Source organism: Cyclopterus lumpus, chromosome 6, assembly GCF_009769545.1.
Source record: "Cyclopterus lumpus isolate fCycLum1 chromosome 6, fCycLum1.pri, whole genome shotgun sequence".
Classification (NCBI taxonomy): Eukaryota; Metazoa; Chordata; class Actinopteri; order Perciformes; family Cyclopteridae; genus Cyclopterus; species Cyclopterus lumpus.
Genome location: NC_046971.1, coordinates 7,212,795 through 7,499,182, shown reverse-complemented (window position 1 = coordinate 7,499,182; position 286,388 = coordinate 7,212,795). Strand labels below are relative to the sequence as shown.

At 43.0% G+C, this 286,388-nt stretch overlaps 8 protein-coding genes and 6 non-coding genes across 19 annotated transcripts; 9 read left to right on the top strand and 5 right to left on the bottom strand.

Annotated features, from left to right (window-relative positions):
* Nucleotides 1-7,832: 7,832 nt before the first annotated feature.
* dbx2 (developing brain homeobox 2) lies at nt 7,833-11,523 on the top strand. Its single transcript, XM_034536129.1, has 4 exons — nt 7,833-8,109; nt 9,070-9,153; nt 11,038-11,222; nt 11,332-11,523. The coding sequence occupies exons 1-4, from the start codon at nt 7,833-7,835 to the stop codon at nt 11,521-11,523; spliced, it is 738 nt and encodes a 245-aa protein (XP_034392020.1).
* Nucleotides 11,524-14,694: 3,171 nt separating this feature from the next.
* On the bottom strand, nt 14,695-15,939 carry szl (sizzled). The gene is made up of 4 exons (XM_034535750.1): nt 15,659-15,939; nt 15,348-15,514; nt 15,127-15,219; nt 14,695-15,005 (listed from the first exon to the last, which is right to left on the bottom strand). Exons 1-4 carry the CDS (start codon nt 15,937-15,939, stop codon nt 14,695-14,697), a joined length of 852 nt encoding a protein of 283 aa, XP_034391641.1.
* A 3,284-nt stretch (nt 15,940-19,223) lies between these two features.
* mov10l1 (Mov10 like RISC complex RNA helicase 1) lies at nt 19,224-29,184 on the bottom strand. The gene is made up of 27 exons (XM_034534555.1): nt 29,079-29,184; nt 28,765-28,952; nt 28,448-28,607; nt 28,110-28,222; nt 27,693-27,880; nt 27,424-27,564; nt 27,021-27,143; nt 26,826-26,894; nt 26,412-26,615; nt 26,147-26,261; nt 25,609-25,786; nt 25,362-25,432; nt 25,157-25,248; nt 25,017-25,072; nt 24,311-24,405; nt 24,164-24,224; nt 23,888-24,069; nt 23,506-23,652; nt 23,109-23,230; nt 22,912-23,011; nt 22,576-22,722; nt 22,146-22,319; nt 21,850-21,999; nt 21,546-21,653; nt 19,898-20,038; nt 19,709-19,800; nt 19,224-19,332 (listed from the first exon to the last, which is right to left on the bottom strand). The coding sequence occupies exons 1-27, from the start codon at nt 29,182-29,184 to the stop codon at nt 19,305-19,307; spliced, it is 3,351 nt and encodes a 1,116-aa protein (XP_034390446.1). The 3' UTR covers nt 19,224-19,304.
* A 6,135-nt stretch (nt 29,185-35,319) lies between these two features.
* Nucleotides 35,320-51,541, top strand: nuak1b (NUAK family, SNF1-like kinase, 1b). 2 transcript variants are annotated; one of them, XM_034535176.1, is made up of 7 exons: nt 35,320-36,647; nt 41,693-41,813; nt 45,515-45,666; nt 46,837-46,902; nt 47,019-47,138; nt 48,751-48,883; nt 49,478-51,541. In XM_034535176.1, the coding sequence occupies exons 1-7, from the start codon at nt 36,348-36,350 to the stop codon at nt 50,572-50,574; spliced, it is 1,989 nt and encodes a 662-aa protein (XP_034391067.1). In that variant the 5' UTR covers nt 35,320-36,347; the 3' UTR covers nt 50,575-51,541. The 2 variants fall into 2 exon arrangements, with proteins under 2 accessions (XP_034391067.1, XP_034391068.1); XM_034535177.1 differs by lacking the exon at nt 35,320-36,647 and adding an exon at nt 37,335-37,463 and having other exon boundaries at nt 49,478-51,540.
* Nucleotides 51,542-104,382: 52,841 nt separating this feature from the next.
* On the bottom strand, nt 104,383-112,870 carry LOC117732721 (overexpressed in colon carcinoma 1 protein homolog). Its single transcript, XM_034535840.1, has 6 exons — nt 112,828-112,870; nt 107,706-107,727; nt 106,452-106,487; nt 105,935-106,008; nt 104,582-104,614; nt 104,383-104,458 (listed from the first exon to the last, which is right to left on the bottom strand). The coding sequence occupies exons 1-5, from the start codon at nt 112,868-112,870 to the stop codon at nt 104,610-104,612; spliced, it is 180 nt and encodes a 59-aa protein (XP_034391731.1). The 3' UTR covers nt 104,383-104,458; nt 104,582-104,609.
* Nucleotides 112,871-117,221: 4,351 nt separating this feature from the next.
* appl2 (adaptor protein, phosphotyrosine interaction, PH domain and leucine zipper containing 2) lies at nt 117,222-131,990 on the top strand. 2 transcript variants are annotated; one of them, XM_034535377.1, is made up of 21 exons: nt 117,222-117,348; nt 119,090-119,188; nt 120,012-120,071; nt 120,901-120,972; nt 121,746-121,833; nt 123,152-123,193; nt 123,281-123,339; nt 123,890-124,036; nt 124,508-124,590; nt 124,828-124,980; nt 126,380-126,568; nt 126,683-126,725; nt 126,970-127,026; nt 128,139-128,233; nt 129,129-129,284; nt 129,448-129,500; nt 129,762-129,936; nt 130,478-130,514; nt 130,629-130,784; nt 131,159-131,206; nt 131,853-131,990. In XM_034535377.1, exons 1-21 carry the CDS (start codon nt 117,292-117,294, stop codon nt 131,979-131,981), a joined length of 1,998 nt encoding a protein of 665 aa, XP_034391268.1. In that variant the 5' UTR covers nt 117,222-117,291; the 3' UTR covers nt 131,982-131,990. The 2 variants fall into 2 exon arrangements, with proteins under 2 accessions (XP_034391268.1, XP_034391269.1); XM_034535378.1 differs by lacking the exon at nt 120,901-120,972 and having other exon boundaries at nt 117,225-117,348.
* A 2,169-nt stretch (nt 131,991-134,159) lies between these two features.
* Nucleotides 134,160-157,097, bottom strand: tubgcp6 (tubulin, gamma complex associated protein 6). 2 transcript variants are annotated; one of them, XM_034535046.1, is made up of 26 exons: nt 156,793-157,097; nt 155,732-156,533; nt 155,449-155,612; nt 155,011-155,224; nt 153,127-153,285; nt 152,706-152,827; nt 152,486-152,549; nt 152,289-152,398; nt 152,037-152,128; nt 150,303-150,442; nt 148,131-148,280; nt 147,335-147,416; nt 146,747-146,835; nt 145,940-146,055; nt 145,049-145,187; nt 144,848-144,946; nt 142,923-144,747; nt 142,203-142,364; nt 140,399-140,543; nt 139,453-139,594; nt 137,731-137,925; nt 136,961-137,093; nt 136,159-136,372; nt 135,303-135,496; nt 134,611-134,713; nt 134,160-134,248 (listed from the first exon to the last, which is right to left on the bottom strand). In XM_034535046.1, exons 2-25 carry the CDS (start codon nt 156,509-156,511, stop codon nt 134,622-134,624), a joined length of 5,622 nt encoding a protein of 1,873 aa, XP_034390937.1. In that variant the 5' UTR covers nt 156,512-156,533; nt 156,793-157,097; the 3' UTR covers nt 134,160-134,248; nt 134,611-134,621. The 2 variants fall into 2 exon arrangements, with proteins under 2 accessions (XP_034390937.1, XP_034390936.1); XM_034535045.1 differs by having other exon boundaries at nt 134,160-134,713.
* A 5,950-nt stretch (nt 157,098-163,047) lies between these two features.
* plxnb2b (plexin b2b) lies at nt 163,048-269,920 on the bottom strand. Of its 3 annotated transcripts, none has more exons than XM_034535592.1 (37): nt 269,382-269,920; nt 246,724-246,910; nt 197,968-199,097; nt 197,275-197,463; nt 197,037-197,162; nt 195,956-196,056; nt 194,691-194,817; nt 194,079-194,238; nt 192,806-192,917; nt 192,116-192,227; nt 191,672-191,773; nt 190,535-190,630; nt 189,951-190,038; nt 189,429-189,613; nt 188,353-188,501; nt 186,481-186,592; nt 185,585-185,721; nt 184,945-185,127; nt 183,431-183,524; nt 180,904-181,101; nt 178,952-179,131; nt 177,944-178,080; nt 176,866-176,966; nt 176,319-176,548; nt 175,613-175,794; nt 173,699-173,765; nt 173,254-173,400; nt 170,908-171,064; nt 169,845-169,945; nt 168,380-168,464; nt 167,822-167,973; nt 167,467-167,627; nt 165,406-165,553; nt 165,116-165,180; nt 164,700-164,775; nt 163,712-163,786; nt 163,048-163,159 (listed from the first exon to the last, which is right to left on the bottom strand). In XM_034535592.1, exons 3-37 carry the CDS (start codon nt 199,093-199,095, stop codon nt 163,055-163,057), a joined length of 5,568 nt encoding a protein of 1,855 aa, XP_034391483.1. In that variant the 5' UTR covers nt 199,096-199,097; nt 246,724-246,910; nt 269,382-269,920; the 3' UTR covers nt 163,048-163,054. The 3 variants fall into 3 exon arrangements, with proteins under 3 accessions (XP_034391483.1, XP_034391484.1, XP_034391485.1); XM_034535593.1 differs by lacking the exon at nt 269,382-269,920 and adding an exon at nt 267,737-267,819; XM_034535594.1 differs by lacking the exon at nt 246,724-246,910.
* A 7,918-nt stretch (nt 269,921-277,838) lies between these two features.
* On the top strand, nt 277,839-277,979 carry LOC117732908. The gene has a single exon (XR_004609644.1). It is a non-coding gene; the product is annotated as a U4 spliceosomal RNA (small nuclear RNA).
* A 510-nt stretch (nt 277,980-278,489) lies between these two features.
* LOC117732931 lies at nt 278,490-278,630 on the top strand. The gene has a single exon (XR_004609665.1). It is a non-coding gene; the product is annotated as a U4 spliceosomal RNA (small nuclear RNA).
* An 893-nt stretch (nt 278,631-279,523) lies between these two features.
* On the top strand, nt 279,524-279,664 carry LOC117732920. Its single transcript, XR_004609654.1, has one exon. It is a non-coding gene; the product is annotated as a U4 spliceosomal RNA (small nuclear RNA).
* A 490-nt stretch (nt 279,665-280,154) lies between these two features.
* LOC117732940 lies at nt 280,155-280,295 on the top strand. Its single transcript, XR_004609674.1, has one exon. It is a non-coding gene; the product is annotated as a U4 spliceosomal RNA (small nuclear RNA).
* Nucleotides 280,296-280,773: 478 nt separating this feature from the next.
* LOC117732939 lies at nt 280,774-280,914 on the top strand. The gene has a single exon (XR_004609673.1). It is a non-coding gene; the product is annotated as a U4 spliceosomal RNA (small nuclear RNA).
* Nucleotides 280,915-281,285: 371 nt separating this feature from the next.
* Nucleotides 281,286-281,426, top strand: LOC117732909. Its single transcript, XR_004609645.1, has one exon. It is a non-coding gene; the product is annotated as a U4 spliceosomal RNA (small nuclear RNA).
* The last annotated feature ends 4,962 nt before the right edge of the window (nt 281,427-286,388 follow it).

The window sequence follows — 286,388 nt, the reverse complement described above, 5'->3', positions numbered from 1 at the left end:
ACATACTTTTAGATTAGATTAGATTTAAAGCAACTTTGTTTAAAGTATGAAATATGTCTCTATAACATAATATTCCTGACAATATGTCAAGTTAAATATGGGGGATACAACGTTCAGACTTATTATAGACAAGGCATACTGTGATGTCACAGCAGGAAATCTGCAGATGTAATAATTAACACAACGACTGTGGTTGTATTGCATGCATGGAGGTTTACCAGTGTCAAAGCCTGCTGGCTCATTGGCTTGGCTAACCTAAATGGAAGGAAGCTGCCATTAATAATAGGCTGTTAGTTACACATGTGCTTGACATGCTATGACAATTCAAAACAGCTGCCTTAAAAAAAAGATGTATTAAAGTATAACTCCCAGAAACTGTCTTGTTAGCACTGTGTAGTTTGTGCAGGTTTGATTGACAGTGACGTCGCCATGAGAACTTGAGCAAACACGCCAGCAACTGTCATCTGATCCTGATTTTAAATCTTGTAAAAACACAAATAAATCTTACATGTGAAATAACCAAAATTGTTTGGCAGAAAGATTCTGCATTTATTTAATGAGCCCATTACTTGCTTTTAAAAGAATACCTTTTAAAATAGTCTAGCAGATAAATCCAGCCTTTAACACACATTTGCATCCTTTGTTCCCTGGAGGTCCTGTTCTCGAGTTCAAACCTAGTCTACCACACCAACTAGTTGTTACATCAAGATGAGTTGTTACCAAATAGTTACACCCTGTAACGGCCATGTTACAGAAAAGGCTAAAAGGGAATACTGATTATGGTCCATATATGATTAGACACTGACTGTTTAATGGTGATGAAAATCAGGAGGATTTGAAATTCCATTTTTCTTTTTATGACCCAATATTGCTAAATGTTAGAATGTTATGGTCAATGGTGTCAAATGCAACTAAGGTCTAACAAGACAAGAAGATAGATAGATAGATAGATAGATAGATAGATAGGTAGATAGATAGATAGATAGATAGATAGATAGATAGATAGATAGATAGATAGATAGATAGATAGATAGATAGATAGATAGATAGATAGATAGATAGATAGATAGATACTTTATTCATCCCCAGGGGGGAATTTGTGAAACAGAGACAAGTCCTATATCTGATGCAATTAGAAGGTCATTAGTAATTTTCACCAGTGCTGTCTCTGTGCGGTGGCGTTTCTAGGAGTTATGAGAACATCAATAACCACTCTCAAGTCTGTGAGCTGATCATGGAGCCAGAGCCAGGAGGCTATTAGCTTAGCTAATCATGGAGAGAAAGCAGTGGGAAACAGCTAACATGGCTCTCTCACGAAGAGACTTTAAAAATAAAGATTACTTAATGCTTGACATGTATTTAAAACAGAAATGTAGTAATAATGTTAAACTAGAATTAATTGACCAAATAACATCAGTATGTTAGTGTAAAGGATATTTCCTTCTAACTTTGAAGTATCTTACTAGTTCTAAAGTTCTAAAAAAAAAAAACCTTCATATTTATATTTACGTGCCTTTTTTTTGCCCATTATATGATTTAGCCCAAGAAAACAAGCAGGCCAACCTACGCACATTGACGATAAGTGCTCAAGTGCCTCCTCAAGGTTCTCAACATAATGACGGCCGAGCTGGAGGCTTGCAGCTAACGGTGCTAATGGTGCTAACAGTGCAAACAGTGCAAACAGTGCAAACTGTGGTTTTCCTGAGACAATCAAGGGCCATCAGCTGTTATCGCCGCATGAGCGCAGTGCAGAACGGCATCCGTGAGCGAGCCAGTGGAGCACACTGGCGTGCACAAACATGCACATAAAGGCATGTGTGACCGGCCGGCCCGGCTACTTGAACAAAGCCCAGAGAAGCTTACATTACAACACATACAGAGGGAGAGCGACTTCATTCTCTGCTCGGGTAGACATTAAATTATTAATATCAGGTAAACACGGTCAGCTCTGTCAATTGAAATCAAAAGGCTCTCAGTCTTTGATCTTGCACCTTTAATATTTTGAATATGGTATAGATGCATATCTTGGTTTTGTTGTTGATTTACAATGGGAAACAAGGTCAGTACTGGAGTCAGCAGGAAGAGCGTCGGGGCCTGTGATGAATACTTGAAATGATGTTTATGCCTGAGTCTGACCTTGGTTTTTCAACATTTTCAATGATTTAATGGTGCTCAATCTTATTTTATGCTCCAGGAGTACACACTTTAAGGAGGCCCATGACAGTAATGCTATCCAGAATTGAGGCTTTTTGGAGGTGCATAAATAGACTGCAAAGCGGGCTAATGAAGGGGACGTGGGATGGGAGTCATGTCTTGTAAAGCAGAAATGTGAGACGCATTGTACAGTCGTCAGGAACTGACCAACAAGATCTTTAATTGGGATAGAGCACACAGTTATCCTTGGTCAAATGAGGTTGCTGCAATATTCAATTGTTCCGATTTATGCCTCATACACAAGTGGGATTTTCAGTGTAAAGAAATAAAATATAAGCATTTACAATTATTTTTTTATTTTTCTTTCACTCGTACTCCAAGTGCACTAATAAAGAGGATATAAAATGGACCGGAAGTGCTGGATTTCATGAATGGTTGTTCCAGTTTCACTCATTTACTTAGATACTTTCGTATCTGTGCTCATACACACAGGTTGATTGAGAGAATACCAACTGTCTCAAAGAATTAGGTGTACCAATTAGCCATGTATGCTGAAACTGTCCTACGCTCAGAGTTATGACCTCCTGTAAGCATGCTGTTTCGTTCTTTCATTTAGTTAAGTTTGGCTTTTTGGCAGGTGGTGGTGAATATGTGTGCGTGGCTATCTGTGTGACTCAGCCTTGTTAATGTCGTTTCATAGAGCTCAGATGCATTGCGCTTGGAATTTTTCTTAATGAGTTTTTCATCTTCTTCATCCATGGAACCAATTGCGAAACACAACCATTTATCAGCAGCCATGCCATGCCAGTGATGTTGTTGCTTTTTTTTTTTTTTTTTAAAGAGGAAGATAAACAGTTGCATTTCCCTTGAATGCTAATCCATTTCCTGCCAGATGGATATGGATATCATGTTCAGAGGCGATCCCAAGTTCACAACAAACCCCAGCCAATCCCTGGATTGCTGGGAAAGTGTTCAGTTGGCTGTGCTGGTCTGTTGAATCGGAGGCCAGCAGATACGATTATACGGACAGCTCTATCTCCTGTGTGGTGCTAAACTCCATCCCAAGGACTCCAGATTAACACCAACTCATTTGTCATATCAATCCTCCCTTCCCCTTGAATCCAATTTTCACTAATGCCAATAACATGTTTGGTTTCAATTATGATTCATGTAAAACTGATGTGCTTTGACAAATAGCCCCTTGCCTGTGTCACTCACACAGCTGGTTCAGAGGTCCACGGTGTGCAGCTAATGGGTAGCTGTTGTCAATGAAACAAAGGCATGGCACTGGCACTGCAGTGGCACAGAGTGTCACATCTGCTGCACCAGAGGGCCCCCAATCCTCTGTTCATTATTAATAATACTAGATCCCTTCTGGGTACCGACACAGGAAATGCAATTACTTTCTAATGCCCACAAGTTGTCATTTCCTAAAGTGCCATCAGGAAAATAAGCATCATTAAAGCATGGGGCCAGCCAAGAATGAAAAGTAATAAACTTACACAATACGAACACACACCTACTTTCCTGCTATGCGCACACACACACACACGCACACACACAGACACACACACACACACACATTGAATCTCTCAGGTCAAGGTCAGCGGAAAGTCCTTATTTTAAAAGATCCAGATGGGTGATGCATTATCTCTCAGAGGCTTATTCGCTGTGGCCATGGAAGCACCATATAGACACTAATGCCATGGACCAAATAGAATTGCTTGCAGTAGCTGTGCCAGGATTGAAATGATCTGCAGAAAAACTGTCCCTATATTGTTCCTGCAGGGCACTCCCAGGATACATTTGTTGCATAATTGACCTTGCCTGTGTTTCAAAATCAGACAATTAAAAATCATATTAAAAGCTGTACGCTCTAATGATTCATTATCATCTGTCTGCTCAATAATGTGTTCAGTATTCATTCTCACCATTTGGATGAATCTAGAAAGAAAACAAGTGTAATACCCAAAAAAGAAAACAAATGGTAAACAATAAAACTACAAAAAGAATATATATAAAAACAAGTGTGTCCAAAATAAAACAACATATAGTATCAAAAAAAAAGATCACCTGGAACATTATAAAACGAAATTGCATTAATGTCACTGACAAACCAACGCTTTTCCTTCTCTCGGTGCCATCTTGTGTGCATGGTGGTGAATTGCAGAGACAACATTAGAGCGCAGCAATACTGAGGTACAACAGATAGTGTCGCCCTTGGACCGTGCCGGGGCTAAATACTTGATGACCTCAGATATGGGCCACACAAAGTAACTGCAGGAACAAGGTAGAGAGTGAATATTAAAATAAATAGACTATGTACTGCAGGGCCTCCCTCAAAGGTTAAACTATGTTTGTGTCAAAAGGGGTTTATCTTTAGCCTGATGTAATGTCATCAAGCCTGGAATACATGAATACCATAATAGATGTATGCCAATGCAGGGAAAAGGGTGACAACTTGATTCACTTAATATTGCAACATTAGGTCTGTATGTCTTGATAATGAAGTAATTTCATTGTAAAAAAATATAATTTTTTTTCTTTCAATTTAAAGAATTACACTGTTTGAAGTTTTCCATCTATTTTCTTTTAGTCAATGAGCGTTTTTCCTAACAAGTAAATGACTTAACACGCTCCAGAGGCCATATGCGGATGCATATTTTAGTTTTTCTCAACTTTTAGCCCCCCCCCCCACACCCCACCCCTCCCCATGTGAGTGAGTGGGAAGGCTTTTGCATTGTTTTGCCAAAGCTCCATTTTCTCCACACACGAAAAGACCAAGCAGGCATATTAACATGTATCCACTTTGGGTCGAGTCATGGAAAAAGGCTCCCCCTTTTTCTGAATGAGACAAACACCAGATTAGCAAGGACAGAGCGAAAAAGATGTTTATTAAATCTTACCGGCTTAATATGGACTCTTAATCGAAGCATGGCTATACGTATGTTGATCTTTTATAGAGTGCCCACGCAGTGCCGTTGCTCAACACAGCCACTCCCATTCCTCCTGGATCCTATTGTGAATGTGTGCAGTGAGCTGGCTCATTGGGCCCTCATGGTGAATGGCCAGCAGCCATTCACTCGGCATACAGAAGCTCATTAGAACTCTATAGACGCACAATTGTGAGGCTCACATTAGAAACTTCCTCCTCTGAGGCACAGACACCGCACACAAAGTGCCAGTTTGCTGCTAAGCTAAGCGCATTGTCTTCCTGATTCATAGAGCTTGGCCCTCTATTCACGATATTAAGTTCGAGTGGTGGAATATCAATTGCGTGTGCAATGGGCCGGTATCTTTTTAAGAGCTTTAGTGGGGTTAAAAAAGAGAGAAAAGGGATCTCAGCCGGTCTGCAGAGTGCTAGCTTTCAACAGGGCTATTGTGAGGATTCTGAATGAAGGGACCCCTGTTTTTTTCCCTCCATTTCTAAAAAGAGATGGACATCAAATAAATTCACATGAACTTGCTTTAGGGTGTTTCCAAGAACCTACTGTTTAAGAATAGCCTAATTATACCTCCCTCTCCCCGGAGAGCTCTATTGGAATCTGGCTAATTACGAAGTGGTGAATCTTAATGATGATACGCTCTTAGCGATGCCTTTTAAAATGTGCACACAAGTCGTGTGAGATTGGTTCTACCTAAAAAAAAAAATGTCCGTGATCACAGAGGAATACATGATTCAAAAGTGAATAAATCATGCTTTCTGGAGCGCTGTTAGTTTTGAGGCGCTCAGAGCAACTTTCAGAATTCTTGCCGAACGGCTAATTAAAGTGGAAAAAGAAAGCGAGGCCCCGTAAGAATAAACGAAACAAATATATTTGCAACGTTATCACATAAAACATACGTTGACCCCAATCGGGGTCCTTTTTCAAAGTGTAAACAAATACAGTTAATAAAAGCACAGCGAGCTGCCAGAGGAGTTCCCTACTGTTTTCTCTCTGTCATATAAACAAATGACCCTCCGCCACACAAAAAGCCGTGGGGGACTATCACAGCCACTGGTGCATGTCAACACACACACACACACACACACGCTACACAAAAGTAGATAGCGCACAGACTTGCTAACACTCATCATGTGACAGAGCGCTATGCTTTCTCCACCAGTCTGAGGAATAAAACCTCAAATTTGATTACAAGCAACCTTTGGCTCCCTGGCCATCACACAATAGGCCGAGCTGTCTGGGCCAATTTCCATGCTCAGCATGAGGCATCTACACGCGCAGACTGGAGCTCCCTGCCACCCACCCCCCACCCCCCACACACACACACACACACACACACATCTCTTCCGACCAGTGTGGATATGCCTGTTTACTGTGCCTAAACTCCGGGTCTGTCGCCCCTCTTGTTGGACTTCCTATTCTAATGCGGAGGATCATTAGTTGCAGTGTGAAAGGTTACACAAGCCTCTCATTGGACGTGTTTGTACCAAAACAGCACTACATGCATGTTTGTCCATTTGTGTGACCATCTTTTCTTTTTTCTTTTCTTTTTACAGTTGCAACCGTCAAATGTGCAGCATATGCCCCCCACACTACTGACAACTGGTACTGAATATATATTTAGGTGACTGAGTCTGAAGCCTGTGGAGCTACATGGATCTCTCGATGCTGACCTAGACAGAATCCCGCCAGCGATCTAAAGCCCTCTGTAAATGTAAAATAAACGTTTTGGCTGACTAGCAAGTATAAACTTGTCTAAAAGTTCCCAAAGTGGAACACGTAACTGTTTGGAAGGATTGTCTTTCATCCTTAAACAGATGAGGTCAGTGACATGGTGTTTTGATTGTATGATGCAATATTAAAATAACACCGTCATGTTAGAGAAACATCGCTCTTTCCGACAAAATGTCAAAATGTACACTTGTTTTATTGTTGTTGAAAATATTCAATTTTTTATAACTTTCTTTTTAAAGATTTTAGAATAACAGTAAAAGCGGAATTTTATTGGAACTATTGATACAATTCCTATTATAGCATACCATTTTTTTTTTTAAAAGCCCACCAAACTGATAATTAAATTCAAATTGAATGAACAAAGATAATTCTGTTACGACAATGTAAGGTAACATTCCTGTGTTTTCCTTTCATTAGCTTCTTGCACTTTTGCTCATCTTTGAGATGAAAATGACTACTTTGTCAACCTATATTTATTCCCAGTAAAGTGGTCTGTTTTGGGATCGTTTCGCAATCAAGAAAACCCTCACTGAGCAATGGTTCTGAAATGAAATGAAATGAAAAAAAAGCACATGGCAAATGAACTGCTCAGGGGTTTGAATGAGGCACAATGGGAGGCAGGAGAAAAGAGAAAACTATTTACTACTGGAGAAGACTGTTTGGTGCATGTTAAACTTTGGCCAGCAGTTCATTGTCTCTGGTGTCTATCATTTAATAGGCTAGTTGACATAATGAATGAGCCAGACCCACCTTCTGCCACTCCAGAAAGGCCCCAGCCTTATCTGAATTGAGAAGCACATTAGAGCCTCTCGGCCAATCACGACACAGCCCTGCAGCAAAGTGCAGGCCCGAAAGAGGAAGAGCAGAGAACTTTTGTTTTCCTCAGAGTTTAATGAAGTTGGCCTGGTCACTCAAGAAGGGATTAAAGGAGAATTTAGTGTCACTGAGCTGTGACTGCTGAAGAGGGAACTCAAGTTTCCGGGTCACTGTGTGAACAGGATGGTCTCAGTTCAGAGCTGCACCAGGAGGAATATGGCTGGCTCTCCTCCTGCTTTACCCGGCTTCGGGAACTCTGGAAAGAGTTTTCTTATTGACAATCTGCTGCAGTCACAGACACCTTCCGTCCGTCCGGAATGGCCGGCAGGTGGACACCTGAGACGGGCGGCGTGTGAACGTCCGAGGAGAACCTGGGGCTGTGAGCATGGAGCCTATCAAAGCCAGGCCCACAGTCCCCAACAGGGGAAAGATTTAGTAGGACCGCTTCTGCCACACTCAGGTAAACTGATTTTGTACGAACGCAGAATAATACAAAAAAAATCTAAGATTACATTTGGATTATGTCATGGAATTTAAATGTTTGAAGCTACCGAAGTTACACTGTGACAAAGGGCCAGCAATTTTTATTTGTTTTCTTACAGAAGTATTTTATTTCTTCTTCACCCGTTATAGTCATGTAAAGAATAAATATTGTTACATTGTATTTATGTTTCAATGAATTCTTCCTTTTTAGCCTTGAAATGATTCATCGGCTTAGATTATATTTTACTTTGTAAGAGATGTCACTGACACTGACATTTTCTTTAACTTTAATAAAATAATTTAATCAAGGAGAAATATTTCCCTGCTTTGATTTTGCAAACGTTCCCAGCACATGTTGCTGTGTACTATATAAAGGACTGTTTTATTACTGAAATTATGAACTATATTTTCAGATGTTAATTCAGGTCTGTTATGAGTCATTTAAGTCTCACTCAGGAATTAAATTAAACTTTTGGGTACTCATTGGGCACTTCTAAATTCAACAATTGATGACATTAAATACAAAACGAAATACAAAACATGAGTGAAAACTAACATTTATTAAGTCATATTAATAATAATAAAATTATAATGACTGCAAAGATTAGATAAATTAAATTACTATAAACCTTTGCAAACTTTACAATTATATGACATTTATAATGATGGCGTGTTCATTAATAGAGCACAATTATGTTTTAAGCAAACTATTTCCTTTGGCTTTCAAATAAAATAGATATGTTAAAGCATCATAAATACGTAAAGAAAACCGAAAGTTTAGCACTGCTGTAAAAATATAGATTTAAAAAAAGAAATTGACAAAGTAGGGCTCCAAATGCCTTCAGAAGACGATCCAAGTATAGTCCCTTGTTTATTGTACCTGTCTCACCTGTTTAAGCACATGCCCATATCTGACTGTTCCTGTCTCTCTTTGCAGGTGTACTGAGCAGTGTTTTCCTGCGGAGCCCACAGTATCTGCTGGCATGCTGCGGTGGGTCCAGCCCCCCCCCTGTCTTCTCCAGTGAGTGTTTTATGCCTCATCAGCAATGCCTCATCTACTCTCAAAGCATTAGCAGCAGGGTCTCCCATGCTTTCCACAGCTAATTACTGATGCAATGCCAAAGAGCTAATTCTCCGTTCAACTCTGCACGGCTCTATTCATAAACATTCACGGCAGTTTAGGATGGGGAAGAGGGGTGGGTCGCGAGGCTTTTCAGAGTCCCCGGGGCCCCCTATTTTGTACTTGCAAAAACACACTTTTACTCTTGCAAATATGCAGAACAAATACATATCTTGTCTTCTGTCATATTAGGATTATAATTGCCAGGTGTGAATTCCTACTGCTGAATAAGGCAGATTGTTTCAAAGCTCACCCCTCAGCATTAATAAGTTTGGTTGTGAATATCGATATCTTCAAGTTACATTTTCAAGCCGCAAGAAAAACATCCAGAAACCCTTCAATGGCACATTGAAAAAAAAAAAGTCCTCCGAACTGTGTTTGAAATGTTTCAGTTCATGGAACTTAACTAGAGTGCTATTGCTGTATCACACTCAAATTAATTAAGACACACAGCTGTCTTTTTTTGGTACTATCCAACAGCAATTGGAAGTTATTAGTTTCTGAAATCTATGATGCTCGTCAAATGTTGTGGAAAAATTAGAAAACATATCATCCCCTCGTCCCACAGGTCCCTGGAGTCCTCTTAGTAGGTTGACACTTTCCCACAGTGCCCAGCAACGCAACAATGCCAAGTCTGGCCGTGACCAATTGGCACTTTCACTCCACCATCCACACGCGACCTCACTGCAATTTTTCACTGCAGCAATGAACTCCGCTAAGCACAAAAAACTCGCCCATTTCTCTACAGAAGAGGGCTGGTCCAGGAACATCCCCCGGCCATTGTGTGGCTAAAGAGCTTGGTCCTCAAACCCCCCTCCTTTCTCCTGTCCTTCAACTCTCATTCCTACCCATTGGAGACCCCTTGACTAGGACATAAAGCATTCAATGAAAGTGACTTTTATAGACTTTTTCGAGCTCATCTTCTCATACAAACTGGCTTCATACCTGCAAGTGAAAAGATTTAGTGTTGGGCCACTGAGCCATCGAGTAATGGCATTTCCATTGAACGGCTCTATTGTTGGTGTCCCGCAGGGCTCTATGGTTGGCCCACTAGGGTAGACACACACGATGCCCAGGAATGACCTGGTAATCAGCTATTTAAGTGAAAGCCATTGAGTCCCAATAGAGAAGTGAGAAGCATGTCCAAACCTGTTATGTGCTCCCTAGAGGTGGTCTATGTGCAGATTTGTCGTACAGATTAAAAAGGCAACATTGAATAGATCGGATCAATTGTTCCACTTGACTTTTGTTGTGCCTGCACCTGTGAGTGAAGTAGCGTGGGATTGCTCCTCACAGTTCACTAAATCCCCTTTTTCTCAGTTGAAGTGGCTTTCTATTCTCTTTCGTCACCCCCAGTTTGTTAAATTGGACAAATAGAAAAAGAGAAATCAAAAGTGAGTGATAAAGCAAGTGTGACGAAAAGAGGCATGATCCAGGGTTGAAAAGGTAGGAAATGCTGGATGTTTGGTAAAGTGTGCATATTGATTGTGGACAAAATTGGATTTTGTGCCATTTAAATCAAGATTGTCTCCATCTTGAAACATTTGGGGAAATGATGCACAGCGGGTTGAGCCAATAATGGTCTGTTTCATCTCAAATTCAGGTCACACAACCTCTGTATTCCACTGGCCACTGCTTGTACCCTCAATTTCAATGAAGTTACACTTTATTATCCCCAGTCCACCAATGATAGTTACTCATTAATGACCCATATTTCACTGATGTTGATATATAGCAGCTGGGGGTTAACACACTGACATTAATATATGTTTTTTTATGTTTCAGAGGGAGCAAATATTCGAATGTGGTCTGCTGATATAAGTCCTAAGTCACGCAGAGGGATCCTTAGGAGGGCTGTGTTCTCTGAGGAACAACGGAAAGAGCTGGAGAGAACTTTTCGGAGACAGAAATACATCAGCAAGACAGACCGGAACAAGCTGGCAGCTGATCTCAACCTTAAGGAGTCTCAGGTAATTACCTCATTTCTGCTTGATTAATCTCTAACCCTAAAAGAACGTAAGCAGGTAAAAACATCTTTAGCCATATTGATAACCATTTACCATCCTCCCGATGCCTTAGGTAAAGATCTGGTTCCAGAACCGCCGAATGAAGTGGAGGAACTGTAAGGAAAAGGAAGTTCATAACACTCGCTCCCCGATGGATGAGCTCATGGCCCAAGGTCTCGCTCAAGAGGAGGAAGAACCATCGCAGAAACACTCTGACTCAAATAATGAGAGATCACCACCACAGAAGAGCTCCTGGGACACATGAGAGATAGTTATGAGTGGAAATTAAACCAATGACTCAAATCCACAAAAAAACTGTAAAAGGCTACTGGGAGGGCGTTAGAATTCCGTGGATGGAAAACACGGTCCGTGAAGACTAACACTGATAATATTAACTTTTTAATTAATGTAATTGTCTTGTCCCATCATAATTATTATATGGTTCAACTGGTGTGTCAATCATCTTATTCCGTTTCACTGGCTTCAGGAAGCAATTTATTGGTTATTACACCGAAAAGTCTTTCCAGGAAAAATGTCCACTGTAATTGTAATCAGTTAAATGCACATGAGTCACTTCATTTAATGCATTTACATACCAGACTTCTTCTTCTTTTTTTTTGGTCAGCTTTATAGTAATGCTTTGCTCTTCTTAATCCAAAAGTGAAGTCAAATCATTTGGTATATTTTGTAAATATGTTTTTTGTTTTTTTTCATGATCATGAACACATAGATCAACTGTAAATAAAGTGTTTCAGTGAATCCTGATTCCCACTTTGATTATTCCTACTGTGTTGGACTCTCGGGAACTAAACCATGTTCATGTTATTAAACACACTACAATACACCATCTACCATTTCTATAAATATGTGTATATATATATATATATATATATATATATATATATATATATATATATATTTATAGAAATGTTTTTTACAAAACAAAAACAAACGAAAAGATTACCAGCAAGTAAGGTTTACTTAATGTTTGTATTTACATTTAATACATTAATATTTAATGCTATAATAATAATACTGCAAGAGGCGCGCACAATCCTCGACAGTAAAAGCACACATTACATCGAAGTAACAATATGTGTAGTTAAAAGCAAACAATAAACAGACATTTCTATTTCAGACCTATGTAACGATACTACACTAGACCGCTTCAATATCACTATTATTAGTCCAGATAATCTTTTACTTTGTTGGAGAGGTCATGATGGTCCATTGAGTTGAGTCGAAGAAAGGGACCAGACTCCCAGGAGAGATATAACCCACAGTGTTACCAACCGCTTCATCTGGAGTAGACGGAGGCAACATTGATTACAAAATTAATTATTTCAGTATGTGACAGATAGAATCAGAGAGTTAACTTACAATCAATACAAGCACTGTTAGATATCACCACACAACACAAAAGTAAGTGCATTGTGACCTTTTCAGGCATTATTGCCCCCCCCCCCCCCCCCCTCCCCTCCCCTCCCCGTCCCTCCCTCAGATCATGCACCATGTCACTGATCTCCAGTGCCTTGTTGGAGCTGAAGTGGTTGAAGTCTTTATTCGGATCCTGAGAGATGCTCCGGTGGAGTTGAGACAATTCAACAATTGGGATCAATTGAGACAATTCAACAATCGGGATCAACCCTGTCAATTGTTCTCTCTGAACATGAAAGAGCTGCTTCGATAACGAGGTGGTAAAGTACAACTTTATATTATCTCTGACAAGACGCAGCGACATCGCTAATATTAGTAACATGAATGCTCAACCCTAGCCGTTGTGCATCCTCCTAGTATGCCATATGTGTGGCACCTTCGTTTTCCTATGAGGTTCTTCATGGGTAAGAAAAAATTGCTCCTGCAATACGGACACACACACACACATATCACGCGTAGTGATATCAGGGCTTTGAAAAAATAGCCGACACAAACCCCGGTGATTGATGGTGGAGGAATGGCGGTCCAAAGGTTGATGGATGGTGATGGATGATCGATGTCAGAGTTGAAATAAAAGAATTCACAAACTCAGAGTGCAGATCACTGGAGATGCCATGCATTCTTGCAGACTGTTGTATGGCCCTGTTGAAGAGCATGGCATCCAGTCTGCCCATAGGCACAGATCGGGGCAGCGAAAACCCAGGTGGAGAGCTCCAGGTACCCAGGCAGAAAAAGGACTACAAACTATAAATTGGCTTAATTCATTCATTTAATTTGATTGACATTTGTGAATGCAGGAGATAAAAACGTGTATTTCTTTGCGCTCAGGTCTTTGTCCAAATGTGTTTCTCTTAAATGCAATAAGAAAAAAAAATAGGAATTTAAAAAAAAACTACAAAAACAGATGCAGGATCCCCCAGGCTGCCCACACTCAACTTAAGGTTGATGCAACTGATCCATACAAAATGTCTTGCTTTAGCAGTACATACAAAAGTATGATAAATAAAATCAATACAAGCCTAATTGGGGCATCTAACAATATTAAAATCTTTAAAAGCATTCAGCCCTTTCACATGTATTATAAACTACAAGACATCATGTGTCAGGAGCACTACATACAGATGAATGGTATCATAAAAGTATAGAATTAGCCCACTGTTCAACGACCCCGAGCTAGAACGGTTCAGCCCGGTGGTGAAAACACGACTATTGTGATGTAAAGTGAGTGATTTGTCTTCTCATTAGCGCTACATAGTGGGCCAGAGACCACAGGTCATCTACAGAGAATTAATCATTCTACAGTTGTCTTCTACAGAGCCACTTTCCATATCATGCAAGGACCAATATATAAATGCAATGCACAATATCATAAAGTTACGTTTTCGAGCAAAACAAAAAGGGATAAAATTCACAATCAAACGAATGCGTGCATGTATTATTTTTGTATTATTGTGTTACACATCATCTCTGAGCCCTTTTTAATACTTGCAAAGAAAAGGGGGGGGGGGCATGGAGTGCTCTGCTTCTCCATTAGTGTGCCACCTTGTGGAGGAATGAGTGATCAGGCAAGAGGGCCACAGATTTAGAGGACCCTCTCATGACTCGTTCCCTTTGCGGTATAAAGAAACCCCATCGTTGCTAAGCAGCACGGTCAACACAAGTGTTACTGTTAAAACATTACACATACAATAGTATAGTTTTGTAACCTTTTATTGTCATCTTTTACCACATACACATACAAAGGATGTCATAAATAAACCAATATCCTTAAAGAAAATAGAATCTACAATCGATTTACATTAATTAATACTATGTACAGGTTTGAGTGCGTTCTATTACTGTGTGCTGTCAGAGCAGGGATGCGATAGGAGAGGGAGGCAAAGGGTGTTTTAAATCATACGTGTTTTAGGTGTGGAATCATAAAACAAAGTGTGTTGTTGTGCGAGTCCACCCTTAAAACGCAGATTCAGAGCTCCAGTGTTTACATGCGAGCATCCATTCAACATCTGTGGTGCTTCCACTTGCGAGTGGCCACCGTAATGTTTGCGTCCTTTTTTTGCCACGTGAAGAGAAAGGTGAGAGCGAGGGTACCGTCGGGCTGCACAGAGCCGGTCAGCACGTAGAGCTGAGACCGACCGGGGCGCACGAGGACATTGGCACAGCGGAGGTTGATGAGCAGCCACTGCTGGAGGAGGTGTCGCGTGTCGTAAGGCAGGAGAGGCCCCTGGCGGATGAACTCAACTCGGCCCTCGATGTCGTACTCTGGCTCACCCATTGGTTGTCGACGGCGATGAAACTTGGCAGTAACAGCTGAGGAGAAGAAGAATTAATCCTCTGGTTTGGAAACATACACACTATTATAATAAACAAAAAAAAGCATGCCCATACGCGTCAACAAACCGCAGCGTATTAAAAGAATTCAGAAACTTACCAAAGTCATGCTGGCAAAAACTATCCAGGACTCTTTTCGTTGCAGGAGCCTCTTCCACAGATGGGCAGTTTTGGCAAGCAGGTTTGGGTAAGTCTGCGATAACAAGATGAAACATAATTCAACAAAACTGCAGGGCGTACAGTAATTAAAGGAGATCTAAAAGAGCGAGCACTTGGAAGGTCAGTCTGCAGTTCTATAACAAGTCTGTGGGCCATGCATACCTTTGGTAAAGTGGTTGAACTTTGTGTGGTGAGAAAGGCAGATGTCTTGCTCAGCAGGAAAGCGGTCGCAATCAAGTGCCTCGGGCCACGAGTGACCCTGGCAGGCGAGCACCGGGGCACAGCTATCCCTCACTGCCACACACAGACTACGGCATGGTTGAATAAATCTGGAGAGAATTAAAAAAAAAAAAATTAAAAAAAATTAACAAAATGTTATACAGCGAATGCAAAAATACTGCAATAACGATCAAAATAGAGTATTTCACAGAAAATAAACAAAGTTCACGGCAAAAAGAACACAATCTGCTTACGTGTCGAGACAGACGGGGGCTATGATGGAGCAGAGGAAGGCCTGGGCTTGAGGGTGGCAGCCGGTCTGCAGCAGAGGCCTCCAGTCCTCTGAACGTGGCACCACCTCACCTTCCAGGTTGCTGTGACCCAAGAAGTTCGGCAGCCGCATTTCAGAGTATCCGACATCCTTGCAGACTTTCATCTGGTTGGGGATGGCGACGCAGCGAGTGGACTGGCTCATGTCGAACGCCATTGAGGGACACGCCATGGTCAGGAGAGCCGCGGTGAGGAACACAGCCATGTCGAAAAGGGGTTTCCGCGAAAAAAAACAGAGAGTCCACGAGGTAGATGGATGAGCTTGAGGTTGCTGGTTGTCAGAGAAGTCTCTTCTGTCCTTGAATGGCTTTGGAGCTGCTGCTGCTTCCTTTATATACAGCAAGGTCAGCCAGCCCCATCAGCCTGCAAGTCTCTTATCAACTACCTATCAAAGACGCAGAGACGATGTGTTTGGAGACAACGGCTTGTTTTGTGATGACTGCAGACGGGAGGGTGGGGTAATAAGCAGTTGGAGGGTGTGTGTGTGTATGTGTGTGTGTGTGTGTGAGAGGGAGTATGGAGGGGGCACAATGGGCAATCAGGGCCCGGCTTTCACTGACTGAAGCCCAGTCGCAGCATCTGCTTCATTTGCTTTTATAGGTCCAGGAGGGAGAAAACTAGTGTGAACACCTCATGGAAAAGTAGTTTAACAAGGCTAAGCGTTTAAATTCCAATATGCTGCTACATATGCATAGTGTTACATACATGTGCTGCAGTGTTTGCACAAGCGAATGCTATTTTTACCACTCCCAATAATATATTTGCTTTTATATTTCTTTTTGTTGTTGTTGCTTGCATTGGCTGATATATAAAAAAACACCAAATCCCATAAAGAGACATTTGCAAAAATCCCTCTCTGAAAGTTGCTTTAGAAATAAATGTGAGGTTTCTGGAGACAGACGGGCAGTCTCCTTCATATTGCCCGGGCTCTTTCATGTGTCCCCGCTTTCTAATTGGAGGGTTTCATCGGCAGAGCCTCCAGTTCTCATTAGCAAAAGCACAGCCGTCTTTTGGCTCACCTGGCTTTGATCTCCCAATAACACAAACTCACAGCCACATGCAAAATACTATTCGCCTCCCTCTTTGGCTTATCGCTTTCATGCAATTATCAACAAAAACAAATCCCGGCATCTTCAGCCGCTGTCCACTCTCCACACGCAGATCTGCGTTACACGCGAAGAACAAGTTCATGCAATGAAGACATAAACATAAATGTTTCTTCCGCCCGTATATCAGTATGTTTAATTTGCATGGTGCTCATTAGCATAACCAACCAGAGCAACATCTGCTGCGAGGCATACACGTAGACACCCTCGGTCATAACGTGCGAACATCCCATTCAAGACCCCAGAGATCTCGTCCTGAGATGCAGACCAGGGGCACAGACATGCGTGCTAATGTGTCCCGTTCCCTCCGTCTCGTGTACTTAAGCCTCTTAAATTTAACAATAGGACGACGTTACAGCAGCAACGGATTTGTTTGGATGTCGTCTGTCTCCAGATTTAGATGTATATCTGGAGCTGATGCCTCTGGGCCATTTTTTTTTTTTTTTTTCCCAAGGACTTTCCCCTCATGAATCAGAGGTCTCTATCCCGCCCAGCCTGCCATGCTCATTGTAGAGCGAGACATGCCAAAATAAACCCAATTCTAGTTGGCCCTGTTCTCATTTCTGGGGCCTGTGTGCCAGCCCTGTCAACAGCAGAGATTGCACTCTTGCAGCCAGCCAGAGCCCTCCATCGGCCCCAGCTGAGCCAACTTTTATGGCCCGATCTGATGAGTGGAGGCTGGTTCCAGTCCGGGTAGACGAGTACAGCCCGTGAGAGGGGACTAACTGGGCAATTAGAGTCACAGACCAATTTAGGAGAACAATAGATCCACACATTTAACAAGCTCCCCCTTGCCAGGAGCCCAGCAGGGGTCTGTTGTTGGGCCTAATGGCGGCACTGTAGACACAGTGTCTGTCTTGGTAATGCTTTGCCTGCCCCTGCCTTAGTTAATGAGAAGGTGATACGCGTATGAGATAAAAGGGCCGGGCACCTGTCTGTCAAACGCGCGTCACCTTGAAGAGACAGCAGAAGTGCTGCATCTCGCCGTCCACTGAAACTAAAGATTCTTCTTCTTTTTACAGGTTTGTTATGTTCACTGGGTTCTTTCACATGTTTGGCTAGATATGAGGCCAAATCTAAATTAAGTAAAAGTAAAATCACAACATCTTGTAGCATTCAAACCAGACAGTAACCTTATCAGTTTTGGTACTTAGCAATTCTACTTCTGATTCAGAACCAGAATCTTTTCTTTTAGCAGAAATCCAGAGAAATGTAAAAGGTCTCATGCTAAGATTAAGTATGAACTTTCAGAAACACTAGTCGACATTTCCCTTTACAACATTACTATCTCGCTATACTGCGGACCAAAACATGACTCGTCTAGACTTCTCTCTCCACGTCGACAGTCAATAATATATTCACTGGCTTTAGGACAATTCTCTGCTAGTGCACGTCAGGCTGCTCATATTCATTTATCTCGAGTGAAACAGCAGGCGGAATGAGTCTTATTTACAAAGAAGACACGGTCGGTCGGTTTTTACACCAAGTAAACAAGGCATTATCATTTTTTCCGTCACGACTCAGTTTTGAGAAATATTTTCCTCTTAAGCTGAAAGTAGAGATGCCAGACTGTATAGAGAAGGTCCATGGAGAAGTATGTGGCTAGTGGGGCCCAACTGCAAACGTGTCACCTCAAGTCTTCCTGCTTCAATATCCAGCAAAGAAAGAGGTCCAAAATCATTTGAGTAGCATAGTCTTCTGTTTGGGGTATTTTTCCTTCATAAGTACAGTTTCTCTCAGAGTGAACGCCTGAGACACATCAAAGACAGAGGTGCAAAGCAGAGAGGGGGGGGGGGGGGGGGGGGGGGGGGGCCGGCCTTCCTTACAACACAGTGAACTCAGATGAAAGCTGTCTCCTCCTAGAACATAAGAGACTCATTAACTTAAGAGATTGATCCCCCCCACCCCCACCCCACTGGGCTCCAGCAGGACTGACAGTCCCGTGCAGACCGTCAGTAGCACTCAATTGTCACATCCAGTCTCCGGGCCTTGTGGGCAGACGCTGCCACGCCGAGACGAGCAGACAACCTGCCCCCGGAAACTACAGACGGCTGGAGACCAACTCTACGCTGACCCTGGGTGATGAAAGTTAAAAAAAACGTCAACTTCTGTTTAATTTCACATTCAACAAAGATTTGATACTAAAAGCACTGGCAATTTGCTGCAGTTGCTATTAAAAAAACACTTTCAAAATAATTTCTGTTGCATAATTGCACAGCCTGGGCAGAGGAACAATGCTAATACTAATACTATGACCCAATTCTCAACAATAAGCATAATATGAGGTAGTGCAATTTTAAAAATCTTACGCACAGTCAACTTAATAATCACAGGACACAAATAATTGTGCAGTGTACACGAGCATTATCTTTATTTCTACACCCCCGCATGGAACTGCATTCACAGACAGATTTTCTTTTCAAACAAATTCAGTTAACACCGATGCCATGATTATGTCGTCCTCTTATGCAGTCTGTTGCAGTTCTGCAACACTGTGAAAAAAAAGAAAAAAGAGGTGATTAAAACAGGACTGTCAATGTTCTTCTTGGTCTTTTTTAGCTCCTTGCATGTACTTGTCACACAAAAAAGTATGCTAAATAAATTAGAAGCTGCTTTTACTTTCCATAAAAATCAAACCAACCTAAAAACCAGCAGAGTAAATATTACTATTACAAGAATATTACAGTTTACAGTTGGTATACGTGGTATTACCTGTCTAATTCATCGAGTCATGACGTTGTCATTGTATTGAGTGTCAAAGAACAGTTTTATTGGATTACAGTCGACCGTACAGGTGTACTAATAAAGCAGCCAGTGAGTGTAAATATCCTTTATGCATGAGGACTATATGATGACCAGTCTACTTACATCTCAGATTCTCTTAGGAAGGGAGGGGGGTCACAGCCCAGATAGGCCCCGTTGATGAAACAGTACTGCAGTAGAGCCCTGAAGCAAAGATCCTGGAGAGGAATCAAGGCATTTAAAGTATTTAAAAGCTCATAATTAACAAAAATACATGTTTAATAAAACCGAGGATCAAAGGGTTTCGTCACTCACCCTGATGAGAATGTGGGGGTTTCCAACAACCAAGAGCAGGGCTTTGGGACGAGTGATGGCCACGTTGAAGCGTTTGGGGTTGGCCAGAAAGCCGAGCGCAGCCTGCAAATCATCACTCTGTACCGATTCATTAGAGCGCACCTATATTATAAAGAGAATTAAATGAACTGAGTAATTGCCAAAATATGGAATAAACTATGGGAACGTTAGGATTGGGTCCAAATTCTATTTCTAACTCTATCGGACTTCATCCATCCATCCATCCATTTTCAATACCGCTTATCCTCATTAGGGTCGCGGGGGACTTCATCCAAATGATTATTATTAATAATTCACAGAAATATTGTGCGCAATAGTGCACCTTCTTAGTCACTCTCTCTTAATCCAATTATTTTTGCTTCAAGCCATCTTTGTTGGCATTTAGCCTTCTAAAAGCAGTCGATGATGTCGTTTTCCGCTCGCCGCACACAAAGGGGGAGGCACGATAAATTACAGCACCATGAATTACATTTATATAACCACAAATACAAAATCCTATTTTGGGGTGATGACATCATACAGACATTTGACGCTGCACTCAAAAACCTCAATCCCAAGCTTCAAATATAAAGAAATGACATTTTAATACAGCCCTACCCATAACATTTACTACTCTTATGGCACACAATGTTTAATGAGCAGGCATATGGAGAACAAGATGCTGTTTGTACTTCAGGATAGAATATTCCCTCCTCCTGACCAATGGGGCTCAGCAGGGAGACATGCCATTCAACCAGAAACATCTCTACAATAGGGTGCAGATTCTAGAGATTAGTTTAGAACATCTTAGTTCTGACAGTAAAGTAGTTGAAATGGCCTTAATATTAGGCGTGGACCAAATATTCGACCACTCCTTCAATTGTCGAAATATGATCCACCAGCACAAGCCAAACAGTATTGCAAGTTTACCATCAGTATACCTCATATAGTGCATTGCCCATTCTTATTGATTTAAACACATCCTACACTCACAGAAAGTGACTGGTGAGGTTTAGGCACATAAGTTCTTTGTGGTCTCATCATGTCAAAGTGGTACATTGGAAGCTCTAAATGCGTCTTTTTTTTTTTTAGTTAGGCAAAGTCAAAATTGATTTCTCATGAATAAATCATTTAGACCTGATCTATAACATTTGAATGTAGTAGATCTTGCTCACAAGGTCAAGGAACAGAAATGATTGCTGCCTTGTTCGTCTTTACCTCCAGTCACCAGAGCCCAGCCCTTAACATCTTTAAGATGAATAAAAAAAGGAATTCTGAGAAGTACATATTCTTAACCTCAAGATAGTTTGCAAAGTTTGATTAAGGCAAATGATGGATAACGATTAGTTATTTTGTTCAGCCTGCAACAAAGAATGTACTTTAAAAAATACTTACTTACAAGGATCTCAGAAACTACAACACTTACATTGGCTAAACATTGGTTCAACATCTCACCCACAGAAAACTACACTGACTGATCACATGGTGGTGCTAACAACAACAACAACAACTTGGGTCTGTAACAGCCGAGCTGAACCATCTGGATGTCCCACCACTCAAATGTGTCCGAAACAAATAGTTTTAACAGGATTCAGGATTCCTCCATTACCCACATTCTGTTTGTGCCTACCGTAGACATGATGATGACCAGGAACTCTTGTCCTTGGAACTCCTCCACGGAGCCCACTTTGATGTCAGACAGGCCTACCTTACCCAGCAGCACTCGAATCTTCTCACACTGGAGAAGAAAACAAGGACACTGCTAGTTACAACATGCAGTCACTTAAAAAAAACATTTAAGCTACCTTGGAATTAAATGCGTTACACAGAAATAGCTTTATCCCCACTGTACTGACATGGAAAAAGAGGGCATCTCACTTTTGTAACTAATGTGTAATAAACACACATTTTGCAAATTAACCATGAAGTCTTACTTGTTTCTTGTAGGGGGCAATGATGCCGATGTCAGAAGCGTCCACGGGGTTGTAGAGCTTCTTTGCCAGCTGGCAGCAGTAGATCATGACCTGTACAGCCTCCACTGGGTTGAACCATGATGGGTTGTTACCTTCCCTCATTTCTGTGCCCTAGGGCAGAAGAAAATCCAGAGAATAAAAGCAGAATTTTCCAGTATCTTGAATAAGCCCAGCATGGTATACATTTTTCAGACATAACTGGTAATCTTTGTAGATGCATGCTCTTAAAGTTCCTCATATGAATAAAGGCCACTCACCCTAATGCCATGGAAGAGGAGTGGGAAGCCTTTTTTGGGCAAGGTTTTCCACTTGCAGAGAGTCTCCACTATGGCCCGTGGTGCTTTAAAACACAGTTCGTTCTTGTAGAAGAGCTTGGAGGGCAGCGTGAGCAAGGCCTCGTGAGAACGGTAATTGTAGATCAGCTTTGTTACCTGTAGTAGTAAAAGAAAAAACAGCTTTAGAACTATTCTCTGCAGCATTCTTCTAAAAGGAGTTAATGGTATCAACAATGGTACTCATGTACATATACACAGACACAATATATGTCATCAGGTGCTATGTAGCAACGCAGCTGTGCAGCACATGAACACTTTCTATTATCGGCATTAATGTAAATGTCATACTTGCTATCAAAGAACACCCTCAAATTTGCTTTAAAAAATAAATGAAAAATTGCAGTTCACCAACCAGCTTAGGGTTGTATCCCCAGTCATGTCTGGAGTACAGCGAGTTCGCCATCAACCTTTCCAACATAGACACCCCCAGGCCGAAGGCAGAGGCCAGCTTGGACTTCACTATTGGACCCAACTGACAGGGGTCACCAGCCAACACTATCTAAGCGCGTGAGGGAGGAAAAGTCGTTATCAAATCAAAAAAAGCTGTTTTTTTTGGATCCACACTAGAAACATAGCTGGTGAAAATGACATCCGATAGCCAGTTATGACACGCCTGCACACAAAACAGAAGCACTGGACAGGGCCTTTAAGATGTACATGTAGTCAGTGCCTGTGCGTTTGTGCTGACCTGTCCATCTCTCTCAGACATAAAACTCATCGGGATAAGGGACTCGGGCTCTGTGGCCTGACCGGCTTCATCCAGAAACACGTGGGTAAAATGTCCCACTCTGTGGAAAAACAAATCCACAGGTAATGAACTGAGATAGGACAAAAGCTGCTCAATTAAACTGTGTACAACTATCCCCACTACAGCCCAGGTCTTACTGTAGTCCTATATTATGGAACATGCCAGCGCTGGAGCAGGTGCTGACCACAATCCTGTGAAAAGAGGCATGACGGATGTCCTCTCCTGCCTTTGAATAAAGTCTCAGCACTTCTGGGATGGACTAAGAAAGAAGAAAAAAAACAAACACAGAAACATCAACATGGCACAGACATTTTAGGCGATAAAGCAATGTACTAAAAAGGCAGATGCAGACGGAGCTTGTTATCACAACCTCATCAATTATTCAAAGAGTTTTCTGACAATTGTACCGCCCAACCCGGTGGCAAATGGCGACGCATCTGTACAGATCTTACTGCACATTTTCCTTTTGATCACACACACTTGAAAATGATGCGTCTCCACAGGGAATGTCTTTTTCCTGATGCTGTCAAGTACCTCTTCCTGCCTAGAGGATGCGTTGACACGGGCCAAACTGGCAGCATGCAGGAAGCCACTGTCATGTAGGCGGATGCAGACGAGGTCAGCAGCACTGTTGGAGGGAGTACATACGAGTACCCGACTACTGGGCAGAAAGTGGTAAACCTGGAGGTGGAAAGAAGTGTATCAAACTAAGTAATTTGTTACTTGTATTTGTCTGATAAATACATTGTATTATTGGTCTAATTCCTGAGGCCAGAAATACAACAATTTTAAAGTTATGAACTCATATATCTGTACATAAACAATTAAGGGTTTCTTCAAAATTGGCTTCCTGGGAGATGCACTTTTAATGAATACAACCCCCGATTAAAAGGAGATAGTTTTTGCAGCTCTGTACCTGTAGTATGGCCTCTATGAGGGTGATGGTCTTTCCAGTGCCCGGAGGTCCAAACAGCACATAAGGAAGAGGCCGACACTCGCCTGCCAGGATGCTCTTCACTGCCTCTCTCTGAGGGGGGTTCAGGTCCGCGTTAAAGAAGTGCCCTATGCTGGGGATGGGTTTAGATGGCGGACTACCATCTAGAGGAGAGTACACATGTGTCATTGATGTTCTCAATGTAATCGGCTATGAACAGGTAAAGTTTGTACCAAATCAAAAACTAAAATTGTGTACCTTTAGTCTGTGTGGCCTTTGACGTCACACTCGAAACATTTCCATGTGCCATGTCTGGAACCTGTTTTTCAAATACAATTACACTTAATCAAAACTAAAATGAAGGACATTGTTAATGGCATGTATTTTAATTGTTACATCTTTCACCTCAATGTTCTCCATTGTTTGGTTCTGGTCTGGCTCCTCTATCCACTTTCCTGTCCATTGAGGGGTCTTAAGAGCCAATCTAGAGGGGAAGAGAACTGCACAACAATGTAAAGATGACAGCAATTTAAATCTCTTGGACTACTTTTAAGATCAACCATCATGTAAGCTTATGTGAAATAAACCAGATGTGTAAATCAAAGCGTATTACCCTTGTAAATAAACTCTGCAGCTATCAAGAAATATTAATGTCAGCAATCAAATGCTGCTGGAGACATAAAATGTGATATTGAATACATCACGGGAGCAATTGCATTTTCTCTTTCTCTCATAATGGCAAACAAAAAGGATGAGGTGAGGTACAAATGTCATTGTGCGATCTCCAACCAAAGGATGGTTTTGTAATATAGTGCATTGCTTTGCTGCTGAAATAAATACGATCGATTAAGAATTTAAGTTATTGAATTGACTGTTTTATGCAACATCCTTCTGTAGTATAACTTTAACTGTTTTTTAAATGATACGGCGGCTTGGGAATCGCTTAACGTCAATGTTACCCTTGCTTCCAAAAGCAGACTGTGCCTTCCAAAGAGCACTGCATAGTGCATGTGACTGTATGTACAGTTGAGTTAAATCTGTCCTCTTTATCGTGTCTAAACTGCCAAGAGCCAAACAGACTTAAAGCAATTTAAATAAAACCATGACTTACCCTCCCCGAACTGTTTTGTCTGTTCAAGTGCGTTGTGACACCGTCTCATGGTAATTCTGGTGATGCAAACAGTCAAAATACTGGTTTTAAAACTACGAAGCATCGCATTTATGAAATCCAAAACAATCTTTTTCTCTCACCTGTTATAAGAGAACTCAACATCAAGTGGCTCTCCGAGGTAGCTGCGTTGAAACTCAGAGTTCACTCTCAAACTCACATTTTCATCATTGATCTGAGTCAAAAAAAGAGCATTAGATTACATTTTATGCATGCATTTCTATTTGATAATGCAGAACATAAAAAAAATATTGTATCATGATGATGAGTATCATGATATCTCCGTACCTCTGCGACATAACTAACGTACTCCACTACCACACCGTCCCTCTGTGGTTTCTTCAAAACTATTCTGTCACCTGCAGAGCAAACTTGTCAAAACCCTTCTTGTGTTGCGCTAATATATATATATATATATATATATATATATATATATATATATATATATATATATATATATATATATATATATATATATATATATGCATATGCAATAATTACAAAAGATGAAGAAAAACAATCGAGGCCTCCTCACCTATACTGAGACTCGGTCTGCCTTCGGCCAACCCAAGGACCTCTAGGTGTAGGTAGGCTGCTCCTTTCCTGAGAAGGGCCCCGATGATGGTGAATTCTCTGATTTCCTTCTCGGCATGCAGCTCTTCCAGCCAGAGAAGGACCGAGAAACGCAAACGCATGTTGGATGGTGATAGCGCCTGAGCAAACGGGCACAGCAGAAGGGAAATGTGATAGTTCAGCGGATTCCTGAATTCACTGAGAAGAAGACAGAGCAGTAGAGAGCCACTGGAGCCAAATGTGTTGCATCCTCTAAATAAAGGATGGTCCTTTAATATCATACACTGTGCTAGTGAGTCCCAGAGGCTCACTCTTTTGTTAGGAAGCCGATTTAGTAATCGTATATTCATAAAGTAAATAAATATTAGGAGATTCCCTTATCCAAAGTGCTTGAACGCACCAATAATCAACATATGTACTGGGCAGGTAGCCCTAATCTGACTCTTCATCTGCAAATTGGACCTTATTCTACACTATCGTCACTTCATGAGTAAGCTCACCTCTCCGAGGCAGGGCTGAACTACCAGCACGTCGTGTTGTGCCTCCACACAGTCTCTGAGAGCCTGGGGCAATGGATAGTTAGATATGAAGTTCGGCAGCCGCCGCTTGAAAGACCTACGGGGGGGAAAGTCAATATTAAACATAACTAATTAAGTTTTGTAAATATTTGTAAACTCCCTGCCTGCATAGATTACACATTTTCAATCAAATCTACCCATTGTTGATGTAATGTAACAAGTCAGCTGGAGTCAGCTGTGCGGATACCTTGGGATGGCTTTTGGAACAGAGACGGTGATCACGTTAGTATTAGTGGGCATTGTTGAGACCAGACGTACATCTCTGGTACTGTAGGGTACCGAGGGCTGCAGCAGGTTCTCCTCTTTACTGGCTACTGTGACCTCAAGGCGCCGCCCGATGGTGAAAGAGGAGAAGTGCAGCAACAGCAGCTCAGCACAGCTTCCCAGGTTCCTGAGCAATTTCCATGGAATTTATTTGTACAGAGAGACCACAAATACATTTGAATACAGAGCTTTTTCATTTTATACATTTGAAGACAGCATGCCTGTCCATTCTACATTTATCTTTCTTTTTGATCCATTACTCCAACTGCTTCTGCTATTTATACGAATGTCACTACAAGAGTCTATATAAGAGCAAAACAGTTAATTAATAACTTACTTTGCTTGGCAGGCTACTACAATAGACAACCTCTCTCCTGGTGGAATATCCACAGCTCTCTCCTGTCTCCTTACACCAGAGAACTGGATAGTCTTCTTCAGCGCCTCACCATTTTCTTTGTGTACCTCTTTTGCATCAACAACTTGGTTTTCTGAAGATTCAGAGCAGTTTTCAGATTCTGAGGAGTTATTTTGCAAAGGCTGTTGTTTCTGTCCCAGTGGTGTAGAGTCTTTGACAGTAACCAAAGTGAACTGTTCTTCTGAGTCCCAGCCAGCAAAGTCACAGCACTTCAGCCTGTGGATCTCTGAACCTTTATTTCTGTTTTGAGAAAAAGATCAAGATTATAAGACAATGTATTGTGCTACTGGTGGAAATAATCACTTTTTCTGGAACAGTTATTCCAAAGTTGTCTTATTTTCTCTCAAATGTGAGATATTTGTAACGAAAGCAATCATTTTAATAATGGTTGCAAAGATTAAAAACAATAACCAATGACAATAATAAGAATCATACTTCTATTTTACAGAGGTTTGCAACTAGTTCTTAAATTTAGTTGTACTCTGAATATGAATATTTTCTTTCTTCTTTGGTCACTCACTGTATCCAGAGCACCAGCTCTTGTTTTTCCCCCATTATCAGATCCACAAACTGGCCATAGTCTGTTACATCCAACCCCCCTTTGTTTTCCAAAATACTCTCGAGTTCAGCCTCTGGGAGATGTGTAGCAGGAACATTCCCACTGAAACAGAAATTTAAAAAGAATAGAAAAATACATTGAAATACTAATTGGCATTTCCACACTACTTTTTAACATTTAAAAACTAATCCTTATTTGCATCCCTATTAAAATAGCAGAAAGTCCAATACCTCTGAAGGCATGGGGCCATGCACAGGGCCCTCCAACAGTACAAGGACTGACTGCTCTCCACCATCACAAGGTTGACCAGGTGCCCTGGCAAAGGCTGGTAGTGGGCAGGCAGCAGCAGAGAGTCCAGGCTGAAGAACACACTGTCCCCCACTACTCCTTTTTTACCATACAGACTGGTCACATGCACCTGGAGACAGTGGATCATTCAGAGCAGGGGAGGGGAATGAAAGAAGTCATTAGACTTATTTATAACCAAATAAGGTATTAATATAACTCAATCGTATTAGAAAGACATGAATAGACTTTTAAGCATTAACACTATCCAAATTAAGTGCAACGCCTTTTACAAATGGCACTCAAAAAGTACTACGTTGTAATGAGTGGGTGAAGTCCAAGTAATTAAATGATGCAAATACCTGGTCTAGGCGACGGTACCGTAAAGGGACGACAGAACGTGCCTGGGTGGTCCACTTGGTAGGATTGATACAGTATTTTGCTTGGACCCAGTCTCCTTTCATTGGCTCGTATCCTGACAATAATGTAGGAAATTTAACATCAGCCTTCCGCCAAGTGCTACTACATCAGTTTGAGAGCTAACCAAACGTCAACTGTAAAAAAAAACAATACAAATAAATAGATGTAAATAAGTGAAAAATGCTGGACAGTTCTGGGACTGAAAGACAACAGATTAAGTTGCATCATGGGGCCAAGAGGCTCACAATTTGAGTGTGTTAAGTACAGTGAGAATCGGTACCTTCCCATAGACTGCAGCGAGGGAAGTATGTGGTCTGGTTTATGTAGCCGCCATCTCCATCAAAAGCTGTGACTGTGCCAATGAGAGGACGCAGCTGCATACTGTCATCTTCGAGGGAGGGTCTTCCACCATCCTCCCAAGCATCGGCACTCTTCTCCACCTAAATGACAGGATTAAATGGTGCATGTCTGACAATATCCGTCACGATGTGCATATTTTCCTGACTGATTCACTGTAGGTAGAGGGAACAAAAATACTTAACGGACTACAAGACAAGGACCATATATGCATGCATGAGCAAAGCACGGGTTCGTCACCCTTAAAGCCTTCCATCCCCCTTGGGCACCATCTTGTACTGCTATGCAGTTCACCAAGTCCCCCTCTTTCAGCGGCATCCCGCCCAACACCTCTCCGCTGGTGAAGTAGACCGCGCCGTCTATCATGCCATAGTCGAGGCACATCTGTGTTACCACGCTGCCCCGCAGGTGGCGGATCTCCTTCATGCCTTGACCAGCGAAACAAATGTGGAGCAAAACAAAAAAAAATGACATGGCATGCAATCTGTTGTTGGGTTTTTGAGACGCCTAGTGACACGGAAAGATGAAGCTAACTGGGTGAACGTTGCACTTACCTGGTGTCCCGGAGAAGGGGCCTTCTTCTTCTTCTTCGTCCACCTCCACAGTCCTCCACAATGGCGAGACTAGCTTAGACAGCATGCACCGCACGGCAGTAAGCATGTCTGCGGAGTGGAAAGCCAAGGTAGCTTTAGCTTCAGCTCTAATAAACAAAAAAAACACGGTAGAGCAGTTGTTTTTTTTATATCGCAAAAATGTGCCACCTGGCGTTATTCAACGTTAGTTGCAATATGTAAGATGCGTAAGTACGCTGGTAACGTCATGGCAGGAAATAGCTGTTTCCAAATAAGCTAGGTTAGCAGAGTTCGTCAAATAGCCTGAAAATAATAATAATAAAATCTATTTTTACATATTTAAGTCTAATGTCAGTTAGTTGGAAGTTACCTTAGCTATTGTGCAAAAGTGCGACGTGAAGAAGAAATTATTGGGAACATTATTTAACGAACAAAAGAAACGCGAGGTGATTTTGTTTCTTTCTTCTTCTTTTAATTACCGTTCTGTTCTCAATGCAAATATCCGCAACACTATGTCAGCGTGACAGTTCACGTGTCGGGGTAGAGACGTGTCCGCCTCGCACTTCACGGGCACGCGTACGTACCGTGGTTCAAGACCGTCGCAAACGCTTTTCTTTTACGTTACACCTCTGACGCTAACGGAGTGGCGGCGCTATGAGAAATGAACCTGACCCAACCTATCACACATATATACTGTGCATCCCACAATGCACCGCAAACACATCCTTGTTCAGGAAAATGTTCATTTAAATTACTAAAAAACCCAAAAATGTTTTATGCATTTTCTGCTTTTGTTAACTTTTCTGACATTAAATCCTAAAAGCAGTATTTAAAGATATTTTTTCTATTTTTTTAATTTTTTATCCTACCTCAAAAAAAGTTATTTGTGGTGGCAAAAGCAGTTTGGGCATTTTTATTCAGTGAGATGACATGATGCAAGTCGTTAAAAGATGTCTATCTCCGCTGGGTGAAATATCCACATTTGATATGCAGAGAACCTGGGAACCCTTTTGCTTTTCCAAAATTAAGGAATGCAATGCAGTATGAAATTAATTGCAAGCTCCAGCTGTCCGTCTTGCATTTTGGATCAATGTGAACGTTAAGGCGCCATCTGGTTACTCACTAACTATTTCATTCACACCCCTGCTCGTGCAAATGGACTGTTTTTTGGCATCTCGTGGAACACTTTTTCTTTGGAGGAGATTTTACATCTGGAAGGAAATCACCGACTGTACTTTTTTTCCAGCAACACGCCGCTGCACATTCTCACAGTGCCATCACAATCACGCCTGCTTATCTGCCAGTTTATCCTCTGGGGCTTTTTTTCTCCACTGTATTGATGAGTCATCGGTCTGCTGATCTGATGACATATTGTGTAATGTCCCCCCTGTCGTTATCCTCCTCTCCTTTTTACACACACATGCGGTTAAAGTGAACGATGCACAACTCTGAAAGGCACTCAGTGTTATTTCGGTGTATTCTTGGCCAGAAATACCTTTTTAGTATGACAGTGTTGCTGCCAAGGTTGATCCCTACTGCCGTCCCCCTCTTACATCATAGAATTAGAACCATATTTCACTTTAGATTCTCACTGGGTCGTCAAATGTATGGGTGTTTTATTCTTCTTGAGTGATGCCAATGGCCCGAGGGATTCTGACTATCCGTGGATAAATCATTTCAGTGTCTTAACTTAAGACTTCAGAGATTTATGTCAGGCAGCACTGCCAATGTGTAACATACAATATATCACAGACTATACACGTTGAATATGTTTTTTTTATTCTGGCAGCTTCTCTGTAGTTTTGAGAGCTGTCTTGCATTATGTATTCTGAAACCTATTTTGATACGTAATAGGGATGTTGGCATTCAATTTGAAAGTGCCTCTATATTTAGTTTCATATTTTTACATGACTGAAGGCAGGGAACATGCAAAGACTGTCACTCTCCTTGTGAATCTCATCCTCTGTGATATCTGTTAGTCAGTTAAGACATATTGTATAAAGACCCCACGGGTTTACAAATCACAAACTTTATATTACTCACAGCCTTCTTTCAAATTGTAGCACGTAGTTTTAAGATGTTTTTATTAACTTTTACTGCCTACCAGGGAAGTAGCCAGGATTTACAAAGTACTGAGGTGTGAGTCCAAATTGGCTCAACAGAGCTCAGAAATGAATAACAACCAACAATAAAGAGGCTTTTATTCCTCAGAGTTAAAAGAAAGACAGAAAACTCTACATTCTGTTATTTAATTAATTTAACATCTCAGATATATCTTCTGTAGATTGTGTATCTCCACACACTATTGATAACATACATAAATAATAAGAATAATTGAATCTGGTACCGCCTTGCATAAATTTTTTTTCAACAACACGCATTTCTAAAATATTTGAACTTCCCACCAGCACCGCTGTTATGACTGGATATTAGTCTGAGTACAGTATATTCAACATAATAACACAATACACAACGATACCAAGTTGTGCCTATTTAAAAAGCTTTCTGAAAATCAATACCCACCAATTTGTCCTTTGGAATGTTTCAACAGAGCTCTAATGGATGAATATATATATATAAATATATGTATGAACTGCAAATTTACATTAGGCTTGATAGATCAATATTTTAAAATGGCATTCAATAGTAAATAATTAATAAAACATAAGAAATCTTTTTCTTTTTATTTGAACAATGATCTTAATAATATAAGAGACAAGATGTCTGATGGTCTTCATGGTAATGGGGTACTTCTAGTAATGTACATAATACAGTAGACCTCACTTGCATAGTCATCCGCATAACATATTTATCTCAACTTTGGAGGCGGTTCTGGAGCTTTTGATTGAATCTCACGGTCTTCCTCACTGGTTGGAGTTTGCTCAGTTGTCACAGAATCCCAGTGTTCAGTTTTTCTGAGCACATATTGACTTAGAAATGTATATTTAAGGTTTCTTGTTGACCCTTGAAATAGCAGTTGATGAAGCAGTCAAGGTCCATAGCTGTTCTGGAGCTTTTGATCAAAACTGGGCGTGATCACTGGGATTCTGGGATCTGTCCCATGCAAATGTCTGCAAGCATGCTTTCATCCTGCCATATACAATTGGTAAAAAAAAAAGAAGAAAAATAAATCTCTCTTAAAAGTTGTATAAAAATAAAATAAAAGGTATACTTGGGAAAATGCTCAGCTGTCAAGTGTGTATGCGTGTAGTTAATGGACTTGCAAAAAAAGTAGTAAAACATGCACACAAAAAATTATACATCTGTATGGGAGAGCAGTTATGTTGATTTACAGCTGTTCCCAAAAAGCATTTTTTTATGTCAGTGCTTTAAAATAGCGTCCCTTCAGGAGGCTGTGGCAAGTGATAGCCCATTAACATCGCATGCCTATACATGAACCGGTTCAACCTTTTCCACGGTGGCTGCCTAGAATCATATACACGAGTTTCACGAGCACAATTTGAGTTCCTCCTCCTCTTCTTCATTCCTCACATTGCTGTGACCCCGCATTCGCCACCAGAGGGCGGTGGCGGCCCTCTTTGTTCGTTCCTCGCTGCAAGAGTGCAAACGAGGCCAAGAAAGGAATCAGATCACACACTAATCTTAGAGTCTGTGTTGCTATAGATGGACACCCTACTTACCCTGTTTAATGACAACAAACGGCACGAATGCTCAGAAATGATGCCAGCTGTTCTCAGAACCACAGATTCCCTCCTTAATGTTAATCAGAAAGTGATAGACGTGAGCCCAGACCTCCCCCTCTGTAATTAGTAGCTGGAATACACGAGCGGATAAACAAGTAGCAATACAGTCAACACAATCTGATTGTTTGAACACAGCACGTTATCTTCTTAGGGCGCCTGTAAATGATATAGAGAAGAGTCGGCGTATTGCCAATTAACAATAAGCGTGTAAACATAAAATGTTTCACAGTCATTTGAAATGATACAAAATGAGACAATAAACTAATAAACTAAATATGTTCACATGATGACATCTGAAATGTGTTTTTTCATAGTTGCCAAAACATGTCGTTAGAGAAGCATCTCTCCAAACTTTATTTAGTATATAAATATATATAATATATATTTCATATATAAATACTTTATTCAACCAATATTCTTGTTTCCCCCACAACAAATTGTATTAGTCCTACTATATATTACAGAAAATGTCCATCTCGCCACTACTCATCAGAATATTATATAAAAATATGAAATGCCTATGAGGGCTATAAGACATTTTCCTCTGGTTAACGATCCATCAAACACATTGTTTTTTTTTTAGGTAACGAACACATTGTGTGCGGTCTGGGGTGTATATTGCAGCCCACATAAAACAATGGGATTAATTATAATCCCTTCTGAGGTCCGTCTCCATTCTCTCTCAGTATGGAAACCAGATGACTGTGTATAAAACACAGGGGAAGTGTAGGAACATTGCAATGGCACACACAGCCATTATATGATGGTCTGTTATTCATTATATTGGAAAGAACAGTCCAGTATAACGTTACCTAAAGCGTATATATTTCATATCTTTTATAATTTTGTTTCACAGTGCTTTGAGTATTCCTCCGTTAGAGTTGACACAACTGCAGGCACACTTTCTTTGAACTGTACAGCAGCTGGTGTTTGGGACTAGAAGCAGATTCATTTGTTTTCTCTTCTGAAGATCAGTAATTGCCAAATCCTTTCTTATCAACTAGAGCTCACACCTTCACATCTCTCAATGTTAAGATATCCTTAATAAAAAAAAGAAGAAGGACATTTTAAATCTTGATCTACATCTGAATCGGCACCAAAAATAAACAATGTGTTGCATTTCGTGTTCTGCACACAATTTGGTCAATGTGTGTGTAACATTGAAGAGGACACAAATAGTGTAAATCGCAGGTAAATGTGTTCACTCTGGTATTATGTAAAAGGCTTGTATGTTTGATACTCGTTAGTGTCCCCACTATTGATTTGTCATTACAGTTTTCTGTCATGACATTCATCAAGTTACTGCCTGAATGCCTTGAAATCCAGTCCTGAAACTCCGAGCCTTCTTGTGGCCATTATCTGAGCCTTTTTCCATTTCATCAAAAAATGGTGTGCTCCCCCACTCACCTTGACCAGTCGTTTCTATGGCAACCCTCGACTCGCGTAACTGTCGCGAGAAGGTCGAGGTTGACCTTGCGTGAAGTAGAAAAGGTCGACAGTCAGCAAGTCTCGCAAAAGAGTGAATATTGATCTTTCATTTCAGCCATAGACTGTATATCAGAAGACATCACCCATTGGTTTTCGGACTGTCGCTTTGAAGCCTAAACTGGACATTTAGTTTTTTGCAACCATGAGGTCAGTACAACAGAACGCTTAATAAGACATTTAAGATGACCAAACCGGTTATGATTGACCTTCATCAGCACACTGTGAACGGGTTAAAAACACAGACGACACTCAGACTGGACAGAGCCCAGATCGTGACCTGTCAATCACAAAGTAGCCACGACCTAAAGCACACCTGCATACCCTGCTCCATCATCTCTTTCACCTTAAATTGGACCATAATATACTAAATGAACATCGTGCTTGCGACTGAGACCATAAACTACAATATTTACAATGTTTAATGAGGTAACAAACAAGGGTAGAAGTAGGGTCATTTTCTCATAGACTTCTATACAATTGGACTTATATTTGTGTCGTCCGCTGGCCATTAGAAATAATGCAAGTTCAAGACGCTTCCACAGTGGCATAACAGAAGCATACAAGCATAACAGAGTCAAACTATTCCTTTGAGAATGGGGATGTGTCTCTTGCAGGTTAGTTGTATAAAAAAAAAAATTAAATCATTGGATGTGAAGAGGAGGAGGCGGTGCAATTTTGATCAATGGATCTATATTGATCGGAGGTTATTGGCAAAGACGGATGACAGTGTCTTTTTTATATTTATCCTGTTATTTGTAATTGTAATTTAAATATGTTGTACGATGAGAGCGTACGTGTAACCGGAGTGCACATACATGGCCAATAAAGCTGATTCTGATTCTGATAATACAGTGCAAGGGGGGGGGGGGGGGAGGCTACGCCCCTGAATTCAGCTGGAAGACAGTCACATCAGAGATGTGAGAGGGGAAGAGAGCACAAAGAGGAAAGGCAAGAGAAAAGGCAGGGAAGGAGGAGGAGGAGGAGGAGGAGGAGGAGGAGGAGGAGGGCTGCGTAAACCCCGCCTCCGATCTCGGATCCTCTCGCAAGTCTTATTCACAGCCTCTCACGTTGAGGATAGAGAGAGAGAGAGAGAGAGAAAGGGGAGAAACAAGAAGAAAGACGCACGAAGTAGTCGAAGAAGAAGAAGAAGACGAAGACGAAGAAGAAGAAGAAGCAGGGGATCAGCGAAACGACCATGGCGATCTCCGAAACGTCTCAGCTTGAGATAGTGTCCGATCCCAGCGCACCTCTACCGCCGTCGACCACTGCACGGAGCATGCAGTCGCACAATAGACAGAGCCCAGATGAATGAGGAGCCGTACCTGGGCCGTGGGCAACATGAGGGTCATCTTCATCCAAAACGCCGGTTTGGTCGCAGCGTTCTCGCCTTTCAGATGTGAGTCGGTGGTGTCGGCGGTGCTTAGGACGACAGAGGAGTTATTACACACAGCTAGATCACGACAGTCGACCGAGGAGTGAGATCAGACCCCAGTGATTTAGTCGATTTAAAAAAAAAAAGAAAAAAGATATTATTATTTCTATTGGGATAGAGCTTGCACATACATTATAGCCAATATATCATCATTTGAAATCCAACGCGTGTTCAGCTTCCGGCATGCTGCCTGCTGTCGAAATCTGAGAACATATTTTTTATTTTTTATTATTACATCTTGGCACTATAATTATTTTTTTATCCTGTAATACGGGACTATGTATCAGGTAATTATGTACCGATAATGTCCTTTATAGACGTGTGTGATTAATTCATTAGTAGACTGATTAGGATAAGGAGATAATAACATGAATAGGTAGGAGGAGGAGGAACAAAACAATCTGTGTTCACTTTGATCAAAGCCAATTGATCAACCAAGACAATCTGGAAATGTCAGTTTCCACATGTAATAATAGGCTATGACTAGTAGGCTACGCGTTATTCCTTGTAATTTATTTATTTATTATTACTATTATTAGACCTTTAAGTATTATATTATCAATTTACTAGGTAGGTAGTTTGAAATATTTAACAGTGGGAAGGTTGTTTAAACACTTCCCTAGTGAGATGGAAACCGCTTATTTATCGCCCCACCGGGGGGCAACCCTCCCCCAGGCCCCGAGGGGCCAGACCTCAGCGGGCAAACCGGCGGGAGGTGACCTCTCCCCTCCACCTCCAGCTCCATCCCTGCCTGCCGGCAGCTCGGCCGAAGAGACCCCGGCAGGCAGTGATGGACGGAGAAACTCTGGCGTGAAGAAACACCACCACAAGCACAATTTGAAACACCGCTACGAGCTGCTGGAGACGCTGGGAAGAGGCACCTACGGCAAAGTCAAGAAGGCCATCGAGCGACGCTCCGGCAGAGAGGTGAGTCACTTGAGAGATGCTTGGAGCTGCTGTGAACATCTGTCATGATGCTTTTTTTTTTTTGTTTGTTGTTGATTTGCCCAGGGCCTTGTTTGACATGCTGTAGCCGCGACAGAAACAAAACACTGCTCCTAAATTAAGTGCTTTGTTGGCGTGTGCATGTCCTGCCCACTGGGAATCCCCCCCTCCCCACCACCACCACCACCCCTATGCTCAAAAGGGCCCATGGGCCCGGGGAGTTGTGGCTGCACACGCCATGTCCTATGCGGGGCCTCACGACCGGATGCTTTAGTGCAAATCCGGCTACTGACTGACTGATGTGACTCCAGGGGTCCCAGTAAACATCATGGAAAACCGCTAACGGTCCCCGAGAGATACTACGGGGCTCACTCTGTTTTGTTTAATGTTTCAGAAACATCCTTTTGGTTTTGTTTTGAGTTTCTTTGCATGAGTCAGCCCAACACTTTCTGTTTCTTTACATACAAGCACTATATATATATATATATATATATATATATATATATATATATATATATATATATACACACATATATAGATGTGTGTCTGTCTGTGCCCACCATCTGCTGTTTCACAATTTTATTTTATTTCCCCCTGTGGCAAAATTTGACCCCTGTGCTCGATCTGGCCGGACGTGAGGTGCTTTCCATGAGATGAAAATGCCACGGGGAAACTCATAGGTCAACAATGTCCCCCAATGGTTTCATAGCTCCTGCATGCTTGATAGGGGAGCCGTAAACCCTTCGCTGGGGCTACTCTCAGTTGGCCTGTCCCACTTGGCTCCTTGTCCTTTCCCCGGTATGTTTTCCCATTTATTATCGCCATGGCAGCAGCTCTAATGGGAAGTATTTCACTTTCACTTGCACTGTAAAATTGCTCATTGCATATATTGACTGTTTGACTGGAAGGGTCAACGTAGATTATTTTGACATTCTGAGCTTGAGTTATTGTTTCCCCCGAGGGAAGTCAAATTGGCTTCTGTAATGGATTGTTTGAACGTTTAACAGCATTTGACAGCCACTCACACTAGGTTGTTCAGAAACACCTGTCAGTATACAAATAACTCCTCGTAGGTCCAAACTCATTCGCCCAATGCCTTTCCGTTCTCCTGTAATCTGCTGCAATTTCCCGTGCATAGCATTTAGACTTTAAATAGCATCTCAGTAAAGTGTAGGACTTCCTTGCACCGCCGCGTTTCACGTGGGAGTTTGTGTATCTGAGGGAAGTCCTTTTGAGAATCGACGCCTCTGCACATGGAGTACCAGGAGAAAACAGACACGGCCCCGACTGCCGGGACACCTCACGGGCCACGTGTGACTGGCGCTGCGTTGCTAGAGTTTACTTGACCTCTGACTCAAGGTTAGTCCCTTGTGTCCGTATGGCAGATACAGCCGTGTGGTGAGACTGTTATGCAATCATCTCGACTGGTCCCCCCCCCTCCCCCCCACACCCCCACCCCCGTACTCCTTTCCTGGTTCGTTCCTCAAAACCAAATGAGACGGGCAGAGAGAACGAGACACACTGAGAACGTTCTTGTGTGCTACTGGCTGTTTGTATCCACATGTGTGGAATGAGCTGAAGGCACTTAGGGAAGATTGATTGGATGTGGGCACATTCAGTGTGTCAGCGAAAGTGGAACTGAGTGACTGTCTGCTTTAATCTGCAAAGCCATATGTCGGAGTGCTCGGCAGCTCAGTGGAAACCCGACATTATATGGAGGAGTGCAACGGATCACAGAGATCATAGCGGGGGTATGTGACGTGTGCACAAGCCTCGAGAACAGCGGTTCTCAGTGTGGGGTTCGGGGGTCCCCCAGTGGTCCCTGGCACTCTGACAGTGGGTCCATGAAATGTTTTCATATTCATTCACTTAATATCTGATCCCAGCTGAGATTGGGTGAAGGCAGGGCACACCCTGGACAGGTTCGCAGGGCTGCATATATACATACACATTAGGCGTCATATTTCAACAAAGAATAATACAACATTTGAAAGTACAATACTTCCTAGATTATGTTCTAATCTAACCAATCTATAACTCAGAATCTGCAAATATGTTTAATACAGGTCTAATGTCACATAAGACACAAAAAAAATAGACTACGTCAAATAATTCCAAAGGACACACATGAAAAAAGAGAACCTCTTCTCACGAAGATGTGCGTCATGTCCGTGTACCCGTGAGAGAAAAAGACACTGTGTGCCTATCTAGGTACTATAGTAAAAAGGTTGTGGTGACAGCCGGGCTTAAAATGGGCAGTGACACATGAAAGGCCATCCACAGCAGGAAATGAGATTGAAGGGAAAGGTTAATATCCTGTATGGGGCATCCATCACAGACAGGAGGGGGTGGGCCGTTTGCACAGAGACACAGGGAAGCCCACCACCATAACAAGACGGGGACATCTTCAGATAAGGGGGTTAGAGAGTTATATTAATACAAGCTTAAAGTACCAGATTACATCATTCCCCAACAATGGATTCTCTGGAGAGGTACGCGAGATGGGGTGGGGGGGGGGGTGGGGGGGCACATTCCTTTGCTATATGTGGTGCCGTTGATGAGGTATTATGATTCCTGGCTGTGTTTGAGAATATAGTTCTCTGGAGAAGTGACGGGCCTCTTCCTCCCACTCACTCTCTCTGTCTTCCACCTAACTCTGACTCTGACTCTGACTCAGACACACACACACGCACACACACACACACACACGCACGCACACACACACACACACGCACACAAGCTCTCGCAACACAACAGACGATCGTGATCTTTAGGGAGCGCAGAGAAGGGTGAGCTTGTGATGAATACTTCATCTATTTTAATGGCCTGAGAAAGCACAGGAAGATGTCAGGCTCTGCTGAAGCGAAACATGGACTTTCACTTCAAACAGCTCTGTTGTCGACAAGGAGGAGAGGAGCGGGGAGGGGGGGCAGACGAGGCCCGGCCCCATACCTGGCAGGGGCCGGCGTGGGCAACAGCGCAGCGCCTGTTTACTGTGACTGACAGTAATAGGGATCCACTTAAGGACAAGCGTAGCTGTGTCAGCCAGCCTGGCCAGCTGGCAAGTGGCTGATCTGAAGTCCTGTTTAACGATCCACAACGGGGTCAGGGCAGGGGAACATGAGGAGATACACCAAAGATGCATGGCTTTGTCTCAAGCCCAATGTGGGAGAGCTGGCTCATTCAATGAGTTAACATGCAGTGAGGAATTAAGATCATGCCTGTTAAAGATTGATTACTACCCTTTCTTGGAGGAAAACAAAAACACTTTTGGGTTTTGGGCATGCAGTTTTACAGAGGACTTTTGGGGTTAATTTCTCAGTTGTGGCCGACATTAATGAATTCCTGAATGAATTCCGACGTTAAATCCAGGAAGGTGACTCACGTTCTGCCTCACTGTTAAACAACACCAAAGTCAAAAGTGTTACTGACGTTTTGGGAATCAGTGATAAAATGTTGATGAAGCTGATGAGGTAAAGAAAAAAACATCAGCGTTAAGACACAAACAACTTTTCTCAATTATGTACACAGCATGCAGACCCCCTTGTACCCCCATCTTGTTTATTATGGTATCATTTCTTTAAATTCTATGTAATCAAGGCATGCACTGGAAGGGAACCATTCCGGTTTGGGGTTATTTTTATTGATGTACACGGTAATTAGCTTGGCACTCGCTACTGCCTGTGGTTTCTCCTGAATGGAATAAAGCTGGGCTCTTCAGAATACCACCACCGCATCGCGAGGAGAGGACAAAAGTTTAAACTAACAGAATTCAGAGCTAACAGACTCTATAGAGGCCTGATCAAAGAAAACTCAGGACTCAATCCAGAATGTTTAGGCTACAATTATCGTGACATGTGCTAGACTGTGTACTCTCAATTGGTTTCTTTGGAAAAAGGCCCATTACCTCTCATTTAAGGAGTACCTAGGCTGGAGGTTCGAATGCATCCAGTCGCAGCCGACTGACACACCGGTGGCATTGCCATGACAGTGAACAACTTTTATTGTAGTTGTTGACTGTTGAACCTCGAGCAGCAGGCCCATTGGCAAGGCGAGTAGACTGAATCACTTCCTCAACCGCTGCCCATTCTCCCAATTCCTCCATAAAACTCCCATGCAGGCCAGCCTTTTCGGGCTATTTCAAAAGTTGTTAATCAGAGTGACTAAAAATAAAACACCGGCTCGGGATGTCGTGTCTTCTCAAGGACTTTTTGACGGGGAGGAAACCAGGCTTTGTAGGTTAAATACTGACGTCTGATGATTTATGGAGGAGCACTCTTGACCTCCTTACCTCCCGGCCTTCCTCCAGGGACCATGAACATTTTAACAACGCGCTCTCCTCTTTTTCATCACACTTCGCCGTCCTCAGCTGTTTCTCGGAGAAGATGGTTGCTGTGGAAACCCCACGTTTTCACCTCGTGAATCTGACTTCTGATCTCTCTATTTAGAGACGGGTCGGGGGTCCAGATCAGAGACCCGGCCCAGACACCGACTACTACCGAGTTAAATGTAGGCTCAGGCCCCCGGAAGAGGGCAAAGCGAGCCTCCATTATGGCATCACATGTCGGGATTGTTTTTAACCTTCATTTAGCTTCATACAGAAAAGAGGCTGCACGTAAATTACATGGTGTGTGACTAAGATGACACATCCTGCCTTGTTTGACTCATCTGGCTGTCATAACAGCGAGGCCTGGTGAGGATGTCAGAAGGGTGTATTAGGGAAAGATATGTAGCAGTACAATACATCCTGAGCTGGCTCACATGTTTTTACTGAGACAGACGTCACATGTGCACTATGTACTCTGCGAGAGCCATGAACATTTTTAAAGTGCACTGATAAGATAACGACTGTGACCAAAATGGGCTTTAGTCTTATTGTCCCGCTGCGAGTGAAAGCAGTGCAGTCGTGTAATCAGTTCAAGTGGACAGAAAGGAAAATGTGTGGCACTCTCTGTTACAGTGAAATCTAAATGTTATGTTGTGCTCCAAGTCAGCTGACCAAAGCGTCCTCTGTCCCCTGTTTCCAGGTGGCTATCAAGTCAATTCGTAAGGAGAAGATCAAGGACGAGCAGGACATGGTTCACATCCGTCGGGAGATTGAGATCATGTCATCCCTCCGCCACCCACACATCATCTCTATATATGAAGGTGAGGGTTTGCTGCATATCTGCGAAGACGCACAACAAAATCATCCACGCCCCCGTTTTGCCTTGAACGCACATAAAACAAAAAACGCGCCCCTCTCACCCCTCCCTCAACTCATTCAGCACTTGTGGCCGAGCTGCAGGATTGTCATGTTATGACATGCAGATGTCATAATAAGACCTGGACTACAGCTCTGGGATGTTATTCATCTCATCTGCTCTGTCTGGCTGCCAGGGCCAGTAAAACTCTGGATGGCTTTGCCGGTGCACGCCTGGATCTCTCTTGAGTGTGTGTGAGTGTGTGTGTGAGTGTGTATGTGTGTGTGTAAGAAGGGTGGTATTCTAAGGGATTGCCTCTCCGACATCTAAGAGTTCTCATCTCTTGTCTCCTCGGGTCTTGATCTCAGGGCCAGACATCTGCTGATACTTAGAGACAACTGCAGCTGGGAACCAGACCGTAGTGTACGTGTGTTTCCACATACGTGTGTTTGCATACGTCTTTGTATATTTGTGTGTCTGTATGAACCTGTGTGTGTGTGTGTGTGTGTCTGTGTGTGTGTGTATATCAAGGGAGAAACTGAATTGACCTGAGTCACCCAGGCATGCACCCTGTCTGACTGTGCTATGCAGAGGGAGGAAAGGCCTTAAGCCTTCCCTGGAGCAACAGCAGCATATATCTACCCCAGGAAGCAACTCTTCAAGTCGGGCTCAAACGGCTCCTTCTTTAAATATGAGCCCCTTTGAATGACCTTAACTTCACTGTAAGAAAACATAGATTGGGATTAATGGTGAGTGTAAAGGTTAAACAATTCCCATTGAATTCTTTCAACGAATTGCATGCACTTAATCATCTCTTATAATGTAGTCTGGGTCTATGCGCAGGCAAGTCACGAGGCGCTTTCAAGTGATTTGTGACTTGTGACTATTTTTATGTCAACCAGGCAACGGTTTCAATGCCCTTTTCAGGATAGCTGCCCTGGCACAATGGCAGCCGGTTGTGTGCGCCACTGCCCAAACTGGCCTACCCACTGTCCTTTGTTCGGTCCCCAGGTCGTTATCGGCTAAGTGAATATGCGACAAACATCACTGTTTGTCATGGGTACGTGCCAGCAGTCAGCTGGAGGGCCCGAGTGCAGCCAAGTTGTATGTGTTTTCTCGGAGAGTGATTAAAAGAACACCCACTTTTATAAACTCCAAGGCGGCTGTGCGGTGTTCCTCTGTGTGCTGCCTAACTTTATCAGCGGCCTACTCCGCCAGACTCGATGCTCTCGCTCTTTGGTGTTTCTCTTCAAACCCACCGTTTACTGTTGCGGCCTGGCCTCCACCCAACCTTCGCTTCGGAGATGTATAGGAGGGCCCGGCGATTTGTGTATCCGGCAACACCCTCCTCAACAGCCCCTGCTAACTGCCTTGTGTGAAGCAAAGCTGAACCAGATGTGTTTGCGAAGATGGATTTGTACCACTCCCTCACATTCTGCATCCATCAGCATGCTGCGCTGGGCATTTAAAAGCAGATTTTGCTCTTCGCTCCTCAGGCGATGTACCGAATGCTGTAAATGCACTTTAATAATTCATCAAACTAACCAAAATGTATGTAGTAACTGACAAAACTGACACATTTAAAGGAAGAGTAAAACACGTAGTATACATAAGCTACACTTATTATATCAATACCACTCTCCTGTCTGTACAGTGAATATGATGCTACAGCCAGCACGGGACTACCACATTTTTACACAATTTTGTACGGATTGACCAAACAACATAAAATGTGTTAATCAATGAGTTTTAGAGGTGGCGGTAGACAGATGGAATAGAGTCAGTTTTCTCCCCCCTGTTTCTTGTATTAAGGCTTAGTTAAACTAACCATGTAGCCGTATATATATTGTTTTATTGTATTTATTATATTGCATTCTCTAAAAGTGACATGGGCCTGGATAGTAATTTAAACTCTGAACATCTCTAGTCAAATTAGATAAGTTCAGGAAATGATAACCAATTGATTAAATAACCTGTTTAATGTTACCACCTAAATCAAGTTTCCAATGCTTGCTTATTTATTGTCTGCATCAATAGTACTCCACCACTCCTTTGTGTCACACTCTGAGCTACACCCCCTTTGCAAGCTCGCAACACCGTCTATCATCAGCGAAGGCAATCGGACAATAGGTGCTAATACGTCAGATCTGAAGGCTCGACCCGTGAACAAAGCCTGCTGAGTGACAGCAAGGCCGTCGCGGTGGCCGGCGTGCCCAACGGGCTGTAACAGACCCAAGTTATGTAAGCCAGGTAATTACTTCGCCACCAGGGGTCAAAGATAGATGCGAGTGCGAGCTGAGTAACGGCCCTCTAAGCACAACGCCACCACGGATCACCACGAAATGTCAGTCCAGGTCAGCGCTCTGTCCAGCGGGCAGCGGGCTGGCTCTGCATCCCCGTCTGTTATTCCCCCCCCCGAGGCAGCCAGACACTCACAATCAGAGAGCATTACCATCACTCAGCAACTAGTGTGTTTTTGTAGAGGATTATGTCTTTTTAAAGGGACCCTGGGATTGTGTGGAGGAAAGTAGTGTGATAAACTATGAAGGTGCTCACTCAAGGGTGCAGAAAGCAGAGCCCCTCACCCCCGGTGACCCCGCTGTGTGGGAAAATCAACGCGTACAATACGGAGCAACATGACATGACTGTGTTGTTGTCATCTCCTCAGCAATCCCTCGGCCTTTCTCTCTGTCCTTCTCTTTTTTCATTCCCTCCATGCCAAGGCGCTGGGAGAGAAGGATGCTGCCAAGTTGAAATTATACACTGGAAAGCTAAATGCTGACACAGAATGATATGTTTTGGTGACTGCAGTGGGATGGGAAGGCATTACAGTCATACAACTGTGATAACATTACTATCGCCGGTGACCAGATGTGCGACGAGTCACCCTTTTTAATTCAAGCGCTGCTCTCAGTCAACGCACAAGACATTTCAATGATGTTGTACTATGACTTTAACTAGTAGAAGATACAAGATTAGCTCCATGACTTTAGCTTGGAGTTCCTAACTCACACACAGACATACACGAGACAGTTGAATTCTCTTTAAATAAACAGGTTATGCTCCTACCCGTGTTAAGTAACGCATTCTTTTTTTTCTTACATAAGCCGTGAAAAAGGGAAAGTCGTGTAACTAAGCGCTGCGCAATAATCGATGCGACATGGTGTGTCGTGAAATGCGTTGACATGATGCGACGGTGCAGCTCGATGTGTCGAGGGCCTCGCTCGACACCGCAGCGCAATCCCTGTGTCTGCGAAGCGAACCCTTTTTCCTCTGTGACTTGGTTCCTGCGTTCTCTCTGGGGTTTTTTTTCTCTCCGGTCTCTGAGGAGTGGGCTTGATTGAGTTAACAGCCCCTCCTTGCTATGTTGTGAAGGAGCCAGACACACTAGGTGGGGTTAGGGTGATGTAACCCTGGGAGAAATGTAGAGATGTAATGTGCTCCCCCGGAATTTGTATTCCTGCTCCAAAACCAAATGTTGGTGTGGGTGCAGGGGGGGCTTTAACCGGTTTATTCTGCTTTTTACATAACAATGTCCATTTGTGTTTCTATTACGCTAGAATGCACTTGGAATGACTTTACAAGTTGTCCTCCCACCTCTCTCGCCTGTTGAAAGTAGATATTAACAGATCCCAATTGGTTTTTCTTTTTGTAATCATTTCCCAGTGTTTGAGAACAAGGACAAGATCGTGATTGTGATGGAGTATGCCAGCAAGGGCGAGCTGTACGACTACATCAGCGAGCGGCGACGCCTGAGCGAGCGGGAGACGCGACACTTCTTCAGACAGATAGTCTCCGCCGTGCACCACTGCCACAAGGTGAGAGAACCCACGCCATGCTATACACGGAGGAGAGGAAATCAACATTCTGTCTCTTGGTCACCTCCTTCGGCTCTCTCGCACACATCCAGACTTTTTTTTTTGTTTTCGAGGCCACCGCATGCTCATTGTAACATTAACCATGCAGCTCCGCAGTGTGCCTTTTATAGCCAGTTAATCTGCAGGCCCTACACAGTATGCTTTTCTTGGCGCTGGTGTTCGGGAGTCATCTGTTTCTGAGTGAAGAAGGAACACAGGCAACTTAAATTCAGGCTTACGCTCCGATTACAGTGCGCCAAACAGACCCTGCATTAATTCTGTCCTCATCTGTTGACGCACAGATGGATGTCCCGAGATACCCCCAAAGCTTTCCCCCTGAGATTTAGCTCCAGCCACACCTCACTAACTCCCATCAAAACCCCAAGGTCGACAGGGCTCGTTTGGATGGGCCTCCCATCTTTTCATCCCCTTCCCAGCTGGAGATAGGGATGATGTCATGATCCTCGGATAGGAGAGTCCTAGACACCCATGAATGATGAGTCATCGCCACCAAGCGCAGCCTACCACCGGGTGGTGTGGTGTGAGTCACTGACACAACAAGCAAACAACCGCTTCTTCCTTGTATGCACCAATCGGGAGCATGAGAACATGAGCTCCCTGCCCTGCCAGGCAATAACCAATGGGAGATGCCATGCAGAGCGCAGCCCCGTGGGGGCCGAGTGACGGGTGAAGTCACTCCTCTGCATCTGAGCTGGGTTCTTCTGTCTGTCTGCATAGCACATTACATCCAGGGTTGTTGTTGTTGTTGTTTTTAAACCCAGGTATTAACATTAACGGTATACAGTTGTTGTTTTTAATCCCTGGATGTTGTGAGAACATCATTGATACCGGGTGGTAGTTACAGGCTCATGTTTACGTGACGCATGTGAGTCGATTTTGAAAAGAAAATCGCAGCAGATGTCAGCATGAAGACCCCAGAGGGCACAAGACCAATTAAAGAGGACGAGACCAACAGACTGCCTTGATTTCCCCCGAGAGCTACGAGCTAGCTTTGTACGAGTAAATCATCTCTGAATACAATGGACTGTTTATCACTCGGATCCATCTCTAGTGAATAATGCATTATTCATTGCTGAGTTTTTTTGTATTTTTTCCCTCGTTGTCTTTCAGAATGGTGTGGTGCACAGGGATCTGAAACTGGAAAATGTGCTACTGGATGAAAACTGTAATATTAAGGTACGTTTGCCTCTCGCTCTGTGACTGAAATACCCCACCTCCAAAGGATCTTCGCGTGAGGGATTAACAATCAACACGGCTGTAGCTAAATTCACACGTGGCCCCTGTTTCCACAGATTGCTGATTTTGGGCTGTCCAACCTCTACCACAAGGACAAGCTGCTGCAAACCTTCTGCGGCAGCCCGCTCTATGCTTCACCAGAGATCGTCAATGGGAGACCTTACCGTGGCCCAGAGGTGAGGCCCAGTGAACAGCGACAATGACTAATACCGTGGCTGTTTGTGTGTGGATTTAATTTTCAGCACAGGATTTCCTTTTTATGCATCCATCATCATCATTGTCCTCCCTGGTTGTGAAATTGGGGTTTTGAACTTCCCAGATTGCTCACCTTATATAGCTTTCATAATTATTATCTCACTTGTGATTATCATCATCACATAGGCCATACACAAAGAGGTGGATGGGCTTTATTTTCTGCTTCTTTGATGAGATTACTGTTAGTCTCCAGTCAAAGGGAGGCCTCTCTTGCATCTCCGCAGTGGGTCAGCTCAGATACTGTCTGCATCCCTTCCCTGTCCTCCCCTTCCCACAATGTCTGGGTCCTTTGAAGTGAGGAACTGGAGGATGGTTTTTCCTCACTTTCTCTTCATCTTAATGGGATCGGAATGAGCTTCCACAGCCTCAAAGAGACGCACATGGTCAAAGTCGAATAGTTTTGGTGAAAGTAAGAGTGAAGTTGTCTCCGCCAAGCCACTTATCTGGCAATTCCAGGCTCATTCTGAAGGGCGTCGTCTCCAAAATTGCATTGGTTACATAAAACAAAGCAACAACACGGGGGGAAAAAAACCTGCATTTTTAGATATTCAAGGTCCAACCATTCAATTTAGCGTAATTCACTGTAATTTACTCCAGAGTGCTAAAAACTACAGCAGTCCGATTGCAATCAAAATTACAGAATCCCCGGTTGGGGTGAGGCCACAAATTACAGCAAACACAGGCAACGAAATTAGAACACAACAATAGTTTGTGCCCCGTCTCGCCCTCGGGAATGGACCAACGGCAACAGGAGGCAGAGACATTCTTGATGTGGGTCCAGATCCTTTGAGGAAGTACACTAGCTCTTTAACCAGCGCTATCTGATTTCCTCTTCCTAGACGACGTCTCACAGCTTCAGCGACCGCCATCAGACGCTCATTCCTCAGAACATCCTCCCTTAACCACAGTCAACACACACACACACGCACACACACATCACATTCCCCTCGTTGTCACACTCTCGCATACACACACTGAGACGGGTCGTCGTCTGCTGACGAATGAATGGCAGCACCGCGTCTCCGGCGAGTCATCAGGGGCCAGGATATAACAACTCTGCCATCTCTGCTGGACTCATTACCCTCTTCCACTCCCACCACTTCCCACGTGGACACACAGTCTTATGTAACCGCTTACTTAGAAAGCCACATTGCATTAGGTCGGTGGTCAGAAAAGTGCTTACTTCTGCTTGGCAGAGCAGGACAGAGAGTGAGGGGAGGGCGGGGGGGTCAGAGGAAAAAAGGATTTATCTGCGTGAAAACAAGCCATTTCCCACCAGCGTACTGGCATTTGTCATAATTTCTATGAAGGATGCGCCTGAGAAGCGTCACAAGCTCCTTCACAGAGATGTTCTTGCATGATGCTAGTGTGAAGACGTGATTGTGGAGCTCATTAATGTCAACGTGAACTCAAAAACTCATGGGTCTGCTCTGATGTCGAGCAGAGCTGAGGCATTATTCTTTATTTAATCAAAGCATGAAGACTGTGTTTAATAAACTAGTTTATGAACCATATATTTATTGTTTCCCCCAGGTGGACAGCTGGGCTCTTGGGGTGCTGCTGTATACTCTGGTCTACGGGACAATGCCATTTGATGGTGGAGACCACAAGAACCTCATTCGCCAGATTAGCAACGGCGATTACAAAGAACCCACTCAGTCCTCAGGTACTGCAGGAACCTTTGTTTGTAATCTGCACAGTCCGTTATGTATGATGTTAAGAAACTCAATAATATCCCCGAAGCTACAAACCTGTCATACTACTCGTTGAATTTTGGTTACGCATTAACGGTTACATTTTATATAAATCTGAAGTCATTTATAATTAATTTTAACAAAAAGTGTCTTTATGGCTATTATTATTGAGTTCTGAAGGACACGCAACTAAAGACACGCACATGGTTTGAATGTCATCACTGCCCCAATGCATTATTGTGGTTTACACTGAACAATGGCAAAATAACATATTTACTGACTAATACTTTTGTTAAGGATATAAAAGCACTTTAGTCATTTTTAAAAGCCTTTTAATTGAATAATTGCAACTTCTGTAAAAAAAAAAAAAAAAAAAAAAAACGTTGATAAGAACCTACATCAACGATGGCCAGTTCCATCGTCTTTGAATTTCAACACCCTCCTGTAGTACTTTCAGCATCAAACTCACTCTCCACTCGTAATGTGTAATGTGATGAAATGTAATTTTATACCACGTGTTGTGCAGACGGCTTACAGATCCTTCTTCTCCTTCTGTTTCCTTCTAGACGCCCGAGGACTGATCCGCTGGATGCTGATGGTGAACCCCGAGCGCCGGGCCACCGTGGAGGACATAGCCAACCACTGGTGGGTAAACTGGGGCTGGAAGAACAGTGTGTGCGACTGCGAGACCCAACGCGATCACGGAGGCTCGCCCATGCTGGCCCGCTTCATCGACTGGCAGAACCGCACTGAGCCACGTGGTTCTGGAGCCAAGGCTGCAGCCATGCCCCAGCTGCTGCGCCAGAGGCCCAAAAAGTCCAAGAAGGAAAACGTCGAAGCAGGACAGGCCCACTGTGGAGAAGAGGACAAGCCGGGTCTGAAGAGACCCAAAGGGATCCTGAAGACCAGGGTTACCGGGGTGCAGCAGTCTGCCAGTCTGGAAGAAGTGGAGTTGGGCCAGGCAGCGCTGCCTCAACAAGCCGAAGGTGGAGAGGAGGCCTCAAGTCCAGATCAAGAAGAGGAAGAGGAGCTGAGTCTGGGAGGAGGCTCTCCAGCAAAGATGGTGCCCTCTCTGCCCAGGAAAGGCATCTTAAAGAACAACCAACAGCGGGAATCAGGGTACTACTCCTCGCCAGAGCGCAGCGAGTCCTCCGAGCTTTTAGGAGGTGCCGGTATGTCTCTGCTGGCCACCTCCCCGCCCAGGAGAGCGATGGGGAGAAAGGGCATCTTGAAGCGAAACGGCAAGTACTCCACCTACAGCGGGCCTCCCTCAGCGGCAGCAGTGGCTGGTGTCCTTGGTGAGCCTCATCCCTCCGCTGACTCTGGTCTGTCCCGCAGTCAGAGTCGGCCCTCCAGCATAGTCGGCGAGGACAGCTCCGCCCTGTCCCTGTCGCCCAGCTCCCTCAGCGGGGCCGAGTGGCATCCCTCCACCACCCACCTCCGCCCAAACATCAGGGCCTGCGCCTCGGCTGAAAACCTGCTGCAGCTCGCCAACTTCAAGGGCTTCCAAGCCGCCCCGCCGCTCCAGGGATCAAAGTTCAACCGCGGCCCCAAAACGAAAGGCTCCCCGGGGGACAATGGCAGCTTCTCCTTGCTGGGGGACCTGGAGGACATGACTCAGGTGTACCAGCAAGCCCTGGACATCAGCAGCAACCTCCCCTAACAGATGGGTGGCAGAGAGAAAGAGAGAGAGGAAGCAGAGGGAATTGACCATGACTGTGTGTGTGTGTGTGTGTGTGTGTGTGTGTGTGTGCGTGTGTGTGTGCGCGTGTGTGTGTGTGTGCGTGTGTGTGTGTGTGTGTGTGTGTGTGCGCATGTACAGATGTTTATAGGTGACATTAAACGACCAGTGTGTTACTGGGATACACCTTTTGGGAAGTAGTGATTTTCGAAATGTGGCTGAAATTTTGATGGATTTGATATGTTTTCGTACACACACACACACACACACACACAAATTCTGTCAGGTTTAGAAAGGAGTTGGCACGAGAGAATGCCACCCAGTCTGCTTTCTTAGCCCGCCCATAGACTTTGCTGTGTTCAACATGTTTACATATTCAGCAAGAAGGCAAGTTAGAATCACAAACGCAGCAACCAGCAACTGGTTGGCTCTCCTTGTGCACGACCCATTTTGAGTTTGAGTTTACAAAAGCACCTTAAAACTCACACAGAGCACATGCTTTTGTGATCTTTACTTCCTTTGTAAAAAAAAAAAAGAAAAAAGAAACAAACCAGGGTCTTGTTCCAAAAATAACTGACATTGCTGATTATTTATTGATATTTGTGTAGCTTTTTAGTTTTTAAGTGCAAAACTGGTGGGCGCTGGCTGTTACTGGAAGAGTCCAAAGCTCCTTGTCTCTTTGTGTGGAACTGACATATATAATTATGTTACTCAGTGATGAGAAACATATATATACTCAGCATATATAACTGTGTCTGCGCTTGTAAAACACGCGGGCAAATATACCTTCATAAAAGCGTATGTCCTATATATGTGTATGATACTAGGGAATATGTAGGAAGTGCCTTTTTTGATTCATAAAAAAAAAATTAAATTATGTATGTCATTTCCTTAAAGTGGAGGGAAAAGCCAGGCCAACCTGTCACCAGTTTTTTATTTTATTTTATATATATATATATATATATATATATATATATATATATATATATATATATATATATATATTGTTTGTGAATGTGGAGAGACCCAGGGCCTTCAGCGCACAGTTGACTAGCTTTACTTGTTTTGGGGTTCAAAGGTCAATCTCAGACGGTCTCGTCTCCTTCCTCCCCGCTCCTTCCACACGTAGAATCACACACAGATATGTCGGGATCCACAGGCCGCCTCAGAGAGACCTCCTCTGTGCTCTTTGTCAGTGTTTAAGCCCACAGTTTGGTTTGTCAGCAGTCTAGGTGGTTTGTTTGAGCACCAGAGGTCTGGAGGGACTCACCTCGTGGAGCATGTAGTGCAGGGAGATGGGGCAGACACCAGCTCACAGTCCTGGAATGTGCCTGGCTCTCTTAACCTTGGACGTTTTTACATTGCAGGGGCTTACCTGATGGAACAGGCTGTTTAGTGAGAGAATTTTTTTTATTTTTTTATTTTTTCTTACCAAAGACACACAAGGTGGTTTCTATTGTCAGGCTTGTTAATATTTTACCCAAAGCTCTTTAAAACAGCGACATAAGATTGTTTGTTTAGGCTGCTGATGACTCAGCAAATTCTTCAGACAAAGGCTGGAGACGTGTTGGTGCTCGAGATCTCTATCAGCCCCGGCCCGACTCGGCACAGGTGGGATCTGCGGTGCGTGCTCAGCCCTCCAGCTGTGTATACTGGTCCATTATGTCAACGAAGCACAATTAGCCAGCTATTGTTTTCATTTGAGAGTAAGAGAGAGGCAGCGAGTCGAGATTCGTAGCTAGAGGGGGAAGGAAAGTGTGTGAGAGAGTGATGCTTGGAAAGGTGATGAGGTTAGAGAGGACTTTCCTGTAAAACACAGGAAAGGTCAAGGAGTTAGAATTGTTTGTTGAAGGAATCGCAATGTAGACTAGTGAAAGTAAAGAAAGTGAGTAGAAAGAGTAGATGGAAAGTTGTTTTTTTTATACCAAAAATGGAATGAAGGTTTGGCATGATTCAGAGGAATGGATAGTTCAGGAACTAATGGGAGTCCTCTGGATTTTTTTTTTTGACTTGGGAATCCCCATCGGTGAATGAAATCATCCCCGCATTGGCTTTACATCGCGTTTTGTTTTCATTTTTCTTTTTGAGTTTTTATTTGAGATGCTGGAGGCTGTTGATACAGCTAGTCTCGAGGGTCAGTCGGTGTGTGATTCGCGTGTCCTGCATGTCAATAGAAAGTGTGTAACACTTTTTCCACAGCAGCAGAAAGTGGGAGAACGGTGACTGACATCATCCAAAATATCAAATGATGTGGATGTAAAAACCATGCAGTAAATGACCCAGAGGGAATGGATCACAATGTTGAATGTTTGCAGTGGTCCTCTCGTGTGAAGCAAAGGTCCTGGGTGTTGATTCCAAGGAAAGACCCGTTGCGTATTATATTGCATTTTATTGCCTTTTGTATTGCATTTTATTGTCAACTGGATTTACAGTGAGAAAATTATACTATGTTAGTATTTTTGTTTCTTTATGCTTCTGTTTTTGATTTTCCAAAATATAAGAAACTTTATATTGCTTTATGTTATGGCAGAAAATACTTCCTTCCTGGAGGTATTAGAATTTCTGGACAAATCTGATCAGAAGTTGGTGTAGTCTCAGTTTCCATCTGTTTTGCTACACCTGTGGGTGAGAGAAGTTCAGTTCAGAAGTAGTTCATTAACAACCTCCAAATAGCAACAAAAAATAAATAATAAATTGATTGGCATTGGGTCAAAATGCAAGATTATGTACTAATCTATGTATCAATAGCAGGCCCTAAGAATATTGCATTTGCACCTCTACCAAAGTTGGGGAGGTCCGAAATGTGTCAGGAGTAAAAGGAAATAAAGCAATGGAAAGAATCTGATGATAAAAAATGTAACTCTGCCAAACTGGAAATACGTGGTGCATATCTGTTAGTTAGCAGTTAGTCTAATCATAGGAAAACTTGACTGGATATTGTTATGACAATAATAATAAATTAGTATTATTATGTTATTTAAGTATTATTTTTGTTAAGGCTCATTACTATTGATGGCTATTGCCACAGTTTTATTTGTTTGTCTGTTGGTGATCCTGGACTGCCAAGGTGGATTAAGTTGTGTGCCTTTGGTATCTTTCATGAACAATCTTCTTTTCTTTTTTTTTTTTTTGATAATGAAAATTATTATCAATGTGTTTTTATACTTGTATTTATTGGTGATCAAGCCATTTAATTTTTTTTGTCCAAATACTCCCCGTTCATGCTTTGGCCTGCTTTAGACTGCATGTTGTGTTCAGGTCGTACTGCACACACACACATGTAAATCCAGTGGCATCATCTCATTGTGAAAGCAGCGGTCAGGCGTGTATTTTTTAGGAGTAAGAAATGAACAGTTTCTCAAATCCTGTAAAATGTCTTAATTCATCCATCCGGGTGTATTTCTACTCAACACAATGCCTCTGTAGTACTGTATCAACTCAAATAAATGGATCTTGAAAGTTACACGTGTTTATTTTTATGCTGTGTGTTGTCATTTGAATTGAACAAAATACTCGTTAAAAGTGTATTTAGGAAATTCCCTTGGAGTGGACAAGGAAACCAAATACATATGTACAGTATAAATTCATCTCAGAGGGTATCATTGCAAAAGCCCTTCATCCAATTCACAAAATAGGCCAAGATTGCTTTCTTCCTTCCTTTAATCTATTTCTAGAGTTCAAGTCTCCTGAGTTCGAGCCTGAATTTCAAGGGCCGCTTTAAAAAGTTATTTCTGGTTTGATCCAGTGGTGGAACTGGATAAACAAAGCATTCCCAGGGGTCAGACTGGGACAGCACTACATAAACTTCATCCAACGCTCGTCTTCTTACAGTTGGCTCAAGTCATAAACAAACTATTACCGGAGACATGTCCTAATTTCTTTTCAAAGATGCGTGACCCAAAAAAACCTACATGAAGGCAGAAAATGAGGTCAGCAGAGGTGTTTCTATTTGCATCCTCGACTCTTACATAATTCGTTTAATTAATTTATGGGGTCAAAATGCCACAACTAAAAGAAAACGGGTCATTATGACACAGTTTGAAAGGATGTGTTAAAAACATTTGCCTTAAAGCTACCGACGAGAAAGTGAAATCAGCCAATGTTTCCACACAGCCTCTGCCTGAAATTAACTTGATGGATTTTAAAGTCCACCCAACATCTATTTTTAAGTATTGAAAAGTTATTCCCTGTAGGCTTGAAAGGTGGCTGTAAATCTTTTTACAGTTTTGTCCTCCTTCTCCTTGCGCAGCATTTCTGGTCCTGTCGGTTACAATAAAGTTCAATAGTTGGTTGTTTTTTTGCAGTGGAAACAAGTATCAAAACATCCACAGAAAGTTTAAACCAACTTTTTTAAACAACCTTTGCAAAATATTCCATTCTGCCTCTGTCCATTCATATGCTCATGATGCTCCAAATGTATCATACTTCTGTTGAAATGCTGGCACAACTTGTATTCAATTGCTCCACGTACAACACTGTCCAGCTTATTAGTGGGCATACACATTAATGTACACCTCCTGCTCTTCCATTGGTCAGGAGAACTGGCTGTCGGAGGTTTGTTGCTTTGTTATTGAGAAAATCATTTGAAATGCCAATATGGCATCAATGAGTGGCGCATGTGTTACAAAGTAACTAATGTACATGGGCCATGTGTAAGGACTGAGATGAAACCAGCCTTTTGTCAAAAATATAGTGATTAAAACATCCTGAGCATACACCGTGGTTTATGATGCAGGAGAGGAGACATTATTGAGGCCAGACATCCTCTTGCGTTGCCAAACGTGTGCACATTTCATGGCTCGCTCTGGCTTCAATTCATTCAGGTTCACTCTCCACATAAACATACTTCAGGGATGATTATTATTGTTTATTGTCCATCACGTTTCCCAACAAAAAGGAGTTCCTCGCTTTATCCGTAGCGTGCAAATACTTCCTCGGGTGTGTGTTTTCTTCCCTTTCCCCTCTCTGTGCCGGCTCATATTAAGATTAGACAACCAATCAATAGGACATATGAAAAACATGTGACTGTGATGCTGTTGAATTTCTTCATGCTTGTTCCGCCATGAAAACTGGTCACAATTGAAAGTGACCACTGTGCTCCATGTAGGACAAAAAAAAAAAAAAACTTATTAGAGACCACTTTTTTTACGTCTAAAGAAGATACTCATAAGAAAAGGATCTGTGTACTCAATGGGATCACCTTGAATATATGAAGACTCACATCAGGTGGTTTCTATTGCCATGTTTGTTTTCATTTTCATTTTTGAGTTGTTATTTGTTGATACAGCTTCGTTTTCAGGGTCAGTCGGTGTGTGATGTGTGTGTGTCCTGCATGGCAATATTAATACTTTTCCACAGCGACTGACATCATACAAAATATCAAATGATGAGGATGGACAACCGTGCAGTAGATGGCCCCGAGGAAATAGATCACATGTTGAATGTTTACAGTGGTCCTCTGGTGGGAAGCAAAGGTCCTGGGTATTGATTGCATTTTATTGACTTTGTATTGGGTGAAAATCCTCAGGGCATGTTGTGTGACAAAAGTGTTGATATTACATCTTTAATAAGTATAGTTTTTTTGTTGTTGTTGGGACCCAGCACACCTGCTGGTAATTACTAGACTATAACAGTCTCTGGAGAAAAGCAATTATTGTCCTTAGAATGCCGACAGAGTCAAAAAAAAAAAAACAGCAGCAGACGTCATGGAGCAGAGAACATAGTTCATGTCTGGCTACGGGAAGAAACGAGTATCTGTTTTTAGAAATCATTTGATTGTCGAGGGAGAACATTGCTGCTGCTGCTGCTGCTGCTGCTGCTGCTGGGTTAATCTGATCCACATTGTGCGAGGGGGAGTGGGTGGCTGGAAGCTCTGCAGTCTTTCAGGGCTTTGGTGCTGATGAGTAGGACAGCAACCCCAGCTCGTGCTGGCCAGACACAAGCTTCAGTCTTTGGAAGAAGACAACATCTAATACTTCTACAGTATGGTGCAGAGCAGGTTTTAGGTTTCCTCAATCACACATTGAAACATTTATCCCAAGTCTGAAATTGGCCATTGTAAGCTTGTCTGAGCTATAAAAGTATAGCCTCTAAGCCTTCTATTTATAAATCCCTCTAGAACAATATTTTCTTTTGTCACACTGACAGTGAACTACATAAAATGACATCAATCATCTACTAAAGTCATTATTTCTTTTGGGAAGTTTTCTCTAAAAGAGCAATATAATTATCTTTGGAACAAGCAGAGGTCTCTTTTTGTTTTAATGCAGATTCCAGTTGTCCAAGTCAGAGGAAAGCAAGAATCAGATGTTACACTGCAAGCAGAGGAGAATGAATAATGAGGCGATTATGCAACAATTAGGTATTTCATTCTTAGTCGTATGCAAAGTCCAACTCAGACAGTGTTTTGGAGGAAAAACAAAAAAAACATTGTTTGAGATTTCTACGGCTGCACCCCCTGACAGTGATATGATCTGAGTTTCAAAGGGATTTTCTTATGTCTCTAGAACAATTTCTGGTTCACTTTTTGACCCTTAAATAAAGTCCAGCTGCTAGACCCACTGAACTATTCCCTCCTTCACCCTCCTCCCTCCACATGGTGAAGGTGAGCCTGTTGCCCCTGGAGGTGGGGGTTTATTGGTGGAGACTGCATACCCAACTACACATTCAGAATGCCAAACAACCCCAAACCCCTCCCCACACACCCCTTCCGGTCCTTTAGTGTGACCCCGACTCTATGCCTTCCAGATATTAAGTCTGCATAATGTTGGAGGATATAAGCTCTTTTCTATACTTTTACCGTGAAGCACAGACTTGAAAAGAGGCCTCTCTCGTCGAAGACCCCTCGAACCAGCCTTAGATAAAAGCCGTCCCACGCAGAGGGATTTGGGAAATTAACATGCGTTTCAAATCACTTTACAACTCCTTTTGTCTCTACAAAAAAAAAAAAATGGCTACATAAGAGGAAAAAGGTGGGGATGTACTTTAAATTGAGCAAAAAGCTGGCACCGGATTTGGCTCGTCGGGCTGCTGTTGCAGGCAGGATGTTCCACAGTGAAGGTTTAGGGTGGCTGTTGTAAACCGAGCCGCCCGTACATTGCAGGAAAAATAAACAGAGGGCCGGGCCTGAAGAAAGTCCTGAGTACAGTGAAGCATGTGTTCCCTTGCTTAGCTGACACATTGTTTTAGAAATAACAGTCTGAGAGGCTGCTTTCCATGCGTTTTGCACATACACGCACACAAATGCATGTGCACACTCGCATGTGCACATTTTCATAACCTCTTTCATTCGTTCTTGCTCTCTCAGAAAGCACTCACACAGGTTCCCAAACTCACAACCCTGCAGGACTCCTTTTCCTCTGCGCCGCTGTGATAACATTGTGACTGGATATGGAATGGAATAAAGCACCCTCCTTTCCTGCTCAGCTTCCACTCCTCTATCATTCATCCTCCATCCAGCAGGCTCCCTCCACACAGCCAGCTCTCCATCCCTCTCCTTGTCCAGATGACTAAATTTAGCGGCAGCGCTGCTATTCTGGAATTTGTTGCTGACTGGCTGCTGCTGGGTGTCTGGGCGGCGATCTCTTCAGGAATGTCTGGCCCACTCTCAAACCACTCCAGAGTCCCAGTGCAGGGTGGACGGCTTGGGGCTCTGATTACAACTTTAAGCCCGCTGTAGCTGTAGCTGTAGCTCTCCATCCAGCAGAAACACAGAGCTGGACTGGGGGACTGGAGAGAACCTTTTCTGTTCTGTGACACTACGGTACTTTTATTTTTGTCACTGTCAATACGTGTGCATTTGTACCTGTGTTGATTACATTATGTAGTCAGGACTACTTGCTGCTCACAGGCGAAACCATTATAATGTAGGGTTAACACTTGGTTTTCGGTTAAAACTGAGAAAAGTCTTATATCGGTCAGCAGCTAGTTAGCTTAGCTTAGCATAAAGACCGGAGACAGGGGAAAACAGCTAGCCTTGTTTTGTCCCAGGCGGCAACCTTGAGGTCTGAAAAGTGAAGCCAATGCAGAAGTACCTTGAACCTTGCATTATTTCTGTTAGGCAGCAGGGGGCGACTCCTCTGGTTGCAAAAGGATGCCCAGTTGGATAGAAGTTTGTGAGAAAATGACTCTTCTTCTCACTTCTCATTCATTACAGTAAACATTGTAAACACGAGTTTATGATCTTAATCGCTAATTTCAAGTCTTCTTCAATACAGCATGATGTTCATTTAGCAAGTTATGGTCTCATTAAGAGTAAAATAGACAATAAAGTAGGGTATGCTTTAGGGCGTGGCTACCCTGTGACTGACAGCGTTGTCCGATCTGGGAGTTTTCCCGTTTTTTTTGTCTTCCAAATTTCATCCTTTTAAGTGTGTTTTCAGTTCATGAAAGTGAATTGTAATCATTTTTGGCTACTGATAAAAATCTTATTTGGTGTTGGGTTGTAACCAATGGGTCATCACGTTAACTACATCCCATTCTTATATATAGTCTATGCTCTTTCCTTAGGTAACAAAATCATTTTACCAGCACCTTTAAAAATCTTTAGTGCGATCCCAGCCAAAAAAAAGCCCACAAATGCACACAAATGCAAAATTTTAATTTCTACACTTGTAAAGATTGGACAAACAAGATACGAGTGAGCTATCCACCAGAAATCTCGTAGCCAGAAAGCCAACACGCACATGTCCTAATTTGTCGTACTATTCCTTTAAGGTAAGGGTTTGGGTTGGTGTTAGGCATGTCGTAGTTCTGGATAAAGTTTGGTTAAATCTCCAGGAAATGAATGGAAGTCCATGGTCGCATGTTTTGGTGTGTGTGTGTGTGTGTGTGTGTACTCGTGTGTGTGGTCCATGAAAAGAAAATAAGCAGCACTAATGGGAAGTTTTTCCTGTCTCGGATCCGGCTTTAGGGGTTTCAAAGCAAAATTGTTAGCAGTAGAGGGAACGCCGTCCAAGCCCACCTGTTGCTCATGATTGCAGAGATCCGCTTGAGCTAGACCTTGTCAAGAGACATACTACAGTATGCCACTCAATAACATCAATGGACCGGGCAGGCCCATTCATTCCACGAGATTACCCGAGCAGAGGCGATGCACTACAATGCAAATGCAAAGTACATATAGACATGCCTGAACTGCAAAGCAATGGGAGAGATGCAATCGTCAGTGCTGCTCAGGTTTCTTTATCTATCACCCAAACATTCAGAAATGACAGCTACTTGAGACAATACCTCTGCTTGTCTATTCAGTAAACCATGAATCTGTAGATGCTTTTCCCCAGGCCATAATGTGACTCCACAGGGTGTATTTCACATACGTCTACATCCTTTTTAATGAGATAGACCCTGCCCTTCCAAATGGCAATGAGAGTTCATCTGGTGAGGGAGTGTTTTCCCCCGGGCCAAGTGATTAGGGCATGAACAGGAGGGTGTAAAAATAACACGATGGGACACAGCCAAGTCTATTAAAACACGTATTCACGCACACTTTGCCTCTTCAGAAGCCACGGGGAGGAAATGCTTCTCTGGCACCCTTTTACTGTATTTCCTGAACTGCCGATCCTTAAGCCGCTGATAAGAATTCCAATCACAAAACATATTGTTCTTGTTAGCATTGGGATGTACACGGCCCGAGTATGAAAAGTGAACAGTCATCAGTGTGAGCATGGATGCAGCTAATTGGCCTTGGCCCTTCCCAGTAAGAGGATGTGGGTTTAGCTCCAGTATGGTGGGGCCGAGTCTAGGCCACGGAGAAGAGGGGAGACTGGGAGGAAGCCCGTCAGACGCTGTGGCCAAGCTATCCAGCTAACCGGCCAGTCAGGTAATTAAACAGCTTTCAGCACTCTGTATTAGAGTGTGAAGGGCCGAGGCCAGGGCTGGGAAGCAAAGTCGTTCTTGGCTAAAGCTCAGAGATGTGCGGCCTGGCTGCTCCAGGACCCAATCTCATCCGCAGAGTTTTAGCAATGCTGGTTTTAGCTCATCCTTCAATTTGATTTTTTTTGTTGTTTCAGAGGCTTTTTGCTTTTACCAACCCCCACCCCAATCCAATTCACCCTTAGCTTTAAGTAGAAATACAGCAGAGAGAACTGGATGGATGGATGTATCCCCCAGCTGGATAGCATTCCTCTGGTTTCCACTTGTGTCTGCTTCTCGTTTTTTTATGGGTCAGTGTTTCTGTGATTAAAGTTTCTTTTCCTTTTTCCCCCTCCCTCTGCTTTTCCACTCTCTTTCCATTCATAGCTATTTTCCTCTCTCCCCTTCTCGCCTGTCCGTTTTTTCATGCGAATTTAAATAGTCCCCAACATTTTGACCGGGGAAATTCCCATCCACTTTTATCCTACAGTCACTTCACCACCAGGGCGAAAAAAAAATAAAAAGAAGAAAAAAAAGAAACCTCATTTGTCGCATCCTTTAAATATAGTCATTTGAAAGTTCCGTCTTGCAATTATTGAACCAGCTTTATAGATGTGTTGAAACAGTAAATACTAAGTTGTCTCTGCTCAGTTTTCAGTTGTGTTGCAGCACCACTATCACACTTTCTCACGCTGCCACCCGACAGAATCTCTTCACATGGCCTTATCAACCATACCACCTGACTGGCCATCCTCAAACTGATATTGCAGTGATTGATATGAGCACGGGTGTGGACTCTATGTCTCGCTTCCTCTTCTTCCGCTGCTTTCCAGACTTGGCTGTTTTCACACGGAGGGGAGGAGGAGGGGGGAGGCTTGATGAGACTCCAGGTGTAAGATGAACGATTTGGGCATATCCGAGTACAGTATGTTCATTTTCTGCAGGCTCAATGTATGACCACAACAGCCCACAATTTCAATCTGAAATGAGGTTTCAGCTCATCATTAAAAAAGTGGTGTGTTTTCTTTTCCACATCCTGTCAATTTATCCTGATAGAGTAATCAATTTTCCCGGTCTGGTGTTTCACCAGATAGTTTGGAAAAGAACACTCTGTCCATTACGATAATCTGCTCATTACAACTATAACCACATATCACCTAGGAACCTTTTAAACAATGTTTTTATCTGACCTCTTTGCAACATTCAGAAAACTTGGTAGTAGAACCCAGGTCGACGTTAATCCCTGTCAGGGTGGTCCATCTACTGTTGTCTCTTTTTAAAAAGGGAGAGGGGGGAAAAACTTCCCAGGAGTATGTGGGGCCTGACATTCGCTATCCCATTACAGCCCACCTAAGACACAGACATGCACATAAAACAACGTGAGACACAAGGTAATGAAGTGCTAACCACTGAGGTAATCACTCTTGAAGCAGCGACCCTCTCCTGCTCCCGTCTTGTCCTTCAACCATTGGCTCTTCTTTTCTTAGTTCTGTCTTTCCCTCCCTCCCTCCTGTGCTTTTACAATAGTGTGTCACTGATGAGAGATTCCACCAGATAAATGAAAATTGTTTTTTTGTCCCAAGTATGCTTGTGGGAATGGAGACAACCATGAGGAGGTTTTGTGGTTCTTTTCGTGATGAAGGGATTGAAAGCAGCCCCAGGAAGATAAATACACGCTTCCTGGATTGATTTAAGAAAAGAGGAACATCCTAGACAGATATAAAGGGCTGTATTGCCTGCCAAGACGAGGGGGTAGGGAAGTTTTTTTGTGAATGGTTGACTTTCAAATAAAAGCAAGCGTTCTGTGACTACAGGTGAGTCCCGTTTGATGCTCACATTTGGATGGGAATGCTGTGCTTTTTTTCCCTCCCTCCCAGGAAGAGATACACATCTCCCTTTGGCAGCTGCGGTTTGCTCGGGTAGGAGGATGACTGCTGGGGTGTCTTGTCTTAACATGGTAGATATAAGCTGGTGAGTCGTTCCTGAAAGATTCCCGTCATGAGTGATGGTCATCTGGGCCATTTCTCAGTATGTGTGTGAGTATTCCCTTTTTCTTTTTTTTCTCCTCTTTTTTTCCCCCTTCTAAATAGCAGTGAAATGTTGAAGGAAAACAAATGAAAAGATAGCGCTTTGAAAATGGATCTGTCCCAGCAGCCCTCCACCACCACCTCCCTCCTCCTCCTCCTCCTACTCCTCCTCCTCAATTCTAACCCCCCCCCCCCTCCCCTCTCCCTCCACTTGTGCAGGCTTGATGAAAGAGTATACCTCTTTTCGTCGCACGCAACAGAGGGAGTGGGGGGGGGGGGACGAGAGAGGAGGAGAGAGCGACGGTTAGAAGAAGAGATCCATCAGACGAGGCACGATGATACAAAATGTAGCTGAAGAGCAGAAGACTTGAGAGAGAATAAACGGCTGATGGCAGCTGTATGGGGGAGAAAAGAGAGAGAAGAGGGTTCTTTGCTCTGGACAGCTGAAGAATAGTAGGAGGTTCAAAATGTCTCAAGAACCGTACAAGGGGCCGGAAGTGTACAGTGGTTTTTCAGAGCTTTTATGCTGACAGCAGTCGCTTGCTACTGCCGAAAAACAGGATGGATGAGAGGGGACCTTTGAGCTGCAAAACTAAACAGCACGTCAGTTTCCACTCGTTACGTGCACAGAGCCTTTTAAAAATAAACGCAAGTTAGGTTGAGGCAACATAACCTCGTAGTTAGGTTTAGGAAAAGAGCCGAGTTGATTGATTAATTTACGCCAGTTGCTCTGAGCGTCTGATAATGACGCTTGGGTTTACATTGGAGTTGGTTGAAAGTGCGGCGCGGTCGCATTCAGTCGCTAAAAGGTGCAACCAATGCGTCGGTGTCAGACCCGAGGGGCACTGGCCTTGCATCGGTATTCGATGAGTTGGGAGTGAGAACGGGTTGAACCAAAACAACAAGCTAAACAAGGCTGAACGTTGTGTAGAGCTGAGGGGGACCTGCAGAGTCAAGGTGATACTCAATACAAGCAACACAGATGTATTTAGTTCTTACATAATAAGGGAGGGTTTCATAAATAAATAAGGCTGAGAATATGAGATAAAGAAAACAATGCCATCACTTTAAAAGTATTTTTTTTCACATTTTTACCTGACACTTTATTCAGAACTCTTACCAACTCCTCCAAAAACAATTATTCAGCGAGGAGCAGGGAGCTGCTATAACTTGTCCCTCTGACCACTGAAACCTTTTACACCAAGACATTCAGTACCTGACAACATCAAAGACAGCAACTGACACACACACACACACACACACACACACACGCCTCCCACACGTCTCCTTCTCAAAACGCAAATCTTTCATACCCCAATGACACGCTATAGTGGTGAGCTATGCACTGAGCAGGGTGGGAAAAGATCAGAAAAGACAGACATTCCTCGCAGCTGATGTCAACGTATTATCGCAAAATATGCTCGATATGATATTACGAACCAAAATATGAGCCCCTTGGACAATGTGATAGCTGATATGCTTGGGACGAGGGTGGTCCCCAACTGGCTGACCTCGAGGTCAAAATCATAACTCCTGAGGTACAAATTCCTCAGGCCTGGTCCAAAGAGAACCCCAACAGAGGTGAGAGGTGGACCAGGATGCCTTTGTGGCCTGACACTGGAAGCAATGCTGGCCCGATGACTGGTTCACGAGCCCCACTGACCACAAGGGAACATTCCAGACATTCTACACTCACACTGATGTCCGGGTGAGTTTACGGAGGACAGATGTCTGCTTCACAGCTTGTGTGGCAAAAAGAGGGGGCTGTCTTTTGATATCATTGTTCTTTCCCACTTTCAGACTCGCTGTGGTTTGAACTCTGGTGAATCACTCTGTTTGAGTGCCCGTGAAGCTCATCCATCTGAAGGCCGCCAGCAGTTTATTTAGACTGATGGTGGACCAGGAAGAATCACTTTTGACCCCGCAAGGCATTGCAGCTTCAAGGTCAGGTCATCTGAACTATGTCGGAAAAAAAACAACATTCATCTGTTTTTTGTGTCCTCGACCAACCAAATGACATATTTGAGGTATAATTCTCTATATTGTTGCAGTAAAAGTGTCCAGGTTATTCTAGATAATTGACAAACATCATAGTCAACTTTATTGGACCTACACTGTTTTGAAGACATTTTTATTTACTAGAGTCGCAGGAGTTGGTTGATTAAAAAAATAGAACTGATTGAAGATTGGACTTATATATATCAGTTGGAAAAACATGACCCAGAATGCTGCCCCAAAGCGTCTATAAAAGCACATGCTTTGTAATACTTTAGCAATATAATATTCCTCCTAAAAAGAAGTTATTGTTGATTTTTTATACTAAAACCCATAAGACCATCGTTGCTCAAGTGACTCTTGCCTTGTCACGGAGGTCCCTCGAGAAGCTCTTATGTGAGCGACAGAGATGAAATTCAATTAACCTGCATTGTATTAGGATGGAGGCCGACATATTGGAGACTAATTTAAATCCTCTATAGAATGAACTAAATGTACATGCATGGCTAAATACCACAAACGCCATGGAAGAGAGAGAGAAAATGAGTTGTTTGGCTATTCAACCTTTTAATGGGGATTTTCTTTAAGTAGAAGTGGTGCACAAAAAAAATGTATTATCAGTGAAAATAGTTACAGTAATGGGTTGGGTGTAAAATCTCCGCTTTTATCTTCTCACTATAAAGCAATCAGTGTGCATCATTGCAAATCTGCTAAGTCAATTAATTACCTGCCCTTCTCTTCAATCTTGAATTTGTCCCAAAAGGTCAGCACTTGCAGAGCTTTGATCGAGTTCCACCAGGTGCACGTACAGTATTTAGACGTGGCATTTTTCCTTCATCTAATTCACATCCTGAAATGGCTGTTTTATCTGGAATTTCCTACGAATAAAGCAACTGCATAAACAGGACAAGCAATTTGTGTGCATGCGATGCTAAGTGCCAAGGCTTCCTCCGCCACATTTGGCTCTCAGCGAAATGCCAGTGACAATTTAGAGTTCCAGTCCTGATCCAGTTTCCCCTCCCGCAGAGAGAAGAGTTTCATTCTGGGGCTCGCTATAGAAAGACGATCTCACTCTCCAATTAACCTCTGCCTTCATGCGGATGGAGATAGAAGCTTTGTGCAGCACGTGTCACGAAGGGCAAGCCTCATATCTCCAGTGTAAACACGGCAATTATTGAAGAGCTTTTTTGCTCGGAGCCACAGAGACTACAAAGGTTTTGGTCTCAGTAGTTTGACTTCCTTTCCCGCACACATGATTTGTCTCTCAGTCAGGCACGACCATGGGTGGAGCCGCTACTTCCTGTGAAAAGGCCCTGAAAAAGGCCGAAGGGGGTTAAAAGGGAGCCCACTGACCCACATAAACAAGTCCTCTCATTCATGGCCTCTGTTACTCCCTCATTGCGAAAGACTGACTCACAAACGTTGAAACACCACTGGACCGCTACCCACTCCCTCCCACCTCATCACCACCGCCAAACTCTTCCTCCTTCACCCACTCCAGTCAAGCTCCCTCTTGTATCCTCCCCTGGGTTTTAAAACCCTGCATCCCCACCCTGTACATGCAGCGTATGTGATCACAGACACATACTGTGAATATACACGCCATGCATGCATGCACCCACACACTCAGGCTTTTCTTCACACACACACACACACACACACACACACACACACACACACGCATGCACACACAAACACTTGAGGGAGAGGGAGAGGGAGACGAGGTCAACATAACTCTTCTCTCAAGAATGCAGCAGAAGTTTATGTTGCCATTGGAAAGGGAGAGAGGCATCTTGTGTGAGTTCAGATGAGCAATTATCCTTTTCAGCACAAAAAAAAAAGGACCCTTTTTCTGTGAACGTGCCTCCCACCAGTATTTCTCCAAGGCGCCGCAAGAGCACGGCAATGTTTGCACTAAACGGGCAAAAAACATCAATCTGTCACTTGGTAGGAATGTGTTGTTTTTCACCGTGACTATTTTTACCTCCACTTATGGCATAGTCATAACTTTTTGTTTGCACACATAAAAGTGTAACCAAAAATGGTTCTTGAGGTATTGGTTTTCAGATGGTATTGCGTGCTCGCTTACACCGGCCTATATAGATGGTGGATATTGCATTGTGAATTATGAGCATTGGGTCTCATTTTGTTTATGGTCCCATTACTAAGATGTGGTCATGTAAGATAAAGTCATGGTGTTATAAACACGTCGTAAATTAGATGTTATAGGCCATAAAGATAGAACAAACTCAACTAATACAAGCATCTGTCCGTGTTGATTAATGAGAGAAACCTATCTCTGTTTGAAGAAGTTCACACAACTTTATGGCAGTGGGTTTTGGGCTTTGTGTAAAGCAACTTCTGCAATGTAACCAATTACTCTCATATCAGCTTTTATGACGAGTAAAAATAAACATTCAGGGCTCTAATCTTAAATAGGTCCACACCCATGTATATACAGCCATATTAATGTGCATAGTGTGTTCACGACTGCAACACACACACACACACACACACACACATACACACACACACACACACACGCACACACACAGGCAGGGTGGCTTCCAAGGCACGTTTTCTCCTCACAATGACTGTTTACATCTCCTAATCTATCTATTCTCTCTCTCTCTTTCTCCCTGTGTGTGTGTGTGTGTGTTTATCCTGTCCTCTACACAGTCTTACTGCCCTCTGCCAAAGATTAATTGAATTGTTTTCTGGCATCCCCGCTGACAATGTGAATAAACGAGAGGCATGCTAGTGTTTATAGTTAATTTCTCCAGTTGGCAACACAAACTGAAACTTTGTGTTTTGCTTCACCGCCTCAATCCATAGACAGAAATTAGCAGGAAGTCTAGAAGCTACGATTTCTCCCCGAGGGTTGAGCATGCGTGCGCTTCAGAGTGGGTTTTGTCGGGCGTTTGCATTGATCGTTGTTGTGTGAGTTGTTTATGAATGTGTCAGCACTCTCCCCTCAAGAGTAGAAGCAAATATGGGGATAAATAAGTATAGAGAATTATGATTAGTCAACAGCTTTTGTATGAGAAACAGGTTGGGAGCTGAACAGTTGCAGAAAGTGTGTTGCGTGTCGTAGCACCCTCTCTCTCACCTTTCCAGTCTGCCTCTTCTGTGTCAACTAGCCTAACAAAGATGCACAAATAAAATCTTTAGAAAGAATGCATAACCATTTTCTGTCAAACACAAGCCAGGGAGTGTTTTTGAGATATAGCCTTGTCTTTTTCAAGACTACAACCTGCCACAGCCCTTTTCTTTAAATGTTCCAAACATCTTGGAATATAGACACACTGTATATCCTAGACATCATCCCTTCAAGACAATGTTCCAAAAATCCTTGAAAATCTCATGCAACATTTTCATAAATGGAGCTTGTGATCCCACTGTTAGTTACTTTGGCTAGTGGGAGATGCATTGCCTTATTGCCTCCTTCCCTTTCTGAACCTTCCTCTCCTTCCCTCTGACCATGTTTTAAAGATGGTTGGCAGACAGAGCTCAGTGTAGTAAGAGACAAAACCCCTCCAGACAGGATGGGAGCCCTTATTTACTTTGCAGATAAGGATTGTGGGTAGTGAAGGGAGCGAGGCGTGTTGGCATGTTGGCTTGTTTTCGGGAAGCTTCTGGGATGTCTATGATAAGAACACAGTGTGTGCGTGTGTGCGTGTCTGTGTGTGTGTGTGTGTGTGTGTGTGTGTGTGTGTGTGTGTGTGTGTCTGTGTGTGTGTGTGTGAGTGAAAAAATGTTTTTATGCAATTGAACGTTTAGGTCAGATTGGTCAAGACTACGATATGCACCTACAACTGAGCTGCAGGAGGACATTTGGAGTCATTCAGTACACTTTGCCTTCTTTTCTATTTCAACCTCATTATTCATTAGCTATTTCATAAGGTATATATTTATCCACTTCTAGCTATAGTATTCAAACCATTTATATGACTATTCGCTAACTGTTTCAGACATTTGTCCATTAGGTCCAACTTTGAACTTCAATTCATTTATTCTTTACTTTAAGCTACTATTTGAACAATGTATTCTTTACTTTGAGCTAATTATAACACATTATTTCAACTAACTGTTTAGATGTATCTGCTCAGAAACATGTGGATTCATTTGTATTCAAATTTCAACGTCATTTATTTGTAACATTTTTATTGAGCTTCTGAACAATCCGGATGAGCGAGGATACACTCGTTGGGAATCACTGTTTTATAGTATCAAAACGTTGTATTTTGTAAGCCAAGTACTAGATCTCACACGCGTACGGTGCGGTGATAAAACCAGACACAGACACGTCAGCTTCAGAGTAGTGCACACATGAAACAGCTCTTTAATCTTTGCAGAGAGGAGAGCAGGAATGCATATTTATTGGTGTGGCGTGCCCATGCCAGCCGAGCAAGACCGAGCTGAAGTGTTAAGTGTGTTGAGTGAGAATTACAGCCGCGTGTGATCATTATAATTATAAAGTGCAGGGTTTTGCGCTCTATTCATCATCACGTGGAGGTATAGCGCCTATCTTTCACAGACTGACTGATTTGGAGGTTGAGTGTGTGTGTCATGGGGGGTGGGGAGTGGATACAACAAGACTCCAGCCAAAGTGTGTTTCATTTTTATAAATGATTCTGGGACTTGAATATTCCATATCACTGTTTCTATACACTTTTTTGTTGTTGTGTGCCTGTGAACTTGTGAGTTTACCCAAGAGTGTGTGCGATGCGATGGGGTGTGAGTGAATGATCAGCTCCAAATCACAGGCCTTGAACCATGTCAAAGTAACCGAGCCGTGGATCATGAGTTAACCCCCGCCTCCCCTTTGAAAAAAAATAAGAAATCTCGCTCACATGTGAGAGCTTGGACACGCTGGTGTTTCAAGGTCCTCAAATGAGCCATCTCCAAATCATATCTCCAAATCTCGAATATCTGCTCCTCACAGATCCATAACACCACTGACTTCTGTGGTGTCTTTCCAGTCGCTGACTTTGCCTCTACCCGTCATTTGCACTCATTCTCACTCTTCCCGCTTCAACTGCAGTTGGCATCGTTTTGCGGGCATGTCTATCACCAAAATGTACGAAAAGCCGAGATGCCTCAATGGAACGAGGATGAACACAAGGCTTTGAACACAAGGGATGAACACAAGGCCTTCCAGCGTTTCCAAACAACCTGCCCGAGTCCAGCGGATTCCTCCGATCTGTGATTCATCTGCGTGTTGACAGACAAGACGTGCGAGAGAGACGGAGACACCTGTGGAGGGAGGAGCTGTAGAAATTCAAGGCATGACTATCTTTACAGCGAGTTGGTTATCACAACTGAAAACGTGGTTTGTGTGTGTGTCTGTGTGTGTCTGTGTGTGTGTGTGTGTGTGTGTGTGTGTGTGTGTGGATAGATTAGATAAATGGGGAGAGAGAGTGAGACGTTGGTCTATCCTTGCGCTCACTTTCATCCTGAAAAAAAAGAGACTGTTTCCATTTTATAATAGGGGCCGCTGTACCCTTGTACAGGGTAACGAACCCAGTTGGCCAGCAGTATTTCATTAACATCAAAGAAGTGCGTCAGGTGCACTGCAGTTTCAACTTGTGTCCTACAACAAATCAGCAATTAGCTCATTCTTGTGCTTTGGCATCATCGTCATCCACTCTGGTTTAATTTAACTCACGTAAGAGGTTCCCCTCACTGCAGCATGCCGGCTTTGTTTGGATGCTTCAGCGAGCATGTGGGTGAAACTGAACTTGTGAATGAGTATCTATCCCCTGCAGTGTTTACATGTTTACGAGTGTGTGTTTACGAGATGGCGGCTGTGATCACTCACTGGATTAGAGATAGGTACAGGTTTTTAATCTTTCTATCATAAGCCTTTCCTAAAGGCAGTGATACACAGAGTGGGGAAACCTTTAATTGGCAACTATCTTAATGGAGCAATAACATTTAAAGGTAATATCTAATATCTTACTGCCTCAGTATAACTACCAATATATCAGCAGGGGTTTTGCTGATCATTACCAGTTGCTTCTTTGTTGACTCAATGGCTGCACAGATTTCCATCTTTTGAAACTGTGTATCTGATGGAGAGTTTCAACACTCCCAGGCTTCTTGGACACAACTTTGGATACTTCCTCCAAAATCGGATTAAATAGTGGAGCAAGTTTTGAACAATAAGCCGGGGCTCGGGGTCCAATAATCTTCCGTAGACCTTAGCCCAAAGCCAACATTTTGACTTGTCTTTTGCAGAAAAAAGGTAACTAATAATATTAATGATGGCTGCATTCCATGAAGCTGTGCCAGAAAGCCATGCCAGCTAGTGATAGCATGCACAGTATGAGGGCCGTGGCACTGGAATGCAATGCAGTCATAATTGTCCACTGTAGGGAAACATTTGTCAGCGTTATTCTTGTTAAACATCAGACATCATTTCAAATCACATTTATGTGGCAAATGTTGTGGTCAGCGATGTCATCAATAGAGTTGCAAAGTGGGAGGAGCGTGAGTTGCTAACGATGGGTAGGAGCTAAAGAAATGCTGTTGAGAGAACTGATATTACAACCTGCAGGATAAATCTGTTCATTTTGAATTTCTGAGGCATGTTGTCTTCACACCTGCAACAACCAGCTTTTTTTCCTTACCGTTCCGATCCACACCTCTGACCAGCTTTATCTCCAGAACAACGTCACCCAAGGCTCATACTAACTAGATCCATCCGCCATGCAAAAATGAAAAACGGAACATGATTACTAAGAAGCGAAGAAGAACCTACTAAAAACCTACAACCTACAAGATTGTCATAATATTGGTGAGAATACTGTGTTTCAGTAGCATCTGAAGCCCCCGTCCAGCTGGTAGCGATGTTCACTTTGCCCAATATGGCTGCTTGACGGAGTTATCCATGGGTGTCCTGGTGTTCTCATGTTTTCTGTGTGCTTCATGTACCTTACTCCCGTATCTGTAGTTTCTCCGCCAAAGTTGTTCTCTCAAACGGGTCTTGGAGGAGAGATTTTACCGGGTTGGGTCTTCTTGGAGGAGAAGTGCTTGCGGCAAAACGACTTTGGCCCCAAGCTGAATCTATCCTGATTGGCTAAATTGTATGTCACTCATTTATATCTTTAATCAGTAATTGTATAATTTGTATAATTTATAATTCATTTTTGTGTTGCTCAAGGTGGGGCCAGTCCCCATGGCCCTCTATTGGCCAGCCACCACTGCAGTCTGGCCTTGTTTTTTGGGAACAAATCCATCAACCTCATTAGCTAAAATCAAGCTATTGGTACAGGCAACCACCTTGTTGACGTGGTCTTGAGCAAGAGTGCACTTCTATTCTGTGACTGGTGTGATTGTTACTGCAATCTGACCCCTTTCCATATGAACAAATGTATTCAATTCAGTTTATATTGTACAGCCCAAAATCACAAATTAAAAACATTTGCCTCAGAGGGCTTTACAACACATACGACATCCTCCGTCCTTCTCCACAGATGGACAGAAGTGCAATAGATGTCATGTGTACAGAATGAACAATATGACATATGACCTCAACTGACAGAAACAACAAAATGTCAATGCTTTAAAAGAAAGTTAAAAGTTAAAAACCTACATGAAACAAGGACATCGGCCATGTGAAAAATGACGTCTCACTGTTACCTAACTGTAGCCTTTCAAGCAGTGCTGCAAGCTATAAATGTTGTCTTCCTCGCTGACAGGAAATTGGAGAAACAGCCAAAACATTATTGTTTTCTAGTGTTAAAGATGATGGATTACAGTCTATCTCAAAGGGTTTCTTTATCCTATGAAATAAGGCTTGAATATACCCTTCAATTAATTTGTTGAAAGATTAACTACCTTTCACGAGTTCATGCTGTTGAGTTTTGTCACTAGAATTACCACATGTTCAATTGAAGACAGTTTATTATTGGAGGCAGATGCTCATTTAGCTGACACTGATAATTAATGTATGTGTTTTTGTATGTGTGTCGGTGAATGGATGCTTATATGTGCATATACTCAAAATACACAGCAGGCCAGAATCCCAAAGAAAGCCAGAAGTGATCCAATCTGGCTCCAAGTCAATCTGTCTCTGCCAGAAGAAATGATAGAGGGAGCAGTGATAAATTATTTCTCTGCTTGTAATCTTCAGAGCAGCATTCCTCCCTTTCCATAAGCATATGTGACCCCGGTCTTCCTTTTTTTAACTACACTGGCTTCCTCTGGATGCACGTTTTATCTTCTTCCAAATGTACCAGCTCCTCACCCTTTTCTCTTGTGGTTGGGTCTGCGTGTTGTGTCGTGTTGCTGTCTATCAGATGTCTCCCCAAGGCCTCCACGAGCAGCAGATGGGTATTACAGGGTCCGTATGCATTTTTAAGCTACATAACCAAGATCATGTGATGATGTGACACCCAGGGGACGACAAAGAGAGAGACTGATCTCATCCCTTTTCCATATAAGTTCACCTCCCTTGTTTAGGCTGTGCAAGTCTGGAAAAAAACAAAACAGATGCTGAAGCAATTTATCGTGGAGTTTGAGAAGTATTAGGGATGGGAATTATCGGTGGTGGCTGCACCCTTGAGCCAGACCCAAACTAGTCCCATGTTGCCAGACCTGCCTCCACACTGCAGTTGAACTGTGCCAGGGGAGAGGGCTGGAAGAACCTTCTCCCAGTGATATTACAAGTGGATACAAAAAAACACAGGCTGGCAGCTGGGACGAAGGAGATTGTTTTTGGGTATGCCAAATACATTTAGAGAATTTGCAGTGTTTTTATTTAACATATATATATATATATATATATATATATATATATATATATATATATGCAGGAGACCTTTGAGTCACATGAGGGAGCCTGAATGTTCAAATAGTTCTGTTAATTCATTCAATGTCATTTAGCTGACGCTTTTATCCAAAGCAACTTACAATCATGTTACATTCATACACTGTAGACACAGCTACAGGGAACAATGCAGGGTTAAGTGTCTTGCTCGAGGACACATCAACTAGGGCGGGGATTGAACCACAAACCCCCTGATTGAAAGACGGGCATGCTAACCACTGACCACTGACCCACAGTCGCCTCACCGTACTTATCACATTGAATCCAATAGGAAAGGCTGGTGAACTCTTGAGAGGAACGCTATGCCTTAACTCTGCATATATCTGTGAATTGGGTGTGTAAATATGCCATGTAGAAGCAACAGATATGCTCTAAATTTAGAATTTAGCACCTTTAAGGAATTAATAAAGTACAAATAAAGATGGGCTCCGTCAGCATATGGTCACTCTTTCATTTTCCAACTTTAACTCCTCCAACCCCCACCCCTCTGTGACCTTGACGCCTTGGCTTCTTATCCTCTCCTCCTTGATTTGGCTACCACCCATGTGCCCACATGAGGTCATTCAATCTTTGATGTGAGTCTGTTTGGCATTGCCTCTCGTGAGTAGGAGCCATCTATACTGCCTTTGATTACAGTTTTGATGTAACTGATGGAGCAGAGTTTCTGTGGGAGCTGTCCTGCAGCCATCCTCTTCTAACTCCCTCAGCTGGTCCTCCGTTTCCCCCGCGGCTTCCTCCTTAACTCGGACACCCGTGTTAGGCGCCTCTGACAGGTACAGCACGACAACGACCTTGCATAGCTTTCACTGAACTACTCAATCTACTTTACGCCGCCTATCCCACATACCCTGGATATATGTCTTTCGCCACCAGCCTATGATGGCCCGACCCAGCGATCATGCCAGTGATGAAATGGTCCGTCCCCGCATACAAGCAGCCTGACTGGGAAAGTTAATTAAGCCAGGGTAAGATGGGGGTGCAAGAAGGGGAAGGTTAGGCGTGGGCTTTGCATGACTTTCCTCTTTACAGGGAGCCAGAAAAAGCTATGTTTACATAGCGGAAACAGAAAAAACATACATGTGCATTGACAAGTGGGACTTTCATGTGCTGTAATGCTGTGTTAATGAGGAAAAACACGCGGCTCCGTGTGTGAAAGAGCTGCATGCCACTAAGGGAGGCACCTTCAGCAGCTGTGACTTTAAACATAAATCTACACACATGCTGCACTTGTACATAAACACAGAGACACGCAAACCACATGTCAGCACAAGAAACAAGTGACAGAGTTCTATACAGTTGTGTCGGCAATTAGGTGACTCACTCACACAGCTCACGTGTCGACACATATTCTGGTTGTAGGGTCAGTGCTCAAGAGAGGCAGAAAAAGGTCACCTGCACACCTGCAGCCATTATGGCACCAGCTCTTTCCACTTAATCATCTCCAATGGTCCAACTCCTACCAATAGCATTTGACTTAATGTCCATTGAACAGAGTGCCTTTCTATGGAGACAAAAACAGTGAGGGGGAGAACTAGTGTGTGTTCTCTGCAGAAGATGGGATGTGAGACGCTCTATGCGTGCAAAGCCTACATTCATCATTGTCAGTGGCCTTGTGTTGTCTGGCACCCCCCACCCCCTAAAGCTTGGGTATGAACCATTGACTCCTGTAAAAAGGGGTTTCCACTTAGCCATGGCTCAATAAAAAGGGCCAATGCACTTAGTGTTCTGTTAATTACCCCACTTCAAGTGAAGCAAAACCCCTGTTATTTAACATAATGGACTCTGTCACCACTTGTTCTGGTTAAATGATGGGGTTGTTGTCAACGCCAGAGATGTGTAAAGATGACTTGCTCTCTATGAAAATAGTACAAGAACAAATGTTTTTGTATTATCCTCTTTCTCAACATTGACAACTATTTTACCACTGACAGTATTTTTTGATGCAGAAATGTTGAATGTTGAAATATGGATGGCACAGATTGCAGCCCATGAAGCTTTTCCTCAATTAAACTGTTGCCACCTCAAACTGCAAACAAGATCAGTCACTACTCTTTATAATATATTAATAAATCCCCCTCCAAAAACTTCCTACTATTGGGTAACTGTAAATGTGTAAAATTTCATAGCAGCAAATAGTCAGCATGTCTGTCTCGAGTCGTGGGATCACCAACTATTGGGATTCATTGTCTGGAAACATGAATGTCTCTACCGAGTTTTTGTGCCCATTAATCTAGTAAAATACATCAGACTGGGCCAAAATGTCCCTCGGGCCCAACCACTAACGTGACTGAATAAAAGAATTATCCCCGTTTGCACTTTAAAAGGAACTGATGTGGAAAGGTTCTGACTCGTCTCTGTTTTTTAGAGGTCATACAAGTACACACAAAAACGAACGGCCAGAGGACTGAACGTGTGCGTGAGGCTGAAAATATCTGGCCCAGTTCTTAATTGTCCCTCTCTAAATTGGTACACTACTCTCAAGGGCAGCTGGCCTGAATGTTTATTCATCTTTTTAGAGACAAAAGTGTTTGTGCGTGCGTGTGTGTGTGTGTGCGTGTGTTTGCATCCTTGTGGTTTTCCACATGACTTTGAAACAGATATTATTGGTATAGTGAGGAATCAAGCGGATGAAGACTTGGCTTCTCCTCGGCTTGACTGTGAAGTGAGTGATGCAGCATCTAGCGAGCAAGCACTGGAGAGAAAAAAAATGCTGGAGTCAAATTCAATTACCTTAAGTGGACCGGACTCAAAACGAGCAGGTCTGTTTCAAATTGGGCCCGTTCTCAACTCACAAAACAGCCATTTTACCTCACTAAATGTAATATGACCTCAAAGGCAGTGCCACTGAGATTAAGACCTTTGCAGACAAAACAAGCTATCAACAGTTAATGTTCATAACTCAACACAGCAGTGTCACTGTAGATGGCAAATGATCACCAACTGTCAATGCGATTTACTGGATTGTCGCTGGTGTAACGTTTCACTTTGAACTCCAGGACAATGCGCCGGTCATTGTCATGCAGTGACTGAAACTTCTGTAAATCCTCATTATTTCAGTAGCAATTACAGTAAAATATTTCCTTTTGGGGGCAAAGGAAACCCAGACGTCCACGTGTCAACCAGCCCGCTCAAAAGTAATATCCGCTCGCTGGAGGACACAAGAAACCTCTCCCACAGGCAAACATGGACTGTATTCCAGGACATTTGTCTAATCTTTCAGTGAATCACTTTTTGTCAATGAAGATCTTACCTTTACGGAGACGGAGTGCAGGAGAGAGAGCGAGAGGGGGTAAATTACATAAAGAGATCAAGGGCCAAAGTGTTTGTGTGACCCAGTTTGACAAGTAGTAAGCAGACGCGATCTGAGAACCATTATGCACTCTGACAGGTCCAAATGAATGGGCCATTTCTCTAATGTGCAACAGAGATGGGGGTGTGTGTGGGGGATATTTCAGATGTTTCAAATTCAGCAAAGCAGTGACCTCCCTCCAAAGATCTGCGAAAATAAATCCCCAGTCAGACACTCCGACCACAGGAAAAGAGTGAAAAAATGGGCCCTGTCTACACAGCCCTCTCGTTCGCTTTCTCACCAGCATGTGAGACAAAGTGGAAAAGTATGTGGTGCTCTGTTCGCATTATGCTGCATGTTTTTTAATGTGTTTCATGTCGCTTGTGTGTGCTTGTGGATGTGTATAGTGGGGGTCCCTATTTTCAATGCATACTGAATGTGAATCTTCAGCGTAATAAATTATTGGTTTTCACGTGAGCGTGTGCTAAATCATAAAGCGATGTGTTTTCTCCATTTTCTATTCCCCTCTCGCCCCTTGTTCTCTGTATTGTCTCCCACTGTCAGTCTGCCTATAGGCCAGCGTTTCTGGACATCAGCCATGAGGAGGCCACTTTCTGGCTCCAGCACTGCGTGCTGAAAAATCCCCACTTGAACTCAGCAGACACCCCAGCTTCATGAGGGCCCAGCTTCTGAATCCCAACGCTGGCCGGTAGAGGTGCAACAACGTATATTAAATCACAGAAAAGGGAGCACAATGGAGCACATATTAACTAAATGACATTTTTGTTAGCAAACATTACAAAAATAACTTTTAAATAGCATCCATTAGCAACCTTCAGAGGTCTCAACTGCTGCCGGAAAATGTTTGTGAAATAACAAGATTAAAGTCTAAGAAATATCCAAAATCTAAAATCAGTTTGTTTGAATTGGGGTTTTTGGCAAATGCAAAAACATTTAGAGAACATGAACTTGATCCCAAGTTTGGCCACTTGCTCTTTATGAGAACATTTATTTCAAAAAGCCATTTTTATTCTCCAGTTTGGCTTTTTGCAGACACATGTCAGTTTGTAACAAAGCTACCATTTGCAGTAATATTTACTATCAAATATCACAAAATGTCCACAAAAAAAACACGAAAAATCTTTACAGTTAGTTACTGTAATTTGCCCTACGGGTGTAGTGCAGACTGTATTTACAGTAATTAACGGTTTACACATTACTGCTGCTTTAGTTACCTCAATGGAGGATTTGATTTGAATGGTATATGCTGTTTATATTTTTATTCTCCAAGTTGTCATGCGTGAAAGGGAACTTAAAACAGGTTTTACACGTTACGTTGCTTCTGTAAGTGTGCACACCGACGCTTCTCCCGAACAATAAAGGTTAGAAAAGTTCACGGTACAAACTTCAAACCCATAACTCTCTTTGTCTTCCAAACTTCTGCTCCCAGGTCTTAGCCCATGTCACTCAGTCTGTGAGCGTGCCTGCATACAAGGAAACGATAAAACCGTGAAGTGCTTCTCTTCCTCCCCTCCGACACATTTCTCCTTCGGCGGTGCTTTTTTAGCACACTGAGCAGGAGGCAGCAGCAGGAGGAGGCTGATGGAAAGGGCCACCTGAACAAACCCAGTGTGGAACCAGGCAGCCAGGACAGCCAGGTCCAGCCAGATTTATGACTCTCCGCCTCTCTTTTCCCACACAGAGGCCCCTCTCTGGAGCTTCTGGATGTATTGGACCTTGTCTATTACTTTTTTGTCACTTCTGTCTAGCTCTCCTTCCTCTCCCTTTACTGTCCTACATTCCCATTTCCCATTTTTTTTTATGTCCATCTTTTTTTCAATCTTGGTATCTCTTTTTCCCTTTCTCCCACTCCTTTTCTCCCAGACATCCTGGGCAGCTGTTCATCCAGACAGGGTGTCTACAGCTGTCTGTGCGAAGCTGTTCTGCAACTCCAGTGGTAGGTTGCACAGCCTGCGGCGTGGAGCTCTTTCCCAACACCTCTGCCTCCTCTCTTTGCAGCATCCGTGACCTGAACATGACCTTGACACCACAACTACATGTTTGCAAAATAATAATACACACACACACTGCACAGAGGTATATTCTTGAAAAGGTAGCGCCGTCAAAAATGTACTGGATAAAAAACAACGCAATATTTTGTGTCACACAGAAGCACAAGATAACTAAACTATACTATCGGTAAACAAAAACTATCTTTGAGGGTGTGGCATTTGCAGTAGAGTAAACACGTGATATGAATTACGTGATTATTCTCTTCTCAACCCAGCAACAGTGAAGCCTTGGCAGAGGCTTTGCATTGCCCCGAGTGAAAATCAAACCACTGACTACAGACGTTCAGTAAATGGGTAAAACATTTCCCCAGACAAGGGTAAACTCTGTTACAACACTCCGTCAGACAAGGGGCAGTAAAACCAAATGAAGTGTGCAGCAAATTAGCCCTGCCTTGCTGCAGATATTGCAATAATTAATCCAGCCCTTGCACGCTTTTTCTGCTGCAAACTGACGGACTTGAAGAACTCTCAATTAGCTTTTTTTTCCAGAAGAGAAAAGAGTTCAAACTCTACCTTCATGCACATGGGGAACTGTGTTTCAAAGTTCTTATTTTAGAGAAAAAATGTCTCCTGAAAAGTTTACATAGCTGCATTCCTGTTATGTATTCGCGTTCCACGGTGATTATCGAGATAGGTCAAAACAACATTCCGCTCTGCTTCAACAAAGGAAGAGTTCGATTATTGGAGGCAGCAGCTTAAAACACTTACTAAACTGCGGGTGAACTCAAAACCTTTTGAGTTTCGCCGCACAGTGTTCACCAAATGTTATGAATCTTGGGAAGCATGGTTTATTACTTATCGGGGGGGGGGGGGGCTCCAGTGTTTCTTGGTTGTTACAGTAAACCCTGTTGCCATCTGCGCTGCATGGCGGAGACCTGAGACCTCGGAGATGGACGTGTTTACTCTGCAGTTAATCACCATGTCTGATGCGGCCTCTCTGGACGTGTGAGGGGGGGAAATGCCGGCTAAATGCAGTCACCACGACCTAATGAGGTGGTTAAGCTGCAGCAGCGCGCCATCAGCCGTACTCTGTAATTCAGAGGCACCGACTCAACAGTTCCACTGGCCAGCCTGCGTCACAAGTGCGTTCGTCTGGATTCGCCATGTTGCCCACAACCCCTTGAAACATGTTGAACGGCTGCTATAGGAGACCGGGGTACAACGGGCACGTCAATCAGTGTGGAGTGTGTGGTTTGAAAATGGGGAGAATGGGGAGAGAGGGAATGGTTACGGAGAAAAAGGAATTGCTGTTCGACCGAATTTCGCGGGCCGAGCGTCAAACTTCCCAAATGAATGCAAAATGAGTGTAAAATCTGTTACACACACACACACACACACACACACACACTGCATATCTCTGCCACATACAGAAGGCACGGCGAAGCGGCCTTTCTCCTCCTCTCTGTCCTCGTGGCACAGCAGTGCTGTTCTTGGCAGTTCTGGGCTGTAGCTCCGCTCTTCGCTAATGGTTAAACAGCCTGCCCATGCCATGCTCGCTAATGACAGGCTAGGGCTTATTCCTCTGAAGTGGCGCTTTTCAGAGTCAACAGTGCACAAAGAGCACATCGAGCACCTTCCAGAGCAACTGGAGGTGCCGTGAGGACACCGACTACACACACAAGAATGCACACGTATCATTAAACAGTCAAACGAAGTTGCGCAACAGAGAAAGTGTCTGCTTACACAGATTTCCGTGGTGACTGATGGATGAGGACTGAAACACACACACAAAGATCTTTGTTTGCGGGATTCATCTTCCCACAGTTCCTCCCAGATCTCTCTTTCTGATACCAATCGCGAGAGGTATTAACTTCTAGCTTTCTAACTTATCCAACAGTTGCTGTTCGCCGTGTATCATCAAGTCTTTACTTGTATGCCATTCGTCATTTTGAGAGCATTGATCTGCTTAAGTTCAAACCATTAAAAACTCCAAAAAGCTGACATCTGCATCCTGATAGTCTTGTTGTTTACGGTTAAAGTGAAGAAGTGTCCCAGAATGAACCCTCTCAAATGTTCTGTGTATCTTACAGAGAGATATGTAAACAACTTAGAAAGAACTATAAGTAACCCTCCCCCTGATTCATAAGCTATAAGTCCTGGCACTGAGTATCACACCTTCACTGAACAAGACGAGAGTGAGTGTGTGTCGTTTTAAAACAGGAGGAGGGCCAGAGCGCTTTGTTTGACTTGGCATTTGTTTAGCCATATTATTAGGACAGTAAACTTCCGAGCTGACTCGCTATGTGCACCACATGTTGGGCCTCTTCTTTTTTACGTTTCCCATGAGACAGCTAAAATGTAAGAGGACCTCCACCTATTCCCTCAAGAAGTGATGTAGGGGAGGTAAAGGTCTGCAAAGTGTAGGAGAATTTCATGCACATCATCCATCATTTCCAGCAAGCAAAGCATGAATACGTGTGCACACTGTGCACGCATTTGTGTGTGTGCGTGGACATGTATGCATCTCAAAGTATGCATTCACTCAAATTCTCTCTCTTTTGGGATATCTGACTCCCAGATCCTGACACACTTTCCCAGCGTCCACAGGCTGGATCTGTTTCTGCCCCTCGGCGGGCTCATTTCCACACTTCCTCAGCAGAAAAAGTGGGAGCGAGAAGAATGTGTCTTTTCATTAAGGCTGGCGCTGCATGAATATTTCAAACAGGCAACATAATTCCTCAGTGCCACCCGACACAAAGGAGAGTTCTCTGGTTGAACTTCGGGGTGGGGCGAGCGGATTGGAACTTGGCTTCAAGGCACCACCTGCTCGCAGTGACAGGCGGGACAGACGAAGGCCCCGGAGCTGGTGCCGCAGACGGGGTTCGGTTAAACCCTATCTGACCACGTCTGCATGTATCCGTGCCAGGTCTGCCACTGGAACTCGCTCTGCTGTGGAAAGGTACAAGCCCAGGCATGTGCTTGCATTGTTGATTGTGTGTGTGTGTGTGGATGGAGAGGATAGGTGAGCCCGTGGACATACCAGGCATTCCACGTCGGCAATAAAGCCAAATTGAAGGTGGGGGGATAAAGCCAGGGATGTTGAGTGATACCAGGGCATCTGGGACTGAGAAGGTGAGACAGAGAGGTTTAGGATGGCTTGAGAGGTGCTGACACAGCTTTGGGCGAAAAGCGGGGAAAGATTATGTAGTGGAGACTTGGCCCAATTATTTGGTTAGACCAACATGAACTAGGTTGTGCTCCAATTTTTGACTCAGAAATAGACAATTATGCCCCTCAAAAGTGCAAGATTTTATACACGTTCACAAGTTCACTCTCCCACAAGCGGCTGAATAAGACTCGAGTGGTTTCGCTCAAAGTTGCACTGAGCGTATGTGTATCAAACATTTCTGTCAAATGGCACCGATTTCTGTGCTGCATTACTGCCAACACCCTGTCATATTGTTATTGTACATGTTCATGCTGGCGACCCTGAATGTCACGTTGGTATGATATCTCCACATTTGTTTGGGTTTAGAAACCATTCCAGTGTGCTTGTTAAGGCATTGGCCAAACACAGGCCACTCTACAGATCAGAAGCAGATAGCAGATATGTGGTTAAAAAAAATAAAAAATACACATGTTTTTCAAATACAGGGAACAAAATGTTCTTTCAAATATACTGCAAAAAAGGATTAGTGCATAACTGTACAACAATTGTCTATGACAGTAGTCTGTGACCACTTCAAAAGCATTGTCTTCTTAGGACCCCTCGTCACAGGATGGATATGTTTGGTGCATTTAGGAATTATGTGCAGTTCGGACTCTCACAGATTGTTTCATTTAAATAATTGTGAAAGGCTGAACATGTCAGTATCTTGTGGTGTATGATGGAACAAGACTTTCTGACGTGATGGTGGTGCGAAAGGAAAACTGAACGAAGTTGTTATAATTCATCCAGGGTAATGTCTGTACCAAATTTCATGGCAATCCATCCAATAGTTGGTTGAGATATTTCACATTAAAAACCACAAATGTGTATCGGATGGTGGACCCAGAGAAAAGTCCGGGGATCACCGAAGTTGTTAGGATTTATCCTCTGGGAACCATAAATGTTTGTTCGACGTTTAGTGCCAATTCATCAAGGATTCGAGGATTCAAGGATCATTTCCTGTCATTATGCAACACGGAGATGCACAACAAAGTTCAGTTGCAGCCCATTTGTAACAGAACAAACCCATAACAAACAAAACAAGCAAAAACAGTAGTACATTCCTGCAGTGCATTCTTTTGAATTTGACTCATCAGCAACAAAAACAAATCGATGTTTGATGATCCTCGGATCTGATTCAAACTTCTTAACGGGTAAGCTGGTCTTTTTTCCTTCCGTAAAACCTTTCGTTGCCACGAAATCAAGGACCATGTTATTGCGATTAATTTCAAATGTTTCCCCTAGTATGTTCAATACATCTAGTACAAGACTGAAGTATTGCCAGTCGATGTTGAACATGATCTGTTGTAACAAATATTCAACACCTCGGGTGTACAAATGTCTGCACAGCTGGGGGCTCTGGTGGGTCCAGTTTTCTGGACAGCACCTTTATGTGTTTGAAACAGTTCCAGATATCTCTGTTGAGCACAGAGCTCGGCTAAAGGCACGCCCCATTAAGCCACAACACTGAAGCAATTAAAGCCAATTAAAATGCTGTTAGGAAAACCAATGGGCACCCCGCTGAGACGGGTATGTAACATGACACTGGAGACAGGATCTCCAGACCGTGGACACAATGGGGTCATCCGGGCTCACAGGGAGACCATATTACAGTGTTCAGACAGAGTTGGATTTAAAAATATTTTATATGCTCGAGTGTAACTTGGTCTACATCACCAAACGTTTTCACCTGTTGTTCACATTTTGATTTTCTTTCGTGGCCTTTGAATTTGCTCAAGCAGCCTCCATTGTTCTTTTGATGTACCATGCCGTCCCTGACTCTCACGCACACTCTGCTCTGTTGTGGCAAAGACATGGAGTTCTGCTGAAGCCCAGAATAAGCCTGCAGCTTTAATAATGGAGCAATTTCCAAAGCTGTGTAATAATAACTCAATGCCCACAGCTGATGGCGGCAGCTCCGACTTGAGTCTTCTGACATCTGGATGCTCTTCAGATAGTCTCCCTAACATGGCACGGTCAATTCAAAATGAGGCTGCCTTTCAAAAGACAACAGAAGGGGCTTTTGTCTCGAAGTTTGACAGTCTTCCAGGCAACATGTGGATGCAGGCAGCCATCTTGAGGTATGTCGTTTTTACAATTCTGGGCTCTTTTTACCCCTGGACAGACTAATGCGAGCCAGATTGTTGGTGCTTTGCGGAAAATATAGATCTCATGATTACCAACAATTGACCAATTCATTTGAGGCCTCCTTTGACATGGCGTATGCGCAGCTGCATTCAGGATTGTGGTTATTGTGTGTCTGTGTTTTTTGTGGGAGTGTATGTGTGCAAGGTTGATCACTCCCACAATAATAAATCAAAAGAGGCTGGTAGCCTTTAGATCATGTTGGGCCGCATGTTTTTGAAGAATGGATTGGCACTCAATATGAGCACTGATTGAGCCACTGAGAGGGTGTTTGGATTAGAATGAGCCTATACATTACACAGATGGGGCTCAGCCTAAGTGCTTATGTATGTGTGTGACAGCCTGCATATTCTTCTAAATGCATTTTTGGAGATACTGCACAGTGTCGTTAAACCCGGCCGAAGCAGGCATCGCGCTCGAGCAGCGGCATTAAGAGAAACAAAGGTCATGTGCTGAGCGGTTTAAAGGCTCAACTGAGATCACAAACCTTTGTAGCTGGAAGTTTTCAGCCCAGATAGCATAAGATGGGGCTGCCATAAAATCAGTTTGGAACGGCGAAAGGAAGCAATAGAGAAACTTTACTGGCTTGAGATGAAGTGCTTTTGTACAAAGAGATTCCAGAAATGCCAGGTGGAGACTGCCCACGGGCCAGGTAGCTCAAAAACATCCTCCTTCCTTATCATGAAGCCATTCACAGCTGGTATACAGACGATTCTTGGCACTGCTCTACTTAAACCACTGGCACCCATACCTACAGTATACACACGCTAATATAAAATGTATGAGTGTGGGAGCTCTCCAGACAACAGACACGGTACATCTGAAAGTTATTTTTTTCCTTTTTATCCTAAAGGCCTTTTAACAGCCCACTGCTAACAGCCAATGAGAAGCAACCACTGAGACTTTAGTAAGTTAATGGAGAAACAGTTTTCTTAACAACAAAGCCACTCCACTTTGTAAATGGATGTATGTTTAGAAATGGTCCCATAAGGGAAGAGGTTGTTATTTTAGAATCACATCAATATAAGTCTTAGGTTTTAAGAAGCTTGTAAGTGAGGATTCTTTTTAACATTTTCAGTTATGCATGTAAGCAATAATAGTCACCTAATAATAAGGCCAAACCAGCCACCGAAAGAGAGCCAACTTGGAAAATATATATGAAAATAAAATACAAAATAAATATATAAATATATATATATATATACTCAAAAGTAAATTGTGGATATGTGAATGTGTATACAAATGAATGCTGGTCAGCCTAATGTAAAGGTGGAAATCACATAGATCTGTGAGAAGCTGTTTGCTAAAAACATTTTTCAATAAGTTGTGGTTCTTTGAGTCTTAATACACATTAAAAAAGGGCCCATGTAATTGGTAAAGATACTATCTAGTCATAAGAAAACAACTGTCCATCAGCATTAGAAATGTTTCCCTCCGGTTAACTCATAAAAGATCGGAACCGAACGCCTGTTGTTCCATTGCCTGTTAGCGTGCGATTCCTTGATCCTTCTGTAACATGAAGCCTGTGTAGCGAGCCGGACCACATGGGGAGTGCAATGTTGTGAGGTGAGGTATTTTTCGACTGGGAGACGGATATGTAATGCATTCCAGACACTCGGGCCGCACACGGCTTTCTCCCTTGCTACCTATAGGCATCAATCCTCTCCCCTTTCGTTAGAACAATAAACCCACTGCCACTAAGGAAGAACTCATTTCAGACCCAGAAACACAACTACCTCTTCTGTCGCTTCCTGGAGCCTGTTGAGTGGGATCCGAACATAGTCTGCTGTCTTGGTCTCTATACACCAAACACGTTCACTGACCCATAAACATCAACCCCTTGACCCAACATTTAAGACCTTGTACCCACGTTCACACCTTCAAGACCCTGAGCATTTTGCTGTTGACCTTCATCTCCCCCACAGAGCCAACCAAGACACTAAATCTCCCACTCATCCCCCCAAAAAACAGATTCTCCAATAGATGACCTCTTGGATGATCACCTCGAATAAAGATGTTTCTGGAGATTCTCCTCCACGGAGGTCTTAGCTGGTTTAACTGAGTTGCATAACAGGGATGATACTCAGGTTTCTCTGTCCAATGAGGCCCAGATGGAAGATGATGGTGTGTTTTAAAAAACTAATCCCGACGGGACCTGCGTGCCTCAACTCTCCTCTGCTCCCTGACTTCCTCCCCTCTGCCCTCCATCCTTTCCTCATCTCCTCCTCACTGCATTAAGGAGCACCAATTAGGCTTATGCCTAAAACAACAAAAATGACCTCTGAGAAAAGCCTCTCTTTTTCACCTTGTCAACACTCGGGGTGGGATGCAAAGACATATGTGAAACACAGCGGGCTGAGATAATACTCATAATTAATGTCATGGGGCTGAAAAAGAATCAACATTGTTGGTTTTATAATCGTGTCCTTTCCTCCCACCTTTGAGTGAAATTTTCAGCGATGCTCATTTGCAAAGCAGCTTTCTCCCTGTCATTTTGTTGTTTTCTCTCCCTCTTTCTCTCTTTATGAAATAAGTTGCATTGAGTGTTATTATGTCGGGACTGACTCGCCAAACAGAGCCAGAAGCGAGTGGGAATGGCAAGTACATGTTGTCTATTCTAAACTTTAGTAAAAGCAGATCCGTCCTCTCATGCTTCTTCAAACTGCCGCCAAAGAGCAACGGATTGACAGCTCTCCCTGTGTGAGACGAACACTCCCGCTTGGTCTTCATTTAATAGGAATGCATGGGTGGAAGCATGTCTCTATGTGTGATGTCTGTGTGCCTCAGCTTCCCTTAATCGCTCCAATGTTCTTCCCTCTTTCATCCCTCCATTTTCTTGTTTTATTTCCTCACTTCTAAGGCATCTGATCCTGTAGACCTTGAGACACATGAGCGTTGATGGTGCATTCTTCACCTCCAGACTGGAGAGCTTTGAACTGAGCTGCATGAGGCCCGAGTCAGCGAGGCCAAACTGAGCTCTTTCCCCAAAGCCCACAATGGGAACCACTGCTTTCAAGCAAGTCCAAGTCAAGCCACAACTATTCATAGTCAATGTAATAAATGTTTAACATTGCCTTTGAGTCAAGTCGAGGGAGAGATATTTCAAGTATGTTAATTCTCCCATCATTCTCCAGGGTTTTTTTTTTTCTGCAAATGTGAAAAGTGTCTGGAATGCAAAAAGAAGAATGACAACTTACACATTAACTGCAACAAAGCGAGAACTTTTCTCTGCAGCTGTTATGCAGATCCACTGGGGTTTCACAGTTGATAGTATAACAAAAGGGATACTTTAACAAATGTTGGATACGAAATCCTCAAGGTGAACTTTCCTTCTTTCTTCATGCAGAGCATGGCCTAAAAACCTTCATGCCACAGTTAGGTCATGCTCAATGGCCCATAACACACTCACATCTACTAATACTCAAATGCAGTTGGTTTAGTTGCATACAATACTGCGGAGGAAGAAAGGCACAAAGATGGACCAGAGATTTCTTTTCTTCGACAGGGTCGAACTGTTGCTCAAGAGTCATGTGATAGGGGCGTGACTGCTAGGACCCAATCGAGTATCGAACGCGGGTGTCTTCCTCATCGTTTCCAAACTTCTCCGTATTCAACCGTCCACATTCGGATGTCACCCCAGAGTTTTCAAAGTATCCGTCCTTGGGAGCGTTTTCAAACTCCTCCGTTTTTCCGTGCTCTACAACTGCGGCGTAGTGTGGACGCTCGGTGTAAACGTAAAAGATATGCGTTTTAAAATGGAAATGTAGTAGTGTGGACAATGGCCTTGAGACTTTGTCCTTTCTCACTTTCTGAGAACTGCGGTCCGAACTCTCTTTTATTGACCTACTTTTGATGTGGTGCGCAGATGATATATGGAGAAGTCCTTTTTGGAGAACAGGGCTAGCCAAATTGTGGGGGCTGCAGGGGGCTGCAGCGTTGCATACCTCTGTGTATGTACAAGGAGTAGCCTTTCACCTCTCAAGCTCTGTACTGCCTTTGTCTTTGAGGGGGACATAAATCAACAGAAGTCCAGCACAGGAATAAACAGTGACCAGAAACTCTAAAAGAATACAGAAAGAGGAGGTGCAAGGTGAGTAGAGATGTAGTTTGGCATAAAGATTGTGTTCAGTTGCTTAATCGAGACATTCATTCTGAGATGTGAGAGACAATTCACAATCCCCTCTTCCACTCCCAAATGTATGTGAGTGCCGAGGCCGGATTTATGTTGACTCTACAACATGATCAACTCACAAGTCTGGCAGGCAGCTCGGAGACTGAGCGAGCACGAGACATAGATAAAGCAAGAAAGAGAGAAGGAGAAAACGATTATCAGCTCTGCAGAAGGAAAACCCAGACAGGAGTCAGCTAGGAAAAGAAACGCGTGGAAGTCCAACCTTTTAAAGAAAAGCCGACGGTATTAGCCACTGTTTTGTCACACAAAGGTCCAGTGAAAGGGTTTTCTCTTATGGTCTTGACCTATAACCTTTTTGTGTAAAAAACAAATGACAAGCAATTGTTTTAATCGTCAACAGGCAGGAGAGTGCTGCCTGTGGAGACTGCCCTATGTTAGCTGATAGTGTCTTCAGGCTATAACAGTTTTAAAAAGACTCTCTCCAACAATTTGGCAAAGGCATCGTAAAGAAATATTTGTGTTTGTCTTTTTTATCAATCAATCAATCAATCAATCAAACGTATAACACATTTAATTGAGGGCAGTGCTTCACAGTTGAGTGACAAACACATCAGGCTAATATATTCAAGCTCTGTGCTGCCTTTGTCTTTGAGGGGGACATAAATCAACAAATAGTAAAACAAAGGGAGACTGTACACCAACAAATAAATTCAAATTAATTGATATTAATTCCATCATAATACAACAGCTTGGGGCTTTGCTTTCAATTCAATCAATTAGACATCAATACTTTTTCCGATAAACCATAATCCATTGGTCTATTTGACCAATCCATCCATCAAATGGAGGCTGAGGAAAGGCTGTTTAATGCTAGAAGAATGCTGTTCTCTACTAACAGATTTTACATACATGTTAAATCTGTAGGCAACAGGACACACTTTTTTAAATAGCATTAGCTAATCACATTCAAGCAGGCTTTGGTTGCATGCAGATAAAAGAAGCAGAACGCATTGGCCAAAATGCAATCCTGTAATGCACTAGCTATATCGTCTGAAAATGATTGAGCTTTTTATTGGTTTAGAACTAACTTATAAACCGGCTACTTCTTGGTCTTACACGACTCTCAACTCCAACTACAGTCCGCATCTCAAGTTGCTAATCCGACTGTGAATGACGAGCAGCGCATGGAAAATAAACTATTGGCCTGGCTACGCACTGACTACACCAGAACCCCAGAAATGTAGCCCCTTGCCCATTAGCCCATTAGAGGATGGCAGACTGCAAATGTTCCTCCATGCAAATGATTACAGGCGGCTGGAATCAAGGAAAGATTTTTTAAACATGGGACGATGTTAAAGTGTGCTTAACAGCACCAAAAAAAGAATGGCTAAGTATTTTTCAGGTACTTAGTCATAAACCAAAGTATTTAAATGTTGACATGCTTGTAGCGTGAGAGGAAAAGTCAGGGGATCGCCAAAGTCATTAGAATTAATTCTCTAGGGACCATGATTATTTGTACAAAATGTCATGGCAATCCATTAAGTCTGGACCACAGTGGTGCCACAAACCACTAAAACCTGATGCAGTCCCTTTATAACCTCTTGGGGATGAAAAAGGCCAGGCATTTTTAAATGGTACACATAATGACTTTAAATTTAAAAAACAATTGTGGGACTTGTTTGTTTACCACTGCATTACTGGTGTATATTCAGCTTGAGATATAGGTTGATTGTATATAACGTGTCATAGAAAGGAGGTCCTGTAATGTAACACCCTGTCAACTTTGAAGCGTTTAATCGCTCATCTTCAACCACAGCTGTCACTCTCAGAGATGTGGAACATAAGTGATGATGGTTCTCAGGTATTAAACACACACACAGAAACATACAAACTGTTCCTTCCAGTAACATGTCCCGACAGGTGTAGATCCTGTACACCTGGAGGTTTTACATGCTGTCGCAGTGCCATTACATAAGAGTTTTCAGTTTTCAGATGGGGGGGGGTGGGGTGGGGCGGTGAAGCATTCTTACAAGCTGATTCACAAGTGTAAAAACATTATATAACATGGGAATAAGTAGTCTGTTGAGGACGATTCTGACAAGGGAGCAAATCAGGAGCCCTTAAATCAATTGAAGACCAGAGCAAAGCCAGGACAGGTGTGAGCGGCTTCCCAGGTGCACCTCCACAGGCCATGTAGCGCCAGTCGAGCCAGCAGTCAAGGGTGGTAATGACAGGTTGCTGTTCTCAGAGAGCTGCACACACACACACACACACGAACAGAAGCACATGCAGTTATAACTCAGAGGGACATTTGCACGCACACAGTCAGACTTTTATCACAACAGGCATTTTGCTTTCCCAACCTTCTCACACATTCACCCTCTGTGTGCCTCTCCCTCGTCGACCACTCAGACATTTTCACACCTCCGCTCGGATCTCTCACCTACTATCTCACAGGTCAACACATACGCCATAAACTCAAACAGCAGCTGTGCGGTTATATAAGCAGCTCCCAGCCTGTCTGCAGACCCGGAGACCTCCAGCCATTAGGGTCAGATCAAAGGTCAGCCAACACTTCCAATACAAAAGAAAGAATACAAATCGTATTGTTTTTGATGATGTGGGAAATTAGAACAGAAACACTAATATTGTAGTTTAGTCTTGCAGTGGTTTCTGTCACAGACTACAGGTATGTTAAGACACGCAGCCCCTGCTTTCCCTTAGTATAGGGTGCGGTAACGGTACATTGTGTCCTCAGTTCAGAAAAAAACACCCCATACTTAGCAACAGCTCCGTATACTTCTCAACTAGTGGTGCACTAACCCCCCCCCCCTCCCCCCTAAATTTCCATCATGGCGATGTCAAAAGTGCAGTGAAGCGAACAGCGAGCAGATCTGGCCTCCGGTCTCGTCACAGGATGTCATTATGAGATACCAGCGTCACCGCATGCTATTTTTACCTCTGTCCTTTCCCAACTGGACCACATAGTCACAGCAAACAAGCCAGCGTGTGTTTGTGTGCGTCGATGTGACCCTGAAGTCGAGTTGGTTGCGCATCGGGGGGGTGGGGGGGGGGGGGGGGGGGGGGGGGGGGGGGGCAGGCAAACTGTCTCGTACCTTGTCTCGGACACATCTCATGTATGTCTGCTGACTACAAGCCCCGTCAGAACTTATATTCAACAGCGCTGCATGGCAAAGCTCTCGTCCCTGAGATGCTGCGAATTCATGGCGCTCTTAATGTGGAGGTGTACGACTACAGTCGACTGTAAACACACGCCGGGCCTAATCTTCGGGGGCCTCCATAAGCTGCACAGCAAACAGGACCCCCTGACATAGGAGCTGTGTTGAGGAAAATAATGAGTTGACCATATTGGCCGTACTGAGTGTGAATTAAAATTCCACTGAGAAGTGGGCAATAAGAACACTAAATGATCACTTTACCCTATACTGTTATGGTCCTTTAAGTAGCACAGAGATGAGTGGATGGGGTAATAACACAGAAGCAAACACACAACTCACTCTGAAGGTGATGCAGGAATGTGTGCTGAACATACATCGGCCAGAGGCTGCCTTATCCCCTCCATGATGATAGGTCCTCAGCAGCCCTCAGGGCCGCAGCGAACACTCATGTCAGATTGGCATCTTTGCTCTTACATAACCTTCGGAAATTCTGCAGCCGGCGCCACGACTGCCTCAGAGCTCAGTGCAGAAAGAAAGCCTTTTGTCTCAGAACAAAGCCAAAACGCCACATCTGTATTCCGAAACACTCATTCCTTCTCATCCTTCTACATCGATACCCAGCACGACCCGGGCAGGCCTAATGATCTACTGCGCGGGGGGAAGAAAAGTCTTGGTTGCGAGGCAATTGTGTTTGTGTAGACTGCGGCTTCCGCTGAAATGAAGCTATGGGTGGCAAGAGGAGGAGGAGGAGAGAGGTGAGAGGATGTGGGGAGGACAGTGGTGGCTTGGCAGAAGTCGCTGTGGGTGAGCGTCAGGCCGCGTTGGCTGGCTGATGGAGTACATCATGCTATGTACTCCTGCATTTGAAGTTTTTTATAGAGTGAGAGTGAACGAGGAAGAGAGTGATCATTATGGCTCCTGGAATAGCATAATTAGAAAGAAAGGCCTCGCAGTCTCAGTGTCTGTGCCTCTGGGGTGTCTGTGTGTTTTTGTGTGTGAGTGTTGTTTTTTTTAAATCTTTCTCTGGGGAATAACACATTATCATCTCAGGTACATTTAGGTAACACTGGTTTACTTCTTCTCACTCTTCTTCTCTAAAGGTACGTGTACAAGACCCGCACGGCCAACACCCACCACACACGGAGTAGCATGTTCATTTGGTCAACTAATGTCAAGATTAATAAATGGTACGGTCCACTTTAGGGGTGTCAAGATTCTTGATAAAGATACTGTTATATTATATTATATACAAACTCTGTAGAGCTGAGGGGATGTCAGGTGCTTTCAGGTGTTTTCCTTCACAGGCCACAAACAACGACCTCCTGGTGGAAAGACCAGTTTTTGTTTGACTCATCCACCACCAACACTAAATCACATCACTCAGGCCTGCCCCGTGTGGGTACTTACTGGTTCATGATTACGTGGATTACATACAAATAGTTTTACGAATTACATCGCATTCAATTGTCTCAGGTGTAACTAGGAACGCGGTATGGGAACAGTAACAATGCTTTGAGCCGCACAAACTGAATTATATTAATCTTAATCCCACTCTCTTGTATTGCGGTGGGGTCAAAAATCCAAGAGAAATTAAGCCCAGCCAAACTATTGTTATTGCCATTCAATATTATTGTCTTAAACTCAAAAAGGTCGAGGCATTCTCTGGAGTTGATACCCTGTAAGTTGATATACTAATGACTAATACATAAAGATCTTTAGGTCTGTCATTTTAGTGCTTCTGACTGTAAACGCAGGAAACGACTCTCAGACAAATGAAGTAGCCTAATCATCACATCTCATCAGGAAAATGTGGCCGTGATAGCGTTTGAACGCACATCAAGGAAATAGGAAGTGAACACTTTGCGCAGCTTTGGACGGCAAATTGATTTTCCTCCTCGCAACACAAGCAAAATCCTACCGCTTCCAAAGTTAGCGCTGCACCATTTCCACCAGAGGAAATGCTCACAAGTGCACAGACACACTTTAACACACACTGTGAGCTAATTGCATGCACGCATGTGTGTGTGTTCACACTCAGAAGACACACACCGCCGTTCTCTACCGCCAGCTTGACTTGATTAGCCGCCGCGGAGTGTGAAGCCGAATCTGCTGATGAAAGACAAGGAGCTTGATCTGTCACTGCCTGCACGGGCATTACATGCACAGCAGTTTACACAACAACGGCGCACTAAAGTTGGCCTTCATTAGAGGGATTAGAGGCCTAATCTAAAACACTGTTCAAGTCCCTAAACAGCCTCTCTAGGGGGGGCGGGGGGGGGGGGGCTTCCCTCCCACACCCAACATAACATCTCAGACTTCAAACACTCCATCTGTAACCCCAACCTCTGGGAGCTATCCCCTCTCTCGTCGACCCCTATCTCAGAGCGAGGGGTTGCAGAGGGTGGTGGACCCCATGTGACAGCTGTGGAATGATTTATTGCTGGGTTAATTGTTGGGTGAATGGGAATTGTAGCCACCGGCTGCGAGCTCCAGTTTGATTACGGGTTCACTTTGATTGTAGCATACAGTTCATTAGCTAAGTCTCTGTGGAAAGGTTAGAGTCCAGGTAATAGAGGGCGTCCTGCTCTATTGCAGTAATTAAGGGTCATTCGTTTTGGACTTCCTGCTCTGACCAGCTGCATGGTGCCTGTCCACCATAAAGCTGCAAGGATCAATCGGCGTTGAACAGCCGGCTGATGACTTTGACCCTCAAACATGTCATTCTGTTTCACATGTGGTCTAAAGAATGTAACTATATTAATCCATGTTGCTGTATGGCCATGCAAATAGTTTTTTTTTTTTGTGCTTGAAGGTGCATGAGGTTTTGAGTATTTGCTGCTGCAACCCTGAAAAAATTAGGTGATTGGAATTCTGACTGTGCGGTTCAAAACTTCACTACAAGTACAGCTAAGAAACTGTATATAACAGTTTTATACAAACAATTTACATTACTTCCTACATTTAAATACATTTTAATATCTCACGCTGATGGACTTTTAATGTATTGTGCTGTTAGTGTATTTGTTGTCAGACATGTAGGGACAACAGATTAGCCAGACTAACTATGGTGGAATTACTTTTCACTACTATCCCTGCAAAAATAAACAATAGAATAAAATATATATTTATGACTATAGCCCTAACAGAGTCAATAAATCCCCAGAAAGCTGATTATAAAAAGTAGGCTTTTAAAAGTGGTTTAAAAGAAGAAAAGATAGTGCTGTGCTCAATGGGTAAATCTTGGGATGCACTAAATAAACAGACTCTAGTGGCTCTTGAAGGCAAAGTGTTGAAGCATCAAACGTGTGCAATAGAACAGACAACAAGTTCTGTGTAGTTTGGATCAAAAGCCTTTATTGGTCACATGACTTGTTTATGAAACAGCATTGATTCTTTATTAATTAATTAACAAAATAAACATTTCATTTGTGTTAAATAATGTGTTTTGCTTTGTTATTTCCTTTTTTATTGATTGTTGTTTTTTTATTTTGATTGGTCCTGTTTATCTTTTGGTTTGTGAGTTTTGGTGAAGTATACTTTCTGAATGATACTTACAATCTCCCACCTGTCCAAGTTATCCAATCAACATTTCTAAACGAAAGCATAAAAAGCACAGGCTCAGACATCGAAAGGCAAACAGAATTTACTGCAGTGATCACGCACAGCAAGCCACTCCAACGTTTGGGAGCCCAAATAGCAAAGTCAAGACCTGTGCATAAAAACCTAGAGCTTTAATAAATAACAATATAAATCCACAAACTTTCTACTGAAGAAATCACCCGTGTGAAAACAGGATGCTCTGTTTATTATCCAGTATAATAGTGACGCTGTTTACAGAGATGTTATTTTTAAATCCAAAACACTCTTAAAAAAGCGTAAATCTCAGAGACAAATATCTTAATACCTCAGCAAACTAGCCATATGGCTGTATCACCCGAGGCTCTGTATGTGACAGAATAAATGAAAGAAAGAATGTGTGTAGATCAAATTGACACAGAGGGAGAGAGAGAAGTGACAGGCTGGGATAGACTGAGCATTGTAAGAGTTGGTATAATCAAATCTGGTGACATGAAGCTAATGGACTGCAATCTTCTGTTTCCTCATATCAACTGCAATTTACAATCGGCCTGCACTGCATCATGCATGACCTTAGAACAACACATTTCTGGATAGAAACTATAATACAGTTTCTACCTTTTAGCCTTTAACTTATTTTTGAAAGTATTTAAACTAAATTGCTCAATGTTTGAACAGAGAACAAAAAAACAGATGAAGGACGTGCACTCCCTCCTGCTCATTAAAAGCCTAAAATGGACTAAAGAATAAATGTCAACTTTAATTTCTGTTTCTAACACATGAAAACCTAAAACAGACTTTGTATTGTAAGGGAGCGGGGTGGACACGGAGGTGATGGTGCACATAATGGAAAACCAGCTGCCACATTTTTAGCTAGTGCTGATTGGATCGCTTTTGGCGAGGCTCCCCTAACGCCACCCTGGAATTTATACCTTTTTTATTATTTCCCATAATGTGAGTACTGGCGGAAGCACACAGAAAAGGTATCCCTGTGAAACCATGCTATAGCTGTGAAGTAATCACCCAAATACGTCCTTGTTAGCCCCGAGTCCAGCTGACACTCGCTGGGCTTTCACCCAAGCTAAAAGTACGTCTCCTTTTCTTTCATCTCTCCTTCCTTTTATCAGCATGCGAGAGCTTTACTGGGTGCTGCTGGTCCGTGGCCGATCTGAGGCCTTAAGCCCTCTCTCCTGTAAAGAAGTGGGATGCCAAACATCCTCTGATTTACAGCTTGGAGCACACGCTATGCCTTTGCCCCTATGGGCTATAAAAGGCAAATGAGAGCGAGATGTCCAGATCCCGCTTGTTATATTAACCGACATTCTTTCCAATGGAGTAGAGTGGCTGCATGAACTCACTATAACCACATGGTGGAAAGAGGCAAAGCATCCAGGCCCCAACATAGAGCTCCCGTGACGGTTGGGATGGCGGTCTGATCAAATCAGCTGCTGACCTGCTCTTGCATGCTGCGTATATAGAGGGACATTCCTTTTCTGCTACACAACACTGGCTCCGCAGCCTTGTCTGACCTCAAATCATATTAAATATTTCCTCAGGTGTTTAAAGCAGGAACAGCTGTGGACCTGTGTGACAAGAAGTCAGAAAGAGAAGAGCCAGTGGGATCCATGTTCAGCGTCTACAGCCATGCTAGCCAACACATTCTCACCCCCGGAGGGTCAAATACTACAGCTTGGTCGACGCTCCGAAGCTTTAAATTATGACGCACTACGAAAGCCTGCGGTGTCAGTTTTACATGTGCCAGTGATGGCTTGCCAATATACACTTGTTGCATGCATTGTCTTTTCAAAATAAACTTCAGGATTTCACAGAATGTTAAGGCAAAAAAAACCACACTTTTTAGTTTAGGAAAAGAGCGTGGGGTTGACGTTAACTTGACTGACTAACGACACACGTGACTAACAACTTAGTGACAAAATGTCAACCTTCACTTTTAGTTTGGACACAACCAGCGGCCTCCTGCCTCAGTGCATCGGATGTCATCACACGGAGAACCACTGACCGAGCTGCGATAAGGGTAAAGTTAAGGGATTACCAAAGCGTTACCCTGAGGTCCCTTCAATAGTTGTTCAGAATGTTCACACCAATCCACCAATGTCAAGCTGCTTGTGACAAGCAGCTTCATCAAAGAGGATCATCAAAGTCAGTCGGATTCATGGGAATCATGAATGTCCATCCAATGGTTATTATATCAGTCTGGAACAAAGTGGGGGACTTTGGCATCCATGGAGCCACATTGCTTGCATCTAAACCAACGGGTAAATTAAGGGGGGGGGGCTGTCGAAGATGCCGCCAACTGCCTTAACCCCACCCGTTCCTCTCAGGATTAGCTTTGCTATGATTTAGCGCTGTTTCTCACTGGCCTGTGGAATGCGACGGATGACGGATCTATTTTCCTACATTGTTTCACCTGCTCTAAATGGAACCACATGCTGCACAGGACCGCCTCTCCTTAGCCTGTAATTGGAAGCATATGCACGTTGAAGCCAAGAGTAAAACGGAGCAGCCACAACTGACAGGTCCAGCCCCCTCTACCTCCACCCAACCCCCCGGTCTGGGGTGCCATTTTGGTCCGGGCCAAGTGGCGGGCCACAGTGCAGAGCCTGGAAGAATGTGTTGAACCAACTGACCTGGCAGCACGCGTCAAATTCAGTTCACTGGGACAACTGTATCGTGTGTCCTGCGAGTCTCTCAGGCCCTCGGACTCAAATTTGAGTGACAGTTAAAAGTCTGTTGAGGAAGGAGGGCTTGACATTGAGTCTGACGTGCTTTGAGAACACAAGCGGGAGTGCACCATTCATTCGCCACGGTCTGTAATGTCTTGAAGGGACAGGCGATGAATTCAGGGCCAAAGTATCACCAACTCTTACGTCACTGCAAGATTGCATAAGGGAAGAATGTATGATATTTGTTAACTTCGTCAGTCACGTTAATTTAACATGTCTGTCAGTGATGTTTGGGACCATTCAGTCATATCTAGAGGGAGATAAACTGAACGCTCCATATTCAACCAAACCTAAGGCTTGTTGGCAGAGGCTTTTAAACACTCTAAGTGTTACGGTAACTTCTGAATTGTATTTTCTACACAATTTTATTTCCCAACTTGAAGGTCTAAATGGTTTCTGCTTGACTATAAAAGTGATCCAATCAAAAACGGATCGGTTGATTTGATTATTGATACTGTCCTTGGATGTTATGAGTGATGAATGAAGATGATGCTGATGTATAGTTTGACACGAGAAGAATGATTTAACATTCATCAGCTGAAGGGGGGAAAGGTTTCTCCGTGCTCAGCTAAAATATAAAGTCAGTCTTGTGTGTTGTGGGAACTACAAACCATTAGAAATGTACTTGTCAGTGATGTAAGTAGGAATAAGTGTAATTTTAAGTATTTTTAATGAGTTAATTCAACTTTATTCATAAAACATAAAATATGAAACAACCTTTAGCATTACCCATCAATCTAGACTGTAAACTCTCTCCATGTTCCTGGGGAAATAAATGAACATGAACAAATATGATGAATTTAATCAGGAGTGTGGAGAAGAGGTTTTTATGTCCTCTTTTTCTCTGAGCCAATTTGGAACATTAAATGAGAACGTCAGGCACGCAGGTTTGAAACACAGATTATTGAAGTCAGCGGTTGGTATTCTTGTAAATATTTTTGTAAATTCACTTGGCACCAAAGTGGCCCGTTTCCCGTTCTTCTCAGTAGAAGGTTAAATGGCCAGATAAGTCATTACCGGGAATATTGGGCATGCAAAACACCCTTTTTCAGGTTTCGGCCTCATTATTGTGAAAACCATAAAGTTGTGTCCGTGATTGTGTCGTTCGTAAACTCGTCAAAATATAAACACACGTGGGCCTCTAAGTGGCCTGATTGCCATGGAAAAAAATGGCAAGGATTTTTCCACCAAAACAGTGATTAGCACCTTGTTACAGTTATTGGGCTAAATTAGTGACTCCGGCGCCAAAGATTAGTGCAAACAAGTCAATAGGAGAAGGTTGTGAGAGCTGCTGGCTGGCTTTAACCATTTTATCACTCACTTTTCATGGATAATATAGAGTGAATGTATAAATATCAACCAAACAGGGTGTTTGGTTCTGAATGTGTCTCGCTGGCTGCAAGGTTAAAGTGTGTACTGTGCTGCAGTGACATCAAGTGCTTATAGTTGGAGTTACAGCTACGCTTTTATGGAGAGAGGTTAGTTTTATGTACAAGCTGGATAGGTACAATTGTTTCTCTCCCTGAATAGAAACACAATGCACTAATTATACATGGAGATGTTGTTATTGTTTTTTTGTTGTTGTGGTTTTTCTTTATCCAGTGGTGACAGCATGGATAAAGAAGAAATGAGCGATTGAAGAAAATTAAAGATAAATGCCATTTGAAACTGGACAGTTGATCAACCTGGAAGAAGAAAAGCAGACAAATGTGAAAATAAAAGTAGATTATTAGATTTTTAAAAATCGTCCTGCTCATGTTACTATACAATCAAAGACCCTCAGTATTCTCTTTGAAGGATAGGTGTACGTTAGAAGAGTTTATCACACAGATAATAACTACAGCAAACGGGAAATTAGCCGACACAGTAAAGCCTCATATTAATTGTGAATTAACTGAATTTTGGCTGAGGTGTGGTTAGGATCGGGCAACTAAATCACTTGGTTATGTTTAGGGAAATATTGTCTTCACTTCACACATTATAACTACCTTGACCTCTAAACCTTGCTCTCTGCTCTCTGCACACAACCTCCACAAGTCCATTCTCTACAGCCCTCGGCCCCTTGGTGACTTATTAGCAACGCTCTGATTTATCTTGCTCACCATCTTATATTTTTCCATCCTTAGTGCACCTACTGCATAACAGGATGGGCTCAGACTGCTGCTGTGCAATGAGAGACAGGGGAGAGTTCACATCTCCCCAGCCCCTCCTGCTCCTCCTCTTGCCTCCTCCACACACTTCCAACTCAGTCAATTACCGAGATGGAGCTGTGATTGATCTGTTGCAGGAAGACAAAAGCCCTCGGTTCAATAATAGCAAATGTTCTCTTCAGCAATCCTCACTGGATTTTTTTGAAGCAGCCTGTCTATGAGACTCACTAAGGACTCAGGTCTCAGGCTTATTGATGACAAAAATACATTTCAACAAGGAGCCCAATCATTCACCACAGCGGTGCGCGGACAATATAAAAGACTGTATTCATTAATAATTGAACCAGATGTTCACACATGAGTTTCACACATGAAATCTCTTCATCTCAGCATCATTGAGGAATTAGGTGATATGACTGTGTTTGAAGAGTGCATTGACTCCCATGATGAGCAGGTCATTTGTGCATGAATGATGAAGTGTATGTGTGAATGAAAGACGCACAGAGCATGTGTGTGTGTGAGAGAGAGAGAAAATAGCCTTTAAAGTATGACTTTCACCAAGCAAACCCGATCTTTTCAGTCATTACCTCTCATAATCGTGACATCATACAGCCATGAAAAGCATAAAGAGACACGGGTGGGTTTGTATCGACCACTCCAGGTATTTTCGAGTGTGTGAATAGGCAAGTACATTATTAAAGCAATTCACAGCTGCTTTGACCTCAATTGGTTTCTGTATTTGTTAGCCTTAATGTGCCACGAGACCTGAAGGATCTTATATTTCTAAACATTAACTCTAGACGAAGGGATGGACAAGTGAGGAGAGTAATAAAAATGCAGTCAAACAAAAATGGGGCAAATCCACGTTTTCATGGCACGGCAAAGATATCGCGGTCTCCTGGCTTCAATACATGAACACAACACAAAAAAATAGTAGTAAAATGTTTTAACTTTTTTGATGCCGCTAGCTCCGTGCTAACATCCGCTTGTACAGCCGCTAGCAAAGCCGCTAACACATCCACTTGTAAAGTTTATTTTGTACGTTTTCGCCGAAATGCTGCAAGACTCGACTTGCAGCATTATCGCAATGTTATATATATATATATATATATATATATATATATGTATGTATATATATTAGGGCTGGGCACGTTAACGCATTATGAATGCGTTAACGCAGCAATCCATTAACACCGACAATAATTTCTATCATGCGTTAACGCATTTTTGGGGTACTTGTCATACTCCAATACACAGTGTGTGTGTATATATATATATATATATATACATGTGCCCTCGATGGACTGGCGGCCTGTCCAGGGTGTCCCCTGCCTTCGCCCTATGTCAGCTGGGATAGGCTCCAGCGCCCCCGCGACCCTAATGAGGATAAGCGGTATTGAAAATGGATGGATGGATGGATGGATATATATATATATATATGTATGTATATTATATCATCATATATTCAATTGAATTCAGTTTATTTTGTATAGCCCAATATCACAAATTACAAATTTGCCTCAGAGGGCTTTACAATCTGTACACCTACGACATCCCTGTCCCAGGACCTCACATCGAATCAGGAAAAACTCCCCTAAAATAACCTTTGATAGGGAAAAAAGGGAAGAAACCTTCAGGAGAGCAACAGAGGAGGATCCCTCTCCCCGGATGGACTGAAGCAATAGATGTCATGTGTATAGAATGAACAGCATTACAAAGTTACATAAACACATTACATGACAATGTATGAATGGAACTCCAATCCATGAAACAGAAGGAGGTAGAGAGGAGGGGGGGGGCCCATCAGCCGGGCCGAGGCAGGAGGCCGACTCACCAGGCATTAGACACCTCCAGGTCCAATGGACCCTATGAGACGTGAAGTCACAAAGACTCCGGGGAGGAAGCAGAGTTAATAAGGTGCAATGGAGAGATGTAAATTCATCCATAAGGAGAGAGAGAAGAGGAGATAGGTGCTCAGTGTATCCTAAAACATCCCCCAGCAGCCTATAAGCCTATAGCAGCATATCAAGGGGCTCGACCAGGGCAAACCTGATTAAGCCCTAACTATAAGCACTATTAAAGAGGAAAGTCTTAAGTTGCTCCCATCCTACTTTTTATGACTCTGATATGAGATATGATGGTGCATCACCAATCAAGGCTTTGTAGGTGAGGAGAAGAATTTTAAATGTGATTCTTGATTTTACAGGGAGCCAGTGCAGAGCAGCCAACACAGGAGTAATGTGATCTCTTTTATATATATATATATATATATGTATGTATATATATTAGGGATGGGCACGTTAACGCGTTATTAATGCGTTAACGCAGCAATCAATTAACGCTGACAATAATTTCTATCATGTATTAACGCATTTTTGGGGTACTTGTCATACTCCAAAACTCACTAAATGTTGCACAGGCTTGGTGAACATAGCCATCTTATATAGATGTTATATGTGTCAATGTTTCCATAGAAAAACAGTTATTTTAGTCTTTGATTTCTTGATCAGTTCATTCTGCGACAAAAAAAGAAAATGAGCTCCTCCTCCACACCTCAGAACATTTCCGTATAGCAGTTATTTGAGTCTTTGATTCCTCTCAGTGACATTACGGAGCACAGAGATATAAATAGAAGTGACTTCCACCAGGCTCGTTGGAGAGGCACCAGTCTCTGACCCCTACACCCTCTCTACTGCTTGCGATAATTGAATCGGTTAAAGGCAATGACATCCATCATGTACAGGAGGAACAACCATAAAGGGCAAAGAGGGGCTGATAAAAGAGGGAGAGACAGGTAGAACGACACACACATGTAAAAGCCAAAGACCTCTGCCTGAACTGACGCTGGGAAACTGAGGCAGCAACAGGGAGGCGATGTAGACATCAAGGAAAAGGGACACCAAAAAGTATAAAGTCTCAGACGGGGCTTCTAAATCACTCGCCGCTGTGGTGCTGTTGGCATACTGCAGCTCTTTTTATTCATATGCTGTCGACTAGCTCTTTACGGCTACAGTTTATTCTGCCTGAACAGTGTAAACGCTGCGGACTACGTGAGCGGACGAATGCCTTGCATTTAAAAGACAACTGATAACTGGCGACAGAGCTTGGCAGCTTGTGGGCGTCGTTCTGCAGAAAACAGACACAAACAGTAAGCTTGTGTTCAGGCATGGTGAAATAAGTCCCCCACGTTTATGCAACTGGTCAGTCAAGGCGACACACACATACGCAGGCGCATAAAGCGTTTTGTGTATCACGGAAAGAACATCTCTTGAATCTCAAGTGTTTAATGTTGGCCTATTTCCACCCTCCTCTGTGGCCCTTGTGAGTGGAGGATGTTGTACATTCATCAGAAGAGAAGGCCATCAGTGATTAAATAACCAGAGCCTGATATAGCTTATTCCTCTGTACCATAGCCTTCCAATGTTGTCACAATATAGCACTCGTTCATTATGATGAACATGGGCTTTGTAGATTCTTTTTTGTCCAACATGTTCTGTAAAAACTCACAAGAGCACCAAATGGCTATTAATCCGCAGCGGAAAATAGTCCCTGACAAATGCAATATTCCCTCCTCTTTCAGTAACTTTGGCTAAAAACTACAGCGTCCAGGGGTTTTGGGAAATTACTGAATCTTTCAAGTGGATTAGATTTAACATGGGAACTAAATAATCAGAATCAGAATCATTTACCATTTATTGCCAAGTATGTTGGCCATATAAGGAATTTGTCTTAGCGGGTTGTGCATAACATTAGACAATAAGACAATAAGACAAATAAACACAGTGCAAGGGCCTTGAGGCTGAACGTCAAAGACAGGGTGAAGAAGCTTTAAGGTTCATCCGTAACCTTTGAAATAGGAGTTTTATAACATATTATGTGAACACAATTTCGCACTCGACATCTCCATCAGCTACTGAAGGCCACAAGATTGGTTGGTTCCAGTCCTTGATTAGTTGACAATAAGAAAAGTACAGCAAAGCATCAGCTTTACCCTTCAAGGAATACATACAGAAGAACAACATACACAATAAAATGAGAGAGAGAGAGAGAGAGAGAGAGAGAGAGAGAGAGAGATCCTGTAAGTAGCATGAGTCATATGCGATATACTACCAGTCTGGGACACAAGTTAAGTGACGACCCCATGCAGCTGCACGCTGGTTGACGCACTCCGCACATTTGGGGACGTTGGGATATTACTGTTATAAACATTTAGACCCATCATTTAAATCAAATGTCATTTCACTCTCTTCTGCTGCAGCAGCTCTCCATCTGTTGATGTTTTGTGACGCATTATGTGCTCGCCGCTTTCCCGCAAAACTCTTGACTGTCTCCTCCACAACAATGAATCATTGATGGCCTCCGAGAGAAATAACTGAGCAGTGATTGTTATTGCAGGGGGGCCATCGGGAATGTCTGTGTCCCCCAGGCAGTAAGTTAGTGAGTTGTCTGGGTCTCCCATCCCCTCCTGAGAAAGAAAGAGAACGTTCCAGTGGAGCGACCATGAAGCCAAGATGGCTGTCACGAAGACCTCTGCTTGTGCGTCGCTGCATCATCACTGCGCCACCCATCGCTCCGGGAAGCAACATCTTCAGCTCCCCAGCCCAGACCTGTGGACACCCTGCTCACTGACGGCGGTGAGGCGACTTTATTCAGTGTGTGGTAAACGCTTCCATGCTCTCGGCCGGTAACGTGAGGGTCTCTGGGTGAATGAATATGCGGGAATCCTGTTGAGACACAGAACAGTCATTGGCTCTCGTTGTGAGTCTTCCTAGCAGCTTCACTTTCTGAGACAAAATACAGCAGAGCAGGTGATGTGAATAGTTGAAGAAGCAGACTCGTATTGTTACCTGTGTTGTGTTCACTTCAGTGTAGCTGCTAATCTGCAAGAGGGAGGTAAACAGAATCAGTGCCAGGATATTCATAGGACAATGTTTTGACAAGTTTCATGTTCTTGTTTTCTTTCTCTACGTCAAGTGTGTACTCCAAAAAAAAAAAACACCCACGCGCTCCACCAAGCATTTCAAACTGCAGAGGATAAAAACCAATCAATTCATTATCATGTTTGACCTTGATGAGCACAAACGCGGTCGGAAATCCTCAACAGCAAGAGTTTGTTTCTTAATATCGGTCACATACAAAATGTAATGTCACTTTTATATTGGTTCCATAGCTCTGTCATAAAAATACAATGGTTGTATAATATGTTGTGAAAAGCTATTTTGTTATGATGAATTACGAACATACGCATGTCCAGCAACGTGAGCGTTCAGTGTTTAGGCAACAAAATGACATGGTCAATTTGACTTTTGGTTTAAAATAGGGCGTTACATAAAGATCCAGTGTGTCGGATTTAGGGGGATCTGTTAGCAGAAATGGAATATAATATTCATAACTGTGTTTTTATTATTGTTTAATCATTTAGCTACCTATAATAAGCCCCCTCAAGTTTACATAGGGAGTGGGTCCTTGTCCCGGAGCCATGTTGCCCCTCCATGTTTCTACAGTAGCCCAGAATGAACAAAGCAAACAAAGGCTCTGGAGAGGGCTCCATAGTTCTCCTACACGCTTTGGAAGGGAGTTGTGAGGAAAAGGGTATTCAGTTTGTTGCAACCTGCAACCTCATCGCTAGATGGCACTTAATCCTACACACTGTTCCTTTTGGTACGGAAATTACATAATAAATCAATCAATGTTTGGGTTAAAATATCTGCAGAAGCGACGTCACTTAAAGACGGAAGTCCTAATTTAACGTTAACTTCTGGTTTTCACTCAGGACACAAACAGCGGCCTCCTGGGTATAAAAGTCCTCTTCACTGGATTATCACCATGGATTATATATACGAATTCATGACATGGGTTGTACTGATTATAATGCATTACAAACAGTGTATTATGACAGCCTGAAGAAAACATACAATAGGGAGATATAAAATCCTTTATTGTACTTGTACTGCTATGGTCGAAACAAATGCTGCAAATTATTCTTCACAGCTATGTACCCAAACTGTAACAGTAAAGGGCATGCTTCTTATTAAGAAAAGTAAAGGTCAGATAAAACCCCAAATGCTGTAGGCAGGCAGGCACATGGTTCCATTCGCCACTTGGGATTATTTCTCTCTTCGCCCTTAGCTGCTTCTCTACAGGATGCTCTTCAATGATCCAGAGTGTGAAATGCACAGTACAGTGTGAGAGACGTGTACCTTTACATGTGGACTGACTGGCAGCCACAGCGGTCAGGTCTGCTGGTATACCGACGTATACGCCACCATAGTTCCTGAGAGGAGAGGAACGTAGCAATCAGTGATTCTCAATTGAATACGGATACTCCTTTGAGCAATGCATTAGCTTTCTAACTATGGAAGATATCTAGTCTGTTTTGGCTTGTGTGTGATGTTGTAATGCATTGAACATGATAATTAGGTGTGCCTGACATTTGTGCATCTTTTTATCAAACGCTTTGACATTCAGCGATTTAAGTGTTAAATGGAACACAGCCATCATTTATCTTATTGTTTATACCAGTGCTTGACAAAATGTCCTCTATTAAACAGGCATATTAATATTCAGGTTCCATAATCGGTATACTGCAAAAGAAAACGTTGCAATTACACAGCACAAGTGTATTGATATGATTCGATTAAAAAATGCACCCACCAAACAAAACCACTATATTGTAATTAATGAGTGAAAAAGTTGAATGAAATAAAAAATAATTACATTCTCTTCTCATCGTCTACCAAGGGATCTTCTGTCCTGATTGAGAGAAGCACAGGTCAGGTCAGCTCTTATGGGTGCGCAGAGGACACGCAAACTCAACAGCAAACAAACATACTGAGAACTGGACAGTGGAAATGCATTTGCTCAGTCGCAGCGCATTGGAGATATGCTGCATGAGCCCTTTGGGGAGTTCTGCTCATCCCATGTGGGAGTTCTGAACAACTGATGATCAGGCTGAATTGCAATTTGTTGTTTCAGGTCTGGAACCAGGCAACTAAACAATCAGTTTTCAATGGCCTCGTTTTTATGTTGTTTTGTTGTTGTTGTTTTGGGGGGGGGGGGGGTTTCAGGGCCTGACATGAATCTACGTACCACCCACTTACTTTTTCCAAAATATTTTGGGGTGTATCATTCTCTTCATCTTGCGTTCACCTGTGTGTGTGTGTGTGTGTGTGTGTGTGTGTGTGTGTGTGTGTGTGTGTGTGTGTGTGTGTGTGTGTGTGTGTGTGTGCGTGGTGATATTTTGTTGTGTTGTTCTCAGAAGCTGTGATTAGCTTCAGTGAGTCAGTGATGTGCTACTGTCAGCTCTCATGAGTCCTATGCTGAATGTTCAGATGGTTATCAAGGAGCACACACACACACACACACACACCCTCCACAGACACACACACACACACACACACACACACACACACATACTCACTGATTCCAGGAAATGCTTTGGAAATGCTGCCCCTCCCAAAAATTGATAGATGCTAACTATTAATGGTAAACATGACAATCCACAGAATAATGTCTGAATTACATTTTCTAAATTCAAAAGAGTAATGTGGATCAATAGAAGTCGTCTTTCTGACAACATACATGAAGGAAATCTAAGAAATGTATCTAAATAACTATATCATTCAATATCACACATGAAGCTGGCAAGAAATTATATTTTCTCGCTGCGTACAACCATCAGTGTGCACTGAAATACCTTCTAAATCAGTGTTGAAAAGTGATTTTCAGAGTAATTTTGATTATATATATTTCTTTCTTTCTTCTTTCAGTTGCCCCTTTACTGTAAAATGCTTTCATATTAAAATATATATTTGCATAACATTGGTGTAATATCAGTGTGGACAGAAATACGTGAACAATGAATACAACACGGGCAGCTATATGAAGGTGTAAATTGTGATCTGAATGTCCAAAGGCCACAGATGATAAGCTTCATGAATACTTAAAAGTTAGGAAATGACTGTTACTTACACATTGGAGACATCTGCTGGCCCTGAAAACAGATTAAAAGATCAGATTTAGTTCATCTTTGTTGTCAAAAGTATTGAAGGAGCTGAGTTACCCCACTAATAAAGGCCATCATTCAACAGCCATGGGATGTTTACATTTTAATGAACGTATCTCCGGTTGCAAAATGTTCCCCGACAACACAGGGTTAATGTTTTGTCGGCACTCATGGATAAGGTCAGGGTCTTGGTTTTAATATTTAAAAAGTCAACTGTGACTTGAAGCTCCAGGCATGACTTGCTTTATATTAACATTTCAGGATGCAAACCCCGGCCTACAGTGTCAAAGTTCAGTACTTTATATCTCCCCATAATTCAACCTGACAAACTCTACACAACGTCTCTGCAGTATGATAACATAGTTCTGGAAAAGTAGTATTTTAAGTAGTATTTCAGATGGAAATATTTCAAATTTGTCCATACAACATTTCCATGGTTTCTGTGGCAATTAGTTAGTTTGCATTTCAAGATACATTAAGACTATAAAATTAAAAGCATGGCCACTTTACTTTAATCCTACCAACTGTGATCCCCACAAACGGTTATGTTTTGTCATATCTCACAGGTATATAATACTCTATTATTGCAACATTTCATGGCTTTCCTCAATCAAACTTGTTTTTTTTATTCATGCTTTTTATAGAATAGAGCTCAAATGTTTGCTATGGCTCCTAATTGAATGTATTACACACTATGGGCACTCTGTCGGCCATTTTGAAGGAGACAGACACAGACTCCCCCTTGTGCTCAGTATATTTCCCTTTTAGACAATATGTAAATCAACTGAACAGAATAAATCTGCTTTTTTAAGATTACTTTTAAATACATAACTAAGACTGTCATAAACATACATAACATGTTGCTTTCATGGTTGTTTTGTTACAGTAGTTTATTCTTAGTGCAGTAGTTCAGTCTGTGTTCCATGTTAAATATGTCGCTGGATAAGTGTTCGACTAGTCAGTTTCCTGTTTTATTTAGTTTACTTCCCTTGTGTCTTGTCTTGTTTTTCGTACTGCCTTTGGGATTGTCTGCCCTGCCCTCATGAGTTCCACCTGTTCCTTGTCCAGCCTGCTCTCACCTGTCCCTCGTTATCTCCTCCCCTTCCTTGAGTATGTAGTCTCTGTGCTCCCGTTGTCAATTGTCGGTTTGTCTTTGGACTCTCAGTGTGTCAGCCTCTTTGCTTTATTAAAGTATTTATGCCCGCCTGGTCCTTCCTCTGCTGCCTGCTCGACAAAACTGTGACAAAACGAACCGAGTCGACATCATTACGTTTCAGGAGGAACTTTATGACCTGAGACGCTGCTCTGAGGATGGCTGGCAGTGGCTGAAGGACTTACTTTTATTAATTTACTATTTAATGTTTACTTTAATAGGCATTATTAGTTCAAATAGGATACAAGGCATACAATGTAAAATGCCTTCCCAGTGACACGCATTGTGTTAATCCCAATGCCGTTTAACTATTTTATGGTCAAACAACACATCATTCTTTTGTGAACTCAGGCAGTCCATTTAACTTGATTTGAATCGAAATGAGACCACAATGCATTCAGTTGGATGAAAACCGAACATCCTGCTTGTATCACGTCATCGATTACCGCGGGGGAACAAAAGCCTCAATTCTGCCTCTCAAAATGGGTTTTAGTACCATTTACCATTGTATCAGTGTAGACATGTACCTCCTGAAAGAACACTACACAAATGAGATGTAAGAGCAGAAAACAAGAGAGTCTACGTTCCACAAAAAGACAGCAAATTTTATCCTTGTAAAATGTAGTCTGCTGATATGACACAGGGGGCCTATTCAGTAGCCTGACAAAAGCTCATTCATAGCCGAGGGTACACATCTGGGTGCATAAGACCAGGGATGAGCCGTGTAACAGAGTGCACTGAGAGCAGTAATTTGAGTTTGATTAGCTTGAAATCAGAAAATATTTTTCTATGACTTGAATATCGCATGGAAGCCAAGAACTATTTAGCATTTAGAAGAATACACATTTAATACATTGTTATTATTGCACTGTTTATGTACATTAGGACAAATGGTTTGAACGTAAAGAATTTGTCAACAATTATATTTTCTCCCACGAAGGTACATCCTACCAGTTATTAGCTGTATTATCATTAATTATCTGCACTTTTGGGTGCCCGAAAGAGGAGTTATAGTTATCGACAAATACATTGTTAAATATCTGCTAACAAATACATTATAGTGTGTTATAAGCCGTGTTAACCGTTTATATGCCGCTCATAAATGCTACTACAAATGTGTGGTGACGCAGTTAAGCAGTATACAAATATTTAATACCTGGGATACCTTATGATGCAGTTGTACATGGATATAAGGATATTTGTAAGTGTTTCACAATGTGCAGTATTTGTCAACAATTGTAATGTCTACTTCTACTCTGAATACAGACAGTATTTAATGATTCTTTTTTCTATTATGTCATGCACGGAAGTTATAGTTGTCGAAAAGTACATTAGTAGACATTTATGTCTGCTTACACCTGCTTTATAGTGTGTCATAATAGTTATTACATGTTTATGTACTTGTTATAGATGATAAGACGGTGAGGTAATTATATTACAAAATATATGTGCCACAATTATACATCCTGAGTTCAAATGATATGCAACAGGAGCAGTATGGGGTCAGATCAGTCTCAATAATTGCAAATGCACACAGAGAGACTTACAAATGCAAACACAAAGATTTACAAATGCGCACAGAACAATTTACAAATACACACAGAAGGATTTACAAATAAATTAGACTCACAAATGCACGCAGAACGACGTGTCTGTGTTTATGTATTTGTCAATCGCACTGCATTTGTTTGTGGATTATTCACATGTGTGTACAGATTTATGAGACTCCCCTGCGGTGGCTAGATCCGCAAATGGGTTTTTTCAACATAGACCTAGCTGTAGCCAATCAGATGTCGCCCTCATTTTCAACCAATCACATGAGCATCATTCGCTTTATTTGCGCCTTAGAGGGGGCGTGGCTTATCTCCGTGGCTTTACTCCGTGGAAACAGTTATAACTTCCGTCATCCACTATTTCTGCTTTATACTTGTTGTGGACATCCCATAAACGTCGGAACATCTAACGCCCTCGTGTTTGGGTTCATAACATTAATATCATATATATATATATTTATACATAACATCACAGCTCGGTGACTTTCACCGACGACGTCTGAATGACTGCGGGTGAACTTTTCGCTTCGCTCTATTCGCGTCATTCGTGCAGCGCCTAGATTTTATACAAGATTTACAAGATTAAACCGAACTTTCAATGACTTACAACAATGGGGGTTGGGGGGTACATTAATTGTGTATCCCTCTGCAAATTGTGCAACTGTAACGCTGGCAAGCCCCGTGGGGAGGGGAGGGGGAGATGCGCTCATGTGATTGGCTGAAAATGAGGGCGACATTTGATTGGCTACAGCTAGGTCTATGTTGAAAAAACTCATTTGCGGATCTAGCCACGGCAGAGGAGTCTCATAAATCCACACACACATGTGAAGAATCCACAAACAAATGCAGTGCGATTGACAAATAAATAAACACAGACACGTGCATTTGTGAGTCTAATTTATTTGTAAATCCTTCTGTGTGCATTTGTAAATCAAACATATTTGTAAATTGTTCTGTGCGCATTTGTAAATCTTTGTGTTTGCATTTGTAAGTCTCTCTGTGTGCATTTGCAATTATTGAGACTGATCTGACCCCATAGAGCAGTGGGGTTCTTCCACCGTGTATCTACTGAACATAATAGTGTGGGGAAGCTGTCCTTTGACTCCGGCCTGGTGTCACCTGGCGTGGACTCTGGCGTGGATAAGTGCAACCCTGGTTCCACGTTTGTCAAAGTGACGGGATGTCACACGTCTTTGACTTCGTGCTGAACGTTGACCTCTAAGACGGAACAGTAAAAAAAAAAAAAAAAAAACAGACCCTGCTGCGCCCAAAATGAACGCAGCTGCTGGTTTTCATAGACAAACAAGCCCCACTCACAACAAACTCGGACACCGAGATGCCGTTCACAGATAATGTGAACTCATTGTCCATCGAATTCTAAGCAAGAGAGAACACCGGGTTATGTTTTCCAGGAGCTCCCCGTGGCTCTGTTAACATGCCTGGCAAGCACTGATTAAGGTACCTGGAAGCACAAACACATTTGCTCAAGCACACACCAAACTGCTTTAATGGGCAACGGTGGGGTGAGGTAATCCTGCAGATACTTGAATCTAATCATATGCTTAATTTGATTTTGACTGTTTGACTTTGTTTAGTATAATTCAAAACGGGTATTGAATCAGGGGTAAACGGAGAGAGATGTGTGGATAGGAGGACGAGCCACAACGAAGCAGGATATCTGTTCTGCTCAAATGTGTCCTCCATGGCTTTATGAATGAAACATACCCATTGATCAAAGGTGTGTGTATGTCACAAAAAATGGCTGTTTTTACACACTAAAACATCAATTGAAACCAGCGCAGACACTCCAAGAGAAATAAAACAATTTAATAAACTGTGAACCACGAGGGACTCGCTTTTCTGTCAATGTAGACGTTAACTCTGTAATTACAATATCAGTTTCATGATTACTATCAAAGCAGTACATTCCTAGTGCTACTACTCTGGTGTCGTATACTAGAATACTGGCCATCCGTCATGATCAACTCGCCACCCTGAAGACCACTGCACGCACAACACTGTAGGGGGCCAAATTAATCATTTTTGAGGCACAAACAAACATGATGATATACGACTGTGAAGGAAATCAAGACGATGAGAGTCACATACAAGTAACACACACACACACATGTAACACACACACACACACACACACACACACATGGGCACATCACACAACATACACTAAATGCAAGACATACCCCGACATACTTCATTTACATTCAAAACACCCTCTCCCCTTGTTGCAGATGCAGGGATAAGTATCTCCCTCATAAACTCACCCATTATCACACGCACACATATAAGATGCACATAACACACACACACACATATAAGATGCACACACACACACACACGCACACATTCCTTAAAAACACTCACCGTCTCCTGAGGTGTTGGTGGCTGAGGAATTGCCACAGCCCATTTTGCATCGATGCAGCCACCGTCCAAGCAGAACGGAGACGCTTAAGGAGATGAAGGAGGAGGAAAGAAGGGAGACTCAAAACACGTTGGGAGAAGTGGGGAAAGAAATGTCTTTCACTGTAACGCGGGGATCAACAAGGCAGTGGAGAGCTGAGAGTGAAGTGAAAGCGTGGAGAGAAGGGCTTTTATACACAATGGACAAAACACACACACACACACAGACAGACACAAACACACTAGGAGAGAGCGAGAGAGCGAGATGGGAGAGAGAGAGAGAGAAAGATGCTTTGCCCTCACATGATTTGCTCTTTTCCTCCACCCTGAAATGGTTGCCCGGGAAACCGGGGGAAAGTGGGGGGAGGATGGGGCGAGAATCAACCAATAGGGAGCTTTCTTTGTTTTTTATGAAGGTGTGTGTTGGTGGGGGGGGGGGGTAAATACATTTAAGTGTCATCAACGTATATATCAGCCTGTGTGTGACATCCTGTAAAAGCCTCAAATTGTCTTTGTGCGCCTTCATTCAGGCTGCACACACGTTGGAGCTCTAGGAGAGTGAAGTTCAAACAACCCTTCAACAGACCACGAGGGTCACGCTTAGGTCAGCTAGCAGACCCAAATTATTCCCAATTATTCTTCAGTCACGCCATTGTGTGCCTAACTTGTGCAGTCATATGAGTGGAGCTAAGACGACGGGATCAATTGCTTTAGCAGCGTCTGTAAATAAGTTTCACATTCTCTCAGTGGTGTTAGCTTATGATTTAAAGATGTCTGTGTGGTTGAGAGTCGAGATTCTCCAAATTCCCTTTATGAGAACGGCTCTGATAAAGCCTCCAGACAAAACATCTGAACCTCTCCTCCACGTTTTTGCTTTTGTTTTCTTGTTTTTGTGCTAGACACCGATGAGGTAATCATGGCTTTCGCAGCAAGCTCTCACAAGACGCTGTTTACTCGTAAATTAAATCCTTTGATGGGTTGACATCAAATTTGAAAAACACATTCAAGTCCCCCCTCAGGATAAATTCCAATAACTTTGTTGATCCCTTAATGTTTCTTCTAGAGCTATCGTCAGGTCAAATCTTTCATTTGTCTTCACTTTGGTTTCTGACTAAATGCCTGAAAGACCATCACCAGCTGTACGAGCTTCCTAAACGAAGATGGTGAACATGGTCACCTGAGGAACATAAACATGATCAACATGAAGAGTACATTAGTATTGTAAAATTATAGCACACTCGCTTTGAACGTATACATTTTGACCACAAAAGAGCTTCTATTTTTCTACAAAAGGGTTATTAAGTGTACAATAATTAACTTGTAATGTCATGTACTTATATAACATACTGTCCCAGTCATAAGGAAAGGCATTTGCACTGTAACAATTCTTCTCTACTTTCTTCTCAAGGTGTGTTTCCTTGGTCAGCTGAATCACTTGCTTTGTAAAATCCAGGTTAGTTCCACTGACATTAAGCATCTCTTTTTATAGACCGGACTCAGCCGAGCCAGCAAACAAAGTCAGGACTGAATTGCCTTATCTAATTTAGAGCCACGACTTACCCAATTAAACCACACAAGTCCACTGGGGAGCAGAGAATGTGCTCCTGCTCAGGCTGCCTGATGAGCAGACACTGCTTGTCATGGCCTGCCTACATTATCAAGACACAACACAAAGCCGACATGACATGGCCCTCTCATCAAATCAAATAGACTATCATTGAGCCCTAAAATGTCGTGGATAAAGTTGAATAACGGAGACAATTTCAAATTTGGAGCCGGATTCACCCTGGACAGATCGCCATGTTTAGCATTCACGCTCACATTCACACCTACGGGCAATTTAGAGTCCAATTAACCTGAGCTGCATGTCTTTGGACTGTGGGAGGAAGACGGAGAACCCGGAGGGAAACCCACGCTGCCACGGGCAGAACATGCAACCTCCACACAGAAGGGGATTGAACCCTCGGGATCGGGGATCGAACCCAGGCCCCTCTTGCTGTGAGGCGACAGTGCCACTGCGCCAATGTATTACTGCTGTTCTCAAAATAGATCAGATCGCCTTGGAAACGGGTGAAGTTACCATAGTACAGTTCATTTTACAGCTGATTTAAGTGAATGCTTTCAAAACTCAATATTACATTAAGGATGGAGATTTTATTTTATGTTTTTGCTTACTTTTTATTCACCTCTCAGTGTCAGCAGTCTGCATACCAAAGGGATAACAATCTATGATGGATGTTACAGCAATGAGATGATGTATGAGCTTTAGAGCAGGTTTTTCCCAACAAATAGCTGAAAGCAGCATCAGTGCTGTTCTGTGGTAAAATAAATGTGTCAATCACAACTATTTTATTACTGGCTAAGAATATTGGCCAAACATAAACGTACTTCTCTTCTAATACTTGTTTGACTCCAGTTTTATGAATTTGTTATCGCTGTTCAAAGTTTTAATTCCAAATACACATATAAACTGCATTTTGTTGCTCTGTACTAGTACATGTGCAATGACAATAACATCAAATCTAATCTAATCTAATATTGACTGCATTATATTTTATATTTGGGCTATTATTACCATCCATAACACAGGTGTCAGCCCTGAACTATAAAATGTAACTATTTTTCAAGGAAAATAATGTCCAGTACTTTACAGTATGTAAACAGACTCTTTACTTATTGATATCGTTCAGATGAAGTCAAAATCATTGAGGTATAATTGCGTGCTATGACGGTCACCTAGTCCACAGATACATTACATGCTCTGTTTATGGTTAGCCAATTGAGACAAAACAAGACGAGATCTGGATGGTGATCAGGATGCAAATTGATGGTAATTGCAAATCCATTAATTTTGACGAAGATGATTCCCAGATTATTGTCTTAAAAGCTGAGGGGCCCAGAGATTTAAAGATGATTCAAATGCCTCACAATTTATTTGGTTTAAACAATGTTTTATTTATTAAACTGCGCCGGGAAAAAAAAAAAAAAGAATCAACTGTTTGTTCAGATAATCAATCATGAAAATAAAAGATTACAGCCCTAATGTTTTTGCCTAAAGGCTGCAAAATACAATATTATGATCATAATTAAATGTTAAAGTTATATTTTTTCTCTATACTATTTCATGAAGGAAAATGTGGATCAATCAAAACTTGTATTAAATGCCTCCATGGGTTCAATGCTTGAAAGACTGTATCATTATCAAATGAGGAAATGTCATTTCGGAAATATTGTAGATTTTATTTGACACATCTCACTTAATTTAACTTAATTTGAGAATCCCCAACTGATGCCACTGTATGCTTGTACTCCACATTTCAGAGGGAATAATCAGTTATATGCAACCAAGTTAGGTAATTTAATTACAAAATGAATGCAATTATTATTATTATGATCCGATGTGAGGTCCTGGGACAGGAATTCACGTATGTGTACAGATTGTAAAGACCTCTGAGGCAAATTCGTAATTTGTGATATTGGGCTATACAAAATAAACTGAATTGAATTGAGTTATCAGTTAAAGTACTGATAAAAATAAGTACTTGAATTAAATCTTGGTTTATAAAAGGGGTTTCATCCGAATATATTCATTTTGGTAAAAAGCTTACATATAATATAACATAAATGATATGTGTTGAGTCGGTCAGTGTTGAGGACTGTTATTACATTCACACAGAATGTTTAAGTTGATGATTTTAGGATTATTGCCTGATTTAAAACATTACTTAAGCAGAAGCAATCAAAAAGTAAATCACATTTATTGTGTTACATTACTTTGATGAAGTGATTAAAGTAGTTTAAATCAATTAATTAGTACAACAACTATTATTATACATAACATATTACAAAGATTTTGCCTCCAAAAAGAGTAAATTTTTTATTGCTAATATTTCTGTAAGTAACCACTGAAATAATTGTTGCTAATATTTGCTAATATGTTAGCAAAAGTATGTTAATATTTCTGTAAGTAACCACTGAAATAACTTTTTTAGTATGTTTTGACCTTGACACATAATTGTATTGTTCTGATTTGATGTTGTGCAATCAGTCAATGTTGTTTTCAAGGAACGAATATCGTTTTTTTTAATTAAACTTTGCAATTCTTCCTATGTCCACATGGGGTCACTGTTGCTACTGAAATGGTAAAAACGTGAAAACTACATCTACAATAACAGTCTACCGTCCATCGAAACTTCGAATAAAAAAAGAATAAAATGAAATATAAAACCATACAAATATCTAGTTTGGAGTTAAATTGAAGCTGTTTTTAACTAGCCACTCTGCTCTCACATGCTGTGAAATGAGATCAGACTGGGCCCGCCTCCAACTACCACGTGTTCCTCTCACCCCGCGCACAGGCCTCTGGGAAACCGAGTCCACGCTCCAAACAATTCAAGCTCCCATTCCTTCTCTTCCACCGCTAACAAGATGCCGGCCGTACATCACAAACTGCTCCTGGAGGAAGCTTTGCAGGACAGTCCTCAGGTAGGACCTGCGTGGTTGTTTTTATCACGTTAGAAGACGTAACTGTCACACAATGAGACGTTACGAGCACGGAAGTTAGCGCACGAGCCCCAAACAACATCTTGTTCCCGTTGAAGGCTGCGTCCACTGCTCGGTGACAGCCCACCCTTTGACACATTGTTTTAAGGGGCTGTAATACCGCACCAGGGATGCGCCTACTTACAGTGTCGTTTATTCTGCTAATCACCATTATTGGGCGTTCGTGTGTATTTCTCGTGTTTCGTTTACAACGCTAGCGTCACGGGGCTACTGCTGGTGCACATTTAGACTCGCATCATCGTGGAAGCTGGCGCGACCGCAGCACAACCAGAATCGATATCCTGCAATGTTTTATATTTTTCCAATGTCGTAATGAAGTTGGGGGGCTGGACCCCTGTCCTGGAGCTGAACTGGGCCCCGAGTCGCAGAATGTGGGCGGGGTTTCCATTATCGGACGCCACTAGAATTAGTCAATATAGCTTGCAACAGTGGTAAGCTGACAGTAGTGAGTACCATATGGCGTGTGTTGCTTATCGGGGGTGCAGTTAAGTTATGGAAGTTGCTCATAGAGCACGAGGCCTCGTGCCTGCTGTATCACTGAGGATGACGGGAAATGCAGGACAGTGTTTGTTATTATGCTCATCTAATGTAGGCTACATTTAGATGTAACCCTTATCTTCTGCTTTTAGTTGCGTCACTCTTTTCCCAGACAGGCCTGCCTCTTTGATAGTTCTGCTTAAGTGCAACCCCATGCTTGAGGGTTATTTCTGTCTTCTTTTATTTTTTTTAAACAAAATGCTGTTTCTCCTAACATGAAATGGGGGCTTGGATCAAACGTAAACACAGCCAAGGTGGGCAGATGATTTTGGTGTGATATGGCTCTCAAAGTCAATTTGAGTGGACTGTAAACGCACTCTGTCTGATGGGCGTGTTCCCCTCTGGTATATCTGCCCAGCCTTGCTGCACCTGTTTATGGAAAAGTAACTACACCGACAGGATTTCTTTCAGTTTGCATAACCAGCCTGCAGTAAAATCATAGTCGAGTGTTGAAGTGCCCAAACTGCACTTCAACACTCGTGGGCTTGTGGCATTGTTCCATTTCTTTTATGGATTACAGGTTCCCATCAAATTGTGTTTTTTTAACTTTGATACTGTATACGTTTGGTGTTCTTCACACTGTTGTCCATATAGCAAGCAAAATAGCAACATGTGGCACGATTACAGTATGCCAGGCTCCCTCTGAATTTCCCTGAAGTATTAAGCACAAACATTGGATGTGATTTGTAAAAAAACACAATCTTACTTGCATAATGAGCTGTTGCCCCAATACTAATACACACCTCCAGTAGGACTTACAGTTAGAAATGCAACTTAGTTATTAAATAATAATAATGCATTTTATTTATAAAGCACTTTTCATTCAAAAAGAATCTCAGAGTGCTACAGAATTTTTAAATATTTAGCTGATTATGTTCCTGATTATTCAGTTAATGGATTAATAGTTTGTTTGTTTTTCATAAAATGTCTGAATGTTGTGAAAAATACAGCTTGTAGATTTTGTTACTCAGACTGCTGAAGCCTCATATAAGCATCGCATACACTTTACAATGTATTATGAGACCCATTGATTCTGTCTGCAGCTACTTATCCTTTATAAATTAATTCATCTGTTCTCCCTGGTGTCATGTTCATCAAAAGAGAGTGTGGATGTTCTCTTCCACAGACTCGCTCCCTGCTCAGCGTGTTTGAGGAAGATTCTGGGACGCTGACGGACTACACCAACCAGCTGCTGCAATCGATGCAGCGTGTGTTTGGAGCCCAGGTACGAAACGAAACACAAACGGATACACATGTACGCATACTCTGTTCCCTTTGATGTGCGTGGCTCTGTTGAGCATTGATGACCTTTTTGGGCAGACGTGTGTGTGTGTGTGTGTGTGTTTGTGTGTAAGTAAACCGCAACACGACTGGTTGGCGGAGGCATACAGCTGCTGGCCAGCAATTCTAGTTTTACATCCGAACAAGAGTCATAACTTTATCTGCCTGGTTGAAGATGATTCGGGGGTTAAACATCTGCATTATTGAACGACATAAGAGGATGGAAGTGGTTTGCACTTAAGAGGAGATGGTCCTTTTGAATAAACAAATGCCAAACTAGGATATTGTATTATTATTTTTTTAACCTCACAAATGCAAACTGAAGAATTAATTATGCACCAACGGTTATTGAAGAAAGAGCAGAGAACCTTCAGTTTTGCAACTGAATTAAACTTACTGTTTCGGTAAGTGGTGTGAAACTCTTCTTGTGCTGTCAGGGTGCAGATAGTTTTGAATTAGCTGTTCTTGGTTCTCTGGACCAGGATGATGCCAAATTGAGCAACATTTTGCAACAACCTGTGCAATATGACTTCAGACCTTTTCTGAACAATTGATAGTTCACCGGTGGAGTTGGCATTAATATGACGCATCACTTTGTGCTTTTCAAATGAATTTCCTTTGAACCTTGATTCACCTGTTTATTTATTTTCCTTGTATGCCTTCCAGGGCTGAAGAGACAGAAAGGGAGAATTGTAGAAGCTACAGACAAATCCTGAGTAATCCTTTCTGTTCACTTTGCTTTTTGCCTTTTTATCTTCCCCCTACAGAGTGAGATGGGATTGGCCACGGAGCAGCTCTCACAGCAACTTCTGGATTATGAGAAGAAAGTAAGTGCGGGTGCCATGGTTTTGGGACACGTTCCTGCCACTTTTCTCGTGTCAGCTTGATTTTCCTACTGCAGTCTCTGGATGGCCAGCCAATGTCCCCCACATAAAAGAAGAGCGTAGTCGACAACAATAGTTGATTTGCTTGTCAGTCGCCTTCAATTATCACCAGTTTCTCAAAGCAAAGATCTGGGAAGTGTTTTTAGTTTTGTCATACTCCTAGCTGGTGCGGTTGAATTATTCAAGTAACTCTGATAATGGGCCACGACAGTTATATGAATGATTGCATTAAAAAAGAAAAAACTAAAAGAGATACATTGTTTTATTATTTTAATTTCTTTCCATGCTATGTGTGAGTTGGCATGCATCTGCTAGGCCTCGTAAATGTGCATGTGTGTCTTAATGAAATCTCTGTGCGGGAAATAACTTTCAAGTAGAAGTGTCTCTGTTGGCAATCTATTGTGGGGTTTTATTGTATACAGCCAACGAGAGCTATAAAGTAGAATAGTTGCTGAAGTCAACAGAACTGGTCTATTAAATCATGCAACAACAAAAAGATATGTTCATCAGTTGGCAGAGTGGATGTTGGGCGGGTAAAAAAATGCAGTGACCATCAATGGATGCACTTTTTAGCTCTTTTAAACAAGACTTAAAAGTCAGCATCTTAGCATGGGGTTTATTAGCATCGTTGGCCTCTTTCCACGAGCTGACTTATCAGGCTATTTGTTTTCTTTACTTTTTGGCACCTAGTAAAGACTAGACGGGTCTATGCAACAATAACCAGTTCCATCAGGGTTTAAACTGGTTCCCACTCCCTCCTTCTTCCGTCTAGAATTTTGCCCTTGGAAAAGGTGATGAAGAAGTAATCGTCACGCTGCAGAACTTTGCCAAAACTGTAGGGGAGGTGAGTTGCAGTTTTGTGTGTGTGTGTGTGTGTGTGTGTGCGCGCGTACGTACACTCGCAGCAGAAGAGGGGGATGATGAACTACTCTGGGTGGATGGATGGATGAAGGAGGGGTGTGTAGGCTCAGGTGTACAGACAAAACAGATGGGCCTCTCATCTCTTCAGACATGGGGGGTCCACAAGCCTGCCTAGTCAGCACTCGACAGCATTTAGGACACATCAATCCACACACACACGCACACACACACACACACACACATATGCTCAGAGGACACAGGGTGAATGTTGGCTTGACCTTTACCTCATGATTTACAGCAGATAACTCATTTCACAATGAGAATGATGCTTAATGCTGCACCTAATCATGTGAACCTTAGCACTTGCTCAATGGTTCAGATAAACCTGGATGTCACCTTGTTAGATTCTGGAGTTTTAGCTTTGTTGATAAGCATGAAGAATTCAAGCAGAGTTATATACATTCCAGTTCCCAATATCAAAGTGAACAAAAGGTTTTTCTTATTCTCTTCAAAATATGTACTGTTTCACAATTTGGGCTTTTTATGATGTTGCAGAGGCATTGTCTGCAGTTATGCACCAATTTCTCTCAAAATGTGACTTTCCAGCTTGCTGCAGGAACAATAACTGGCAGAACATGCCACTGTAATTATTAAAATAAATTGAAATCCCTCAAGATGTTTGGCAAAGGCACATCTTTTGTTTATTTCCTTGTGCAGTGCTTGACATTTTTGTATAATCTTTTTTTTGCCATCCAGCTGAACTCGCTCCACTCTGAGCTAGCCAACCAGATGGCTGACGGCATGGTTTTCCCTTTGATCCAGTTCAGAGAGAAAGACCTTACAGGTAGGGACACACACACACACACACACACACACACACACCCACACCCACACACACACAACTTATCGTAAAACAATTTTTTTCCAAGTATGTTAGGAGTATTGTATGCCTTTTTTGACCAAGTGACCAATAATGATGAAAGAGGGGATCACACAAACCGGGGACGTTGTGTTTTGTGATCAGTGCCCAATTGATCTAAATCCATGTCAGCGCATTAATCCTAGGCCACCAATTATAACACATTATACTATCGTGAGATTATTACAGATACAGATTTTAACGTGTTAACAGTTAGATGCAACAAGCAATGACCTACCTTCTGGTAAAAGACAATTTAGGTGCGGTTTTAGTGGTGCTGAGTAAGATAACATCAGACATACAGAGAGTCGGGATCTCTCAGTTTTCCCATTCTTCCTTCTGATGGTGTGCAACAAGCATTTTGTCTGTTTTAGGCTAACTACATTTCAGTTAAGCGAAAGCATTTTGACAGTAAATCATGCGTCAAGTGTAATTTTAGTTATCAGCTGCAACTTTGTTAAACAAATGTTGCAAAAATAATTATTTGGCATCCTGAACAAGTGCCCCAAGTGTGGGAAACGACTATACGCATTGCCCACAGCTGTTGTCGCAGCAATTCGATTGGCTATTTGTCAGGTACTGTTTGTCGTTATTTGCTCGTGGTTCGCAGAAGTCAGTATTTCTTTTGAAGAATGAACAATGTGGATTTTTGCCGACAGCAGACATTTTGAAAGCCCGCCTTTTTATAAATAAAAAAAATTAAATTAAAAAAAAAAAGTGAGGGTGAAACACACATGTTGTTATAAACCAATCCGCTGGTAATAATAATAATAATACGATTTAACAAATTGTTCGGCACATAAATAAATGTCAAACTGTGCTAGCTTGTCAGAGGGGAGTGTGTGTGTTATTCTGAGGGGATGGTGCATGGGCTGTCAGGATGTCAAGCATTTTACTCAGAGGATTACCAAACATGAAAGCAGCAGGACAATGCCCCAAATTAACAGCGCATACAAAACTGCAAATTAAACGGTGTGACAACAAGTTGAGGAGAGCCCAGTCGGATTATCACCCCCATTAAACTGTGTGAGAAATATGAAACGGTGCACAATGTCAAATTGGAAAATAATTTTTCCCCCACTTAAAATCGGCACTAAATAATAGTGTTCACTATATTGACGCAAATAGTTTTTCAAAAACAAAGCTACGTGTGACATTTATCCACAATTCCAAAATGTAAAGGATTCAGTTTAAGTTTATTTGAGATATTCTAACAAAACGTCATATACGTTGAATGTTTCAGAGATAAGCACACTGAAGGAAATATTCGGCATCGCCACTGATGGTAAGTAGAAATCCTCACCAATTTTTAGAAAAACATTATTTTGCAGTTCCCGTCTGATCCTCGTGTTCTTGCTCGACTGTCCTGCAGAGCACGAGGCAGCGATGGTCAAATACAGCCGATTGCCCAAGAAGAAGGAGAATGAGAAGGTAGAGTGAGCGCGAGCAACTTTCACTGCTTTCCTGAATTCAACCCAAAATGCTGTAAAAAGACGAAGTAATGCATTGGAATTGTGTAATTAGCATTATAAATACAAATACATGGCATTAACTACCAGGCCCCATAGTTTTATTAACACCATGCCCTATAATGGCTGCAAAGCAAAGATTCCTTTGTTGTGTGTGTGTGTGTGTGTGTGTGTGTGTGTGTGTGTGTGTGTGTGTGTGTGTGTGTGTGTGTGTGTGTGTGTGTGTGTGTGTGTGTGTGTGTGTGTGTGTGTGTGTGTGTGTGTGTGTGTGTGTGTGTGTGTGTGTGTGTGTGTGTGTGTGTGTGTGTGTGTGTGTGTGTGTGTGTGTGTGTGTGTGTGTGTGTGTGTGTGTGTGTGTGTGTGTGTGTGTGTGTGTAGGACAGTTATTTGCATAAGTGTGTGCAGAGCTTGATAGTGACTTCATGCTGGATGTGTTTATATATACTGTATTTATGTGTGTGTGTGTGTATATACTGTATAGTTGCATGATTAACCCTCTCCCGTCTGGACAGCTGAAGTCAGACTTGGTGAAGGAGGTGGCGTACACTCGGAGGAAGCAGCACCAAGGCTCTCTGCAGTATTACTGTGCCCTCAACGCCCTGCAGTATCGCAAGAGAGTCGCTATGCTCGAACCCATGCTTGGCTACACAAAGGCACAGGTACTGAGCAGCTGTTGACCTACAAAGTAGGTCAGACCACATTATCATATCAGTATTCAAAAATGAGAAGCGGTTTCCTCATTGGAAATGAATTAGTTTACAAATGGCAGTTGTTTGGGTGCAAAATGTCCATTTATCACTAACTACTGAGGAAAAAAAAACATGTTATCCTCGTAGAAAATTAATCTGCAACTATGTTCAAGTGAAAATGCCAAACACTCTGTTATCAGCTTCTCAAATGTGAGAATTTGATGCTCAATATCTTTGTGTATATCTTAATTTGTATTTAACTATTGTCTTTAATTTTACAGACGATTAGTCAAGAAAATAAACGGCACATTGATCAATCATGAAAATAATCATTAGTTGCAGGTGTACATGAGTTTAAGTGATTATCTGTTTCTAGAAATGTTAAAAGTATAACTGTAAAAATGAACAAAATACAAGCTGAATTTCCTTTTTAATTTTTAGATCAGCTTCTTCAAGAAAGGCATTGAGTTGGTGTCAAAGAAGATGGACAACTTTCTTTCCTCTGTGTCCAACATGACTCAAAAGTAAAGACCGCCTCATTACCATTCGTTTTCATGTGTGCAGCCAATATGATGAACCATAGCTTTGGTATTAACAATATAAAATATCGTAGTTTGCTTTGTATGTTATCATTTTTTTTAGCATATTTTTGGTCAGCCTTTTCAGGGAATGCAACTTGGATTTTGCATCCATATCATATCTTAATGCAATAAAAAGGTTTTAATGAATTTGTCTGCGTTTAAACTTTTTTTCCTGTCTAGTATCCAGGCCCAGCTGGACGTAGAAGCAGAGGCCATGCGTGGGTCCCAGAGGGAGTTTCTGTCTGTGGAGGACACGGTCTACATGCCAGATAAGGACACTGAGCCTGTCAATCGCACACTCATCCAGAAGGCTGGCTACCTCAACATTAGGAAGTAAGATTAATTGCACTCATTAAGACCCTATCGTAAATCGAAGGATGCTTCTTGTCCACGTAGCTTTTTTTTTTGCTAGTCTATATGTTAAGGGTTGTCTTTCGGGGAGAAGGTGCTTTTGACTCTGTCCCCATTTTACACATATGAATAAGTAATTAAGGCTGTCAATAACTCTCAATGACCAAACACAACAGAGAAAAGATTTGTGCTTCTCTTGCAAATGTTGCTCAAAATACGCATGAACACAGAAAACAATCAGTCTGACGCGGCAGACAAGGTGGGTCAGCTAACATGTTGACAGTGTGCACCGTCAGCTTGTAGCAGAGTAGATGTATGAGAAGGGAAACTTCCTTAATGGCTTCCGGTGTAGAACTGCAGCGTAGCCCGCAATGTGATTCAGTAAAATGTCAGAGCTGTCAAACTCTGTCTCTTACTCATATAAATCCAAAGTCTCTGACAAATGACTGTGAAACCAGAGAAAAGGTTTCCACAAAGTGACATTCTGTTTAATGACACACACCGCCAGCAGCCTTAAACGCTTGTCAGATGGTGGGTCCAGAGTACATTTGCCATTTCGACTGCTTTCTTAATATTAAGTGTCTCAGTCACCCATGGCAGCATGAGACATTCATTTTGATATTAATCAGAGGAAATTCATCTCATATTTTTCCAACTGAATGTACGAGCGGAAAAGGCTTTCTAGCGAACAAATTCAATGAGTCATACCTGTGTTGCTTTGTTTTGAAAGGGATTGGATTAAAGTTCAATTATATTATCTAGCTGTTTTTCAGCGTATTAACTTGTGCTCGCGAACTTCTGGAAAGTAAAGGAGCGCTCAGCCAGCATCCATGTAAAGGCCCGCTGGAGACGATATGCTAGACTTAGTCTACAGAGCACTAAAGCACAGAGCATTGGTCACTTTTAAAAGTTTGATGAAAAGATTTATAGCTGTCTCCCAAACCTTTTCTATTTATTTATCAACTACAATAGTACACTCTATCTATGCCTTTTTGTCATTGTGCTTTATCTGCAGACTAAGCGGCCATAGGCGGCCTTTTTTTAAAAATATTTAATGCATTGACATGTCTGATTAGACAGATTACGTCATTTCTTTTAAATTCTTAGGCAACATGTGCTACAAAAGCCAATGTGTGTTTGTGATCGCACATCCCTAATATCCTCACAGAACGTGCATAGGGAGAAGGACATAAAAGAGACTTCTTGCATATCTTCATTTTGAACTTCGATGTGAGAAAGGAATCTCCATCACATCCAGCCTAAAATCCTTCACATTCTTACACTACACGTAGCCCTCTTCACCAATTTAAACTTTCCATTATGCCATCATTATTATCCTGAAATATTGACCGTTTGCTCAATTGTTCTGCCCCTTCTCCAGTAAAACAGGGCTAGTGACCACAGCCTGGGACAGACTGTACTTCTTCACCCAGGGAGGGAACCTCATGTGTCAGCCGCGTGGGGCGGTGGCGGGGGGGATGGTGCTGGACCTGGACAACAGCTCTGTCATGGCCGTGGAGTGTGAAGACAGACGCTACTGTTTTCAAATAACCTCCCCCTCAGGCAAAACGTATGTACACCTTTCTACATATCCAACAGTGAGAATAAAGCGCACACACACACACAAATATGAAATATTGGATGCATTTGATTTAATTCTCTCCATTGCCATCAATGCCTCCAGGTCGATGATTCTACAAGCTGAGAGCAAAAGGGAGTATGAAGAAGTAAGTGTGAAAGAGGCTGTGTTTGATCTTCCTTATCTACATTCCAAAGGCATCTGCTGGTCCAAAGATTTCATAGAGCAATGGAGGCGCTGTCGAGACTTATTTGTGTGATTTTCATATTGGGTTTTGTTCTAGGACACATCTGACTGGCCTGTCACAGCTGGTATCGGTCAAATGATTCCAAGTGGCTCACGTCTGAGCTAGAGGAAGTCCTAATGTGGATCTCTGTTTCTTTCTTTCTCAGTGGATTTGTACTGTGAACAACATCTCCAGACAGATCTACCTGACTGACAACCCAGAGGTAACGCACACATAGTCACACACACACACACACACACACACACACTGCAAATAAAGAAAAGACCTTTAGTCTTGAGAGGTAGACTATCACCCAAGTTGTTCTAATTTGATCAGGCACTGAGACGTCTATTGTTTCACCACTTCAGATTAGATACATTTCTTTCACATGACAAAAAAACAATAATACAGAATAAAATAAAATGAAGCTAATTTAAAATAAAGTATTGTTTGAGAGGGAGTAGGCAGAAGTAAACCCTTACATAGTCATACCCCTTTCTATAACTTAAATGACTTGAATAATGAACCTATTGTTTATCACAAAAATAATCATCTTAACATAAAAAAAACATAAAACATCATTTGTTCAGGGTTTAATGAGTAACACGTAATATTGGGAACCTATTCTCAGTTAAAGAGACATAAAATGTAAAGGTGTGGTCCCAGTGCTGACACGTCTCACAGCTATTGAGCCCAGAATCTTTCATAGAGGGTTTTCTCTATGAAAATGATTATTGAAATTAGACACTTATATATTTCCCCTACATTATAATCACTTGGTAGTTTACCAAAGAGTAAGTCATTGTTAGAGATTTCAGATACTAGTCGTCGTGTGACAGGTTTATGTTGCATAACAGCAAATCATATGCTTGTCATCTCAGGATTGAGGAAATAGTTGTTTATCTGTACACACTATGGAAACTACTGTATATTTTGTGGTAACTTTTGATCGTACAAAACTCACATAAAAGTATATTAAGTATAGTGCAGCAAATAGACAATGATTTTATTTAGTTTATCTTTATTTTAGTTGTTTTGAAAGTTGGCAATTTGGAAAATGTGCCCACTTTCTCTTCTAGTGTGCAAAACTCAGTGGATTCCTACTCACTTGTAAAAAAAAAAAACTGCCATTTAAAAAGTCAAATGATAGTATGTCAGAACATAAACATTCACAGTATAGTAGTTAAGGTGTGGCTGAAATGTAGTGAAATATTAAGATTTCGTGGTGTTAAAAATATTGTATGCATATTTACTGCTCTGGTTTTATAAATGATTATCCTGCTGATACAGAGATGCAGCAATGTTTGTGTTTGTTGTTGTTGTTGTTGTTGTTAGGCTGTGGCCATCCGACTAAACCAGACCGCTATCCAGGCAGTCACCCCCATCACCAGCTTTGAGAAGAGACCAGAGGGCTCGCCCAACCCTGACAGGTCATTCATGCTGCATCCTCTTCTGAAGTTGATAATTAAATGCTTTTAGTGGCAAGTCTTATAATTTTGAAAACTGAGGACTAAGCTGCAACGTCATTTTTGATTTGTATGTTGCAAGCGTTTAGCATCGTTTTGGGCTCTTAGTAGTTATAGTTTTTCTTTGTCTGTGCTACACCGTAAACATGACACATCTATATGTATTTGTACTTGGTGTACAAAGTTTTCCCAATTTAAACTGATAGTTGGCTTCAGGACGGAGAGAGAAATATAATTGCAATCTATGATTACTGAGGATTATAATCATTGAGCTGAAAAGACATAATGTATATTGTCCACTCAATCTAACAGTTTGCAGTAAGTGGTCAGTTGACTTTTCACTAAAAGGTTTCTTTGAACAGGGCTGGTCTAAATCTGAATGACTTGGCAGATTGAAGCGCTGTGCATGTGGCTCTAATTAGAGCAATACTCTTTACATAAAGAGTTTGGATGGTGTTTTTTTTCTTTTAATCTTTCCAAAAGCACAAGAGAAAAATGTGTATGGAATAGCCTCGTTCAAACATTGTGTTTTTCCACTTCCATGTAGATTTATGTGTGATGCACACGTTAGCATGTCCGGCTAACTAGTTTATTACCTAGCATACATGGTTAATTTAACATATATTCACTCTGAAGATTGTATTACGCAATTCCTTTCCAGGAATATAGATTTTTATCCCCCATCACTTATGTTGTAGTTGTGTTGGGAAGGAAACTCAAGAAACAATTAACTTTGATGCACATGCGAGTATGTAAGTATTGTATTCTCTTAAGAGACTTTAAACCACGTGGACCTTACCTTTTTAAGTTAAGTAATGGATTTTTTGTGGTTTACTAACATTCTGTCTCACTCCTGAAGAGCGAAGCCAGGAGGAGTACATGCTGCCAGTGGTGGTTCCCAGAAGACGGGGGCTGCTCCGGAACCAGAAGACCTGATAGCCCCTGGGACCCCCATTCAGTTTGACATCATGCTGCCGGCCTCTGAGTTTCAGGACCAGAACAGGGCCGGGGGGAGGTGAGGGGATAACTGTGAGAGAGACAGGAATGACTAGTGCTTTCCTGAAAGTTGGCCTCATATTGGTTATTTTAATATTTCCAGGAAGCCGAATGCTTCTTAATGGCACAATGCAGCAGTTTAATTGTTTTTTTTGATGCCGCGTGTTTTCCCTTCCTGGCAGACGCACAAATCCGTTTGGAGAAACGGACGATGACTGTTCAACAGAAAGTGACGGTAACCATTTTCCTCCATCCCTCTAAATGCAACCCGAAGGTTCTCTCTCTCTCTCTCTCTCTCTCTCTCTCTCTCTCTGTCTCTCTCTCTGTCTCTCTCTCTGTCTCTGTCTCTCTGTGTGTGAATCACTGTTTGAGCTCTGGTTCAACTTCACTTGTTTGTGTACCAGGCGTTTACTCTCCTACCTGAGTGCTGTTGACTTAAGTGTTCATGCCGCTGACATATCCGTGTTTGTGCGTGGGCGATGTTTGTTTCCCGCAGACTCCCTCCTGCAGCAAGTATTTGCCGTGCGCTTCCAAGGCTCAATGGCGGTGCGTTGCGGCAACAATCAGGAGGTGATCTACGAGGCCATGAGGCAGGTGCTGGCTGCCCGAGCCATCCACAACATCTTCAGGACCACCGAGTCCCACCTCATGGTCACCAGCAGTAGCCTCAGGTAGAATTGATCACATATTTATGAAGGGTTGCATGAATACCATGGACAAAGACAGCTGATCGTGGACCTCAGCATATAGAAATATGAAATTGACCAGCAATATTGAAATGGCCAAACTTAGTTTCCTCACGAGATTACTGGTGTTTGGTGAATGTCAGTAAATGAACAACTTGTTATGGGATTATTGTACTTTTGATAGTAATCGACCCAAAAGTATAGAGACAAAATACTATGGTATATTCATAGTGCAGTTTGTGTTTTCTCTGCAATCTTTTGGTCCTCGTACTCTGTGGAGAAAACATTATACTGTAATGGTTTCATAATGAAGTGTTTGTCTGGATAAAATCAAACAAACACCACTTGTGTTATTGATCATAAACATGTGATGTTGACTTGTTGCATAATAACCCACGATTTGAAGTTTCACTTTTCCTAAGCATTGTTCAAGCGGCAGTCGGAGACAAACAATAAGCGGACAAATTCAAGGTCAAGGCTTTATGACTGGCGTGTTTCCAAAGTCTCTGTTATGTCTTCACAATAGGTTGATCGACCCTCAGACTCAAGTTACAAGAATAAGTGTGAGTATGACAAAAGAGAGGTTCAATATTCATCCTTTTCTCTTTTTCACAAAGAGGTATAGTCGTGTCTTCTGTTCTCTTTATTCTCCCACTTTCCCTTCTCCCGTTGCTCAGTTCCAGCTCGGAGAAGTGTGTCAGTTTGCGGCGCACCAAGAGAACGGGAGGCTGATGGGCTTCGTGGTGGAGGGCCGAGACTGGAGTGACGGAGATGAGGAGGGAGAGCCTTCGTTTAGCACCTTCGTGTTTGAGAGCAACACAGAGGGAGAAAAGGTTGCTACAGAAACATTCAAATAATTTCACACATGTTAACTGATGCACAAATATATCAGGACAAAATAATATGTTAAGTCATAAAATTCATGGTGTTAAAAATCGTCATGAATTATGTGACAGTATGTCATGCCATCAAAAAGTCATAATTTATTCCGTTGTAATTGATTCCCACCCTGTCTATTGGATTATGTTTGCATTAATACAGTTGTCCAAGGAGTTGTTAAAACTAAGACTGTTTAGTTATGCTATTTTAAAATGGTTGCATAGTAAATATAAGTTAAAGTATGTTGCGGTTGAAAAAAATATTACATTTAACTTCTGGATCCCTGAATTATACCTTGTATATTAACCTTTTGTCTTTTTGTCTTTAGATATGTTACACCATAAACTTGGCGAAGGACATTACAGAAGCCAAGAAGGTACTTCACCATGTAAACATAGTGATATGTAAACTGTTCTTGCATTTATATTCAAAACCCATGAATGTTTTTTGTATTAAGATGTTGATTTTTAAGGCAAAGACAGGAGGACGAAGTATAATACAATTAGAAAAAAATAGGTATTCTTACTGGGAAGGGATTGTTTCCCTTAGGAGAGAAATTAAATGTTCTGCTCAACATCGCTGCAATATTATTTCAATCAAACATTTGTCTTTGAACATAACGTGCCTATTTAAAGTAATAAGACTTACCTCAACTCTGTCTCCCTGGTAGATAACTTAAAAAAACAATTTCAAACTTTTTTTAATTAGTCTGTCTTTATGTATATTTTTCATCTTTTGTGATTCCTATTTTATAGCACATGTTTGTAATGTGCTTTATCAACAGTTTTATTAACTTATTTATATACTATTTGTTTAGTTCTACAACACTGAATCAGTTATTTTGAGTGGCTGAATAATAGAAAAGGAGAATCTTTAATTAAAGATAGTGATAAATAGGAAAACGACCACCAGAGCTGGTCAACATTGTACCTCCCATAGCTCTAATGATATAAAGGTAAGGTTGATTCACAACGAATGGAATTTATAACACAAATGTCAATAATGTATTTTTTTTTAACAAGGACCCAGAGGCCCTGGCCCAGCTGATGAAGAACATGCCTCTAACTAATGATGGCAAATTCCTGCTGCTGGAGCCAGAGACGGGCGACACGACTAACGGAGCAGAAGAAGACCTGGAGTCTGAAGCCTAGCCCCAGTTAGGACCCCAAAAAACCAACAACATCAAAGACCAGGGCCCCGGTCCACCTCTTGCCAAGGAGAGAAGGCTTTCTCTGGCTGAAGGGGACGTTATGACTGGCCAGCCATAACTCGGCTACTGTAACACCCATATTAGTGTAGTTCACTTCCACTTATCCTGTGTTACTAAATGTCCAGTTTTTAGCTAAAATTAAAACAGAAAAAAGCAGATTTAATGGGTGCTTCATTAGATCTGCTTTTCTGTGGTCCCGACTGTTGCATGGGTCTTTGGATTTGGAGTTGTTTGTAGCCAACTGTGGGTGCTACTAAAAGGAACACTATATATATTTATATTGGTACTGATTGGGATACATTGTCTTCTAATATCCCCGGCCGTCTAACAGAAGTTGGTGAATCCTTTGCTTAATTTTTGGGTTTACATAGTTTGGAGAGTTTATTCTTTTACTTTGTTTTACACGTTAACTTCTACGTAAGGCTCTTATGCAACTACTTTGTGGTTTATTTCTTTGTTTGTGTACAAAAAAAAGGTTATTGCAACTCCAAGTTTAATAAGAGGGCAGTAATTGAGACATTTTAAAGGATGTTAGACCACCAACACAATGAAGGACTCTAAAGGGGTTAATGTCGTGTTGCTTATTATTGTGACTCTTTGAGCATGTGTGGACGCCATCAGCATTAGACTAAAACGTCTTGGTTTATTCTCTCTTCCCACTATCAGGTTACACAGACGAGGCATCTTGAGTATTCCCACTAAACTTATTGATGTCATATTTCTTTGTTCGTCACCAATATCTGCGCTAAAAGTCAGAGATGATCTGTATGCGAGGTCCTCTTTGAGCAGCCCCCGTATTCTGGAACAGCTCTGTAAATATGAACTGTTCCGAGTGTCTGTATGATGTTTAATCAGAGTTGGTTACATAAAGAGTCAATATGTTATGCTAGGCTGATGCGGTGCATGATTAAATAATGGCCCTCTGTCCCTTTTGCAGAAGATTACATCTTCGAGACCGAGCGCGGACCTGTCAAAGTAAAACAACTTTTTACACATTAAAATATTACAGTATTGCATGTGGGCAGACACCAGTGGGGCATTATGTGCTCGTTGCACAGAAAACCTAAAAAGGGGAGGCGACTGATGCGCGAAATTTCTGCCTTTCCTCAGTCCAGTTTTATTCCTTTTGAGCTTTACCACAAATCTCATGGACAGTGGAGGCCCGTGCTGCACCGTGTGTGTAAATGTGACACGTTTCTGTACTGCGTTATACTGACGGGGTCAAAACCACTGACTTGACGTTGATCGTGAAAGTTGCATTGTGTTGACCTGCTTGCTTTTTTTAAATTATCTACATCGGAACTCTTGGTAGAATCAAACAAGGATGGATTTTAAATTGAGGACCGCCTGTTCAAATATTTAGTTTCAATTGATTATGTTGGATTGCTTGTGACTGCTCATGGTCATCAACGGTTGACAGTTATGAAATGCACTTATTTGCTTTCTGGTGTCAAGTTAGGAGGAAGATTGATTCCGTTCGACAGTCTTCTCGTCCAAACTCTCTACCTTGAAAGATTAAAAAGTGTATTTCCCTAAATGTCAAACCTTTGCTTTAAGCCATAACGGTTAACCCTTTTTCTTTCTTTTGCCTGGATGTAAATGCGCAGCGGCAGGTCTTCTGATGCTTTTAAAGAAAATGTTCCAATAACCTTGTACTGTCATTCCTTTTTAATGTTGGTTGAAACGCTTCAATTGCACCATTAATAAAACTACAGCGATGAAAACAAACAAGCTCGGTACATCAGTCAAAAGATTTCTTTGGCTCAGTTGGTGAAAAGTCTCAAACTTTACCATCCAGTCAAGAAACCAAATCCTCTGATTGTGGCCGGCTGCAGCTCATTACACTTCTGACAGCTGTGCTGCAAAGACATGATTTAGTTTATCTTTGCAAGTTAATGCACAGTCAGGAAAAATCTGGGTACTAAATGTCATTACTATAGCAAGGACTGCATTTTCTCCCTTTGTCAATTCAGCCATTTACAACATGACAGAGTCCACTACCCATAAGGCTTTACACTTAATTAATCCTGGTTTTCTATAAATGCCATCTTTAATAAATACGTTCTTTTCTTACTCACGTTAATGTCTTTTCTCTACTTTACAAAAGAAGAAACAACGCTAGAGAATAGAGCATTTATTGGTTTGGTATTTACATATAACTGCCACTTAATGTATATGTACTTAAAATCTACACGGCTGCAGGCACACCTGGGGGTGAGACAGTCGGCATTAGCATCTCAACTACAGACTTTGGCAGCATACAGTTTAGAAGCCATTCATCAAGCACACAGACAGAGTTCAAATCCTGCACATTGATTGCCTCAACATGTTTAAATGCTAAATGCATGCCTTTAAAATAAAGCACAGGTGGGTTTTAAGATATATTTTGTACACCGAAATGAGGGCCAGATGAACTGAATTCATTATATATACACACACACGTAAATATGATTATCTGTCTTATAAACACATTGGGGATTTTAAAAAAAAGAGTAGTAAACACTCATGGTGCCTTGTATCAGTAGCTAACACGTATGCCGGTATCGTGTCAAGTACCACAACATACACACCAGAACACAGCTCAGGAGTCTTTGTAGTAGTTGTTGAAGTTGATGCGAAGAAGGAAATCCTCCAGATGAGGCTGGTAGCCTCTGTTCACCAGCTTGGTCACCACTGAGAAGAAAAGAAAGATATGTCAAATTATTTGTTTTAGAAAGATCAAATTTAGATGACAGATTATGAGTGTTGAACATGTTTTAGATAACCAAGGGAGAACATTTCAAAGTTCAAACTAGACACGGTTTAATTTAATTCAAAATACTACATACAAACCAGTATTCCAAAATAAAACGATGCTTCATGCAATATTTGTTTTCAAACAAATGTCTCCATTATATCTAGCTGAGAAACGTATCTGACTTCATAAATCCTTTACATTTAGAGAACATTTGATGTGCTTTAAAAAACTAACTCAATTTGATAGAATTTGGCAACCCTTAAACTTGAAATTAGAAGGTAATCTACAATTTTAACATTTCACAGCATCATACAAATATAAGTGATGATATTGAAGAAACGGAGGGATTATCCTTCTTTTCCTCTCATTTAGTTGATATTGCTGTTTTCAATTCACTGATTCATTGGCAATACTTTATAATAAACCATGTGGCTTCATCATTGAAGAACTAAGCAACAGCTGAACCAAATTACTTGATCAAAAAATATCACGCCTAAAATATGTATATAAAGATGTTGTCCTCACCTTTGAAAAGGAAGTGAGAGTAATACTTGAAGGTGTTGTACGACTGCTGCATGGCAATGAAGCTGGGGTGCACCGCCTCCCCCTGCTGGCTGCCCCAGGGCTGTGCGATCAACTGGGCCCGAAACTTGAGGATCAGGCTGAAGATGCTGTGGATGATGTTCATGACCGGCGCCGCCTTCTCCGTCAGCAAACCCCTGGGGAGCCAAGAGGAGGGCAAAGTTTAAGAAGCAGGACGAGGAACCTTGAAAAGGACTTTTCAGACCGACACAGAAAAGTGTGATACTAACAACCTCTCGATGAGATTAAATCATTCATTGGGTTCAAGAGTTAGCCTCACATCCAGCTGGAATTTTAATTAACTCGGTACGAGGAGGTTGAATTAATTTGATATGAAATTACGTGTGCGACGAGAGATCCACTTCAACTCGCTGTGCCTGCAATCCGTTCACTCTCATACATTCTTCTGCATTTTGTCAAGTTGCAGCCTGATGCATTTTTAAACCAACTCTCTGTACTCAGGTGATGTGTTTTTGGTGCATTCAGCGTGTACCTATTGTATATAGCTTATGCATGCAATCTTGGGAGTTTACAAGGTTATCTGCGTCTGCTCTCACGTGGGCTGCAGAGGCTAAACGCTGATAACACTGAACCCTGAAAGCTGTGATCACTCACAGTGTTGAAACGTTTAAAATGCATTGCATTCAAGGGGAAACAAGGACATTCGGTCTTGTTCCAAATTGTCTTCTCCAATGCAATATGTTGAAGAAACAAAAAAAAATCATATATCACCTGCACCTACTGTGCACAGAGATTGTATTGCAATAAATACTGAAAGATAAACAGTTCCAGCCCTCACCTGAAGATGGCTCTGTTGAGGTAGTCTGCGTGCGTACGGTGGATGGCGTCCAGGTCGCTGGCGGAGGCCAGCTTGGCTGTGAACTCGCTCCAGGACACTTGCAGGATCTGGTTGGCGATGTATCCCTGCATCACCTTGACAAAATGCTGCATCTCATGTCTGTACAGCTGCAGCTGATGAAACTGCACCGAGCGACCGGCTCCTTTCACCAGCGCTGAGGGAAACATAGACGGCAACAGGGACCGGACGTTACAGACATTCACATGTGAAGAGGTGCGGCTTCTCTGCATCATATCACAGCAAAATACATAACCCTGGGCTCTTTATTCCTGCCGGTTAGATATTTGAGCTCACTTTGGGCACATGAATTCTTAATGGATTTAAGCAAGTTAGGAAACACTATAGGCAGACTTTGCAAAATGTATCATACTACAACGAACCAGTCATGTTAGTCTTGCTTGTAGTCAAAAAAATGCATTCCGAGTCCTGTTGTATTTAGTAATCATCCACATTTTCCCCTGGTGATCAGTAATAATATTTTTGTAGTCTACATCCCTCTAATACTTCCCCTTCAGCATATCCATCTAAGTCATCTGTGCACACGCTTCCACTGATCAATACTATCCAACCTACTGGAGCACAATATTTTACAATAGTCCCACTGCTATGAGATGTGCTCTATAAATAAAACAGAAAGGAATTGCAGCATTCCCCTCACTGCATATGGTACAAACAGTTGAAGCACAACAGGATCTGGGAGCAGGGCCTGAATCGACAGCTCCCACCTTCCCCACCTTCTCACCTGTTCTCTTGAGGTGGAACCAGACTTCACGCAGGCTCCACACCATGTGTTTGAGCTGGAGCAGGAACGAGAACAGACGGTTGTACTTGTTCATGCAGCTGTCCGTGATGATGATGTTCAACGGCCAGTCCACCTGGGAGATGACGCAACGGGAAACGAGACGGAGTCACCGGGGGGGGGGGGGGGGGGGGAGAGAAACCGTGTGTGAAGGTGTGAAAGTCAGTGAGTGTGAAAGAAAGAGAGAAAAAAAATAAGGAACGGGAGTTAGGAAAGAAAAAGGGAGAGTGACGAATGAGGCGAGGAGAAAGGTGTGAGAGCAAAGATGTTGATAAAGGAGGTGAGAGGATTGTGAAGGGAAGACAGAGCAGGGGAAAAATGGGGGTGGGGGGGGTGGAAGAGGAAGGGTGAAAATATATATGGGGAGAGACAGAGTGGTGCAAAAAGAAACAAGACATAAAGATACGGAAAGAGGAGGAGATTAAAACATTTAGAAGATGGGAGATTTAGCAGGACAGGGCACAGAGAACAAGAGCAAAGGACAATATGTGCAGCATTAGTCAATGTGCATGTCATTCAAAAGATTCAACTCCAATCAATCCACAAGCTTCAACCATTTAAGTGCATGATAAGCTCATTTTCCACACCCATGGGCAGTTTGTCAAAACATGACGGGTTGTCACATTCAAGCTGCCACTCACGCCGAGACAAACGCGTCCTAGCAAGCGTACACACTCCCGTTACTCAGTCCATTACAACACACGCCGGCTGACCTTGTAGCGGAGCTCCAGACAGTTGAGAGAGTCGGGGGCGTGCGGGTGGAAGGTCTCTGGGAGGAAGCGCAGGGCGAAGGTGAAGTTACCAGCTAAGGGGGTGTCCCCGTGTAAGCTGTACTGCAGGGCCTTGCTGAGGATGGAGTTCAGGACCAGGGGGGTCAGCAGCTCGCCGGGCGTCTGGCCACCGCCCAGCTGGGTGTCAAATAAATACACAAAAAAAGGTCAAACATGGATTTCCTCCCTGTACCTCTTCACCGATCTTTTTAAAATCGTGCCGCCAAAAGGCCCCTATAGTTGGCAGGTTTTTCCACCCCAAAACGAACACTGTGTGGAGCTGATTGCGATGATTAGCCCGCTTTCCGGATGAAGGTGTGCTAATCAGCGAGATCAGCTGCTGAAGTGTTTGGCTTCCTCAGGAGACAGATGTACGCGAACGTGTCTGCAGAACAGCAGCACACAGGTGTCGGCGGCGGATGTGCTTGTTACTTCACGACGGGAAGCTCTGGGCTTAGCGTAAGTCGTCGAGGAATCAAGGCAGCGACGCTTTGTGTGCTGGCAATAGGCAATGTGATGGAATTCAATTGTGAAAACAATGCGACAATGCAATGAGTACCGATGAACTCAATGAATCTGACCTCTGCCCTACTTACTCACTGTTTACACTGACACCTTTTCACTGACTACTGGCTATGTTGGCCCTCTGCACAATGCCCCTCCCACCCCCAGCCTGGACTCCTAATAATGTGTGTTTAAATTTTTTGGACAATCTTTTTTAATAGTTTAATAGTGTGTACGTGTATATTATGTTTGTGTGATGTTTGGAGCTACTTGGATCCTGAGTTTCCCTTAGGGGATCAATAAAGTACTTCTATCTATCTATCTATCTATCATCTTTACGGAGTTTCAGCTCATTGTTTAGCGGCCCACAACTTTACTATTTCGGGTCACTCTCGCCGCTCATAATGCCGTTTTCAGCTGCTATAGATGGCTAATCTGGCAACAAAGCTCTAATTACCCACAGATATTTCCCTCAGGAGCTTCTAGAATAAATAGCTGGACATGAAAACTGAAACACACAACTCTAAATTAATGATTATGTCACTCTAACTGCTGAACATAAATGTTCGCTTGTATTCAAAAAGGAGAAAGGCTGTAAACTAAATATTGACTTGTTGCCTATTGATATGCTGAACGTCTGAGCAAAACGTGCCAGTTTACACATCCAGCAGATGAGCAACATTATCATTTATTTGGAGTCGCATTTCTGCCCACCTGATGCATGCGCCTCCTCATTATCAATATAAAAATAATACATTTTTTGCATTTAGATTTCACAACTTCAACACACTCAGGATCTAGGATCCTATAGTACATTCTGCAGGAAAGTACACAAAGTAACTTCCTCTGGAGAACTGGCCTCCAACTGTGGCGTATATATTTTGAAAAAATAACAGCCAACTCTGGGTATTATTCAGCCTGGTAGTTTATGCATGCAATCATTTAGTTTACAAGGCTACCTGCCTTTGCTCTGAGGCTGAAAGCAGAGAACACTAAATGCATGCAGAGAAAATGTCTTTGTTTAAAATGTGTTGCATTCAAGAGGCGACAAGGACATGTGGCCTTGTTCCAAGTTGATCTCTCTTGTCCTTTCCGAGAGCGCAATAAATACATAAATATTTTCTGCATGGGCTGACGGCAACACTTTGAAAAGAGCTTCACCTTTTCAAAGAGCAGATCGCTGAGGGACTGGGCGAACTCGCCGTCCTCCATCAGCAGGAAGTGGCGCAGTGCCTCAAAGTGCCTCTCCACCCCCAACTCCACGAAGTAGTAGTCCACCACTGCCTTGTTCACCAAAGACACACTGAAGATGGAAGGTGGAGGAGAGCAGGACCAAGATAAGAAAAGTGCAGTTTTGACACAATAATCAGAACTGAGAATTATGCCGACTTGCATATTTGATACAGGCTGTAAGGATGATAGACATCTGCTCTGGAGAAAGCTCAGGGAATATACCGGGTTTACACTTTTTTTAGATCACTTCCTCCATCCCATTGCTTTAAGTTATTCCTAAGCAATTCACATGTGTAACAGTGGGATTTAGGGGAGACTCTTAACTGAAAAGTCAGCAGAGAAGATATAAAAATAGAGTTGAAAATCTCCGGCAAACTTCACTGTGTTGCTAAGCACGGGATAAAAATGTGTTAATAAAAGTTTAGAGCTATGAATTCCAATGCTTAACACACTGCACCCCCCTTCTGTGTGCAGAAAGGGATGAGAAAGACATTTCTTTACACACAAAAGGCTGAACTGCATAGTGTGCAAAAACATTGCATTGAAGACTGACAAGCTAGTCCGGATCTCTGATGGAATTTAAAGCAGAAAAAGGATCCTACAAAAGATGGAAAGTAATAAGAATTTAAATTATTCCTCCTGTGCAGAATGTGCACTCAACTCAAGTTTAAGTGGCCTGGAGTAGCAGAACATGTAGATCAGTTAAAGCCTCACACCTGCATTTCACTTAAACATAGTATTTCAGCTTCCAGGTAAAACAATAATGTCTTTTTCACACACGGCACCAAATGTGATGTTTTTTTTAGTCCTTTCGTAAGCACAAAAACATGCAATTTTCTTCCTGCAGCTTTCTCTCTCTCAGTCAGACACTCACTGTGTGATGAGCGGGGTGGTGACGGCCTGTTTTATCAGAACTGGCAGGGAAACCATCTCGCTGAGTTGGACAGCAGTGGGGTCCATGGCGAGTCCCCGGGGGCCCCGAGTTACCTGCTTCAGCAGCTGACACTCGGGGGACGAAGCTGCGCGAGGGGGAGATGACAGGCATGTTTGCTGAATAAATATCGGTCTCGCAACGGCAGAAAGCTGTGCCGGTTTAAAGAGTGTGAAAAAAACAAAACACAATAGCGTGTACGGGTGACAGTGGGAGTAAAAAAAAATACAAAAACGACGTCATAGTAATATTTTTTGCGGGGAAAGGATGATGCAAAAGTAAATATTTAAACATTAAAAGATCGAGTTCAGGAGGACGGAAACATGCGACTTTGGGCTTTTTAAAAAAAACTATTTTCTAAAATGTGATGAACTTAACGATTCATTGATAATGAAAGGAATCGGCAGCCCAAAAACCAAAAAGGTCTATAAATGTGTTCCTGCACCTCTCTGAGACAAAATAGAAATGTTAGAGCTGCACAATGGATAGAATGCACTGCAGGGTGAGTCCATTAAAAAGCATATATTGTAATTTGCCCAAGTTATTTTGTCCACCATCTATATAAATAGTAACACTCCTTAAATAATTAGGGCTCCTGACTTTGATCAGTAGTGTGGAAGATGTATTCGGCTGACTGATTTCATGGAGACCCTGGAAGCTGGCATGAAAAATAGCAGCGTGACACACGGCGTGAAAGAGACGAGCCAAGATGCATCTCGCCCAAACATAAACCAGTCTTAATATACCCTAATGAAATATCACTGCTTTATATACAACCTCTGTGCCTGCTGTTGGATTAAATATTAAACACCCCCTGGAAATGCATCACTACTAAACATGAAAAGGGGCTTGTTTTAATTGATGAAGGAAGCCCCACCGCTCTATGGTGCATCATTTCTCCACAGATTTCACAATATGTTTAGTTCAGAAACATCAAGGACTTTAACAGGCTGCACGTAGCGTACAAGTCACCTTTCACCATGTAGACATGCTCATATTGTTCAATGTAGGCTACTATCAGAAGATCAGAGGAGCCCCATTTCATTTCTCGACTGGATTTGTAGCATATGCTACAACCCAATCTGTTAATAAATGAATGGGTTGAGCTTTGTTTTTGTCTAATTTCAGTCCACAAGAAAAGGCAACAGTCTTCGCAGAATTATTGTCAAATAATTTATGAGCCAAATAATAACGTTGTGTTCATTTAATTCATGATTGGAATAGAGTGCCTACTTTACATCGGTTGTGCTGTGAAATTGTTTAAATAAGGATATAATTAAAGTTTAGGTCTCTGCACCCAAGAGGTTCCATATATACGGGATTCAGAGCATTAAAGAATCTGTATTCTACATTCAGAGCATCAATATTGAAGCAAAAAACGTTCCGCTTTGTATAGATATAGTTGAGTAAAGGCTACCTAAGCAGAAAATGAAGTCACTCTCACTCCTCTGTATTATAATCCGAGTGTGTCTGTGCATCGGTCCATGCTAGCCACCTGCTCAGCCTTCTCCATGTAGAGAGCTGTAGAGCAATAACTATGCTCTAAATTCCTTATATAGCACCTTTTAAGATAACCAAAACCTTTCACAAGATATGCTCTCTGGAAAAGAAACAGCTCTGGTTTGAATCAATCTTCCTTACTGCCCAAATTCCCCTTTGCGTGTACAAAAAAATGAGGATGTCGTAAACTTCACACTGTCCACAATTACTATGTGCCAAAAGAACCAGTTATATGTTATTAACTAACCCATTAGGTTGTAGCAGTCTTCGTATTGCTCCACCTCGTACTGAGCACACAGAGCCAGGAGGTATTCCTGCTCAGACTTTTCTCCAGGGGACAAACCGAAGCCTGCAGCCCAGGACCCCGTGAACTCCACCAGCTCCTCCCCAGGGCCGGCAGGCTTAGAACCTGAAGAACGGTGGAGAACAATAGAAATAGAACACAGTTTTCAGTGACCATGTTCAGGTATACATTTTTTTTTTTTTTACTTTGTGACCTTCTATGGGATTCTAACTCATATCTTTTGGGACTGCCGAAAACAGAGTGCACCTTCAATTCTTTGCATCCCACCTGACAACACATCTATTAAAACATTACGCTATCTGTTAAGCATTTTGCTTTTAGTAGCAAAGAAATCAATCAAAGCTAAAATAAAGAAATACTTTATACAATTTATGTCATGGAGAATATTACAGCAATTGAACCGCAACTAGACGTATTTATGAAGAACTTTGTGAGTAAAAGCACGTACATCTTTTTTCTCCTGTCTTCAATAAACCCTACCCATCAAGATCATCTCCTCTATGTATGCGAGTTGCACTGTGTTGTCTTGAGTTAATGCAATAAAAATAGACAATGTAATAAATAAATAGAGTGAGTTTATTGATTTGGATAACATTTGCATGAGAGATATTAAGCCCTAGATGGTTGCTGCAGAATGTGTATCACTCAAATAGTATCCATTACCTTTAACATCTTCATTGTCTTCCGTCTTCTCCTGATTTAAGATGTCTTTGTCCTTCACCACGCACCCAACTGCAAGTGAAGAATCCGATGAGTGGCCAAAAGTGCTGCCAGGCAGAGCGGCGGGTTGTGCCTCCGTCCCAAACACCACACAACCCCCGCCCAGCGTCGAATCAGAAGAGTGACCGTACACGCCGCCTGGTAGTGGTGATGGGAGCGGTTCAGTTTTGCTCACGACGCATCCCATGCCTAAATTTGAGTCTGAAGAATGACCATGGGCGCTGCCGGGTAGAGGAGACAGTTTGGGTCCATCTCCCGAAACGACACATCCAGTCGCCAACCCCGAGTCCGAGGAGTGACCATACGAGCTTCCAGGGAGAGCAGCCGAGGCGGGTTCAGCTCCAGACGTCACGCAGCCGGGCTGAAGCATGCAGTCGGAGGCATGCCCGTGTTTACTCCAACGAGGTCTCTCTTCAGGTACGTTCGACACAAACTCGCCCACTTTTATATTGGCGTCAGAGGAGTGGCCGTGGACGCTGGGAGCAGGACGTGGTGCAACGACATCCGAGATATTTTCGCCGACTTTAATGTGGGCATCTGAACTGTGACCGTGGACACTGGGGGTGGGCAGAGGGGCAACTACATCTGAAACATGCTCACCGACTTTGATGTGGGCATCTGAGGCATGACCGTGGACATTTTGAGAGGGAAGAGGAGCGACAAACTCGGCAACATTTTCCCCGACTTTAATGTGAGCGTCAGAAGAGTGGCCATGAACGCTGGCGGAAGGGAGAGGCGCACCAACTTCCGAAATATGTTCTCCAATCTTGATATGTGAATCGGATGCATGACCGTGGACGTTAGGGGAGGGGAGGGGATCGGTTACCTCTGATGCAAGCTGTCTGACATTTAAGTGAGCCTCAGAGAACTGTCCATGGATGCTGGATGAAGGCTGCTGGGCAACGGCATCTGAAGCCGGCTCTCCAGCTTTTAGGTGAGCACTGGAGACATGAATGTTTGTCAAAGAAATATTATCACCCGCTTTAACTTGAACATCCGAACTGTGGTCTTGAGTGCTTGGTTTAGTGTTTGCATCAAGTGGATCAATCCCAACACAGCAAACACCATTATCCTCGCCACTTTGTTCTGGTGTAGTGGATGGGGAATCAACCACATCATCATTTTTTGCAGCCTTAACTGATTTACCGGTGCCATCATTTCCCTCTACTGTGCGTTCTAAATTTCCCATTTCAATTACCGGTTCTATCATAGATGCAACCTCCATCTGCTTGTTTTTTGCCATTGAGCCACTCTCATCCGTTAGCTGCACTGTGGCTTGAGAGGGATGTCCATAACTGCTTGCTTTGAATGTATTCTGGGGCTCCTCTGCGGTGAATTGGCCAAGAGGAAAGCTGGATTTGGAGGCTTGGCCAAAGGGGCTGGCTTTGGGAAAACCATCCTGGAACTGAGACATGTTCTCTCCAATGGGGATGTGGGAAAAAGACGGATGGTTTCGGATCAAGTCAGGCTGAACTGCAGATCCCCGGCAAGGCCGTGGCTGGATTAAGGCTTGACCGGTGATACCCTCAAGTGGACTAAAGGGGGCACTGAAGTCATAGTCTACTAGTTGTGCTGTCGGACACACCTCAGGTAGGTCAGAGCTGATCTCCTGTAGGGCGAGGTCTACCCGCTTGATGTTGATGTCCTCAGAGATGAGGACAGGGTCAGCTGGTAGGGTGAGCAAAGATGGGTCAGGTGGTGGTGATACAGCATCACATTCTTGAGTCTCCGCTAGCCGCTGTTCAGACGGATCCTGACTGGGAGGTTCCTGTCAGAAGAAGATGCTAATGAGCACACACACTTCCAAAGAACACAATTAAGTGTAAATAAATGGGGATTACGGTTGAGAAATGAGTGTGTCGTCGTACCAGTGTTGGTTGTGGTGCAGTCTGTGGAGCTGAGGGAACAGGAGGCAACACTTCCATGGGAGGTCTCTCCTGGCCTAATGGATATTTATTTAGCATTGCCTGGAAAGAAGTCACAAGAGCTTTGCTTACTTCCCTTAAGTAATTATAATATATATATATGGTCCCGTGTGTGTGTGTTTCCAATGTTAATTCAATACAAACCTGAGTCTGCTGCGTGTCATGCATGAAGAACTGAGCCCTGGCTTCGTCGAGCCTCATTCGCTGCACCTGCCACATGGCCCGTCTCTCTCTGCGAGCCGCCTCCTCCGACAGACGGCTGTACTGAGCGATCAGCTCCTTCCTACAGTGTGGGCGCAGCAGCACACAAGTGACAGGTTAATAATCTGGTTTCATCTTGCGCAACAGTAAATGCATTTCTAGGAAAGGGTCTATGTCACAAACGGCTACAAATCATTCAGCAATCAGTATTCTTTGTACTCTGGCAAGATAAGCTTTCATGTGCATCTGCTCATGGCCGATTGATAAGCATGTTGGTCTGCAATAAGCGTGTGTGTGAATATGTGCTTTCAAGCTCTGTGTTGGCTCTGAATTTAATTCTGAGCAATTTCCTTCACCAATGGTCAGCCCCTTCAATGATCTATAATTGATTAATCAGTAAAGGTCATTCAAATATGAAATATAGGTTTTTCCTTTAATGAAAAACTGGTCATAGAATATGTTCCCGGCACATCCCAAATAATAAGGTTATTAAATCTCGAAACTTTGCAACAAATTCTACTGCAAGGCAGGAATAGTAAATGAAGCCACTGCGAATTGGTTAAAAAGAAGCAGGTAATCTCCAACTATCAACTTTTGGCCACCTTATGGAAATCCATTTGCGCCATGCTCACATTATCATATTTGCTCATGCCATTATCCCAACTGCATGGTCATTCGGCACAAGCCCCAGCTGCTGTAATATCCCACACAGGTGGAGTTGATATCCCATCAGGTTTGCACAGTCAGTTCATATATTCTCGATCAAATACATTCTGAACAGAGATTAATCAATCATCAATAAAACGTTTGCATCTCCAGCAGCGGCTGTCAGACCTGGCTCTCTCCTCCAGTTGCTGCTCCAAGGCTTGTAGTCTTTTTTCTCTATCCCTCAGCTCTCTGGCAAAGCCAAAGTCATCCTCCTCCTGCCTCTTCTTGGCGACACTGTGCCACTGCAGCCGAACACACACAAACAAACATGTATCATTGCTGTCAGTTTCTAAATACAGAATCAAAAGCAATGAGTGGATAACATTACATTTATGGCTATAATCAATATTAGTAGAACAAAAAAAACAAAAACTTTTAGCTCATTATTTAGCTGTAACTTTACTGTTTTGGTTCACTCTCTTAGCACCATATTTGACAACAGAAGGCAGCATTTTTCAACTAAAAACTCTCTCCAAAAGACAACTGTAAAACACCTGCTTAGCACCAAATGACAGACAAACAGTAACAATGAAAAACTGATGACATAATGAAGCATTTAGCAGCTAAGGAGCCAAATATTTCCCCCAGCACGTGATTTTCTGCTCACAATGTGTCTCCCCTGCTTCAAAGTGGCCCCGAAAATATGTTATTGCAGGCTGAACTTCTGATATATATATATATATATATATATATATATATATATATATATATATATATATATATATATATATATATATATATATATATATTTCCTATATATATATAGGAAATAGGAGACAAAAAGTGGTGTTGGTCACTCCTCTAACAAACGTTGTATGCTCTTACAGACACATGCTCGCCATCTTTACTTTGTCACACATTTCTCAACAAATAATTACATTCTTAAATCGGTGTTACTCATATCCACAGGCAACATATTTTAGTCACACACACCTCTTGTTCCTGCTCCAGCTGCTGTTTCAGTTCGTCAAAACGCTCTCTCTTCTTGGCCTCGTCAGCCAGACGAAGTGACACCTGGCGCCCTGCAGGAGCCGGGAGAAATAACAGTGGGCTGCTTACCCCTCCACATGGAAAAGTGCATAACATCATATCATATCACACACACACATACACACACACACACACACGCACACGCACACGCACTATCACCATCTGCCTCACACAAATATACCTATGCCAAGACATGCTCAGAGCATCAGGCCAGACTTTTCCACCACCCCTCCCAAACTTTGCCACACATATTTTGGAATTATAATGGAGTTCGCTAAACTGTGCGAGATATGATTAGATTTCACAGCCCACCGAGCTGTGAGCCATTCGAAAGCATTCCTCGTGGCCCTCGGCCCAGTGCATCCTTTCCGCTCTCCTGAGAGGAATGAGTAGCTGAAGGACACACTCGTAGTCAAAAGTGAAGAAGCAAGTGTGTGTTATACAGGAGTGTGCATATGCATTAAGCAGGATGTCAAAATGATACTCTCAGAGTGTGTGTGTGTATGAGAGAGAGAGATGTGTAACACTAACCGCGAATGCTCTCCAGGGTTTTAACCGCCGACTCTCTGACCTGATTGATCAGCTCCTGGCGTGCATCCTCCACTCGCTGGGCCTTACAATAGACAGAGAAGAAATCATCATTAACAAAGATCTATCCGGCTGCCCTGTAGCTCACCCCACCTCTGCCAGTCAGCACTGCCAGCAGCGCACACGTTATAGGTCATACACACCAGGTTGTTACACTAAATCAAGCCGCGTGCAAGCCCCAGACATCAGCTGCATCATTATAATGGCTCGCTGCAGAAACTCTTAGTACTTGAGGGGCAGTGTCAGCATCATGAATCATGTTATGTTAAAGAAAGAAGAAAAATAAAATATATATATATATATATATATATATATATATATATATATATATATATATATATATATATATATATATATACACATATACACACACACATACATATATTGTGTGACGCACACACACACACACACACACACACAGTGTATTGACTTGTCTTACTACAGGTTTGCCTTCTCACTGAAGAATTTTAGGCTTCCATTGATTTTTACATTTACTACATTTTAGTCAGCTAGCAGTGAAATAATGGAGTCTTAATTCTGGCAATACACCATGTTGACTGCCATGTCTACTTACATGGGAACACATCCTTATATTGTTCTTCAAGCTAATGTGACCAACGCTCTTGTCAGACATAACTGAGGAGAAGCGATATTAACAAAAGCTTCAAAAACATCGGAAGAAATTGGTTTAAAAAGACATCACGGGTACGATGCTACTGCGAGGGAACAATATGCGTACTTGCTCCTCCCTGCTGATGGCACTGTGCTTGGCAACCCTCTCCATGCGTCCGCGATACACCGCGCAGTCCCTCTCGATCTCCTCCACCTCCTGGAGGGAGAAGGTGACAGCAATGCGAGGCACCGGCAGCTCCGACCAACAGATGTAGTGCTGTGGACACACAGCACACAGAAAGCTTGCACCAATCAGAGGCTCGTTGTCCTAAGTGTTGTCTTCCTGAGGAGAAAACCTTTTACTGTTGATTAATTGGGCCATTATATTCTTGATTGGTCTGTTAAACCTCAGGAAGGAGTGCAAAGTGTCTTCTTCATCATGTCAGACAAAACAGCTGGACTCAGTAAATATTTGGCATTTTGGAATCAAAATTGATTAATTTGCTGTTAAACAAATTGATTCATAGACTGATGCAGATGGAGCACCTTTTGTAACAAAACATTTACAATCAGCTGTAAAAGAGATTTAGATTTTGAATAACTAACTACTGTCTACGGCTGAACCCACATAGCAAACATTGGGTGTTTCCTTCAAAACATCCACCATAACATACTTTTTTCTTAAAGGTATGTTGGGTTTAATCAAACCGACTGAGTCGCTCTTAAATAGCACATTACTAACCGTCCTTTCACTCCTGTTTTTTATCGAGATCATTTCACATGTGCCGTCCAGCAGTGTGTCCAGGAATAACGGACTAAAATTAGCACACAGAGAAACTCTGTAGTTACAGAATGCCAATTAGTCCCGAGCACGAGCCCTGCGGTTTAGGTCAGGCAGGTTAAGTCATAAAAAACAGAATGTGCTGGAGAATTAGCAGGAGAATCACAGAGAAGTGAGGAGATTAAATACAATTATATTACATAGAAACGTCAACGTCAGACTCTTTTCCATTTGTCCGGCATGCTTAGCATGCCAAGTGGAGGAGGGGGTCCATTCATGTACACGCTTAGGTTTACAGGTGCTTTGCAGAGAGCAGTGCTGGGAATCGCATGGTAACTCATAGGGATACACAGACTGTATTTAGGGCATAATATTAATGGTTTTACCATACAGACAATTCAAAGATATGCAAGATATTGAAGGAATTTCATCTAGATTTAAATAGAAAATAGATCGGCAACAATTTGATTGATGATTGCAGTACATTTTAAGCAAAAGTGTAAAAAAAGGGATTGTTCCGGCTTCTAAAATGTGATTCTGGGAAAATGTTCCACCATTTTCTGCTGTTTTATAGAACAAACAAATAATCAAGATCAGCATATTAATATATGTAATAATATTCATTTGATTATTGATAAATCTGACAATGTTCTTCTTAATTAAACAGCTATTCAATTGTCTATAATATCGGGAAGAATGGAAAAATGTTCATCATAACTTGTGTAAAGTCCAAAGTGTCATCTTGAAATGTCTTTCGAACGTCAAACACATTCGGTTTAAATTGATATAAAACAGAGGAAAGCATAAAATCCTCAAATTTTAGGAATTCGAATTAGGGAGTGGTTATCATTTCCAAAAAATTGGCAATAATCTTTCTGTAGATCGACTTTTAATTTTAAATCAACTAATCATTTCACCCCTAGATGCATTACGATAGCCCCGCTGTCACAAAAAAGGGAAATAATACATCCAAAATGCCAATATGTATATATATTTAGTTTTTTCAAAGTCTGCAGTAACAGAGCGGAACAGCTCAGGCTTCAAATGTCTGAATGATGATGAAAACATCTCAGAGTCCGAACCAACAAAACAATTCATCCCAATACTGATGTGACATGTTTTGATAACGTTTTGCCCGCGTCCCCATATGTTGTAGTATTGATTATTTGTACAATCCTCTTTGGAGAGTATGGATTTCCAGATGGGTTGAAGCATGTTGTGGCAAGTAGATAATGTTGGGGTGCATGTGGATTTTGTGGATGTAAGATGGCTCTTAACAATCCAGTACATTGACTGACTGTGAAGAGCAAGAAAAACAGACGAAATATGGTGGAGTCATCTTAAGGTTTATAATTTTAAATGACTAATGTATTCACAGCAAACCACCGCCAAAGATTCTCTTTGTACTGAATAAATTAAGACCTAATTTGATTATATGCGCTAATATCTTTATAGAACATTCAGCTGCCTAAAATCCCCCGTCTGCATATATGAATGTGTTAAATGTGCAAAGCAAACCTGCGGGCAGCAGATCTTGAGGAGGTTGATGGTCTTCCCACAGACGTACACGTCATTGCCGATGTGTCCCAGGAAGATGGGCACACAATCCTCCACATCCTTCGAGATCAGAGTGTAGCCTTGGACCCAAAAGTGTTTGTCTGCGTAGATATAAAAAGACGCCCATTACATGCTGCTCTACTATTTAGAACGAGTGGTTTTACTGCTCCATCATCACAACTGGGGAAAGAAGAAAAAAAAGAAACAGTGGTGTAGTATTTATGCAGCCTGCACTAGGCCTAAAACTTTTCCTTATTAGTATGACTTACGGGGCATGGCAAAACTCTGGTCGCTTGAATTAACACTTGGAAATTGTTAGCGCTTAGCTCAGTGATCCTAAACAAAAAGCATAAGAGAACATGAATGCACTGAGCTTCGAGAACTCTTTACAGAAAGCCCGCGGCTTGCCAAGAAAGCTTAGCTGCTGATTGCTTGCCTGGCCGACAGACTTCGAGGAGAACAATGACATTTGTGCGTCCTCCAAAACGCGGGAGCAAGAAGTGCAGAGGTTCACTGCAGAAGTTGATGAGGTGTAGCCGATGAGCAAATGAACCTCTTAGCCAGACAAAGCCGAGGTGATGGTCTGACCTTGAATGGGGTGTTGCATGACATACAATATTTGGACAGGCTATAATGATTCATATAAAGCTATATTTATGGAGTCCTGTCAAAATGAAGCAATTACGGAGTGTTCTCATTTGGGGGGGGGGGGAACAGGTTTTCATTAAGATTATAATTCGCTTACAAACAATTCCCTCAGACAGGGCTGAAACCAAACGATTTTTTGGATTATCTATTAATTTGCTGAATATTTTCTTGATTAATCGTTTGGTCTTCACATTTCTGTAAATAGTGAAAAATGACCCGAACCTTTTTTTGCCAGAGCCATATTTTCAAAAGTAATTTTGTCCTGCCTGACAGTCCAAAGATAATCAGTGTACCGTCACGTATGAGAGAGAAAAGCAACAAATCTTCTCATTTAAACAAAAAAAGTCTCCCCAAGCGGAAAGTTTTTATTTGAAAAATACTGGAAAACTTTATTTTCCGTCAATCAATACATTGTTTAAGCTCTACCATCATATGATCATATCTTGTTTTCGCATAAAAATCGATCTATTAGTAAGTCGGACTGGTCAATTAGACGACTAATCGTCCGTTTAGTTCTTTTCGTGCCGAATGACTTCTGATGATCACCTTTTACTCTTTTTATTTATATATATATATATATATATACACACACATATATACACACACACACACACACGTATCTCATTGCTACTCTTCTGCTCTCTTCAAGAACCACGTCACTAATTGGATTAAAAAAATAAGTCGGCTCGTCCAGATTTGTCAAGGGCAATTACAAAAGAAAAAAACCCCAATTTATTTCAGAAATTGTTTCAGCCAGCATGGTGTACCAACTGAAAAGAATGAGGGAACATATTTGTGTTGTTTCTGTCCCTGTGGCTTACTGAGCAGAGTTGGCTCTGGTCTCCAAAGCAGCGGTAGATGATTTTGTTTCCCACTGATTATCATCAAATAACTTCATGACATCCTTTATAGACACAAGGACAAATCTAACTAGGCAATAAAGGCAATAATGAAATCAATTTTTTTTCCTGACAGACAATCTGTCGTGCAGGCTTTTCATTTTCAGAACCTGCTGACTGAGGACAGCATGCGTTTGTGTCGTCTCACCTCTGGAGCCGAGATAGTCCTCATTGACCTGGATCATGAATTCTCCATAAACGTCCCGAAACACGCCACTATACACCCAGTCAGACACAAACCTAAGCGAAGCACAGGAGAAATAGTCACACCCAGTCCTGACAGTCCTTAGAAATATGTAAATAGAGAAAGACCTGCATAGCAATGAGGGAAAGACCCGTCCTTGGGTGATATCATTTTGCTTTGAGGACACGCGTCAGCATGAGGAGCGTCGTGACTGACCGTGTATACGGTTCACAGCTGCTCTTCAGCAGCGACAGCAGGACCGGATAGTTCTCGTTGCTGCAGTTATTCTGTGCTTCATTGTACAGGTAGGACAGCAGTTTCACACCCTGAGGAGAGCCACATGACAATGAGCTGACATCCCATCTGATAGGCTAAACACAGCCATGATGGATGACAAAAAGAAGAGAACTCACCACGGGGAAGGTAGCCTGGCCTGCACCTAAAGGCCCATCTACGCAGCACAGCTCTGACAGGTACCTTAGATTAAAAAGGAAGCCGTTTTTTTTTTTTTTTTTAAATCTGATGATATTAAAAGCAAGGTCCTCTAGGTCACGACTGTACTGTGAGGTTGAGGTTCAAAAGAGTGAAATTAATACTAGACACATGAAGGCAAAAAAGCAGGTTTGACCTCACCTTAGTTGGCGGCCCACTTTGCGGAAGAGGAAGCCAATGGTCAACAGGCTGAGGGTGGGTGGAGTGCTGAGAACACAAGCCCTGTAGTAATGCAGATACTTCCGCATACCACCTGTAAAAGCCTGAGAAAGAAACAAAATGTTAAGTATTTTATTAGATTATCTATGACGGCATTAAACCACTGAAATTGTCACGTTACATTCAGTAGAAAATAGAAAATGAATGTGCCTTTGTGATGTTGGATAGTTTTGGCTACAGATTTTCTACCGCCAATCACCTAAAACTCTTTACTTACATGATCATATTTGGGTTTTTAGGTTGTTTGTGTGTATATATTGTTTGTGTACTTGTGTTGATGACTCGCGTGTCTCAAATTGCCACAACAATGGTAACAGGGGTCAAATATGTGGTCTCAACATACCTGAAAGACGAGGCCTTTTTTGTCGGCACTCTGGAGAGAAAAGCGACTAAGCCTCAAGTAGTGGGTGCCGTGCAGGGCCAGCTCCCCCAAAAGACGACACACACTCTCTGGGGAGGCTCCTGACACGCACACACCAGGTCTGACATCAAACTGAACACTCTGCGAAAGAGATGGCAGGTTTACAGATGGCGGACAAAATGCAATGAATAACATCTCACAAACAAGCCCCATGGCAAAGACCGCCTTTGAAAAGCTTATGATATAGATTTTCTTCTTGAGATTCACCTCCATGGTGACATTTGAAGGCATGGTTTGTGGTGTTATTATATGAGATCGCAATACATAATCAAGTGTTTGTTATGTTGTCCACTCCGTGGTTGTTTTATGAGAACTGGATACAAAGGGTCCCAGACAGTACCCATTTGGGGGGACAGAAATAATAGACGATATTTGTCCAATCTAGCACAACACTACCGCAACCTCAAGGATTGCCTTTGAGTTTAATAAACACCTCTCCAACATTCTCAACCAAACTTTTTATATTATAAGCCTTGTAGAAGTTGCATGATGCAGGACTACAGTATTTGATTATATTTGATTGTACAGGTCTTCATGATGTTGTGTTACTACCTCTTCTACAATAATAATGATAATAATAATGCATTTTATTTGTAAAGCAGAATCTCGGAGTGCTAAAGAGCCAGTAGATAGTTTAAAACCAACTATAATAGAAAAGAAAATAGCTGGCAGTGATTTAACACAAAGTCAAAAACGCCTTCCTGAATAAAAAGGTTTTTAGGCCAGTCTTAAGAGTCCAGTGTCTGTGTTGCCCTCATGTGGTCAGGGAGACTGGTCCATAAGCAAAAGGCCCGGTCGCCCATGGTGCGGAGCTTGGAGTTGGGGACCCGGAGAAGCGAGCAGTTTGTGGATCTGAGGATGCGGGTTGAGGTTTGGGGAGTAATGAGTTCTTGTAGGTACGAGTGGAGAATGGGTGTTATGTGCTCATATTTCCAGACTCTCATCAGGATCCTGGCAGCGCTGTTTTGAATGTATTGGAGTTTCTGTATGTTCTTGCCAGTGATCCCAGTGAAGAGGGAATTACAGTAGTCCAGTCTAGAGGAGATAAAGGTGTCGACGAGCTTCTCGGGGCAGAGTTTGGAGATGTTTTTAAGATGATAAAAGGAAGTTTTGCACAGGTATTTTATACAGTCATTAAAGGTCAGGTGAGGGTCAAACCTAACTCCCAGATTAGTGACTGTGGAGGAGAGGGGTATGACCTGACCGTTAAAGGTGCGATGAGTTATGGAGGATGACTGAACCTGGTGTGGAGTGCCAATAAGGAGGGCTTCGGTTTTGCTACTGTTTAACTGTAGAACGTTGATGCTACAAGCCTGCATGTTAATGATAAAGTATGCTAGGAAGCAAGAACACAATGGGGCAAAAAAAACAAAAAAAAGAAGAGAAGGATTTGAATAACTCTATTCTTCTGGAGATTAGAAAAATGTAATGGGAAACAATAAAGCAACACAATAGCTCTCCTGTGGTTTTGTTTTTGGCATTAGGAATATTTTCATTTATTTCCTCGTCTTGTAATGCATCTTGTCAGGCGATTAACGGTGCTTGACACTGCCACATTATTTATTGTTGTTGTCTTGAGGTAATATGCTTTTATAAACCAATTGGGTTTGTGTTTATGTCGCACATGCACAGATTGTCCATTGATTCTGCTCTGTTTATTTTCTCTCTGTTTTTTTTTTTATAGTAATTGCTGTCACAGTGCATTTATCACCTTATACACTTGTATCCATTCAGTCTGACAGAACCACAAAAACAATGGATCAACTGCATTTTAGGAGACCGATAAATAAAGATAATGAAATGCACCTGGTTGAGAGGGAAGGTCGTGGATGCCACTCCGATCAAGACGTTGAGGAGGTCAAATACCAATTGTGCCTGAGAGTCCAGGGGCAGCGGAAGGAGAGGAGAGGGTGTAGCAGTGCTGACCACTCTCATCTCCCCCTCCCATAGACGATAAAGCTGGTCAAAGGCCTCCCTGCCTCCCTCTGTTAGATAGAGTGACTCTCTTTTCCCCGGGGGGCTGCGAAGAAATTAATTTTAAAATGAGGTGTTGTGTGATAATTCACTCCAAAACTTAAGCAAAAAAGCCAAAAATCAACTGGGTCTCAATCTTAAATATTTGTTCTTTTTAACATTTTAGATTGTTGTAAATAAAATCTCTTGGTCTGACAAAAAGAGTTGATCACCTTAGACTTATTGATTATATGATCACACTTTCAACAGCACAACTGACGCGTTACTTACCAGCCAACAGACTCCCAGCAGCGGCGTCTTCCAGGCTCAAACGTGCGGAGAGCCTCCCATATATCAACGTCTGGAATGGGGCTGGTCTCTGACTGAGAGTCTGGGGTCATGTTGGAAGCGGACTGGAAGCCCTCATCCTCAGACTGATCTAAACACGAGGGGACCTGCACAGACAACAATTAACCCTGATTATACCATTGCATAACACTGGGGTTTATTCCTTTGAACCCAAACTAAACAACATGCATGTGCTTCGATACTAGGAAAATACATAGTGTCATACCCTTATAGACAGCCCAGTTACATCAATATTACTGGGAACAGGAGGCAGGTCCAGTCTTATGTCTATGTCTGAGGTTCGAGAGTGCTGCAGTGCTCCAAACAGCGTCATCCTGGTATCCCTCTCAAATCTTTCTTCCGCTTCCAATTTAGTTCTCATAGCCAGCAGTCCTGTGCCTGGAGGGGCATCCATCAACCTCTGAGTTCCACACAAACTTTCCAAAGTTCCCCACTCCTCTCCACATACTAGACCCCATGCCCGGGCTTCTAGCCTCTGCAGCTCTTCGCTCTGGTAGCCCCAGGGTCGAGGCCTCCGCAGCACGGGCCTCTCTCGCCTCATGTAGTCCCTGCTAAAAGATGTAGGGGGTGGCGGTGCCGAACCAGCGAGATGTACCAACAGCTCAATGACTGCGTCTATCTCCTTCAGGCCAGAGGACGCTCCCTCCAGCAGCATCCCCAGCTGCTCCTCCAACTTCTCTGCTTCCTCTCGGCACCCCGCCACCCGCAAGTCAAAGCAGATCATCAGGACTTTGTTTTTGGCCGGTGTGTTAGCTGTGGCACTCGCTCCTGAGGTGGACCCTTTGGTGTCATCTTGAAATAGCTTAGACAGCAGCGAGCCGTAGGCACACTTCTTGAGAGCTCTACGGAAACCTTCTCTCGAGACTCCACCCAGGGCCCGCCGCTTCCAGGACACCCCAGACAGGCTGCAGTCGCACAGGGCACCCAGCAGCTCAGTGATGCTGCTGCTGCTGCACTTCATGTGGTTGTTGGGACTCGAGTACATGGTGGCACGGTTACCTCAGCCTCTATGAGTGGAACGAAAAGAGATTTATGTTGCACTGAATAGACAAAAAACTATAGAAAACATATTTTGATGTGTTAGGAACTAGTCATGCTTAGAGTCCAACCAAATAAACTAGTTAGCTTTAAGTTAACTACACCAGCTAACGGTAACTAGCTAGCTACGCCAACATTTAGCTAGCGTTTAATACTGTAACGTCTCATCAAACTGCATATTGAAATATCCAGCCCAGTTCTAAAACAATGCTTCTCGAAGTTATTTACCTCTCGATCGTCTGTTTTTCGTAGTCAGAGTGACAGCTTCAACATCGCATCCTCCCAGTGCATGCTAGCGTTTGTTATTAGCATGCCCCCACGGATCAACTAGCTAGCTAGCTGTCCTGCTTAGCTTGTGTGGCAAAGCATGCGAAGCCCAGTGGGCGGCTCCCTTTCACAGATCCCATGTGTCTTTATTGTTCAGTGGTTTCTTGTTCTGGTATATTCGTGCCAGTTAATATGCTGTAATGTTGTTGTTGTTGTCGCTAGCTAGACGCTTCATTCATCTTCCATCATCCACCGCGGCGCGACAAATAGAATCTGCCCCTTTGAATCTGATTGGACAATAGGATGTTCAGACTTCGGTGATTGGCTGTTGAAGAAGGCACTCTGATTGGTCAGGGGTGTTAGTCAATCAGAGGATAGGCGCTTTGCTGCATTCACGTGATACGGGAAAAACTGAACATACCAGCTTGCCAGTCATCGACACAAATATCTAAATGCGGGATTGCAACATTTGGCTCGTTTTGGAAATATAATACGAAATGACTCGCTATAGAGAGTAGGCAGAATAACTAACAACAGCCACTAACATTTACGGAACTCAGTCACTCTGTTGACATATACCACATTGTCTCTCCCATGAGCTTGAATGCAGCAGAAGAGTTTTCAAGCAATTATTGCGCGGAAACTCATCGACAGTTATGGACAAACCCGCTGCTTTCTTCTTTACGGCATGGGGTTTAAACACAGAACATGCATCACCAAACGGTGTTTTGCATGGCTCGATAGGCAAACACGCCTAATTGTAGAATATGGTCTTTCGATTTCCTTTTGATTCAATATCTGTAGTTAGTCATCATCGGGCAGGAATGACTCTTCAGCAAAGCTTTGCGTAATTACGCACTGGTCTGAATCATTGAATTAAAGGATGGGTTGAACGTTTATCACGTTTATCTTAATACGGCATGCCCATATGCAATGTCACACATTCACTGGTCGCTGTATATTGTTCCTCATGTCATACTGGACAGCAAAAAAAAGCTTGTTCCAAAATTCAGCAAAAGCCAGAATGAGACAATATTTCAAAGTAGAGTGGATTGTGTCCCTCATCTCTTACATTGGAGTTGTGGTGGATATACAACAAGCAATCATTAAGTGTACAGTACCAGAGCATGTAAATATTGTTGTAAGACAGACTTGAAAAAAATGTCCTTTTAACACATAACGATTGGAATTGTACACAACCTGCTGTTTTAGGTTATTGTTTGAAGTTAAAGGCTTTCTCAGTTTCAAATTTCAGCTTTCAAAAGTGTTTTACCTTGTCCATACTGCATCTCATCTGTGATTACTACAGGGTTATTAGTATGGGCTCATTGGAAGCATGTATGTAAATACCTATATATGAATAGTTTATCACATAACACAATTTACATTAAGACCGACTGCATGTTCAAAATTTGGTTGGAAGTAGTCCGAAATACCCCAAAAATACAGTTCCAAAAACATTTATTTAATATCTTAGATACACTCTTTTTACACTTTTTTTTTTTTATGTGGAACCAATGCATATTTTGTATTTTGTGTGTGGTAAATGTATGTGTGTCTATGCTCACTCTGTACTGTTTATTTTTTTCTTGAACAGGTCTCTTAAAAAAAAAAAAAGGGATAATATTTGTATTTTACTACAAGTTACTTTGGCTGCATATACTAGCTGTAGGCAAAGTGCACAGATATATAGTCTTCCAAAGCGTAGCAGTCACAACACACGGGCAGGATATTCTATCATTTTAATATTTTGGCTTCGAGAATTGTGGCTTGAAACTCACCTCCAAGAGAACTGTTGTTTTTTTGTTTTTTTTCTCTCTCTCTCCTCCCAGCCTATTAAACTAAGCTGTTAAGAGAGCACAGCTGATTTAACGGTCTGCAATGGCTTTGACTGCTCTGGTTTGAAAAAGTTTAAATTCAAACCACTCTCAAATAATGTAGTTCCAAATCTGTTCAAAAGGCAACCTAACCCGACAGGATATTGTATTTTGCTGGCGGATTATTGCTCAGCTTAGCGAGCTATAGAATTAGTTGTTGGATAGGTTTTAAATTATTCATCAAAACAACTGTTTAAAAATGACACCACACCATCATTGTTTTTATTTTCAAGTCCTCCTCCTCCTCCTACCCTAAGGCGAAGGAAATCAAAGCCAAATCTCATTAGATGGTTGGAAACATGTGAGTGAAACGCAGCCTGCTGGTAAACACAACCATCTCCTGCTGAAGGAGAGGTCTGGCTGTGAAGCATCCCAGGCAGGAGAAGAGAAGCCAGCAAACATGCAGATTTTAACCCAATTTCTTCACAGAAACCCTGCAGACTTAAAATCGTTATTTTCAGTGAGCGGTATCATTGATTTCTGGACATTCGAGGGGATGCTTATTTTGAAACCGTATCACAAGTGCAATGCACGCCAAATAATGTTGACTCCCAAAAAATGATGTAAACTGCGTGTCTTAATATAAATATTAACTACAGTATTGCCTATGATTTTCCAGCAGTGATAAAGGACAGTGTACAAGATGCCGTGCATGCGATAATCAAGTGTAATCACTCGTACTCTGGAAGCAGCCCTTGAAGTTGTTCTATCTGTCGCTGCATCAAGGATCTGCTTAGTGAGACGATGGTCTGCGCAGGCTTCTGGTCTGTCTTTGATATCCCCACCCCTACGTCAGGGTTTGTTAAACAGTCAAGATGAGGCAATTTTGCCTTTCATCTTTCTTTTCTCCAATTTCATTTTTGGCTGTCAGTACTTAATTAATGTTTTCGCAGCAATTTTTCAACCTTCGACGTTGATGACAGAGACGCCGCGAGGGCTATTTACATTATCAACTCGTTTCACGAAGCCAGACCTTTGCTTCCAGTCAGTGTGTGACAGGAACCAGATGTGGCATTTGGGGAAAAAGGCATCGGCCATCATAATCATAGGGTATGTCGCATATAAGCGCTGATGCCATCAAGAGAGTACTTTGAGGTCATAATCTGCACACATAGCTGAAGAAAACTGTTCGTGCACTTGGCCCTCTCTTTCGTAAAGTGATTGGTTGGTTTGAGTAAGTGATAATTTTCATCAATCCACCAATCACTCCTGCCCCAGTGTAAGCTCCTCAGTGAGGGTAATGTAATGCTACATAAATACCAAAGATTTAAAGCAATGATTCAGTTCACTCCAACAAGAAACCTGGGGCAAGTGTTACTCCATCACAAGGTGATTGTAACTCATGCAATATGCATGCGAGGCGAGTGTTCAATTGACGCAAATCAATATTCTGAAAGTGAAAGAAACACAGCAGATATGAAGGGCGTATATGTCTCTGAGTTTATTCACGGAGGAGTGTATGATGAAATCTGTGGGTAACCGCTCCGTCCACAAACAACCTTTTGTCAAATTTAAGTTCATCCGGTACAACCAGATCAGGTGCAAGATCGAGAATCTTCTGCGCTGCCTCGGATGAAAAGTTGGCTCCTGTTCATGGTCCTGCACTGAAAATGGAGTGTCCCAGTTTCTTTTTTATCATTACAGCACATTCACAAGTTTCAAAATGGTAAATAGTCTCGACAACTGCACAAACAGCTTTTTTTCCTCTTTTGTTGTTTTGTTTTTTTGTCCCAGGACTCAATGCATAGGATTATACAGTTAAGATACAGTATTTCAACATGTTTTACAAAGATTTATATGCTATAGGAAACGAGAAATAAAAATAATAACTGCACAGCAGTAAGAAAGGTCATTTGTCGAGTATAGATAGTCATTTATCGTACACACCGTGGAACAGCTTAGAAACACAGGGCAAAGAAATGAACACCGCTGGAACAATTTTGCGCTATATTCAATCTACATAAGGACACCCTTTTGATTTCGGACTAATTTAGGAATGCCAGACATTTTCAAGGGAAACCCAAATCACATTGGCCACATTGTTTTACATTTATTCATGTTGGCCTTTTGCCCTCTAGCCACCAAAGTTCTACTAAGCACACGCAACAGACACCCAAAGGAAATGCAAACATCGAAACTGCAACAATAAAAGAAATCATACTGAAATTTCTTCAGCCTATTGGCACATACATGGCTGCAGCAGGGCATCTAGCAAATTTAGACAGCACACATAATATCACAAGTCCAAATACATTGCTGTGTCTATAGCACTATCGTCATCATAATCACCTAAGTTACCAATAGAATAATTTAGAAACAATATATATGTATCATCCCACTCAATAAGGCACATTTTTGGTTAAAGAAAGGCTCTGAAAGAAGCTTCTCGCATCAACTCTGTCAGTGAGGGCGGAGTCAGCAGTAAACAACAACGGAGACGAGGATGGAGTCTGCGGTCGGTACGCAATTAAGATCGAAAGCCTCCCCTGCTGATTCCATTATACAGAGTGCCACTCTGCACTGCGCTGAGTGGGCAGTGCCAAGTGCTGTTGGTCGGGATGCCAGGGTGCCACGCTGAGACGGCAGGCAGACGGGCAGGCTCGAGGTCTGTGCAAACCTCTCTCTCTCTCTGTCTCTCGCCAAGGCAGGAATCGTTAACATTCTGGGGTCTCTGGAGCTCGTTATGCTCCGTCAACTACACACACATCCACGATCAGATACGGGGAGAACAATTAAATCATCTGTCAACGGCAAAACCCACAGTTAAGGGATGAAGCATGGTGGCGTTCAATGGCCCAAGAAATATCAAACCCTCATTCCTACCCTGTCAACACCTCGGCTCTGACACTGACATATCAACAACTCAATTACGATAACAATTATGTACATGATTGAATCTGATCTCCTGAACATCGCACAAAGGCCAGAATCACTGTTGTTTTGTTCAAAACATACCAAGTACCAATTGCATCTGTGGCAGGTAATCAGCAAAAGTCTATTTCATAGCTTTAGTGGCCCGATGCTAGATGACTATTTGGAACATTACAAGAGCAATACAAAAAAAAAAAATACAAAAAATGGCACTGAAAATCATGAACACGAGCAATAAATGAATCTATTTGGAAATTTCTCTAACATATTGCTGAATTGCTACCGGATGTGAATACACATAGTAAGCTAATGTGAGTGTCGATTGTGGCTCATGGTATTCTGACATTATTGCAGGGCTAACATTGTTCCATGGCAGAATAAAGTTGCTTCTAGCTGACACTTTGAAGAAAAAGAAAGAAAAAACACTTTTAATGCACAGAAGAAAAAAATATGACCAGAAATGTCTTATAACCCTTTTGAAATGTCCTTGTGTGCTTTAGTTGAAGTGGAATGTATCATGGCACTGTACAATAAAGGGAGACAGACTGTGCTATTATCGATTTCCACAAGCACAAATGGCAATCCAGCTTGAAGCAAATTGAGTCAAAATTATTTGACTCAAACATTGCTGAAACTACTGTTGACCTGTCAATCACAGGAGCCTGTACATTGCTCGATTAACCAGTGTCCCTGTGAGGACGCTTTGGTCTCAGTCAAACAGCTCGGTGAGAGCACAGGCTCCAGCGTGTCATTGGGTATGGGGGATTAAAATGACGGAAAGCAGGCGTCCCTTCGCCTTCACGCCTGACAGTAGGCATCCTGTGTGTGCACACACATTCACACACGTTCACACACAATTAAAATTTAGCAACGCACTCTCTTGTTCACATGTTGTACTTCACGCAGACATCTACACACACACACACAGGCTAATAAAAACACTATTCGCACCACACGGTGATCCATTTAAAAAGATAATTTGTTTTCCTTATAAAGCTTTCCGCATAAAGACTGCACAATAAAAAAAATATATAATACAATTCTTAAAACCTTTTCTAGACCGAAGGAAATTGAACATCTGATTATCGCCTGTGCCAGTGCTCCACAGAGGGGCTTAATTCTCAAAGATAGGTCTACCGCACTGCATTGTGGGAGCAATATTCAGTGAAGCATGAATGAGTGCGCAGACCTTTAAGGTTTGGCAAGTGAGCTTTAAGGCGTACCTATGACAGTGTAACACATCATTTTCTCTCCCCCTTTGCTCTCCATCTGCATTTCACTAGTCCCCGCTACTCCACAGCACAGAAAATGTGTCCCAGGGCCATGAACTAGAATATACATGACCACATGAGCCTGCTCTCAGCTTTATTTATTTCCGTGTTTTATTCTCCAAAAAAGGAAATAAGCCCCTGTAGTCACTGGCGGTATCCTACCATTCCCCTCCCCTCCCCTCCCTCCCTCCCTCCACTCGTGGGTTAGAGATCAGTCACTTTGTTTTCCAGGGCGGCCGCTATCTGCTGGAGCCGCAGGGTCAGCTGTTTACTCTGGGCAGCTGGGTCCTCCTCCAGGGATGCGATGATCTGAAAGAGGGATGGAAGGAGAGAAATAGAGGAGGACGAGGGAGAAGTCAGAAATGATAAGGGAAGAATTGGGCAGAGGAGGGCAAAAGAGGAATGTCGGAGAGGCGAGGAAACAGAGACGGGGGGGGAGAAGGATAGAGAATGAGGACAGGACAAAGAAGGAAGAAAAAGGGCGGAGAGTGGGAGGAGAGAATGGTGTTATTTGACATCAACAGTCACGTCATATAAGCTGTTATTGTTTGCAAGCAACACTTAGGGGAGACTGACAGCCCCATTTGTTTATCCAACTTGTTCATTAGGTTTTGTTTATCCCCTTTTCGTGACCTCAAGTGGCAATGCACAATGGACGCTTAAAAATCAATTCCCAGAGCAATTTTCCAATTCACATCCCACAGAAATGCTTTCAATTAAAATTTCATACAATCACTCTTCTGGCATATCAAGAGTGAAGAGAGAGGGGGAAAAAAAGGAAAAGCAATAATACGGTGGGCAGTAGTGCATTCAGTGGAAGAGTCTCCTTTGGGTGCGATAGGAAAGAGAAGGGCCTCTTACCCCATCATAGTATTTGCTGGCGTACTGGTAAAGCTGATGGAGAGCCACTTGTGTGTTCAGTTTGTCCGTGTGAGACTGGAGAAAATAAAAAGACAATTAGGGTTAAAGAGAAAATGTAACTTAATCGTGAAACTATAGAGAGTCGAATGAGCAATGTACTTTACTTGTTTCCAGGTTTCATTAAAGGCAATATACAAGAAAATGAACCAAGAGGCATTCTATTCTAAAATAATAAGAATAAAACATTCTCTCTCTTATTGATATCAGCCTCGCCTACATCTGTATCAGAACCTTATTAAAGTTATTGCTCGTACAAGTACAAGCCTTGAATTTCCAACTCCATCCAGTTCACATTCAACTGCAGTTTCCAACCAAATTAAGTGGAAATTGTAACCTAATTTGCAGAATGCAACTTAAGAACTGGTTGTCTATGGCGACATTCCTCGGCCAAATTACTGACGGACTTCTCTATTAAAAACAACATGATTTTTGCTCTTCAACTGTATTTCTGATCAAATAGCTGCTGAAGGGAATGTTCCTGTAGTGTTAAACCTCACTTACTGTTACCGCGGTAACCACGGAAGTCTTATAATTAACAAGGACTGAGAGCTTGAAGTGGTGATCCTAAAGATTTTCATTGAAATAAAAATATGTTGAGTCAATTTGAACCTATTCAATTGCCCACGGATGAAATGAACACAATGCTTATAGAATTGCGGTATTAAGAACTGGTCGTCTACGGCGACATTCGAGAAATAAAGGCTGTATTACAGGTTTTCTACATTATATTCAAGAAAAACTATGCCCACAACTCTGAAAACTTGAAGCACATGTATCAACATAAAGACTCATAAACCCTGAGCAAAATCCCATTCTTTTCACTGGGACTGAACTGGGACTGAACTCTGAAGGAGTGTCACTTTAAGGATTATAACTTTAATAGCAGAGCAATCTAAGTGGAACAGAAAATGACAGCAGTGTTTCTCACCCGTGACACCTCCGCCAGATGAGTGTTCATGTCCTGATCACTGACAGGAACCATCTGCCTGATGCCCTTGTAATAACTACACACACACACACACACACACACACACACACACACACACACACACACACACACACACACACACACACACACACACACACACACACACACACACACACACACACACACACACACACACACACACACACACACACACACACACACACACACACACACACACACACACACACACACACACACACACACACACACACACACACACACACACACACACACACACACACACAATGTTTTAATCACTACATTCTACAATTGTCATTGACAAATCTCTTAAAAGAAGCCTTTGAAACTGACATGAAAACCACAGATCGAAAGAATATTGTGCTGACAGGACTTACTCATCCACCATCTTCTTGTAAGTGGAGATCTCCTTTGCATAGAGTAGTTTGTTACTTGGAGAGTCCTAGAGAAAAAAAGTGGACGCAACAATGAAAACAACGGCACTTTAGATTGAGAGACCTTTGACATTCCCACTTCTCCCTCCGTTTTACTTCTCATGTAATCCACTTTATCGTCTTGATCTCCCCCGTCTTCCCTCTTGCCCTCTCACTTCACCCCTTCAACCCTTCACCCCTTCACCCCCCCCCCCTCCTCCTTTCTCTTCCTCCTCCTTCCCGTTTCCACTCACCCGGCTGAGTTTGTGCTCGCTCTTGGTACAGGCATCCATGAAGGTCTGGGCGATGACGGAGAGCGAGGCGTCCACCACTTCAGACACGTGGACGTCGAAGGTGAAGTGGGGGTTCTTGAGGATGTTCACCCAGAACCGCAGAGGAAGGCTGCGCGGCAGAAAAAGGAGTAACAGATCGCAGTTGTTATCATTACTATTGCTCCAGAATGTGGGGGGGGATCAAGCGCATTACATCTATGAATTAATTTGAATCAGAGAGGCGTTTCATGTGTAAGAGCACTTGCCTGAGGTGCAATTGAGTGCAGTACAAGATAATAACAGGGATGGAGGAAAATCCTTTCTCGCGGGTGTCATATTATTCAGAACAATACCCTCGATTGTCAATTTGTATTACTATTTCATGTGATACTGACCTCTCTGAGAATCATTGCCGTTGCATGATAATGAAATGAAAAGAAAAATGGAAAAAAAAGTAACCTCTGAGAAGTTCCTGATAACAAAAGGCATCTAAATTGTCAATGATGATTTTTCTGCTCGTCACGAAAAAAGTGATTAGAAATTCTGAAGCGACACCAAAACTTGGACCTTTCAAGTCGGTGCGCGTGCAGCTTCACAACTCGAAGCACCGACTTTACAGTGATGCTCGAGTATGCTCGCTAATTTCCCTTCTGAACAGGAAAACACACGCTCCATACGCTCCTTTTCAACGTCGCGCCACCTTGTGTATTCAAAAGAATGCCCAAGATACAGTAGTTACCAAAAAAAAACAAAAAAACAACTCTCCTCCCTGATCCGTGCAATTGCCCGGGCCATCTGAGACGCGAAGCGCAAACCGTGTAAAATTCATACTGGTTTGGTAATATCTCCGGGGAAAGCTGCAGTGAGAATACAATAGAAGGACAAAAATAGCAATGTTGCTATAATCACAGAATTAAATTAGCTTGGGACATAATTACCATGTTTGTTTGTTGTTGTGCCTCACACACACACATTCATATTTAATACATGGCCCTCAGTTGATTTGATAAACAGAACGGGTGGATGCAGAACGTGGTGTGGAGTCTGGTAAGTAATTAAATCGCTCATCTCCTGTCCTTGTGTGGTTGCTCTCTTGCCAGCCTTACGTCAATCACTGGCATCTAAATGCAACACGTTGACTTGTATGCTTGAGCCTCAGCCGACGTGACACTAATTTATGCACTTAAATGTCACATGGGAGCGGGGAGATTAAAACTGCAAACTAAGTGAGTGGAAATTGTGCATTCGTATTCAGCTCTTTCTTGGACAAGTATTTCTTGGAGAGTCACTATAACTCTCCAGCACTCTGGCATCGGGATACGTGGTGTTGCTCAGACTTAGACAGTGTGTGTGTGTGTGTGTTCTTGTGGAGATTTTAGTTAAGCACCGTAGAGTACAATTTTGAGGTAATTGTACAATACTTTAGTATTTCCATTTGATGCTATTTTATACTTCTACTTCACTACATTTCAAAGGGAAATATTGGACCTTGAAGTTAGGCCTACTTTTCAGCTTTTGCATTAAAACACTTTTTGATGAGCTTATAAATATGACGCTCCATCAAAGCGGTTTCCAACATTTTGGCTTGTGAACGTTCACAACAAAGTAAATGTCTATAAGTTGTTAACAGTTCTACTACTAAAGAAAGACTGTGAGGAACCTAGAACTGGCCAATGGCGCCTCTGTGTTTGATTTAAGGCAACATCAGGAGGCGAGGAGGGGGAGCTGCACGCCTGGCAGCGGCAGCTCCCCCTTTGGGCCAGGAGCAGAGCGTCGCCTCGCTGCTCCGCCGGTTCCCTCTGGGAGCCAATACCAACCCCATGCTTCCAGACCGTATTGCTGGGCCCACTGGAAGGGAGGGAGGAACGGGAGAACCAGAAACAAGACCTGAGGAGGTCACACTGTCAGACCCAGCTGCAGTAAAATTAAAGTTCCTCATCGTAGCTTTATGTTAGTGATGGGAGGACTTCCTCCACCACTACTTACCGTCCAGTACCTACAAATTAAACGGTATTTGTGTCTGCAGGCGTACAGTGCTCTTACCTATTAGTCTTCCAGATATGGATGGTCTCCTCGTCCACATTGTTGTGTTTCAGTGCCTGCTCATCCAGGAAGTCAAAGAAATATTTGATAGCCGGTGGCACCACTGTCCCAGAGCACAGCACACTGCGGAAGAAGTCATCTACAAACTGCTGTAGTGTTCCCTGAAAGAGGCCACAAATAACGTGAGACGGGGCAGAGACAGAAATATCACAGCTGTGAGACATATCCATTTGCACCTAATGTGACTGTAGATATTCAGGCTTTCTGCATTTTCTGCCAGAAGCAATTAATTTAAGTTGGAAATAGATAACTACTTAACACATGTTTGACTGAATAAATGAGCCTGTCTTTGTACCTTGACAGAAAGGAGTCGTGTTAAATAGATCTCTGTAATGGCTTTGGTCATCGACTTGTCCTTTATGCTTCCTCGTTTGGATTTGATCTCATCCAGTTCATCCGCCGGCCTCACCAAGTGAAACACCTTGTCATCTTCCAGCAGTGCATTCCCTGGAGGCGGTGAAAAAAAATAACAATAAACTTTAAAAACTTTCTTCTCGGCCCGTATTTATTCACACACACACTCTGACAGAAGACATTCAGATGATGAAGAGGGAGGGTGCTTGTCAACTGAATTTTGATGCAGAGAGAATATCCAAAAGGAAATGCTAAACAATAAACTATTCTGAAATGAACATTAAAAAGGCAGAAGATGAAAGTGCATATTATTTCAGCATAATCTCAAAAGTGCGCTATACATAAAACAACACGCATTAGCATGTTAAATGGGAGTGGGGATGCTGACATAAACCCTGGGGATAAGAAACAAAGATGAGCATTGTATCCTCAAGCTCACACCTGATCAATGCTCGTTTCAACAAGTGTGTGCTTATGTGGTATTTAGAGATATACGTACGCTCTCCATGGTTTTCCTGGTTCTGGTCATAGTTCTGCTGAATGGAGAACACTTTGGACAAGACTAATGTGGCGTTATCGCGCACCTGAAATGCACATAATAGTCTTTTGTTAGACAGAAAACAGAAAAGTCACACTATACAATACACACACCTTTAATAGGTGCTGTGACTGAGCAGTCTTTCAGTGGCACAGAACTAATTCATAATCAATGCGATTGAGTGGACAGCAACAGTGGGCCTTTATGGGGGGGTACTTACAGGCCATTTTCTTTGGCGTCAACCCATTATTGAACTCACAAATACTGTGATTAGCACTAATCTGACACAATTAATCTATGGCAGCAAGGTTGTCCTTTAAGAACAACTGCAAGACAGCAGCAAGTAGGGTGAAGAAAAAGAAGAGGAGTACCATTGAGAGAGGAGAGAATAGGGGGACACGTAGGGGATATTTGCAAGTGACCTTTTATTTCACTTGGATCAATACAGTGCCAAGAAGATTTAGTGGCCTTCTGTCGACCACGGAACGCTGACGAGAACAAACCAAGTCCAGGCCCTTTCAACTAGCTGGTGGTGATAAATAATACATTGCTGGCATGTTGCTAAACTGATGAAGGCAAACACTGAAGGAAAAAGGCTATGTGGTGTTTTCTTCAATATTTGATTAAGCGGCACACATTTATCTGCTGCTTAGCTCGCCACAAAGACTGAAAACAGGATGACAGCTAGTCTGATTCTTTCCAACAGTAACATAATATTGCCGAACCAGCAACTCTAAAGTGCATTAATTAAGAGCCAGGCTAGCTGTCCCTCCCCGCCCCCTCCTTTCCAGTCTTTGTGCTAAGCTAACTAACAGACTGTGGCGTCATATTTTTAATGGACACATTTGAAATGTAGGAATCTCCTAATCTAACTCTCTGCAAGAAGGTAAGTAGATTAATTTTCCAAAAGTTAAACGATTCCTGTAAGAGGGTTGACGTGCAATTAAAGTCCCCAGCTGGACTCAAACCAGCACAGTTAGGATCATCACTTCGAACCCCCCGCGTCAACAGGACACCCAGGGATTTCTTTTTAGCCAAAAAGCAACTGCAGAGTACACGTCCGGATTGTTTGTGAATGCTGTCATGTTTTTATCGCCATGCAAGTCAGAAAAATAACATGTTTTTACACATTTACGTTGATTAAACTAGTTGTTAATAGCATACACATGTAAATAGGGTAATTAGCTTAAAAGAGTATTAATCAAATAATCACATAGCTGTAAATGTGCAAAAGACAGATTTCACACCAACCACTGTGACTGACACAAGATGTACAGCTCAGCCTTTGAGTGAAATAGGGTGAAAATAGGCAACGCCATTCACATCCACACGCCCACTGAAAGCTATTTACTTCCCCTCTGCCTCCTCACATCCCTTCTATTTTAAACATGTTTCGTCGAGACACTAAAACGTTGTCAGTACTCACGTTGTAGTGTGCCAGGGTGTTGAAGCGTTTCCACCTGCCCTCTTTCTGGGACGTCAGGTCCAGATCTGACAAAATCTGCCCTGTCGAGCCCGGGCGCCACTCTGTGATGAAGGCAGAGAGGAAGTCAATTAATTAACTCTGCGACTGTTGTGACTGGCAACGTGTCACCATACTGCAACGTTTTTTTTTGTTCTTTATTTCATTACATTACATTACATGTCATTTAGCTGACGCTTTTATCCAAAGCGACTTACAATAAGTGCATTAAACCATGAGTCCAAATTTCAATGCGGTTTGCATTTATTTCATCATCGGTCATTGTTACCCTGAGGTTATTCACTACTAATGTGGTCTGAAATAAATCCAGCTACCCATCCTTCTCTCTCTCTCCTTTTTTTTATCTCTCTCCCCCTGAGATTTAGTGGCACAATTGAGTTAATTTTGGCTGAAGAATTGACGGATCAGTATTTTCTGAATAATTTAAATCTCATTCTAAACTTTTATTTGCACCCCAACACTTTCAATTTAGAAAAAAAAAGAATCCGCCACCACGGCAGACCTGAACTCAACAACATCTGTGACATATGATTAATTTACAAGTACCACCAAATATAAGGGGGTTATCTTTCCGATTCACCATGGAAGAAGACGGATCTCTGCTTATCTAAAATGTATAAAGGAATGAGATTTACAGCCTGCGTGGGAATAGAAATGCCTTTGATGTTGGAAAATGTCTATAGAGCATTTGCCTTTCAAGTTAGTCCCCAAGGTTCCTGACTACAGTAGTGAGCAAAAACTTTGTTTAGTTATTATATTCCACAAACAGAGACAGAAAGAGAGATCATCTTCAAACCAATCTATCAAATTAAGTTAAAATGAAATAAAGAATCAATTATCTATTTAGACAAATGCATTCTGATTGAATTAAAAAGGCATTTCAGTCAGGACTGAAATAGCTTCTCCTTTTTGATGTCCTCCTCCCTCCCTGTAAGGCTTACATTATTCATCATTGTTATACATTTATCTCTTCAGCTCATCCTCTTGTGTGCCCTCATTTACTCACCCAGTGTGACATTGTCAACCTTGGGCCGCTGGGAGTACGGCAGGTTCCTGTACACCTGCTCTATGATCTTCTCTTTCACCTGCGAGATGGTGTCACAGCTCAGCACCTTGACGGGCGTCACATCCGGACCCTCGCCCTGCACCAGCACTTGCAGGGTCTGGCAAACACACAGATACACACACACACACACACACACACACGTTAAGCTCTAATACAATAATATAGCAAGTGCATATACAGACGCAGCAAAACACACAAATAAGAAATATGCAGACATATTAAAACATGGCCAGAGCACCCAGCCACCCTCCTACACAATCACATGCAGAGTCCCCTCTGTCGGGATGTTGTCGTCATGGCAACCAGGCTTCTGTAAGCACACATGCTCTCTGTGGTGACACCTGAAAGGTCTCCTGTCACCTTGGCCAGCTAATGACGAAGGCTCAGCGGGGGCAATCTCTGACCCACCTCGCCTCCCACAATCAGAAATAACTAACTGACCACTCGACAGACTCAAAAATGAGACACCCGCCGTAGCAATCTCGTCAGCCTGTCTGCGTCTTTGAGGTGAATGAGACGAGCCATGCTGTGACTTAAAGCAAACAGGAAACAGTGTCTGCCTGTAAAATCTAGCCCATCGAGTTTTTTCCTCCTCCTGTAATTCAATCACAGAAGGCGATCCATCACGGCAGGAGACGTGTAATTCAGGCTAATTTGGTAATTGTCCTCGACAACGCCATTACCCATGGGTCTTTTTGTTTGTGCTGACTTCAACAGAAAACAGCTGTGTTCACATTAGCTTCCATTACTGAAACACGATACCGAAGCGAGACAAACACGGGCCATTTATGACTTCTGTAAACTGTCCAAATAGACAAAGAGCAGGTGCAGGTGCAGCTTGGAAGATTGAGGAGAAGTTGAGGAGGTCGCTTGTACCAACAAGTAGTACTTGTACCTCCGGCCAGGCCTTTCGCCGCTATATAGGAATGTGTTGTTTGTGTCGTTTTCGAGCAGAAAACATTGACACTGAAAATGGATGTCACACAAAAGCGGGCAGTCGCCCTGGGGGTTTTTGGTGGTTACCATGGCAACTGTACTGGGTGTGTATGTGTATGTGTATGTTCTTGTACTTCCATCCTGGTGTCACTGTGGGGACCAAAACCCCTCCCACGAGCTTCAAAACACCCCATGTAGTTTTCTAGGAGGTCCCCATGAAAGGCATTTTCAAGACCAAAAATCTGTGTGACTATGTATGAATGCGGCCCGAGTACTGTGGTCCTCACAAGGTCAGTTGTTCTGGAAGTGTGCATCGCTGTTTGTTCACTCTCTTACTTATATTGGTCAAAAGTAGTATCAAGTTTGGGAATGCATTTTAAACTTTGTATCTTTTTTGAGCATGAATAAATTGCTACATTTGTAAAAATAAATAAATACACAAATAATTAGATAGAGAATCCATACATAATGAATATTGATATTGATATAGTTGCTATTAATATTTATCTCATGATTTGCTTTAAATGTTACGCGTCAATAATACCCCGAAAATACTCAACTGAAACAGTATAGGGTAGTGGTGGTGTACTTGTATATTTACCCATAGTCTTGAAAAAAAAAACGAGGTATGATTATGCACTACGGGCTTTTTGGAAAATGCTTTCTTGAAAAATGCTGTTTTTGAAAAATGCTTTTTTGACAAATTCTTTCTTTGAAAAATGCTTTTTTTGAAAAATGCCTAAATAGAGAAAACAGATGTATACGGCAGATTAAGTGTTTTTCGAACCTGAAATATGGAACGTCTACTATTACAGAGCCGTTGTTTATTGTAATGCAGGAACATGTCATTCAGTGCAACAGTGTGGCTCTTTGATGCTCCAAAAATTAGTATGTAAATGAAAATATGAAAATAACTCTAAACCTAGATTTAAAAGAGTTTAACGACCTTTCAATGATTAATTATTAATATATTACAGTTGTAATGTTGTGTTATTGTTATGTTAATTTTCATGCTAAACATATTGAGTCTATTGTTGTGTTTTAATGCAGTGGCCACATTGTTTTTGGTAACTTTGAATTGAATTGAACTAAACTGAATTGAGAGAGAGAGATGGATCGATGAATATTCTATTTAAGAATTCTCTGATTGCAGCATTTCAGCTTTGTTATTATTAAAAGAGCCGAGATGCTCAATAGGACACAGAATATGTTGGGAGCTCAACCGGATCATATCCCCAAACTGGTAAAACATGTTGTGAAAGTCCACATGCTCACAAAAAGCTTTTAAGTAACTGCATTTTGTGTGTGAGCACATGCGTGTGTGTGTGTGAGTGAGTCCGTCCATCTCACCAGGACAGAGTACTCTACATCGTCGCCCAACAGGCCCGTGTCGTTGAGGGTGTACTTGGCTTTCTTCACTCTGGCGTCCACGGGCCCTTTCTCAATCTGGTGCTTGATGGCTCGGAACAGTTTGTACAAGGGCTCTCCTGCAGAGTCCTAATATACACACACAGACACACAGACACACAGACACACAGACACACACACACACAGACACACAGACACACACACAGCGCTTTAGACTTCCAGATGTTGTTAAGGAGCTAATTGTTGTCATTAGCAGTTTAGAAGACAGATACATGCACATTATCAATACAGAGCACTAATGAAAGCAATGGAGAAATCCATGCACTTAGCCCACAGTTTAATGCTGGAGGATATCATTATACACATTTTCTGTATAAGATAACAGATTGCATACAATACATTTTTAGTGACCTCAAACTCTTGTTACCTTTAAAAACTGGTAAAGGCAGATCGACATCCAGTTACATAGCATCCTTTCCACCACTGTCTCTGACCTGGTAAAACAGAGAGACAGGAGATTTTAATATCATTGTCCAAATACAACTCAGAAACCTCTTATAAATAGTCATTACTCGTCCATACTGGATGTTATGCTGTCAATGATTAATTTGAGCTTGTTAGCATTTGTCTTTACATATTTGTAACATGTTGTATGCGTTTATTGTGTTTTATGTTCTAGTATGTTTACTGTGTTTTACCTGGAAAAAGTTGAACAACTTCTTTTATGTTCACTGTACTCTCTTGAAAGTGTGGAAATACTATGTGCATCTCCCAAAAGGGAAATGCCTGCACAGCATGTCAGTATCAGTATATTTTAATTTGAAAATCATGTCAGTGGTCACTTGACAGATCGTCAATGCTAATGTCACATACCCACTGGTGGCGCCCATCGTTAGCTGCTAGCATGCCTAATTAGATGTCTTGTATATAAGGGGGCTTGTGTTGGCACAATGGTCTAATCAGCATAATGAGCCTCTCCATTGGGGGATAATTAAGATTGTGTACTTGCACAACATCTAGTCTCAGCGTGCCTAGCCACAGCAGACAGTTCAATTCACATAACCCCTTCCCAGCAGTGATGAGCGACTGTACGTTCAGACAAGTGGGTCCTGCTGAGGGAGAGGAGGCCGCCATCAGTGGATGATTTGACCTCGACATGATCATTACAGTGGTGAAGAGGGTGAAGAACAACCAAAAAAAAAGAAGAAGCAAGGATTGGAGATTCTTTTCTGAGGGCTAAATACTTCAATGAAGTTTACAGACTCTAATTTTACAAAGGCATTGTGAGCCAAGGGAGACAACACAGAGCAATTAATATTACGTAATATTACGTAAGGATTTTGCCATTTTGGAAAGATTCTAAAAATATCAATTCATTTGTTGAAATAAATAGTGTTATGTCATGCCAATCACAACATTGTTTTTTAAGTAAGAATGTATGACTCATGCATTGCTATTTTTTTGTAATATAACAATTGATCTCTCAATTCTTAAAATAAAATTCAGGTCAGATTAGATGTTGGGTGCAGGTGATGTACGCTTCAGTTGATCAGTTTGCTCAGATCAGAATTGAGAGCTGGAGCTTATTCATACAATTAAACAGGCTCAGCATTTTTTAAGAGATACAGTATCCATTGAAAAATCCTCCCGGTGCAAGATTAAGCCATAATGCGACCAATATAATTGGATTTATGTATTCGAGGCAATCAAAAACAAGCAAAAGCAATTTTCAGCCCATTCCCCCAATTGGTCAAGAGCTATAGGTTAAGAAGATGAAGAGGATGATGATGAGGAATAGCAAAAGAAGAATCACACAATACTCTGTGATTGGACTTGGAGGAAAAAAAACACAGACGGAGAAACAGAAGGAGGACTAGAATAGATCAAGCAACCGTCTGGCTCTTGATAGTGCACTACAGTAGTCAGTGCACAATTCAGCAGACAACATGGCAACAGAATGAAACAGTCCACTGGCTCTTGAAGTGAATCCCAGTCCTCCTAAAATGGTTAATTATACTGCTGCCAGGGTTGAGATATGTAGTGATTCTGAATAGAGAGCTTAAAAATAAGGATATTAATGATATCAGGGCAAAAGTTGCCAAACGGGACAGTCAACAGTCATGCTAGCTGTTCTCCGAGGTCTTCCAGCAGAGACAGCTAACCTCAGCATGCTAACAGGCTCACAATCACTAAGCTGACATGCTGATAATTAGCAGTATGATCATGATGGCCATCTTAGTTTCATGCCAAACGTTTGCTCATTTGCAATAAACACAAGGTGTATGTACTGTACGAGTAGTAGTATGTACTGAGCAGCAGCACGGAGGGGCTCCTTACTCACCTGCGCAACATGAGTTTAGGGTTCTTGCTGTGGACGTATTCCTCCATCAGCTCCAGCAGCAGTGTTCTCATAATGTCGGTGTAGTATTCCAGTTTCCCGTGCAAAGCTACCGTCAGCAGGGATGCGAAGTACACCTTGGACCTGGCGTTGAAGTCATGACTGCGCTCCAGGGTGCGGATAAACTACACACACACATAAAGAAACGGGCGAAAGACAAGCTACGTTAATCATCCTGATAAATGCTAACATCTTGATCCATTATGCGCCCCATTTAGCAAAGTATGTTAGAATGCTAGCATTGGATAATTAAGTAAACACAATTACAGCTCAGGCGATAAAGAATGTCAATAGTTTTGGAGGTATTTGGTCATTTTGACCTGATTATGGCTCGATATGTCAGGGGGATCACCAACGCTGTTACAAATGATCCTCTCGGGGACATAAATATCGACAAATTGAATAAAAAATGTTGTTCAATATGAAAAATTTCACTTAGAAGCACAAAAGCCATTCTGCTGATGAAGTTAGAGAACAAATCAGGTGATTACCAAAGTCATTAAGATACATCATCTGAGAACCATGAACGTCAAAACCAGTTCTCCCCTTCGCCAGCCTGTTACCTGGGTCCTGTATAGAAGCTGCCCACTGCTTCTCATACATAAAAGTAGATTAACATATTTCACATAATCACATGCAGTATAATTACATTAATGAGGAAGGTCTTTGAGTTCAGGAGGTTGGAGAACTGGTTGAGCGCCTGAGCCACTATGGCCCGTCGAGCCTCTGGGATGTCGAGCTTTCCTGTGATCATCACATCGTTGGCACCGTCCTTAGAGGGCAGGAAGAAGACGCGTTCGGTGTAGGTTTTGTAGTCCAGGAAGGGGATTCGGCCCTCGCTCAGTTCGTTGGTGTGGTCCTCCATCTCGATCATCAAGTCTGCGAGATAAAAAACAAGAAAATGGTACCTTGTTCATTTTTAATAAGCAGCTTTTCTCATTTGTGTGCTGCTCGTCTGTCTCAATCATTATGTTGCGACGGGCAGCGAAGGGAAATAATTTCAGCTGTGAAAGATTGTTTTCTATTACTGTTACTGCAAAACTGATCCTCATAATGACGATAACATGATATTAAGCAGGATAATTGATTTAATTCATTGTAATACAATGCATCAAATAAATGTAATCAGAGCTATGAAGCACTTCATTACTTTATAGCTTCTTAGAAGCACATTAGCGATGTTGCACTGTTGGTACCTGTGAATTCTTTCTTGCAGCGGTCCCGTACGCTCTCCTCCAGATTCTCAAGCTGATGTTTCACCTTCTCGTACTCCCTCTCTGCCTGTTGACTCTTTCTCCTGGACACATTAAACAAGCACAACACATGTGTCGTTAAAAAAAAAAGAAGGAATTTAAACTTGAAAAAGAATTAAAAGTTTCAGAGGTCTAATTGTTTAAAGACTCTTGTAAGAGTCGGCACAGTTGGCTGATAACCTAGCCGCAGTGTTTCCTTTGATTCTCCCAAAAATATATTTTTAGCGCTGGTTTTTACTCTGTCACTGATGTAAGGGTTTTATAAATATTCAGCAGAAAATTTGCAAGTTTAATTGACCCATGGCCGCCTGTGTTTTTTTTGGAGAACCTCTAAAGGCACAGACTGATGAGGTCAAATTAAAACCAGTGTCATATTATGACAATGCAGTTTGAGAAAAATACCATATTTGCATTAATATGTACCGAAGAGAACAAAAAGTGTGTCATTGTAGGGGTTTAGTTTTAGGTGTATGTGTTTGTGGTCAAATAGGGTGTTATTGTACACCTCTCTAACATTTATTTTACCCCAAACTTAAGTAACGTCCCGGTCATCAAATGTGCAAGCCCTGTTTTTGGCACGTCAATACTTTTCTACAAACTGGGTTTTAAAAGGTCACAAGAAAAGTAAAAAAAGTATTTAAAGTAAAATAGATTTTACAATTATTGTTATTATTTTGTAATAATAACAGCAGTGGGACGTAAAGCCAAATTTAATAAAGCACCAGGGTTAAGGGGTCACAAGGCAAAAAGGCTGGAGCTATGAACCACTGGCATAAAAACGTTGGTTCGTAAGTTTACTGTTAGCTAACTATGTTTTCAACAACACACACAAATGGCCTTTCCAGCAAGTTATGCATCTAAAAAATGTGTCAAACAATAATAATAATAAAAAAGGCCTAAACTGAGTGCTATGTGACATTTACCGGAGGTTCTGATAATAAACATTTTTACTAATCTAATCTAAAAAGTAGGGGAAATAGTAAGACGGTATATCTGCTAACCCAAAAATAGCTCAACTCACCTGTAGCAGTAGACGGAGATAGCGATGATGAGCAGCATGGGCACAATGACAGCAGGGATGATGATGTAGAGTGACAAATCATTCTTCTTCTCGTATTGCACCGAGCCGACCACCCACTCCCCTTTCCCAAACTTGATCTGTGGATGAACACACAGAGAGAGAAGGGGAATCGTATTATCTGCACAAGCTCTTGACATTTCAGCCCAAGATTTATTCAGGTAGGTGTCGATGGGAAAGATTCGACAGCGTTGGAGAGGACACTGGGACATCTATATCATTTCCCACAGTTCTGCAAATTCAACTGCGGGAACTTTCCGTATCTCTAGAGTGCTGGGGCTGTGTGCAAGTTGGTGGGCCGACATTAACTGCACAAATGCGTGTGCATTGAGTTTGACACTTTGTAGTCAATCATTCTCCATGTAGGTATTCTGCACCTTTCTAAAGTCCGTTGGTGTCACTTCATTTTGCAGCACGCAGCCACAGAAGTGAAACAACAGCTCACTTCGAGGAGAGATTACAGTATTCATCACAATTGTGGCTCGGCTATAATTAAATGTAATTATAAAAAGGGCCTGTAGCTACATGAAAACTGTTCAACCAGTGAGAAAAAATGGGGTCCCCAAATGAACAGAGGACACGCAGAGGGAGAAAGTACAGTGAAGGTTCGTGATGCATGTGTGCTCCAATCTGCAAATCTGTGTCAGTACATTTACTCAAGCAGTGCATTTAAATTCAACTTTGACATATTTGCACTTGAGTATTTCCTTTTCATGCACCTGTAGACATCTATTTGACTACATATTAGAGGGAAAGACTGTTCTTTTTTCTCTCTTCAATGTTGAACACATTTCTAATACAACAATGTATGGGGCAATTTTCTGCTTTGTGTAGATATCAAAATGTTCCTGATTAGTTACATATTTTTAACTAGTAATGGAGTATTTGTACAGTGTACAGGTAAAGGATCTAGGAAATGTTTCCTGTCTGCCTGACGTTTGTTGTTCTGACCGTTAAGTCCAGCAGCTCAGGCCGAGTGTCTCTGCGGTGCCGTCTGGAGCGAGCGCTGGGCGTGGTGGAAGGGGGGTCCAGAAACAACTTTTCATCCTGAAGTGTGTTCACCAGACAGGGAACGTCGCCCACAAACGCTTGAGCCTCTTTGGCCGTCATGGCTTTGGAGAATCCCCGACCCTGCAGGGGGAGATCGACTGTAATGCTCAAAGTGTCTTGACAAAACCGCATGGAAGAGAAATTAATTACTGCATTTATACACCATCAAGTAGACCCGTCATATGATGAGTATTAAAAACATTTTCATTAGCAATGGATGTAAAGTTTATAACGGCTCTTCACGGCTCCACTATGCGTGCCAAAGGTATTTAGAAAGATTAAGATTATATTCATTGTAAGCACATTACTAAGTCATTTCTTGGTTAAGACACTGTCGGCACAGCTCCAGTCAATCCCACACTTCTGGCATTGCAATATACACTTTGAGATTCTGCAGCACACTTTTGTATCTACAGACATGCTTGTGATTATTCTAATGCAGTCTGCAATATAAGAAAGGTGAAGTAAACCAGCGTCTCAGAAATTGAAAAGGCTTCTTTTTTTTTATTCTGCGGATGCCTTTCCAGACTAATTTACTGCAGTACTTACCAAGTATCTGCACAAAGAGATCACCCTGGACTTCCACCTTGGAGTTTGTGATGGACATTTTTTATATTTTCTATGGAGATTTTATAGGATAATGACTAATGAAACATATGAGTTGATGTATCTGCAAAAATAAACCTTTAACTTTTAACAATAGTGACTGGGTAAAGTGTACGTTATGTAAACTTTACCCAGTCACTATTGTTAAAAGAACCAAGACAGGGTGAGCAGGGAAAAGTTAAATATATATTAGTGACTGCCTTCTGCTGCAATGGTTCTTGCTATTGGCGGATCTGGAGGCTGATCTGGAAGAAGGTGACGTATAGACCCTTTTACAGCCAACGTCATGATTACGTCAACATGTTAGAGTATTGATGACAGAGTAGAGATGAGAGAAATGTTGCTATTGGCTAAACTACTACAGAGATGAAGAGATGGTCCGCTGTTGGACTTGTTGTCTGTAACCAGTGAAGCACAGTGGAATCAGCAGCTGGCTACTTGTATGTCATGCTTTCATGAAACACTGGACGCAAAAATGTTAAATGTTCTCTATTTTTTTGGACACTATTTAGTTATTTATATTTATTACATATTTATATCTAATTCTAAATATACTTGAATGTACTCAAAGGGAAACTTAAAGAGAGCTCACAGGCAAGCCGAACATAGTTAATTTGCACATTCCACTCACGTGTAAAGATATAAAGCCAGTTGAAAATCTGCAAAGTTCCCTTTAAGGTTTTTAATAATTTTGGCCTATGACCACGACCAAGAAAATGTTATATTTATCGGTTGTAACCAAAAATTCTTCATTCCTGAATTGAGATTGAGTGTGAAGAGTTTTCTCCCTGGTAATCCTCCCATGACCCATGGGATTTACCTGACCAACCCAGAGTTGGGGGGGGGGGGGGACATTTTCAGAGAAAAAGATATTTGCATTTAAAATATTACAATATTAAGTATTTTTATCGTTTAAAAAGGGTTGGAATAAATGCAACTACTAATGTATATTTGCCTCAGTTCATTTGACTTCCCAAAGAATAACCCAACTGTGCTAAAATGTAAAATGTACTGCTATTTGCATAACGTTTATATGCAATGAAGCCCATCTTTAACACAAGCAGCTAAAGAGTGAAAATGTGGCGCAGCAACTGCAATTCAGCATCTTTTCCATTTTTATCCTCAAGTCAGATAATAACACCATTTATCTTAATTCCTTCACACAAAGAGGCATATTTCTTAGAGACACTGTGCTGTCATATTACAACTGCAGCATTAAAAAAGGGACCCGAGCAGCCTGCACTTACAGTGACGATGATGATGCTGGCCTCAGTGATGACCTTCTTGGTCAGCTCGTTGAAGCTGGGGTCAGGGTAGTATTCGAAGGGCTTTAGGTCCTTCTTCCAGTTGTCAAGCTGGATGAAGGTTTTAAAAGGCTGGACCAGGGAGCTGTTTACTGTCGGAGACCGAAACTGGATGACCGTGTCGTTCTTCTCGTGGGCGTTCTGAATGCATCAGAAGGGGAGTAAAACATAACTGAACTTTAATAACAATGCAACGCTCTATGTTGACACGTAACACACATTAAGTAAGATATAAAAAGGACAATATAGCTGTATTCAACATAGGAAATATGGTGAGAGAGAGAAAAGCAAACAGTGGGTGTTTTCAACGAGGCAATGAGTTAAAGCTTTTGTTGTGTGAGTGATGAGCGTTTTAGCGTTGTAGGGGGAGACAAGTCTGGCTTTGGTAAAATTGGTAAAGTAAAAAGTATGCGTCTCTTTTCAGTCACTCTACTAAAATCCCGATCTGCCGTCGTAGAATAGCACTCCTCTGATGAATCACAACTCAGTCATTCCTCCTCTTGGCTTTGTTCTGTTGGTTTTGATTAACTGGACCGATGGTGATATTCCTGTCACTCTCTGATTGTTTCGATGCTGACAATACCGTGTGTGACAGCTAAACCCGACAGTCCTACACACAGTTAAGCTTTTCAAAGAGGACGAGGCGAAAGGCGTGGGCTACATCCGATAAGGCTCGCTGGCCTACTATAAAGTTTGAGACTGGTTGTGTGAGTTGTAGTTTTTTTTTTTTTTTTTTACCTCAAAAGTGTGAAGGATTTATTTGCATAAATGGAATATAACATTCATAACTATGTTTTCTTTTGTGTATAATGACCGTGTTTTTGTTCGCTTAGAGAGTGAGCCGTTTATATCTTACATATAGCTTCCCAGAATCCCAAGTTTGGCACTGCCATGTTTCTAAAGTAGTCAAGAACGGACAAACCAAACACCGGCTCTCGAGAGGACCTTTGTGTTTTTAACGTTACCTAAAAGGCCACCGTAGTTCTCCGACACGTTTGGAAAGGGAGGGGTGAGCGGAAAGGTATTCAGTTGAATGCAATCTGCAACCTCACTACTAGATTTCACTAAATCCTACACACTGCTCCTTTAAACTGTTACCTTAAAGTATCTCCGTGAACTGACAGTCTCTTCTGACCATACAATATGTTGCTCTGTGGTCAAATTAATGGTCAAACATTTTGAGAAATTACATTACATGTCATTTAGTTGACGCTTTTATCCAAAGCGACTTACAATAAGTGCATATATATATATATATATATATATATATATATATATATATATATATATATATATATATATATATATATAAGTGGTGGATATGTATGAAGCTACAGCCAGCGAGTTACGGGTAACGGGTATAAAAGCGAGCCTGGCTCCATCCATGAACCGAAGCATTGAATAAATTACAATTTGACTTGATGAATGAAAAATCAGAGGATCACAAAAGTTCTACAAATCTGAAAAATCAGCGGTCAAAATGTATTCATAAGAACTACTTTGGGTGGTGCTACCCAAAGTAGTTCTTCTAATGTCGTGATTTTCACATCTCCATTTAGCTATGATTTCTCTTGTAACTAGGCTAAGTTTAAAGTTACGAGCAGCTGGTGCAACCAGCTCCAGAAGTCTCGGTTTACAATTACAAACAAAAATCGCAGGGTCTTTACAGCCCAAAAAAAACCCTCACTTCTTTGAGCCGCTGACCTGACCCACAATGTAATCAACATGTTTTCACCACAAACTGGCCGCCAAAAATATTTGGGTGCAGTTCAGTGGATAGACTTAAACCAAGAGAAGCTTATGAAGTTGACCAGCCAAGGCCTTTGAGATAACACTTTACATTCGCTGCTAGTTTGTGGCAGCCAGGAGTCTTTCCAAATCTCTCCTGTCCCCCGGGTAGCAGGGGGAAAAAAAAACGTTAATGCCAGTATTAAATTTAGCCCTTTAAATTAAATGAACAAAATTGCTACTGCTTAACACTGCCCAGTAAAACTGGAGGGCGGGCAGCGGCACGCTGAGTGCAACTCATTCAAGTTCTCAATCCACCTGATTGAGCTGGACGAGGAACATAGTTGTATCTTGCTGAGTGTGAAACGCTGCAATCATACACATTTTAAGGATTTATAGCCTGAGAAGTGAGATTAAGTAATACAGGCTTGTGGACTTTCTCTCTCTGATCAGTGGAAGTATGGCGGAGTGCAGATGGGTGTTTGTTGGTGTGTGTGTGTGTGCATGCTTTACAGAGTTTGAATAAATCCACACCAACGTCATGGGCTCATGAGATGTGTGGAGATCAATGGACAGTGCTGCTACTTTTAGAGGGGGGACAGATGGACAAGTAGAAATGTTCAGAGACAAAGAATTGTAGGACTGAGAGTTGAGAGAAAGTGTGAAGTGTGTGAACATTTAGAGGAGGATAATCAACAGGCTGATAAATAAAGGAAGTAGAAAACAGAAATGGAAGACACACCTCAAAGGTTATTGAATTGTCTCCTTGGACCTTCAGGACTGCAGTCTGGATCAGGTTAAAGCCAGATCCGGTCACCACGATGTTCCTCCCTCCACTAAAAACACACACAAACAGATGTACAAAACACAGTAAAACATCTAAATTAGATCTAAAAACAGATATCCCCAGCCAGCCACATGCAGACGCGCTCATGGAGAGAGTTACGGGAAGACAGACACACTTCTTAAAATTGCACCTGGGGTCATTTTTCACCCGAGATGAAAACAAATTAGTTTAGCCTGCAAGCAGCATATATCTGTTGTCTGTTGTTCCAGGCTGCGTGCCTAATCACACGCGCACTAGTGCTTTCAATTGCACAGAAAAAAAGCATGGTAACCGTCTAACGCATCCATTTTCATAAGTCATCAAGCAGTTTGGTACAACATCAAGCATTTTCTATCCCCTTGAGCGAATCAGAAGTAAGTAGGGGACATTCGGCACACATACACAAACAACAGGGATACTCGCACTTTAAAAAAAACTAAAAGGCATTAATAACCTTTACTAAGGTTTCAGACAGAGAGAAGCGTGCGGGGCAGAGAGAGCAAGGCAGGTGCCTTTCTAAGTGTTCAATTTTCCATAACAGTACTTTTCTATACGACATTGTCATCAATGTCAACAAAGGTGCATTTTCTCTTCCGCTTTGGCTTCTCAATTTAAAAAACAAATGCAAAGTGCAACGTAGTTAAAGAGGAATCGTTTCTTTCCCCCGTCAACCTGGATGTTATTGGGCTATTTTTGAACAACTAATGATTATCAAATTTCTCACAACACATCTGTATCCGCAGACTCGGGTAAGAATTACATCGATGAGGACAAGGAGAGCGAACCTCCTACCGCTTTCCAAACAAAGCAATCAACTGTACAGCCGCGCTAATTGACCTGCTGATGGTGGGAAATCAACGGGGAGCATGAATTTGTTTCAAATTGAATGACAATCCCCCCCAATAGTCGCTGAGACATCTAACTGAGACATTCAAACTGCCAAATAAGAACCTTGAAAAGCAGAGGGATCATAACAGTTAATGATCAAGCATCTTTGAGTGTCTAGAAAAGCGCTATATAAATTCGAAGTATTGTTATTAGTATTATTAATTAATTTCCTGTACCAAATTTCATCCATCCAATAGTTGTTGAAATGTTTCAGTGTGGATCAAATCGGTGGACCGACCGTCATTTCCATCCTTAGAGCCAGGGTCAATTTTTTTTTTTATCTAACAGGAATCATTTTAAACACTGGAGTCTGAGCACATCGGAAAGTAAAAAAATTTGTTTTAAAAAGCGGACGCTTAAAATCACTGTCGCTGTTGTAGACGATTTTTCCAAATCTCTACAAAGAAGGTGAAGGGTAAAACACGACGTGGACAATACTTGAAAATAACACACGACAAATACAATATCCATGAAATATCAATATTAAAAAAAACACTTTGATTCAAGGTAGAACGTGGAGTATGCTGCTACTTTATACTGACCAGACAAAACTTGTTTTGGGCTGGTGGTCCAGCACGATGGGATTTTCCATGAATTGGAAGGCACTTGGGATGGTTGTTGTGGTACTCATTCCATACCTCACCGTGACGGTGAGAGGGTCAGTGGGCACCTTATCTGTTCGGTATTCTCCTGTCCTGCAGGTGATCTCTGCTCCGAAGTGCTCCCTGCGAAGACAAGGACACACTACTAACTGGCTGCAGGAGTGGGGGTCGCACAAGGTCACTGTGTAGTGGAAGCCAACATGGCAGCAGTCTGACAGCTTGTTAAATCCGGGCTTTGCTGCTCTTCTAGCTCGTTATTTTTCCGTTACCTCTGCCTAAAATGTCACCATGGACTGGCTTTGACAGAACACCGTTGGTCACAACGGCGAAGGCAAATGGTAGGAGAAAAAAAAAAAAAAAAAAACCAGCTCATGACACCAAAGTTCAGGTCAATTCCATTTTTGCTTCAGAAATGTGAGGGGAAAAAAAATCAATTTATAGGCTTTAAAGTGTGCATACTGTAGAATGTGCATATAATACAATGTCTGAATAACAAGTAGCGTTATCAATTTACGGGACTGAATTGAAAGAGAATTGGACTTTGGCATGAATGACAATTATTGAGGAAAGAAGCCCTTACACAGTGCAGTCCACTTCTCCGACGGTAACCTGGACATCATCCTTACTGCCAGTGTCCAGAAATCGTCCAGAAATGGTAATGAGGGTACCCCCATCTTTTGGACCTTTGGAGGGTTTCACCACCTCTGGAATCGGGTCCTGGTGAGGGTGGAGACGAGGTGCGAGGTCGCAAGACACAGCATGAATACATACTTATCTTTGCCCTGCAGAGATTTACATGCACACACAAGCTCCAACCCACATGCTCTCTCACACACGCAACAACAACACACACAATGCCTTGTCATATAGTTACACACATTTTCTCTCAACCTTCTTGATCTCCAGCTCTCTAACAGTTACACACACAGTCACAAACACAGTCACACACACACAGTCACACACACACAGTCTGCCTCAATTTGCTGAGCAAACAGTTAGGAGGAGCACTCCCCTGTGGGGAAGCTTTAGCGGAGCCAGAGATATGAAAAGCCAGTTTAATACTTTAACAGGCTACAGCATAGCTATTTGAGAGAAAAAGGGGGCCTGCTGCACAGCATCTGGTTAAAGAGGAATGCACAGGCTTTCCATACAGTGATTATCAGTTATCATTGTAATGTGACAGCATCGAGTCAGTGCATTTACCAAAACAATGGGATGTACATTCCACATAAATTACGTGCTCTTGGTATGTCCTGATAAGGAGCTCTCATCAGTTAGGAACTGGAAACATAGCAGAGGACATCAAATAACTAAATCAGCTGAAAGCTTTTGGATGAGTTTATTTTCTGGGTCAAAAGCTGTATGCCTCCATATTGAAAGTGCAGCTGAGAAGAGGGAGATAGAGTGGTAGTAGTGCTAGTAGTAGTAGTACTAGTAGTAGTAGTAGTAGTAGTAGTAGTAGTAGTGAGTATTTACCCTGTAGGTGAAGTAAATGGAAGAGGTTCCTCTCTTTCCTCCCTTCACCTCCACCTCCACCTGGCCCCAGTTATCATTTTTAAGGTCAACAGGGCCGATCTCACACACCACGCTGGACAGGACGACAGAAAAAATATATATTTAAGAGTAGGACTGCAAGTAACAATCATTTTAATTATCAATTAATCTACCGATTATTTTCTTGATTAATTGATTCTTTTTGAAAATTGGACTTGCAAATTCTGAACTTAAACAACTTCCACAAATAAAAAAATCTTGTCTCTTACTACTTACGACCTGTAGCTGCTCTATTGAAAAAGAATCATGCAATTTTTATCCAAATGTACCATCTAAATCAGCTCCTGAATGTTGTCGACAATGGCAGACAAATGAGAACCGTCTCGTTTTGGTAAAAGTGGTGAAAATAACTAAGGTAATTAAAACAAAAAATAATAATAAAAAAAAATATATATATATATATATCTATATATATATATAAAGGAAGTACAAAACACGTTCATCTGAAGACAAAGCGGATATAAAAGCAATATGTTTTTTTTTAATGCCAGATTGGCTGCTTCTAGCATGTTAGAAATTGAGTCCTTTGGGAAGTTTCGCACACTGCAGAATCTGTGAGAAGTGTGATAAACCAAGTGCGTCCACAAGGAATATGTGTTGCTGATGAAACAGGTCAGCATAAAATGGCAAGCATCAATCGGGCTAACAGGAGGGCCACGAGTAGACAATTAACAGCTACGACAGTGATGTCTGAGGGAATGAAATATTACACTGGAAAAACTTTAAAATATTAAAGCGAGTGAGCTCCAACATGCTGTGGACCATGGAGGACAAGTAACAACAAGATTAAGTCTACAGCCGGCGTGTGAGCTCCAGAAGTGGATGATTAAGAGTGAAAAACATTCCATCTGGTCTCATGAATTATGGTTTATGCCTCATCATGCAGATGGCGGGGCAAGAATTTGTCATAAATGTGGATCCTTGCCTGCCTGGTGTCAACCGTTCTGTTTCGTGGCTGCGGGGTGACAATGTGGATGTTTTCATTTTCATTAACCATTTGTATGAAGTGAACGCCGCTGTAACTAAAGTGCATTTGCGAGAGACTTTAAGTTAATTCCAATGTTTTTTTTGTTGGGAGGAACGAAGTGTCTGCAGCATGAAGAGGCCACCAAAAAACAATGGCAAATGCATGATGCTATCAAATCAGTACTTTGTTGAATTAAAAGCTTAAAGAATTTAAAGTTTGTGGCCGCAGACAGTATTTAAAGACTGACATTCAGCAGTATACCTGAGAGGTGGAAAGTACATTTACTCAAGTACTGCACTTATGTACAATTGTGAGGTACTTTCTGAGACTTCATCCGACTGCAATTCATTTTAGAAGAAAATATTGTACTTTTTATTACATTTATCTGACAGGTGTAGTTGCATTATAAAAAAAGCATGTAGAATTCATTGCTAAAGATTAAACTATTGGTTAAAAAAAACCGTTTTGGGCTTGTGATGCTGTGAAAGAGCAGTGTCTAGTTTACCGTCATGTTTCAGATGTCTATGAGTTATTAGAAGTTTCACTAAAGAGACTAATCCCGCCCCCAAAAAAACGTTCATTTCAATTAAATAACTGGTTTAGGCCCAAAGAGATGAAAATATCCAATATTTCACAAAATACAAATAATTATGGAAGTTGGACTACTTCCACCCCTGCATTTTAGATCAATACACTAATTAAAACATGAACCCAGATTATCTTCCTTTTTGCAAACCTGCCAAACACAGTTTGACCAAAAGCAAACAATATATGTGTGTGCTGCTACTGCTCATGCATTTGCATAAATACATCAAAGTGAGTATTACCTTGTGGAAACAGAGTATTTCTCCTTCTGGTGGTTACAAGGCTCCCCAACCACGGTGATGCTTTTAATGTCTTCCTTGTGGATGCCGAGGTTGGAGCCCCGGATGGTGATGGAGATCCCTCCCCGCAGGGGGCCAAAACGAGGGATGATCTGGATGGGGAGATACAGTGGTGGGGGTGGTGGGGTACAGGGTTTTTGAGAAGAAGGGATTTGAAATGGATTTAGAAAAGATTAGTTGTGCAATAACAATGTACAAGAGATTTACACAGTCTGTTTTAAGTCCACTGAATGGTTTAAGTGTTTAATATTCAAGACCATGGTTGAGAATTACATTCATACGATGTGAGCCTATATGCGTATGTATTAGAGCCCCAACTGCTGCTGGATTTTGGATGTGGATCCAAAACATACTTGAGTATAATAACAATTCATATCATAATAACAAATCATAACATATACGTCGTGTTAATGTCCACTATTTCCATCCAGTAGTAGACGGGGCATGGGTCTAGAAGAAGTCAGGGGATCAGTAAAACATGTAGGTTTCATTCTCTGGGGAAGGATGGATGTCTGTATGGAAATTCAGGCCAATCCATCCAATAGTTGTTGGGGTATTTCAGTCTGCACCAATGAGACGGAGTGACTGACATAACCGATAATATAGATTAAAATGCCATCACACGCACACGCACACGCACACGCACACGCACACGCACACACACACACACACACACACACCTTTATGTATCGGTCAGGTCTGTTGTATTTATGGTCACAACCCCTGTCACATTGACATCAACGATTTTTGTCAATGACAATGAGACACCGACAATTAAGTGAGCAAAGAAAGAATTGATCCAATCATGGTGCGCTGCAGATCAGCTCAACACGCCCTTCAAGGAGAAGCACAACTCCTCCAACGAGGGACAGTGCAGAGGCCAATTAAGTGGTGCAATCAATAATCCAATCTCCAAAGTCCGTGCCTTTTTTTCTCTGCTGGTCACACGCCTTTCATGCACGTATTGTCTGCAGTCCAAAAGGTCAACATGAAGAGATGACGACGGCGTAACTACTCACATCAGTGATCTGGGGGTCGGGGCACTCGGTGTTGTGAGGATCATCGGCCCCTTGTTGGGCAGGATTGCACAGCTTCTCGTACACACACGCCCTCTGCTTGGCGCACCACACACACCTGTACTTTGGATCTGCATTCTTACAGAGACTGCAGTCCTCCCTTCCCATGGAGCAATTGTACAGGGTGACTACAAGAGAAGTAGTGAGGGGTAAAACAATTACCACATTTTGAAATTATTCAAATTGTTATCATACTTAAAAAGGTCTCACTTTTCATGAATAAATAGCAAGATCTTCTTAAAGCTTTTAAGCTACATGATGATGAAAATGTAAAATTGCGCCTGAATCCTTCATGTTCTATGAAAACATTGTCCATTACCAAATACGTTTCTAATTGATTTTCAATTAAAGACTAAAGGCAGCTTTCTCAGATCTAATGGAGGTCCCATGTTGGGACTAGCATAATATACACACAGCATTAAAAACACTGGAAGGTCTACACATTAAAATTGTGAGAGAGTGTACCGTTCAGCGTGCTGTCCATCTTCTTGCCCGACTCTTTGTCCTTCACGTAGAAGAGAACATTGGTCTCCGGTGACTTGTCGTAAGAAAACTAAGAAATTGGAAGAAAATTAATTATTAATACAGAATCCAGTGATTAATGGCACTTAAGCTCTTCTCGGCAAACAGTGCGGGCTGCCGCTCCCTCATGCCAAGGGTAGAAAAGAAAGGAAGGGGGAAAAAATTGCACACCGACTGGCAGATTTTCAGCTGAAGAAATCAATGTTGGTAAAGAACATAGCTGGGGGCTAGGCACTCCAAATCACATCATTCACAGTGTGGAGATGCAGTTGAAATAACTCCAGTAAGGAGAATCTGTCCATTAGAGGGAGCTAGAGAATATTAAAGGGTGACTTGATTTATAACCCTGAAAATCAAACTCAGTTCATAGAAAGTTTGGAAAGTTCGATACTGGAAAATCAATTGGAGGACAAATTGGCCAGAAGCCATCTGAACTATCTCAGTGCACAAAATCAACAGGTAGCTGTGAATACAGAAATTTGGTTGAGGGCCCGAGCGTCAAGCAACTAGAAAACAGTCATACTCACATTGAAGCCGCTGAACGTGTAGAACGGGCCATCCTCAAACTTGACCTCCTCTTCCGTATTTCTCATCAGTTCAGTGCCGATTGTGAAAACACGACCCTGGAGAACCCAAAACAAACATATGTAGATCGTGTTCGATAATTCCTGGTCTCTAATTTGTTGCTCACTGTTGAGCAACAAATGTAAAAGACTATATTGCACTGTAGACTCTTCCAGGCCTTGGCTGACATGGCATGACGAGCTCCTTTCCTTGTATCAAAGTTTTCTATAAGAAAAACGTAACTTGTTTTTTATAATCGCTTGCTAGTTATCAATTTGGTTGTTAGATAAAAACGTTTTAGTTATTGCTGTATATACACTTGTTTAAATATAGTGAAATACTTTTCATAAAATGTAGCTCAAATCAAGCAATCTGATTGCTTCACATTTATGATATAATACCCACATATGACTGCTATGACCTCTAATTCCTTTGCACTAGACAAAGCTGCTAAAACACGCTTGAAAAAAATAAAGTAAGTAACCACAAGCCATCGTCAACCAAAACTTGAGGATCAGAGAAAGTGGAGCAACATCGTCTCAGAGCAACACAAATAAAGGGCGAACCGAGTACGAGCAGGTATCAAAGTCATCCTACTGACCCCGGAGAGTTTTTCAAGTTGCTGCAAAACAGATGGCAACATACAACTAATGTAAATCAAGAGCCAAATAATAAAAATCAATATAACGTTAGACTGTAAAAATATAATAAAAATAAATATTCTAGCTGCTAGTGTGCGTTCCATAGCAAGCACCTCGGGGAGCCTCCTGTGCAGGCAACTAGCCCAGAAGGGCCTCTTTTTGTGAACATTAATATTCATTAATAAAAAAAAACATTTAAGTTAGATTGTATTGCTAACTTTTGTACTGCCATACTTATAAAAGTAATAGCTCACTTCAAGCCGCGATACACTGTGATCATATCACAGCAAAGGGGAGCTGCCCAAAATGTGTACTTGTTTTGGTCCCACCACGTCATCTCATGCACTGGTTAAAAATTGGGATCAATCCGGCTCACGGTGGGCCTTATGCCATTCTGAATAAATGTTTAAAAGAGCCAGTTAGTTCTCCAGGAATGTTTTAAATTCTGTATCACTTTACCTCGTAGATGTCCAAATTGATCCCCTCAAAGCTGATACGAGTCTTGTAGCCCACAGGGATCAGCACAGGATCTGGATTCTCAAACTGAGGACACCTCGCTCCCTGAGAAAGCATCAAAACAAAAATCAGATACTCTAACTTTCAATAATTTACATTTTAAATATGCCAGCCACTTAACGGACACCCTCATCTGCGGTTACAGATAAGTGTATCGCTGAAACATCTGCTCACTTATAAATTGATATCCTCCACCCTACAGTATTTGTCATGCAAGATGGTGCCAACTGATACCGGGATTTGAGTTTTGTATCAATTTTCAGGGGAAATTTGGATCGCTCATGCGTCCCCGTCACGATTAGATGTGTCTTTTAAAACTTCTGCATCACTTTTTCCACACATACTATCAGAGAGGTATCTCCTTGACACGCCATTGAGAAGACTCACCTGACGGTGCTTGATGATTTTGGGACCCTTCTCACTTTCGTCCATGTCGCTGCAGGTGTGGTCGTGTGTGTTCCACTGGCAGCCCCACGAACTGGCCACACATGACATGCACCTGATGACACACGCACACACACACACGCACAAAAATAGACAAATAAAAACCAAAGATGAGAAAATGCTTTCACAGACATATAATTAGGCAAGTCGCACGCACACGATTAAAAAAATCACGCACACAAACAAAATCATAAAACATGCAAACTCATCAAGGAGCGTTCGGCAAAAAAATCCATGTTGCTGACATTGAAATGGATCTCTGCAACTTCACATAAGCAAAGCTCGTTCATCACACATTCCTTGGCATGAAAGAAATGAAGAAAAAAAAACGAAGCTGGGAAAAAGAAGGAAAATAATGCCGAAATCGACTTTCATTTTTTGATTAATGAAAAGGAAACTGAGGCAATTTCCTCGACTCGGTAATAAAAAATAAAAAAAAAAAGGAGAGAAAATGCAAGAGGTGCATTCAAAATTACCATGCATCACAATTTACAAACACAGCCTTGATCTCTCATCTGTTCATGCGCGGCGATACATTTACATCAAGGTTGTCAAGTTGACGCTGTGTTCATTGTCACTGTGTATTTTCAGTGAGCGACAGAGAAGAACTGATAGATGAAGAGTCTGACTCACGGTGTGTTTTGGGATTTCCTCACTGTGGCGGCACAGTTATAGAACTTGAACTCCCGCGTAGCCAGCTCCACCGTCTCGTTGACAAAAATCCTGACGGCCACGGCCACAAAGTCTGAGGACAAAGCAAAAAAAAGAAGGATTACAATGTGCTTTACTTTACTGGGATATGAGTTATACACATTTATGAATGGTGTCATTGGGAATACATTCTGATTATTCAAGACTTCCATTGTTCATGACGAGACCAAACACAGGATTGACGACATATTCTGACACACAAGACATGATCCTCAAATAATATGTTGGCAGAGCATGGCCTCAACTTCCTTGATACTAATTGTGTATTAATGCATTCATCTAACCAGACGTAAAGTCTACAGCCATGGTTGTGTAAAGCTGTCCTTATGCACAGGAGTACTTTGAGCTAAATGCTCTCGTCGCCGTGCTTACAACGACGATACTGACATGCTGATGTTCCCCAGTTAATGTTTGTCATTTTAGTTCAGCATGTTAGCGTGAACACATTTGCTAATTAGTAAAACACACAAATTACAGCCGAGGCTGATGGGAATGTCATTAGTTTTCAATAAGGTTAACGCCTGCACATTTACTCCGCGCCACAAATGAATCACAATGTTTCCTACTTGGATCGTCATCAGGTCAGAATGTTTGAAAAGTGGAAACCGCACGGTCATACAAACCGGCAAACAAGCTCTATAATGGCAGGTGCAGGGAAGTGCTTTATCCAAAAAAACAGGATGATAAAATATCCACAATTTTTAATTCAGTGAGGTACATGGAAAGAGTACACACGAAAATACTAAAACTTTGGAGGCATGAAATAAGTGTGCAGGTGTTATCTTTTTCTGATAGCAAATAATTAATCTTCAATGTCATTAGTTTTACAATTCATCCCGTGGGGGACATGGATGCGTGTACCAAACAGCATACACTAGCATAATAAAGACTTTGGAAAATGATACGCCTCTATAAAACAAGGCCACAAGTTTCGCTAATAACCCAACTTAGTTGAGTGGTTCAATGGTGTGAATTCCAGACAAATACACAATTAATTAAATTACCAAAACCATCTGACAGGCTGTAAACCTGAGGTGTTTTGGGCCCCTCAAGGTCCCCAGACCCTGAGGCTATTTGCCCGCTTTACCTGCTTTGCCCATTGATGATACAACCTTCGTTCTAATGCATAACAACATACATTTGCCTTGAAAAAGGATGCATTAAAGAGAGATAATGTTAATTACAAAGGACCTACCTTGGTCCTCAGGTGTATGTGGTATAAGCGAAGGTTGGGGTAGATCGCAGGAGACTTGACCAGAGTCAGACATGGTGCCTTCACTCTTGAACGACTTAATGGAGCAGAGCAAACGGTCAGAAAGCCCAATCGCAGGAAGGGAGGGGATGTTGATCTTCACCTGAACACAGAATTGAATATACATTAATATCACTTTAATTGAAATTCATGTCGCTGCTCGGTGTGTGATTCTGATCTCTGGATAACCGTTTCCCTTTTAAAGCCCGGAGATTGATTGGTTGCCGTTTGTGGATATACAAGTGTGAGTCAGAAATGGGGGGACAGAGATATAGTCAGGAATGGGGGGAAGAAAAGAAAAGAAAAGAAAAAACTTGAGAGAGAAAGTGCACAGGAGAGGCGCTCTCCATCTTCAGGCTGTGAGCACAATCATCCAGGTCGGTTATAATAAGCCAGTTTGGAGTTTTCTGGCTGGATCGATAGTGGAAACAGTTTATTTCTCAGGCGGTGCATGTTTTGTGTGACGTGCATGCGAGAGACTTCTGCAGAGCGAGAGAGACGGAGAGAGCAGCAGAGAACAAAGAGAGAACGTGAGATGGAGAAGCGGCGCAGTACCTTCTGAGTCTTTTTACAAGAAAGGTTCGGGGGATAGAAGGAGACGATCCTGACACACTGCTGCCTCGGGCTCCACAGCCAGCCATTCTTCTCCTCCGCCCGTCGGCACTCAGACCTCCTGGTACACCTTCAGACGAAGAATGAACAAACTCCCATCAGCCTCTGCTCCAAAACCTCTTGACGCTTTTACAGTACAAGGCCTCAAAAAAACAAAGCCCACGGACTCCAACTGATTTTCAATGTGCTTCTGTCAATCACCACCTCAAGCCCAAGTGAGTTCAAGCGGTGTCCGTGTGCAGACTTCCAAGATTAGTGATTGATATAGTTATACAAAATAAACTATAAAAAACTAGTTGGTTTTGCAGTGTGAAATAATGTGAAAAAACATTTGACAATGTACAGTATGATTTTATAATAGTATATTGCAGAGGAGATGGAAAACATTTTTGAATAACCAAAAACTAGGTATAACACAATTAAAAAAAAATATGCACACTAGAAACCGAATACAGACAGCGATGATGTCAATAATGTGAAGACCAACAGGAGCACACGATATAATAAATTATTGTTCATTAAATAGTTTTCAAGATGTATTATTGGAGGGAGAAAGGCAAACACGTGTGTTGCTACGAAGGATTATTTTCATTATCTATTTCTCTAGTCATTATTTCTTCACCAATTAATTATGTTGTCAATGAAACATCTGAAAACAGAGAAAAAACCATCCGTCACAGTTTCCTTGAGCTCAAGTTCTTGTCATCGAATGGAAAACTGGAATCATCAGATGTTGTGTTTGAACAATGAGTGAAAAGATAATCAAAATAGTGGCAGATTCATTTCTGATCAATAAATATGCAGCTTTAAAGAGTGTGCATTGTTTCTGAATAAGAATATCAACAACATCCAGAGGAACACAACTGTCTTTCTGATATTTTTCTCTTCCCTGCTCACATCCTTGTAAAATAGATGATACATACCGCCCCTTCTACCCTCAAGACCCTGATAAATATAGGCCGATGAGAGTAAATTGCACAGGCTGCCTTCGCTGCATGAGGCTGACAAACAGCTTTAATTCCTTACGGCTGCACGGACAAGAGGAGATGGAATAAAAACACAAAGGGGTACTAAAAGTGTCTGCTATAAAAAAAAAACTGAACAAATACCCTGCTGTGTTTTACAGATGGAATTGCATGCGTGGGTGTTTTTTGTTGGTCGGTCGCGGCGTGCATGCATGCATTTCTAAGTGCGCGTGTGATCCTCACCTGCCCTCCAGGACGCACCAGCCACAGTAAGGATCCCTCAGTTCCACACATGATTGGCAGTCCTTCTTTTGGAGGCACGTCTGCACTGGCACCTTGGTGATCTGGAGCATAGCGACATGAAACATGATCAAACAGTGCACCTTAGGAGAGACACTATTCGAAATATGGGGTATTTAAAATACGGGCTAGATATTATCCTTAGTTTGTCGCAGGTGTGCAGAGTCGGAGTCTGTCAAAGCACAGAGACTTCCTGTCTCATGTCTGCGCCCCGTGTTCAATTACTGAAACAACTGCCTGCTAAATGTTTATTGTACCCAGTGGTGGAAAGCATCTAAGTTCAAATACTCTACAGCAGATAGGCCAGGTGTGCAGGCAGGATTTTAACTTTGATAGATTATCATCTAGCCTTTTTCCAGAGCTCTGAATCACATCTCCTAGTTCTTCAGTGACTCAAACAGACTGAAAGAAGGGAAAATTCAATTGAAACTCTTATCATCAGGTTACATATAGTGCAATCATCTTGTAAAATATGAGACGGTGTTATAGATTAAAGTACCCAACAGTATTAGGTTTGTGGAACATTGTAGGTAGCCAATTCCACAAACCTAATACTGTTGGGTACTTTAATCTACAACTGCTGCTTACACATTACTACAATACAACTCCAGTATTGTAACATACATAACAATATAACATTATAAAAAGGGACAGTTCTTGCTTTTGATTCCTCTGGAAATGTGCTGATAATACTTTTACATTTTGGTATTACTACTTTTACTTCACTAATGTACCTCTTGCTCCACATATTTTTACCCCAATGCCCAGACATAGACTATACACATAGAATATTTGGTGACCCATTTTAGCACTTTTTACTTTACACTTTTTTTTTCCATCTGTCCAAGAGAACAATGGCATCTGCCACCAATTAACTAGTCGGCAATCTCCCCTCGCTGTACCCCTCCCCTATCCGTTAGTTCTTCGCTGCCAAAAACGTGGCGTAACCTACATGCCAGAACGCCTCGTGCGTAGACAAGTGTTATATATGATGTGTGTTACAAAAGGGCCCTGACATACACACCTTTTTCTCTGTGGTAATGTAGAGGTGGCTTTGACTGAGATCAAAGAAAAGGTTCTTGTTGACCTTCTCTCCCATGGTGCCGCCAGGAACCTTACTGTACGAGAATCCCTTCTCGAGCAGGTGTACCTGGATGGAAAACAAAAAGGTAACGCTGTCAGACATGAAGTCTTTAATTCTCTCATCTAGCTTCCCTCAGCTAAGACTAAATGTTTAAAAGGAAGAAAAACATCAACTCTACCTTGAAGACCTCCCCCTGGGTGTTCCCCAAGAAGGCGATGGTGTGATCATTCTCCACAGCGACGGCCACGGCAGTCAGCAAGTCCATATGGGTCCAAACCGCCTCCGCCTTTAAGGCAAATCTCGGGATGCTGGCCAGAGGGGAAGGCAGAAAGTCTGCACCACACTTGTACTTTTCCAACGTATCCTTCTATAAAAGAAAAAGGAAAAACAACGAGGATGATGAGACATCTTGAACGCTTTAATCCAAAGGCTATAAGAGGGAATCACCTGCGTTGTAGGTGCATTTTAAATACGTTTTGTTTAAGAATACATTTTTAAACAAAATAAGAGCAAATCATATTTTTTAAAGCTCGTTTTAGGAGGTTTGTGGTAGGCAGTATTACATGTTACAATGTTACATTTGCTTTATATTTAAATGTTTTGATGTAAACTATGAAAGATTATGGTGATTTGCCCACCACTATAGGGTGTTATTCTGGATGAGTTGAGGGAAGATGGAACGAGAGCTTGAAAGAGAACAATGAAAAAAAGAAGATCTGCAGAACAAAGTCAACATTGAGACAATAAAGTAAACAGTGACACATCCATTCATTATTGATTGCGCTAAGGGGATTCTTCAAAACATATCCCACTCACAGCTGTTACTCCAAACTCCTTTTTTTAAAACAGCGGACACAAACGAAGAACTTACAGGAATTGTTGATGTGCAGTCAGTTTTAGATGAGTATGGGATGTCCACAGCGGGCAACCCAGAGATTTTCCCCGAGTCGCTGTAACAGGCGCTGATGAGGTCCACCAGACGCTCATTGATGGAATTGAGTGGGTACATGCACAGAGCCGATTCGTTGACGTCGTCATCGGGACTCGCCACCACGAAGAGGACTTTGCTCCACGAGACGACCTTCCCATACATACCCGATTCGGTCATGAGTCGTGCGAGCTCTTTTCCTGGAGACGCCACGTACGCAGCTTGAACTTTGTTGTATTTGTTATTTTGGTTTTGGCCGCAGTTTAACTGGAGCTCCGTGTGGGAGTAGTAATGGTGGTCATTTTCGCAAAGACGAGACACAAAGGTGAGGTTTTTATTATCCGTACCGTCGAGTGTCCGCGAAAAGAGGAAATAAACAAAACCATCCTCTTTGAAGGCATGGCGGAAGTCATGCAGGTACTTGGGAACAAATGGCGTCGTCTGCACCGTGGACGCCTCAATGATGCTCTCGAACACGACCCAATCGCGGAAGTCCTGAAGGATTCGTGTGCTGATGAGTTTTGTACTGTCCTGGCTTCCGTAGCCCTTACCAACAAGAAACACACTGAAGGTCTGATTCTCTCTTAAGTAGGTGGACATGACGCCCACCACGTTCACGTTATCCTCTATGCTCGCCACGTAAGTCCTCTCTCCTTTATTGTCACTGTAATACAGCTGCTCTGCCACGTTGGTCAGGTTGAGGAGGGAGCAGATTCCTCGGTAGCGGCTGCCACAGACGATGAGCGATCCGTTGGACGGATTGACCAGCAGAAGCTTGTTGAGGCTGGGCATGGGCTTCGTGTCCTGGCAGGTGGAGGAAGGAGGCGTACAGGTCCGGGCGTCCTCTTTGGGGCCCGTCTCATACTGAGATTGCCACTGGAGCGACGGCCCCAGCTGGTAGATGGCGTTGACCGCCCCCAGGTAGATTAGACCGGTCTGGGGGTCCTGGACCACATTGTCGATGGCGGTCTTGGAGTTGAACTCCAGGATGGGGATGGTGCTGCTTTCCTCCTGGGCTTGTGAGACTGGCTGGCAGAAGAGAAAGAGGAGGAGGGAGACCCAGCTTGCCATCTCTAGAGGGAAAAGAAATAGAGAGGTGTTTCATTATTAATGCAGTTAAATGCACTCGGAAATGTACATTAACCATCGAAAAACAGCAGGCGTAGAGTAGGCATGTGGTTAGCATACAACACTTAACACACACTCAGACATGGCCCAATCACGAGGGATTAAAGAAAGTTTTGGTAAATACGGTCATTAGTTTTCTTGCAAAGTTAAGTGAGCAATTGGAGTCAGGAGTCCTAAACATAGAGCCTTTTCTCTTAGATTTGAGCTCCAAATTCCTTTTTTACCATACAGATATGAGAGTGATCTTCTCATCTGACTATAAGTAAATCTATTTCCCAAAATGCTGAAGTATTCCCTTAAAAGGGTTGGTTTGCTGAAGTTACAACAATTAGTTGTAACAATGATCCTTTAGCGTATCTAGAGCAATGCAGATAATTTGATTGTATTTGGAAAATATTTGAGATCTGAAGCTGCTCCAAAACACTGAACTGCTTACTTTGGGACTATTTATTTGGCAATAAGTCGTTTTCCATGAAAACTGCCCACAGCTCAGAGTAATTGGCATTTTGTATGATTGGGTCGCTGTTGACTTCTTAAATATAAATATAAATAGAATTCTCATTTATGAGACTGAAATCTCAGAGACAAACTGTCTACATGAAATTTGGATATAATTACCCTTCAAGAGTCGCACACATCAAAAGCGAGCCACTGTATGCTCAAGGTGGCCGTGCAGCTTTTTGGGTGCGACTCAACTTACTGCTTTGGATTTAATAGACATACTATCAGAAATGAGCTATCTCAAACCATAACGCAATAAAAGCCTATTGGATCTGCATTTGCACATTTTTTATTTTTCCGGCAACAACATCTCTAAGCACTACGTTCTCAGGAAGTACCGTTTTGTCTGAGGAAGCATGATCACACAACATCCCCTGTAAAATACAGACAGCATCATCATGTACTGGCTAACAGCAGGTGCCTGTGGAGTTTGCCCGGGCTGTGGTAAATATGGAACTGCAGGTGGCTTTGACGCCTCTATTGCCTACACAGCAAATGTGTTTGCGCGTGCTTTGCAGCCTGAACGATACCCTCCTTCTTATTACACCTTGCCAGTCAAGTCCACAGGCACATTTGTCAAACTGAAAACCCCTGTTGACTCTTCAAGGGAGGTCACACTCCAAAGTTGTGTGTTCATTATTTTAAACTGCCTTTCCTCAACGGACTGAGAGGGGAGGCCACTGGTTAGACATCTACTCTACCCAGAAGGGGAACCTGTTGTTTTCACAGCTTTTAAGTGCAGACTACTCGATTTGCTGATTTTATTTTTCTTCCTATTTAATACCTTAGTCCTTCTTCCGAGCCACAACCAGTTTAACTGCTTGAATGTATCGTGCCCTTTTCAATTCATAGCCTTAAATATTTCAATTGCAATTGAAATGGTGCAACGAAAAGCTTTCACCGTGAGGAAGGGCTTATGGGTCTTGTCAAGATTTTACGAAGAGGAGCAGACAAAAGAGAAATGTTTAAATTAAATTTGGAAAAGTTGACATGCACACTACGAAGTGGGCGTGGGCAAAATAAGAGGAACGCCACATGAACAACTGTTTACGATCTGAGGTAACAAACTTCAATTACAAAGACAGATCCGCTGGCTAGGTTGAATGACAATTATAAACATGTGTCAGCTTTAAGAAGCTCAACAATAACTCACTTTTATGTTTGAGCTTTCGGGGAAGCATCAGAAAAAGAAGAAAAAAAATGCATGAACTGCAAAACGTCCTCGCAGTCGGAAAATGTTGACACCATTAACAAACGCAGTGGAGCTGCACTTGCAAAGAGTGGTGGGAAATTGCAAAATGTTCACAGAAAGTCATAAGAATAAAAATGATCATAGACTTAAATGAACCCCCCCCCTGTGAGGCAATTTCTCAGCAATAAAGTTTTCTCTGTAAAAGTGAGCCTCACAAAGCCTTATTTAGGGCATGGCTGCCTTTTCGCAGTAACGTGCAAAACGTTAGAGCAAGGATGCAGGCGGCTTTATACTTAAAGTTAGAAACAACAACAATTTCAGTCACAATAAAGTGAACGCTTGAATGCACCACTTGTGATAACTGACGTGTCATGTATGGGTTCAGTACTTCAAATGTGCTCTGAGGGTGTGAAATTTGAGGTGTCAGTATAACGTCAGACGTGTCGGACCCACATGTATTGGCTACCCACATGTTCCACAATTAGACCTTTTTTTCTACCTCTCTTTGTTGTTTAATTTAAATCTTCATGGATTACTGTCTCTCAAAAGTGTTGCTGTAAAAATCAGAATTACTTCTCATTTTTTTGTAAATGTATTTCATTTCTAAGTCACAACCTTTGTATTCTCCACCAGCCAAAAGAGTGTTTTCTCCTTTTGACAGTCTGTTGATGGATAAACAGTTTTGACTTTGAGTTGTTCTGTTTGTGGAAACACCTGGCAGGAACATCTAGTGTTGTGTAACTTCATCAGCAGCTCCTGTAAATATAAATTAAACCTATTGTAGTTCTGTGTATCTCCAAAATGTCTGTAAATAAACAACAGCTGTTTGCTTAATTCTATAGAGTTTTCTTTCTGTTTGTAAACAACCATGACGACTATACTGTCTAAATATTGGCTGTTATTGTAAATAAGGACAGTAATTGAAGCATGTCTGCCATCCGCCAAAAACTGTAATATCAATATTTCTATCAATTTTGCTTGGCCGGGATACAGACTGCACAGAGAGAGTCCACAAAAGGTGAATTATGTCAATGGCTTCTGTAAAAAAAAAAAAATTACTTGATTCCTTTGACTTCCAATCAAACACTTTGTGACAAAGCAACTCTCTCCGTTTGTCATGTACAATGCAAGGACAATGTCTCGAGGCGCTCATTTAGGTTTCGGAAAACTCCAGTTCCACTTACATCCATGACTTCAAAGAGTCCTTTTCCTACTCATGCAAATCCTATAGCCAGCCCTCGATCAAAAAAAGAAGAAAAATCCCTCAGATGCTTCATTGTGGGTCAGTGCAAAACGAAATTCTTAACATATTTCAAAGGAGCCTGTTCTCTCCGAGGATGTCTCCTCCTGTCGCTCTATCACTTTTTATCCTTTTTTCATGGGCTTAATCCTGAACGCTGGAATTAAAGAGGCTTCAAAGAGCTGAGGAGAGGCATACGTCTGGTGGGGGTGACACAGGTGGAATGAGGCCCATTTCTCCACAGGCCAGCCCACCTCTCTTTTCTCAAAATGTCTCTAAGCTGCGGTGAGAGAACATGGTAAGTGGGCATAGCATCCAACACGTGGCTATTCTGAATAAATAAAAAGCTGCTAAATTTAGAGGCTGCGTGCTGCTTCAGCCTGCAGCTAATGAAGCCTCCAATGGCTTGGGATAAATAATAATGAAACAAATCACGTGCTAATGAAGGCTGGCACATCTGAAAAATGTGATCCTGTGCAAGACCCAATTGATCAATTAAATCCTCTGCACATTTTTTCACTTTAGGGAGGTACAGGAAAAGAACAAATGTGTACATAGAATCATTAAACTGAACCGATTATACCGAATCCTCATCGCTGAACAAATCCGTAGTTTTAAGAGCTGGAGCTGTCCTTCCTGGTGACTATAAGTGTCGTTACTGACTGCACGTTACCTCCTCATCGAAAGCTTTTTTTAAAAGACCCCAAAAGCCACATAAACAATAATGATGCGGTAACTCTGGAGCAAAAATGTGGTTCTTGAGCTAACAACCTGAAAACAATGTATCGATTATTCATTCCGTTTTATGAGTTTGGTGTTCTTTTTTTATTATATATATATATATATATATATATATATATATATATATATATATATATATATATATATCAGAATAGTCAGAATGCTAAAGGTTGTTGGACTGCGTAAACCCCCCAATGACAACAATAAGTCCAGCAGCCAGTTTCAAAGATTGACTACGTTCAATTTCTGATAACGTATGTTGTATTTTTAGAGATTTATCTGAAATAGCTTGACAAACAAGACAAAACTGTATACACAAGGGTTTATTTTGTCCTAGATCGGTGGGCTATTGAACTGAACACGCTGAAGAACGTTTTATATATAGATAGAGACACGATCGCTTAGTGAATGAACTAGAGAGACACGATTTGATTCGGCAAAGTGAGTCCGAATTTCCAGCAACAGTTTATTTTTTATTGTTAAAGGGGAAAATAAACTGTCGAAGAGAAAACTGCTGAGGTACTTGCATGAGCAGCCTTAAAAATAGCACCTGAAGGTTTGTTTCTTTGTTGGCTTCCCGGTCATTACACACACACACACACACACACACACACACACACACACACACACACACACACGCTCAATTTTATTTTATGACAACTTTAGAGTCATCTCTTTCAACCTCCCTCGACAAGTTGGGACACGCCTGGACAGGAAAAGAAGCTCTCAGCAGAGGAAAATGAAAGATAATTAAAAAATGGCGGGTGTGCACACAAACACAAACACACACACACACACACACACCCCCACCAGATTCGTAGGCTTAGGGATACATGTGCATGCACCGATACGTGCACCTGCGCAGCTTGAAGTGCTGACAAGGTAATCCCGCTCCGACCACACAGAGACTCTTCTCTTCAAACAGCCACGCTGTGTTTCTTTGACACAGGGGCACTAAAGCCCAGCATGGCAGTCCACATGCCTCTCGGGCCAACACCCCCCGCCCCCTTTCTAGGACAACACCCACCAGGACCAGGAGGAAGTCTACGAGCATGCCTGAGCAAAGGAGCAAGAGATCAGGAAGGAGAGCAGGGAAAACAAGAACGTGTGTGCGTGTGTGTGTGTTTGTGTGTGTGTCATGATTAGATCACAAACACTTGCGCAACTGCTGACCTGGCAAGTTTTTAAACCAGTACCCCTCTCACTCATTAAAACAGATACGGAAAGGAAACCGATACAAAAAATAAAAAAAACAGATGCCATACCACGAAAAACATAATAGGATAACACCCCATACTGCGATCACTCATATTCAGCACTTTCTTTACCGGAGCGCTGTCTTTGACAGATGCCAGGGTTTGACATTGATGTGTGTGTGTGTGTGTGTAGGGGGGTGGGGTGGGGTGGGGTGGGGGGTGTGTCTTTACATTGAAGCCGCTTTCAGTATTACACGCTGATAAAAGCGAACCTCTATTAAATTACTTGCATGTCCCGAGAGGCCCCTAGGGACTGGGTGGGGTGGGTGGGTGGGTGGGGGTGGGCGAGGGGATAATGCTGTAAAGTGAATCGCACCATGCGTACAGGCCTGATAAAAGTGTGTGCAAGGCAACATGACAACGTGGGTTAGGAGCCGGAAATGAGGGGCGGATCTTCATCCTTTACTTTCCCGTCGCCGCCGCCCAGGAAAGGACAGGCAGGAACAAGCGGCTTTGTTAAAAGATGAAACATGAAGTGGGTAGAGTGTAGAGAACTCCTTCTTTCTCTGCATGTCTCCCATCTCTCCCATTTCTTTTGACACGCACGCGCTCTTGTCCTTTCCTTACAGTGAAATTGTTTTCGCGAGTTGCAACGGGGAGGCTGTTGTGACGACGGCAATCCAATTTCCATGTGAACAATTACCCTGCCGTCAGGGTTGGCAGTTCATTTATTTCAATTTGACTGACTGGGACAACCACGCTCACCAAAGCAGCCGGCACAGCCATTGTATTCATGGTACCAGCCAGGGGGGGGGGGGGGGGGGGGGGGGGGATGATGGGACCAGGTTCATTTCAGTGGGATCCAGCTGCTCTCGCCTAAATATGCTAACACCTTTAAAGTTGGCCCGTGACCCAAGGAGTGTGTGAATCACACTTTGCTCTCCTAATAGACCGTGCGCGCGTGCGTGTGTGTGTGTGTGTGTGTGTGTGTGTGTTTGTGTCCCAATTCTCGCGCCTGTGTGCTTGTGTTCCTCCCGTGTGTCGACATGCCCTCCTGTGTGTGTTTGTCTGACTTGATGTATGACCAAGAGACACGGGTGCGACCGTGAGCCGCACACACCCACACCATCCATTTTTGGGCGCGACACTTTTGCTCATTAGGACTGATAGGCTGCTTCTGTGTCTGTTTACCGCTCCGTCACCACTTTCAAGGCTCCTGCTATCTCCCCTCCGCCAGCTGGACACTTGAGCAACGAGAGCACAAGGACACACACACACACACACAAACTACACATTTAAATGTGCACGTGGGCCAGGGACGTTTGGTACCTTTCTCAGCTGTCGACCTCGATGTCTCTTGTAATCTTTCAATCACTGTTAGTCTCTCAAACAAACACACAAACGCAACCTCTCCATGTCTGGGCAGCAGCGGCTCGGGCTAATCTCCCGATGCTAACTGGCCCTCCCCGCCCCCGGCTGGATGTTGCCGCTCTCCAGCGGGACAGAGTGACTGTTTGCTGTGTGGACACAGCTGGCGGATGTGTGGAACCTGATTAAACGGCCCGGCCTGGCGGAGAAGAGCTACTTTCAGGAGCCAATGGCTTCTCCCGACATCGCCGCCACATCCAGACGGTTGCTAATACACACAAAAAGGTGTCGGGGCAGGCATGCATACACAAGCTCGCTAATCAACTCGACTCCCTCTCAGATAAACAGCCGAGAGCCAACACTGTTGCGGCGTAGGAAAAAACAGCTGCCCATATTCCACAACTAGGGTGGCAAATAAAGGTGGTTCACCATATCAATTAATCTGCAGATTTGTGGGGATTTTGTTTTTTTTATAAATTGGTGAATATCCTATAACATGTCAAAAAACTACAACGACAAATGAGGTTCACAACCGGAGTCCAATCCCCAAATGACATTTAATATATGTAGAAAACTGCAAATCTTTACATTCAGGTAAACTGGATCTGGCACAAGTTTGACATATTTTGCTCAAAAGATTGATTATGAAAATTGTCACTGGGTAATTTTCCGTCTATCAAGTAATCGCTTCAGAAAATAATTTTCCTTGTGACACGTTGCTTGATGGCTGGAGGGAATTTCTTTTTTTCCCTCTCACTCCTGTCAGAGATCAGACTCTCTTTAAAGAACAGGTAATGACTCATTGTTTTGCTCAAAGGCACTTCAGCAGGTTTAACGCTTGCTCACACACACACACACACACACACACAGGGACTTAAATCCCGGCTTCCTCTGGTTGGAGGGCAGCTGCTCTAATCCGCACAGCACCCTGAGGCGATCCTCTGCGCCCGACGCACACTCACCCTCCACTTAAATACGTCGTTGCAACACACATGCAGCTACAATTAAGAAGTCAGGCAGGCAGACTGACTGCTGGGAAGGAATCCATTACACACCTTATTGGTTATAATGATTTCACTTCACCAGCATAAACGCCAATGAGCCATGAAGGTATCTTGTAATGTGGGTTAGTCTCAGTGCCCAGCTTTAGTTTGGTTTCAAGGGGAATACTGATCGTATGGTGACTGATTGCTCGCCTAACCTCTTAGAAGAATTCAAATGAAAAGTCTGTCCCGGAGCACGAGGAGAACCACTGTCTGTTTATAGTAGCTTCGGTCTTAAAAGGACACGTTTTGGGAAACATGCCTATTTGCTTTCTGTCCAAGTGTGAGATGAGAAGATTGATATGTGGTAGGTGCAGAGGTGGAGCCCAGCTTAAAAATAAACACTGGAAGCAGAGAGAGAGAGAGAGAGAGATAGGCAGCGAGCCCGGATCTGTTCAATGTGAAAATATACAGCTTCCAACACCTCCAAAGCTCAGTAATCAACACGTTATATCTTATTAGTTTAATCACTGAAAAAGTGATTATCCGGTTTACAATTTGTCCATCCATCTGTCGTGTACTTCTGTGCACCATCTTTGACGACAGTGTGGGTTGCCAGACACGGTTGGTGGGCATAGGTAAGCGTCTTTGAGTGTTTGAGCGCTATATAAATTCGAAATATTATTATTATTAAGTGTGTTCTCTGTACATGCTACCACGCCAGGTAACCTCCCTGTGACGGTGAAATGAGTTAGTGGTTTCTTCCTTGATTTAACTGACACTGCTTACTGCTGACTTTCTTTGTATAATAAATGTTGAGCGGAGGGGGTGAACAGACTTAAGACTTCTATCGGGTATTTTCTGTTAGTTTCAGTTGTAGTCTGACATTGGATGGAATTACTTTAAATACAAGGAAGCATTACTTGTAATTATAGCCGGCTCTGCTGTTTTGAGTTTTTCTCCTCCACATGCATACTTTTAAGAACACAGATTAGAAACTCAGTCACAATAAATTGATGTTCGCCAGGAGATACTCATCCAGCTCTACCCCGATTACATGACGTCAAAGAAATCCACGGTCACTGCACCCATCTGTTGCTCGCCAAGAACTAATTCCAGCAATAGCTGAACCCCCAGTTGTTGTTTTTTTGTGTGCGTACTAAACAACACGATGAGCTTTACTGTTTTTGTTAAGTGACATTTTTTTCCCCAGGGTTAGGGTTTAGGGGTTAGGGGGTTAGGGTTCTGTCTGGAGGCGTGAGAGCTGAATGAGCGAGAGAGAGAGAGAGACAGAGAGGTAACCTCCGAAAAGAAGGCAGGAGGGATGAAGAGATGATCGAGAGACAGGAAGACAGGATCACAGGGAGGACAATCACACGCATGTTTCCAGCCGAGTCTCCATAGTTCCTTTGTGAAAGGCTGGCAGGTGCCCGTCACTTGTCAAGATGAGTCAGAGTGTGAATAGCGACTCAGTACTGTAATAGTGGCGGCATAAGCGTTGGCTGAGGCCCAGAAAGATTCAAGCTTTTGGTAATGACTAACAGCTATCAGGTAATAGCCCAAAGATTAGCCAGCTCTCCTCGACATATGGAGAAAAGGTCACGTTTAGAGCTTAAAAGGTAATAGCTAAATTAGCTGCAAAAAATACCTCATAAAATTAAATAGCTTTCAGCGAGAAGGACGACTTTCCGCTGGCCGTGCAGAAGGAAATAGACTTTTTAATTAGTCGGACGACGAAAACGAATCACAGGAAGGGTAGAGTCTGATAAAAATGTGTGCGCGTGCCTCGACACAAATCCTCGACTCATAAACACAAGAGCACCTTCTCACTTCCTCCTCCTCCTCCTCTCACAATAATTAATGAAAATCCACATTTGCTCGGACTACACACTCCTCCTCAGTGCCATACACTTCCAACAAATGTTCTTGACGTTATTGAAACACACAACACTCATCCCTCCGTCCGCCGACCCCGCTATCTTCATCCATCATCTATCAGTGTGTCAGCAGCCAGAGGGGAGAGAGCTGCTAAGCAGGGCCTGACTAATGGCTAAACAAACACCATTATCAGGCCTCGGTGGCCGAACACTGAGCTACAGGAGCCGCAGAGCAGCTGAGGCTCTTTAATACTTAATCCCCGCTGCCCTGCTCTGCTAGCGGCTGCTCAAAACTAAACTAGGAAGGGTTGCCGCTGAAAGTAAACTAATGAGGGAATAAGCACAGCAACATCCGAGAGGAGGAGGTTTGAGGTAAAGAGGAACGTCATGCATACATGCGCGCACAATCACTTGAATCAGAAGCCGAGTGGAGAATAGACTGTATTAAGAGGGGCTAGACAGAAGTGTGGCCCACTCGCCTTGGCCAATCCCCTCTCTAGAAAAAGGCTCAGGGAGAAGTTAATGAGCCTATTACAGCCCCACAGTTCCCATGATAAGGCTTCTGATTACACCACATGTTCGGGGCGAGAGGACTGCGCGTATGCGTTTGCGCACACCTTTGTATTTGCGTGTCACCTGATCACCCATTGCGGTCATCCGCTATTCGTACGTTGACGAGTGAGGAACGCACATTTTATCAATAAACGCACTTTCGCAAAAACACAAATCGTCTCTCGAGGCGCAGTGGATGCCTCTCACGCTCGCTCGCCTACATTCACCGACGTAAGTCACACCAGTGTTCACAATTTATCAGGCACGCACACACATATGTACAAACACACGCACACACACACACACACTCAATCAATCAAGTGTGACTGAGTGAGCAAGCCACTCAATGAGAGTGGGTGATTAGGCCCTCGGAGAGTAGGCCTGACCTTTCCCTCCACATCAAGTCCTCCCTGCGCATGTGTGTTTTTATGAGTCAGCGGCTGTAAGCTCTCGGGCCCGCACCACTTCACATCAAATGTCACTGACTTAAACGAGATGGCCAGACAGACAGGGCTGGATGGAGGAGGGGGAAAAGACAGGGGACACAGAAGGAGGGATACATGGGATGAGAGAAGGGAAGAAACGTGAGAAAGAGAGGGGATTATGTTTACAGGAGGCCACGAGAACTGTTAGCAGGGTCCGGCGGAGGCGGAGATGCTGCTGCCCGGCGCATGGCTCTCCATCTAGCGCCAGAGCCTTAAGACTGCGGGATCTGGGTCTGCCCAGCTGGAGTCGGAGCTAAAAAGCAGTGTCTGGTGAACCTGCATGATTTCAACTGATTTAGCGCAGAATCCTGACCGTGGTCCTCGCAGACAACCATTAACAGTAGCTAGACAACGCTTATATCGGTCATCAGTACGAAACTGACACTGTTTTATAACCAGTTAAAAGTTCCTCACATTAACTTTAAAAAAAAAGGAGAAAAGAGAGCGAAAGACGGAAGAAAAAAAAAAGAGAGAGAGAGAGCGCTGCCACAGATCAATCTTCTGTCTTTGTTCTCTCCCTCTTTGCATGACAAACAGCAAAGCAGAAGTATTTTTAAATTTGCTGGTGGTTGTGGGAATACAGCGCAGGCCCTTGTGGGTACACAAACCTCCCTCTTCTACCGTCGACATGGTCGAGTCTGCACTTCCGTGTTCTCAGAACTCAGGCGGACAGAGAGGATAGTCTGAGTCAGGCCTCTGAGGAGCGAGCGAGGGCGGGGCAACCGAGGTTTTGTTTGAAGGTTTGTTGAGCTACTAAATGCTGAGGGTTCGTTAGCACGGGCTTTTAAAAAGAAGAAAAATAGTATTACACAGAGCTCGTTATTCGTGTAGATGACGACGCAATGAAGATGTTTCACTAATCACTAACAACTAGCAGGAAAACATCATTAGTTGCAGTTCTGAATGTCGCTAAAAGGAAGTTCATTGATGCAAGAAGCTCCAATCACACCGGTACAAAACAATCCCCAAGTTAGCCAAACTCAGTTGAACAGTAGAACTAGAACTATTGTAAACAACCATCGCCGGTTATAAACCGACTCCATGTTTCATCCTTGACCGACCAAAGTTGTTTCCCATAGTTTTCCAGCGCAAAGACAGATTAATACGAACACTTAATGAGTGTGTGCCCACGTTATGTTTCCCCTCCAACTGAAGTGGTTTTGGTGACCGTTGACAACGAGTCTGATCTTCTGACTTGCTTTTCACACTGACTGACTTTGACTTTGGTGTGGCGATGATGCCATATTTACAGATCTCAGCAGTTTCTTTGGTGAGCACAGCGTTGTCATATCCGATAGAAATGATGACCAAAAACTGTGAAAATAATTCATGTTGAGGCAAACTGGAATTATCCTTTAATAGCAGGTTAAGTTATGTGACGCTGGTGGGACTGCTTCCCATCTGTCTCGCCTCGCCCCCTTTCCCCGTCTCTCTCTTCTCCTGTCATCGCCGCAGATCTCAGAGGAGATAGCGAACCGGCACTCACCGTTGACGTGCCGGAGGACGTGTGGCGCGGCGCCCAGGTTAATTAAGTTGGAAATCGTGGAGATGATCAGTGGTGCTGCCACTCAGACCGCCAGCCTCCCTCCACTCCCTCGCCGTGTCCCTGCTCCTACAGTTCAGGCTATCTGACAGGTAGGGGAGGTGTTTGTGTGAGGGAAATCATGTGTGTTATTTAGTCCGAGACTCTGAAAGGGAGGAGAAGCAAAAAAGGAATGTGGAACTATTAGTCAAGTGATCGTTTAGGCAGAACATTTTTGATTTGTTCCTTTTTGTTCTCTCCGGAGTGTCGTATGCAGTGCCGACTGTGAAGCTCTTTCAGATTTGTTTTGGATTTTTGGGCTATATAAGAGAGCAAGACTTTAATTGACAGGAAAATAAATGATTTCAAGACACCTATAATGTAAATCAGCCAGTTCAAGCAAATGGGAGAATTTAGTGTTGGACCAGGAATTCGACTTTGGGCTCTGAAAAATGTTATGGTGGGTATTCAGATACTTTATATACTGTATATTGCCTTTTATACACTCGTACTGTGTATAGTATAATTACTTAATCTACTGATTATTTTCTCCATTAGGTAATTACTCTGTGAAATGTGAAAATAGTTGTCATGACAACTTCCCAGAGCCAAAGGTGACGTCTTCAAAAGGACTTGTTTTGTTAAGCCAACTGTCCAAAAACTCTGATGAAATCAGAGAAAAGGAGCAAATCCACACATTTGAGAAGCTGAACAAACACGTTTGACACGTTTGCTTGAAAAAAAAAGAAAGAAAAAAAAAAGAATGAAATCCTCAATGACCAATCAAAATAGCTGTTGATTAATTGAATGTTGCTCGACTTTATTGTTTCAGCTCTGCTCACACAGATTCATGTACAGAACTTCATTCCCTAAATCTCACACAAACACACACACTGGCCAGAATAATCAGTGTTAGAAAATAAATAAATAAATCCCAGAGTACCAAAACCCTGTCCAGACTACAGCCTTTTTCTGTGCCATGATTGCTCTGTTCCCCATAGGGCTGCTGTAAGGAGCTGGAGCTGCAGTGATTGTTGATGGATGCCTTTTGGAATGAACAGCACGTAGAGCGCACACCCTCCCCACCACCACCACCACCACCTGTAATCCTGCAAAAATGGACTCTACGTATTAGTGAGACGCTTAAAAGGCAGGAGCCATTTCACAGTCACACACACACAAATAATACACACATTACAGCTCCCTGTAGTACACTCATAGAGGCTGAGGTGTATTATTCCCGTGGCTCGGTATCAAAACCTTTAGAGCTGAGGGGTTGTGTCGAAACAGTGGTAGAATGCAACTAAATTACGGTACATGAGTAAATGCGCTAAGTAAAGAACAACTACCTCAAATGTTACATTTGGGAATTACACTTTAGAAGGAAACATTGTACTTTTTACTGCCTAACATTTATTTGACAGCTTTTAGTTACTACACATCTAGAGCTAATGAAACATGATGCTGTAATATAAAATTAACTACCTAAAAATATGTGTCTTTTATGAGCCAATTGTTAGGTTCTGCACCCGGCAGCAGAGTCTCCTCCTCCAGACTGGAGCAGAGCTCCGCCTTGCTGCCCCGCCGGTCCCCACAGGGAGTCGACGTCGACACCACGCGGGAGGCCACCCTATGACTGCGCAAGGCAGACTGTCACACCGCCTGCTGCATTAAAATAAAGAGGATTTTCGAAAGAGACTGGTGCTTGGAAACACTACGGCTTTGTAGTCAATGACCACCAACATCAACACAAAATTAAAGTTCCTTGTCGTAGCTTTAAGTTCAGGAACGTTACCTCTTCCAGCCCTGATGAGGTGCACGTACAATGTGATGGAGACCCAAACACACATTCCTCACCTGATGAATGGCTAAGATCATATTATATGTTGGATCAAGTTTTGATTAATTGCCGAGCGCTCATGTGATCACCGTTTCTAATCAAAAGCAGACAAATAAAGGTCAGGGGGAATTAGCCCCCCGCTGCCGACAAATAAGCCGCTTTAATCAGGCTGCAGATGGCCCGATAAGCAGCGGAGTGGCATTACGGCCGGTCGCGCAGCATAGCGATAGCATCTGCACCTTGTCTCTAAAGGTGCCACTGTGTCTTTTCATGTCAGGTTAGAGCGCTGACATTCTGTCACATCCAGACTTCCGATGCGCTGGTGTGGAGGGTGACAAACATCAAAGTCCGGGTTTATGCTGGCAGCGGTCTGCAAACACAGACGCGCACAGCGCGCTCCTGTACAAAGACGTGGACATCCTCGTGCGCGAGATCCCGTGCACCGACCATGACCGTGGACGAGTGTTACGTTTGAGTGCGAGATAGCGCTGATGTCTGCCAACAATTCGGTATCTTTATCTCCTGAGCCTTCTGCTGATAATTACAGCCGTCCCTTCGCCCGTCCTCGGTCACGCCAAAGCTGCCAGTCTGCGCAGCTCGAGCCAGAGGAATTATCACCCGAGCCATCGCAAAATGGAGTGCGCCAAGGTCAGGCCCTGTGTTCAATTTCACTTTTGATTCCAGTCCACCTTTCTTTCTCCTCTACCACTTATCCACTCCACCCTCCCGGCCCACCCACTGGAATTTCACTCCAGGGCTAACCTCTATTTCCAGGACAACCAGCGCCTTGACACTCATTCATTTCCAATCCTGCAGAGTGGTCGGCTGAATGGAAATTGACGATTCAATTTTTGGAATGAAACTCAAGAGTCCTATTGGAATCGACTCTCCCCTCCCGCCCTCCCCTCTCCTCCGGCTTGGGGGCCCGTTCTGTCACCCCTTCTGCCCCCCGACACTCGCTATCTCCGTCCTGGTCCGATGAGTACAGCCAATTTCTCTGCTTGTATGGAGACGTGGGCGAGATGGCTACCGCAGAGCGCAGCTTAAAACGCCCTGCAGCCCCCGGCTCCCAGAGACTTCCCTCAGACACCTTTTCTTCATGCCTGCTCTCTCTCTCTCATCCCTAAACTGCCGTCAAACTAGCAAACACGTTACACCAAAGGGTGTATTCTCAGCATTGCTCCCAGCTGGATGTTTGGGTGGCAATTTAAAAATGATCTATGCAAATGTAATTTCGCTGTGTGTCATCCAACACAGCCAATTAATGAGTGAGCTTCTCCAACCCAACTATAAATTAACAAGGCTAGATATAATAGCTAGATTAATGTGTTTTTCTGGCACTTGCCTAATTGCTAGAAGACTCCGGTGGGGCTAGTGTGAGCTGCCTCATTTCTACATGTGATAGAGTGAGTTAAGATAGAAAGGGATAAACGCTTGCATCAACTCTATTAATCATTTATATGAACTTTGCTGTCTATACTATGGTTTTTTATTGAGGGGAATGTATGATGTAAGTGATGTGGAAAGATATTGTCCCCTCATGGATCTTGTATCTACTTCAACAGAAATTACTAGCCTCAGTTGTTTGATTGAGTTCGGTCAGAAGGACAGCATTAGCTTTAGTCGAACTAAGGAATGTATTAATGGAAAACAAATCCATACGTGGTCAGCGGGGCATTTGTCCATGGATGGCATATCTGATAATGAGAAATGGGAACTCGAGGCAGAGAGAAAACATGGAATATGGAGAGAAAAGAGTGACGTAAGAGGTAAGGGAGACAGAGAGCATGAGTAACCGTCTGCCTCAGCCAGAAGAAGAAAAAAAAAAAAGAGTGCTATTGAGAAAGACAGAACACAAGCTCCAGGATCCAAAACAGCACATCACCAACGCAGAGGCCTTTTGTTTTGCCCCACTCAACCGATTGTTCTCTTCGCCGAGGGTGAGAACACTAATCCGCTGTGGAAAGGGGAGTTGGAAGGATTTACTCTAAGTATCCTTATTAGTGGGAATTCACTGATATCGGGATGAGGACGGGGGGTGGGTGGGGGCTACGGGGGGTAACGGATGAGGGAAGAAGGTAGAGGGCAGAATGAGCAAGGAGGAAGAGGAGAGCAGCAGGAGGGGCGTAGTGTATTCTAAATACACTGTAGGTGCCATATGAATCTTTAATACAGGGCTTAATGGTGAGGGAGGAGTGGAGAATATAAAGAGAGCAAGGGAAAAGGAAGAGGAATCTCCGAGGAGGTTACCGAACCTTGCGTATCACAACACTCCTCATAAGTGCCAGCCTCCCAGGATCAAACCTAATTCTGCACAGCTCCAATGGCACTGCAGAGTCCCTATCAGAAAAAGGTGGCAAAGGACAGACTTGCCTTTGTCTTCAAAAAACAAACAGAGAGATAAAAATGGGAAAAGGATCTTTCCAGGTGATAAATTTCTTAATTGCTTTTGTTAAAGACATACCCTGCTGGAAGCTTGGCCATGGTACATTGTTTTAATTACACGCACAAGAGCCTAATTAGTTCTATCTGTTGTACCAGAGGCTAACGCGCACCCAATTAGACTGAAATCAAAAGGATGGTACAGTCAGACGGGGGAAATGTGAGGTTCTTTGTTCTTGCATAGTATTCATCAAATAACAGAGGGAAGTAAAGACAGCACTTAACTTCCCAGGTTGCTGATGTCATGATCACCCCTGCTATCTTTAAACTAATTAAATACATTTTCTTGTGCGAGAGCTTGAGCGGGTGGCCGCCTCACACTCGTCACTGTCTCCATCTCTTTGTCTCGCTCACTGATGATGATGATAATCGCTAGGGTGGAAAAATCATTTGTTCCATGATAAAGGCTAAAACAACACGGCTCATTATTGTGGCATTTTTGCAACAGTTTGTGGATTAACACGGGCAGAGTGCAGTCTTCAGAGTCAGATCCACCAGCCGGGTTGCCATGAAGAACAATAAAATGCAGAGACGAGCGTCTGAAGTGCGGTAATGATAGCACAAATACTGCTCTTCCTGTAAAGAAGGGATGACGCTCAGTCATATTTTAATGGAGGAGTCTTGTGGGTAGTACACTTGTACTATGGCAACTAATTGTTAAACGGGCCCTCAGGGGGGGGATGAGATATCTACTAGCAAGGAACATCTGACACGGGAGCTTAAAGCTAAAATTATTCGACAGAACATCTACAAATGATTTCCCTAATGAACAACATGGGTAAAACAGAGATGGCAGATCCACCACTTTGGAACCACAAACACATCAAAGCCTTCTCAACAACCCCCAGAAGAACACCTCCTCCCCTGCACACTGAGGCAAACGAGCCAGGAAACTACCACATCTATCGCAGGTTCTCGCAAAATAACTCCCCGCACGGAAAGCTTTTTGCCTCCTCCCTCGTGCGTCTGTTACCGCATTTCAGAGAGCACATAATGGTCTCCTGGGGAAGCACTAGAGCGAGAGTTGGAGAGAGATGGCTTTTCAGAGCATGTAGCGTTTCATCTCTGCATGTTGCCCTGTTAGATGTTAACAACTGTGTAGGTGTACTACAATCAATCCCATCAGTCAATGGAAAGCACCTAGAATCCATCGCAGAATTAGTTGCGCCATGATCACAGGCAGAAAGCACATCAAGCTAGGAATGTTTTCTCTGCATTTCCAAACACAGCCATAAACGTGCACTTTCGGGGCGGTCCGATCACAAGTGGACAACTCGAAGTACAGGTGTGAACGCACCCGACGGCATTGAGAGCCGATCGCTCAGACCTCCGCGTTCGTAGGTGGAGGACAAGAAGTCCCCCGGGAGTCGGGACGCATGCGTGGATGCATTCTCGTGTTAGGTGTGAACTGACACAATTAGAGCTGCCCACATGTGATCGGATCACCCAAGGTGCATGTTAATGCCGCAGGTGTAAACGGGGCCATCGAGACGACTTGTCTGACCTCTTCAGCCCCGTTCGTTGAGGCGCGGGGATGTAAGCGACGTTATCAAGAGGTACACATAAATAAGCGGCTCCACAGATGCACATGTGGGGGAGCCAAAGAGGGTTATGCAAATAATAAATGATTGGTTCTAGTCTACCTCTGCAGGAGAAGTGTCGGGCTTATGGCCCGGCATTCCACATCCCAGATAGTCCCTGACAAGTCATATCTAAGTGGTGGGAGTGAGCAAAGGGAAGGATGGCATGTAGTGTTGGTGGTGGTGTAGTGGCCTGTAACTACTGATTGTTACCATAGCAATGGTAGACTAAGGATCACATGGCGTGCCACTCTTGATAGCTGCGTGACGCCACACGTAGGAGATATTCCCGAGGTTTATAATCACTGTGAGCCGGCAGCTCAAGTGGTCCGTGCACACACACACATACACATGTGTATTCATGTGCGAGTATTTGTGTGTATGTGTCAGTCTGCGAGTGTGTTCCAATCTTCCTGGGAAACTCATCTGGCCTAAGCTTCCAACTGGCAGCGAAATCCTAAAATCCTACCTACCAGCTTTCTCGTGAGTGACAATCTTCTCTCACAGAGCCCTTGTGGGTTCTTATTTTTTTAAAGAAAGAAAATAAAATATAATACATTCGTAAGAAAGCAGAATGTACGATTCTAACAAGAGATCATCTATGCTGAAAGAGTACAAACAGGTTGCTATGCTGCAGCACAGGAGCCCAAACGTCACCCATGTTTTTCTCATATCCCGATCAATAACTAGTATATACAGCAGTTATCCAACCCTGCATCTTGGATCAAATCAATGCCAGCATGCTTTAAAAAAAAGAAAGAAAAAAACCTCATCAACGTTTCTCTGCGCTGTGCCCATGGTGTCGCTCCAATCATCAAGTTACACTTTGAATTTTCATTAGGAGGCACTTAATAGAGAGAGGCACGTTTAGAAGCTCTCTCTCGGTATGTGGGTTGTGTCGATTAGGCTGAGTTAATTTCTATCACAATAAATAACATTGATTACAGACGCTTAATGCTAGGGGAAGGGTGTTCAAATGAAAGTGCAAAGGAGTTGACGTGAAACGAGAGGTGGAAATGAATAGACAGGAGATTGGTAGGAGAGCGGGCGCGAGAGCGCATGCAGATTGAGAGTACGTCCGTTTGTGTGTATGTGGGGCCGGAAACCAAAACAGGGTAACCACAGTCATTCCTTTAGGAGTATCCGATTCTCTAGTGAGCCAGAGTGTCAGACCACTAACAGACACTCTCTGGCGGGACACATGCACTCAAAGAGTCTTTAACACACAGAGAGAAACAGGCGCTGGCTCGTGTTTCCTTGGCTGAGGACGCCATTAACAAAACAAATCAAACCCAACCCATAATGACATCGCCACCGCTGAAAATAATCTGTGCTGCACACTTTGGGTGAAGAAGTGTTTTCTCTGCAAAAACGCAGTTCACCCCAGGGTCACAGTGGAAGAGAAGAATTGTTTTCAGTTAAATCCAATCCAGAGCTGCTATAATAAGTTTAGTTGTACTTCTCAGTCCATAGAAACAGTATATAAGAAGAACAAATAAATATCACCTATGTTAGTACACCCCTCTCTCATCAAGTTTATCTGTACACAGTGAACAGAACTATATATACCTATCTATCTCATTGTGTTTTAAGTGGCCAGTTCTGTACAAGTGTGGGGGGGGGGGGGGAAACAGCCATGTTCTCAAGGGCAATGACCTTGCACAGCTCAATAGATCTTTTCCATGTTTGCCGCCTGGGTATACCGCCTGGATTTGTTTACAATGCAGCATGCTCAACATCACAAATCAGGGATTGCGTGGTTGTTGTCAGGGATTACCAGTCTGGTCTTTGAGTTTTTCATTAAATTGCTGTATCGGAAAACAAACAAACCAACAACGAAGAAAATAAAACCCAACCTGCCATCAGATTCTTGGCAGAAAAGGCCAGCTCACACATACATTTGCAGGACACACATTTATTTGTACTAGGATTTTTCTTTCCCTTTTCATCTAAAAGGCTACGCATCCTCATGAATAAATAAATGGTCTGACAGACTGCTGTGACAGAGATGAGAGTCCCATTGACACTGTGGAGGAAAGCGTAAATCAAGAAGAAAAAAAACATACAACCACAGGGTGGACATTACAGTATGCGTGTATTTTTTATTTTTTTTAAGCTGTAATATGTTTAATATCTAAGCTCTTTATCCTATATAGGGCTGCAGAGTGATTTTGTTTGACACCGTTGAGAGTGGAATCCTCTTACTTTCGTCTTTATGAGGTCAGCAGTGGAAATGGACAGAGTTCAGACAGATGGGGCCCGAGGGAATGAGGCAGGGAAGAGAGATAAAAAATGGTGAAGAGCATCAAAGCAAGGAGGGGGTTGAAGACAGGACAGGAATGGGTGGCGAGACAGAAATATGTAAAATAAAAGGGCGGAGGGGTGGGGTAATGAGTGACTGGTACGGAGACAATCAGAGAAAAGCTAAAGGGAGATTAAAAGCGTCACGCTTCACACAAAGTGCTTGCCGGATTGTCAACTGTGTCTGAAAAACCACCTCCCCCCCCCCGTTACCTTTCTGATGTTGGTATTGGGATCCATCACGTCAGCAGCGATGGGCCAGGTGAGCGGAGGTGAGAATGTAACGCAGGATTTGAACTCGTTTTTTTTCCCCCCCGCCATTCTTCACATGACCACTTCTGTAACTATGTGTACAAATTAATGCAACACTATGAATGCCTGCGAGGACAGATTGTCTGAAAGTGTTAGCCGTTTGAAAGATTATCATACCGTACCAGTTTCTGTGATGGAAGGTTTATTCACGCCCTCATTGAATGTTCATAGCAGCTATAATTACTTTTGCCTTCAGACAGTCATGCGAACTAGTGAGTTTTGAGAGTAACCTGAACTTAAAACCCTTGAAAACTTGGTTCAAAAGTATATTGAGTCATTATATATAGACAACTAAATAATCATCAATCAAAGTTGAACATTGTTTGTGAAAGAAAACAACAGGTATCTGAATTTCTCCTCTGAAATATTGTGTTAATGTATAACGTCATCGCTAATAATAATAATAATAATAATAATAATAATAATAATAAACACATTAAGAAAGCAGGTTATCGTGGAGCGATTTAACCCGTTGTGTTAGTTTGAGCGCGCCCCCTCGTCGAATAAAAAAAAATGCTGAATCGTTTCCATGGAAAAGGGAAAATAACTTGCTAGTGACTGTAATAAAGTGACTGCACACAGACATTTAGTGACACATGTGTGAATGTGTGTGTAGTGACTCTTGAAGTGAGAAGTCAATGTAACAATGTTCTGGTCTGCAAGGTCCTAATGTCGATGGTTTCCTCTTTGCATTAGGTGATTGCACCTGCTAAGATATCTCCTCCTCTGTGTGTTTATGGACTGGACTGGACTGGACTCCTCCCTCCCCCCCCCCCCCCCCATGCCCCTTTAACTTTACTGCCCCCTGAACACTGATGTGGCCATTTTTCCCTGCGCAGGCCACGGGGTCCTTTGTAAAAAATGACTAGTCCCCGAGTGCTGTCTGAAGTGAAGCTTTGATAAAGAGTGCCTTTTTTCCACTTCGCCGCTCAGATCTGCGGGGAAGCAGTCTGCTCCAGAAGGTGCCCCCACACTCATGCCCCCCCTCCCCCCCCCCCCCCCCCCCCCCCCTACCCTACATCTTTTAGAGATGAAGCAGGCAGGCGGTTGGGCTCCTGTTAGTCTCCATTCTCGGGGCAAGAACATACAGCCCTGACAACTATCTCCTCCCTGCGACAAGCACTCCTTTTCCGCAGGGCTGCCTAAAGAAAAGTGTTGATGCTAACAAAATGCATGACAGCCACTCACTTATGTGAACAGCTCGCGCGCGCAGAAGAGCAACATCCTTCTGTTTGAGTTTGGTTTTATTGTATTTTCAATCACCCCCTTTCCTAACATCTGAACTTTGCAGTCTCGGGGGGGGGGGGGGGGCGGCAGCGTGCTGGAGGACAGTTGACAGTGAGCCAGACAGCTCCTCTCCACCGGGGGCTTCAACTCTTTGTCCTGCAGAGATGGCATGGGTGTGCAGGCCGGGATAGGGTACTGAGGGTGTGGGCTGTGTTGGAGGGAATGATGGTTTTGAAAAAAAGGGGAACTAAAGAGGACTGGAGAAAAGCGGCCCATCAATATCCTGTCATGGCTTTCCTGGGAGAGCTATTGCTACAGAAATGCTGAGATAACGCAAGGCAAACAAGTTTACTTCCTCGCTATTCATTCATGCTGGAAAACCGCTGGGGGGAAGTTCACTTGACTCCCAGTTAGAGACCGGAACGAAAAGCTGTGAAATAATCAACGTCAGTGGACCATTGCGGATAGAATAATCAGAGAGAGGAATGCTTACTGCATGTTGTGTTTTTTGGGAACCCCAACAGGGCGTAGTAGGCCTCCTCATGGTATTCAAAGACCAAGAGTTAAAGATGGCAAAATGGTCCTCAGAGGAGCAAAACCCCACAAACTGAGGTCGGCAATTGAAAGGTTACACGCAAGAATTCGGTGAAATTAATCACCTGTGTTTTGGTATAAACAGCTCAAGGAGGAGTAAATTGTTCAAAGTCTACAGGGTTTTACAGCTGAGCAGATACCCACCAGCCTCATTTGTCTTTCAAACTAATCACTCCAGACAGAATCTGCTACAAGAAGCCTCACATTTATTCTGCAGAGGTCCACGTCCCTATCGTTTAATGTGGTGAATGGAGGCTCGAGCTGACCTGCTAATGCAGATAGCGTAGAGGAAATTCTCTTATAGGGCAAATAAATTGCCCAGCGGACCCAAGCGCACCGTCATCGCTGTGAAAAGGGCAATGACAGCTTTCATAGGCCATTCCACTTGAGCACTTTTAATGCATGTTAAGAGGATGGGTCTGGAAAATTAAAATCCATATCAATTACTTCTCGTCTCCTGTGACTTGTAAAGGGAGTAGTGTTTTAAGGTAAAGTATCGGTCATTAGCTTTACATCATCAAAAATGCATTAAGAGGTGTTCCAGGGCAACTCAAAGACAGTTTTGATGGAACGGAAATATACATACCATAGTTTCAAAATCAAAAGAATGCCAGGCACCGACACAAATCCAACCATTTCTTTCAACAAAATAAAATGTTATTACCTTGCAAGTCTACGCTTGATTCAACACACACTCACATGCTTTCAAAATCCCCTCCGGCACTGTTATTTAAAAATAAAAACGATCAAACATCTTCATTTCTTAGAGACCCACGGTCTTCATTGGGCTTTTGTCATATTTCCAATCCCTCTAACCAAATATTGCGTCAACTTGTATCTTTTGGATCGTTTTTTTTCTGGGGAGCTTCCACACAGCCTCAATAAAGTGTGTCTCGTATCACATCTGAGATAGCATATCATGATGAGTGGGCTGCGGGGCCTCCCTTATCCACAACAGATACTACTGTTGTTGTTTTTCCTGCTCTCTGGCAGTGACAGAGGGGCGCGTTCCAAGTTTGCATCAAGCCGGAGCTTTTTTGAGAATGTTGATTGCAACGCAGTTGCCTTCTGCTTACGCAATCCGCTGAGACCGAGGCCGCTAACTAAAACATCACAGTAAAAATGCTCATGTCAATAGTTTTTTTTATGAGCTCAAACAGATGGTGGGCCAGCTAGAAACACATCACACTTAAAAACGCTGGATTTGTTGTATTTTTCTTGGACTCTGTTTATTGTTTAGCTTAGTTTACTGTTTAGCTTTGTTTACAACTGCAAAATATTAAATAAAAAATGGACTTCTTCATGTTGACTTTTGATTAGTATGTGAAAAAGAATGGCCACATGACCTTTTGGCCAAAAGCCGAGCTTCTTAAAATTAAAAAATAAATAACTTAATTTTAATCAGAACCTATTACATAGTAAACATACATAAAGTGTGTCCTCTGCATAGCACCCATCTTATATAGGAACAGTGGGCTGCTATGAAGGAAGGGAGCAAATGGGGGTTAAATGTCTCACTCAAGGACACTTCAGCATGCGGACAGGAGGAGCCAAACCCCCAACCTTGTGATCAAAGGACGACCTGCTCTCGACCCTGCACCCACCCCCTCCCTTCTTACAAACAGAACTGAAGAAGCGCAAATGACAACCACAAATTCCAAGTCATGACTGCAAGATTGGCTAGAATAATTGCTAATTCTTGCAAATTATAGAAAAGTGGGTGTCTGTGCTTAATCAGGAGATAGTTCTTTGAAATTTGGGAAACATCATCACAGTGTGAGGGGAACAGAAACAGAAAGTCTTGAAGACAATTGACCCCGCACATTCCTAACCCCCACACATGACCGACGATGTGTTTTTTTTTCAATTTACCATTCCAGCCAATTACACTTACAGCGAAAGCGCCGACCGTAAAAAAAAGAAGAAGAAGATAGTCCAAGTCCAATTTCTCCTGCCCTATCTTACACCCATGCTCCCCCCGCACCCACCCACCCACACACGCACACACACACACACACACACTTTCTCACTACGATGAATTTCAAACCATCAGACAAGGACAGGGCAAAGTGCATATTTGAAAGAATCTAGAGTGTGTGCTGTGATGAGAAAAAGACACAGTGGGGAGGAAAAGTGAGTTCAACTCAGAGCTATCTCGCTCCCTTTGATCAGGAGGCACGGTGGATTAGAAAGGATTCTCCAAAAGTTTCCACTTAATTCGCATACCATTTTATAAACCCACCAGTAAACGCTACAGCAGGCCTACTCCCAAGGTCAGATTAGACTGCATGCCCCCACTCCGGCATATTTTCCTTTTTGCCTTGGACTCAATTTCCCCACAATAGTAGGTCGACAACAGCTGGCTCTTCCTTTCCCAAAAATAAAGAAAAGAGAAACCATTTGTCTTTAGCTGTGGTTTCATTCTTTTTTTTTTCTTTTCTTGTGATGGATGCTACTACACTGAACCAAGCAGGTCAGCTTTTCCATTGCGTGTAAGGTGAGGATTTCTAAGAGAGAATCAGGCAGAGTGACAAGAGAAACATTTCTCCAGGCGTGTTAACTATTGAGAACTGTGATGTTTTCTGCCTACAACCACCCTCCAGCCTCTTTTGAACTTTAAGTGTCACATCTCTAGAAACAATTGGAGATTGTGTTGGGAACGTGTTGTTGTGTGTGTGTGTGTGTGTGTGTCCTCTGAAGGAGAGTATTATGTCTGTAGGGGTGGACCGATGAGACAGGCATGCAGACTCAGTTTTTGTGTCGTCAATCACCTTCGCGTACAGTAAATGATTTTTCAACAAGCTGCAGGGTGATGGATAATCAGAAAGAAAGGGTGGGCTGCGTACACCTCTCCTTGTTTTTCAATGGACGGCGGCAGGGAAGGTCCCTTCATCAACCCGCTTTTGTTGTGCTGTGCACGTTTTTCCATTTGGGCGCTAACGTTAAACGTAGCGCCCTGGGCCAAAGCGATGATGGATTCCCCCTCCTGGCAGCTTCCCTTGTTTCAAAGGAGAACTCAGGATGAGAGAAGGGGAGGGAATGTCTGGGGAAAGAAGCCCCATGCCGAATGAGAAGCTGCCAAAAGGAGCCTCCACAGCTCTTCATCAGGGCCGGTGGTCCTGGAGGGGCGGCTGCTCCAGGCAAATGCTAAAAACTGCAAGCCAGGCAACACATCTGTGCAGCTGGGTTCCCTCTGTGGCGTGAAGCATACAAACCCTCCAGCTAGCAGAGGCATGAGAGTCAGGGACAGAGAGAGAAATTCAGAGGGAAAACAACATCGACAGGAGCCGAAAAGGAAAGTGGGGGGTAATGCGAGGCTTCTGACTCCAAATGAAACCAGAACTTTCACTGCCCCCGAAAACCAAAGTCAGTCCTCCGATGGCGAAGGCGCCAAATAAAGGCAAGTCAAATCTCCATGGTAATCCTGCCTCTGCAATCATTCTTCTTGTCTCTCTCTCTCTCCAGCTGTAAGGCGGTTTGTCTCTCTATCTATTCTCATTCAGACATAATTAAGGCCCACTGTTTATATTGTTGATCGTCAATTAAGATGATTCACCGTCTGGCGGAAAGACGCCTTTTTTCCCCCCCGCTTGATGGTATTGTTGTCGCAGCATCTCTGCCCCGCTGTTGTACCAGAGGATGAATCTATTCTGAAGTGATGCAGCGGTTTGGAACGACATTTGCTTTACTTATGATGTCGTTTGCCTCCCCTCTCCGACCGCGTTCGTCTCGGCTTCGCGAGTGACACTTTCATTCTGTTGTCATCAAGCCTCTTCAAACAGGAATGGCGGCTCCCCAAAACAATGCATTAAACATAAAAGCTAAATTGAAAGACGGATTCACGCTCACGCTTTTGATTTTGACAGAATATTCATGTAGGAGTTAACGTTGTTTTTTTTTTTTGAAGAAAAAGATATTTGCCTAATCTTTCTTTCTTTTCCTTTTATTTTTTTTTGGTGGGGGGGCGGGGGTCACATGGTGCCAAAGCTAACGAAGACCCGGGCCAAATGTCCAAGACTTGCTTATTGCAATAAGGCTTATGATCTAATCTTCAGGCAGCTGCAGCAAAGTCTGGTGAGACTTTCCATAAGGTTGTTTCTGCACGTCCGTGTTATGATCACTGCACAAACACAGCTTGCGTTTAATGTCTATGTGATGTCTGAATTACGTGAAGCCCATATTTCAAGAGCTAACACCCAGAAAGTACCAGGAATTGTTCTAAACTCATTTGTATGACCAATTTAAAATAAATCAGTCTCATTTTGAAGCAGTCACTTTCTGCATATTGTACATGTTTGTGCCGATCCTTGCCTCTCGGTCCAACATGCATCTGATTTATTAATCATTACCGAGTGACAGGGTCTTTGTCATTACACCACATCTCAGCTTGTTTATTAATAAGGAAAGGAATAATATGCTGAGGCATATGATTACAGTAGGTTGCTTATTACGCATATTTGAGTCCGCCTTGTGTTAATGTGACCTTAAGTTTTATCACGGCAATCACGACCCTGTCCAGGATTTCCATTAAAGAATATCTGTCTCATTACATTATGAAATGCAATCTGTGCAGGGCAAGATAAAGTGGTACCAGGTCACACACTCAATATCTCATCATTATGTAACAACAGGGAGTGCGGTGCGGCCACCGCTCTTCACACGCACGCACCCTCTTCCCCTGCGGATCGAACTGGCAGCCTTCTCATCAATTTACAACACAAAACGCACACAAAAGAGGAAAACGCAGCCGCGGCGGAGTGAAATTTGGATTTGGAGACACTTGCTGAAAATCAAAAAGCTTCAAATCCAACGGAGAATTTTCAATCTGGCTTCCATGTGTACTTTTTTGTCATTACAGTGCACTTTGAATACTAATGGCCAGGGTTTGCACAAGCAGTGGAGCACAACTTGTTCGCAGCAGCAACGTAAAGTAAATACTCTAAAAGATACGAGCAGGGTGAACAGGCCTTGGAGGTATTATTCAGGGCCATTCCTGTGTACACCGTTTCATTAAAAAAAAATATATATTTATGAGAATAATCTCCCAGACAGTGGAAAACGGTAAACTTACAGTTAACATCTCCCTCCATCTTTATAAAGAAAATGTCATGCAAATGGATGATTTCTCATGTGCTGCCCATAAAGAATCCTACCCAAATGCCGCCCTGCAAATCACTTAATGCGCCGGGGAAATGGGCATTTCTGCCTCGTCTTACAGAGCCTCAAAGATGGAGTAGGAGATTGTCACTGTGTAATTCCACTTCTTGCGCCGTGCCAGTAAAACCCTCTCCAACATTTCAGCCATGATTCAGGGATGGAAAAAAAAGAAAGAAAGAAAAACAAACCGTCCTCCCTCTCATCTTTTTGCCCATTTATTCTGAAATTATTTTTAGCTTTAGAAATCCATGAGAATGAGAAACGGAGAGACAGCAAGAGGGAGGGAGAGAGAGACGCTTCTCACAATGCCAGTGGATTATTGGCAGCTTGCAAAATCCCATCAGAAAGGATGGGGTAGAAACAGATCAGTCCGTGTTACATGGAAGAATAAGAGCTGCAAGCGCATTGTATAGTCGTGGCCTTCTGTATTGCCCGTCCCGCCACGCTCCTTCTCATCTCTTCCCTCTGAGCGCCGGGCCACTCCTGGGGAATTAACCCCACAGTCATTATGCTGGTGAGGGTCACTGGATCTGTGGCATGTGTGGAAACACCAGTAGTGCTCTGGCTTCAGTGCTCAGCCTCAGGCGTCACACACACACACACACACACACACACACACACACACACACACACACACACACACACACACACACACACGCACGCAACTGAGCAGTGTCTCTCGTACATGGAGAATACCCACACACCCAGGCTTGTTGCCCAGTCACCAGTCAGCTTGCCTAATAAGGACGGCCAATAGTCCCTGCAGCACTAAACGCACAACAACAGGAGCCATGATATTCTCTCCGTAGCCGGAGCTGGAGTTTAACTGCCTCTGTGTCCAAGCAGAGGGCTGGAGGTTCAGAAGGCTAAACGCACACGCTCCATTTGAATTAGAGCTGAAGCCACTGAGGTGACAGGGCTCGTTTTCAGCTGTCGCCACCAGGGAGAAGCCGGCCAGGCTATCTCCTAAACCAGCACTGCATTGAAGTGTCACAGGTAAAAACGCCGGTCCAAATAATGAGCGCGATGAGAATAGGCAGGGTAAACAATGGCTCGGGGCTGTAAAACACTGTGATCACTGTTTTTAATTGCCACTGTCTTCAGTTACGGTGGGCATGAAAGGGGAGGAAGGGGGGGTATTTTCTGTTGCGCTCAATCTGCGGTGTGCCATCCTTCACACACACACACACAACTTGCGTCAAGCCCTCCCAAACCTTTAACTTGAAAATCAAACAGATGGAAGAATAACCCACTTTAGCACCCCGCCATGAAATGCCTTTCAATATACCGCTTGCCCATAGCAATTTTCCCCTCCTCCCACTTCCACTAAGGTGGCAAGATGAGCAAACAGACATTCAGGCACACACTCGCCCCCAGGGCATCATTATCCCAGACACAAGAGTTGCGGCCAAACGTAATAGAGCTCTGGGTCTACCTGGCTCATGACAGCCCTTACTTTTTTATATTGAAATGGAAGGAATGGGAGAAGTCTGAACAGTGTTTATATAAGGAGGGAGAAAAAAACGCTGCCAGGGGCTTTGCTGTGGGATTATGAGAATTGGCCAAGAGTCAGGATAAGTAGGGAGGTTGAAGGGGAGCAGTCCTGCTGTTGGTCCCCCCCCCCCCCCAAGTGTTGGCTGGTTCTGTACTGTACTGGGCTGGGTCAGGCTATTGCTGCTAGTTCCCAAAACACAAGGACCCTTTTTTCTCATGCCAATCACAACCAGATGTGCACAGACTTGTTTAAGAATTCTCATCTCTCACTCAGTCTTGCTTTCAGAGTCATTTCGAGTAACACACACACACACACACACACACACACACACACACACACACACACACACACACACACACACACACACACACACACACACACACACACACACACACACACACACACACACACACACACACACACACACACACACACACACACACACACACACACACACACACACACACACACACACACACACACAGCAAAACTTGGTGGAGCACATATTCTGACACACACAGACACAGACTCGGTAAGAGGCATGCACACAAACACTGCCTGGCCGAGGCACTGTCATCACAAGGGCCCAAAAGGAATCCCAGAGCAGGAATGGGCTCCAATAACATGCTTTTCAACATTGGGGCCCTCGTCTCATTCACCCATTCCCCTGGGACATGTAGTTTGAGGAGATTCAACCTGATGTGACAGAGAGATTTACGAGGGGTAGATAGGGGCCTATTTTCATATAGATCCCCGGTCCCATCAATTACAGGCAAGACATGGTTTCTGCAACCTGAATATTCTTCAACAGGTACCCTCTCAGCCTTAGACAGCAGCAACGCACTCAGCGGCTGAGGCATTAGTGCGCTTGTGGGTGTGTTTTAATATTTGAGTGCCATGGGAATGTTTTTCCTTCAAAACACAGTGTGAACACAAATGTTTGCCCTCCAGCTACATAACGCATTGATGTTAATGATAACAGCACAGGAGCACAGGAGCACAGGGATCATTGTACACGGAAACTGCGCCGCAGCGGTTTGTGTATAAATGAATCTCGAGCTTGGTGCGGGGTCATGTGTTGTGTATGTAGGCAGTCGGTGCTTATGCGCAATTAACTATTCATTACGTAAAACTGATTAGGGAATTATTCATCTGCGCAGGTTATGTGAATAAGTATCGCATAGCTCCTTAACCTCTTTTCTCCTTCCTCCTTTGCTCCGGAGGATCTGGTCTCTCCTCACTGTATCTTCTTCTCTGCCACGGATCCACCTCCAGCAACATTATCAGTGAGTTCCATCTGTTCCCTGCAGCAAGTGTAAAATTGAGCTGCTTGAAAGTTGTCCGATATCGATCGCAGCCACATTAATTTCATAACGTCACATGCAGTATAGTTTGTGTGTGTGTGTGTGTGTTCGCCACCAATCGCAAATCACATGGTGGAATCTCCGGACAAATGACACTGCTCACGATCTGCATCGAGTGCGTGTCTGCACTGCAGGTCGTGTACCTCTGATGTCAAAGCTGCACGACTGATGGTGTATACAATATATTGTGGTTCAACATCATACAGTTAATAACTGCCGGGTGATGGCTCATTTGTAATATCTAAAACGCTATACCACCTTATACTGTTTACACAGACCTGAAGTGGAATTGCAGCCATAATTAACATGGCCTTATGCAAAAGGTGTAAATGTCTTCACTTAACTGTTAATGGATGTGATAAGTAGTTGATAATAGTTTGGGTTATATTAATAAACATGATGAGATAAAGCCCTACAACTAAACCAGTCGCAGAGTTAATTACTCATCAGGGTGGGAAAGAGCACCGAATAACAAAAAAAAATTATTCACGAGCTCCCTTGTTCTTCAACACATTTGGTACTTCACTTTAATATTTCCCATGTGAGAGAACAACTGACCTCAGATGAAAGCATGCACTGTTATTCCACTGGCTAATCCTCTGAGCAATGTCATTTCTAAACGTACAAGGGTGTTCTAGCCGTTCTATTATTTTACTTTTACATTACATCCACATTGCTGATGACTATTAATAAAAATCTCATTGTGTAAATATTGTGTTAAATCAGCACTGGTCAACCTTACAATATCGTCGCAATATCGAAATGAAGGTATTTGGTTAAAAATGCCATGGATGATCCATAATGCCAGGCTCTAATCAATAATTCATGCACACAAATTAGCAGAACAGTAGGAGAGTTGAACTCAAGCAGTTAGATTGCCCTTGACTGGGCAACTTTCATTATTTATTTTGCTCCACATCATGCTGTGGTATGTGTACACCTAGCAGCAAAGCTGAGTAAACAAGAAGTGATTAAACAACGTCAGGATACATCAAAATGCTTCCGATAACCTTTAGCTAAGCATCACCATCAGTTCTTCACAATATGAAACTAAAAAATGTTTTTAAAAAAATACAATCCGCTGTCAATTTAAAGCAAATCCAGCTCTTTGAAATACTTCCAAGTGTTGTTTAAGGGAGACCTTTTTACCAGATTGTGACAAAAGATGAGAAGTTAGCAAATATGATTATACATGATTCTCTTGGGGCTGCGAAAATCCATACTAAACTTAATGGAAATCTGGCCAGAGCTGTCACGGACAGGCAGGCAGACAGACTGACCATCCAGCCTTGCCATCTCAAAGCTGTGCTGCGAGCATAAAAGACAATCACAAAAGCGCCACAAAAAAAAAAAAAACACCCACAAATGCATCAAACACAGGAGGAGTCATTTATTAGTGTTCTCACCCATGGCAAGCTCAGCGTGTCGCAACAACTGCCGCCACTGAGCTCAGGGTGCCATACCAGACAACACCAGGCAAGGTCCAATCAAATGTGTCGGTGGTGTTTAACTGGTGTGTTCACATATGTTGGACCGTACTTGCTGTCTATGAATAGGATCCCCTCGATCTACTTTCTTTATGTTTACCGCCGTCAAAACTCAAAAGCAAACGTCGAACATCGGGGGAAATCAAATGGATAAAACCGCAAATCTCCATTTCAAGTTCAACTCACTCTGGTGCCTCCTTTTCAATTTTCAATCGAGGAGTAATCCTGTTGCAGAGAGCATACAAGTCGCAGTTCAAATGAGGCGATCTCGCCGCAAGCAGACATGAGTTGCTCAACAAATCATTGTCTGTAATTCATATGCACACAGACATCAAGTTAAATGGAAACACCTGCAGGGATAGGATTTAGCTGAGCCGAGTCATCAGCAGTCGTCTTAGGAACCGCGCTGTTAGATAGCAAAAATACGTAGACCACTTTATAGCCAGATGCTTGAAGCACATTAAGGCCTAATCTCTCCGGGGTTACACAGGGAACCAATGAGCACGGAGACTGGTCGCAGAAGAGGTGGGAGGGGCTGCGTAGAGTGGGAGCACACATGAGAGGAGTGTGTGCCCTGCAGGCTCCTCTTTAGGAGATGGTCCATTGTGGTCAACTGTACAGATCGGTAGATCAGGTCAATATATCATTAAGCAATCCCTATGCTCCCAAAATAACACGGGGATCAGAGTGGAGATAAGAGCCTGGATCGATGCTGGATGGACGAGAGGATGGAGCAGCGGACGGAGGCTGGATACAGGGATGGATGGGTCTGGGTCCGTAAAAAGTATTAAAATGGTGTGTTCACTAAAGAAATTCACTTTGTTCTGGTGGTGCCAGATATTCAGGTAGCTTTAATTTTAGCTCGGATTTCACTCTCCAACATAATGGAATGGAGGTAAAAGGAATTTCATCTGTGGTGTATTAATACAAGTGTTAATACGAAGAAGTGAAGGGTGGGTAATAGAATACTTCTCCTTTTACCATGTCGCTGTTTCGGACGACCTTTGACCAACTGGCTAACTGCCGGAGCTGGTTTTGAGAGAGACAGCTGCAGGAAAATCACCTTCATCACCTACGAGCTTAGTATTATTTCCTATATTATAATCTCTTGAAGTTTAGTTTTGAACACATACAGTTGCAAACTGGTTGACATGTGAAAGGTAAACCAGCAAAGACAATCACCTGCAACATGACCTCACGACGGCTCATTTAAGTAGCAATATAGTCGTTGTCTCATTATGTTTTTTTTCTTCAGTTTTTCCTTCATTGCACAAGTTGACTGATATTAATGAGTGATTAGTCATGCAAGGAAATATGTGTCTACTTCTTTAGTTGCTAATAATTTAATGTTTATAAATTCAAATGTACACTTTTAAAATGCAAAATGTTTCTCCAGACAGGACCAGCAAGCCCAATAATAGGAGATAGTTGGGGCTGAGATTATGACTGTGCAAGAGGTGACAAATCACAGACATATGCGCTCCAGACCAGATTAAAATCACTGGCGCAGGTAAAAAATGGAATCACCCCACCACAGCCACTCACAGAGATATAAATCCCATCCAAATTGGGCTACAGGGACTACTTCTTTAGTAGAAAGTAGTTCCAATGGGATGGATTATCCATCATAACGGAGACTCCGTTTCTGGAAAGAGACACTGCGGTTTCATTTATTTTTTTCCTAAATGTAATTTCTTCACTGCTGTGAGCGCCACACACGAAATCTCATTCACCTAAACTGTGCTTGGATGGCGGCAGATGTCTCAGAAAACGTTAACGCACTAAAATAGAAAATATCTGCATGGCTAGAAACCTAGAAGATTAAAGTGAGAAAGTAAATTTTGTTGGTAATTCGGGTGCACCAACCTTGAAAAGCATCCACGCATGTGAGCATGGGTGGAGACTCTGCCTGGTTTTGGCCACCTATGTGTCTCCGTAGGTGGGGCACTTGGGTACCTTCATGAAATTGGGAAGCCAGGAGGTTTCGGCAATACGAAATGGCAGAGGTGGTAGACCGGCAAATGGGAAAGGGTAGAAATCACATAATCCTTTTCTACTAAGGCTAGTGATGCGTTTATTGCCTTTTTTAAATCACTAATACAGATCATTCTGTCTGGTTAACTCATTACCATCGGTAGTTATCTGGCAAACCAATTTATTGGCGTACATTATTCCTAACGCCTCGAGACAAAAGCACAGCTCTGTAGCACTGGTTTCGAAAGATGGCTTCATCAGATAAGGACATAATTATACAAAACACAACATTGTGCTGGCTAATACCATCATAAAGCACTTAATCGTATAGAGGAATTAGCATGCCTGCGCTAATGCCTCTCGACGGCAAATAACGGTGTAAGCCCATTCTTATGACTGCGATCCATTCGCAATCTGAGCGGTTCATTTTAAAAAGGTCAACACCTGGTGTTTATCAAATTCTCATAAAAAGGACTAACAAACCTGATCTTGGGTGATAGCAGCTTCAAATTCCTTTATAATTGATCTTGTATTTCATAATATATCAACATGTCTGCCCATTTGGGAGCAAGAGCAGCTCTGTGTCTTTGATCGTACTTTCTCATTATCATCTGTGAGCAGGACTAATATTAAAGTAAACAGAGCAGGGGGTAAAGCCTGGGGACCGGTGCTTCCTCTACCCGGCCTGATGCCGTTGTGTGCCCTTCCTGTCTGGGTGTCGGGGCCAAGCATCCCTGCTGGGGACCTGAGAAACTCTGTGCAGAGGAGGGGGAGGAGTGGTGGAGAGCCATCCGCAGACGCTCCACCCTAAAGAGGAACAGAATGCCGGCCCCGGTGGACATCTGTTTTCACAGGTGTGCTCACCCAATGTGATTAAGATTGGCGCTGCAAGCACCCAGAGCAGCGCTGCACTGGTACGCCAACGCTGTGGGTGCCGGGCGCATGGGTGGGAGACCGGGTGGAGCAGTGGTGTTGTTTTGAGGTGGGGGGGAGGGGGGCAGATGGAACTGATGATGAGAGTTGGACTGAATGAGGAGGGAGCAAGTGGAGCAGAAATGGAAGGAATGGAGGAGGAGGAAGGTGGGTTGGGAGGTGGTTCTTGTGAGAAAAGTTCAGGAAGCTTATTCGCTGCAAACAAGTGTTTAGAGAAACATAATTCAAGAAGAGTGGGATTATTCGGAGCACATGAAGATTATCTTCTACCGTTTGATTCTTAAAGTGTGAGGGAGCGATCACATGAAAGGAGCCACACATGAGAACAGTGGTTTAAAAAACGCCAGCACACTTCTAAAATGGGCAAAATGTTCTCACAGAGAAGACTGGACGGTCTGAACCGCTCACCACCGGAAAGGCCTATAGGATATAGGTGGGCAGTGGTTTTGGCAGAACCAACACGGCTGGTGCCCAATGCTAGAACGCATCTGCTTCCATGGCAACCTGGAGAGGGATTGCTTTGCCTTACACCAGCAGGCCACTTCATGCTTTAATGCAAAGCGACAACTTGCCGGAATTCATTTGCGTGTTGTCAAGAAAGAAAAAAGTCCCCCAAAACAGATTTAATTTGGAAAAACAGGGGGAGGGGGGGGGGGGGGAACAAAACTATTTTTCTTATTTATGTTGGCTCACCAATCCGCCCCCACAGCGCTACTGCCACACCATAATACTCCAGTGGTTTTTGAGAACTTTCAGCCATTTCAAGTGATCTCACTCCCGGAGAAGTACGAGGCAGCGACAAGAAAATCTTTAACGAACGAGAAAGCAATTCCATTTCACAGCAGCGAAGAACCGAGGAGGAGGGGGTGAGAGTCAGTCACCAGCCTCTAAAGAGAAATGGAAGCCTTGGATAAAAGCTGCTCACCCCAAGATATCTCTCCCCCCCCCCCCCCCCCCCCCCCCCCCCCCCCAAAAAAAAAAGAGGCGCAGACAGACTTAACACCACATCATCCTGCTGTACGACTCAGAAGCTTAACTAGCACTGACAACTGACAGGAGGAGTGCTACACTGTGCGTAGCTTATTAGCATCTGTGAATATCATTTTGCCGATGCCCCCCAAACTTCTTAAACCCCCATCTGTGACTGACAGAGCAATACCATCTTCAACAGCAGACATTATGTGGCAAACACGGCATGAATAAAAGTCTAATGCGTGCTTTTACATGTTCAGTGCGGGTATCAGTGAGGCTTTTCATCACACAAAGTTAGTGATTTTTACAAAAGTTGCTTTGTGAAACCTGTTGCTGATGCATGTTCTCTCGGCGTACGAATGGGAGTGATAGATGTGCCCATATACGAGGCAGTATTCAGAGTTAATGGTGCTTGCTGTACTATCAAGCTGCTGGAAACAAACATATTCCATTAGCCACTCTGGGATACAGATTACAAACTATGATCCTACAGCCAATCCGCAGCTCTCCTTCCATTATCCAACCAATCATGTGCGCCCCTGATCCTCCCTCCCACCCCTCCCACCCCTCCCGTCAATGAAGCGTTGGCAGCCATCACTCCCGCAACTCTGCCCGGCTCCCAATCTGCTCTCGCTTCCCATCTCCTGGCGAGCATAACTCAGCGAGGGGTACGACTCCTCTCAAACGCTAGATGTGAGAAATGTGTATAAGTGCTAATGCTAAGCGGCGCAGAATGCCTGGCCAGCACCAGACAGATGGTTCTGAGAGAGGCACAAGATCAGAGAGAAGATGCCTCCCACCTCTCTGTCCCCATTCCTCTATTTCTCTGAGAGAAGGCACGATAACAGCTCTGCATGGCAACGAGGAGCTGCAGTGTACAAAAGAGGCCTTAATTCCCCTGATGGTGGAATCAGTTCTCTCTAGCACGGGTATCAAAGTAGCTCATCAATGAGGATATTTAAAACTCCATATTTCAAAATCCAATATAACCATGGATGAAATACTATTGGGAGGCGTCTCGGGGTGTTGAAGGACAAATGAAGACAACACAAAACAACAAAGACGCATTGAAGAAGTTTTAGAGAAAGAAGAGCAGGAAAACCCCTCTCAGATTTATTGCAGAGTGACTAATGATATGGAAATCCTTTGTATGCAACTGGTTTAAAGGCACTATTAGCTTTGCCCCGTGTGTCCTTCATCAAGCACTGCCAGTGCAGATTAATTGATACAATCAAAGGCCAAGTGAGCTCAATTTATGAAGCCAGAATTCCCTGGAGCAAAAGTTATACTGTGTGAACAAAAGGGCTGTGAGAGAGTGTGTGTGTGTGGGTGTGTGTGTGAGCAATTTCATGTCTTGGCATACATCTGTTTTATACTTGGCTTGCTATGACACCTCATAGGAGGCCAGGGTCAAATAAAGTGCAGGAGAGCTTAACAGCACTCGCACACCAGGGGAGACAGAGCTACTCAGCAACTAAAACACAGAGGCACACAAATGGATTCACACTCAGATGGACAAGAAACCCCGCAGATAGACAAATCCTAAGTTTCTAGCAACAGAAAAGGCCTGTGTGGGCAACACCAGCCATCCTTTCAACTACATTAAATGGCTCAGACACATGTACAATGGTCGACTCTGCCTCGTGCTCTGCTTCTGTCTTTCTCTATCTCTTTCTATCTAAAACTCACAATTGGACTTTGCAACAATTCTCCCACAGTGCAAAGAACTCAAATCAGTGGCGAAAGCAGCGTGGCAGGACTGCTACCATGCAGAAAATATGTTGCTGGGCCGGGTGGAAAGAGTGGAAGGTGCCACAGAATGTGCCGATCGATTAGGATTCTCATTGTTCAAATGGGATATAAAGCTCTCTTTGTCTGCCCATGCTTTTCTGACCTTTATCGAGGCCGCCGAAGAAGGCACATGCTGCCAACCCAAGCAAGAAATGGAGTGTCTGTTTTGCACTTAACACACTGCACACATATTGCAAAGCTGGCATGGTGTGGCGGCCACAGACTGTCTGCCGACCTGGGCGCTACCCGCCCTGCCCGACCTTGGTACCACTGCGCCAATGTGCCAACGAGGGCAACAAAACACCCTGTCCTTGCCTAAAAGGAAACACTCTCCCAGAGCCATGCCTGGAAAGGAGAAACGGGCTTGAGACATCGAGTTCATTAACAGATGAGCGGCGGGAGGTGAGAAAAGAGAGAGAGATAGATAGAAGGGAATAAACGAGGAAATGACAACGGACGGAAGATATGGGGAGAGGTTGGCAGCCGTCCATGAAAAAGACAGCTGGCGGCGACATCCTTCACAAACCTGGCGACGCAAGCGGCATGATGGAAGTAACCTCCAGAGACACGGAGAGAGGGAGCAGGAGCGAGATGAGGGGTTTTGGGGGAGAGGGGGGTGGTTTGTGGCGGTAGACAATGTGGCTTTCGTTCTACAGATTCTCGGGCTAATTAACACAGTTCCACAAACAAGGCCCCCCTGCCTGCCTCGCAGCCTGGCCCCGGTCTTCAGTGCCGACACAGAGGGACAGAGAGCGGCTGGGGAAATGTGTACGTGGGAGTGAGTGTGTACGTGGGAGTGAGTGTGTGAGGAAGGGCCGGGGGAGTGTGAGGAATGAAAAGGGATGAAAGGTGAGGCAAGGTCTGGTGCTGGTGGCCTTGTCTGAAGGTGAGTCGGCTCCCCCGCCAGCCTATAGAAGAGAGAGGTGGGGAGGGGGGCGCTATGTGAAGACGAATGAGTCGCAGCTCAGGGATGCTGATCAACAACAGAGTCTCTCACCGGCCGCCCTCTCACTCTGTTGCTCACCTCATCCTGAGGGGAGAGCGAGTGAGGAGGCCAATGAGCCGGCACCGGTCCAGTCGCAACACCACAGACACAAATCCCGGTTCTGTACCATTAGCTCCAGAATGTCATAAATCAGACAAAGCCAGCCGGCAGGACAGAGGGAGAAGGCCAAACAGAGAAGTCAAAAAGCCACAGCCACACAGCACTGATCAGACAGCAAGGGGGGAACAAATAGCAACCTTTGAACAGAGAAAGCATTCATAACAACACAAGAGAGGCTCCACGCAGATAATGGAGCTGGGCAGAGAAGGCCTGTGTATCGACTCACGGTGCTTCGTTGCCTTCTGACCAAAGTGTGACCAAAGCACTGAACGCTCAGTTAGAAATTTCTTTTGTCATTTGCGTTTATTCTATGATCAGATATTTGCTCATCTCAAATCAGGAAACATTGATGCCCTTATTAGATTTTAAGAGCAGGGCCAGAGAGACAAAGTGCAACCTTATCGGTGCTTGTGTTTAAACACATTGAGAAGCTTGGTTGTTTTGTTAGAGGTTCATATTCATCAAACTATGGTTTTCGGCACAGACAGTCAGTATTGTACAGTCACATGTTACAAAATGCTAAGCATTTATAATTGTAGCCCAGAGCCTCTGCTTTTGTATCTCATAAAAGCCTGCATTAACATACACATAATCCAGACTGTCCCAATGCGAGTGGACTGGATATTTAGTCAGGATTTTGTCATTGTAAATTGTGACGCTCAATTTGAACATGAGAGTTAGCATTTCCATTTGGTAATGCCATTACTGGAGCAAAAGCTTCATTAGCATTATTGCATGTAATAACCTCGACGAGGGATTTCCTAACCCAGATTTCAACCACACCCAACCAGGGCACACTGCTTTGGCAGGCGCCCTACTGGCAGATGAACCAGGCATCTGCCTTCCTGCTCTGAAAATTGTACATATATATTGTATGAGCCACTGGAGAAAAGACAGTTGCTGTTTGTTTGTGTTATTGGGGGGGGGGGTATAGCAGTGTGTGTGTGCGTGTGTGTGAAAAAGATTTGATTCCATGTGTGTAGGATACTCCAGATTGGCAGAGACCGGCGGCGGAGCAACTCTTGGTCTTGCAGCGAATTCTGGCGAGCGCGTGCCAATCCTATACCTCACACAGCGGTGCGCCACGGGGAGCTGAACACTTCTACACAGTGATCCAATTAATTTCATCTCCGCACGCCACACATTTTTGACATGCTAGGAGCGTAAAGGAGAGGAAGTAGAGGTTTGAAGGGGGCGGAGGTGAGCGGTGAGGCAAGTGGGAATAACGGAGAAAGAGAAGAAGCGGAAGGATGGGCCAGGGTTGGGGAATCTTAAAATTGCCCGTATGTTGCGTTTGGGTTTCTGCACAGGGAGAAGAAAAAGCAATTACACGTGCCCTCTCAGCCTTTTCAGGCAAGTGTGCTGTGTAGAAGTGAGCGGGTAGTGGTGGGGTTTGTGCCCTGTGGCGGCCAGCACTCCCATACTCTATGCTAATAGGCGCTTGTTCTGCATTCTAACAAGCATTTGGTGGCGAGGCTCTGAGTTGGGAGCAGCGGAGGTTGAGTGCAGAGCATCAGCAATGGAAGAGAGAGAGAGAGAGGAAGGGGGGTGGGAGGGGGGGCGGGTTTGTCGCCTTGTGTCTCTGGAGATAGTAGGAATAATGAAAAACTCTGCTGGGACTTCAAAGAAAAAGGCTGGTCATTTCCTGTGGTGATGGCTGATACGGGCCTACATGTTCTGGCAACAAGCACGCACACACTTAGTCACACATTCCTGCCAGCAGTAACGTCGGCCGTTGAACACCACTTCCTTTGATGGTATAGCGGAGCCAAGAAGAAGGAGGAACGCAAATTTGGACGTGAAATAGATTTGCAAAGCCTTTGTGTGTCACTGGCGGAAGCATCGAAGTGTGTTGGCCACGGCCTCGAGGTCAAAACTTACGCAATGTGGGTGTAATGCCATTTCTTGATACTTTTTTTTTTTCTCTTCCTTTTCTTTTTATAAATACTTCAAATTTTACAGCAGCAACATGTGACCAAAAACAACACCACATACGGCAAATAGCTTTCAGAGGGCAATCACACTGACCTGTAGTACCTTTCTTGATAGACATGTTGACATATTATAGTATTATCAATTATATTAATAATCACATTTAACTTAGGTGTTCCAGTTATCTGGTGTTGTGCTTGGTGGCTCACTGACGGGGCAAACTGTCCTTTCTTCTACTATGAGCAGTCAAAACATCCATCTTAAAAAAGGACGATACAACATCTCAATTCATGTAAATAGTTAGACCTTATTCTTTGACTTATAAATGGAGGCACATTATTTCCATTGAGGGAATTTCCTGAAAAAATAAGCCACTCTGCCTTTGGACATTGTGCCAACGTCTAACTATAACTTTTTCTCTTGCTATAAATTATACTTTTGACAGGTATCCGTCCCTCCCTTGTATAATCGCTTCAGTGTTCCCTTGATACATTTCTGAATAATTGTTTGGAATGGCATGTTTTTACACACACACACACACACACACACACACACACACACACACACACACTATTTTGTACCACCCCTGCTCTAAAGGTTTCAATAAGATTTTAAAAAAGTATGCCGGAAATAATTAGGTAGTTCAGAGGGAAAACCGTTTAGAAAATGCTGATGGAGACTCATCTCTGGTCAATACAGCCAGACATGTACAAACATGTGGAGGCATCACAATCTGAGTGGTAATCTATGTGTGTGTGTGTGTGTGTGTGTGTGTGTGTGTGTGTGTGGGGGGGGGGGGGGGAGGAGCAGGGCCACGCTGACATAAACAAGCCTGCAGTGGCCATTTCTGGCCGATTCCGTTTCTTATCATATCATCAGCTTCTGTTATGAAAGCCAGACTGTGCTGCAGGAGTTTTGTTATTGTATGCTTGTGTGTGTATGCCCCCAAAAGCACGCTCACATATGTCTCTGTGTCCTAAGTGCAAGTCACCGAGAGCATGCATGAGACGGAGGGAACAAAAACACACATCTGGTTCCATTCAGGATGCCTGGAATTCTTTGCCTGCTTGGTTTAGATTACTTCCCGAGCCCCCATGCCGGCTGCGCAGGAGAGCAGATAAACTATGCCGCTCAACACAATGTCTCCCCTATTCAACATTGGAAGGGTGTAGCTTTGACAAGGACTCGAGGTGAAGTTGAATTTACAGGCAGGGTCTGGGTGTAGATGAGCCTCGAGCTAAGTACGCTAATGCATTGCTTCTCAGCCATTGTAGACCCTTTTTATCCTTACATTATGTCAAACTGGAGTGGGTCCAAAGGGAAGGGCACGTTAAAGGTTCTGCCTGACTGAACAGCACCTTAATATGGTCCTAGCCCCTTCCATTGATGTTCACTGGGGAAAGCCCCAGCAGTAGAATGCCAGATCTGGAGAGATCCAGACCAAAGAAACAGAGATGCAACAAGGTCACGAGACTTGGGAGCATTGGTTAAGGCCGTACTGCAGCATAAGCAGGGTGAACCAAATGAGGAGAGCAGGAGAACAGATATATTTTCCTCCGTTCACAGTCAGAAACCTAACATGTTTATTGTTTTGTTGCGGGAGACCCTATGGACAGCAAACCAAACATCTATGCACCTTGGTATCCGTTGGTTCCCCACAACAATCAAGCAATTATTCCTGAAACGTCACCTTTCCTTTGCATTTTACAGAAGGCTTTCTTTCCAATTCCCCCAACCCATTCTCTTATCTCCCAGGTTTGACTGAATGATGTCTTCAGCCAAAATCACCTTGTCTACTCCGGTTCCCCAGGAGATGGAGTGCCAGTGTTGTAGACGATTCAATCAGTGAGAAGTGAAAGAGCAGATCGCAGACAATACGCCGCGGCCCCATTACCCCCGGTCCTCCGTTACCGCTAGCGACGCTTAGCTCGGGCCCCCACCTAATGGGCCATAATATCATTTTACGCCGTGTTCCAGCTCTTTATACAGGCTCTAAACATAACTCTGTCGCCAAGGCACAATAAAAACAGATATATTTCTTTATTACTCCTCACGAAGCATATCACCAGATCCGAGCAGCCCTACAAAGGAAACTAATATCTGCAGGACCCCGCTCTTTTCCTTGGCTCATTTAGGGCAGACGCACAATTGTTATTACATTGAGCTGCACTCTGCCGGCCTCACCTCCCCATGCCGTTCACTCAGAATCTAATGGATGTTTTATTATAATCAAATGAATACAATGTCTTAACTATAAATAACCTACTGAAAAGGCAATTCTCTCTGCCTTGCAATATGTTTAAATGTCTATCACGCCTCAAGCAACGACGTGCCACATGTTTAATTCAGAGCTGATGCAATTTGTGTGTTGTGTGCTACAGTATAGGTGAAAACAGCCAATTCCTCTGATGTTTATTCACCCTCACGTCCCCTAGCTGGCCCCTTCAAATCACCCAATAATCACACTTTCTTGCATAAAGTCATGCGAGTCTCCGACAGGGCCATTACTTTGTATGGATTTCAGGAGAAGGAAATGTCACCTGGGTACTCTGCTTTTGAGGCCATTAGCCTGCTTCATCTCATGGGGAAAATGCTGCACGTCTGGAGCCCGGAAGAGCAGAATTTCACTTCAGCGTGGGAGAGTTAATATCTGCAAGTAGGAATCCTCCCCTAAACGGTATACGGTGCCTTTGTCCTCTACCCTATATATCATCAGGTCTGACCAGCCCACTTACACTATGGGAATCTGACAAGCGATGAGCAAACACTTGGGCATGAACGCGTGTGTGTGTGTAATAGTGTGTGTGCGTGTGTGTGTAAAGGCGGAGCAAGAGGGGAGTTGGGGAATCCAATCTCTCACACAGAGGAGCAGAGACAGGCGGGCAGATACGCTCCGGGCCCAGAATAACCCAGGCGGTATCCATGAATGAAAAGACAGGATTACAGGGGAATTAGAAAACCTGCTGAGATAGTTGATAATGCTGTTTATGGTTGGGCGTCACACCGCTTGCAGGTTTAAACTTGGGTAAAAATATGGAGAAGCTTTGTCACCAAGCAGAAAATCAAAAGGCCAGGGGGTCTCCCTCTACGTTAATGTTTGTGTTAGCTACTTGGTGGACATTAGCTCAAAATACTTAAGGATTTATGTCGGCTGCATTAATGTGGATGAACCTCTTAAATATGGGGACGGCAAACATAAGCTCCCCTATCCTGGTTAAGAATGGGATTATTGTTGTGTCAACAACCCCCATAGATAATAGTAATTACTGCCCTTGCTGCACCGCCATCAGACTGCAACTTTGCTATTTGACAGCTTGGTCCTAATTACCAAGAACCACCAATTACTGGCTTCATTTCATTATTTATATTGCTCAAAACACCCAAATAAAAAGAGACCTTGTGACTCAGAGCAGTCACATCTCTGGCAACTGCACAGGAGCATCCGGGTGACCTGCTGAATCATTGTTTCTTGTTTTTTTTTATGACAATATAATAGTCAGCATGCAAACACAACATGGTTACTGTCAAGAAAAATGAGTAGAAATAGGAAAATGATTCCAATAGGGGGCTGCCTATACTTCCTCTTTGCCAGCCACAGGAAGTAATTTAGCTACAAAGGAAGTGCATTATCATCTCTTCTTTTTCCACTTGCTGCTGCTCATTTATCTGCCAACAGAATCGATAATTAGAAAAAAGCAGCCCTGGAGCTACTAAAACCGTGTGCATGTTGCATCTATGTTCATATTTGATTCATTCCACTGTGAGATCTGTTAGAATAATTGACTTATCTGCTGACATGTAAAAGATGCCTCCAAAAATAAAAAAACAACACCATAAAAACACCCTTTTTTTATCTGGTGAGTGTATTCTGCCATTTGTTTGTGCGTGCGCGCACACACACGCACACACACGCACACACACAGATGTTTCTCATCACCCTGTGCTGCCAAGAGTCGTCCAGTGATGGGGGGTGGGCGGGGGGGAGAAGAGGGCAGGGGTGTGAAATTCTGCAATCCCTGCTCCAGTGAATTCTGCAGGAACTTGGCAGATCATTGTGGAGATTTGTATGTCTGTGGATTTGATATGAAACAGTTTGAGAGGCTCGTCTGGAGTCTGTCTCTCAACGCGCCTCCCCTTAAAGTGGGCTGGACTGTTTAGCTTATGTTCCTGTCAAGCCTGACGGCCACATTCCTCAGCCCCCCAAGGGTGCAGATGGAAGATTAACTTGGCAGACATCAACTGAAAGACAACCATTACAATAATGTTACAAAAACTATGCCTCTGAGTAAAAAACAACCCATAATCCTCAAATAGGGGAACCACACAAAAAGCACCTGCAACGGCTATACAGATTTCTGCAATCATACACCTGGTTCACGAACAAAAGACTATTTCAACGAATCACAAAACAGCAGCTCATGCTCACCAATGGCAAAGCATGTAAAGCATAAAAAAGGACAAGCCGTCTCAAAAAATTATTACGTGTGTACAAAAGGAATTTACCGTAACGATCCAAAGCGCTTAGCATTTAGATGACAGTTGCGCAGGGCAAGGCTTTGTTTGCAGGGGCTGGAGTGGAGCAGTGTATGTGGCCCGGAGGCCGGATCTGTTCCAACTGTGCCCTGGCAAGAAAACGTTCAGCCCAGTCAGACTCGACAGCTTGGATATTCACAGGGGGCGATGGAAAACTGGAGGGCTGCACTTCCATATTGGATACGGGGGGAGCTTGGGGGAGGCGGGGTGATGAGTCAGGAACAAGGTGTTTTATATTATTTCGGTACCGCAAAGACATGGTAATTGCTGATGAGGGTCCCGTGTCCGTGTTGGCCTGCGGTGGTTTAAAGTTTATCATCTGGCAGGTATGTCCGGAGGGGGCAAGCAGCATTGCTTTGTTTAGAGTACTGCAATACCTTGTTTTGGTGAGGATACATTTTTAAAGCCTGGAGTTTTAATTGTACATTTATCACCGCAAAAGAGAAGAGAAAATCCTCTCAGGTTAACTTTGACGTTTTTCAACAGGTGCATTTTTTTTCCCACAATGACCTCATCATAGCAATGAGATTTAGATTACATGACACATTCTCATTTGACAAATCATTGTGAACATTTCAGTGTCCAAAGATCACAAGCATTGAAGTAAGGATCATCACTTTGATTCAGATTGACAAATTTATTATTCACTCTCATCTCTGGAGATGCATAGTTCAATTTTGACTAATTTAAAATAGAAAGGAATTTTGATGCTGGACAGCTTTCTCCTCATCACTTTATTAACCTGAACCAACTTCAAAAGATTATGGTATCGCAGTCAGTAATAGTCCAAACAAATGGGGAGCCTTTTTCAAAAAACAATATTTGTTATGGGCTCTTTGAAATGTTATGTGTCAAAAAGGTATAACCATCCATTAAAATGGTCTTGTTTACCTATCTTTTGCTATCTCCTTCAAAGAAACACATTTCAAAAAGGTAAACTAAATGAGCATCTCCAACACAAATAAGAGTGTGGAGCTGCAAAGTTAACTGCTTTGATTAATGTTCAAAAGTATCTAAAAAGCAACACTGCATATAAAAAAGGCCAGTGATGCGCAAGCAACTGCAAAAAAAGGACGACAAGAATAAGAGACTTGTTTGCTCTTGTGCATCCAAATTCATTCATCCCCGAATACCTCTTTGCTCCGGGGTTGTGCCAAGGCAAAGCCTCATGGGAGAAATGACTGACAACTCCTAATCCTCATGGATACCAAAAAGCATGTCATTACCATGACATTTACACCATCTTCTGGGATGTGAGATGAAGCGTTGGAACAACAAAGGGATAAAAACAGTGAACAAAACTCAAAAAAATAGTGAGTGAATTTTTAATGTGCTGTGTTGAGTCGCAATTCTCCACCCAACTCCTATTAATTCAGCACAGCGAGAAGAACCACCTGGGGTAGCCTACATTTCAAATGAGCCATATTTTGTGTTTCTTTAGCACCAGCGGGCAGGTTGGCAGGCATACTGGAGGAAATGTGATGGAAAGTGGAGCACAAGAGTTATGACCTAAGCAAGCAGCTGATTATGGAGAAGATGAGTGAGAAAAGAAGTTGTCTGTCAAGCTAAACCCTTCACAGATGGACAAGTGTGGCAAACTAAGAAAACCAGCGAGTCCTGAGGCTTTGTGGCAGCTTTTGGGTTTTAAAGTACACCGTAGAAACCATTTAGGGAGAAATGATTAACAGTGAATAAATGCAAATACAGAGTATATATATATATATATATATATATATATATATATATATATAAACATGTAATTGTGCTATATATATATATATATATATATATATATATATATATATATATATATATAGCGCAATTACATGTTTATATTCCTCACCTTTTCAGTCCCCTCATTGATTCAACATACTCGTGTTCCCACTCTTCAGTGAAGTATGAACAGAAGAAGCTTTTAGCTGTCTATATAAAATGATTATATCAGCAGTTAATTGCTGGGGATCTTCATTTAATGAGCATCAGAGCAAATGTAATTACTTGCAGCCCTTAATAAACAAGCACAGATACCTACTGGGGTGCAAATACAAGTTTTGACAGAATATAACTTACCCTAAGCAGCAGGACTTGAAGTGGACCATTGTTTCCAGACACACAAACATAAGTGTTGACTGTTTACTGGCCAGCAATGTTCCACTTCTGAGTTCAATCACAAACAAAATGTGTTTTCATTGGTGTGCTGTGGCAATTGGGGGCTGACCCTTGCCTTTGTATCTGTATGACGGTCTATCCTTTGCTCTGTACACCCTATCTGCTCAGTCCGCTGCCCAGAGCTAACTATCGCCCTGCTACCTCTACTGTCGTACTGACAGACAAACAATGGGAGCCAGGACTTCCCTAATGAGGAGAAAGTGGAGGCTCGATTAATTAGAGGCCCCCTCCATTGCCTCCAACTTCTCCTGTTAACTGAGAGCAGTGTAGTACGTCTTGGCCAGGGACTGTTGGGCCCATTGTGCGAGAAATAGGGTCTGGAAGTTGTTGGGGTCTTTTTTTTCTGGCAGTTGGCCAATGGGGGACCATAGTAATTGCCTGAATCCCACAGTGGCAAGTGATGAGAAAGAGTGCGAGGGTGGTAGAAGCCTCAGGAAGTGAGAAAATGCTCAGACCAAATGTGTTCTACTCTAGTAAAAAAGAACAGAAAAATACAGTTTGGGAAAGAAGAGACGGATAGAAGTTTTGAAAAAACGAGGCACAAAAGATAAATGTTTCTAAGAGGAAACACAGGATGACATGGGGGACAAGTGATTCAGAGAAAAGTCAGAGTGAGAGTCGGAGGACTATTCGTTATGAAAATAATACAACTGGACAACGTATTGGGAGTGTAAGGGAAAAGAGAAGGACCTCGGGTGCTACTCACTAGGGAGCGGCAGACAAGGGTGCAGTGACCGTCTTGGCTGTTGGAGTGGAACAGAGCAGGGTGCAGTGGCGGCTGCACAGTGGGCCCTCACTGGACGCTTCAATCACGGGCAGCCGGAGCCCCGGGCAAACTTGGCCAATTAGCCGCACACTGCTGCTGACCCCCAGCTTCATTAAGGGCCCGGGCTCTGCATAAGGGGAGAGGATTAGGGAGAGAGGGAGAGAGTGAAAAGTATCAGAATTGACCAGGTTTGGGAAGACACACACATTCACGCTAGAGGTGATGCTCAAGGTTACAGGTAAACACAATCAACTGTGAGAGCACCCCATAGCATACATGTACATACGCGGTCTATTACACCCCCACCTTAATGGTGGTGGTGGTGGTGGTGAAGAGGTTAGACCCATGGAGGCCACAGGGGCCCTCTTTGTCTCACACCGCTGCACTGACAGCAACAAGTGTGTTGGCCAGCAGACATGCAATTACCAGGTTTAAAAGTCTGCTCTTTGTCACAGAGACAACGGCAGATCAGAGGGAGAATCAGAGCTAGCAGGGTAGAGGAGTGGGAGGAGAGGCGAGACACAAGAGACGAGGAAGAAGCAGAGACGATACAGACAACTGAAAGTCCCTGGAGAGGAGACAGAGAGAGAGAGATTTTCAGTCCGCTCTTTTCATCACAAATCCCTCGCCGGCAGTGCAAAACAAAAGAGAGAAGCAGATCAAAAACTACATACAGTAGCTATGGCACACCTGTTGTTCTGCAGTAGAAATACCAACGTACACGCTTTGGTGGTCTGGAGAGACCTCACGTACACGTGTGCACAACAATGACACAAAAGGACAGGGTAAACTGACAGCATGCCATTTCAATTCAGATTGGGTGGGGCTGTTTGGGTGCTTTGGGACAAGTTGCGCTCAATGAGCCTTGACAGAAAGACTGTTTGGTTTATGTGCGTGTGTGTGTGTTTGTCTGCATTATAAGTGTGCATATCCACCTGGGAGCTCTGCTTGCATCAACCTTGTGATGGAAATCTCAGCAATGCTCCAGGGTGGGGGTAGCAGCAGCAGCTTCATACTCTCTTCCCCTTGTTTTCCCTGCTCTCCGATTACACGCCTTCGATCAGGCTAAAGTAATGTTTGCGTGCTTTGCCGCCAGTGTAGCAATAAGTGCTGTCAGAAACCTTGCATGCTTGGGTGGAGAGGAGATACTGGCCTTTTATTTAAAACAAGTCGAGGATAAAAGATCAATGGCCCAATTCAGGCCATGAATTGGAGGGAAAAGTTCACAAACATAGTGGGAGATTATGAGAGGGAGATGTATGTGTGGATGGGGGAAACGAAGAGCGAGGGGGCATCTAGCTCATCTGTGTGCTAGTGGCTTATTGATCGGTAGAGAGACACAGCTCCCAGCCATTCATCACAGGCCACTCAGGCCCTTAGATAACTCCTATGATAGTGCCCTGCTACTGAGCAGCTGCAACTGGTCCGATCCATTATCCTTCAAAGTAAGGCCCCTAGCCTGGGAACAGGCATAGTGAGGCAGCTGGGTGAGAGGCTGGAAGGAGGGCTGGAATGGAAATGGAAAAGACCAGGCCTGTGGTTAGGAGCCTGAGGCTAGAGTATACAAAAAAAAAGAGGCAGGAGCCGGGGCTTGAAGGACCAGGGCATTATGAAAAATGGGTGCCCAAACAGCCAGGATAGATATGAGAAACTGTCTGTTTGCGGGGGGGAAAAAAATGGGACGGCGCTATTGTTTCCATTTCTCGGCCAAACAGTATTAGCGAAGCTGTTTTATAGCAGATAGTACACAAACTATCCAAGCGACAGGCGGCTCTGAAAACTGCTGAGTGGCTCTGTGTGCATGCGAGTGTGTGGAAAGAGAAATCCCAGATTGGGCAGGTGGGGATCAGCCATAATGAGCCATGCAGGGAGAGAAGAGAGGGAAGGGGGTCGCAGTGAGGGCAAAAAAAAAGAAAGAAGGGGAGAGGCCAAAGAGCGAGGGAGAATGACAGAGTGAGAATGATGGAGACGGGCTTAGAGCCAGAGACAAGGCCCCAAAAGAGCAATTACAGGAGCTCCAGAGAAGGTGTGGGCCCAGCCCCCAGGCCTAGTTTCACACAGCACAAAGCCCTGCCAGACATGCACAGGCGCACACACACACCGTGATCTGAGAATAACTTCTGATGAGCAGAAGACAAAGATGGACAAAACAAGAAGGAAGCATGAGGGGGAGTATGTTGAAACTGGGGTTTATCGAAATCCAAAACGTCCGCCCGCTTCGCTCCCCTACATGTTTTCAAAGCAACATTATGTTCTAGCCATAACCTGTTCCCTCAAAAGGCCTCGCTTGAAACAAAAGCTGAAACTGCGGGACTGAGGTCAGCGTGAGCAAAACTTTCAAGTCGATTGTCCTCCATGCTGTGAGGGCTAAACAAAACTGAAAAGTCTGGGCAGCCTCGCACCATGGTGCCCGTCACGAATACGAGTCCAAAATGGTTTCTGAAGGCAACCGTTGCCCCACATCACCCCACCTCCACCGCTTAAAGGAGAACGACAGGTTGGGGGGGAAACAAAACAAGTGAGAATGATGGGAGAAAAAGCAGGAGCGAGAGAGAGAGATGTGCAAACAGATAGGGGGAGGGGAAATTAAATTAAGAGAAAAGTTCTCGCGCACCGGTATGCACCATTGATTTCCTATTCTCTTGGAAACATTTAATGAGCTTAAATAGGAGCCTCGTTTGACACTGCCACAGTGACTCGGAGGAGCCTCCCAGTGAGAGGAAATCGTTCAGCAGCTGTGACGGCTACCAGAGGGGGGTGGAAGATGGAGAGGAGGTGGAGGTGGAGGAGGGAGGGTGGGGGGGCGGGGGTTGTAATGTCAAAGCAAGAGATGTGTGCAAGACAGATGTTGGATTGTGCTCGGGAAATGGTCCATAGGTAGCATTACTTGCCTTGTTATGAATTAGGGGGGGGGGGGGGAAGCGAGGGATGAAGGAGATTACTGGAAGAGAGAGAGAGAGAGACGGTGGTGGATAAAGGTGATCTTCAGACAATGCTGCCTACTCTAGTTAAGGAGATGCTCACAACAAACACTCATTATAACGCAACAATGTCCAAACGGATTGACAGGTACCGCTCTACTGCAGCGTTTCACCTCATTACTTCCTGGATGACCTCCCTATGGAGGCATTCAACAGATTCCTTATGTTTGGCAGCCATCTTGTTTTTCCCCTCCACTCCCCGGCTCTCTTTTCTCCCAACATCGGCAGTAAACCTATTGTCACTTCAGAGAGCAGGAGTCCCGAGGCACTTCGCTGCTCGCTGCCACTGATGAGGGCCAATTGGGAACCATCGGTGTTCGTTTCATGAAGCCTTCTGGCAGCGTGAATGGACTCAGTGTCCCGCCACCTTTTGCGGGCAATCATGATAATAAGTGCAGAGTCGGGCATGGCTGTACACCGGCACCGCAGGGGGGCCTCCGTTCACCGACTGGAGACGGAGAGCTGGTATATGTGGAAAATAAATAGGTTTTATTGAATTTACAACTTTTTACTATTCTCTAAATCCTAACTAATTAAACTCAGAGTAGCTACAACAAGACTGAAGACTTAAAACCAAACCAAATACCTCACAGTCCAGTCATACTTTACATAATCAGGACAAACATATCAGATTAAAGCAAAAGCCAACAAGGAAATATGCAATTTAAAGAAAAATAGTAACAAACTGCATATCATCTGGAAATGCATCATGATTTAGTTTGAAGACACTTTGAAGGACAATTACTGAATTATTTAAGATAGAAGAATTAATAACAATTCTAGCTTTGATATTTGTAGCATTTCTTAGTTTCTTCATCATTGTGAAAATGCATCAATATGGGATGTCTAACTGTCAAGCAGATGTCCTTGGGCAATTGCAATGTGTTTCTTCCCCACTGTCTGAACAATAAAGTGATTCATGGCCCAAAAATACTAAATAGATACATGATGTGCTCCAGCCCACATACATATTTCAGGAGATATATGCCTAGAGTTTATGTCTGCATAAATGCAAAAGAGATAAGACTGTGCTTTCCATATATTTAGGAGGACTGTATATTGGCTCTTAAAAACAGGCTCTTAAACATGATGACCTGCTCTTAATGGCTCTTGTAGACGTAATAATGAGCATGTAAACATGCTGATAAATATATGCATGTGTAATTGCTGCTGGTGAGTGGTAAAGCGTAAATGTTTCAGGTCCCTGCATATGCTTTTAACTCAGCCAGACATGCTTTCTGGTTCACAGAAGCTTTGAAATTCCACCAGTGTCTGTTTCTTATATTAGCAGATCAGAAAGGAGTCGCTCAGTTCCTGACCCTCGTCCTCGTCCCCCACACACACACACAAATTTGGCTCAGCTGGAGAGAGAGCGGCTGGCTTTTCCCACCTCTGAGAATCCATCCAGACAGATGCACAGTAAGCAGAGCTGTAGGCAGAGTGGGAGTTCGGCACAACTAGCAGCAGTGCTGAGGCCACGTTTAGCTGGGCTTTCATGAGTGACTTGCAGCGAAAAGTTGTGGTGAAGGGGATTTATTTTATTTTCAGGAAAATTAGGCTGAAACAATCATGTGGTCCTCTGGTGATTAATTACGGTGAAAGAAGAACAGACGAGACTGCCCTTTTTCCTCCTGTGGAGATCCAGCAGATACACATAGGCGAGCGGTCACTACCACTACCACCCACACACCAAGTATAGGAACTGGAAGTGACTAACAGCAGCATAAGGATGACAACTTAGGAAAGGGGTAGTGGTGACGTGCCCTTCACTGCTTTCTCCGATGTCCCCAGCTGTCATTTCCAACAGTCTTGCTCAACGTACTGCCATCGAGAAGCAATTGTTCACTGGAAACTGTCGTTGCTCTCCATAGGAATCCACAGGCCATCATCTATACGACACCATGGACCAGTCTCCGAACCATTTACACTTGCCTATATATAGCATGTGGAGAAAAGGTCATTATCGAAACAGAAAGCTATATTTCATAATTGCACAACCACGCTTCTATCCCCTCAGTGAAATTGGCTCTCCAGAATATATTCTCTCTCACTCTACTCCATCTCTCTTTATCTCCCTCTCTTGTCTGTTAGAGAGGGCGATTTTGACAGGCTGACTGTCTCTCCTGATGCAATAACCACCCTCCATTTGTATCTGAGGAGGGTGCATTAACGAGACAGTGTAATCAGCCTGCACGGGAAAAAAAGCAACAAGCCTCACCAATCGGCTGCTTTTTACCACTCTTTGCTATAACGGCACGCCATTAGGCCACAATTAGCACAAAGCACTCTGGGTAGAGAAACCCCTCGTAGACCTTTAACTAGCTGAGCGGATGCCAGAAACAAGGCGACTTTCAAGTCCATTGTTGCTCGAAAACACTACTGAAGTAATCTTATTTGTTCACACTTGATGGTGAAGGCAATAGGAAGGATTTTATAATAGAAGTCAAAAGAAAATTTTAAAAACATAATTCCAGTGCCATAGGACAATGCGATACCATTGTCATGTTACGGTAGAAGATTTCTGAGTAAGGATTCGGAAACGGGAAAAGCTTATCGCCAGACACTTCAGACAGAGCATTAAACATCTAAAAAGGCAAGAGGCAAAAAATCATCCCAAAGCGCTGCCTTATCATAAATGTATGCACTTTCCAAAAACAGGGAGGTGAGTTTTGTTGAAGTGCCCCTGTGGTGAAGGTGCACTTCAGGTGAATGTGTTCATCCAGTAGAAAAGGCAACCTGCGAGAGCGAAGTTCAGCACGCGCAAGCACATTCCCTCCCTCGGAGCTTCGGAACAATAAGAGAGAAATGCGTGTCCCTGTGGTCATTTGTGGCATACTGGCAGTGGGCCGACACAGATAAGAGTTTGAATTGGTGGAGGCTGACACGCTGTGATTATCTCCCGCTGCTGGCACTGACCGTCCATCAATCCAGACGGCCGAGAGGAGCCGGGCCGGCCGACTCTATTGTAGCCCGAGACAACATTTTTATGATTCAATGACCTCGGAGGAAAATGTGTCAAGTGTTTCAAATGTGTTGTCGTACGAGCGCACTCGTGCATTGTGATTCAGTATCGCAAATACTTATGTAGAGATGGAAAAAGTGCAGCAGTCTCAGCGGTACAATCACTAGCACATATGTCAGCGCGCACGCACGCGCGCACACACACACACTTTCTGCAACTACCACCTGACTCCACAGGGCTCCCTCTCGAGTCCCAGTCTGCCTTCCTGGCTCTCTCACCACCTTCCCCTTCACCTCATGCTGAATGTTCTGGACGTGAAACCAAGTCCATATACCGGAGTGAGCCACAGGAGAGATGGCGGAAGGGAGGTAGAGAGAGTGAGAGAGTGAGAGAGTCAAGAAGCACATTCTTTCTGCCGAGCACCATCTGGAAGTGGAAAGGTAGATAAACAATGACGTGAGCCGCATTGCATCTCCCTGCTAAAGCCTGAACACATGCACACACACACACACACACACACACACACACACAAACTCGACACAATGCATGAGCGCCATCCCCACCGATCCCGCACAGCCCGCCAAGCATTGTCAGGCATTGGGTCTTATCAATCATTGGCCAGATACTGAGCATAAGCGTGAGGCAAACAAAAGGAAAGGAGAGAGAACAAAAATGGAGGGGAGCTGCAAGCGGCAATGAGAAACACAAATGAGACGATGGCTGGGAGCCACCCGTCCACGCGGCCCCGGACCGACTCCATTTAATCTGGTCAAGTCTGCCCCAAAATCAAAGCAATCTCCTCCAGTGAGCAGACAGAGGAAAGAATCAGGCGGCCGATCCCACCCAAAAAGGAAGTCGGTGTGGAATTGAATGAGGGGATATGGGGCTATGGTGCATTGTCCTAGACGTGCAGACTATTACGGCTGGGGAACTTTCCTTTATTTAAAAAAAAAAAAAAAAAGTCCATTTGCATTCACTCAGCTTGCGAGAAGAGCTTGGGGGCAACGTTAGCTGCTGCTCCTGCTGCTTTTGAATTCCTCGCTATCTTTCTTTTTTTTTAGGCCCTACTGGCATGCAATATTTCACAGGGGTAGTAGAAATCTGTATTATCCCTTATGGGGAAATTGTCCTTCTCTGTAAGTCAGCGATAACAACAAAAACAATATCCATACGATGAAGAGCAACAGCTGGAGCAACAGCCGGAGGGACCCTCCCTGTGGATACGACGCCCCTGGGGGCCACCCTGCCCTAAAACGGTGCTGAGCTAGACCGAAGTAAGAATAGAGTGAGACGCATAAAGGCCACAGTGGGGATGACATGAAGGAAGAGGGACAAAATGAAGAGACTTTGACAGCTAACCCTCAGGCGGCAAGAGGAGCTGCACCTGTATGCACCTCGGCTCTGCTCAGTTTAGTTTCCCTCTCTTCAGACTGCATTCATGCACGCACGCCTGCCCACTTTTTCTCTCTCTCTCTCTCTCACACACACACACACACACACACACACATTTCAGCTCTGTTGGCACTGGCGGACACAACAGGAGGGAGGGATCAGGTGGCTGAGGTAAGCAGGCAACGGAAAGAGAAGGGTTGGGGGAAGGGGTTTGACAAATGAATCTCGTCAGGTAACATTCATGGCCGTGGAGGAAAGGCCGGGAAGAAGATGGGTTAAGGGATGGGAGGGTGTCTGTCAGCTCATATTGGTTCACCAGCGAAAATCTCTGGCCCATTAGAAACCGCTGCAGTCAGGAGACGGGAGGACGGAGACACTTTGAAGGAGGAGGCATTTCGGGGTGGGTCCGTTTGCACCCGAGGAGCGCTCACTGATGCTGATTGAGGAGACAACAAAACATGGCCTCAAGTCTCTCTGCCTGGGATACTTCTCACCACGATGGCTCTGATCAAAAAGAGCAGGAGGAGGAACAAGGCGGCGGAGGAGCCCTGGAAGCATTCAAGGGCCTGACAATTTGGGTCAGACACGAGACATTAATACAATGACTGACGAGAGAAGAAAAGTGAGCAGAGAAGTGAGAAGAAGATGACTCAAAAGGGTGCCAAAGATGTGCGTAGCAGAGAGAAATTAAGTTTCTGCATGCCCCAGCATCTACGGGAAACTGGAGCTTCTGTAGAAAATAAAAAGAGCATAATAAACCTTATAGTGAATTTGGCCAAAATGAATCCACGAACCTTCAGCCGTATTCAGACCTTGATAAATGCACACTGTCGAGGCGGTTATTAAACACCAGAGAGACCGGTGGGTCCCTGTGCCAGGCAAAAACTAATTAAATCCAGGCAGATGTGTCTGGACAGTGGTGTACCAGACACACACACAATGGTTCACGCTTGTTCCGTTTGTATGCACGCTTACACACGAACACACACAACCTCTAAATGGGCCGTTAACCATGTCCACAGAGCAATCAGTGCCAGCTGACGAGCCGTCACTGTGCTAACTAGACTAGGTGAGCACAAAACAACAGCATCTCAGCTTCAATTTCTAAACTCCGGTGTGCTCGACTTTGGAAACTTTTTGTCAGCCAGTGGCCAAAAGAGAGAAAACACCTTTCACCCTGGTGCCTTGTTATCCTCACCAATACCAGGGAACGCATTTCTTTTTCTCTCCAGTATTCCCTGCCTTCGCTGGTGCAGGTGATGAGCGTTGGAGCTAACAGAACCAATTAATCTTTCATGGTGCACGTGTTCTTGCTTTTGTTAGGTCTGCTCTGTGAAATTGTATGATACTTGCAGCTGTACAAAAGAGGGCTGGTGACACTTTCATCCTCTTTGCCTTCCTCCTCCTCTCCACTTTTCATTCTCATACTTTGTGAGCAAACAGCTGGGATTTTTTTTGTTGCAAAAGCTATCATTACTGCAGCCTACAGGCATGAGAGCAGCACTCCAAACCGCTGATGGAAGCCCAGCTAGCCGAGTCAGAGTGGGAGATGAGATTGCACTGGCAATGTGAGTACAAGGGAGGGGACAGGGGGATGATGACTATTGGATGATAAACACACAGAACCACACATCCATTCACGTAAAGAAGGGTGTATGATACAAGTGCCTGTGTTTTATCTTCATTTAGGCTGTCTGTCCCATTGTCTTATACTCACACCATTCTTAGGACACACACACACACACACACACACACACACACACACACACACACACACACCCACACACACACACACACACACACACACACCCAAACACACACCCAAAAACACACACACACACACACACACACACACACACACACACACACACACACACACACACACACACACACACACACACACACACACACACACACACACACACACACACACACACACACACACACACACACACACACACACACACGTGACTAATCACCCATCTTCCCAGGTCTGGTTGACAAAGCGCCCATGCCCACAAATATAGGCTAATGCGCTTCTCAACAAAAAGGCTTAGGCTGCATTACAGCCAAAACAGACAGGTCTAAAGAGAGGGGGGGCCGGGGGGGGCTCAGACAAGCATGGACAGGGGAGGAAGCAAGTGACATCACAGATAAGGGTGATGTACTAAGGCTAGCTGCTAGTGGCTACATGAAGCTGACATGTCTGTACGTGCACTCGATTTCAATAGTGGCACCCACGAGTCAAGGGCATGGAAAGGACAGTGGAGAAAAGAAAAAAGAAAAAAAACATTTCAATGTGACTAGGCTTGTTTGTGAAGTGAAAAATCCGGTGTGGCTTACCCACAGGGCTTTGCTGAAACCCTCTCGTCGTTAAATATTAGCGTGTTAGCAGTGGCAGGTGCTAGCCAGGGCCTCTCGGAGCAGTCCATTGGGAGGGTAGGGCTTATCCTCCAAATGCCTCAACCGCTGTGAAAGACGGTTTCCCTAGCAGAGGCTTGTTGTTGGCTGGCATGATCCAGGTAAGTCTGCGAGTTGTGAGAGAGGCCTGATGCTACCAAAGCCAGGTTCAGAATGTGGGATGAGGTTGGATCAGAGCCAGGAGCCATTAGCAAGCAGTGTGTCTGACACAACGGGCAGAACACAACATTTTCAAAAAAGGCGTAGAAGGACTTGAGCGGAGCCGTCGTGAAGAGTGCTCGGCAGCTGTTTCATTCAGGCCCTCTGATAACAAGCCCCGGTCCAGATTGGCGACTGCAAACAGGGCAGGGGAAGGCAAGGCAGCAAGACTACAAATCACTTCTTCGATAGTCTACATTGAGCTAAGCGGGAACAGAAACTAGTGCTCCGGCATTCTCCGAGTCTTTTCTTAGCTGATGAAGCCTCTTGTGATTCGATGCGTGCAGCTGTAAAGAATTGTAATGCACGTGCATGCATTTAGATTAATGTGCATCCTTCCAAAAGGGCATATGACAGTATGGTTATTAACCAGAAAACACTTAAGCTATCAAGAGGGGCCAGCAGTATGAACAGACAACGATCTAGCTAATGGCCTTCGCGATATCATTTACGGTACAGAACTTAGCCAAAGGCAGAATTGCACACTGGCTCCAAAGACAGGGGAGAAGGGAGAGTTTGTCTATTCAAGAGATAACATCCTAAGAAATACTTTCTCGAGGGGCGAACCCCCTCTGTGAATAAGAAAACAAGTGCATCTATTATGAGAAAACTCAGGGTTATTCAACCCTCTATTTCCAGTAAGTCCTTGGATAATAACTATAACTACAGAGCTTGTGAGAAATGACACTTCACCCTGACAGCACAGGCTTTATTCTGTTTTGCGAAAAAAGAATATTGAGAATGCGACTCATTTCAATTATAAATCCGTGGAAGTGATTTAAAATACTGGTGGGAAACTATCTAGCTTTAAATGGTGCTTGATCTTAAATCAGACGCAGATTCAAGTGGACCTATCACATACTGACCATTACAATCACCAAAAACAACAAGCTTTTACATCTGTGACTGTTGCCCAGTCCCATTAAAAACCCATCACACCCACTACCGCCACGCTACGCTTACTGCTCACAAAAACCCATTGCTATAATTGGCTCCACTGCAGCTCTTTCCGACTCTGAACGGCCAACCATCAAACGCATAGAAAAACTGCATAAACTGGAAGAGATCCAAACTCCAGTCATGTCTCAGTGACATTCAAGCATGACAAATTATTTCCTAACATGGGGAAGAAGTGAAAACACGACAACTGTTCCAATCAGACGGGGGAGAAATAAGGGATGAAATAGAAAAAGGGAAGGAAACAAAACATTGTTCATTGCCTGCGTCGGGAGACTAATGATGATGGCACACCTCCAGGTGACAACACACACTCTATCATTCCACAAAAACAGACAGAAAGGTGCGGTTGTGAGGCGGATCTGTTGTTTTACAGGGACCGCGGCGAGGGCCACAACCATGTCATTACCCCGACCAATGAAGAAGAGGAGGCCCAAAGTATGCTGAGACTTAGTGGGAGAGTCGAGAGAGAGCGGTGTTTGACAATGAGAGAAAAAGATAAACAGAAAGCTGGGGGGGGGGGGAAATAGAGTTCGACTGTGAATGTGTATGAAAGAGTGACTAAATAGTGTGTGTGTGTGTGTGTGTGTGTGTGTGTGTGTGTGGTTTGAGCCAGCGCCGTTGAGATGTTTGTCATACCAGAACGAGGAGCGTGTCTGGACTGGGACGAGACTAAAAGAAAATGCAAGCGGGGCCCTAAGGCTCTCTGAATGAGCGTGTTCTGTTGAAGAGAGAGGGCAGTGTGTTTTTTTAAGACTCGCAAACTCATGATTTGAGGGAAGGAGGAGCTTAAGTAAGGCCACTGTTATGAAAACTGAAAAAGAAAAAGGAGGCAAATGAGAGTGAAGGGCAGGATGGGAAACTGTTTATTGAAAGAAAAAAAAAAAAAAAGTGTACTTTATAAGCAAAGTAACTAATTAGCACCAGCAAGAGACAATAGAAACTCTCAATCAGTCATAATTGTTTCTTGGTGTGACCGGACTGCAGATAAAGGAAAAACTATAATTGATATTCTGAACTGAATTTTGTTCATTAAAGCACTGATTATTCTGCTAACCATACTTCGACAAACAGAGGCGCAGCGCTGCCCTTTAGGAAAGGCACTTGGGTAGCGTTAAACTGAATTCCTTGGAGGCCAATGTTTTTGGCAGCGCTGTTGTCGGGGGGATCAGGACGTTCAATGATATGTAAACAAACACAAAAACAGGAGAGTGGTTTGCACACGAGACAATCCCCAAACCAAGCATTTTGTATTTATTTTCTCCAATAAATGTCAAGCTTTATTAATTGATGGAGCCTGCGAGGGACAGAGACAGAGAGAAAGTGTGTGGACTAATTGTGATTTCATCCATCTCTGCTCACAGGGGAAAGTTAATGCCAAAACCTCATACCAACAACTATGAATAGCAACAAATATAAGCCCAAAGAAATGTCGGAAAAAGTTTACAGAGGAAAAAAAGTGCCCTGTAATTACTGCAGCATATCTGTGGACTGAAGGGTTTGTGGATTAGAAAAGGTTGGACACTGAACAAAAGGGGACCTTGGCGTACTAAGAAACGGGTCTGGGCATACAGGGGTGGGAGTTGAAGACAGCACACTTAATGGAAGTGACAGTCAGCAGATACGCGCCAGTCCCATCTACTCCGCAGCCTCCTCCTCTGGCAGCCCGGAAAAGAAAGGGAAAATAAGAACCCCCCCCCCCCTCCCCCCGCACCATCTACAGATTACACACAATGCACCCTAACATACCAGCAGAGAGGGAGGGTGTGTGTATGTGGGGTGGCGGTGGATTGGGGGAGTGAATAGACAGGGAGTGCTGCCGGGGCCTACTTTTAGATAGCGTGGTTATCAGCGGGAAAAGGAGAGAGGGAGAAACAAAGAGGAAGTTTACTGGCGTTGTTTTATCTGGAAGGGCATTAAACTGAGAGGCACACAGGGGACGAGGCAGCGAGAGTAAAGAGAAAGACCATTCAGAGGAAAGGGAGAACAGTCCAAAGTCAGGCAACCTTCAAAAAGCGTCCCGTGTCTCTCACTCACTCAGTCACACGCACACACTTTGCCCTTGGCTGAAAGTCATCCCTGGTTCATGGTTGCTGGCTTTGATAGGAGCCCGGGCCCTGAAACGAGTTACTAACGACCCAGAGAGCAGCTCGTCGGGCGGTCGGTGCAGCTTGATATGCAGCGAGAGTGGCTGTCACCGAGATGGAAACTGAATGTGGCCTTTGATAAAAACACTCAAAGCAGGATGAAAACGGAACAGGAAGAAGGCCGCCCATTAGGTTGTGATCGAAAGAAGGGGAAATGCAGACAGCGGGGGCTGGGGGGGAAATCCGCGCCTCCGTGTGCTGTCCTTGACCCTGTCAGATGGGGCTGAGGCCTGCGGTGAGAAAGAGCGTTTGGGCACACTGCTGCCCCCCCTCCCCCCCTCAAGGTGTGAGCTGGAGAAGGATGAGAGGCATGTTGATGAGGGGACCACACCTGCAGCACCGAGGCAGCCCACCACTAATCAGAGAACTTAGCCGCTGACCTCTCCACAGGCTCTATACCTTTTAATGAGATCCATGCCTTTGATTCGTCTCGCCGCCCCGGATCGCGCATAAGCTCCTCAGACACTCATCAACTTTGCCAACTGTAGATGGACACTTTCATATCCACACACTGCCGTGAGGACACGGACGCGAGAGACGTACACAGTCAAAAATAATGAGCGCTCCGTAATCCACAATGGCCGAGGGCTTTCGTGTGCGTACACAAATGCACTGGGGGAGTGGACACACAATGATGGACTGTAACAAGCACTGCCTGAGAACTGAATGAAAGCCAGCTAAACAGAACCACACTGAGCCCGGCTCAAGGTCACAACACCCACATTTTTAAGAGAGGGCCGAGGGAGGTGCAGGTGAGATTGGATCCAGACATGCTTGCTCACAGTTAGAATTGAATTATTGATCAACCAACAGATTGTGTTATGAGGAATTCATGGATTCATGCCTGGGCTGTCCAGCTCCCTCAGGCTGAAAGGCAGACTGTCTGTGTGTGTGTGTGTGTGTGTGTGTGTGTGTGTGTGTGTGTGTGTGTGTGTGTGTGTGTGTGTGTGTGTGTGTGTTCGATGTACATGTATACATTTGTGTGTCTGTGTGCGTGGACACGTGTGCCGGGAAAGCCTAGTGGGGAGCAGGTTGCGCTGGTCGAAGTTGGAATTATGAACCGTGCTTGGAGTGGGTTGTGTGAGCTCGCACTTAGACAAGACAGCGCAAACAGTGAATCGATCAAGCTGGCTGGGGCGATGCGTGCAGCAGGAAGGCCTCACCCTCGCTGCGCTGAGAGAGCTTTAACTGCTCACACACTGAGTGGCTTTTTCATTAGCACTCAGGCAACAGCGCAATCCTCAGCTCCTAATAGCAGCAATGGTCAGAGAGGAAATGGGATTTTTATTCGTCTGAGCTCGATGGGTGGTCTGCCGCTGCTAATAATGCACTGAAATACAGGCCCTCGTTTTCCGTTACCAGCATCAACATCGGCCGACGTGAGGTGCATGCCATTAGACAAAGGTTGGACTATATATATATATATATATGAGGCTGTGCCACCTAAAAGCCCACTTCAACCCAGAAACCTTTCAACACTTCCTTAATGGCGATCCAGAGCCTGAGGACCCGGACGGAGTGCCGGAACGGTTTCTTTTTTTATGTGTTTTTTTCGGGGCCTAACATCGTTCCTTGATTAAAAAAAAAAAGCCTGAGCTTTCAGGACACATCACTAGCGTGTCAAACGCTATCTTGACAAAAAAAGCAGTCACAGCTTCATGGACACACGCTGTGGGCCTCACAAAGATCCCGTGAGTCACAATATCACAGACGTAGATGAATCACCCGTTAACTTGAATCCTGTCCAACAGATACTCTCTCACTTGGAATTCCGTATTATAAATGATCTTGTTTCTTGTTGATCAGGAGTTGTTGGTTATATCTTGTGTGCAGAACAGATCTGAGGTTTTAGCACGCTGCATAACAATCCAATCGGAAGATGGGGAAACGCATCAGGACCCAATAAAAGCAAGATGTTAGTACATTTCTTTCCGTTACGCAAACAGGAGACCAACTCCATATGACTAATTAAACAACAGACACAGAGGACTGCGTCACGGCTTCCCGACGGCAGACAAAAACAAGAGACAGTGAAAGAGAACAGAACCTGGGTAGAAATAAGAGCACGGGCTAAAGAGGGGTGGCTGAGGAAGAGAGGCACGTCAGTGGAAGTGTACTGTAGATATCAACAGGGAGGACAACAGAGAAATATTAATGGAGGTCTGGAGTGATGGATAAAATGGCTACTCCGGTCTGGTCGCGCCACCAGTCGGCACCGGTCCAGAAGCAAACAAGCAGCGGCACACTGACATGGCCTCTTACACCCCACTTTGCTCCAAATCGGTTATTTGAAAGCGGCACACTTCTTCCTCCATAACCAACTGAAGGAGGATGAAAGGAAAACGGGGTAAATGTCTCCTGGTGAGACTTGTGTGACCCAATTTGGCAGCTTTGTTTTCTGTAAACATTGCGACTGCGGCTTGTTTTCAGAGAACGCACTCGCCAGCAGCATTAAGCCGTTCGCAGTGCGGGGAGGAAAGAGACAAGGTCTTGGTAATAAGGTTCTCTAACCCCAGCAGCAGATCTACTCAAGCTAATTACTGTAATTAAAGAGCCCAGCTCCACGGAGGGATCAATGACGTGAGACCAGCCCAGACAGGACGTGGAATAGACGTAGCAAAAGCAGAAGGAAGCGACCACAGGGCCGACGTTAAAAAACGTACAGGCTGTAGTAACGGGAGGCCGAGTGGTAGGCCGGCATGTGTTATGAGGGCCTGTAAATATTTAGGCATTCTTACAAGGGCATGTGGCTGCGACTCTGATGTCACTTCTCCGAGGCCTGTCATTTGCTTTAGTTGGAGGCTGGGAACCGAGTGTGGAGCAACTATAAACACTGATCTGTGAAAATGGGAAACAGAGTGTCACAGGACAGAAATGAATCATGCAAGAGGTGCAAGATATCTGTATCACCGTCACATGCCTAACCCGCTGTGTACACACATTAGGGAAGAGAACAAAAATGCAGATACCACATCTACGTGATTTGCAGACACCAGCATAAAAAAAATAAAAACTTCCTGTTTTGTGGCATATAACGTGGAGAGGGCATACTGAAACTGGGCAGCTCTGAGGCTGCCCAGATGAGTCAGTGAGGAATAATGCATGTCATCACGACTGCGTGAATAGGAGAGTGAGGCTGGGGGCAAGCGCAGACATAGAGCCATGATGGCACCTTCACAGAGCTGCATTTCAGAAGACAGCTCTGAGCCCCAGGCTGGTTTGAAGACCTAGGATTAATATCCACCTAGACCAGAGATGCACCGAGTAAGAGAAGACAAAAGAATAAAGTTGGGGGGGTTATGGAGTACAAGAGAATGGATAGAGAGAGACTTTGTTCGGCTGATCAAAGGGAACCAGACAGTGTGTTCAGAGATGGAGTCGTTAACATAAACAGGAAGTTATAAACACAAGGGCAGTAGGTACTTCCACATTGCTCCAGCACAGCAGTTGCGGTTGGCTGGTTAGGAACAGCCAACATTCCTGTTAGATCAAGACCGAGCCAGAGAGGTGTACACTCCTACAGGTCTGCCACAATGACCAAACTCAACGAGGTCAATGTCAAAGCCTGACTCATACTAATGCCCTACATGAGCCTGCAAACCAACAAAAACAACAACTAAATGTGACAACACAAGCCACCAGACTGGATTGTTTTCACTGTTCTTCTACATATTTTCCGTTGAGGCTGTTTCCATTTTGCTGTTTTTATTGCAGATTTCATTTGTTTTTCTGCTTATATTCTACTTGTCTTTTCCCCTGCCCCTACTGCTGCACCGGGCGACTAATTTCCCCATGGGGATCAATCAAAAAAAAAAAAAAAAGCCTCAAACTTATCTTTAAAAAAAAAAAACGGTTAAATCCCACCCCAAACATTAGCAATCATAAATATTTAGCTACCAGTGGTCACTACAAAATGTCAGTCCCTAAGGTAGAGGCAGTGTTATTACTGCGGCCAAGACTACTGGCAAAGTAAAATGGTCTGTCGGTTTACAGATGAAGCAACGGAGCCAGTGGCATTTAACTAGATTCTCAGTAACTTTAACAATCCCTGTATGAACAGATTTTAATAGGTCCCTCTTGGATCATAGGCGACCGAAAGGCCACAATACCCACCTCATTTACCATAGACAAGGACATGACACTGACAGAGAAATGATTTCATTTTCATACACCATTTCATTATGGACTGTAATAAAGGCAGACAACCTTGCCTTGGCTGTATACTCCCAGCTTGAAAATAACACTGTAGAACAAGTATAGATGCATATTAGGCACCTGTTTGTGTTTCATGCAGCTGAATGAGAAACATCTCAGAGACAGTAGCATGTAGCACTTTACGCTTTAATTTCATTCATTCAGCATTGGTTTTCATTTTAATGACCGACAGCGACTGAGTGCTAAAAGAAGCCTGCAAGCTTTCACATCGGGAAGCACAAGTATGTATGATGAACATCTCATCTTTTCCCCAAAAAACCTGGCCTGACTTCTAATTTGGATTGGAACACACAAGCAAGAGATAGTCACCCAATATCCAGCAGTGCTGCCACCCCCATGTCCATTTCCAGCTGCCAGCAGGTTTCAGCAGATGCCAGCGATAATAAGGACAGCATATGTTTCCTCAAGATCTAAAGTTGCCATTTCTATTGCATAACTCTGCCTGCAGAATTAATGTCATTGTTTCTAAAGGTTAGAAAATTCAATTATGAAGTTATACTTGTGTGACAATTTCAACGGTTAAATAAAAAATGTAAATACGAATACAAACACCTTTCAAATCAACAGATATTGACATATATGGAGGTGCAACATAACGCTCAAGATTCAAGATTTCATACCACTTAAAATTGTAAATGAGGGACTCTCACACACAAATGGCCGGCAGGTCAACTATAATTTCCCCGTTTTTAAATATGTAAAAGCGCATGAATAAATAGCTGTTGCTTGCATTATGGTAAACATGTTCATATTGTTCCAATCAGATGCATGTTCATGTATTTTTTACAGCACCGTGTATTTAAAATAAGGTTGTTCAGTCAAACCCCTGAATCAATGAGGATCATCCATCCCTTGTATCAAGTTAGACTCTCGGTAGACCAGACGAGACCACCCCTCCGAGTCTTCCTCAGTTGGTCACATTGCCACACCTTCTCTCTTTGCTCTCTCAGGTTGGCGTGACCTTCATCTCCAGCTGCCGCCAGTGCACTGACCCTTCATGCATCTGTCACCCGCCAGTGCTGGCTGAGGCTCACATTCGGCACTACATAATTAATCGCACAGCGTGTGTACAAAAAAAAAAAAAGAAAGAAAAAAAGTCTAAAAAAAAGAAGGAGAGTGCCAATACTTGACTGCAACTACCATATTACCATAAACCAGCTGGATGTCATATTAGCTGTAACGCAGAGGTGATCATTAAAAATGATCTTGGCATGCAGGAGTAAATTGGTCAGTTTGAGGATTAACTGTGAAATGACTTGGGTAAGAATGAATTGCACCCTCTGGCGCCTTAGCTAAGATTAAATGGCACTCAACATGGAGCAACTCTCAGTTATAAACAAAAAAGTGCAGTGAAAATGCATTACAGGTGGAATAAGTGGCTCCACACAGTTTCCATTAATCCTCAGCCTCATCCTCTCAGCCTGAGTCCATTTAACCAAAGTATCTATGAGAAAGTTACATCACGACCAAATCCTGCACAGGAACCCTCGATTAGCGCTGACATAACGCGTACACTCGTCTTCGAAGTCGGAGAGATCTTTGAATGGTCTTTACACCACAGAGCAGCCAGAGTAAACACCAGCCCGCCACATTACGCTGATTGAAGCAGGCACGACCAACTTCCCTGTGAAGTGTTTAAATGGATAGCGTTTGGAAAGCGATACGTGCCAGCCTTCAATTACCACAGCAAAAAAAATAAATTAGCTGCACGCTCTCTTTTCTGCTGCCAATAGTTGCCTTGAGAAGAAAGTGTCCGACTGAGATTTCCCAGGATAGGAATCAAGGTGACCCCTCACTCTCATCGCTGCTGATTCGTTTTCAGATACCCGCTTCTGTGGCGTCTGGCTCAATCGAAGTTAACTTCTGCCAGTGGCCTGCGCTGGTTGACATGCCTCCAGTGGGCAGGTAGCATCAAAAGCCTCGGCGCTACTATGTGTCTGTGTCAGCCTGTCAGTTCAGCCGCCATGGGGAAGTGAGTGAGGAGACTGAGGCAGATATCTGTGTTGTGTATCCATCACTAGAGTTCAATCCTCGGCTATGCGACCTCACGTCTGCTGACAGCCAACACCAGACAGCACGCCATTTGAACAGCAATGGAGACCATGTTTACCTCTGGGTTGACATTACGTCAAAAATCTCTCTCTCTCTCTCTCTTTATATATATTTCTCGTGCAGAACATCCTGCCCGCAACCTCTCAAACGAGCAATTAAGGCAGCTCCCGCCCCACGTGAATCATTTATCTCTTTCAGGAGTGTGTGAGCATGTTTACAATAGTCATCATGTTCCTCTTACTCATGCTCCCGGCACAGTGTAGGGAAGAGTCACAGTGGTTAAAGGTAGAAGTGAGGGTAGCAGCAAAGGAGGCATGACTTGGCGGAGAAGAAAGTAAGCCAAGACGGGTTGAGTGCACGGTGTGGTCGGTCATGGACATAAGATGAAAGACAGTGTGGGTTTGCGAACGTGTCCAGAACGTGTTTTGGGGTAAAAAGTGCACCCTGCTAAGCTCAAACTTGACCATTAAATCGGGCGCCGAAGGGCCTCGGTTGGAAACCTGCGGATGGACCAGGTTAACCTCTGGATTGCTGCTAATCTAAAGTGGATTGGTTGCTATCTTCTTCAACAGAATCCGTCCTCCCAGCCTGCTGTTGGGGGAGTAAGCATGCAAATTAGCATGATCACACCTCGTGGCTCTGTCATACGTCAGCTTTGTCTTCTTGGATCTCGAGCACACACAGAAAGGGGAGAAGTGTTGAGTGGCGAGGGCTTGGCGTGTGAAGCACAAACAAAGCCATATCAGAGGAGAGCGCGGGGGAGGGGGGGAGGGGGGGGCAAAGAAAGGAACGCTGTTATGGGGACACTTTAGGACAAGGTTGTGAAGTCCAAGGGCAAGGGTGGCAGCTGCAAAACCCTGGCGGAAATAAGACCGAAAATCCCCCTCACCATGCCGTCCCTTCATCAGGATAATCCTCAAGACATGAAAAGACAAGCCCATCTCCAATCGGAAGGAAAATCTCTTATTCCCCAGATTATTCAGCCATTTAATACCAAGCATGACACGTCCTTCGCGCATCTGCCCCACAGTCCCCACTTTGTGTACTTTAGATAAGCAAGAGGAACAAGGTAATGCATATGGGTCTTTCTCATGAGCGTCACACCTATTTTATGAGCAACAAGTTGACAAAGTCCATTCCACAGAGGGAGAACGTTGGTCAAGCATTGGGCAACATCGCGCTTTTCAAAAGCAAAAGCAGGTCAAACAAACACTCCTATATCATAATGATTTAGAATACACCGTGTTCTTATATAGGGCTGGGACAAAAGAAGATTAACTAGTAAATTCGAATGAACCGCTTGTCGACGAACCAACGGCATTACCCACTGTTATTGTTCCTGCTCATGTATCGGTTCTTTTAATGCCGTTTCGCTGTTTGAAAGCTGCAGACAGGAAGCACGGGATTGCTTGTTGCTTGCGAGGATTATGGTTTTATTTTCAAAATGAAATTGACAGAAGTCAGTAATCCAATGCCAAGCAAACAAAAGAGACTGGGAACGAGTTCAAATTCATTTGACCTCGAAAATATTACAGCGCTCTCTGAAATGTGGCACACGCTTCCAGGAGACGACATAGTTTAAAGTGTCCAACGCCGAAAAAAAAAGAACACAACGAACTTTGGCTCACCCAAAAACATGTAGCAGCTTAACAGGCGAGATCTTGCTACCTCCGTTCCTCAGTTGGTTAGAGGCTATTTTACTGGATCCCAAAAATACTGTGGAGCGGATCTCACCACAAAGTTTCATTTCCAGAGCCGGCAGCCGATTACCAAAAAAAAAAAAAAAAGGTGGGGGCGATTCAAGGAAATGCCTGATTTGTTGTCGTTACATTCTCGGTTTCCCTGGTATTAAAAAGGGTTGCGTTCTGCTTTTTGGATTGTTTGGCAACTCAATTCAGTTTATTATATATAGCCCAATATCACAAATTTACCTCATGAGGGCTTTACAATCTGTACACATACGACATCCCTGTCCCAGGACCTCACATCAGAATCCTCAAACACAAACATAACCTGAATAAGAAATGGCCAAAAGCGTGGAGCGCTTGTCTTCTTCACCCTTGCGGGGAGCAGGAGAGAACATTTATCACCACTCTCTTCTGCACAGATAAGGTGTCTCTATTTATTCAGAGTGGAATAGATAACCCCTGAATGAAGCATTGTGGGGCAGAGAGAGAGAGAGAGAAAGAAGAAGAAGAAGAAGACAGGGAGATGCTGGACAGAGGGAAACGACAAGGAAGCAGATAGATTTTTCAATTGCTTGTGTGTGTCCATCTATTGGACAACCATCCCTGCTCACTCGGGAGACTGGAGGTTGACCCCTTGGCTCCAGCTCCCCCTTCCAGCCACCACCACCACCACCAGCCTTGCCTGCCTCCACTAATCCATTCCCACTATGAGACTGCTTGTATAAGCTTATCTAATAGGAATAATCCCCAGGAGACGGAGCATCCGATGTACAGTAAATCTGCAGGGGGGTGGGGGGGTGTGGGGGGAGAGAGATGGGAATATATTTTTTAAATGACAATTTAGCAAGACAACAACAAGGCAAGTCCAGAGGTCAGGGGGGGAGCAAGGACAGAGAGACACGGGGCTGCACGGGAGCCTCAAACAGGGGACATGAATGGCGAGTCTGTGTCCTTGTTCTCCGCACAGATAGAGAGGGAACAAGAACAGCGAACAAGAGGCGATGCTCGCATCCTCTCAGCTGTTGATGTACGGCCCACTGTCTGGAGGTGAGGAACACCGCTCACGCGGCCATTTCTCACTGGAATTGCCTTCTGTGCGGGGGGGGGGGGGGGGGGGGGGGTGGGGGCAGACGGGTCCTTGTGAGGTGACCGGCCAGGGGGTGGGGGGCGCTTTCTTGTTCTCTTCTTGTTCAAACACACAGCTGTTGAGTTTTCACAGGAGGACAACTTTTCACCCAGACATGAAAACAAGTAGCGTTTTTCCACTGACACGTTTCCTCCTCTCGTGCACAACAACACTTCTGTAAATAGTTGAGTTGTTTTTTTTAGTTTGTTTTTTTTAAACAAGTCTACCCAAAGCGTGTAACGATTGTTATGATGCCATATTTTCCGTCAAAAAACGATAAATAAAACAGTACGGTATAAAAAGCATGCGGTGTATGCTCCTATACGACATATCGACTGGGCGTAAAAAAAATTTTTTTTTTTTAAATTGATAGTATAGTATTGCTTCTATGGTTAAAAGCAGATGCAAAATAGCCACAACCCCACGTTACTGGGATCCACCAGCTTCCCCGGAACTCACCTTGGAGGAAAACCAGCGAAGAGAGACAAGAAAAGTCCAGATATTGAAGAGCCCCTCTGGTGAAATAGTAGGGGAAAAAAAAAAAACAGAAGTCCGGAATCAAGTTTACATGTTACTCTCCTCACATGTCCTGTGAGGAGGGGGGTGGTGGGGGTGTTGAGGAAAAAAAGGCACTATTCCGTAGAAAACACGTACTAACGTTACTTGAATGGACGCGATTTGTCAATTCCCGTTGAAAGGAGATCCGGGCAACTCCTCAACAAAAGACTCTCCGGGTAGAATATCGGGGACTTTTCTCCACGCCCAGGTGCCGAGTCACATGGTAATTTCCAGGTGTGGGTCTGTCTCTGTGGGTGGGTGTGTGGGTGCGCGCGCGCGCGTGCGTGCGCGTGCGAGTCTCCAAGAGCCGCGGCTCATTTAGCAACAACACACCTGTGGGATCCGCTCACGCGTTCGCCTCGACTGTCAAACCGGGAGGTTGCACGGAGAAGAGGAGCGGAAGGAGAGGGAGACGCGCGCGCGCGCTGGATGAGAACCGACGCGGCCCGGGTACGGAAAGGAATGATTCTCCTCCCACTCCACACTCACCGCCGGGCAAAGGCACCGTGTGTGTGTGTGCGCGCGCGCGCATGCGCGTGTGTGTGTTTTTGGAGACAGCAAGCGGCGAGTAGTTGTTGAAAGAAAGGGAAACAAGTTGTGTCGTCTGTTCGCCGACGCACCGAAATATTTCCGCGGAGTGGTATAGCAGCCCCGCGCTGCGGTTCCCAAAGTGTGGTCCGGCAACCAACACGGGGTTTACGGGGTTTGTGGGGGTGGTGGGGGGGGGGGTCCTCTGGGCCATTCCAAACAAAAATATGCAAACATTCACAAGGAAATGTTCAAAGGCAACGGTGTGGTTTTCCCAGACGTCCCGGCCTCTGTTAGAGTATTCATATAGTTACATAATCATGTCGAGTCATATCGTAAACACAAATAAACCCCCAATGAAATATGAGGATACAGTCCCATGAAATAATTCAACTTGTTGATCCATGATCCTGATGAGTGAAACGTTGGTACAATTAAAGGGTCAGTTCACCTGAACCATGAACATTTTTTTAGAAACGATTAATAACAGAAAGTTTCAGTGTTAAACGCAGATCCTTTAGAAATATGTGCTACTCAGAGCTTTGCCATCAATATAACAATGTGTAATTTCCCCATATCTGACAATTTGACTAGAAAGAATAGAAAGAGCACTTACTTGATGGTTGGGTATGCTAGGCCAGTGTGCACGCAGCTAAATGGAATTCAGCCATCTTTGATGCTCTTGTTTACTAGTTGTTCTCCTAATTTGCATGTCAAAATGTTAGACCCGTAAAAGCGCAGGAGTTCAGAAGGAGTTATGGGTCTAAATTCTCCCAATAACCGAGTAATATTACAGACACTATATTACCGTGATGTCATTTTCATTTTTGAACAACTTGTGATTTATATCAGAAATGTGTCTGTGTGTGCTATTTGTTTTTAGAAATACTCATCCTCAGGTCCTTACACCACTTTCACACAAACAACACTGAAGACGTGAAAATTGGTGTGCGATGGTAGCTCCAGCTGTTTCATTGAAGATACTCACAAAATTGACAAAATGAGATAGGCATGTGTCTATTCAGAAACAATCTTGTGTTTACTCAGAACAATCAGCAAGCGTCACCACGGACAGCTGGACCAAACTGCTTCTTGGAGGGAAACTGATGAAAACTGTTAACAAGGACTTCTGTCAGTGGTCCACGGAAAGATGCGTTGCTGTTGAGTTTTTCAAATATCATTTGTTTGTCTCCTTTGAGCATTACCAAGAAGCAGAAGCCTCAACAGCAGGAAGCTCTATTTTAACCAAATAAAACCCAAACTTATCTCACAGATATCACAATTCTTGACCAAAAAGTGACCCTTTTGTGTCTCATTCGTTGTATCACCATGATCATCGACGCTCTACACTTTATGTTCCAGTATTTGTGCTGTTGTGATGATGTTCAGTATATATATATATATATATATATATATATATATATATATATATATATATATATATATATATATATATATATATATAACGAGAATCGTATTGTTCTGTTGTTTTCCTCTACTCTGAAAATCAGGCTTCATTTTAAACTGCGTAATTCCTCTAAAAGCCCAACTAGGGAGAATAATTGCAAATCAGCTGTCACTGTAAATTCTACGTGCAACAAGTCTGTCATATTTCAAGAGGCTGAATGCATTGATGATTACTGCACGTTCACAGTCAAATGAACAGCTATATCAAACACAAATAAACTATTGATATTGCATTCAAATGCACACAGATGACTGTGGATAGGGAATTTGGGCACATTGCGTGTTTTTTTTCAAATATTTTCGAGATGAACGACTCCTCATTTAGAACGAGCCCCATTTGACTACGTCCTTACAAGAGCCGTATTAGGAGTCATTATCACACAGATTATTTGTGTGCTCGCTGTACCTTGGCTGCTGAATCGTTAATCACAAGAAGTATCATTTTGAAGCTCTTTAGTCAGCCCAAGTTTTTAGAGAGTGCAACCATCTCACGTTGCTGCGTTAATGTTTAACACGCTTTGAATCAGCCATATGTTGTGGTCTTTTTTAGTAACAAATTCACAGATTTTGTATTGATTTTTTAAACTCATTCTTGCAGAGAGGCGAGCTAGAAGTGGCTCTGATTTCCCTGATATGGGCCATAAGAAGTACTACTCAAGCGTGATTGGCTCTATCATCACCCGGGAGGTTACACGAATAGCTTATTTTCGCCTTAGAGCCTGGTATCACATAACACTGCAAATTGGCGCACTGAGTTGTGTTGCTCTGTGTCATGCCTTGTTGTGTGGCTCGGTGTCAGTTTTGTGAGTGATTTATGGGGATGCAAATGAGGCTGTCTGTTAGGGGGAGATGTGCTGCCCCGGAGCGAAGACCGGAGACTGCGCGTGGGCGTGAGTCATCCTCCAAACTGCTGACACAGGCACGGAGCTGGCAGGGATTTCACACACAGCGAGATGGGGGGGAGATGGCCTTCACAGGTCCTCACATTGACTGATGAGATCAAGGAGAAACTAGGCCAAGCCAGACAAGTCTCGGGCAAACAGACACCCAGAGATAGAGTGAGAGAGACAAACACCTCCCGATCACAAACAGAGCTGGGTGAGTGGAAAGTGGCGGGGTAGAGCCGAGTTGTTTTGGGTCTGAGTTCAATATGTCCAAACCTGTTTGTCTAGAAGAGGAGTGCTGAGTCTTGGAACATGCGAGCCGGTGGGGGATGTCGGGAGCCAAGGCAAAGCCCTTCTGAATTCACTAAGGTGGAAAAGAAGTTAACTTTGTCCTTCTAGACTGTGATGACATTTTGATCAATGTGCTTATGCCTTCCTGCAGTTTGCCTTTATGTTGCTTGAATAGTGATGATCCGTTTTCACGCCGGTGTCAAACGGCACCATTTGTCACACCGTGTCCCTCAGCAGCTCCGGACAGTGACATGTTTTGACTATCAACACGTTATATACAATCTAATTTATGATACAGCGTTTCATTCGTCCATAAGGATGGAGTTAGTGGTCACGTCAGACTCAAGGTTCATAGTTCAGATTCTGTTTGCCACGTGGGTAGACTGCCCTCTGTAGGTGGCAGCTGGTATTGTTTCATCAACTAACAACCACAGTAACAAACAGGAACCTATTCACCTATACACCTATTCTGCATTTATATATAAAAATATGTATGTGTGTTCATATATATATATATATATATATATATATATATATATATATATATATATATAAAAACATATACAACTATTACTACTCCCATAAGTACATGTACAATATAAAGTACATATCTGCCTACAACATTATAGCGTGTTATAAATATATAAATTCATTCAGTATCTATATACTGATTCTAAAAGCTGAATAGGTGGCACTTAAAGTACAGCATTGGCAACAGGGTGAATTGTTAGTTTCACATTTTGTATCCATCTTGACAAATATCCTACAGACAATCCAATACAACAACACTAAAACTATCAAATGGGCAAGTCAGCATCTCTCTAATAATAATATATGCATTGTATTATATTGTAATGCTGCATCCACCATGTGTAGCTCTTTACATTGCATATAATAAGGCATTGTGTGTAATATTAGTAAGTAGTTATCAAGCGCATGCCTCAATAGCAAGTCCATTAGGACACTGAGGCAAATCTGAATCATTCCCAATCTTGCAAAATAGTTTTGGAGCTATTTGTGGATTTATTTTTACACGGATACAGCCAGCGAATGCATTCATTCCTCAATAAACAACATAAGACTTATCACATATTAAGTTGTTAATAAATAACATACACCAGTTGGTCTAGGCTTTCATATGTAAAGGGCTTTACAGAATTCACTTCTCATATAGTCAATACTGGTATAGTGATAATAGATAGCTCTATGCATCTGAATACCAGTTGACATTCTAACAGTTATCCCCTTGGTAGTGCTCTTGTTATGCAGCTGTGTTGTCTGTATATATCAGCCTTGTTTATTCTATCACCAGGTGAAGGTTGCCAGATATACTGAAGTGGCAAACCTCAATATTCTGAGGTAAGAAATGGAGCAGCTCACTGACACAGGAAACTGTCATGGTGGTGAATGATACAGGTGTGAAGAAAGACTCAACGGGGAGACAGAGGGTAGTTATTTATAGCATAAGGAGCACTTTGATTTGAATGGCTTCCTGACCAAGCTAAGTGCACCTCCAGCTGTCAATATGACTTGCTGCGTAATTACAGAGGGAGGGAGGGAGGGATGTGCGAGCGGCCGAGCGATGGCTACTGTATGCAGGGCTCTGATTCTCCGCCAAGGCATGTGCGACAAGGAGACATCAGGTTTGGCATAAAGCGGACAGACAGGCTTATGGTGCCGTTCTGACTCAGTCTGGGAATGACCACAAGCTGGGAATAGTAGGACGGCAGCAGTGTGTGGGTTGGTGTGAACAGTCTGCAGTCATGTGTGTGTGTCAGGGAGAAAGAAAGACAAACTATTTGAGTTAGACGATTGATGTTTAAAGATGCTGGTGGATTACACATACCTACAATTGATATGTATGTATTGTAAATATATACGGATTGCTGTGTGGCACTGGGGAAAGCGCTCAAGTACTCACGTCACGCTGTCTTTGACCTTGAGGTTTAGGGAGAAACTAAAAGGCACCGTGAGCGACATTTGTCTTCTCTTATCAGATGTCCCCCTCGCACTGACTGAGCTGTCACTTTACCCAAGAAAATTGTCATGGTTTTCCTCTCCCAGCTCAATCGAATCACAGTTTGCCCCGCTCATCCTGTAATGTCCAGGTGGCCCCGGCTCTGAGAAGCTACAGAGTGGCTCTCAGCATCAATAAATGCCCCTAACCAGGCTAATAAGATGTCGTCCAGATTACACAATGGCTCCAGCGTGTAGGTAAACAAATACACACCTCCCTCCTTGCACGGCATGTTCACACAAAGTGTGCATCCATTCCCTACTGAGTAGTATCGGTAAGTTGGAGTGGTTGTGCGTCCTTGACGAGGTCTGTAAATGTGTGATTATAGGGAGAAAGCTGCACTGTGTGGTCTAAGCTGGATCAGCCTATTGGCACAAACACAGTCCACAGACTTAGCTGACAAGCTCACATTTCCCACAAAACTAAAACAGTGTTACTTAGCCTACTATGAGCTGCTCCACATTGTGTAAAATAGGTATTGTGACACGTGTATGACATTTCTTTCCTCTCTCTCTCTCTCTCTTATTTGAGGCCTATGATTGATGGTTCAAGGTGAAAATAGCTCTCAGCATGTTGAAGACTATGGGCAGCCCACTGAGTCCCTTTTCAGATGGCATGATATTATGTGGGCTGCCCAGCAGCCTGTGCTGAATGGCAGAAACAGCTATGCCATCTGTTACACTCTATTTTCCATCTCTCAGCCAACCAGCGCGCAGAGCCACGGCCTAAGGGGACTTCCACCGCTCTCACAGAGTCCTATTTGTTCAACAGGTCAAGTCTAAGCCTCGCAGTGATGGACCACCAAACCAGATCTAATTTACGGCACGGCCCAGGTGATCACAAAAAAACCCCACACATCGCTTGACTGGGCAGAGCTGATGTTAAAGGAGGAAATACTAATACAAACAAAAAAGTAATCATGGTGCGAGAAAGAATTAGAGGAGATTATTACTGTCACAGTTGTTAAATGACCAGAACTTAATGTGCCCTCAAAAGCTTTTTTTTTAAGCCAGGTTAAAGGGATCATCTTGTGATTTTAACTGTGTTCATGTGTTTCACAGCCTTGAGAAAGAAGAAATGTGGTCTTTCCAGGTGAGGATGAAACAGAGGCTGGCAGGATTCATTTGAGATTACCCGCTGCAAACATGGTGTAATCCCCTTATCTGCGTACTTACCTGTCCCTGACAGTGAACCGAGCCTACCTCTATGAACCTCATTGGCCCGACATTCTGGCAGGAGCAAATCCCTGTCTAATTTGTCGGCCCAGGCAGCTTTAACACCTGGCACGTCAATGCTTATCTGCTGAGCACCCAAAAGCACCTGCATTATCCCGCAGAAGCTTCACGACAAGTGACAGGGCTTCTAATATCCACACAGCCTTGTGTCATACCACAAACACACAATATGCAAAGAGCATGCCATAACTAAGGGCTTATGGCCCGATGGAAATGCGCGTACAGCGTCAGACATGCCCATTTAAGTATCCTTTCTGCTGGTGGTTGGATCCGAGAGGATTTTAGTGCTGATAAATCTGCCTTTATAACTATGAAATAAATGAAAGGTCGAGCTATTACTGATTTATTGTATCCCTCTCAAAACAATAATATTAGGACTTCCATTAAAACTTCTTCATTAAATCTGGAATGGATTATAGGTGGGTTTTATTTAATTTCTGAAACATATGGCTCTGTAACCCTAAGAAAATGAGAATAATGGAGGGGGGAAAAGAACAACTTTTAACAAGTAAATAACAGTCAGGAGTCTTAACTGCTAACGACTGTGCAGTTCACCTCTTTAAAGCTGTCTCTGGGCTATTAAATATTCAAAGTCATATGCTCCCGTAGTTAATAGTCTAAAGTCATCTGTGGCTCAGTGCTTCAAATTAATGAGCTTCTCCAAACATGGAATTTGTTTAAGCAATGTTATGAGAGGTAATCCATTACATAGTCTTCACTTAATAGCACACGTGCGTAAACGAGGAGTCGACTCGTTTAATTAATTTCCGGTCCGGACATTTGTTCATTCCTGTTCCACTTGGCCCAGCACCAACCGAGAAACATCTCTGTCAAGGTGGATGTTACTTATATTACATAGATGAATTACTCTGTATTTTGGGAAACATTCCTCCTATAAATTAATCAGCACACTTTTCAAGGAAGCCACAGCAGCGAGCAGGTGAGAAAAATTCAGTCTCGTAAAAGAATAAAGCATACTTTTGATGCATTATTTTCACTAGTATTATTGTCATCTAGGCCATAATGAATTGCGTTGGTTATCCAACATGTTTATGTTATGTAGGCTTTCTGCTGAACATGGTAAATGTCGTGGATGTAGTATTATTGGCGTGAATGCTTATTGTTCTATAGACACATGTATATTCATAATTGTTCATGTGGCAACGTTAGCTTTGGTAACACTCCGATTTAATGGCACGTGACGTCTATATTCTGTTTTGAAGTATGTATATATAAGGTACTTTTTAAAAAAAATCGACAGGCCCTCAAGGGGAAGGTAGAGAAGGCGTATCTTTGTATTTGCTGACATCTGGTGGTGTTTCACTAGTATGGCCTTGTCGAGGACTTTGGAGCCGTAATGAGCAGGGAGTCGTTTGAAATGCAGATACTTAAATAAAATTATTTAATTTACACAATGTTTGATATATACTTACAGGACAATCCTTGCCTTCCGTTTAAACAACGACACACTTTGTTTTAACCCGCGTGCATGTGTGTCATATTCTCCCAAACAGGAATTCGCGATTAGAAATTAGGTCAAATAGGCCACCGTAGGATTTCCGCTTACAGTCGTTATTAACTCTATTACTTACAATACATACTTTAGTGTGTTCACGACTCACATGCATGATGTATGTCCTTCATTAAAGTGCGTTTGCTTTAAAAATGGACGAAAACAGTACGGTGTTTGAAGCTGACATGGCAATGAGTGTATGGGAGTTCCCATCCCATGATGCACTGCGTCACGGCTACAGTTCGAAATGTATTTAACATTAAAACAACTAAACTACGAAATAGGCAGCATGTTGCGTTGGTCGTGTACACATATTTTAATGTGCTCAAATAACGTATCGGTTGTCTCGAATTAAATGTATGTTACCCTGACTAAACAACGTGTGTCGCGGAATCACCTCCCTTTCCGTGTCGTTACAACGTCAGCTTTGCGCAGTGGCAGTATCGTAGCCGATGAGGTTTATCCGAGGCGCGATTATTGCTAGTTGAAAACTTTACCCAATACCCCGCCTAGACGACTTGCAATATAGTCGGCGACGGCAATTTTTGACGGTCTCTAAGGAGACCTGATTACTTTGTAAATAATAAACTCATTCAAGTCAAGCAGACCGTGATGAAAGAGTTACCAGAGCAGTACATTGTGTCTATATATGTATATTTCCCTGTCGTTGTGAACACACTATCGGAGTTATGTGTGGATACAATCCAAAATAGCAATTTATTACTTCCATTGTGTCTCGTCAGGTTTACACACAGCTCGTAATCGTTGCATCCACGTCTAGTTCTGTAAAATCTTCACTTATACTCGTTATAAACATAATTGGATGTATGAGTGTACTTTACTGTACTGATATTCTTTATTGATTATATTCTGTTTCATTTAAACTCGGTACATTTTTACAATTTTTGCAAAAGCCCCACAATATTATGCCCCGGTCTTCTCTCAACCAATCACCGATAAGGAAATTAGCATCCCGCCCCAGTGGCTTCCTGTCTTGTCGTTCAGCAGCGTGTAAACCCTGACAGAGGGACCTGGGCGCATTAGAGAGGTCCGCTCTGCAGCGGTGATGACGTCAGCCTTGCGCAGTGGCAGTATCGTAGCCCATGAGGTTTATCCGAGGCGCGATTATTGCTGGTTGAAAACTTTACCCAATACCCCGCCTAGACGACTTGCAATATAGTCGGCGACGGCAATTTTTGACGGTCTTTAAGGAGACCTGTTATACTGTTTAAATGAATTCATACAAGGTAAATAGCTCTAGAGTTATATTAACGTCATGCACATAATCGTGATACAAATAATTGTGATGTGTTTGTTGTTATTTTTATTTTTTTCTTGCTATGAAAACATGTGTGTGGGCTTGAAGTAATCAATCAAACTTTTATTTCTGACTCAAGGTCCAGATAGTACTATCTATGTTAAATAGAATAAAATACATACAAAATCACAAGTAAAATACATAGACCTACAAATGCCTTATAAATAGACATCTGTACCAATGTCTCCACAGCTGGGACTGGTAGCGCGTGAAACTAAACTTTATGTTTGATAAAACCATGATTATCTCATTTTCGGAGTCATCATTAAGCCGGCACAACGACGTGAGCGGAAGTAAACATTCGTCTTTCCAGTCGTGGCTGGGTTGAGAGGGGAGCCTGAAACAACGACGCACCAGAGTTACGTCACTTCCGCTTACAAACTTCACGCAATTGATGTGTATTTATTGAACGTGGTGAGTGCGTTTTAAACGTCGCATCGCTTTGTTCGTGGCTTTATTCTCACTGATCACGAGTTACTGCGCGATTCGAGCGTTAAATGTTACATTTTAATAACGGGAATCACGCACACGTCTGTGTTTTCTATTATCTATACTTTCTCCTCTCTCCTTTCTTTTCCACACGTACTGTTGTTCCCATGTTACGGAGATGCATTGTTGCAGAGTCTCCACGACTTTACTCTGTGTATAACATGGTTTATATTACTACGTTATTATGGCTTTATTGTTAAAAAAGAAGGTAACTGGTATATTCTAATCCACGCCCCCTTTACACCGTGACAGAGAAGAGTGTTGACCGGAGACACCACTCCGTCGTGACCGTGTCCTCGTCAGCCTTGCGCAGTGGCAGTATCGTAGCCCATGAGGTTTATCCGAGGCGCGATTATTGCTGGTTGAAAACTTTACCCAATACCCCGCCTAGACGACTTGCAATATAGTCGGCGAAGGCAATTTTTGACGGTCTTTAAGGAGACCTGATCACTTTGTATATATTAATCACTCACATGTTCATTTTAAGTAAAGAGGGACGAAATAAAATAGCAAACAGACCAGTAAATTGTCTGCATATGGATCTCGCTGTCTTTGTGAACACATTATCGGGAGTTACGTATTCATACAATCCAAAACAGCAACTTAATACGTCCATTGTGTCTCGTTAGGTTGAGACACAGTTGCATACTTGTAATCAATGTATAAACCTTTAGTTCTGTACATCCACACGTATACTCGTTATACACATAATTGTATATATGAGTGTACTTTACTATTCGTTATTGTTTATATTCTGTACATTTACACTCTTTACATTTGCAAAAGATGCACAATGATTTCCAAGACTTCTCTCAACCAATCACCGATAAGAAAATTAGCATCCCCACTGGTTTCCTGTTCAGCAGCGTGTAAACCGTGAAAGGGGAACATGGGAAACCGATAGACTAGCGCTCTGAAACGGTGATGACGTCAGCTTTGCGCAGTGGCAGTATCGTAGCCCATGAGGTTTATCCGAGGCGTGATTATTGCTGGTTGAAAACTTTACCCAATACCCCGCCTAGACGACTTGCAATATAGTCGGCGACGGCAATTTTTGACGGTCTTTAAGGAGACCTGATTACTTTGTAAAAATAAATCACGCACAGTTTCAGCTCAACTAAAGCAGAACGGCTAAAGAGACTAAACAGAGCACTAAATTGCGTCTAAATGTATCTCACTGTTTTAGTTATTGTATGCATAGCAACTTAATACTGTGTCTTGTCAGGTTTAGACACAGCTCTTAATCGTTGCATCCACGTCTAGTTCTGTAAATCCCCACTTTTACTCGTTATAAACATCATTATATGTATTAGTGTACTTTACTTTACTGATATTATTTATTGTTTATATTCTGTTTCATTTACACTCGGTACTTTTGCCACTTTTGCAAAAGCTGCACAATAATGTCCCGGTCTTCTCTCAACCAATCACCGATAAGGAAATTAGCATCCCGTCCCACTAGTTTCCTGTCTTGTCGTTCAGCAGCGTGTAAACCGTGAAAGAGGAACATGAGCACCCGATAGACTAGCGCTCTGAAACCGTGATGACGTCAGCTTTGCGCAGTGGCAGTATCGTAGCCCATGAGGTTTATCCGAGGCGTGATTATTGCTGGTTGAAAACTTTACCCAATACCCCGCCTAGACGACTTGCAATATAGTCGGCGACGGCAATTTTTGACGGTCTCTAAGGAGACCTGATTACTTTGTAAACACATTTCTACTACTACAATAGACTTTATCTTGAAGTGCCGTGTCTTTCTGAATAAATGTGTACGTTGTTGTGCAGCACACTTCCCTTTTTCTACATTGTATCTTAACGCCCTGAACGTTAATGGTTTACTCTATGAGTGTACTTTTCTTTACTGATATTCCTTATTGTTTATATTCTGTTTCATTTACACTCTTAATACATTTGCAAAAGCTGCACAATGATTTCTAAGACTTCTCTCAACCAATCACCGATAAGGAAATTAGCATCCCGCCCCACTGGCTTCCTGTCTTGTAAACCGTGAAAGAGGAACATGAGCACCCGATAGACTAGCACTCTGAAACGGTGATGACGTCAGCCTTGCGCAGTGGCAGTATCGTAGCCCATGAGGTTTATCCGAGGCGCAATTATTGCTGGTTGAAAACTTTACCCAATACCCCGCCTAGACGACTTGCAATATAGTCGGCGACGGCAATTTTTGACGGTCTCTAAGGAGACCTAATTACTTTGTAAATAATAATTCAATATATTGTCTAAAGGCAGAGTTTAGTTTTTATAATATTTTTTTGTGTGTATCTTGAATTTCTCTACATGTAATCTTAACGTCCTGCTTGGTGATCATTAAAGTACTTTACATTAGTTTTTCATCTGTTCTCCAAAAGGGGACATTTGTTCTCGTCCTAGTGTAGTTTGAGTAGTATCCGCATTCCCTTTAACACGACGTCATCACATTATTATTATTTTTTTGTTGGATTATTTAAATTAATGATAAAGCTCCAGCATGTCTGTCCTCACTCTTTTTAAAAAAAAAAAATTCACTTCTATGTACAAAATTCACTTCTATGTACATGGAAACCTGGAGATACGGCCTGGTGACGGTGCAATGCGGCCGCTACACCAGCAGAGGGCGCGCTTTAACAGGATATGCGAAGGTGAGGACGAAACGTTTTTAAAGCTTTAAACATGAGTCCGTTTGCTTTCTAGCAACGCGAGAAAAACAAATGCACGGGTGTGTTTGAAAGATGTTAGACAATTATGTGTCAGAGGTCTTGCTGATGGTGATGTGCTGCATCATGAAAGAGTTGTTTGTGCTCTATAGTTTCCTGTGATTGATGTTTTAACCACCCTGTAGAGAACCGTAATTGCAGTGATGGCTGATTAGAAGAAAGGTGGGTATTAGGCAGTCACAGGGGTGTGAGGGGGTTTAATCAAGTCAGTCTCGTCATTAGGCAGACAAGCTCAAACCTCTCGTCACCCCGTGAACACTCTGTTTCACTCTTGCTATCATGCAAGCACAGTTAATAGTCTCACTCTCTCACACCGTCCATACTTGTTACTGTGATGCGGTTGACATTTCCACCTTCAGGAGTGTAGCTCACGTTCCCGAACTAGATGTGTAGCTTCAGAGAACTGTGCCAAGATCGGTTGTGCTCACCAGGATTGTTCATTTAGTTAATGGATTACCTTTTGAAATTGTGTTGGTCACATTCGCCTGCGTGGGGGTTACTGCTTTCTCTATTCATTAAAAGTCATTATCTCAAACACCATTTATTATTATAACCAATGTCATTAGACTTCATTTAATATTTGGTTTGGTGTGTTTGCGTAATAATGTCGCACAGCTAACATTTATTTTATTACTTAGACATGTTTCTGAGCAATCATGTATTTTGCCAAAAGTATCTGCGTGTGTCATTACTCTTGGTTTAGTTCAGTATCAATAATTAATCACGAGACATTTTCAAATGTGATTATTGTCATCCAGCTGCTCTCCTCCATCCTGGTAATCCAACTGTGTGGGTAGAGGGGTGTGGGGGGCGTGGATCATGATTTCAGACAAGGTAAAAACGAAGGCTTTGAAGAGTGATTCATATTTGCATAAATTACTGGGCGCCTTTGCATTTAATCTTCATTCAGTTTGACCCCCTAATGTTCTTGCTTTTACTCTACGCTACACACACACACACACACACACACACACACACACTCACTCACTCACTCGCACACACACACACACACACACACACACACACTCACTCACTCACTCACTCACTCACTCACTCATTCACTCGCACTCGCACTCGCACACACACACACACACACACACACACACACACACACGTCCACTTGGCATTGATCTGTCCGCACCAAATGGAGATTCATTCGATGATGCCCGTGTGTGGTCCTCTTGACCTGCATGTGACCCCGGTGTCTTTCATGTGAAGATGCTCTCAGACAGAGAATGTGAGATATGATGCAGTGTTTCTTCCTAATGGGCGCATTGGACGTCTCTCAAACTCTGACCTTTCAAAAATCCGTCAGGAAAAAAAAAGGAGAAAAAATGGAAAGATATGGCTTTGTTCCATGTAAGCGACAGCTGGAGACTTGCCAAACACAAACAAATACATTGCACAGCATCATAGGACTAGTTCCTAGGTAACCATGTGACAGTGCCGACAATTGCTATGGAAACCGGCGTATCCTCACTCTCTGTCTGTCTCTCAGTTCTGTTGGGAAATGTGTGAGAATATTTCCTTTCCTGTGAATTGGCTTTACTTTCCAGGTTTGACAGTTGTGGAAGAAGACACCGGCACGTCATAGAAAGTAATTTCCCCTCATACTCTGTACAAGATGTGGAATACACTCAGACAGGTTTATAGAGCAAAGGCAACACACCGGTGGGAAAAATCACGGTGGTAATAAAATAGCACTGGTAGCAATGTTCGAAACAATAACACCACTTTCATACATTGCCGTGCAATTAAATGCCCTGCGTTCACGCTCTTCCTCCTACTCGTTTGTGTGAAAACTGTAATTAGCATGAACAACATTACAAATGGAGACATTTTTCAAGATGAGAGTAAACAAAAACTTGTTTTAATCGTATACTATTACATTTTCTTTTGTAATTTTTTTTTTTTTTACATCTTTTGTTCAGCCAGCTAATTTGCAATCTGCTTTGCGGCAGGTCTTTTTTGTTTTGATCCCGTTTTTTTGTCACAAATCCAGTTACAACTCGACGCTGGCGTCTCTCTTCAAAGAGCGAGACATCACTCGGTCTATAATAAAAAAACACACACACACACACACACACACACACACACACAAAAAAACAGGTGCAAATCTAAAAGAGATGCTTTGATTCACGTCCAATTATGGACATCCTTGTTGCATCACCTTTTTATTTATTTTTTTTTACGGGAGGGCTCTTCCTCTTTCCTTCGGAGCTGAAGAATTGGCCCATTATTCTTGGCAGAGAACCGGAAACGTGGAGATCACGTAAATGAACCGAAACCTCAAAAGTCATCAAGTTATTCAACGCACCCAATTAAACTTGTTCCAATCCTCTAATGCCATCTCCGTCTACGTCACCGAGGGGTTGCCCCCAATTAGCTGCCTCCTGTGACACCCTGACACCGCGTCGCATCGTGATTGTGTTTCAGCTTCAATTACTCTCAAAACCCCACAGGCAGAGGTGATTGGTCTCCCTTCCGCTCGTCAGTTCATCTTTCTTTGCTCCGTTTTCGAACCGTCTTTTTGATTTTTGGAAGGCGGTGCGAAAAAGGACGGTCCCGGTCGTGTCTGGGAATAAAAGAGCCGGAGGCCCGAGAGCGAATATATCGGTTTGTTTTTTACTCGACGCCGGGAAGTTCTGTGCAGACGAAAAATTATATCATTTTGCTTTGAGGTAAAGATTTGGAGCACAAGTAATAATGAATTATTGAACTAACCACAGCATCCCAACTCAACCAGTTCAGCTCTACATTTCGCTCAGCATCACCGGCCATAACTGACGAACGGCCTTCGAAAAGCAAGAACACTTTTCTGTCGTTTAAAGCTACAGCCAGAGCGGAAAGTTGCGCAACACTAGACTAGTCTTACTTCGACACCATGAACATTAATGTGGCACCAAAAATCGGTAAAATGGCTGTTTCACAGACCGCTGGCTAAAAACAAAGACATTATCGCATGCATGCTAAAGGTCCGCAGAGAGTCAGGAACATTTGTATTTAAATGTTTGACTTCTGTGTGCGATTTAGATTTACCCTGCTAACAAACTCCAAAACGACCCGTTGTAATAATAAACTAGAGAGTGTGATTTCACTAGAATCAAACAAGTTACAGTACGTTCGATCTTAAATTGTGGACTATTAAAGACACTCTTCCTGGTCCAATCCTGCCGGGCTGTGTGTCTTCTATCGTGTGTGTAAAACTGTGTTAATCCTCCCAATCAGCTCAGCAGACCTACGATGGATATCCACACGGTGTGGTTGGGATGTCCATATCAGAACTCCTATATTATATGCTATATCCTGTGTGTTGAATTAAAACTATCAGACTATCAGTGCTATGAGTACATACATTTAGCAGGTTGATAGGGACTGGGTTTATTTGAATAGATCAGTATCAGCTAAATTAAAGACGATTCCTTTCTTTACTTTACTGTTTTGTCCTCAAATGCACCTGATTAAACTTTTATTCATATCTCAATGATTAAAGCTTATCAACTTTATAGTTTGAGTCAGGACCTCCAGTATTTGGATCAAGAACATTGTGAAAAGATTCTATATTATTATATTTCGGGGTAATATTTGACCAATCATTGTCGTTTGACCCCCGGTGTCTATTGGTGTGGGCTTTTGTGTTCCTTTATGCGCGTGTTAGTGTGTCGGTTGTTTCGAAAAAGGGAACCCCCGCACTTTCAGACTATGAGGAGCAGAGCCCCGAGAGCCTCAGGCTATTCTCTCAGAAATTGTTATTTAACCGGTCTCCCCAGTTTCCTCGGGATCCAGGTGCTTTTAATTGGATTTCTTTGACAACATTATTGCCTCTGAGGCCGAGCTCGGATGGCGTGTAGTTTTAACACGTGTGCCTATAGTCACTTTAATCATAAGTAAACTTCCAAAAGAACTTGGATTTGATTGGAAATTACAGCGTTACCAAATGTTGACCTGCCCTGGAGCCACCGTAAAGCCTGGTGAGACTTTGAGTTATGTTGAGAATCATCCTAATCATTATTATTATCCCGTCGGACATGTTGTATGTCTTTGGGTCGTTGCAGAAAATTCGAGCCTGAGCATCCAGAGCCATATTGTACAAGTGCCTTCACGAAGGGCTGAAGTTAAACCGCCAATGTGTAGACGGTCTAAAAGCATTCATTTCCATGGTCCCCAATCCCTCCAAGGTATTTTGACCTTCTTAAATGAGACAGAGTTAAAGAGCAGCATGCTCTGAAGGCAGTGAGTTTTACCAACCAGCCCTATAATCCTTAAGGAAACAATGGCTCCTTTAAAAGCCCTTTATATCGATGTAGATGGTCCAAGCTGGCTAAAAGCAATTAGTCAGAGGAAATTAGTAACATTTATCTGTCTAAATGGGCACATTAATTGATAAAGACAAAGACTAAGATACTATCGTGCCAATTTGAATGTTTTATTGTTTAGTTTAATTCTGCTGGA

What these genes read in the sequence shown, in the direction of transcription:
- dbx2 (XM_034536129.1), top strand. Translation starts at nt 7,833, where the DNA reads ATGGTCTCAGTTCAGAGCTGCACCAGGAGGAATATGGCTGGCTCTCCT. An exon ending in CCCCCCCCCTGTCTTCTCCA is followed by an intron (nt 9,154 to 11,037) that starts GTGAGTGTTTTA and finishes TTTATGTTTCAG; the next exon opens with AGGGAGCAAATATTCGAATG. An exon ending in TCAACCTTAAGGAGTCTCAG is followed by an intron (nt 11,223 to 11,331) that starts GTAATTACCTCA and finishes CCGATGCCTTAG; the next exon opens with GTAAAGATCTGGTTCCAGAA.
- szl (XM_034535750.1), bottom strand. Translation starts at nt 15,939, where the DNA reads ATGGCTGTGTTCCTCACCGCGGCTCTCCTGACCATGGCGTGTCCCTCA. An exon ending in GTTCAACCACTTTACCAAAG is followed by an intron (nt 15,220 to 15,347) that starts GTATGCATGGCC and finishes TTGTTATCGCAG; the next exon opens with ACTTACCCAAACCTGCTTGC. An exon ending in TTTTTGCCAGCATGACTTTG is followed by an intron (nt 15,006 to 15,126) that starts GTAAGTTTCTGA and finishes TCTTCTCCTCAG; the next exon opens with CTGTTACTGCCAAGTTTCAT.
- mov10l1 (XM_034534555.1), bottom strand. Translation starts at nt 29,184, where the DNA reads ATGCTTACTGCCGTGCGGTGCATGCTGTCTAAGCTAGTCTCGCCATTG. An exon ending in GGACAGAAACAACAGCCTTT is followed by an intron (nt 26,895 to 27,020) that starts GCAAAATAACTC and finishes CTCTGGTGTAAG; the next exon opens with GAGACAGGAGAGAGCTGTGG. An exon ending in CAGACCGAGTCTCAGTATAG is followed by an intron (nt 25,433 to 25,608) that starts GTGAGGAGGCCT and finishes TTTGCTCTGCAG; the next exon opens with GTGACAGAATAGTTTTGAAG.
- nuak1b (XM_034535176.1), top strand. Translation starts at nt 36,348, where the DNA reads ATGGAAACCGCTTATTTATCGCCCCACCGGGGGGCAACCCTCCCCCAG. An exon ending in GACCTTACCGTGGCCCAGAG is followed by an intron (nt 47,139 to 48,750) that starts GTGAGGCCCAGT and finishes TGTTTCCCCCAG; the next exon opens with GTGGACAGCTGGGCTCTTGG. An exon ending in AGAACCCACTCAGTCCTCAG is followed by an intron (nt 48,884 to 49,477) that starts GTACTGCAGGAA and finishes GTTTCCTTCTAG; the next exon opens with ACGCCCGAGGACTGATCCGC.
- LOC117732721 (XM_034535840.1), bottom strand. Translation starts at nt 112,870, where the DNA reads ATGGGCTGTGGCAATTCCTCAGCCACCAACACCTCAGGAGACG. An exon ending in CACCAACACCTCAGGAGACG is followed by an intron (nt 107,728 to 112,827) that starts GTGAGTGTTTTT and finishes ATCTGTTTTCAG; the next exon opens with GGCCAGCAGATGTCTCCAAT. An exon ending in CCAGCAGATGTCTCCAATGT is followed by an intron (nt 106,488 to 107,705) that starts GTAAGTAACAGT and finishes TCTCTCAATCAG; the next exon opens with GACAGAAGATCCCTTGGTAG.
- appl2 (XM_034535377.1), top strand. Translation starts at nt 117,292, where the DNA reads ATGCCGGCCGTACATCACAAACTGCTCCTGGAGGAAGCTTTGCAGGAC. An exon ending in CAGAGAGAAAGACCTTACAG is followed by an intron (nt 121,834 to 123,151) that starts GTAGGGACACAC and finishes TGAATGTTTCAG; the next exon opens with AGATAAGCACACTGAAGGAA. An exon ending in GTGTCCAACATGACTCAAAA is followed by an intron (nt 124,591 to 124,827) that starts GTAAAGACCGCC and finishes TTTCCTGTCTAG; the next exon opens with TATCCAGGCCCAGCTGGACG.
- tubgcp6 (XM_034535045.1), bottom strand. Translation starts at nt 156,511, where the DNA reads ATGTACTCGAGTCCCAACAACCACATGAAGTGCAGCAGCAGCAGCATC. An exon ending in AGCTGTGAACCGTATACACG is followed by an intron (nt 152,129 to 152,288) that starts GTCAGTCACGAC and finishes TGCTTCGCTTAG; the next exon opens with GTTTGTGTCTGACTGGGTGT. An exon ending in GTTCCACCTCAAGAGAACAG is followed by an intron (nt 136,373 to 136,960) that starts GTGAGAAGGTGG and finishes TGTTTCCCTCAG; the next exon opens with CGCTGGTGAAAGGAGCCGGT.
- plxnb2b (XM_034535592.1), bottom strand. Translation starts at nt 199,095, where the DNA reads ATGGCAAGCTGGGTCTCCCTCCTCCTCTTTCTCTTCTGCCAGCCAGTC. An exon ending in CTTGTAAAAAGACTCAGAAG is followed by an intron (nt 194,239 to 194,690) that starts GTACTGCGCCGC and finishes TTCTGTGTTCAG; the next exon opens with GTGAAGATCAACATCCCCTC. An exon ending in GGAGAAGTGGACTGCACTGT is followed by an intron (nt 185,128 to 185,584) that starts GTAAGGGCTTCT and finishes TTGTCTTCGCAG; the next exon opens with GGAGCACTTCGGAGCAGAGA.